This window comes from Amia ocellicauda, chromosome 17 (genome assembly GCF_036373705.1).
Source record: "Amia ocellicauda isolate fAmiCal2 chromosome 17, fAmiCal2.hap1, whole genome shotgun sequence".
NCBI classification, from domain to species: domain Eukaryota; kingdom Metazoa; phylum Chordata; class Actinopteri; order Amiiformes; family Amiidae; genus Amia; species Amia ocellicauda.
In genome coordinates, this window is record NC_089866.1 from 9960919 (window position 1) to 10189451 (window position 228533).

Sequence of the window (228533 nt, forward strand, 5' to 3'; positions counted from 1 at the left end):
TGAGGTTTAAAACAATTAAAATATCCTAAATATCTTCCTATCTTGGCAAGATAAGGGTTCCCATTCGTGCAGCGCAGATTTCCGCAGCGGGGTTGTGCATATCTGCGCAGAAGTGCGGCAATCTGCGCTGCACGAACGCCACCATTGAAAAGTGGCCTGGAGGTGCTGCGCAGTTGGTGACGTGTTTACGTAAGTGTTCTACGTCAAAGACACAAAGTTTCCCCTCGGTGCTTCAAATACAATGTTGCAAACCCCTGCCCTAAACAGCGGCCGGGCTGTGAAAGGCGCTATAGCGGGGCGTCGCTGCGCTTCCCGGCTGTCCTTGCGCCGCGCAGGGATCCGTCCGTCGTCGTGGTGATGGGAAACACTGCGGCTGAGCAAAGCGAAACTCCCAGCACCAGCCATTACACCTCTGAGAAACATACACAAAATACTGAAGTGTCGGGGTCTCAAAGACATCGTGGGGGCTTTAATGGGAAAAAATAAACATAACGGCGGATTGAAAAGAAACGTGGTAAACATTGTGCTGAATTTCACAGCTCGGTAAGTTTTCATTTGTGAAATCTGATTGTATAAGAACCTGGACGAATATTCTACAGGTGATATTTTACTTCATTTTCCGTTGGAGATTCGTATTATTATGCCCTGCCTAATACGTCATAACGCTTTTGAATGAAGCAGACAATCATGTGTGTGTGTGTGTAAGTATATGTATGTATGTATGTATGTATGTGTGTAGGCATTACAATGAACAGATTGATTTCCCTACAAAAAAGCATTTATGATTATAATGCCCTCGTCAGGGCTGTATAGTAATCAAATACCATTTGTACAAGCCTGACATAAACTTTAAGGCATTTGTGTCTGCTTCTGGCATATCAATCTTTTCAGTGCATCTCCCTGTGGAAAAGACTGAAAGTCCTGTCCAGGCAGAACCTTGTTCCTGTTTTCTATCTAAAAACATGAAGAGATTTTTTTTTGTTTTTAGGAAAGAGTGTTGTTGGACTGATAGAGCAGAGGTACAGAAGGAAATCATTTATGCATTTGTGTTAATCCCAGTTGCATGGGTCAGGCCGTCCTGATGTGTGCAACAGGGAGGAGTGGGATTTTCACCTCCAAACTGGCTCTGGAATTGTCTCTTTCACAAGGTGTCTTGATAGCTTATGGCTTTCCTGATAATGTCAATGGTAAAAACTCTAGAGTGTATACTGTATGTTTCAATCTGTGAGGGAGGCAGGTTATTTATCCATGTGTCTTTTCAGTGATGATGCAAGAAGCGCAGCACGCTTGTGATTACCAGAGGCAATGCTCTTATCAAAGCTTTAGAAGCTGAACCCAGAAGGATGAGAGGCTGGAATGGACCACTGAGCTCATCTCTAGGGTGTTTCCTCCTTCCAGCATTTCATTCCCGGTCTGCTGATTGAAGCCCAGTGTGACTGACCAGAGGCCTGCCCCCTTCCTATTGTGTAGGGATACATTTTAGTTAGTGACTTAATAAGAACTGGAATATACAGGTGATTTGACTTCTTATTCTAATCATCACCTCAATTAAATAAGTAAGAGCTGAGATGGAATCAAGAGCAGAACCCCCCTTGGGGCCCTCCAGGACTGGTCTTGCTTATCCCTGATTTATCAGTGTAGTGGCCCCTCCAGTCATACAAAAACAACAACAGAAATGTGTGATCGACAGTGAAGTGGGGTGTGATTGTTACAAGCTTCATAATGGCTGAGTCTCATCACAGCTCCTCTTCGGTTCGCCCAGTGAGTCCACTGTCACCGCCAGGTCACGGCGTTTGCAGAATGTAAACCAGCTAGGGGGCGGACATTGAAATTCCACAGGCGGTGACTGTGCTGCCCGTTTAGTCTCCTGCAAGTGTTACTGCTGTGCCCGAGGACTGTGCGCCATACCATGCATTATTCATGTCTGTTTAACTGTGGCCTGACTTTGATTTATTGGCTTGTGCCCCGGTGCGATCAGTGTGAGTAACTGCAGTCACCTTGAGTGTCGGGTTGACAGTTAGTTTCCTCTTGGGTTGGCCTCTGTGACATCATCAATAGGCTTGACTTTCACTCAGGGCTGTGTTCCCATTCACTGTGCTTGGGACCATATTCATAGCCCACTGAATCCTTATCCTGTTCTGTTTTTTTTTTTTTTTTTTTTGGTGTGTAATTTTTTTATCTTCCTTGTGTTTTTCTTGATATATCAGTTGTCAAATCTGTTAACAACACCTCGCCACGATGGGAGGAGTATTAACCAGCTTCTTTAACCTCTGGTAATTTATTTCCAGTCCCCCTGGCCAACCAATGACACCCCTGACTACTTGATCCTCTGTGGGCTTTGACTAATTGCCAGTGGGTGGCCATTAATCTGTAGCAATCAATACATATTCATTACACCAAAGCAAAAGTCAATAACCTTTGTGCATTTCCTTCTCTGCTCTGGCCTAGCTCCTCTTGACATGTCAGTACCCTCCTCCACCATGAGCAATGAAGACAGCACTGGCGCGGCTGACAGACTGGACAGTGAGCCCCTTCACATGCCAGGATCGTAAGTGGGTCTAGAGGCCCTACAGTTTTAAAAAGCCAGCGCTGTTGGGGTTGAAGTGTAATAATTTACCCGGTTCCAATTATTGCAGTACTGTGCAACATTCACTATGTCAAAACAGTCCAGCCTAATACCTTTTTCCAGTCATTCGTGTATTTCCAGTCTCTCTTGGCTGTCTCTCTAGAGGATTGCAGTAGAAGCTGGTCTTCTGTGAATCCTGGGCTTTCTCCTCACATCAGACTCAGTTCTAACAGCCATGATTTGTTGGAAATGTAAATAAACCTGATCATTTGATTAGATAAACATCTGAGTTCACTGTCCTTCAGCCATTAAAAAAAAACAAAAAAAAACCCTCTTTCCAGCTGTTTACTTGAAAATTTGTATTAGAAAGCTTGTAGAAATTAATAGTACATTTTTTAGGGGTGGATGATAAAAATCTTTGGGTGGAGTGGGGGGGGCTTGTTTTCTCTTAGCAGTGTTGCCCCACAGACAGGTGCCTGGTTTGTTGACCTGCTGTTTGTCCCCAGATCAGAGTCCGATTGCAGCAGAGCCCTGCTGAGAGGCCGGCCTTCCTGGCAGGAGATCAGTGCCCCTTACACAGAGCTAGACAGTGGGTTGCTCGTCACACACGTCAACCACACCCACGACCTGCTGGTAAAGGCCCGTCTCCACAGCAGAAAGACTACACCGCCCACATCAGATGCCCACACCCACCTCACAATTCATAACTACTGCTGTGATTGTGCTTTGGTTCTTCAGAAGGGAGCCTATCAGTGCAATTAGATGGTAAATCTTGGGTAGATTTCCCCTAGGAGTTTTGCACTTGTCACATGGTTTTTCCATAGTCCTCTAGTGGTTGCCAATGGATTAAACACACATCAGGAACATTGATCATAGTACATAATGTTATTCCCATGAGCTTGTGTGTTAAAGCACATTGCCGTCACTATGCTTTACTACACTGGCCCATGGGAATAACGTGATGTACTATGATCAATATTCCTGAAGCATGTTTACTGTAGTAGACCATGGTTTGCTCCCTGTCTAGTTTATTGAAGCACAGAGCAGGCTCGTTGAACCCAAAGGCAACAACAGACATGAACCCATCCAAATTCCAGTATTTTTAATTGGTGTTCTGTTTAAAGTGTCACGTCTCTCATTCTTTTCCTTTTCATACACTGCATGATTGTGTTAGGGCTGAATTTGTGGGTGCAATTTAAGGTACCCAAGGGCCCAAAATGTAAAAGTAAAACTGACTGGGTTTTATCTCCCGTGGAGAGAAAATCCACCTGGAGTTTGTTTTGATTTTTCATTTTCAACTTCTATTGTTGCTCAAGGTTACATGTATTTATTTTATTTTATTTGTTTCTGACTTCTGATTATTCCACCTTTGGTAAATGAAATGTAATTTGTGTGTGTGTGTGTGCGTGCGCGCGAGAGAGAGACGGAGAGATCGTGTTTTTGTTTCTCCTGGTTGACCTTCAGGTTCTTTTGTTGAGCCAATGTTCTTTCACAGAACCCCGAGCCACTGAAATTCTGCAACATTCAATTTGTCGCTTCTATTTAATGGAGTACCGACTGATATCACAGTGACACCACATAGCGGCACAGGCAGTGGCTCTGATAGGAATTTGTTTGCTGGGGTTTACGAATAATTGGAATACCGACAGGATAGAAAAGTGAAATAGCAAACCCTGTCTGAAACGCATAATTGAATCATGGGGAAAATAGTACAAGTGTAAATGAAGTGCGCGAATGCCAGGCAGCTACAAGGTATTGTCATTATCATTACTGGTCTGACGCTTAGATCCATGACTGAAAATAGATCTGTATTTGATTATATGTCTGATTATATTCAACACCAATAGACAATTCTCTGTTGAAGGGAAATCAAGGCAGTACAGCCCCCTGAGAGACTGTAACAGAAAGGCTATTGATCACCTACTGTCTCCTCTTCAACGGCAGAGAATCCAAGGACACCAAACCCCCAGCAGCGACAGGCAGACTTCTGAGGAGTGGCTTAGCAACCACAGTCTGGAGCGCACAGGGCTGACGCTCTCGCACCTCCTCGCTCAGAGCAAGAGCGTTACGTAAGTGTTCGCTCTCCAGAACTGTTGCCTCTGCCCAGGCTGCTTACACAAAGGCTGGCTTTGGTGGCGGGCTTCGCGTGGGCCTCCTGAAAGCCTCACACATTTATGCCTCACATAAATAAGCTTGCCATCCCCGCACCCCTCACTGTCTCGCTCTGCCCTGCTTCTGCTTTTAATAATTTGTCATTTTTCGTGGTGGGCGTTGGTAGCGAGATACAGCTCCTTTACTTCATAGGTTCATGCACTTTTTATTTTATTACTTTCTTGACGTGCTGACAGACATGAATGAAGAGTCAGTAGGAGTGGGGTCTAGTTCAGGAGAAGCAGCGTTAGAAGTGTTTTGAGATGCAGTTTTGAGTGATTCAGTGGAAGGAAGGCATTGTTTTTTTTCCATGGAAGTACGACCACCTGTTTCCCAGTGACCACTGTTCACACCCCTGTGTGGTGACCGCAGGGCCTCCAGAGAGGGTGTGAGGAAGCAGATGGAGCTGAGCAGTAGCATCGTCAGTGAGTTCGAGTCCAGGCTGTATGAGTGAGTATCCCCCCAAACGCCCCTCCCCTATCACACACACTGTGCCGTCTGTCTGGGTGGCTGTTGGGAACAACAGGCCGTCCTGCCTCCACAGCCGGAGAGCAGTAGCAGGCAGTCCCTCACCTGGAATGCTGAGCTGGCATGGCACGGCCTGGCAGGCTAGAATGTGGATTGTTTTTTTCAATCTAACTCTCTGATTCGAAGTTTAACGACATCCTCAATAAATGAACAAGAACCGAATTAGGTATTCTTTCATTTGTAATGGCAGCCCATGCGTAAAACATGTAATATTTTGATACATAATAAATTCACAATACAATATAAACATAGATACTCTGGTTAAGGGTGTCTGCTAAGAAATAATACTAAAGATTATTTTTTTAAGTAATTGAAGTCAGTTTCTCTATCATTCATCCTCTTTCTGTCTTTCATTTCCTTCATGTCTTTTTTACATTATTTTCTCATTTCCATTTCTCTCTTCCAATCCTACCTTTTTCTGTCGATCCTGCTTCCATCTGTCTTTCTTCCTTGCCTTTTCCTTTCTTTTTGTCAATTTTTTATTTCTTTCTCCATCTATCTCATACCTGCTGCACACACACTCACAAAGAGTGTCTCCTCCTCCTCCCCAGAATGCTCGAGCTGTACCACCGCAGGATGAGGTGGCTCCAGGAAGGGAGTCGCAAGGTAATTTAAATCTTTTCTCCAGCCTGATGGTGACAGTTTGGCTTCAGACATGAGAGCTCCTTTGCTGACACCTGTGGGGGTGTATAAGGCAGCGGAGAGCAGACACTACACCGAGAAATCTCACAGCTGTGTGAGAAACAAGTAGAGCTTTGCAGGATAGTTTTAAAACCAATAGGAGCCCGAATCATGTTCTCTCAATTTACATGCAGTGTTTTCAGTTTTTTTTTTTTTTTTTTACTCTGCTGATTCAGAGTACGGTTCATAAAATCTGAGCGCTGGCGGATGTACTTAAAGAGATAAGAATAAGCAAGTGTTGAGCGAGAGTGGAGCCACAGTGTGATAGGAGAGCAGTGTGTGGGTGTGTTTGGTGGGTGGCTTGGTTGATGCAGATGCGGGTTTAGGTGGGTGCAGGTGTGTGGGTGGGTGTAGGATGCCGCTAATAGGGTGATGTGACCAGGAAGTGTGGGTCCCTGTCCTCAACCAACGCTGACAGCCTGAGTGCTGCCAGTCTCCCTCTAGTGGACACAGGCCCAAATTGCCGCCCCCTCACTCAAGACCAGCTTTTACAGATGCTTTTGATACAGGAGGGTGGCTTGGTGTTGAATGGATGCTTAGAACACCTGGCAGGTACTTGCAACAGTGCCTTATATTTCAATGGCATCTGTCTGAAGTCCTCAGGCTGTTACTTACAGACCCTAGGTGCTATGGACTGGTTAACAATATTTTCAGGGTGGTGGGGTGGGCTTGTGTCTGCAGATATCTCATCAAATACTATACCTAGAAAGTTAAAATGTATTGACTTCTGTATTGTGGGTTTACTAGGCCATTCCAAGTCTTTTGACATGTTACTGTCACTGCCCATCGAGCTGTGCTATATTTGGCAGGTGTTCGGCCTGGTGAGGGGATCCAGAGTGGGGGTGCTTATTGATGCCTCGGATGCCAACTGTGAATCGGGGCGACTGCAAGACCTTCGGAGGAACCTCTTGGTAGGCAATGTTATATGTGCCAGGGCTGTATAATGATAGTGCTTCAGAAATGAAGTTTCTAAACTGCCTTCTAAGGTTTTATTTTGTTTCATTAGTCATCTTCTTGTCCTTGTACTGGTGTGAAAGTGGAATGATAGGACAACACAGCGTGGTAGTGCTGGAACATGTGACTGATTATTGATAATCCAATCTGTGTAGCAGCCGTTCCCAGAAGAGGAGGGTTGTCTGTATTCTCAAGCAGCAGCTTCAGTGCTTTGCTTTTCACACCTCTCCCACAGTGTCTCATAGATGAGCAGCTGTGCCACAAGAAGCAGCTGTACCTGCTCTCCTTCGGCACGGAGACCATGCTGCTGTGGGACAGCCCGAGAGACGTCAACCCCCGCAGGTGGGAAGAGATCGCCGTCTGTGTTTGATTGGGGAGTCCCGAGGAAACTGTAAGAGGGAGGCCCAAAGCCAGAACACCAGTATGACACTTCTGGACCCTTAAAGAGTCTGGGTCAGGGGTCTCCAACCCTGGTTCTGGAGAGCCCCAATCCAGTTAATCTTATAGGTCACCCTAAAAATCACCAATTTCGAAATACTAGGAACACATGGGAGTTATTAATCAATTAAGCAAATCAACCAAGGGTGCTCTTGCTCTGAGAGGCTGAAGGTATTCTGAAAATTGCTCCAATGGTTTCTAAATTACTGAATTTACCAAACCAAAGCTTCACTGATCAGAATGCAATACTTCCAGGTGAAGGGTGACCTCTAAAACCTGCTGGAAAGGGGCTCTCCAGGACCAGGGTTGGAGACCCCTGGTCTGGGTTCTTCAAACTCCCAGAATGCCTTGTGGGAACTCTGTTTCCGATTTCTCTGCTGTCCTGCAGTAACTGTGGGGAAGAATTATTTTCTATTCTACTTAATAAAAGAGCAGAGAACACAAGAAAGGGTACAAAAAGGCACAGGCTGTGATGCAGCACTTGGACCAATCTTGCCTAGGTGTTTTCCAATGCCTTAGCAGTAAAAAGCACCACTTTTTAGTTTAAACAAATACCTGATATTCTCACTGATGAAATTCTGGATTTCCCTGTAAGTGAAGAAAAGCATATATATATATAAAAAAAAGATCCTTGTTCACAGGTACAGTTAGAAGTAAAGGGTAAATAAAGATTAGCCTCAATCCAAACACAGGGGCAGCATTTAAAATATATAAATCCTGCATTGTTTCATTCATTCTTTCCTGCTTTCTCTTTTGCTTTCCAGCACTTTCAATCTGTCTGCTTTTCCTCTCTCCTCACCCCAGTCTCTAATGCGTCTTGGCAAATTGATTTTTTAAACATGAATGTCCTGTTTGTCAGATCGGTCATGCGTGTTTTGTGGGTGTGGGTGAGAACAGTCTCTGCCTTTGCTAAGTCTGTTTGTTCCCTGCCGGAGCCAGAGCGTAAGACGCAGAAGGCAGTGCTACGCCAGCGCCGAGCAGAAAGTACACAAAAAGCACACTGCAGCCTCGGTCTGTGTTGGGTATCTTGGCTTCTATAGAGATTCAAGGCAATTCCACCTTCACATCGAAAAATCCACTTCACACAACAGTTCAGCTCTCCTTTGCTTTACTGGGCTAGATTGTGCAGTAGGAGATGAAACCAATGACTGGGGTCTCAAAGATATTGCGTCCGCTTGTGTTGGTGCCGAATGGAGGCATACAGTGTTACAAAACAGTCCAACTCACCATGTGACTGTGAAGGAGAGTGATGGGCATATGGAGGTAGTGTGTGTCTTGCTGGCCTTTTAACGCCTGTTGAGAAGCAAGGGATGGGGCGATGTAGGAGGAGGGGACTCCCACAACGTTTTTTGCCTTTGCCAGATTTTATGCGCTTGTCAGGTCCAAGTTACATAACATATTTGAAGTTAAGGTACCATCTGGGATTTCTCATTGAGTCTTGTTGAATGTGTTTGTTGTTGTGTGATTGGTACAGCAGTGGTTCCCTATGCATGTGTGTGTGTCTTGCAGGCTGCAGGAGGCACAGCAGTGGGTGCAGCAACTGGGGGGCACTGGGGGCTGTAATCTCCTGAGTGCTCTGAAGAGGGGGCTGCCCTGCAGAGAGATCAACTCGCTGCTCATCATCCTCGGCTCCTGGTATTGACTGACAGGACTGGACACTGGCTGAGATTCCTGGTGTTAACTGACTGCAATGAACACTGACTGCATTGAACACTGACTGAGATTCTTGCTATGGACTCACTTGTCTGTTTATACTCACTGTCAGCTGATCAGTGCCCTTCTTCACTTTTGTGCTTTGACTAAGCCTTCCCTATTTTGTTATCATGGAAATATATATTTTTAAAGTGTCCACAGACATCTCATCTTCCATGCAAACTGCCAACTCTTGTCAGCTCTGTGAGGTTGTATACGCTGAGAAAATCCTTTCAGTAGGGATCTTATGACCTCTATATTTTGCCTTATTGGTAGGAAATCTGCTAATATGCGTGTTACTGATGGTGACAGTTGAACACCATTCATGAACTTGCCGTCTACCACAAACATCTTAACATCCCACACAAGGCAGAACCAAAGCCTGATTGTGTTTTGCGTTTGTGTACGTCTGCAGCCCTGACCAGACTGCAGATGTGCTGTCTGCCTACGTGGAGCAGTGCCTGCTGGGAAGGACCTTGCCCCTTCATGCTGTGGCCTACAACAGCAACACTCCCATGACGTGTGTAAGTAAATCATCGATTTGCAATGAAATACGAGACATACATTTCTGTGGAGAACATGGCATTTGTGTCACATTAGTAGAATTCAGGTAGCTGGAAGTACAGCTCTGCTCAGCTTGATGTTGGTTTATCAAACAGCTCACCTATTTGTGTAATTCCTCCTCACTGCAGGCAGCTGTGAAGGCACTGGCCCAGGCCTCCAAGGGACGCTTCCACTGCGGTGCGTCTGACAGACAGGTAACTGCTCTAAATCTGGAGTTCGAGGCTCATTTTCCACTGGCTCAAAGAGGAAGATTACCTCACATTACCCTCCAAATGACACAGACTGCCCTCCGGAGACCTTTACAACTTTCCTTCAATGGATTGGTCCTGCTGCCTTGTGTTGGTTGTGTTCCCTGTCTGGTATGGAAAGCCAGCCGGGTCAAACTATGCCGTAGTTATGAACTCATAACGTGCTTATCCACTCCCAATAATTCTAATGCGTACTTGTAAACAGTTAAGTCATTGTACTCTATAAAATTAGTCCAGTCTGTTTTGCAAATGTGTTGCACAGCAGCTGATCAAGTTTGATTGGATAAGCAGAACAGAAGTAAACAACTGTCAACATGTAGTGAACAGTATGTGTCCATTTTCAGTCTGAACATTGTGACTAGAGAAGGTGAGGGGGCAATGGGAGAATTGACCGAAGCACTGTCATCATAAATGCCCCTCTAATCTAAGCAAGACATATCCAGAATATCCATGGCTGGTTCTTTTAAGTCTCAGTGCCACTCTCTGCTCTCCATGGGATCGATAGGATTTGAATATCTGTGATGTTGATTTTCTGTCATGGGGTGGCTGTGAAGGAGGAGGGTGGGGGGGTGGAATTAGTTCAGTGCTATTGAATCTGCACCGGTTTGAAGGGGGCTGGTTAGTTTCCAGCTTCATCATTCGCTGCTCCGTCTGTAGAAATTGGTCGAGGGGGATTCCAGGGATATCAATCTGTGGAGCGCTGTGGGACGCATTAGTCAAGAGTCTGTGCTTTATTTATGTGACTTGAGGGGACAACTCAAAAACGAAGAGCATTTCAAATACGCTTTGTAATATTCAGTGAGTGCCTAGAGAGCTTTTACACTCCAGGATGTCATTAATGGGGAGGAGAGGCACCACCTTGCTACATCAAAGGATGTATTATCTAATCCCCCTTCACAGAACTGTCCTCAGTCTCCTTTTTAGCATCATTAAGCTGAAAGGTTATTTGTGCCCTTGCTTTCCATAGCTAAATAAACACATATGCAGATAGAAAGAGGAGTGAATGAATACGTAAATAAAAGGGCTCTAGTAACAGTGTGCTGCGAAGCATCCAAGGGCATCTCTGGTTGTCAGCAGTGGGCAGGGACCCAGGTCCATGTTGGGGAGGCTGCTGTGCCATGTCAGGTGGGCCTGTCTCCCTGTCATAAAGCCTTGGCCAGGTTCTCCATCCTGGGCTGGCAAAATGGGGAGGGGCTGGCAGAGACACCACCACCATGGTCACAGCAGCACTCACAATGTCTGTCTCCCCACCCCCCCCTCCCCCTCCCCCTCTCTCTCCTGGTGAGTCAGGGCGCCGCTCACAGTAGCAGCGACATTGATCTCTTGCGCAGAGAGGCCCAGAGAGCCGGGGATGTGCTGAACCAGATAAAGGAAATGCGTCAGGGCCTGATGGGAGACACGCTTATCTCCGTGACACAAGAGGTAACAGCCAGGAATGTGTCTTCCATTTATTTTGATTATCAGTTGTATTGATACAGAAACCGTCAGTTACAGAAAACAATTACATTCTAGGAATACAAACCACGCAAAAAATATGTACATTTTGTGATGATTCTGTTTAATCGTTGATGATGATTTATGTAGAATAATTGTTTATTTTTTTAAATTGATCTTAACGGTGATGTTTGCTGAAAAATGGTTCCAATGATCACATCAAACTCCTTTTAAAAATATAAAGACCGGTAGATACATGTATATTGTACATAGATAGCTTATACATGAACATTTAATTTGAACTAAGTTGAAATAAGTGTTGCCAGTCACAAATAAAATTTATTTCAGCTGAGCTCAAAGCAAACATGCATAGATGCTAAGGAGACACCAAAGTTCACCTACTTCAGCACCCCTGTCTGTAACAAGTCACACGCTGGTTTTATTGTGTGGCTAGATTTCAACAGAGCTGGACACATTGCCCCCTTCCTGCTTGCTTCCCAAACCACCCAATCACGACGGCCCGCTGAGCATCGAGATGTCAAACCACCTACCCAAAACTTCGGCTGATTGGCTGAAGAGCAACGGGCTGAAAGGTAAATGACGTTCACTGGAAGATCTACAGCGAGATGTCAAAGCCCAGAGTGTCTCAATGGCAGCTGCTGCATTGTCTCTCCTGTTACATCCAACTGACAGCCAAGAAGCTCTGCCTGTATCAGGTGCTGGCACCCAATGCTTATGCCCTGCTGGAGGAGTTTGTGCCCATTCTGAGGAAGACTGTGACCTCCACATTACACGAGGTGGGTGCCCCCGTATGTGTGTCTGTGGCACATTTCAAGTCAATGAGGCAGAGGGGTAGCAATAACCAACAATAGGTGCATGGTCAACAGAATCACTGCTCACACCGTAAAAATGGTCGATCATCAGAAAACATCTAAAGAACATTACATTGAACGGCTGGTCCATCATTTTTGTTAAATATTAATTTTTTTATAAAATGAGACTTGATCATTAGACCCATTTTCACTCTGCATTTCTTGTGAAATTGCCATTAGCCAATGCATCTGAAGAGGCACAGCTGCTTCATGAAGTGTCAATCAACTTCCCCAACACTGTATTACCCTACTTCTCAAAGTGAAGTGTTGGGAGTGCTTGTTTAATACAGCCCTTCCTTTTCTTAAAAATGGCTGAATCGATGGTTTAAAAAAAAAAAAAAAAACTTTCCACCAGATGCAATCCCCCCCAATTATTTTAATTTCAAACTTGTTTGCAAATGCTGGGCTTTGATTTTATTCGGATGAGTCCGCTGTTGTGCAGGCAATGTAAGTCTCGTCCAGCTTATTTCAAGACTCTGCGGGCAGTTCGGTTCAGTTAGCCTGTCCCTCTGTACTGAGGTAAGCAGCGAGTTTGTACCAATATTAGTACTGGCAGTTTTTAATGCATTCCTGACATAATTACACTCTTTACACTGTGTTTAAGTGGCCTGCCTGATCCTGACACACATCCCCCAGCCTCTCGGTGCTGAGTGTGTGAGTCATCCTGTTATTACCTCGGCACACAAAGAGCGATCTCCGGCACTGGACAAGAAAACTTCTCATGAGAAAATACCTCCTTCCTGTAACGCATGACACCCAACCTGCCATACAGAGTGGCACTGAGGCGTTTTTTTTTGTCTCTCTGATCGCTTTCCACTTCACTGCTTTCAGCACTGCGTGTGCCTCTTTTTATCTTGATAAATTAAAGTACCCCAACCCTCCTGTCTTTTTCTATTTCTGGGAATGTACAATAGTGATAATCGTCATCATCATTATAATAACAATAATGTCTCTGGTGCTCCCTAGAAAGCCATGGTGCAGTGTGAATGGCATGATGGAACAGTGAAGAATGTGCACGTGGACCCACCCATATTGTACAACTACCAGGTACTGCCTTCATTCTCCATGTTCAGTCAGCCTGCTTCTTCCAGCACACTTTGAGTAATTGGTGTTGTCAGTACATGGCTGATACACTCTCATCTGTGACTCTGAGGAATGCTAATTCTCTCTCTCGCTTTCTCACCCTCTCCCTGCCTTTCACCTCCCTCCTCTCCTCTTTCACCCCATACGATCCATATCTCATTCTCGACACATCACTTTGTTTTATATTCCTCTGCCCTCCCTCTCTACCTCATACGATCCAAATCTCATTCTTTCTCTTTCTGTCCCTCTTTCTGCATCTCTCCACTCCTCCCTGTGACTGTGCAGAAGCAGCTGGGCCGGGCCGTGCTGGCGCTGGAGCAGCGGGTGGAGTGGCTGACCAGTGGCAGCCGGCAGATCTGGGGCACTGTTTGTGAAAAAAGGCAAGGACCTGCTGCCGACTATTGGGGCACCAGTCCCCCTGAGTATCTGACCCCAGTCCCCTGTCCCTGTCCCACAGGCCAAATGTTTTGGATGCTAACCGGTTTAGATTGCCCGAGGGAAACATGTCAATCTCCTTGATTTTAAATACCGATGTACTGTACAACAGGGAGCACAGCTAGGCTTCTGAAAAGCTGCAGCATCTTCAGGCTGTCAGGAGTTCATTCCTCTGTCTAGTTCAGCTCATTATCGGCCTCCCTGGAATATTTTAACAACAAGGTGCTAATGATTCAGAGAGGCCTTTAACACAGTGCTGGATTCTGCCTCTCTGGGACCACAGTTTTGCACTCTTGCTATACAATGTGTGAAGCCTTTGGGCAATGTACTGTGTATAAATACCTATTAGAGTTTTTAAAGAGAGCATTAGGCATAGGATAGGATTCATGACAGTGATTGTCTCTAATATGTAGCATAGCTTTCCTGAATGGGGTAAGTGCACTGTGCATAGAGCATAAAACATTCAACAATGCCTCAATTTAGGCAGAGGTTCCAGGGTGGAGAAAACAAAACAAACCAAAAAAAAAAAAACTCAAATGTATATTCTTTCCAGGACTTTGATTGCAGATTTTATTTACTTTTTTCTTACCTTGATTGCTGCATGGGAGGAAGCATGACAGGAAGCACAAATGACAGCGCTGTGAATTAACAAAAATAAATCACAACGAACGTCTCAGACATTATAGTCGCACAGAGGGAACGGCGTAACTAACTATACATTTATTAATTTGTTTATTGAATTGCTTTAAATGGCTCTGCTCCTGCTCTCTTTCCTCCCCATGTTAGAGGAATCACATGCTCTTGCTGAGTAATAAATTGTGTGCTCTGCTGCTCTGAGGAGCGGTTTGTGCGCCCCTAAATTGTTAGAGTTGGTTGTCCTTCTGTGCATATACCGCCTGTTGATTTTTCCTGACCATTGTTTATTTCTCCTGTGTGCTTATCTGTAGGCCAGCCTTCCATCTCACTCCACTCACACACACACACCCACACACAGAGACGCACACTAGGCTGAAGACCCACAGAGAGCTGTAATTAGTCCCTGGTTAATGATCCCTCTGGCAGGGCTGTAAAGGTCACTCTCTCCTCCTCTTCCCCCAGAGTGGTGATTCTGGTGGACGTGTCTCAGATGAACTCGCTGTACCTCATCCACATCCAGCACTCCCTACGGCTGCTGCTAGAGCAACAACTGGCCAGCAAGGACAGCTTCAACATCATAGCGTAGGCCCTCCGCCACTCCTTCTTTCCTCCAGACGATAGTTACCCTCGAAAGTGATCCCAATGCCACCACTGCCAGTCTGCAAGCTATGAAAACAATAGCTTTTTTAAAATATATATATATATATATATATATATATATATATATATATATATATATATATATACACTCACCTAAAGGATTATTAGGAACACCTGTTCAATTTCTCATTAATGCAATTATCTAACCAACCAATCACATGGCAGTTGCTTCAATGCATTTAGGGGTGTGGTCCTGGTCAAGACAATCTCCTGAACTCCAAACTGAATGTCTGAATGGGAAAGAAAGGTGATTTAAGCCATTTTGAGCGTGGCATGGTTGTTGGTGCCAGACGGGCCGGTCTGAGTATTTCACAATCTGCTCAGTTACTGGGATTTTCACGCACAACCATTTCTAGGGTTTACAAAGAATGGTGTGAAAAGGGAAAAACATCCAGTATGCGGCAGTCCTGTGGGCGAAAATGCCTTGTTGATGCTAGAGGTCAGAGGAGAATGGGCCGACTGATTCAAGCTGATAGAAGAGCAACTTTGACTGAAATAACCACTCGTTACAACCGAGGTATGCAGCAAAGCATTTGTGAAGCTACAACACGTACAACCTTGAGGTGGATGGGCTACAACAGCAGAAGACCCCACCGGGTACCACTCATCTCCACTACAAATAGGACAAAGAGGTTACAATTTGCACAAGCTCACCAAAATTGGACAGTTGAAGACTGGAAAAATGTTGCCTGGTCTGATGAGTCTCGATTTCTGTTGAGACATTCAGATGGTAGAGTCAGAATTTGGCGTAAACAGAATGAGAACATGGATCCATCATGCCTTGTTACCAATGTGCAGGCTGGTGGTGGTGGTGTAATGGTGTGGGGGATGTTTTCTTGGCATACTTTAGGCCCCTTAGTGCCAATTGGGCATCGTTTAAATGCCACGGCCTACCTGAGCATTGTTTCTGACCATGTCCATACCTTTATGACCACCATGTACCCATCCTCTGATGGCTACTTCCAGCAGGATAATGCACCATGTCACAAAGGTCGAATCATTTCAAATTGGTTTCTTGAACATGACAATGAGTTCACTGTACTAAACTGGCCCCCACAGTCACCAGATCTCAACCCAATAGAGCATCTTTGGGATGTGGTGGAACGGGAGCTTCGTGCCCTGGATGTGCATCCCACAAATCTCCATCAACTGCAAGATGCTATCCTATCAATATGGGCCAACATTTCTAAAGAATGCTTTCAGCACCTTGTTGAATCAATGCCACGTAGAATTAAAGCAGTTCTGAAGGCAAAAGGGGGTCAAACACAGTATTAGTATAGTGTTCCTAATAATCCTTTAGGTGAGTGTATATATATACACACACTCACCTAAAGGATTATTAGGAACACCTGTTCAATTTCTCATTAATGCAATTATCTAACCAACCAATCACATGGCAGTTGCTTCAATGCATTTAGGGGTGTGGTCCTGGTCAAGACAATCTCCTGAACTCCAAACTGAATGTCTGAATGGGAAAGAAAGGTGATTTAAGCAATTTTGAGCGTGGCATGGTTGTTGGTGCCAGACGGGCCGGTCTGAGTATTTCACAATCTGCTCAGTTACTGGGATTTTCACGCACAACCATTTCTAGGGTTTACAAAGAATGGTGTGAAAAGGGAAAAACATCCAGTATGCGGCAGTCCTGTGGGCGAAAATGCCTTGTTGATGCTAGAGGTCAGAGGAGAATGGGCCGACTGATTCAAGCTGATAGAAGAGCAACTTTGACTGAAATAACCACTCGTTACAACCGAGGTATGCAGCAAAGCATTTGTGAAGCCACAACACGTACAACCTTGAGGCGGATGGGCTACAACAGCAGAAGACCCCACTGGGTACCACTCATCTCCACTACAAATAGGAAAAAGAGGCTACAATTTGCACAAGCTCACCAAAATTGGACAGTTGAAGACTGGAAAAATGTTGCCTGGTCTGATGAGTCTCGATTTCTGTTGAGACATTCAGATGGTAGAGTCAGAATTTGGCGTAAACAGAATGAGAACATGGATCCATCATGCCTTGTTACCACTGTGCAGGCTGGTGGTGGTGGTGTAATGGTGTGGGGGATGTTTTCTTGGCACACTTTAGGCCCCTTAGTGCCAATTGGACATCGTTTAAATGCCACGGCCTACCTGAGCATTGTTTCTGACCATGTCCATCCCTTTATGACCACCATGTACCCATCCTCTGATGGCTACTTCCAGCAGGATAATGCACCATGTCACAAAGGTCGAATCATTTCAAATTGGTTTCTTGAACATGACAATGAGTTCACTGTACTAAACTGGCCCCCACAGTCACCAGATCTCAACCCAATAGAGCATCTTTGGGATGTGGTGGAACGGGAGCTTCGTGCCCTGGATGTGCATCCCACAAATCTCCATCAACTGCAAGATGCTATCCTATCAATATGGGCCAACATTTCTAAAGAATGCTTTCAGCACCTTGTTGAATCAATGCCACGTAGAATTAAGGCAGTTCTGAAGGCGAAAGGGGGTCAAACACAGTATTAGTATGGTGTTCCTAATAATCCTTTAGGTGAGTGTATATACATACATACACTATGCTGTGCCTTCCAGAGCTGGGACGAATATGATAGTTAAAATATTGAAAGAAAGATTGTTTTCACAAAGGTACTATTTTAATTTATTTTAAAATATTGAAATGTAAGTAAATATTTCACAAGAAAGACTGCACTCTTAATCGCAGCAGGTGGAACTGGTAGTTGGAGAGAAGCTCACATAATCGAGGGTTGGCCTGCTTAGACTTTAACAGCTGTTTGCTAGAGTGACATATTTCAAAACATTTGAAGGTATGTCTTTGTCTCAGGTCTGGGGCTTACACTGTATCGCCATAAGCACTGGGACAAGACTGCTCTTAGGAATGTATTTTTGTACTGATTCCGTGTTCCAGTAGATCCCAGAGGTGTTCTATGGGATTGAGACCAGGACTCAGATGGGCATAATTCTCCCTGAGCTGCTGTGCCAAACTCCCAGTGTTGTGACATATTGCATTATAGTGGTGGTATATGTACCAGCCCTTGTTATTGATTGTCACAGATACTATCGTTGCACTGTTGTTCCAAGATCTCAATTTACAGTGGTGACGTTTGTGCCTTTTATAAAAGCCAACCTTTGCATCACACATCACCCCAAGGCTGGTCCCATGATTTTTGGTAAAAGTGTATAAAGCCATGCCCATACTACTAACCTCCCTGTCAAAAGGCACATTGTGAAATAACACTTTTTTTTTTGCCTGTAAGGAGAAAGTTATATTGATTTCTTCCACATCCACAGTAGCATTGTCCTTCATAAATTTCACTGCACTTAAGTATGAGGGAAAGGGCACAGTAAGCATGCACAAAGGACAATCTGCAATTTTACAGCCAAGAATGAAAAGATTATTATTATTATTTTTATTTATTTTTCAGTTTTGTTTGTTGGTTTTCTTCCTCCAGACTAAAACAATAGAAAGATGGTAGGGGATTCCAGACAGTGACGAACATATAGGGGGAAAATAAATGTTTTCTTAGACAGAGTGCGTGCCTGCTGTGTGGGCTCTTGATCGGGGTGGGCTGTTTCCTCTTGACTCAGTGGCTGGGAAGCTGTTCGTTACAAAGCTGACCTGAACACTTATCCTCTGTTAAGATACCCTGACGACACAGACCCGCTCCTCTTTATTCAAGCCATTTACATAATAACGCCAGCTCTACAGAGCCAGTTTGTGACCAGCTCATCTGAACAACACAGAAATGCCAAGAGACACCGTGTATTTAACAGGATGTAGGCCCACCCTTGGCCAAAATGACTGCTGCCATCAACTTTAATAGATGACCAGGGGGCATGGGGTAATCTTTTAAAGCACCATTCTCCATTCTCTAACATGGCAGCATGTAATTTACATGCCCCCTCCCTATCAAAGCCTATCAATCGCACAAGGTCCAAACTATCAACATTCAAAAAGGTGTTCAAGATGTCCTTAGAAAAAAAAAAAAACTCTACACAGCACCTGACCTCTAGTACAACCACTTACTGGTTAAGGTAGGCATGTCCAGTTATATGCAGTGCTCGAGTGACGCATGTTCCCTTGATTTAAGCCGTTTCACCTTGTGCGTGTCTGCAGGGAATGGTGCTTAATTATATAGCTATAGGATGCTCTCTCTCCAACCTTTTAAAGCAGCCTACTATTGTTTCAATGTACCCAGTTATGTAGATCACTTGCTCCCTTTGTTAATTAAAACCTTTCTGATCATCCCTGACAGGTTTGGGACCGATGTGAAGCCCTGGTGTAAGGACATGGCTGCCGCCACACCAGAGAACCTCCAGGACGCTTGGCAGTAAGATTTAAACTGTGTACTTCGACATTCAAAACAGAGATGGTGGGACGGATGGCGAACAGCAACCCTTGTAATCATATATTTCTCTCTGAGAGCCCAGACCTCTCCAGATAAATATAACCTGGAGCTTGTGATGAAAGGGGTGTGCGGTCCTGGCCTGAGTGTCCCTGCATGTCTTCCCATCCACTTTGCCTTGGAGGACATTTGTGATTGGGGTCGCAAATCAAAGCAGTTCTTAGAAGTGAAGTGTTTGGTGTGCCTAGTAAAGCATTGGCCCCTTATTCAGTGTCACAGATCAATAGGAAGGTTAAGAGAGATGAAAGGGAAGCTCAACTGAATTCTGTAGCGGTATGGAGGTGTCAGTTTTGTTCATTATTTATGCTTTCGGTTCTTGTTTGCAGATGGATCCTGGGCTTGAACTGTGGGGGAAGTCGCAATATAATGGGGGCCCTGAAACTGGCTGTGGAATTGGACCTGCAGGCGGCACCGGGACGGTCTCAGGGCGTGTACCTCTTCACCAGCGGGGTGCCCGATCAGGAGTCGGTGCGTTCTAAGAGGCAGGACTGGGATGGAGTGGGTAGGGGAAATTTACCAAGCTGTTACCAGAGTTTGCAGGTTTTTTCTCATTGGTAATATGAAGGACCCTGAGTTTTGCATGACTGGAATACAGTTTGTAAAGGCACCTTTAAGCAAAGCCCTGGTTATCTGGAATGTATGATCTTGGTGAGAAACTCAATTCACAGGCCTCTCTGCGGCATATCTGACAGCTCTGTAAGCTTCCCAACAGATGAAATAGTTCCCCCAAAGGCACAATCTCAGCATGTGCCGTAGGGACAGTATTAGTGCTCAATTCTGCTAGCTTGTGTGGTACCCTTTGGAAGCAGCGGAATACACTCCTTCATAAGTTACTATACAGCGACTGGACAGCGTGGGGCGCAGTGCAGTCTGGGAGTGACCTGTGCTGATGTTGACCTGTGCATCTGCGTGTTGCAGGCGGCGGTGTGTGGGTACGTGTCGGAGAGCTGTGCTGGCGGTGTCCTGCGGCTCCACGTGTGTCTGTTCAGCACCGCCGAGCCACCATTGCAGGACTGCATCCCGCCACGCTTCGCCACCACTGCCGAGACGGCTGCCACGCTGAGGGAGTTGGCTCGACACGGCAATGGGCGCTTCTACTGGCTCAGAGAGATGGGTGGGGTCGATGTTCGTTTTCCGAAATAATAACTTACTGCTTTCATTGCACTTTTAGTATTTATTTTCCATCCCTTCTATTCCTACTTTCAAGAAAAGGGGGTGCGTGGATACATGTTTTTTCTCTTTAGAAAGACGCTTTTGCTACGTGACCGCTCTCTCTCCACGCTTCTCAGACTTAGGTGTCCTCCTCTCCTCCAGGCAATGTCGAGAGCGATGACATCGACGCTTTGCTTGCAGAGATGGAGAAAGCAGTCAACTATTCACAGAAGGTGCGTCTTCCCAGAGCCTCCTATGGGTGACCCTCTGAGCTGTTACTGATGGGTGGATCCAGTTCATGCTTTGTCCTTAACAGCAGCTGTAAAGGTCATTAGTGTCTCAGATGTTTGCTTAAGACAGAGCCCTTCCTGTCAGAAGGTGGTCAGGACTCTGTGTGCTTGTGAGTATTGACACAGGCCTGGAGGGCTAGGCCATTTTATGCTGATGTTTTAGGATCCAAGGATCTGTTCCCTGTGCTTCTTCCACATGTGCCTGTAGAGTGGTACACAACTGAAGCAACTTGCTCTGTAGAACAGTAGGACAGTGATTGTGTCAGGCTAGGCAGCAAGCACAGATTACCCTTATTTCTTAAAGCAGTTAACTTGCATCTTTAAGGAATGTTTTTAATTGTCTATGTTATACATTTTTCCAAATATGTTAGGTTTAAGTAAACAGATTTGTAATATTACTATTTGTAACATTTAATATTTAAAATAGCATTAATTTGAAGGGAAATTTAAGATTTTGTTTACGAATTAGCAGATTGTGAAAAATGGTTAATGAAATACTTCCAGTCAGCCTGTTTGCTCAGTTTCTATTTCTCTCTAACACGCACAATTCCTGATTACACTCTGCTGCGATTGCCCTGGGAGGTCACAACCGATGTGCGCACTTCCTGACACCCAGTAATTGTTGCGATGTTCTGTCCTGCGTCGCTCCACTGCAGGGGCTCTGTTTAAAACACAGGCCTCCTGGGCAGATGAGTCAGGGGCTGATTGAGAATCAGAGTGCACTTCACCGTTTCTCACTGCGGCCTGGCTGACATGTGGCTCTCCCCTGTGCAGTGCGCCCTCCTGGTGGACTCCCTGGCTCAGCGGACAGGTAGGAGGCAGCCACAGTGTGACCGGACACTCCAGACACCCCCCAGCAGAGAGAGACTCCGTCCGCCCAAACTGATGGCACCCAGGCCCACCGCACTCATGCTGGCCAGAAAGGTCAGGCTGGGGCAGCGTTTCCCCCATCCCTTTGTGCAGGTCTTCATGGTGGGCAGCCCCTAGGTCTTTGCCTGACTCGCATCCAAGCAGTGGGCCAACCAGAAACTGACATCACTGTAAACATGCAAGTTTACATGCCAGGATGACTTACAGTGAGGGAAAAAACTATTTGATCCCCTGCTGATTTTGTACGTTTGCCCACTGACAAAGAAATGATCAGTCTATAATTTTAATGGTAGGTGTATTTTAACAGTGAGATACAGAATAACAACAAAAAAATCCAGAAAAACGCATTTCAAGAAAGTTATAAATTGATTTGCATGTTAATGAGGGAAATAAGTATTTGACCCCTTCAACTTAGTACTTCATGGAAAACCCTTGTTGGCAATCACAGAGGTCAGACGTTTCTTGTAGTTGGCTACCAGGTTTGCACACATCTCAGGAGGGATTTTGTCCCACTCCTCTTTGCAGATCCTCTCCAAGTCATTAAGGTTTCGAGGCTGACGTTTGGCAACTCGAGCCTTCAGCTCCCTCCACAGATTTTCAATGGGATTAAGGTCTGGAGACTGGCTAGGCCACTCCAGGACCTTAATGTGCTTCTTCTTGAGCCACTCATTTGTTGCCTTGGCTATGTGAAATGAAATGCGTTTTTCTGGATTTTTTTGTTGTTATTCTGTCTCTCACTGTTAAAATACACCTACCATTCAAATTCTAGACTGATAATTTCTTTGTCAGTGTGCAAACGTACAAAATCAGCAGGGGATCAAATACTTTTTTCCCTCACTGTACCTATTATAGTCCAGTGATTACATCTGCAGAGTAAATAAATTATGGGCATGTAGTGCTAGGTAGAGTGAGGACACCAATTCTTACCTCCAATTTTTGGCATGCTCTGCGCTTGTATCACACAACAGTGACGGTGGTATATCACTAATTTAACAGAACTGTATTTAAATCACCTAACATTGCTTGCCTGTTAAGTAGGCCACACTCAAATAGTATTTTTTCCTGTATGTTCATAAGCTAATGCAGAATAACTGTAGGTCATAGGAGAAGTACGGTAAAACAGGAGACCTTAGTTGGCTTAAAAAAAAAAACACACACAAACCACACATATGCAAAGGTTGCATGATTTAGGCTTGGCTATTTCAGCGGTTTAATTTCTCAGTACCCTTTTGAACAGGGAGAGCTTTCAATATAATTAGAGCTTAGAAGTTGTAGCAGGAAAAAAGAAAGAAAGAAACCTCCGTAGGATTCCCTGACAGGGTTATTAAAGAGTTTATGCAAGAGTGGCTTAAAAGATTTTAGCTGTCAGTGTTTTAATTAGTGATGAAATATGTGTCGCTGGGCTGCCGCGGCTCTGCTCCTCAGCGGTCACTGGGAGTGGGAGGAATTTTAAGAGCTGCCAGGGCAGGTCCGCCATCACTCAGCCCTGTTAAATGTAATGGCCCTACTATCCTTTAAAAGTCACCCCATAAAACTTTTGCAAGGATTTTTTTTTTCACCTCCGCTGCAGTTGTTACACCAAAAACGATGTGGTGGGGAAGACAAGCTTGGCTGGCTTTTTTTCAGTTTTTTTTTTACTCAATTAACCCAATGCTCACAGGAGAATTTCTGGGCTGGGTGGGCTGTGTGCAAGAGGGCTCAGTGAGAAGAGAATGAACTACACATAGACTTCCCTTTGTGCAGGGGAATTCTTTTGACTCCTGTTTAAAATGTCTGACAGAACCCCTGTCGTGTCTCGTCCCTGCAGCAAACAAGGGGAGATGGCCTGGATGACAACACTATGTCTCAGAAGGCTCTTACTTGGCGCCCAGCCAGTGCCAAGCCAAATATCCCCCCCGGTGAGTGGGAGCCCTGGAATCGCAGGGCTGGGAGCAACATGGGAAGTGTAACTGAGTGATGGCAAACTCATAGTGAGTGTGATAGCTGCAACTCTTACGATTTCTCTAAGCATGAGGACACCCCAGCGTGGGAACTTCAATCTCACACTAAATGACAAGTGGACCTGCAGTGCTGTGGCCAAGGTGTGGATGCACTGAACGAAGGCTTGTGTGTGTGGCTGATTGATTCTTGATGCCCACAGAAACCCCCCACACACAGTGCACACATTGGTTGTCAGTTTCTTAAACCCTATATGAAATTAAGAAATATGTACTGCTTGACTGGGACCCCTGGACATGCTTCTACGTTAGATTTTTGTGTTAGTGTTGGGTCTTTTGTATGATTGTAAGCAGCTCTTTTTGTCATAGTTCAGGATAGTGTTTTGCTCCAACCGCTGCCTACCTCATCTCCGGACGTTGCTTCTTGATCAACAGAAAATAACCAGGCTGGCGAAGATTGTTCAGCTTCCTTTGCTTCGTGCGTTATGACTACCTTGCTGTGCTCCTTTCTAAACATCCATAGGTCATTCGAAGTTCAGCTCGAAATGGTTCTGCTTACCTTTCCTCGTGTTGCTCGCTGCTTTGTCCATTGTCCTCATGTCACCCTTTTGCATTCCACAGCTGCACACAGCTTCCACTGTCTTTTGCTTCCTGTTATGTTCTAGTCTATTGTTTCCTCCTACGCCCACCAAGAAAGCCCAGCAGCAGTGTAAGTGTAGCAGACACATCAGACCTGCCATTTACTGAAGAGGCAGCTGCTGTTAATCCTCGCTGATATTTTGTCCTGGCAATGTTGTGTGAGGTTGTGGCTAAGTCATATATTGGTTGTGTCAACTAAGACATGAGATAAATGCACCAGCCTATCACCTCAATCCCATGGTGGTGTTAATATCCTCAGATTGTTGCACGATAAGGTTGTGCGTACGTGTCGCAGGTCTGTCTCTGGAATGACGATACATATCCGGCCCAATTCTGTTATTTAGCCTACAGATGAATACAATCTGATTTCCCTTATATGCACTTTCCTATTTATTCAATTTTTTAATTTGTCAATATCTTTTCCCGTGAAATGCAGTTGATATTAACGTTTTCATTTTCAGTAATATTTTCTAATTTGTCTTTCTCCAACACCATATTGTTAATGTGTTCACTTTATTACAGTGTTGACACAATCTTGTTTGCTTAGCTGAAATGTGGGAAAAAGTATAACTGTTACACAGGCCTGGGCTAAAACCAAATCCAGCGTTGTTGCCTTCTCTGTTTCTGGCTTCAGCACAGCCAATGAGGAGCTGGGGGTCAGTGGACACCGATGCCAAGCAGAAGAACAAACCTGAAGCATCTCAGGCTGTTTTTTACACCGAAGACGGCAATAGTGTGGGTAAGAGGAGCTCAGGTTCAGATGCTTGGCTTGTGTCTTCCCCCTGCTCTTGCACAGGAGGCTTACCAGTGGTTCAGTACACTTCCCTGGTTTAACTGGTCTTGACAAGGCCCTGTCCTTCTATTGATTCACTCTTTTTTCTTTTTTGACCTCTAGGCACAGTGTTCAAGACATACCCCAAGGTGAAGAGTGTGAGGAAGTCCATTCCCTCTGCTGCCCTGCCGAAGGAAGAAGAGTTCTGCTCCACGAAGCAGGTGCGTTGCTCAGCCCACGTGCTGTACTGTGGTTTCTGGACAGGCTCTGTAATCTCTTGCAGACGGCACTCGGGCCTTTCGCCTCGCAGCACCGCAGCCCTCTCCACTTTCTTACAGTGTTGCCTTGGAAATCATAACAAAAAAGATATCAAGTGGAACAATAACAAAAGCATTAGATAAAGCAAAGTTACTCACAGAACGGTTTCAAAGCCTCAGTGTGCTACTAAAAGTGCCACGGTGCTGTGGAGATTGACGATCTTGAAAATGATTTTCATGGACTAGAGTTAGGGGTTCACTTAACAACTTTGGAAACTTTTTCATTCATATCGACTTTATATATTTATATATATATATTTTTCCCCATTTATTTTGATTTCCAGAAGCCTTTATAAAACATATGGTACAGCTTGGAATTGGGAAGCACCTCTCTGTGTGCTCTAAGGTCTTTTTAAAGCCTTTTATTTCCCATGCCTTGGTTGGCCTTCTTCCGTGGTAAGATTAAACAGTCACATGTTGAATGGCTTTTGAATGGGCTCCTCTTACTGCTTCCTTATCTGTCTTGCTGTGATGTGAAGTGGCTGAAGAAATTTAGTATCCAGAAACTGAAGCTGGATCTTCACAAACTGGTGTCTGGGCCTGACTGCACTCACCAGAAGAAACTGGTGCCCACTGTTCATAAGAAGGTCTCAGCCAAGTACTGCACCATCTTCCCCAGCGTCCAAATCAATGTAAGTTAAACTAAAGGGTTGAAGGTGTACAGTTAAATAGTAGCTGCCCACCTGCTTCTCTCTGTACAGGCAGAGCGTTGATACACCTCAGGGTGACTAGGGGCCTAGCTCTCACAGAGTGCTTTAGCATCATTTGCCAAAAGGTGAGTAAAAATGCACTTGACTTAATACATGTCTTTGCCAGCCTAATGTTTTCTGATGAACTTCCTGCTGAAAAGCATAATCATGTGGATTCTGCATTACAAAAGTTAGGGATATGGGATTTCGTGAGCTGGGAAAATAGTTGTCAGTCAGGATGTGTGGTGTTGTCTGAAGGGGGTGTCTGTGTGTTTGCAGGGTGTTGTGAAGCACCTGCAGCTTACGGTTCGAGAGCTGGAGCAATACGTGACACAGACCGAGAGGGTTATCTGCCGGTATGTCCAGAGGATGCAGTGGCTGCTCTCAGGTGGGTCTGGGAGGCGGAGTTTCAGGAGTCGACAACAGTTTGGCAGTTAGATTTGAATGGTTCTGGCGTGCGAACCCTAAGTGGCTGAAGAGCTTTTCTCATTTTCTGCATACTGAAACTGTGACATTTTCCTTTGGCTCATGTGGTGACTGACACACCAAAACCATTGAGGAAGCAAAGTTTTAGTTAGAGTTCAGGGCTGGGGTCAGTTCCCGTTTGTTCATTTCAGTGCAGTGTGTAATTCCTGTTTCAGTTCACTCCCTATTCCAGTAGAACCCATTATGACAGTGGCAAACTGAACTGGAATTGGAATTTGTAAAGGGTCTGAAAAAGGGGAATTGGAATTGAAAAAGTGGGAATTTGTCTCCAAGCCTGATTTTGTTCAGTTGGGTGCATCCAGACCCACTGTTCAGGCAGTAGCCTCCTACGAGTTTCTCCCTTCTCTAATTCCAGATTAGCTCCAACTCATTACTGATTAAAAAAAACACAAGAAATTAATGATTTGTTTCTTAAGAAACCACAACTCAAACCTCTTCTAATTCCCAAGATGAAGTAGGGGACACATTTTGCACTGGAGAGCTTTACAAATCACCTTGCCTGAGTCCATAACTTGGCTGTGACCTATTCTGTCTCAAACAGTCTCTCTCTCTTCAGTTCATCTCTGGTCGATAAATAAGGCTTCAGTGCATCGCTGTCAGGATGGGGGTTACTTGGCAGTGGATGCATGCTGTCTGTGGTTAAAACCGGGAGGGGGGGTCTAATAAATAAAATAGGGGAAAAACGTCTCTCTGCTGGCATGACAATTTGTCTTTCCATGACTCCAGCGCATCTTCTCTAAAATCCATTCCGGTCTGACTGGAGTTTAATTTCAAAGCATTTAATTTTACGACAGGGGAAGCACTAAACAGCCATTGGCTAAATTACAGCTAGTGACACGAGAGAGAAAATGGGGTGTAAAGTTAATGAAAAAGTCCCCTCTGTTTGCTTTGTAATGCCAGCAGAATGACTCCAAGAGGATCCTTGAAAGCCAAAAAGTAATTTGCCTTGAGCACCTACTTCTCTCCACAACCACTGTCTCTGCCGCTTCTCCCCAACAAAGGCTATGTGCAGGAGCTCTGCTGCCAACTGTGCAAGGAGGGCTGTCATATACAGTGATAAAATCATTGCCCCCCGCCGCCTGAAACAGAACATTCTGAAATCTCTGACAAATGTTGAGCTTAAAAGGGTGAACAGACCATTACAGTATATTAAACTTGAAAATATGTCACCTTCCATTTGGGCTGACAAAGATATTGCAGACGGCAGTGCAGCATGCATCTATCTTGCGCTCTTTGCATTATTGATACTGTGTTCAGGGAGACGATCTCTTTCATGCGCCTAAAATGACAATATGTCACCATCTGCATGACATTATGGCTGAAATGTGCCTTTCCCTGTTATTTACTGCTGATGCAATACAGGGAAATATGGTCCATTTCTTCAGAAGAGCTTGAGTGCCTGTTGTCACAGACGTAAACCTTTTCCATCAATTACCCCAGCCTTATCGCCTGTGTCAGGAAAGACAACGTGCTATTGCCAGTGATGAACACTAGCTGTTGTTCTTGACACAGTATGGAATGGTATTGTCCAGAACCTGTTCTCTCTCGGCCTATTTACTTATTTATTTATTGGCTTGTGACCTTTAACCAGAAAATCTCTGATTAAAAAACACCATCCACACACGTTACGTAAGTTATAATGATATAACAAACAAATGGAGGATACAACATATAACCCATAAGACAGTCAAGCACAATACACAGCAAATACACTAAATAGTGAAGGGTGAAATTACAGGACACTTTATTCATTTGGAGAAACGTGATTCATGCAGAGCAGTTATATACCTGCAAAAACCAATTAAAAACATTCTGAACACCGTACACCCTCCAATCAAGTACACCCTAATCATGGTTTCTGCAAAATAATAATTAACTGTCAGACTGACTTTGGGGGCTTTGTGCCTGCTCTTCTGCCAGGCAGCAGGCGTCTGTTTGGGACGATCCTGGAGAAGAAGGTGTGCATCCTGTTGGACACGTCGGGCTCCATGGACCCCTACCTGCCCGAGGTCAAGAAAGAGCTCACCTCTCTGATATGGGAGCAGCTGCACAGGAATGGGGTGAGGTGAGTGACTGCCACCCTGTCGCAACCGTCACGGGAGCCAAAGAGACGAGTGTGGCCTTTATAAATAATTTCCAATCTGCTCAACTTACAAATGTCCAACCTCGAACTCCTGCAGTCTTTTATAGTTTTATTTACATTTTTTTTTCTCATTGCTTATCCCCCTGGAAGACTAGAGATAAAGAGAATATGTTCTTGGAGTTGATATTATTGGGGGTGAAGTTTGGACAGGAGTGAAGGGTGTATTATGGGTACCAGACATAGGCGGGCTGGCCATCGGGCAATTGTGGTCCATTTTGTAGTTCGGGGGGCCAGTCCATTCCCATGTGGGCCGGTCGCCCCGTGTCGACCCCCGGACCGCACTTCGTTGGCACTCAAAACCACACTTTGGCAACAACCCCAACAACCTGGGTAGAAGTCCAGGGCCGTTTTTTTGTCCCAGTCCGCCCTTGGTACCAGAGACTTGAAAGTGGGGGGGTGGGCAGTCAATCAACCAATCAATCTTTATATGCTACAAGATGCTTCATGACAAGTTCATAACAAACAAGGACAATTACAGTCACTATGTCTATAGGAGTCATTATTAGGTGGGGAGTAGAGTCGGGGGCAGTCTGTAGTGGCCAGCTGTAGACCAGGCTCTCACTCCTCTACCCCTGTGCTCTCACCCACAGCTTCGGCCTGCTGAGTTTCTCGGACACCGTATTGGCGTGGCGGGGGGCGCTGGCCGAGCCCACGGAGGAGGCGTGTCACGACGCGGTGCAGTGGGCCGCCCAGCTCAGAGCACACGGGAGCACCTGCACTCTGGAAGCCCTGCAGGTTACAGCACCTACACAACACGTTCACCTTAAAACTGTTCCTATACACACATTAGCTTAGACACAGGGCATTAACAAGAGTATTCGTCCCACATGGAATAAACTTATATTTGTAATATTTGGTTCATTTAGGTTCATGTCTACATTATATTTTCAATCCGTAAGATAAATATATGGATTACAGTCTATTACAGGCTAATACTGGCATCTGAGACAGCTAAGGATGACACATTTCTATTACATATTTAAAATATATATGTGTTCACTATGGGATATTCTGCCGTTTTCACTGACAATAAATATAGTGTTTGAGTGGGAAAATTAAATATTGAAGGAGCTCTTTTTACTCACCATTACAAAAACCATGGTCAACAGCACCCCCTAATACCCACACACTATCAGAAGACAGCCTGACCAAGTGTAAGTTACTTCCAAAAACATTTTACAGAATGCGCTTTTGTTTCAACCCCTTTGGCTAAAGCTGTGCCCTCCTCTGCGAGAGGTCACTTCCTGTTAACTGAGTCGTAGGTGTGAGGTGAAAGGAGCCGACGAGTCGCCACAGGCAAGGCGAGCCCTGTGTGATAGCAGCGTAGATGTTTTACAGGCATTGGTTTTCTTGGCTTGACTTGGCTTCCCTCCATGTGTGGGCACAGCTCTCAGGGCAGCCAGTAGGCCGCCCCCGGTGACGTGTACTGTGCTGTGTGTTGTTGAGTCAGGCGGCCTGTGGGTACGGGGACACCCTGGGGATCTACCTGCTGAGTGACGGGAAGCCGGCCTCCAGCTGCAGCCTGGTGCTGAGGGAAGCCGGGAGAATGACAGCAGGGAAGCACATCGCCATCCACACCATCTCCTTCAACTGCTCTGACAGGTGTCTGCACAGGAATGACACCCCCCCCCCCCCCCCGCACACACACACAAATACAAACACACAGACAATGCACAGGGCTGGAGATGCACACTGAATGGAATCCTGCATTTCACAGCCACCAAAACATCAGACAGCCTTTAATCAGCCTAGTTAATGGTGAACTAGAGCAAATACAATACATGTATAGAACACCATAGACAGGAGAGAAATCTTTAAAAAAGCATTAAAAAATAGCCCCCTTCCCCCACCATTGTATTTTCGCATGTTCTTCCATGTGGTGTTGTGTTTCGAACCAGTTTCCTGGCAATCAGCAGGGTCCATTAGCACAGGTCAGGCTGTACCACATTTCTCCCCAAGAACGTGGCGCGGCTGCTGCATCAGCGCTGTGCTGATCTTTCGCTCGCTCTCCTCGCCGCAGCGCAGCCAATGAGTTTCTGAGGAGGCTGGCCCAGCAGAGGGGTGGACGGTTCCACCGATGCCATGCGGACCTGGACGCACATCTGGTGGCTCACAGGATGCTGACAGACGGATTCTCTGATGAGGACGTAAGGCCAGCACACAGATTTGTTTTTTTATTATTAATATTTTCTATTTTTTTTCAATACCTATAGTCCTAATTGTTTGTTTATTCATAATTTTGGTGAACCTAGTCAATCCATTGCTCTGTTTTGAAGTAATACAGGCTGTATAATTATGTAATTTAGGCTTACTAAGATTTAAACCTGACTAATGTTTAAATGTTACACTGTTCTGGTTTGAGGCATTCAATGTGTTTATCAACTGCGTTATGTTTCATTTATATTTTCATCTTTATATTTTTTGTCTGTGTGTGCGTGCGTGTGTGCGTGTGTGTGTGTTTGTGGCACTGCACAGGACCCGGTTCTCCCAGTGTTTGAAGGCGATGATCTGAGGAAGCTCGTACAGGAGATTGGAAAAGCGAGGCGCTTCCTGACCCAGGCCCGCGCTTTTCGGTCAGTGCTCAGTCTTCCCTCCATTGTACTTGTGAGACCGACCACAGGCGCTCAATAGATCACCAGCCACGTAAAGGGCTTTGCAAATGGTTTAGAACTTAAAGTTTAAAACATCATGACATCGTGACTGATGTATATAATCAAAGTGTTTTTCCACATACAAGGCCTGGCTATTACTTCCAGGGAGGTTGTAATAAGTTATTGGATTTCTCTTTGAACTTAATGCCGCAGTAAATTTTCTGTCAGTATGCATTTAAAAAAAAGTCGATGAAAAATGTAACACCTCTTCTTCAACCAGAAGGGCTTTTTTTCCTTATAGGAAGTAATACTTTCTGATTTGCTTTATCAGAGCCCTGCTTCTGGATAAGCAGAAGACCGCAGACCCAGATGACTTCTCTATGAGCAGAGCATATGCAGGTATCTCAGATTCAGGGTCGATGTGTACTGAAGACACGTATATGAATTAACACAGACTGTGGCAAACGCTGTATAATGATACTTATATATGATGATCATTCCCATTCAAATCCACTTTCAAGGCATTCAGTGTTTCAATAGATATCACATTTGAATATAAATAATAATGTATATCTATAGAATGCTGGGTAACGAAATATTGTGCTGATTTTTTTTTTTCCTGTTTTTAGGAAAACCCAATGCGTTTGTATCCAGTAGTACACGAAGCTGAGAAGTGCCATTTACTGTCCCCATCAAACATCTTCAACTGGGCTTGCAAATTGCTATATAATTTGATTTCAATCATTCTGAAATGTCTCATAGTCTTGGCCTTTTCTGTTAATTTAAATTTGCCATATCCTTTTTTTTTTTTTTTTTTTTTTAAGGATATTGTGTAATCTTAAACAAGATCACTTTATTGTAGGGGCAGATTAATGTTCTCTGCAGAGTCAGGTTTGGCCACAGATGGCCCCGTGTGCGATTGTGCAGTTCACCTTCACAGATCTAACCCCTAGAGAGCGTCTGCAGCTTCTTTACAATACTCTATATTGACCACCAGGTGTCTTCTGTGTCTCTCCTGTGACGAGATCTGCGCTCTTTAGTCACACTGGATTCTGGGGGCACAGGATGGAACCCCTACAGGGAATGTATAAGACCTGTGGCGACTGAGTTAAAACTCAGGGGGGAATAGCCTGTATTCCCAGACATTGAGAGTAGTGTTGATGATGATGGAAGATCTTGTGTTTTCTTCAGATTGCTTTTGAATGTCTTGATTTACTTGATACTGACATCCGTATGTATATTGTTTGTGTGTAAATGAGACAATAACCACAGGCCAAAAATACATGTATAAAATCGTACTGTTATTATCGAGCATAAACACTGACTACAATACCACCATGAAGGCCTATTAAGGACTGTTAGAGGTCATTATAACATGACAGTGTATGTTGAGATGATGGCAAGTTTGGGCTTTTGTTGTTTTGTAACTACTGTAATTCAAATAAATGAATATTTCTCTTGTACTCTGTAAGTGTTACTGATTTTATCATTTTTGAGTCATTTCGCCATAAATGGACCCCATTCCAAATAATATGCCATGCTCGTTTGTAGCTGAACCGTTTGTAACCTCTGTCTAGATGTCAGTATTGATTTGTTAAGTTCTGTTTGAATGGATTGGACTACAACAGTAGAACAGCATTGCCTGCCACTCACTAGGAAAGCATGTTCGCCAATCGTCTAGGAATTACGGTAAGATGCAATGAGAAGACGGAATTGTTGGCAGGGGTGATTGACAGGTGAGGGGATAGGTGTAACCTGGCAGATCAGGGGCTTCAAGAAAGTGAGGTTTTCTTCAGCACACGTCAAGAAGGGTGGCCCCCTGGACAAGGCATCCACAAAGGCCGGCAGACACAGGTGAAGTCTGGTTTCCATGTTGTGACTGAGCAGAAGTTAGAAATGGAAAAAAGGCAGCCGGCGATAGTCTTACAAAGAATACTAGCTGTTTAATAATTACTGAATTGAAGTAATTGAATCAATAATCAATCAAGATTCAAAAAGACAAGTATTGAAAATGCACACGAACACATGGAGACTTTAATACACTCGTGACAGTAAGAATTTAGTACAAACAAAATATACAACGATTAATTTATCGCTATTGAGAAATAAAACATGTTTTGGCAATATGGCCATATAAGTTGTATTGTAAGTCACATGCAGTTGTGTGCTTGTACATTTTTACATGCCGTTATGTGATATGTGCGTGCAAGTATTTTATTTCGCTAATGCAAATATGAATTGCGTGTTGATACGTATATAATAGCCATTTTTTAATATGCACTCACTGAGAATTGTGAAAAAGTCAGCATGATTGTTTTGAATATGTTTTCTTTGTTTGTTTTTGTGGAAATTGTAGATGAAAAAACAGTATCCCACGTTAAACGGTGTGCAAAGTGCCCTGGTGCTCAGTTTCACTCGTGTCGGACACTGCGGCTGCGCACACAGGAGCTCACCTGGCCGCCGACGCATGGATGCAGGGCTAAACCTGAAGGTACAATAAATAGCTGACTGGATCTCTCTCTGAGCTTTAGCAATTGTGTTAGAAACTATACAACTATAGGTCTATTAACTTTGATTGTGTTGGACAATGATGAAGTTTGTATGGTCTGTGTGCCTGTGGATGTTTCTTCCATATAAATGAAATTAATACGTGTTCTAACAAAGCGTGCAAAAATATGTTTTACATATTGGAGTTCTGGCCTCTGGATATATTCATATTATTTTCTTAAGGACTTGCTCCTGTCAGGTATGTCGTGTTTCATTATGTCATTCATGTTCTTCATGAAACCGCTAGCTACTTTATAGGTGACACTTTTTAAACGCACTGCGATGTGGAGCTCACTGTGACAACTTTAACATGAGACAGATGCATGGAGGGGTCGATCAGTTGTTTGTCTCCGTGGTATGGATAGGCTTAAGGCATTTCCCGCAGCATTCCTCTAAAACTACTGCTGGTAATACCTGATGGGGTATCTAGCTTTTGTATTATGTAAAACTATTTTGCCTTTTCTTCTAATTGATTTTTCATTGTCTTCCCAGGCAGAGTTCTGTGTGGAAGTGAATGTCAGTGCTCAGGATGAAGGTTAATGGTGCACCCTGCCAGGTAGACTCGCTCACAAGCCCATACAAGCCACAGCAGAAGGTGGGCTTCTGCAGGATACAGGCTAATGGGCATGCCTGTAGGAATGGCACCGGCTCTGCCCCCAGCAGCGCCAAGCGCAGGTCTAATGGAGTTGTGCCGCACACGAGCAAGAGCTCCGACTGCGGCACGGGCTGGCACGTGGGGCCGGCCAACCAGAGGGGGGCAGGGAAAGTGCTGGTGACGGGGGGTGCTGGATACGTCGGACACAGTCTGGGCCGAGCCCTGGCCGTCAGTGGCGTGTCGGTCATCCTCTTGGACCTGCTGAAACCCAGATGGGAAATCCCACAAGGAGCTGTCTTTCATCAGGTAACCTGTGGAAAGGATGTACAATGAGGGTGAGGGGGGAGCTTACTTAAGCTGTGAAAAAGTTTCCCCCCTAAATTACATTTACAAGGGGTTGAGTGAATAGTTAGATCTGTTTTTTTCCTTATATCTATACATATGGAGAGGTGAGCAAACATTTTAGACAAACTGAAAGGGTCTAATGAGCAGAATCAATATTGTGTGTATATATGTAATAGATATATAATTAAAAAACACTTCTTTTACATATTAATATTAATTGGCATTTGTATTTCTTTATTCATGTATACTGCTCGATAGACCTGAATTGCACAGTCTGAAAGTAAAACTGACAAGCCGATGTGTCTGGGTGGGTTAATGATTGAGGGATTGAAAGCGCTGTCTTGTCACGCTTCTGCAGTGTGGTTTAGAGAAGTCGGCCCACTCAGGTCTAAAGGACCTCAGCTCATCACCGTGTAATGAGCTTCTGTAGTGCAGGAAACATCGCTCTCTGGGTTTAAGGCAGAAAATGGAATCTAACCCAGATCTTTTACTGGAAACGCTGCAAAACCATAACTCTTGCCTCCTGTCTGTGTAGTTCGAACAGCCGGAGCTCATTTAGCTCACTGACAGATACGCCGATATGTAACTGCCTGGGAGTTCATTACCGGCGCTGCCACGCTGCACTGGAATTGAATCTTGCCCCAGCTTTGAACTGAACCAAGCAGGTTTTCAGAGCAAACCTCCAGGATGTCAGTTCACACTCACGCCTGTTCCTGCTGTCTTATGTGTACAGTTTCACTACCGGCACTAATGGGGGAAACCTGGCTGTCATGCCAGTGTAAAGATAGCTTGACGGCATCATACATATTGGGGTGCAGAGGATAATGTCTGTAATCATTGAGTCTTACTGTCTTATCTTTGTGACTTTTTTCACACAGGGCTTTAAACACATCCTTATAAATACTGCAGAACCTTAAATGTGAACTGCACCTGATGGAAATCCCTGGCATTCAATCAGAAAAACTCAGGGCAAGACAGGATCTGCTGTGGGAGTATAGAAGAGTAAAGCAGGGCATTTTCTTGCTGGGGCTGCCTTTTGTTTTGTGATCCTTGAAGGAGAATGTGCAGACGGCTGTTGGATATGATTGGGGAGGTGTTTTGGAGCTGTGCAGCGAGTGGCGTTGTTGATGAATGTTGCATACTGCATTTCCCTGAGGAGAATCTGTAAAGATCTTTGACACAGTATTGACAGCCCAGTATTTAAGTCAGCTCTCCCGCTAATGTGGACTCATCCCACTCCCTGTACAGACAAGCATGTATGCCTTGTGAGACAGAGGTTGAAGCAGCAGGACTGGTTGGAAAAGGAAACATGCAGGACAGATAAAAGGCCTTTCAAAACTGCCTCTTTTTTCTGATAGGTCCCAATGGATCCTCATCATTAATGTGTGTCACCTTCATTTTTTTTTTAATTGCTTCCCAGGGTCAGGGCCTCCTGTATTCTTCAGAGACGAATACTGTGTTTTGTTTTGTTTTGTGTTTGTTAATTTACAGAGCGACATTAGAGACTACGATGCTCTCTTTACAGCCTGCGAGGGGGTGGACTGTATATTTCACACAGCCTCCTACGGGATGTCCGGCCCAGAGCAGGTCAGTGTGACCCTTCTGTGAGGTACCACTGGCAGGCTACCTCAGTCTGGTATGAGTGCAGTAGCAAATGGTTTAATTGTTTATCACCCATCAATCAACCAGTTGGTTTTCCACACAATGAGATTTTGTTGTTAATGTCATTTTAAATTGTTTTACATGGTGTGCTTTAAAGTTTAATATCACGGACATGAGCTGAATCTGGTTTGCACCAGGGCAGTACCTGTCCACAGTCCCAGTAATCCTATGCCTTTTAATCTCTCCAGAATATTCCTGCATTCCAAGCACATTCAGCATGTCTATAAACACTTAAACAGAACAGCTGCTAAAAGAGTGACTTAGCTTTGAGGGCATACAAAACACATTTCTGCAATTTTTGCTGGCAAAGTTATGCTTTAATTATATTTCCCTGTACATATTTGGCACATTGCAGACACTGAGTAGCATTGATATAGTCCTGGCTGTACATTCCCAGCACTTGACGATGCAAGAGACTGAGGCTGGGGAATAATCACGCCATATACAGTGTAATCAGTGTCAGGTTTTCAGTGATCGTTCAGTAATGTGTCATATTTGCTTTAAACAGATAGGGACTCTTAGAAAACGCTTTTACAAATGTTACATGATTACATATGTTGCATGCCACCACCAGCATTCCTATGATATGCCAGAGCTGTTTGAATGCGATGGTCGGTAAAGGATTATCTGCAATCCAGAAGTGAAAAGGCTATAGGGCCGGGAAAAGACTTTGCCTTTGCTGATCGTGTGGCCGAGGCCTGATCCTGCTGGCTGTTCAGGTTTGATTGTAACCTTCTACTCTGCATTTTTCAGCTGAAGAAAGAGCAGATTGAATCGGTCAACGTTTGGGGGACAAGCAATGTCATTAATGGTAAGCAACTTCCCCCAGGCCTGAACACACACCCACCTCTTGACCAGACGCACAGCTGACAGTGAATCGTGTGTGCGGTAAAAGCACCATTGTGTTCCACTACAAAGGTAACAGGAGCACGGGGCAGCACTAGGTGAGAAACTGAGCTCCTTCAGTCCTGGGCTGGCTTACATCTTGGCTCCATGCTGGCAGGACATGTGTTACAAGCTCTTACTATGTGAATTACACCAAGCAGTAGCAGGAATTGTAGTAGCCTCTTGCAGTTCCTACATGGTGAACTGCAGCCTGGGATCCAGTCTAATCTTCCAATCTTCCATGTACAGTGACAAGCTGACAGTAGTGCAAGCAAATCCAGGTGCTCAGTAAACCCCACCAGAGCTGTCTTTGTGTCAGGAGAGTAATCGCTGGAGACCACAGTGAGGCATTTTCTTTCCAGCCGCTCATGCGAAACTGGAGCTTTAGTCTTGTGTCGATATGCTTCTTGCCCACAGTGTGCACCCAGAGGAGCATCCCCAGGCTCGTGTACACCAGCACGGTGAATGTGGTGTTCGCCGGCAGTCCCATCGAGCAGGGCGATGAAGAGACAGTCCCATGTGTTCCTCTGGACAAGGTAACCCAGGGAACCCATATCCCTAGTGCTAACCCGAAAGCCATACAGTTGTGTGATGTAGGAGTGAATGCCTGTGGATAAGAGGGTAGGGTTCAGACAGGAAATTCAACTTTCAGCACCAGAAAGTGCTGCCCCTAACAGGCAAGTGCCGAATGCCTTTGCACAGAGAGGCAAGCTAATTGTGCGATGCCAGGGCAAGGGAATTCAAGTGGATAAGCTGCACAAGCAGGAGGAGGCTGAACTTGTCATTTTTCATTCTCTGGCAGGCAGGATTATGGCCTTAATCCAGGCGTTTATCTGGTGATACTTCTAATCCCCTTGGCCCTGAGCTTCTGCTTTTGTTTACCACGCTTTATCCCCCCAAAATGAGTGTCACTAAATGAATGCATAAATGAAATAAGCCACCAGGGATCCAATAGGTTGCAGGAACACTGCAGACATATTTTAAGATCCCTTTGAAGCAATTTGTGACCTGTAGGTATGTTATCAGTATCATATTTATTTTCTCCTGGTATTTAAACACAGTCTTATTTCCTTTTGCCCATTCCTATTACATAATTTAGGCTGAATCGTAACTTTATACTGCCTGTAATAGTGTGGGGCCCACAGCTGTGAGTGCTGCAGGGAATTTCAAAAGTAAGAGCTCGTCAATCAGTCCCCCAGAAAGAAAAACATTTTCGCCCTTTTATTACCACAGCGGAGAAAGTGAGGCTTGGGTCTGTGATGCTGAAGGTCTGACACTGCCTGAATACGATCCCACTGTGTCTAGGGATTTCCAGTTTCGGTTCATGCATCTTTTATTTATCCTCAGGCCAGACGCTGGCCACTTGAAGAGAACACAATAGAGTATGCATTGATCCGAGCCTAATGCAAGTTGATCTTTGTAATATTACTACAGGTGTTTTGTGTTGTTTTTTTACAGGGGTTGTATGTACCTTGGTTTTAAAGTGACCTCCCATGGGTTTAACATACTGTTCAGTGTGCCTTACTTCGCTAGAACATGGGATTTCATGCTAACTCGTGCTTTCTGTAGGGCATCATTGTTTTCTCAAATCACAATAAAAGAATAAAAATCCAATGTTCAAATGGTATACTAGCATTAGGGTACTTAATTGTAGGAAAATCCGATGAGTAGCACAGCATCTCTAAAACATTTTTTTTTGTTATATGTAAATTGAGTCGCCCTGGCGTTCGGGTGGACATTGTCAACTTTATTAAGCAAAAGTCCAATCGACATAACCTCTGTTCTCCAAGTGTCAGCAACTATGCAGCTTACCTCAACTGAATTAACTCACTTCAGAAACTGCTTTAATTTTTCATGTTTGTTTAAAGAGTTGGCACTGAGGATAGCCCTGATGTTTTCCCTGTGTTTCTTTCAGTTGGTGGATCATTACTCCAAGTCCAAAGCCGTAGCAGATCAGATGATACTGTCTGCAAACGGGAGGACACTGAAGGGTAAACGCCACACTAGGCTGATCGTGGAGGCTTAGGAACCAACAACACCGCAGATATCAGCTATTGTGGCAGGGAATAGATAATTAGAAATATACCCAATTTTTCCATTTAAACATATGCCTGCGACGCACCTGCCAGTGTGTGAGTGAGGTAATGGAGGTGAAGGTAATTCACATAAAGCCTGGAGTGCAACCCAATACAGCGCAACCTGTAGACTGGTGAGTTTAAATTTAGCCGAGACAATACAATAACGGAGGGCTATTGTCAGCCGTGTGGGCCATGGCTGCACAGGTATGCAGGGAGATGCCCACACTCGTCGGCCAGGCCCTCATGCAGTTGGTGCCACCGATAAACACACAGGAGCGCTCCTATAATTCAGCGGGAGGTGTGAGTAGTGGGAAGCAATGTGCTGACATTGTGCTGACTTCACCAGATCTGTTTCATCACCAGCTCCCACACTTTGCGTTCCTGTCGTTGGGCAGCTACCATTACCACCACACATCTCCAGAATACCAATCCTCCAAAGCCACGATTACCATGAAGTTCTTATTTTATATGTCTTTTCCACACATTTGCACTTTATTTACTTGTAGAATTGAGTTGGCTCACAATGTGGAGCAGGAGAATGCTTTGAAATTGCCTGGTTAATCACAATCTAAAACTGGGGCAGGCAGCCCTGGTCCTGGAGTGTCAAAGACCATGTTTTTTTTGTTTTGTTTAACACAAGCCAATTAGATGAACAATAATATGTTTAATTAGTCAGAGCTGCCGTCTGTCCCATGTGGTTCATAATGGAGGATCAAGTGATACAGGACCTCCGACTCCTAAAAGATTGAGGCTGAAGCGCTATATTCTGAGGTGGTGGCTCAGGCGGACTCTAAATGTGAACTGGTGTATCTTTCTGTCCCTCCCCAGATGGAGGTTTCCTCCGAACCTGTGTCCTGCGCCCCCCCGGCATCTACGGGCCTGGAGAGCGACGGCACTTACAGAGAGTAGCAGTAAGCACGAGTCACATGGCTTATTCTGTACGAGTGGCCTGCTGTGGTTTCGGCACTAGCCCACCAGAGTCTACAAATACACCACATACTGGGGTTGAGGTTGAGTTCTTGGAGGCGTTTGCTGAGTCAGCAGTGTATGGGGTCCTGGTTGCATACCGTACCCAAGCCGTCCCGCTCCGATTACTCATACACAGGCAACACTCTGAACCCCTCAGGAGGCTATCAACACTCTTGCTTGGAGTAACTGTTTTTTTCCTTTCGAATTTGGCCTGCCCTAACCAGATGATCCGGTATCCAAACAGTTTGTAGTTTGTACCCAGAGGCAATTAAATCCTGTGGCCTTTAGCCTGCACAATGCACATAACATGCGCGCAATATTAATTGACCTTTTTCGAATATCTCATTACAGCTCCATCTCTGGAGACCAAGAGAAGCCCCATCTATATATATATATGCAGGGGTTACTAAAGGACAAGCTTGCTAATAGGTCCTTGTACATTATAATGTGTATCTTGCTTAACCTAATTCATAGTAAATGCTTGCTACACTGCTGTACACTTTCCACATCCTCACACCTATCAACCTCTAAGAAAACCAAGGAAGATTTGCAAACTGTTTTTGGTCAGAGGCTGTTTATGCAAAAGCTGCTGGATTTATATTCTGGGATTCATCATCTATTGGCAAAATGGGAGACTTTAACCTCCTCTAATTTGATACCTTGCTCTTCACCGAGCTCCACGCTGCCCATTGACACAGTCTTGTACCATCCCTGTCCACCGCTCTGCAGGTCAACATTGAGAGACGGCTGTTCAGCTTCAGCTTTGGGAACCGCAATGCCAAGATTAACTGGGTGCACGTGGATAACCTGGTGATGGCGCATGTGCTGGCCGCAGAGGCGCTGACAGCAGGGAAGCACTTCGTCGCCGTGAGTGCTATTGTAGTCTGTACGAGGACACCCATCCAGCCTTGGCCTGGCCCGGCTGCCCAGTTGTACTGACCTGCCCTTGTGTGAAAACCTCCAGTTTAGTCACAAAATGTTCTCTGTCTCAAATGGATCTCTACCCCAGAGGTGTTTGCATTCCTGAATATAGTCCGTCAGTGCTATTCATTGGTTTGTTTGTATTTGTTCGATGGATTTAGTTGCTAGACCTTGCAAGACCCTGTAACTCCAAAGATACCCACTTCCTCTCAAAAACGAATAGCTTCTAGAACATTGTGGATTAGGGGTTAAATTGCCTACAGATCTCGCATCATAGTGGCGTCTTCATATTTACATATATATATGTTTCAGTTGCCAGTCATCACTGTGTCTTGTTGCGTTATACAAGAATGACAGGCTGTCTAATATCTGTCATTTTACATATAACTCTTATCATTACTTTACAGTGCTTGTGCCTCGGTCATTAGATTTTACCACGACAAACTTGCACAGCAATTTCACTTATTTTCGAATTGCTTTTCCTATAGTTTGTTGTGCTTTACCATGGTTGTCTGTAGTTTGTATCTTGGTTGACCACACCTCTCCATGCTTTAACCTGGTGGCATTGTCTGCAGTGGTTTTAACATGGCATATCACAGGAGGCGCTTATATAATCACACCCCAGCCGGCTCTCACTCTCGCTCTTGTGTTACAGAGCGGACAGGCCTACTACATCAATGACGGAGAGGCGGTCAACCTGTTTGAGTGGTTAATGCCTCTGGTGAGTTGTCATTTAATGGCTGGTCTGCATTTCGACTCCAAATATCAGGCCCCAGGTAGAGCTGTTCTCCAGTTCTGGACAGTTCTGGACAGTTCTCCAATCTGGGCATCTGGGTTGTTTTCAACCGTCTAGGGCTCAGGTTTCACCACATACACCAGTGTAGCCTGTGGCCTCTTTCTCCAGTGTCATCTCAGTGTCCAGTGACTACCAGTGTCCAGTCAGGCCTGGCCAATACCCTGCAGGTCCCAGGTTACCTGCTACCCTCCCTTCCTCTGCCTTGCTCCTTCTCCAGGCTGTGTTTGACACATTGTGATCAACTGATTCCAATTGAGAAGGGAAGCAAGCCAACAAGGTGGCCTCAAGCTGCTCTTCCCAGGGGTTCCTCCCTTCCAGCAGGGCCCAGGGAACGGACCGTAAATGCAAGCTAAATGGTATTGTAGAGATATGTAAACCCTTCAGACAAGTGTCTTTTTACTTCAATAAAGTCTGGTAAAAATGCACTGCGGCATGCTTCATTATAAACTTCACAGTGCAAATGCCGTGTAAGAATGAGCCATGCTTGTGACATATCCGTGACCTACACTTTCAGTGCGTTTGCGATTCAATCTGCCGCTCTGTGCTGTATGCATTTCTGGACTGGTGGCAATATAATTGCATGTATAGAATGACATGTTATGCCATCCCTCTTTGAGCTCTCTGTGTGTTACTAGACACCGGCGGGTAATTGTATTATGCAAGAGGATGTGTGAGGTGTGAGTGGCCTTTCTGTTCTGCCTGTAAACTGCCTGAATGGCAGCAGTTAATGAATGGCTTCATAAATGCCATACACTGCGTCTTTTGAAATTGTGTCATCAAAACAGGGTGTCTAATGTACTGCAAGTCAAGGTGTTTACTTTCGAATCAAGCGACTGTGCTCTACTTTGATTGGTTGGTGCGCATTTTGAGTGTGTGTGCAGCTCTCAGCCTCCAGTTATAAACGTGTTTGTCCTCTCTCGGTTTTGCTTTCAGTTTGAGAAGCTGGGCCACAGTCGGCCTGTGATACACCTGCCAGTCTCCTTGGTTTACACTGCAGGTACGTCCTCATCCTCCACTAATGTCTTTCATAAAATGTAGAGGATACCTGTGATTGAGGGCCACAAATTCACACTCTCGATATTGGGGGTGACAAGTCCCGGCCCCCCGTAAACCTATGCCTATGAGTGGATGTGTAAATGTGAGTGGGTGACTGCATGTGTGTTGAGTGTGTCAGAGTCAGTGTGTATGTGTGTCAGTGAATGCGTGTGTGCGAGTGTGTGTTGCCAAACAGGAGCAGTGCGTCGAATCCAGCGTTGTTTCCCCTGCTGTTTTCCAGCTGTCCTGATGGAGTGTGTGCACGTGGCCCTGAGGCCGGTCGTCCAGGTGCCACTGCTCTTCACCAGGAACGAGGTACTGCTGCCACCACCTCACCGGGGCTGACACGCCGGCCCCAGGTCTGTGAGACGCCCTGTCCCCCAAGGCCGCACTGCTGCAGCTTTTATACACAAGCTTATATCATTAAAACAAGGCTTGGGGGCCTGGGAATTAAATGAAGCTTCTTCAATTAAGCAGATAATTCACTCTATTAAGTAGATGAGAACTCGGGTGGGAAAACAGGCGGAAAAAGAAAAGAAATGGAAGCCATTGCAGATCCTGAGACCTGGAGTTTCTAAGGCTCCTGCTCCGGCCTGCCTTGTATTATTATTATTATTATTATTATTATTATTATTATTCCTTGCAAACACCCATCTGTGCTGTTTATTTTTAGTGTGCTCCATCCTCTCGCAATCACTCTGCTGGTAGGGCTGTCAGTGTGCGAGAGAGGGCGGCCCCACAGTGTTCGTTAATGCAGTGTGCAGCTACATCATTACAGGTCTGCAGAGATGCAATTATAGCATCAGAACGGAGGGCAGTCTGACCTGGACTGTATTGTCATGCTTGGCTGTGCCCCAGCAACGCCAACCCTCGTCACACTCTGCTCTCAGTGTGGGCTGATTGTCTGTGGCCAGGTCTCAGTGTACCACGGTCAGCGCGACAAGGCCATTCTGCATCAGGTTTCCATAGCAAAATTGCTGATGGATCTATCTTCTTTCTCTCTCTCTCTTGCTCTCTCTCTCTTCTCTCTCTCTCTCTCTCTCTCTCTCTCTCTCTCTCTCTCTCTCATGCTCTCTTCCTGGAGAGTTATTTCTTTTATGGGAAACTAATTAAGAACATGAAAGGTTACAGAGAAGAACAGAAAAGGCCGTGCAGTATGAGCAGGCTTGTCAGGTTGTTCTGGGAGCTTCCTGTTATTAAGGCCTCATCAAAGCGGTTTCAACTGATTCAGCAGATGTAGCTTCACTTCTGCTAACTGACAAACCGACGGCTCCTGTGCTGTTCAACACGCAAATTGCTTTAGAATATCGTGTCCTGCAGGCGCAAAGAGAGGGATGCGCTCAAATAACAAGGGAGCCATAATTACCAAGGCTGAACATCTATGATGGCTGTTATTGCACATTTTGTGTCATTACAGGAAAAAAAAAAAATCCTACAATACCGTACCTTAGTTTTTTGATAGCCCGAAACCCCTTCATTAATACGCAATGAGAAACTCAAGACACTGTCAAAGGGGCAGGTCTAGTGGCATGGCTGTAAAATTTATGATTGTGTTTAAATAAAAGATGAGACTCCATCTGTCGCTGCCAAACACTGGCTCCAGCACAGGAGACTCAACGGCGTACCGAGGCTCGTCTGAGGAAATGGTTCATGTCCTCCTGACAGACAGACAAACACTCCCTCACGATGACCTGCCTGGGAAGCGACTGACATTGTATTGAATGTGTATGTAGACCGTCAGTTGGTCGATCACAATTCTTGACAATAATATAAGGACTTTTTATACACCTTGATTTAACTCGGGTTAATTAAGATCACTGGTTCAAATCAGGACTGTCTCACTGTTGAGAGTCCCTGCCAGAGATATACATTAGGCTGATGGATGCCCAGTTTGTGGTGGGCAGTGCTCTCTTACAGCACATGCTCTGTAGACCCCATAATAGCTCGCTGTATCTCTCCTGTGTTAGTGCTGTAGCCTTCAAGACCAAGTTACAGATAAATCCTGGAGGGAATTCTGGAATGCTTTTTCAGCTGTGAACTAAGCCCTAGTAAATTGTACGGTGGTAATTGTCATGTGCTACAAAGGATTCTATTCACCGAGAGATGTGAGAAGATGGTGGCATTTAGGAAAAAGCCCTATACTTTGTTTCGGTTTGACTGTCCAGATGAATAGCACTGGGCCGCCCAGGTCTCCTGCAGAGGTTTCTGGAATCTCCTCACCAAAGGGTCGTTCCTCCTGGGCTGAGAGGGGTCTCTGGGACCTGCCCATACCAGGGGTGGCCCACCCAGGATCCCATAATACAGCATTCATTCTCCACACAGTTACCTAATCCACCATCCAGTAAGAAAATAAATGGAGCTCTGCAGGCATGCTACAATCGAGCCCTTGCAAGTCTCTGTTCTCTTAAAGGGAGGCATAAACTGTACGTTTTAGCAAAGCGTCTGACCTGCAGATGCCACTGCCAGTCTCTCCTTCTCCCATCCTGCAACCCTGACACTGAGAGCATCGTACTGTAATAAGGGGCTACAGCTAAGGGAGGGTGGCTGGGCTCTGGGGCTCTGTGTGGAGATTTAATCCGTCTTCAAACAGAGAAGGACATCTACATCTTTGTAATTTTGTACTTCGGTGACTACCTGGAAAATTCTGTTTATATAAATGTTTTCATTACATTAATAACATCACGACATGTAATTCCTGAATAATATAAAATTATGACTCAAGGGCACCTAAGGTATACTAACAAGATAAAACTATAGTCCTAGTCTGCCCTCGTGTGGTGAAATATCAAACTGACTGTTGTATTGCACTCTACATGGCACAGTCCATACACCAGCGCTGTTCACGGTGTCAACACTTTTAAAACCTCTTACCTCTTTATGACAATGCACTTCCATTTTAAATTTAAATTTTGTTTTTCTGTAAGCAGCTTGCTTGCTGGTGAGTTCTACAGATGCTGCAGGCTTCTACATTATCTTGGTAAAACAGTGTAGTATACTGAGCATCACGATTCCCTCCCGTCCGGTTGCTTTGCCCCAGGTGAGAAACATCGCCGTCACCCACACCTTCAAGATCGACAAGGCCTGCAGGCAGCTGGGCTTCTGTCCCAAGAGGTATGACCTGGCCGACTCGGTGCACCACTACCTGAAGACACGGCAGCCGCGGCCCGGCCTCCTCCTGCTCTGTTTCAGGGCCGGCCTGCTCTTCCTCAGCCTGGTGGCTCTGCTGTTCTTCTCCTGCTTCTGGCAGGACCGGTCTGGGCAGGAGAGCTCCAACACCACGCTGTCCTAGTCCTGCTTGGTGACCACGCCAGGAGGAACTGCCAATCTGAGACTCCTGCTGGTGGCTGTGTCCCCCCATTGCTTCTGGGGTATTTGGGTCATTTTATTTAAATTATTGCTAACTCCACCCCCCTCCCCTTTCGCATAACTCTTTCTCCTGCATCTGGACTCACTGCAGTGTTGCAGGTTGTACTGGGGGTCCACTTCTACCTGTTTGGTTTCCCTTGATTCTCTGCGAAATCATGCCTCATATATGCAGAATATTGGGGTCAACTGGGTGGGTCGACCTCAGGCATCATTTTGCATCTTTTGCTGTCACTCAACCTTAATTACTGCCCTGCGGCTGACCTGCCCAGCTAGCACTGCTGAACTGTTGCCCTAGCAGTGCCCAGGCCAGCTCTCTGAGGCCCTCTACAGTTCACTCCACACCACAACACCGGCACTGGGAAGCTCCGGTCCAGGATGCCTGCAGGGTCTTATGGATTTCAAGTGCTCAATTAGACCAGCTGTTTTCTCAACTGAACACATTGATCATAGTTTGTACATGTTTTAAGCAGCTGGTGGTTCACAGAGACTGGGGTTCTGCTGGACTGCAGCTGCCTGGCTCTATATCATAGAGCAGACACATAGATGGGATTCTGAAGTGCTTCCTGTTACTTACATGCCTGTCTGTGATGCTGGTGCCAGTGAGGAGGGCCGTGATCCTGGAGCAGCACTGCAGCAACGGAGGAGGCCTCCCTGCTTCCGTCTCACTGAGAAAAATATCTGGGAAGTTGGGGAACATTACAAACTGCTGCTGGAGTTTGGAAAAGCAACAGATAGTGTGTGTAAAGATGTGTGTGAAGATATTTTTCTGTGATTCAAAATATTATTTTGCTGTGATTTGGAACCAATACATTTTATTTATGTATTTATTAAGAATGACTTTCCATTACATGTTAATTTGGTCATTGGCATTCAACCAGCATGTCTACAGTGAACTGACACATGCAGATGGTGTGTGGCTCTGCAGCTGCTCCTGCCCAGGCATTCCTGAGAAGGAAGAGGAGTAATTCCTTATTAGTGTGAACAAATGTCCTAATTAACCAACTTATAAAAAGACAGATTCTATATTTGCCTTTGGGCAAACTATAGGCCGGCTACCCATTCTAAGTTAATTGCAAGAAAAAATCAGACCCATGATGTACAGAATCAGTCATATTTTATTGCTATTACTGTAAAGCAATTAATCCATAATTTCACTGATGAATAGTTTGTTCTGCAAGTACAGTCCTCAGTTTGCAGTAGTGCCTCATTCTTACAGACGGTCCCATTTTAAAGGCATTCACCTTGACTGAGCTTTGAGCCTCTTCTGTGGCTGTAGAGTAAAGTGTATTGAGATGTAGACTTTGGTTTGAGTTTGCAATATGAACTGCAGGGTATGAAGAATGTTTTTAATAATATATAAATAAATATATATATATATATATATATATATATATATATATATATATATATATATATATATATATATATATATATATATATAAAGTGGTGGTTATTTTTCATTGTGTTTGGATGCCTATGATTTCTTTGCAATAGCCCAAGCTTTCTCTCGTGCTTTATACATTTTATTTATGTATGTATATTTATTTATTTATTTGGTTACAAATATCAGTAATTCACTGGGGTACACTGGGGTTGTGATCAGGAGGTCTTTGTTGATTTTGTGTTTCTTGAGTTGTGTTTTCTAATTTAGCAATAATCATATTGAATATATTGAATTCATACTTTCACAACAACAACAAAAGCAATATTAACATACAAAACTGTCAAATGTTGAAACAGTATCTTAAAGAGATTCTGTCTTTCACTTAAACATGTTAAGCTTATATTTTTTTGTCAATAAAAAATAAATGTTCATGATTTCACTTTGAATCCCAGTCTCTCTAATTCCTACACAACAGTATTCATGTCAAGGCTTTCCTCTGAATATATCTATCTATCTATCTATCTATCTATCTATCTATCACTTTGCTAGTCTTTGTAAATGACTGTATCTGTGCACTAAAAGATTAAAGCTGACATCTGTGTGAGCAGATTTTGTAACAACAGAAGAGAAACCTGGTGAAAATTATCTATTTCACACTTGTCAAACTTCTAAGCATCCTCGATCAGTTTGAACTCTTAACAATTAGGCGTTTTGTCTCTCCATGTCAATTTCACAAAGAAACACAAGGATAATCATTACATAGCTTTGCTGATAGTATAAGGATGGAACTCTGGATTTCAAAATGTTACACGGATATTTAAAAACAAAAAATCCATCAAGATCAAAATCGATCATAAATTGTAGACTGTTGTCCTCATGTCATGTCCTGTGATCCAAAAGTGTCCCTCTTAACGGTCTCTGTACAACGCTGCACTATGTGGATCATAAGCATTTATAATTCATATGACTTGTATATATATATAATTGTATCAAATATGACACACTAAGTAAGTCTTCGTTACTAAAAATGTAAGGGTTATTGTGTGTCACTCAGCAATATGGCAGAATATCTAACAAAGTCCAATCGTTCGGAATCGGTATCAAACGTCACGACTTGCTTGACACCTGACGGGTGATTTCAGTTTCTTTATAGAAAAAAAAATGTTAAATTCTTTACATGTTAGATATTACACAGTATTTATATATTTATATTCAGCACTGCGTAGATGTGCATTGGCCGTGATAAAGATGTTTCGAGCTTGTTTTCGCTTAGCGCTATTCTTAAATAGATTTTTAAGGTGTTTAAAATCATTAATACGGTTTGAAATAAATATGCGTTGAAAATGATGGAAGTTCTGCAACTTGATGGAAGCTGTCCTTGGCAAACAAAAAGTAACCCGTCTGGCAGCGGTGGGATTCGAACCCACGCCATCGAAATGACTGGAGCCTAAATCCAGCGCCTTAGACCACTCGGCCACGCTACCCCGATAGCTCAGCTCTGGCGGGAACTTGTATGAGCTGCAAGCGGCACCGTATGTGATACCAACCTTAAAAAGTCATAGTAATATATTTAGCTTCCGTTTAACGACTGCACAGAGTGCGCGTCACTGCAGGTTAGGCCAGCAGGAGACCACGTGTTGCTTCTGCAAATCGGCGCAGAATTGCTGTCCTGCAGGCTGTGCGCAATCCTGCAACACAGCAGCGCAGGGATGGGAAAGGAATCATGCAGACATGATCTACAGATGTATACATAGGAACATCAGACATTTTACACACGGGAGGAGGCCATTCGCCCCATCGTGCTCGTTTGGTGCGTTGCGTTCAGGTTCAGCCTACTGCATATTACGAATGCACTACGTCACGTTTCAAAAAAGAGTTATTTCAAGACATCAATAAACATACAAGTACATGCACGTCTCCAGCGGGTGTGCGGTGCGTCCACAAGGGGGCGCCAGCTGAGGCAGGCCGGGGTGAGGCGTGTGCGTGTGCGTGTGCGTGCGTGTGCGTGCTGTGTGCGTGTGCGTGTGCGTGTGCGTGCTGTGTGCGTGTGCGTGCTGTGTGCGTGCGTGTGCGTGTGCGTGTGCGTGCTGTGTGCGTGTGCGTGTGCGTGCTGTGTGCGTGTGCGTGTGCGTGCTGTGTGCGTGCGTGTGCGTGTGCGTGCTGTGTGCGTGTGCGTGCTGTGTGCGTGTGCGTGCTGTGTGCGTGCGTGTGCGTGCTGTGTGCGTGCTGTGTGCGTGTGCGTGTGCGTGCTGTGTGCGTGTGCGTGCTGTGTGCGTGTGCGTGTGCGTGCTGTGTGCGTGCGTGTGCGTGCTGTGTGCTGTGTGCTGTGTGCGTGCGTGTGCGTGTGCGTGCTGTGTGCGTGTGCGTGCTGTGTGCGTGTGCGTGTGCGTGTGCGTGCTGTGTGCGTGCTGTGTGCGTGTGCGTGCTGTGTGCTGTGTGCGTGCTGTGTGCTGTGTGCGTGCTGTGTGCTGTGTGCTGTGTGCGTGCTGTGTGCTGTGTGCTGTGTGCGTGCTGTGTGCGTGCTGTGTGCTGTGTGCTGTGTGCGTGCTGTGTGCGTGCTGTGTGCGTGCGTGTGCGTGCTGTGTGCGTGTGCGTGCGCGTGCTATGTGCGTGTGCGTGTGCGTGTGCGTGCTGTGTGCGTGCCGTGCGCCGCGCTGGCAGTGGAGGACGGGACAGGGAACAGACAGCGCTCCGGACACCCGATCGCATCGCCCGCCCCTTCTCCCCGCCCCTCCGCTCTCCCTCCTACCGACAGACACCGACACAGGCTGGGCGAGACCCGGGTCCTGCACACGGCTTCAGTGTCCGTCCGCCGCGGCTCGTACAGCACAGACCGCGGAATAAAGGCCAGCTTTGGCAAGAGTCGCCTCAGCTGCGCTCCTGTGCATCGGAGATCAGCCCTGCTTTTCATATCCAGCAAGCTACGCAGCCGGCAGCCGAACTGTCACTGCTGTGTCATAATAAATAGTCTGTGAACGCTTTTGTCAGCGCTGGTAAGTCTAATGGGATGGTGGATTGAACTGGAACCGGGTGTCAGTGTATGTATATCGCAGCGTTTGAAAGTGCCCGTGTTATGGTGTGACTGCATCGTGGCCCCCATCTGTTTTGCTTTCAGATCATCTCATCGCAGCACTGGTGTGTCTGTTTTTCGTGTGTGTTGCAGCTGTAAATGAGGGTGAGGGTGCCGTGTCGGTCACTGTTCAGTGGGTCAGGCGCTGCTCTGGGGGGCTGTGCTGGGGGGCTGTGCTGGGGGGCAGTGCTGGGGGGCTGCGTGGCCTGTCCCACTGAGCACCGACTTCAAACGAAAACATTTCTAACGTGTTTCACTGCGGGCACACATAACAACAGAGATAACACTGCGCTCCCACCCCCATGTCTGAGGTCTGAGACGTGTAGATATGCATGAAAACAGACCCGTTTTGTGTTGTTGTTCCAGTTCTTCCAGGGACAGTTTAACTTGCATACACTTCCAGTTTGTCTATGAACGTGTCCTAATTATTTGCATCTGGACTGACCGGAGTCTCCTCCCTGAGTGCGATCTTGAGAAAAGACTTCAAATATTAAAAGATAAAAGATTAAAAGTAGAGAGGAGGGGGTGTGTTTGTGTGCCAGAGCTGCTGTTGTGTTTTGCTCAAACAGAGTCGCTATTTCCTGCTCCTTTTATCTCGCATAGTGCAATAATGCATGATTTGAATAAGGTCCTTTTTGGTCAGTGTGGTGGTTTCACTGGATTTCTAATAACTCCGTGTGCAGTTTAACTAACAAACCACAGAGACTTGCACCAGTGGAGCTTTCTTTTCCAGCTTAAGTTCAAGTTTTCTGTTCTGGGTTCTGTGAGTCTTGCATTAGTGCAGACATGTGGGGGTCTGATTTATTGCATTTGGTTGGGGAATCGTATACCCCTGGAGGACAGCTGAAGAGTAACCCTTTGACATGACCTTGATCTGCCTGTCAGTGTGCCCTGTTGATCCCGGCAAGAGAGACAGCAGTGGGTGCTACCCCTGTATCTGCCAGTTTTGCCTGGTGTTTTGACAATTACCCAGAAATGACGCTTCTATCAACATGATACATGACCCCCCAATTTTAAGTAAGCGCCGTCAGATAAGTTTACGTGTAAACTGTGCACACTAATGTTTTGCCACAGTCTCGTTTTCCTGCCTAGGATACAGTTAGTGCTGCCCCTGATCAGGCCTGTGACATTTGTGTCCTTGCACTCGCCCCGTATTGCAGTGAGAAGTTAAATTTCACACATTCGGATAAAGATTAGCAGCACAGTGATGCCTTTTGTTTGTGTCAAAATACATGCTGCGTGGGATCCCTGTGTCTCTCGCTCGGCAGCCCTCTCCAGCTCCGTGTTGACATGGCTAACTGCCTCGCACAGCGGCTTCATGCCAAGTGTGCCTTGAGCCTGTAGACTCTGAAGGCACTCGGAAGGCACTGGACTCCCTGTGTGTCTCCACATCGCCCTTTGAATTGGCCTATCAGGATTGGCTTGCTAATAAATGCCAGCCATTCAACATTTGCAGTATATTTTTCTTCATGTACACAATAGGATTGGGCATTATATTGTATACATTCCATTCCATATTATGGGATCTTTTTTAGCCAGTGTGCAAACTACACAGTCACTAAAATAAAAACAAACCAACATCCAACAAGAACAGAACAGAATACTATTATTTATATATATATATATATATATATATATATATATATATATATATACACTCACCTAAAGGATTATTAGGAACACCTGTTCAATTTCTCATTAATGCAATTATCTAACCAACCAATCACATGGCAGTTGCTTCAATGCATTTAGGGGTGTGGTCCTGGTCAAGACAATCTCCTGAACTCCAAACTGAATGTCTGAATGGGAAAGAAAGGTGATTTAAGCAATTTTGAGCGTGGCATGGTTGTTGGTGCCAGACGGGCCGGTCTGAGTATTTCACAATCTGCTCAGTTACTGGGATTTTCACGCACAACCATTTCTAGGGTTTACAAAGAATGGTGTGAAAAGGGAAAAACATCCAGTATGCGGCAGTCCTGTGGGCGAAAATGCCTTGTTGATGCTACAGGTCAGAGGAGAATGGGCCGACTGATTCAAGCTGATAGAAGAGCAACTTTGAATAAAATAACCACTCGTTACAACCGAGGTATGCAGCAAAGCATTTGTGAAGCCACAACACGTACAACCTTGAGGCGGATGGGCTACAACAGCAGAAGACCCCACCGGGTACCACTCATCTCCACTACAAATAGGAAAAAGAGGCTACAATTTGCAGAAGCTCACCAAAATTGGACAGTTGAAGACTGGAAAAATGTTGCCTGGTCTGATGAGTCTCGATTTCTGTTGAGACATTCAGATGGTAGAGTCAGAATTTGGCGTAAACAGAATGAGAACATGGATCCATCATGCCTTGTTACCACTGTGCAGGCTGGTGGTGGTGGTGTAATGGTGTGGGGGATGTTTTCTTGGCACACTTTAGGGCCCTTAGTGCCAATTGGGCATCGTTTAAATGCCACGGCCTACCTGAGCATTGTTTCTGACCATGTCCATCCCTTTATGACCACCATGTACCCATCCTCTGATGGCTACTTCCAGCAGGATAATGCACCATGTCACAAAGGTCGAATCATTTCAAATTGGTTTCTTGAACATGACAATGAGTTCACTGTACTAAACTGGCCCCCACAGTCACCAGATCTCAACCCAATAGAGCATCTTTGGGATGTGGTGGAACGGGAGCTTCGTGCCCTGGATGTGCATCCCACAAATCTCCATCAACTGCAAGATGCTATTCTATCAATATGGGCCAACATTGCTAAAGAATGCTTTCAGCACCTTGTTGAATCAATGCCTCGTAGAATTAAGGCGAAAGGGGCTCAAACACAGTATTAGTATGGTGTTCCTAATAATACTTTAGGTGAGTGTACACTCACCTAAAGGATTATTAGGAACACCATACTAATACTGTGTTTGACCCCCTTTCACCTTCAGAACTGCCTTAATTCTACGTGGCATTGATTCAACAAGGTGCTGAAAGCATTCTTTAGAAAGATGCTCTATTGGGTTGAGATCTGGTGACTGTGGGGGCCAGTTTAGTACAGTGAACTCATTGTCATGTTCAAGAAACCAATTTGAAATGAATCGACCTTTGTGACATGGTGCATTATCCTGCTGGAAGTAGCCATCAGAGAATGGGTACATGGTGGTCATAAAGGGATGGACATGGTCAGAAACAATGCTCAGGTAGGCCGTGGCATTTAAACGATGCCCAATTGGCACTAAGGGCCCTAAAGTGTGCCAAGAAAACATCCCCCACACCATTACACCACCACCACCAGCCTGCACAGTGGTAACAAGGCATGATGGATCCATGTTCTCATTCTGTTTACGCCAAATTCTGACTCTACCATCTGAATGTCTCAACAGAAATCGAGACTCATCAGACCAGGCAACATTTTTCCAGTCTTCAACTGTCCAATTTTGGTGAGCTTGTGCAAATTGTGGCCTCTTTTTCCTATTTGTAGTGGAGATGAGTGGTACCCGGTGGGGTCTTCTGCTGTTGTAGCCCATCCGCCTCAAGGTTGTAGGTGTTGTGGCTTCACAAATGCTTTGCTGCATACCTCGGTTGTAACGAGTGGTTATTTCAGTCAAAGTTGCTCTTCTATCAGCTTGAATCAGTCGGCCCATTCTCCTCTGACCTGTAGCATCAACAAGGCATTTTCGCCCACAGGACTGCCGCATACTGGATGTTTTTCCCTTTTCACACCATTCTTTGTAAACCCTAGAAATGGTTGTGCGTGAAAATCCCAGTAACTGAGCAGATTGTGAAATACTCAGACCGGCCCATCTGGCACCAACAACCATGTCATGCTCAAAATTGCTTAAATCACCTTTCTTTCCCATTCAGACATTTAGTTTGTAGTTCAGGAGATTGTCTTGACCAGGACCACACCCCTAAATGCATTGAAGCAACTGCCATGTGATTGGTTGGTTAGATAATTGCATTAATGAGAAATTGAACAGGTGTTCCTAATAATCCTTTAGGTGAGTGTATATATACACACACACACACATATATACACATATATACACAGTGAGGGAAAAAAGTATTTGATCCCCTGCTGATTTTGTACGTTTGCCCACTGACAAAGAAATGATCAGTCTATAATTTTAATGGTAGGTGTATTTTAACAGTGAGAGACAGAATAACAACAAAAAATCCAGAAAAACGCATTTCAAAAAAGTTATACATTGATTTGCATGTTAATGAGGGAAATTGACCCCTTTGACTTAGTACTTGGTGGCAAAACCCTTGTTGGCAATCACAGAGGTCAGACGTTTCTTGTAGTTGGCCACCAGGTTTGCACACATCTCAGGAGGGATTTTGTCCCACTCCTCTTTGCAGATCCTCTCCAAGTCATTAAGGTTTCGAGGCTGACGTTTGGCAACTCGAACCTTCAGCTCCCTCCACAGATTTTCTATGGGATTAAGGTCTGGAGACTGGCTAGGCCACTCCAGGACCTTAATGTGCTTCTTCTTGAGCCACTCCTTTGTTGCCTTGGCTGTGTGTTTTGGGTCATTGTCATGCTGGAATACCCATCCACGACCCATTTTCAATGCCCTGGCTGAGGGAAGGAGGTTCTCACCCAAGATTTGATGGTACATGGCCCCGTCTATCGTCCCTTTGATGCGGTGCAGTTGTCCTGTCCCCTTAGCAGAAAAACACCCCCAAAGCATAATGTTTCCACCTCCATGTTTGACGGTGGGGATGGTGTTCTTGGGGTCATTCCTCCTCCTCCAAACACGGCGAGTTGAGTTGATGCCAAAGAGCTTGATTTTGGTCTCATCTGACCACAACACTTTCACCCAGTTCTCCTCTGAATCATTCAGATTTTCATTGGCAAACTTCAGACGGGCCTGTACATGTGCTTTCTTGAGCAGGGGGACCTTGCGGGCGCTGCAGGATTTCAGTCCTTCACGGCATAGTGTGTTACCAATTGTTTTCTTGGTGACTATGGTCCCAGCTGCCTTGAGATCATTAACAAGATCCTCCCGTGTAGTTCTGGGCTGATTCCTCACCGTTCTCATGATCATTGAAACTCCACGAGGTGAGATTTTGCATGGAGCCCCAGACTGAGGGAGACTGACAGTTATTTTGTGTTTCTTCCATTTGCAAATAATCGCACCAACTGTTGTCACCTTCTCACCAAGCTGCTTGGCGATGGTCTTGTAGCCCATTCCAGCCTTGTGTAGGTCTACAATCTTGTCCCTGACATCCTTGAACAGCTCTTTGGTCTTGGCCATGGTGGAGAGTTTGGAATCTGATTGATTGATTGCTTCTGTGGACAGGTGTCTTTTATACAGGTAACGAGCTGAGATTAGGAGCACTCCCTTTAAGAGAGAGCTCCTAATCTCAGCTCGTTACCTGTATAAAAGACACCTGGGAGCCAGAAATCTTGCTGATTGATAGGGGATCAAATACTTATTTCCCTCATTAACATGCAAATCAATGTATAACTTTTTTGAAATGCGTTTTTCTGGATTTTTTTGTTGTTATTCTGTCTCTCACTTATAAAATACACCTACCATTAAAATTATAGACTGATCATTTCTTTGTCAGTGGGCAAACGTACAAAATCAGCAGGGGATCAAATACTTTTTTCCCTCACTGTATATATATATATTGTTACACTGTGTAAGGTCTACAGCGCTGGGATTTTATTTTAAAGGTGTATTGACCACCCCTTATTCCTTGGCTGGTCTTCTGTTGCCTCCTTGGATGATAGTGCAACATGGTCTTGGAGTAGAGTCTGTTATTTACAACATTTGGTATAAAAGATTGCACACCCTGTCTGCCACTAATGTGTTTAATGCCTGATAATGCCCTTTCACACCCAGTATGGCGTCAGGGGAGAACAAATACACTATTTTGATGTTCTGTTAAGTTATGATCGGGCACGTTCAACACACTGCTTAAAGTCAGCTCAGTAAGTGATTGCAAGTTTTTCTGAAGCCCTGAAGTGAGAATCAAGTAGTGCTTTCCCATGAGGCATCTGAGGACTGTTCAGCCCTTATATAACAATGGCTGACCTCATGCACACTTCAATTGTTCACCTCTTATATAAGTCTGATGGCTGACCTCACACACACACACTTCGTCTTATTCCAGACTTTTCCCTTTTCCTGGAGCAGTTAAACAAAAGCCCACGAAGCCAAAAGCAGAGGGGTCTCTCAGGCACTTGGAAACTAAATAGCTGGCAGGCTGAGTAATCTGGGAGGGCAGAGAGGAGGTGGAGCCCCCCTTCAGTGCTGTAGTGTATTGTGTATTGGAATTTAAAAGGAGGTTCCTGAGATTCTGCATAAACAGCATTCACACGTGCTAGGCAACGTGCTCACAGTGCTCGGCTGTGGTTAGATTGGGTTTGCTGTGCCACGCTGTAGAGCAGTGTTGTATTGTTAACTTGTTTGTGCTCTCTGCCTGTATCCAGAGCGATGCAAAATCACGATGATATGCAGTTACCAGCGACTGCAAGAGCGAAATGGTGCTAAATGCAGAATGGTGCTAAATGCAGAATGGTGCTAAATGCAGAATGGTGCAGTGGCAAAAAGATGTAAAACACAAACCAATGCAGGCAGCTACACAGGCAAAGAAAAACAGCACACAAAATACAGCTGTAGGCTACAGGTGTCACCTAAATTACCAGTGTGTCGGACTGCGAGTCAGACCAAAGATGCCGGTCACATGACCTCCTGCATTATGTTGCAGCGCTGTGCTGGTAAAGGAGAGCATTATGTGTCTTTGTGTGTGTGACAGTGCGCGTTGTTTGTGGAAATGCTGTGGGTGCAGATTTTTCCTCGCCCTCTGCTGGTGCTCCTCTCTCAGCTTTGCTCTTGCGGCGCTGTGACAGGGCCGCAGCCTGTGGGATTGCCCTTGTTCCACTTCTGGGCTCCATCACTGGATCAGCGCTGTGTTTATTTAAATTGCCCTCACATCTCCTGCTGCATTAGCTCTTAGTGACCGGGAAGCTTTTTATTAGACTGAACTGACTAAATCTACTTGACAGGGGGTCAGGAGCTGCAAAACTCCTTTGGCGCTTCGACAGTGTTTGCAGCCTGTTTGTCTTTATTAACAAAAGCATCAGTTCCTCTTATGAGACAGATTGTTTGATCAAATTGAACTTCTGCTTCTCTGGGTTGAGCTCGGGATTGTGTGCGAGTTTGGGGGGGCGTGCCAGCGGTTCTGTACTAGCCAACCCTGCCGGGCTTCTCTTCACACAGGACAGCAGGCAGACCCGTAGAGGCTTGTGTTGTTTCTCTGTGGCCTCTAAAGCTTTTTTCCTCATCTTGTCCCAAAAGTGCACTGGGAAAGTGTAGTGCAGTGAAAATCAGACCGCACAGAAACTTGTCCCCCCCCCCCACCCCAGAGCCCTGCGCCCTGCCTTGCCCTGTGTGGCTGTTCTGCAGAGACTGTGATGGATGGAGTCCTGTAGGCCCAGGGTCTGGTCTGTGCTTTCTGCCTGGGCTCTTGGCATGCAGTCCCTGGGGGTGTCTCAGTGCTTCAGTGTGGAATCTTCCTCGGCTCCGGAGGGACACCGTAGTCCTGACTTGTAGAGCCTTTAGCCTCTTGTGTCCATGGTAGAGCCCTGCCGATTCACATGTGGTTTTCCCTGGTGGAGTGTGCAGTGGCTTTGCCCCGGGACCCTGTACACTGCAGAGCCATATAAATAAACATTTTAATTTTCTCTCCATATAAAGCATTGTTCCTGTAATAGATCATTCACCAGAGCTGGGAATATGGTGGTCATTGAATATGTAGCATTTCAGTTCTCATATGTGCTCAGTGACAGGGTTGGGGTCAATTCCAGTTTTTCTGTTTTTCGATTCCACATTCCTTGTGTAATTCCTTCTTCAGTTCAGTTCCAATTCCAATAGAGCCCACGCAGTCAATGGCAAAAAGAATGGGAACTGGAATTTGGAATGGGTCTGAAGAAGTGAAATTGACTCGACCCTGGTCCATCAAAAAACTGTCTTCCTGTCCCCTAATGAGGATACAGTGTGGGAGTCAGTGAGTTGTGGACGCTGCACACTTGTGAACAATAGCTTTTTTTTTTTGTTAGTGGCTTTGGATAAAAGCTTCAGTCAAATTTATATGTTCCTCTCTCTCTCTCTCTCTCTCTCTCTCTCTCTCTCGTGACAGTGCAGGAGTGGCCATTGTGTGTCAAGGTGGTGAGCCAGTCAACAGAGAGGGCCAACCAGTGACAGCGCCATGGCGGACGAGGAGATGATGTTCAGCATGGAGAGGCTGGGCAGTGGGCAGGGGGGCGGCTGCTCAATGGATGACCCTGAAAGTGACGAGGAGGAAAACTACTACATCTGCCCCATCACCGACGACCCTGCCGAGAGCCAGGCCAAGAACATCTGCAACTACCTGAAGAACCTCATCCACAACGAGCAGTACACCTCAAGCCCCTCGCCCAAGAACTCCTTCAACGTCAAGGTGAGGGGTTGCGCTGGACTGTGTTGCCCCCTTCTAGCACAGGCCTGAACTGCACAATCCCATTGGGCAGTGCGGTGCATGTAGATTCTTTCAGTGTTAGTCCCACTGGCACTAAAATGGGCCCTTATTTGTAAATTGTAGTTTGCAGTACCATATATGCTACAGCTATTAACCTTCTATGGAGAATGTAAATAGCAGTAGCCAACCACCCTGAATGTGAACGATAACAGCTGTTGAATATGATATATGTAGCAATGCAGCGAGAGATGGCTGTGCTGACAAAACCAATAAAAAGTGACTGAGTGATGGTGCTATCGATACTGTAAAGTCTGACAGCCCAAACAGTGTTTGCAGAGCTGTCGTGTTCCTGCATCCCTTATCTTGGGATTTGCTTATTTTGTGCGTTGCAAGAGCTATTGGGAGCAAACTCCCCCCTTTCTGTGAAATCACAATAATACTGTGTGTACTGCATCCTAAAATGTCAGCGTCAAAAGTCAGATCTCTTTAACTATGGAAACCCTGATCTCCTTGATGGTTGGGCTTGTATGTGCAGCAGCATGAATGTCTACCCCATGAATGTCCAATTAACCCCAGCCACGTCACTAACATGCCACACCTCTAAAAGTGCACTAATAGCCAGTCTCTGACTGCATGAGTAAAAAATGGGCGGAGATGTCGGATGGAGCTTCGCTGAAGAAAGTCACTTCTGTTTTCATTTTGAGAAAGGGGAGCTGTTCTCCTCATTGCACGTATCTCTGTGTCTAATCGATTAAACCCCCCCACAAAAAAGAAAAACAGGAGAGATATCAACATTTGCCCAGTATAGCTAACAAAGCTCACAGCAAGGACTTTAAAGCAATTTTTAGAGTAATGTTGATTAACTTGAACATATTTGTATCATTTTTCTGTCATCTTCCCAATAATAACAATAAGAGACTAGCTTCCCTCCGTTGCAGGCGTTGTGGAATCCTATTCTGTCATGTACGAATCTCAGTGTACCCCCTGACCCCTAAAGAACTCCGTAAGTCACAAGATAGACGCCCCTACAGTTGTGCTGTGGTTAGGGATCCCCAAGCCTTGGCGTAGCTGTACTGTGCAGATTGCTCTCCCAGGCCTGGAAACAGGCTGCAGGCTGCCATCACACTGCAATACACACCCAGCCTTATAAGGAGTGGACAGCCAGCTCAGCGCTCACTGCAGAGGGCCGGCCCTGCCCCAACTGCTCCAATACAGAACAACAGCAGATCTTTTATTAAATTATTTTTTATATGCAGGGTGTGGTTTATGTGTTTTTGAATTTATAGCTTAACTGCCCACATGTGACAAGAATACATAAAAACACTATAGCACCCGGCTATAAGAAGGGCCTCTTCACATTAAGCAAGCCGCTTCTAAAACTTCCCACTTGGGAGGAAGTGACATCACAATAGACACCCCATCCTCGTCCTCAAAGGCCTGCAACAGGTCAGAGAGAGGTTAGTGGGATGGTGTGGTTTTCATTGAAACACAGGAGCACAGTCACTCATGTTGATGTCGGCCTCCAGGGAGGTGTGGGGGGGATATGGACTTGAGCAGTGTCCTTTACAGAGTCTGTATTTGTTAATTCATGGTTAATCATTAACCCCCCACTTCTCTCTGCCTCGCTGTTTTCCATGTGTTCTGTAGAAAGAAAAAGAGCAGCGGGCTGTCAGGTTTGCCGCGTTGTCTGAACGAGGTCGGGTATGTTATCCATCCCTTCACTTCGCCCTCCCTCCTCCTCCTTCCTCCGATCGCAGCCCTTCACTCCACTCCTTAGTTGTCAAAGTCGTCTCTCTCTCCTCCTCATCCTCTTCCTTCCCGTCTCTCTCTACCCTCTCTGCCTGGTCCTTCGCCCTCTGCTCTGCCCTGTGTGTGCATGCCACCCCGATCAGCCCCACGCTATATCGTTTCACGCTTTTAACCTTTGTGATTCCTCCCTCGGCTCCTTTCTCAGATCAAACCTGTTTTGGTGCCTGTCTTTCATTCTGAGCAGCTCTGCACTCCTTTGCGTGCATTGCTGTGCCACAGGGTACATTAAGAGTGAACGCAGGTCTGCAGTGACTGCACATGTGCACTTCAGAGAGAAGGATGCTTGTGCTCACTTCCTTCATTAGGAAAAGTGTTATTGACCTGCCTGTCTTGGCCTGATTCAGTCTAATGGAATGCTCCACGCTTCCCTCAAGTGACCTGACTGTTCTGGGAGATGCTTATGTGTCCCTCAGACAGTGTGTATGTATGTTTGTGTCTTGTGTGTATAAAACTGGCTGCTGTGTATGTTTTACTGTTATCAAGTTCTGTCCTTCTTCCTCCTGGGGCTTGTGGCTTGAGCTTTGACCAGCGACCAAAAAAAAGGAGAAGTTTGAATGTAATTTGACTCCCTGGCTTAGTGGATACAGGCCTTGAACTCTCAGTCTTGTGGCAGTGTCCTGTTGCCTTGTTCAGACAGACAGTGTACTGATGTCCTACTGATGTTCAACACAGCGATTATGTCTGGGTCACTCCTATTAAGAAGTGCGATTGACCTTGCAGGGGAGGTGACAATGGACAAGCTATTATATACAGGATCACTAGAGTCTGTATGTGTGGAATAAGTGGGTGTTTTATTGCATCAAATACATCCATTCGCATTAGGCTTTCTCCATACTTCAAATATTTTTAAATAGAAGACCTTTGAGGTAGTATAGTTGGTTAGTACAGGATATTTAACAGAATCTTAAATGTCCTGTGCAAAACCACATACAATCTTATTAATATAATCCTGTGAGGCAGTATTTAACTTCCACCAGTTGATTGGCAATTTATTTAATCCAGACTTTCTTGCTTTTTTCATAATCAAGAGTGGCTTGATGTAGTGACCTTGTTCACTGCCTGTATTAGCCCAGCCCGGGCACCTTCTGTGATTTTCTGTGTTGGCTTTTCAGTTGTGTTGTTGCATCTCTTAGTCCCTGTTACACATTGCGCTACAGAGGAAGTCTGTTTTGCATAGAAATGCACAGCTGCGAATGGAAAAACAACACTGCTGTCTTCTGTCATCTCCTGCGGTCACTTTGATAAGCCAGTGGTTCAGTGCAGTGTTTGTGCGAGTCATGTGACCTGCAGCACCATTCTCACACAGTCTCCTGGCACTGTGCTGGAAACAGGAACAGGGGGTCCACTGTCTCACCCTGGAGAAGTTAGCTGGCTGTAAACAGATCCAGATCTGCTACTCGCACATAGAAATCTATGTGTAATTAAATGAATGCATGTTCAAATAAGATTCCTTTAAGCTGTTTAGGCTGATTTGTATTTATTCAGTTTTTATCTTATTCAGTTTGACAGTTGTTGGCAGTGTCACTGCAGCAGGAACCTCAGAGATTGCCAGGTGCATAGACTTGAAATCCTTGACTTGATGCACTAAAAATACACACAGTGCAAAAGTAAAATAGTGTAGACTGCAGCTTAATTAAACAAACTGGGCAAGATAAAGCAAGCCCAGCATGAAAGAGCCCAATATGACTGAATAGTGAGCAAGTAGAAGAGTCCCCAAGGTAATGAAAGTAATGATTGCTTGATCTACATTGGCGATGGCACTGTGGAATAGATTGATATGCTTCAGGTAGCCTGCAGCTCGGAAAGACTGAAAGGAAATGGCTCACGCTGTTGTGCAGTTGGAATATTATTTCCCTCCCTGTACAGTGTGTACTGACCCCCCCCCCATGAGGTCTCTTATGAAAAGAAAATGCAGTTAATTACACTGGCACTGTACCCCATGGCAGCCTGTGGGCGCAGGGCCAAAGGGCCTCTGATGATCCTGAAGTGAAATCCCTGCTCTTGCTATTTCCAAGTGTTGACCTCCCAGCGATTGAAAGTAAATATTGCCTGCTAAATATATTCTGTCCCAGAATTTCCGGCACGGCTGTCTAGCAGCCCTGCTCGTTGCACAGGACAGCGATTGCGGATTGCAGCGTTATTCACCCGCAGGCTGGCGAGAGGGAGGCCCATGTTGTGGCATAATAGCGCACAGCCAACTGGTGATGTCAGGGTGACGCCAGTGCGTAAGTACCAAAGCCGTTTGGCTCATCTCCAGCTAGGTGTCAGATCACTGCACACCTGTACTGGAGTAATCAAAGGCACAACAGTGTACTTAATAGGGTGTGGGCCAAGTGCTGGTGGGAGAGAGGAGCTCCCATCTCTTTGCAGTGAGGGGCGATTTTCAGATGGGCTGTGCAGTGCTCACGGGGAGCTGTAAAATCCAGGTTGTCATCATGTAACAGAGACACACATCACTGTAGTTCACAATAGATATACTTTCTTTCTATCTCTCTGCTTATTTGTAATGAGCTTCTTAGGATATATTTCCACCGTGTGTAGGAAGATAGAAGAGCTTCTGTACTGCTGACTCCTCGGCGGAGTTTAAGTCAGTGAGCTGTGATTGGCCGATTCTGTCCGAGAGGTTGGCTTCGCAGGTCCTACTGTGTCGTGTTTGTTGTTCGCCTGTTTTGCTGCAGCTATGGAAATTATGAGAGCAATCTGGGTTATAGCCAGAGTGAGGGGAGAGGTTTCAGGCCCTCCTTGCAGAGCAGGGAATCCTGGGGGGGGGCTGAGAACTGGTGGGTGTGTTGGTCTGTGGTTGGCCTGATGCTGGTGGGAGCTGCTCTGGATTGAAGGCGATACACACTACAGCCCTGTTTGGGAGTCCTGAACTAGAGGACCAGTCGTTATACATGTTGACGCACTTTCAACATGGGTTTACTACAGCAGACAGTGGCCTCCTAAGGGGTTTATCATGCCTTCACTGTGCTTCACTTCACAGGCCCATAGGTAAAGCATGATACATTTTCAGTATGGTAGACCAGGGTTTATTTGTGGTCCAGTGTAGCAAAGCCCTGTAGAAATATGGTACAGTCCTAGTTAAACCATGTTAAATGTCCTATGATAAATGGACCAGGAGAAACTTGCATACCTAGAGCTGGTCTGGTGAACTGAGTGAGGAGTCCAGTCGTTTTCCAGAGCAAAACACTGTGATCGCTGCCTAGTGCTTTGACTCTCTCTGCATCGACCCAGTATCGGGGCTCTCTGTGTGAGGTGTGGGGGGCTCTTTGTGCTCTGTGTTATGTGCTGTTTGTCTCTGGCCACAGGAGACCTGGAAGCATGCCATCCGGAAGGCCAAAGCCATGCCTGACCCCTGGGCCGAATTCCACCTGGAGGAAATTGAGACTGAGCCCTGCGTGCGCTACAGGTGTGTCCGTCCGTCTGTGTGTCTGTCCGCAAACTCAATCGGCAGGACCAGAGCCAGGCTTCAGCAGGAAAACAAACTTTGCAGCCCTCTCTCCGTCTGTCTCTGTCTTTCTCAGTTGGCCACACTCCCATCCTGCTCCTTGGCGTGCCTTAGTCCAGCAGTCAGGGTACCTCACTTTCAAATCCCCAGTGGCTGTAGACCAGGGAACAGTGCTCGTTTATAGCAGTGGGGTCAGTAATTGAAGGCCTCAAGAGCTCAGGCGTCACGGAAAACGAGCCCCCTATTGCTCTCCAGCACCAGGACTGAGAATCACTGCCCTGCGTCTTACCACCTTATCCTGCATCCTTACCACTAGGCACTGACATGCAAACATGCACATCAGTACAGTTTACACTTGAGTTAATCTAGTTCCCCACCCTGATCGTTGAGGACCACTCTGTTATCTAAGAGTGGAAAACAACTGTCAGCTTTGAAATGAGACAATCGCTGGTTTTATTAGGAGCTCCTTTGCAACAGTGCTCTGCTGGGGTCAGCACTACGAAACATTGAACAATTTTACACACACACACACACACACACACACACACACACACAGAGGCCCTCTCACTGCACACTGCTTGGTAGACTGCAGAAGGAGGGCGTACTGGAGAGTTCAACATTAAACCAGACCCTGTGTTTATTTATGTGTGGAAACCTGCTGTCCTAGTGACCTTTTTTGTTTTTCCACTAAATCCCCTTTCTGTACCTGCCTTGCTGGTCTCGGCCCTAGCCCACATCATCTTCTCTCTCCACTACCTGCCTGGGGCTGTAGCCCTCATGAGGATCAAACTGTGCTTTAGTAGTTCTACTGTTGGAGCTTTACAGGACTAATAAACAGTACATTTTATGAGTCACAAAAGCTTTGTTTGTTTCTGAGCTTTTACCCCTTTGTGCGGCTGGATAGATTGTCCTATATGTGTGAATGGGTGGTTTCCTGTTTTGAGTGCAAGCTGGGCTCCATTTGTGGAGACCTGCAGACTTTGAGTGGAATTGTATTCCCTGTACAAACTGCAGCAGAAAAACAACAGCAGAATTCCTGCACGGAGCAGATGATCGGTGTGTGCTGGGAGAAGCAACATTGACTGCTGCTAATGTCAATATTGTGCAAGTTGATGTGCTGATCCCCAGTGTGTCAGACAGCTTGCTCTGTGATTGGCTTTGCCTTTGGCGATTCTCCAGCACACACACACTGACACACACTTATTAAAACACCTACACATACACCCTGCTACTAAAGCTAAACTTTTTTGGACCTGGAGCCCATTTTAGTTTAGTTTAAGAACATAAACATTTGTCCAACATTTCAACCTATAAGCCAGCAGTCGGTTTGTCTCTGCCTCCCCATGTCTGCAGTGTGTGTTCTGTCCAGCTGGCAGTGTGAATTGGTCTGAGATCTGGACTGAGAAAGTAATTTGCTGAATTTCATGCAAAAGCTCTCTAAACAATGGATTGTTTTTCTGAGGTCCAAGTCCTGGGACATGCACTGAAGACCATCTGAAATTAAACAAGTGATTTATTTTCGTGTAACCAACCTTTAGCATCTCAAGAAATGTTATGTGACACCATACCACTTTCTTAGTTTTTTTTTTTTTTTTCACTTTTGAAAAAACAGATTCATGCATATGGGCAGAAAGCCATGAACTGGGTCGTAGACCTGCTGTTTATCCTCAGTGACGACGGTAGCTCTCTGTGGAGGTCCTGACACGTTTTCCCCTTGGCAGCCACTGTTTTCCACTCCCAGCTCTCTGACATTGTGCGTGATCATGTTGGTAGATGCACAGAGCCCTCATCCATCAGTGCTGGCACCACACTGTTTGTCATGTGCAGTCCCTAGGGTTCACTCAACAAATAAACTGATTCTGCAGAGGACGTGTCCTTTGCTGTAGTCCGTGTCCCACAGAAGGAAGCTCGTCTCTTTGTCTCTCTTCAAACATTGTTTGTCTGTATTATATGGACTAGGCCAGCATGTTCTTCGGGCATGTTTATCAGTTCATTTCAGCACACACACACTCACACACACACAAATTGGTAACTAGAACAAGGACAAAATGGACAGAACACCAGCTTAAATACACCCTATGCCTGGATTCCAAAGATGAAAAAGGCAGATGTGACCTAAGAAAACAATTTACTTTTTCTGAGTCTCTCCCATCGAGGAGACTCACACCAATGTATTGCTCTCAATGTACAGTCCAACAACATGTTTGTCTCGTCCCTGCAGGTACAATGCTGTGACCGGGGAGTGGGCGCAGGACGAAGTCCATATCAAGATGTCGGCTCAGGTGAGCTCTTTTTGAGTTGGCAGCATCATCCTTGTCTGTATCATATGTTGTGCAAGTCAACCATTCACCACAGTGCCCTACAAGTTTACCCTGGTTCTTTTATCTCAGCTGTGCACTGTGATTTTACTGTGGTCCTACCAGTCTTACATTGCTTTCTGTGAACTAATGTGAATCTATGGTAAAACCACAGTAAAACCATGTTTAAAGTGCAAAAATCCTATGGTACATTATTTATCTTGCATAATTATGGGCAATTCGTTTTTGTTATTAAAGCAGTCTGTACTCTTGGGGCCTGCAGCTAAGAGCTCTAATGTGAGGGTGCAGAACAAACACATTTGTTGATGAAAATTAACAAACACTGTCTGCCCCCTCAAGATCCAGCAGCCCGTGTGTCTTATTGTGAGGACGAGCTGGAGTGTGTTGTTGTGCTGCAGCGTATTGTTTGGTGCCTGTGTGTGCACCAGCTTGCTGACATGTGCTCTGCGTTTTTTTTGTCCTTGTAGCCATTTGGAAGGGGAGCGATGAGGGAGTGTTACAGAACGTGAGTATCCACTCTGCTGCCCTCGCTGTCCTTTGAACATGGCCATATTGAGTGTGAGAGACATGAGAGGTCAAGCAACATGGCATTCCTGTTCTGAAGTCTTTATCTGGAAATAAATACAGAAAGGGGTTAGAAATAAAAGTGAAGAAAATCATAACCCCAGGAAATAAATTAATCCCCTTGTTCTGAGTTTTGCAGCTCTTTTTCTCACTCTTACATTGCTCTTTCTAGGAAGAAGCTGTCCAACTTCTCTCACAGCCACAACTGGAAGTCGGCGTCCAACTACGTGGCCAAACGCTACCTGGAGCCAGTGGACAGGGATGTCTACTTTGAGGACGTGCGTCTGCAGATGGAGGCCAAGCTCTGGGGAGAGGAATACAACCGCCACCGCCCCCCCAAACAGGTACAGAGAGAGGGAGGGAGGGAGTAAGATTGGGGGGATTAAGAGGCACTGAGAGCGTGGAGTATTCAGTAGTCAAGTCAGCAGCTAGATATATAGATAACTGATCTTTCCTGTTTTGGAATGTGAAAATCTGGACTGTAAATCAGCCACTGGTTGTCGGTGAAGTATTTACAGTGCTAGGGTAGCCTGGATTTTCAAATCATCTTTATGTTTATGCAGTTTTGGATATGTGTGTACATATGTATAGTTTTTCCCTTTTAAACTATAGCCCCTAAATGTGTTTTGAGTTCCACCTCTTTAGTTAAGGCGGAGTGGAAGCGGTATCATTCAGCTCCTAATGCTTTGCCGGTTCTTTCGATTTAAACAAAGATGTTGTCTGAAGAGTGGGGTGGGGGTGGGAGAGGGGGTGGGATGGTTTAAAAGTGGGTTCTGTCTTTCCAAACAGGATAAGGGTGTAAATCTGGTGTAAATCCCCCATCACTGCAGCTCAGCAAAATGGCTCTTGATAGAATACGCACTGTTCGGCTCTCTAGAGATGTATATCAGGTCACAGGGGGTGTGGTGGGGGTAGAGTGATGTCGACAGGCCTGTACTTCCCATATGGGTTATTTGTAAATTAAAAGGATACCCTTGCAGTACACAACCCCCCCACCACACCCCATTACTCACATATACACACTCTCCTGTTTCCGATGGCCTGTGGCATGCTGGGAGAATGGAGTCTAGTATCTAGTTATTAATAAGCCTCTCTGTATAGTACACTCCACCATTAACATTGCGCTGTCCGAAACCAGCACCCAAAAGCACAGAAACCGAGGGGGAGAGGGGTCTTTATAGATTTTTACATCTTTCATAACAATTCATTAATTTGTGTGATGCCACATGGTATGTGTGTGCTTTAACTATAAATATAGCATGCAATATATTTGTAAAAAGGGGGTTCGATTTAGACCTGTAGTGTGCTGGAATAATGTGAGTCTGGACTTTAACAAAGGGCTATTGTGATGTACTGTGTCAATATTTGGGATGCTACTCTTCTAGTCTAGTCATCAAAAAATATCAGCAATGTTTTTGGCTGGGTTTTTGGTGTGTTAGGTCCCAGCCTGCAGATGTGTGTCTGGTGTGCGTGTTGTTGTTGTTGTTGCTGTTGCTGTTGTTGTATGTGTATGTTTATGTATGTCTAAGTATCAATGTGTAAAACTATGTATATGTGTCGTATGCATCTAAATATCAAAGTGTACGTGTGTGTACTACTGCACGTGTGGGTCTTTATTTGTGTGTGTGTGTTCAGGGTCACTGAAGTCTTTGCTTTTTATATCCTGTCTAGCTTGCTTCTGTCTTGTTTAGATGTTGTGCTATGGGCCTGCTAATGAGTGCCCTGGGTTGAGGCAGCCAGACGCACTACAGAGCTGCGTTCTGGCAGAGGCACTGAGGAGCATGTGTACGTGCGTGTGTGTGTGTGTGTGCAGAGAGATTGAGAACAGCGTGTCCTGCATTTCCCTCTTCATGTTGTGGTGTGGCTAGGAATGCAGCCAGGATGCAGAGTACAGCACCATATAGTACAGCACAGTCCCAATCATCAGTATTCCAGCACAGCCCAGTGTCTGGCCTCACACAGCCCTACACTCTACATGCGTGCAGACACTGACGCAATGTACTCACTCTCCCCCTGCTAAACCAAAAGCAAAGCAATCCACCTATCTGTCCAGCCCATGTTGGGAGAAATGGTCATGCTGATCAGAGTGGTTGAGGATTGTTCTAGATATAGAGGGTTGTGATTATTACAGTCCCAGAGTTGCCCCAGGCCTAACACCTTCTGACCTCTGAACTTCGGAACGCCATTGATCTCCTGGTGGGTGACTCTAGACCCTGGGTGTCAGTCCTCTGAGTACGAGCAATTCCCTGGCCCCAGTCATGTGATCTCCCTCAAGCTAGTACCTGGAGACAGCTGGAGCAGGGATGTGTCACTAATGTAAACGGAAACCAGGCCCTGTGGAGTACAGGGTGTACTACGTGCTGGACCACACTGACACACTGATCCTGTCCTTTTGTGACGGGGGGGAACGGGACTGCTGAACATAGAGTCCTGGACAGCTTTGGGGAATCTGAAACACGTAGCATGGTACTCCCCTCTGTGCTCCTAAAGCTATTTAAAGATTAGGGAGCTGTAAGTGTTCGTCTCTGGTGTGCCCCTTGACCCCTTCCAGAAGAATGTAAACAGAGGGAGACTATTTGGGTATTTGACTGTTTTAAAAAAAAAAAAGGCCACTCTGACTGTTCTCTATGTAGAGGAGAAATGCTGATACATTACTCACACTAGGAAGTTTAGCCCTGTATTCTTTCCAAGCCACTCCTTCATTTTGACGTGATGGATAGCAATGCAAACCTCATCAGAAAAAAATCGGTAAATTGTAAAAGGGTGGTTTTAGAGTAAGTTGCCCTAGTTTACCACAGCAGTACTTACTGACTTTGTTTCTTCTCTCTCTACCCCCCCACCTTAACTACCTCTCAACTAACTTTCTTATCCTTTCTGCTTGTCGCCAACTCTTCTCCTTCCCACCACTATCTCCCCTGCCCCCTCCCTCTCCCCCCCCCACCAGGTGGATATAATGCAGATGTGTATCCTGGAGATGAGTGGGCGCCCGGGGAAGCCCCTGTACCACCTGGAGCACTACATCGAGGGCAAGTACATCAAGTACAACTCCAATTCCGGCTTTGTCCGCGATGACAACATCCGCCTCACGCCCCAGGTGAGCAGCACAGCGGCACACACTCCACTCTCTCTCTCTCTCTCCCCCCCTTTCCTCCCCCCTCTCACTCTCTGTCCTCTCTCTTTCTCCCCCCTTGCAGGCTTTCAGTCATTTCACTTTTGAGCGATCGGGACACCAGCTGATTGTGGTGGACATCCAGGGGGTGGGCGATCTATACACCGATCCCCAAATCCACACAGAGAAGGGCACCGACTTCGGAGATGGCAATCTGGGTGAGGGCACTGAGGGATGGGAACTGAATTGCTTGGGAACCTGTTTCCCTTTGTGAATATAGTTTCTTTTGTAATGAGGTTTATTGCAGTCTTGATGTGGAGGTGTGCCGTGACTGCACTTTTACAGTCCATCCACATGTTCTGTGCATTTACGTATATAGAGAGTATTGATTGCTATAGATGGCAACTATGCAATGCGAGCACCACAGGGTGAAGGTGGTTTCGGTTTCATAGTGTCATGCATTCTGTAGACGTTAGGGAAGTGAGCTGGTGTTAGTTTATTGCCTGACACCCAATTACGCAAAGTGTGCTCTTTCAAGCCTTCTTCAAAGAGGGGAGGCTCCAACTGGCCGGCTGTGGCTTCTCTCTGTCTCCCCCTGCAGGCGTGCGAGGCATGGCGCTCTTCTTCCACTCCCACCTGTGCAATAAGATCTGCAAGAGCATGGGCCTGACCCCCTTCGACATCTCCCCCCAGGAGAGGGCCATCCTGGACTGCACCAACAAGCTGCTGGTGAGTGCAGCCCCCTAGGTCCGCGGAGACATCGTCCTGCAGGGTGTGTTGGCGTCTCCAGGCCATGGCTGAAGACCATGTTAGTCTTGACTGGTGGTCTTCATGCCTGCTCCTGGGGAGGCCCAGTTCTTCAATACAGTAGCGGCCTTCCTTCAGCATCTGAAGATTGTCTGTGTTGACAATCTGGCACATCTTAAAAACTGGTTGCTGGTTAGAGTTAAAAGCAGAAGACCTTTGAGATTCTACAGGAGCAGATGAAGATGCTTTATGTGGAAATGATACCAATATGGAGTAGTAATACTAATAATAAATACTAAATACATACAAATACTTCTTCGACTGCTACTACTAATAATTATAATTATGAAATGGGCGCTACAGCAGCCTAATAGTTTATCCTGTTTACCCACAGATGTCTGCACAGACGGTGCTGCGGGGGTGTGAGGAGCTGTGTGGGAGCCCCCGTGTGCGCACCATCTCTGGGAGCCGCCCCCCGCCTTTGCTGTCACGCCTGTCTGAGACGTCCTCTGCCGACGAAAGTCTGAGTGACAGGGCCTTCGACTCGCCTCCCTGCTCCCCTGCCACCGCCCACTGTGATTCACTGGGGAAATCACCACTCGGTAACCGCACCCCTCACACTCTTTCACAGATACACACATGGACACACACACACACGTTACTAAAAATGTATGAGTAATCTGTAAGCAAAGGAAATCTTACCAACATTTATAGCTACTTAGTTAGTTGGTTAGTGGTTGTAGTGTACTGCTATATATTATTTGCCTCTGAGTAATACTGTGTACTGGGTGTGTGTTGTGTGTACTACAGGCTGGTGTGTGCTGAACGAGATGGAGAACTTTGTGAACGAGGCCAACAACAACACCCTGCAGCACCGGGTCAGTGAGTCTCAGTGATGTAATAATGCATTTATCTACTGCAGCTTCAACCTCTTGGCGCCTGGAGTTTGAGTTTCTGATTGCGCAGTTACAATCAATAATACATCAATAATCGCAGTGCTTAGGAAGTGTGGACCTCAGCTGGAATGCTGTAGCTTACCAGGAAATATGTTTGAGGGCCTGAATCTTAGCTGGTACCTTTGACACAGGCTTCTGTGCTGCTCCAGGTGCTGTGGTAACCGATCCCTCTGTGTTGCCCCACTGCAGGATTCTGAGAGCGGAGGGGACAGCGGCTACCCTAGCGAGAGGCGCAGCGAAGGGGACGATATGGAGCACAGAGACAGGGTAACGCTCTGCTCAGTATTGCTGTCATACTGCGCTTAACCACGTGTTCGATAATATGTGGGTTGGCACATGCGCACAATATTAGCACACATAATTGTCACCCACCCACTGAAACACACACTCAGACATACATTGACATACACGCAAACACTGGCACACACACACACTTTCAACCATACAGCAACACACACGCTGATACACATGCACCGACATGCTGTTAACGCTCATGCATTTGCTCAAACGGACACACACTTGCATACATGCACTCGCACACCTCACATTCTACAGAAGTGTTCCAACATTCCAGCTGAACTCTGCGTGACCCCTGCGTATCACCACCATCCTAAACCACAACCTCCTATCCCAGCCTTGACTGGGGCACGCTGGGTTTAACTGCGTGTCAGACTGAGTCTGAACACACCAGACTTCACTTCGCTGTGCAATGGAGATGGCGTTTAAAGATAAGATGTCAGTAGCTGTACTTGACTGAAGAGTGAAGCTGCTCAGATAGGAACATTTTGTTCTTCTGTTCCTGCTTTGTAAATAACTTTGTAACTTCAAAGCATCTCCAAATGTTCTGGCTGGGAGATTATATCTAGTGATGTAATTTCGGGCTGTGATGCTGACAATGCAAACTCCCGTCTGTTTTTTCCTAGCCTCCAGGCCCCGATCCTCGCAACCTTACCATATTTCTCACAGACTGGAGATCAGGTCCAGTCCCCTGTCAGGTGTTTTCTGAAGACATTGTTTTCCATACAGGAGCGCGATTTTTTTTCCACTCAATGTGGGGAGCCAAAATTGAACCCAAATCCAAAGTGTAAGAACTCTAGAACTCTAGCGTCCCGTTTGGATGTATGCTTGCATCCTGTTTGGACACTTAATTATTTATTAATTTACTTGGGTGATGCCTGTACCCAAACAGATTTCATTTCAAACTTGATCTGTAAACAAAATAAAAATAAATAAAGTTTTGTCTTCCAAATTAACACAGTCTAGAGAGGTTTAAGAGACATACAATACAATACAATACAGCAATCACAGTGAGGCGAGGTTGAGGATAAAAAATACAGTACAATGGAGGAATTGCATAACAGACCCACAAAACACACCAGCCAACAGACGCTCTTACCAGCTGTACCTCATTTATTTTTGGTACGTTGCACTCTGGGTACTGGCATGGTTCTGGCAGCAGTGTCCGGCCTCGGTGCTGTAGTGGAGTGGGTTAGGGTTTCTCAACTGTGACGCAGTGTCCCTTTACATCACCACATAGGCCAGTTCGCTGAGTAGCCGGGGGCCGTACGAATCGGACGAAGACAGTATGAGAAGGGTAAATACCAACACCTTCCCCCTCTCCAAGATCACCATAAACCCATTAACCATTACAACCCTCCTCCCTGTCTCTCTGTCACTGTGCTCCTCTGACCTCTGACCTCTCTCTGGCTCCTCTAATCCTCCAGTCTTGATCCATTCCACTCACCGCCTGTCACCCTGTTTTTCTCTCCTAACCAGAGAAGAGAGACAATCGCCACCAAACCCTCCTTCTCTCCTATAGGCAGCCCCCCCATCAAACCGGTGATTCCTGTGTGCATGCTGATTGTCTGTGAGCATGGTAGTTCTGTGCCTTCCCAGACCCTGCACTCTGTGTTGGCACCTTGATGCAGATAAAGTGTTGTCTTGAGATCTTTTTCCTGGGCGTTTTGAAGCTGCGTATGTGGCATCGTCTTGTCACTTACTACCCTGCAATGTAATGCGGTGTAATGCAGTGCAATACAATTTACTGGGATGGCACTATAGTCAGCTCTTTCAGCTTGACTAAGACTCTCAGAGCACATCAGCGTGGATAAGAACCAGAGTGCACTGCAAAGCCAAGCAGGCCTCTGTAGGCTGAGGTTTTACAGGGCAACACTTACCCCCTGCTCTTCTGACAACATTTTAACAGGCATGACAGTTTGGTGATGGTTTTCCTGCCAGAGCCCCCAGTTTGGCCAAGGCAGTTTGTCCTGATTTTCCTCTTTGTCTGATCGCTTTTCATCCCCAGTGCATCACAGGAGGCCAGTCATTGCTGTTCACCTCCTTGGATACTTAATTCTGTGTGGGATATATTCTGCACCCATGTTTAGGTGGCACATGCTTTTATTCTTGTACCAACAAGACAAGACATCCCTTCCCAGAACAGTGCGATAATATAGTTCAGCATCCCACAGCTTCTATAACCAAAAGATTAGATCCACATTGGGTACCCAGTGTTTGATTGGCCATATTTCCACGGCCTGTAACAGAAGGTCAATGTGTTTCTGGCCAGTCAGTGTCTTTATTCTTTCCACAGTCCTGATGAAAAACACTGTTGGGCAAACAAAGCCATTTTGTAGTCAGCAGTGGAGTGGAGTCTGGGTTGTTTTAAATATTTAACACCAAATTCTAAATCCACATTGTCTTCTACAGTCCTTGAAATGTTCCATAAATTTGCCCAGAATCTAGGACCTCTTTAAAACAGTATAATTTCTCCTTATTCTCAAGTGGGCTCAGCAATGTGTGAAGTGACTAATGACAGTGGTGAGGGAAGCAGGATATGGCCCTTGCAGGAAAACAATAGAAATAAATTGAAGCCTTAGACACACTCATCTGTGGCAGCCCACAGCGTGGCTTTGCTACAGCTCGAAGGTGGGTTAAAAAGAAATGGCCAGGAAAACTAGGCTTGGATGCGGATGAGGATGTTGACATATCTTTTTAACTATAACTCCACAGCATGTCCGCTTTCTGTTATGCACTGGTGGGGAAAAGGGATCTTTCTCTCTGTGAATAAGAACTGGTCTAATCAGCTGCTTTGTCACGGCGGGATGGCATCCTGCTTGCGATGTGATTCGAAAACCAATCAGAATGACCCTGGTGAGATTAACTAGGTGTGAGGACAGTGATTAACCCTAATCTGCATGAGCGCGCCTCGAATTCTGCATCTCGGACCCACACAGTGTCAAAGCACCTGCAGTCTGTTGTGGAGCCAGTGGCTGCAGTCGGGTCTGGTTTGCGAATTTGTGCATTGCAATTTGGATTTCATGTGCAGTTACTGGCCACTATATGGACAGGAAGCTTGGTGACTGTAATGGGTACAGGGAATTGTGGGGGAGTGTGCTGGGTGTGGGCTGTCATGGTCCTGAGTGAGTGAGTTAAACTGAGTGCGTGAGTGAGTGGATGTGTGTATGTGTGGGTATGTTTGTTTATATGTTTGTTTGCGTGTGATTGTGGTAGTAGACCCGTCTTCCAGACTTCACAGTGTAATTGTGGCTGTTTTCTCCCAGCTGACAGATGAGAAGTGGAGTTTCTTCCACACCTCACGCTCCCACATCCACAGGCCATCCTGCGTGGCTGTGGAAGTGGAGCGGCTCAGCAACCTGCAGCTGGAGAAGAAAATCGGGAAGTCCATCCTGGGCAAGGTGAGTGGAGTCCATACAACCCTGCACACCACGTGGTCCCTGGGACCCACACAGCACACTACTCTACCCCTATGGGTTTTTAAGCCCCATCATATGACTTTGGTTGAGTCCGCTGTTTATTTGTGCTTTCTGACCTTTGCCTTCATGCCCTGATGCTATCCACAGGTCCACCTGGCGATGGTGCGCTACCATGAGGCTGGCCGCTTCTGCGAGAAAGACCAGGAGTGGGACCGAGCCTCGGCGCTGTACCACCTTGAGCACGCCGGGCTGTGCGGGGAGCTGGAGGCCATCGTGGTGCTGGGTCTCTGCCACCTGCAGCTGCCCCACCACATCCTGCCCGAGGTCACGCTGGAGGTATTGCTGCAGGCTGCTCACCGACACGTAACCCTGATTTTAGAGAACCCTAATCTGCCAGCTTTTATAGATGTCTTCAAGGGACTAATTGACTTGTAAGAACAGACTTGACAAAAATATAATATCCCAATTAACCAGGCATCTGTATGTGACATAAATAGCATGCTATGGGTTAAGATGAAGATTGGTTCAATTATGCAGTTCAGAATTGGGTTGCAACCAAAAACTAGAACACGCCATAGTTCTCCATGACCGGGATTAGAGATGCCAGTTATAACCTCTAATTTACACATGCTGCGTCATATTGTGCGGTGTTGAAACACACACAAAAAGGATTCTGCCAGAAATTTGGAGGAAAGTCCTTTACGAATGTGTCACGGCAGCGCTTCAGTCAAAGTTAACTGACGCGCAGCTTCTTTAAATAGAAGCGTCTTTCGACAGTGTTCTGCCCGACATAGAAATCAGCAGAGCTGTCAGTCACAGCTATGAACTGACTGGGAGTGAGTTCTGGACAGTGTGTACCTGCTGAAACACAGCATTGTTCTCTCACATTTGAATGACTGACTCATTTTGCTCCTGCTTTAAAACTAGAAAAACAGTTTTATCAGTTCCATCTGGTCTGTCTGAGCAGCTGCTTTTTGAAAAGGTGTAATATCATTTTTTGTATTATTATTATTAAGAGAGCAGACTTCCATATCCAAGGTGACTTATAGTTATCACAATATATAAACATTTCAAAAACATCAGACTGTTGATGGTAGCAGTGTTGTACAGTACACTGTTCTTTTGTGTCTGTGGTTATTAGTAAGGCAAACAGCTGCTGACTTTATATCCTCTTCTTCTCATTAAAGGACATCAAGGAGAACAGGAATAAGGGCTTCCAGTACCTCCTGCAGGCTGCTGAAGCAGGAGACAGGCCCTCCATGATCCTGGTGGCCAGGGCCTTTGATTCAGGGATCAACCTGGCCAGTGACAGGTGTGTGTGAGGGAGAGAGAAAGACTGACAGGTATAGAGAGAATGATCAACAGTAGAGCAGAAAACATTACAATAGCTATAGCATGTGGGTGAAGGATTACAATGCACTAATAGCAAACATGTAGTAAAATTAAGATTTCAGACAAAGATTTGTGTTCTGATTAAACACTGAGGCCGCCAGCCCTCAGGCTTTGAGTCCACAGTGTGGGGCACCCCCCCAGTGCAGTGCAGCAGGATCCCTCCTCCTAGCGGGTGCCCTTGCTCCACAGTCACACCAATCTCTGTACAAGCTGGCCACCCACGCAGTCCCCCTGAGCCGCCCCTCTGTGTGCCCGCAGGACTCAGGACTGGAAAGAGGCGGTGCACTGGTATGACGCCGCACTCAACATGACGGACTACGACGAGGGTGGGGAGTTCGATGGCATGCAGGACGAGCCACGGTACCTCCTGCTGGCGCGGGAGGCCGAGCTGTACCTGAGTGGCGGCTTCCAGCTGGACAGTGACCCCCAGAGGGCAGGTATGGCACAGAGCACCCCTTACAGGCCTGGCCACAGTGCCACACGTGGGTACAGAGCCCTGGCCCACCATACGCTATAGGTAGTGTTCATTCACACACAGAGAACGGAAAGTGGCAAAGACAACAGCACACTGATAAAGGCTAATGATAATTTACTTGTATGAAACAATTTCCTGCCACAACAAGATGTGCTCAGGTGTCTCAGTTTAAGTTAAGTTTTACTCTCCAGTTTACATCAGGGGGAGGGATGGGCAGGCGGGTAGGGGGGCAGGGTTTGTGTGCCACACAAACGTTTCAAGTTGAGAAGGTGTGCCTTAAGATTAGAAGAAAGGACCCTGACTTTACCCTTACTCGCCCCCGCAGGAGACCTCTTCACCGAGGCCGCCGACGCAGCCATGGAGGCCATGAAAGGCCGGCTGGCCAACCAGTACTACATGAAGGCTGAGGAGGCCTGGGGGATGATGGAGGAGTGAGGCTTCCACAGGCCAGAAGAATGAGCCAAGGACAGAAATGACGAGACTGTTAAACCCAACCATAATCGCAGACGTTTCATACGAAGCTGTTTACAAATCTGATGTAGCCTAGTCTTCAGATAGGGCTCTGTTGTTGTTGTATATTTTTTGTTTGTGTATGCAATTGTCCTGGATTGCAGAGGGGTTAGGGGGGAGGTGGGGAGGGAGAGTTAGAAGCTGTACATAGAAATAATGGTGCAGGTTTGTATTTTTCTATTCGTGAAACGGGACTTCACAGTGGAATGGTGGCATGAACCCGGAAAAGTCTGGAAAATTCGCTCTTAATTTGTTTTCTTTAGAATTCCTGACCTATAGCTTGTTCTGATTGTAGAGATACTAAAACACCCAATCGCCTGGTTCCCTTTTTTAATATCTACTACCTTTGCATTTTTTGCTCTGTATTTTATTTTTATAGCAGTCCTTTCCTAGACTCTCAAACTATAACTAAGGTCCAGATTCTACAATAAACCTCAACCCACCTGACTTTACAAATCCAGTTCTTCACTTCCATTTGAGAAAACAAAAAGAAACTGATAGCCACCCTCAAGGACTGGTTTACAGTAAGCCCATTGGCAGGGTTAATGCAGGTCTTGGTTATGGTTATATATACAAGAACTAAAGAACATGGAAAAGAAAAAAAAAAGTTTATATAAATATAAATCTACAAAAAAAAGTTATTGTTTAATTACATTTTTATATTTAAGAAGATTTGTGTTTGTCTGTTTATTGGTTGAATGGTTTCCAAAGCTTTGGTCTGTATGGTTAGTTCTGTTGGGAACTAATGAGTTATACTGAGTTCTCGCATGTGAAATGTGTCCCTGTTCTAGTTAGATTGTAGCCAGACTGTTAGATCTATACCTTCTGTATTGTGATGAGCAATGAGAATATCTTATTTAGGCATGGATGTGTGCTTTTTCTAAACATTCAGGAATAATAAAGATAATTAATTTTGAAACCTGAGACTGATACTGTTTTATTACTTGTTTGTTATGTCTAAGCTCTGATAATAAAGTTGTTTTGCCTTATCCTGTTATCTATATCCGTTTTGTAATTCATGGACGTTTAGATGGCATAAACACTGCAAGTCAGATAGAAACGGATACTGTTCATAGACCCTTAAAATGTTACTTGCCATTAAAAATGTAAGGGAGGTATTTCACGCAAAAAAGAAAAGGAATAAAATGCTGACGGGTGGACTCGAAGCAAAGAAATGTAGACGATTCTCAAACTGAACTAAAACGATTGGCTATCGAGTTTGCATGCATGGTCATTTAAACAATGCTGTTTTTAAAGGCTCTGTTCGGGAGTGCCAATAACCACATATACGCCCTGACACGTCATCTACCCGACATGTGATTGCAGAACAAAGCTGAAGACAACCGCGACGCCCTGTGGCAGAAAGACCGACGTAAACAGCCCGACAAGAAGTGTCATAAACCTCTGTGTAGACGTGCTTCACTTTAAATATGAACCAGTGTTATTGAAGCAAGTTATTATTACTTGGCAGACTTACAGGTTACACAAGCAATACAAAAATGTGACAAAAACACTGGTATACAGAAAACAGAAATAAACGATATGGTAACCACGTATGTTGTTCTGGTAATTTATGAAAGACGGTGATCAGACCATGAACGATGTCACGCTGTAAAAATACATTTTATACCTGCACAATCTTTTAAAAATAATAATGTATACTATATGGTTCAGATTGTATAGGATATGTCGATAGGACGTGTGCATGGTAGCGTGGCCGAGCGGTCTAAGGCGCTGGATTAAGGCTCCAGTCTCTTCGGGGGCGTGGGTTCGAATCCCACCGCTGCCAACGTTCTCTTTTTGTTACTTTGTCTTCTCAGTGTAGCAGTCTAGTGGCGCCTCCCTGCGGCTGCACAAGTCCAGTGACGTGTCGGTATTATTAATAACACCAGGACATACAAACCCTAACGGAAAAAAACAGCTCGCCACCTCGAAACGAGCGCCCCCTGCCCGACGCAGCGCGGCCTGCGCGGCTCCCTCACGGCATTGTGGGAACGGCCTCGGAGCGGCTCCTCCCCACGTGTCTGGGAAACAGCAGCAACATGGCAGCGGCCTGAGTCTCCAGCCACCGCACAGAAACCCGCACGACCGACCGACAGGAGCCAACGGGCGAGCCGGCGGAGGGACAACCCTACCGTCATTCCGCATTTAGTGAAGGTGAGCTGCCATCGCCTGATATCCGGGTGGGTTGTGTTTTGACAGTGTGCACAAGTGGACTTGTCTAAACAAGGCCTTTCCATAATGTGCATTTAATTTGTTTTACAGCGCTGCTACACAGAGACATTTATTCACGGTGTGGAAGTGAGAAAGTTGTGAGCGTGTCTGAATTAGCTGCCCTGCTATCTCACGACCGTAATGAAAGCACACTGGTCCAGCTGTCGGTATTGTGTTATAAAGTTGGTCGTGTAACTTTATAACATTAACCTATAGTAACAGAGCTTATCTCGGTGTAACTGTGCCCTGTGTCCGGGTGCGTACGGGTTTCTAGACTGCAAAGTTACACCTGAAACCGCTGTCTCAACGTGAATTGCGATTCATTGCATCATTTTTAACTGGCCGGTACCGTGATTCGTGGAGAGCGACTGAGCATGCGTCAATTTGTATTTGTCTTTTATGTAAAAAATGTCTATAAGTAAGCACATATGGGTAAAACACAGTTCAGGCCGATAGTGCACACACACTACGTGGTTATTTGTTTGTGTAAGCCCGTATACGTAATAACAATACGATAACGTGTTAAGTGTCTATTCGTAAGGATACCATACCATCATCCCATATCGAAATCCTCAGAGGCTAATCAGATAAAACGATAATTTAAAAACATGATTAGGTTTGCATTTATCCTGAAATTGCTTAGTTCTGTATACCATGGCTATCTGGACACAAGTTTGGATAGTCTCCCCCTTTAGGGAGGGGAAGGCTATTATTATGTGTCAAACTGGATCTAGGATGAGAAACGGGCTGCTGCAAGTGTAGTATGTCATAGGTGTGTACGGTGTGTGTATGCCTACCTGCCTGCCTGCCTGCACCTCAGCCATGCCCTGTATTCCCCAGGTGTGCACACTGAGCCTAGAGGCCGAGCGCCCCTGAACATAGCTGCCAGTGTGTCCCCTCAGTATGGCCAGTGAGGAGGATGACCCCATTATACAGGAGGTAGGTACCTGCAGTTCTGTCAGCTGTGCCTTCAGGACAGAGTGGAGGCTGCATGGAGAAATAAAAATGTGTGTTGTGTAAGAATACCAGCAGAATTCAAATATGCAGTTTCTGTGTTAAAAGTGGGGGTTATAGTGTGACGTCATCAATAACTCTCTATCTGTGCATGTCATCTGTGGCTCCTGAGCTGTAAGGAGAGCTTATTGCAGTCTCTGAAGCACTGGCATTGTGTTGCTGTGTTGTGCATTCCTGTCTTCATTGCAGCCTTCCCTGTGTTCTCTGTAGATTGACGTGTACCTGGCCAAAAGCCTTGCTGACAAGCTCTACCTGTTCCAGGTAAGTGTAGTTCCCGACCTTACTTAATAACAGTGTCTCTTCTGCCTGTGTGAAGAGGGCAGAGTTGAAATTGGACCCTTTATTGGGTGCTGGGTTTCAGAACTTATCTTACTGAGATATATTGTGCTAGTAGCATAAAGAATCTGGGGTTTAAGCATTTGAAGCCATGCTAAAGCGAGAGAGTATATGATGGGGTGATTTATTCAGTTAAGGTTGCCTACAATGGGGAGGCCATAGAAGTCTGATACTGGTGCTGGGACTGTCTGCTGCGGTATTAATTCTGGTATTGTCATGGTATGATTGTTTGTTTGTGTTGTCCCCACCCTAGTATCCAGTGCGTCCTGCATCAATGACTTATGATGACGTGGCCCATTTATCGGCCAAAATCAAGCCCAAGCAGCAGAAGGTGAGCAGCAAGTGCCAGGTTTTGCAAAGTGATCCTGGCTCAAAGAGTTTCTGTTCTTATGCTACTTAAAACGCATTTATTTTCACTTGGCAGTTTGCCACACCAAAGTTCATCCTGCCCACAGACATTAGTAGGCCTCAGTCTGTGTGCTGCAGTAATGGTGACTGGGTTTTACTTGTCTCAGTACTGACCTTGCTGTCTGAAATGTCTGTGTGCGTGTGTCCCCTGTGTGTGCAGGTGGAGTTGGAGATGACCCTGGACACCATGAGCCCCAACTACTGCCGCAGTAAAGGGGAGCAGATTGCCCTCAACGTGGACGGCACCACCTCCGAGGACAGCAACACCTACTCCACGTAAGGCACTGCCCTATCTGATATTGAGATACTGATTAGAGTCCAGTTAATACCATGTTATTGGCGCACTATGCATTCTCTGTTACTATATATCAGGTCAAAAAACAAATATATATATATATATATATGTATAATGTGTGTGCAGTTTATGTAATCTAACTGAAAGGGTTACCAAATGCTCAGAGTTGTACTGGATTGCTTGAAGTCTGTCTCGAAACACTTGGGCTAGATTGCAGCCATGCTGTGCTGTAGAGAGGATTGTGATGTTTGTGAGTGAGCTTTGTTTTGCTGATCCTTTCCTCCGGGTGTGCTGAAGAGTCTGTAATGCTGTGTCTGTGCAGGAAGCTGATGGACAAGCAGACGTTCACGTCAATCCAGGCCACCACCAACACTTCCCGCTACGCTGCTGCCGTCTTCCGCAAGGGTGAGGAGAGGATGCTGAGAGGAGCGGGAGGGAGGAGAGGGGATGAAGAGGGGGAGGGGAGGAGGGCGAACAGGATGATGGAGGGAGGAGATGGAGAGAGGGACAAAGAGTAGAAGGGGAGGAGAGGCCACGTCCTATGATAAGTTTTATTTATTAATTTTTAAAAGGAGCCATTATTGCTATGAAATATTGCATTAATATACACCTGGGGGGGGATTGACAGTGTGTGGATGTATGTTCATCTTGGTTTTGCTTGATGTGTGTGTGCTGCTGCGTCAGGTGAGCTACACCTGACCCCCCTGCAGGGCATCCTCCAGATGCGCCCCAGCTTCTCCTACCTGGACAAGGCCGACAGCAAGCACCGCGAGAGGGAGGCAGCCAACGAGGGTAGGGACCGGGGGCTAGGGGTGGGGCTGTCGTGGGGCACATAGGTGTCTTTGGTTAGTGTGTCTGACAGAGTGCTGTTGGTGCCTGTGTTCGCAGGTGGAGACTCCTCCCAGGACGAGGCCGAGGAGGACATCAAGCAGATCACGGTGAGTCTGACCTCCCCGTCCCACACTGAGTCACAGACTGGACTCCTGTCAGCTCTTTGAAAAGGCTATCCCTCAGTACTGGTAAAGGGAGCACAAAAAATTCAGATGAATTTGATCCAGCGCAAGAGGGCCAATCTGAATCTTACCGTCTTTGAACCATATTAAATATCTCGGAGGCTCCACTGAGAGCAGAAGGCTTCAGTAGGTTTGTCATTTTTGTTTAAATGAGGAAAACTATCAGAACTGGCAAGAGTGGGTAATGTGATCAAATCCCATTAGCGGTTGGATTCAGTAGATTGGTGCTCACATGGCTTGAAATCCTGAAGATAATTTTTTTTGTCCTAAAGAAAAGTGAGACCACTGTCTTATAATGTTCATACCAGAGCTGACAATTAGGTTGTATTCCCGACAGGCAGAGATCAGTAATGGATTATAATGGAGGTCGTGTGCTGTTTGGAGGTTGGACATGCAGACTTCACTGAGTTAGGGACTGTAGCAAAGCATCCGTCCCTGGCTCAGTGTGTCAGGCATGTGTGGGGCAGTGGGGGATGCGCGGTGGCCCATGTTACGGCTCTGTGTCCTGCACAGGTGCGCTTCTCCCGGCCCGAAAGTGAACAGGCCCGGCAACGGCGCTACCAGTCCTATGAGTTCCTGCAGAAGAAACAGAACGAGGAGCCCTGGGTCCACTTGCACTACTATGGACTGAAGGTGAGGGAGGGATGTGGGAGAAAGAGAAGGCCGAGGGAGGTGTGGTGGGGGTGAAGGTTGGGGTGGGGCTGGGAGTTGGCTGAGGTGCTTGGGAGGAAGGAGGGTGGCTCGTGAGGAGAGAGAGAGGAGCTGCATTGAAGAGGGACTGTGGTTTGAATGTGAAGGGACAGAGAGGGAGGAGACGCCCTGACTTGGATTGTGTTGTGTGCTCTACTGCAGGACGGGCGCTCTGAGCACGAGAGGCAATACCTTTTCTGCCAGTGCATGGGCGTGACAGAGAACACGGAGCTGGTGAAGACACCGAGGTGGGTAGGACAGCGCCAGAGGTGGGCGGGGCACTGCACACGGCCACACAGCACTGCTGTCTTTGTCATGACAGCCGTGGAGTTTTTATAACTGAGTCACAGAAGGTGTTGAAGTGGTGGATTCAGATGTAATGGTGCCATTCTCAGAGTAGAAGAGTTCCTCATTGCCAGGCAGTGACAGGCTTTTCTGGGTCATAGCGAGACTCTGCTGCTGCTCAAGAAATCCATGCCACTTGCTTCAAATGGCTGAGGAAGACTGCGGTGTGTTCTGATGCAGAGCACTGTGGGAACGGACAGTTGGCTGGCTGGTAGGATGAAGCCTGTGACTCATCTCTCATCACTCTCTCTCGCTCTCTGTCTGTCTCTCTCAGCGAGTACCTGGCGATGCTCATGCCTCCTGCAGTGAAAGAGGAAGTGTGAGTACACCGTGAATCCTCTGTCCCATTCTCACCTGTCAGATAGTCTGCTTACACACAGTCGGGTCTCTCTCACCATGCTCTTCAGCGTAATACGCATGCTGTCACAGGTTTGCAGCCCTGTCTCACCGTGTCTCGTCCGGCACCGTGCAAGTACTTGGGGTATTGGTGCCACATAGTGGATTTAAATCTCCTCAATTTATCCGTCCCACCTTCATTATAAATCATTAGGCCATACATACAAATATAAAATATTAGTTTGTAGGGGGTAAAAAAAAGACATCAGCATGGTAACCTGCAGTTGATTGTGTTGCACTAAAGTGATATGTGTCTCTCTCTCTCTCTCTCTCTCTCTCTCTCTCTCTCTCTCTCTCTCTCTCTCTCCTGTGGCTTCCAGTGCCAAGCCCGTCACTCCCAGCAATGTCCTGTCCATGGCCCAGCTGAGGACCCTGCCACTGGGGGACCAGGTGAAGACTTTAATGAAGAACGGTGAGGAAAGATTCTCCCACACTTACCAATGCTTTCCTTTCCTTCATACTGGTTTACTCCACGTCACAGTAGTCGGTAGTCAACCTGGCAAAAATGCTAGGTTTCAAACAGCCTCTGTTCTTTATCCTACTTTATCTATTTTATCATCCCTGTCCCATCTTCACATAATGTTATGTGTGTTCCCCCATTCTTCTTGATTGAGTGGAACCTGCCAAGATTGTAACCGATTCCTCTCTCCTGCTCAGTGAAGGTTATGCCTTTTGCCAACCTTATGGGGCTGCTGACTCCTGGCACAGACTCCACTGCAGTTCTGCGTTGTGTCCAGCAGGTGGCGATGTTGGTGCAGGGGAACTGGGTAGTGAAGAGGTGAGCACAACACAAAGGTTTTGCTGACAGCCTGTAGTTGTCTAATTGTAGTTGTTTAGCCGAAGTGTCCTCCGCTCCCTAGACCTGACCCGTGTTGTTTCCCTGCAGTGACGTGCTCTATCCCAAGGACACCTGCAGTCCGCACAGTGGCGTCCCGGCAGAGGTGCTGTGCCGAGGGCGGGACTTCCTGGTGAGTGTGTGTTTGTGGGGGTGGGTGGGCGTTTATTACATGCCAATGGCTGTTTAGTCTTTTTTTTTTTTTATGTTTCAATACAAGTTAAACAGAAATCAACAACAACAAAAAATCCAAAGCAAGAAATTTTCACTGAATATGGATTCAACCAAAACTTTTTAAATCCATCTGGAGCACTGTAATGGGCCAGTGGGTGCTGTTGGCTCTGGTACCATATTGTCCGCACTTGCAGCAGTCTCTATTGCTTTAACACCCGCAGCATCATCATGACCAGCGATGAATGCTTGTGCTCTGCCATCAACCTCGGCATTACTGCTAGTACGTCACCCTCAAGATTTAAATCTTGAACACGACCCCTTAGCAGCATGTAAACGCAGCCAAAGTGCCTAGAACTGTGCCGCCCTTGTATAGCTAGTATCTGCTGTATTGTGTTGAGATAATGCCTGACTTGTCTTTACTGCGTCATTGCCTCTCAGATGTGGAAGTTCACTCGGGAGCGCTGTGTGGTGCGGAAGGAGGTGGCAGCCATCGTGAAGGTGGGTGGTATTGTTCAGTCACACATCTTTTAATGACCGACTGAGCATAATATCAGGGAGCATTAGCAGTACCCTGTTTGCCTCTATAAACAAAGCCTAGGAATTGCATGTATTTGGTATTACTGCTGGGTTTAATTTATTTATTCAAGTGCCTGTATGTACACATTAGTTAATTGTCTTTGATACCGTGCTTTGCAGTCGAGTACAGGGCAGCAAATAACCTGAAAGTGGCAACAGAGCCATGTCGGTGGAAGAGCAGGGGTGAATGGTGGGCATAGTGTCTTTATAGGACAGTCCAGAGGAAGAGGAACGCTTGATCATACAGTGATCCCGAAACAGACGAGCCAGCGGCAATGTTAGACTAGCCAGGACCAAGACATCACCCGGCGATTGGAGTAGCAGTGACCCTGTAGTTGCACCTGGTGTACTGGTCTAGGTTAGTGCTCTGAAAACCTCTCTCCGTCTGTGCAGCTGCCGGCGGAGGACGTGAAGGACTTCCTGGAGCAGATGGCAGTGCCCCGTGTGAACCGCGGCTGGGAGTTCTTGCTGCCCAGCGACACCGACTTCGTCAGGAAGCACCCCGATGTGGCGCAGCGGCAGCACATGCTCTGGCTGGGCATGCAAGCCAAGTGAGTGCAGTCCCCCCAGTGGACACTTGGCATAGCAGTCCAACATCCTGCGCAAACCCTCCCCAGAACCAGTCTGTAGCAGTTGATTCACTGTCCCAAACCTTGATTCATATTCTCCAGTTCAAAAATATTTTAAGCCTTTTGAATAAACAAGAGCCAGTGTTTGCTTCTAATGTTTATACCAGAGCTGGGTGGCAATGGATTTAGTCTGTAGATCTCCAGGCCCTGGCTTGGAGGCCATGCTGTAGGTGTTCTTTTCATGGTTCACAAGGTTTTAAACTGAAATAAATGATCAATCTGAAACAGTTTAATTGCCAGTGTCGGCCCATAAGAGTGGGCAAGTTTGTGGTTTTCAACGTGCCGTTCGGTCATGTTTTAGAAGTAGTAATGCTGATACTTATAAATACCAGGGTACTTCCAGCTTGTTTGTGTGTGATGTGGGGGTTTCAGTGGTTTGTTCACGGTCCCCCTCTCTGTCCCTTAGGCTGGAGAAAGTGTTCCATCTCTCCAAAGAAGACATGATGCCAAAGAAGAAGGATTCTGCGCCAGGTGAGTGCCATGTCGGGCAGTCCCGTCACTGGGTAGGGCCTATGGAGGTGAAAGGTCCGCAGCGCAGGCTGAGGGTGAATGTGAGTGCAGGCCAGCACGCTCCACTGGACTCTCTGAACGAATGCAATCATACAGTAGAGATTATAACCCAGAGCTCAGTGGGCCACTCACAGGTGCTGTGCAGAGGCATGCAGTGGTGTCTGACAGATGTGTGTGTTGCAGGTGTGGTGCTGGTGAGCGGGGAGAAACGGTTGCGGATGGCCAAGGACCGGGCAAGGGAGGGCAGACCAGCGCTGGAGAAGGACCTGGAGCGGCAGCGTGCGGTGGGCAGGGATTCCTCGGGGGCAGCAGTGCAGGTCAAAGAGGAGCCGCTGAGCGACGGCGAGGAGCCCATGGACATCTCCCTCACCGAGACGCTGAAGAACGGGGCCGTGAACGGGCTGCCCCACTCAGACGACAGCTCGCGTGACTCCCTCAATGGCCACAGCCCCTCCTGCAGGCCTGCCTCCCCCTCCCAGGAGCTCAGGGACTTTGTGAGCGCCACCTTCAGGAAGCACTATGTCCTGACACTCAGCGAGCTCAAGCGCCTCTTCAACCTGCACCTGGCCAGCCTGCCACCCGGGCACAGCCTCTTCGGGGGCATCTCAGACCGCCTGCTGCAAGATGCCATTCTCCACAGCCGGTGCCGCCAGATTATGGTGCCTGTGAGTACCGCAGGGCCACCTCCAGCCCCCCCTCCCCCAATTGCCCCGTTACTAGACGCAGACCCTCTGCATCCATGTGTCTGTCAGCGTGACCGTGTCTCCACCCCCCAGTCCCCCAACCCCCCCCTAGGCTGCCTGTGCCCTACAGCACTGTCACAGTCTCCTTCCTCATGCATGCACACTCACATGGGTATGGGGCATCTGCTACAAAAAGAAGGAAAATTGTAACTTGCTGCTCATTGGGGTGCAAGACAGAGCTAATCATAGGAAATGTTAGCCTCAGGTGTGGGAGAAGCAGTATCAGAAGGAGTAGTCTGTGAAGAAATCAAAGCTCAGATGTGGGAAACATGCTGGTGCAGATCCCTGGGCCCTCTTAGTGTCTGTTGGAGAGCTGGCACCCATCTTGATGGTAGAAGCGGCTGCCTGATGCGTTTCCTAGGCAGTCTCCCAGGGCTGCTTGGCAGGGCTCTTGTGAAACCTGGCCCTGGCTTACTGCTGCCATGACCCTCTGTTTGTAACGACAGCCTCCACGGACAGAAGCCCCTCTGTGTGCCAAGCTGAAGGGCTGGGAAAAATACCTAACCTGTGGCATCTGGCTCCAGTCGGCTATCTCGGGTGTCCAAGGCAGACATAGCAGAGTGATTTCTCAGGTTGATTACTAAGGAAAAGGTTAGAAAGAGATGCAGTGTGCGTTGGATGGTTTAGGGGGGTGGGGCAGGAGTAATGGTGTAATGTAGAGATGCTGCTTCAAAATAAAAAGGGTTTGACTGATTACCATCTATTTTCAAAGAATGTAACCCAGGTGTTAGTCACACTCGCCAGTCATTGAGCGCTCCTAAAAACCGTGTCAGTGACTGCTATGGTCCACATTGATGGATGGGAACAGACTTCTGGACTGTCCTGCTGTTGCTTTGGATTCAGCCATCTCTTAATCTTAATTAATGGCCTTGGTCTCTTTAAAAATTCCAAATTCTCTATTTCTCTGTTATGTTCCCTAAATGTACCTCCATCACTACAGGATGTATGGGGGCAAGCCTCCCTTTCCTAGGAATACACTGTGCCACAGGTTGCAGGATTTTTGTGAAGGGCTTTATGTACTGGCTGCCAGACTGTGACTGAACACTTCAGTGGGTGTGTAGGAGTAGTGTGCTCAGTGTCACTGGATTGTATGCACTGAACGTCAGGGCTTTGGAATGCTGCTCAGTGCTCTGTACTGTACAGTCAGTTGCTCTGACATTCCTCAAAAAGCTTCCCAAGCACTGGAGTCCAGAACTGGGTCTGTGGCTGCAGAAACTGTGCAGAACTTTTAAGAATCTGTGATCTGCAGTAATAAGGCCTGGATCTGTTGGGGATTAGACAGGTGATATGCCCATCTAGGGAATCCAATTCCGGGGCACTTTTTTCAATCCCAGGATTTCGGGATTGTTGTTTTTTTAGATCCCGGGATTAAAAAGAGACTCCGAGATAACGCACACATTATTACGTTGCATTAACATTGTGGCAACGTCGTGTATTAGCTGGGTCGTTTTCAAATGTAGTAATAATTATAATGCAACCAATAGAAAATATGAAAACAAAACTAACAGCCTATTGTTTTCTTAAATATGTTAACGTTTTTATTTATGTATCACGTCATGGATGGCATTGAATGTCAAACAGATTGTACTACTAAGTAGCCTACTTAGAGCACTGACTATTTACACTCGGTGATGAGAATAGCACATTATTAGACTATAATGTACGCTATATACTACACTAATTTATATAAACGCCATTATGTCCTAGAATAAGCCATGCTTTTTATGTAACAATCGAGAAAAAATAGTGCATTTGTGCACAAAACAGCCACAAGCACTAGACTACTATTACACTAAAACATACACTGAGCAGTTAATAGACTAGTACAATACGCCTATGTTTTTTAGTTTTTGTTTATGATCTGTTTCTTAATACAATTAAGAAAAAACCAAGTCATCAGTTGTCTCTTTTAGACCAGTATGTATATTGTGCACGGAATACATGCGGCAAAAAATCGATTTCGGACTCCACACTTGTTTGGTAGAGTTCACATCAGAAAGTTAAAGTTAATTGCAGGTTCAGCCCCCCATCCCCCTGTGCTTTGAAAGAGGAACAATTCTGTTTTGATGCAGTTCATCACATTTGATGATGCTGCTGCATCGCTCACGCAGCTCATGAACTTTAGCTGCCCCTGGGGTCCACAAGATCTCAGTGCCTCCTTCTGCTGATCGGCTGAACTTGGGCTGGAATCTGTGGGTGGTTGTTCTTCAGATTCACATTTTGAACAGACGATGGGCCTCTGTCTTAATTTGTGCACATTTTCTTTCATAAATAGTTTACAGCACGGAGCCACATTTTTCATTAACTACAGTCCCGCGATTCCGTGTATTTCACATTTTCAGTCCCAGTATTTCGAGATCCCGGGATTGGATTCCCTATGCCCATCTTTAGTGCAACACATTGAGTAAATGACTGGTCTTTCTCTAGTTAAATATCCCTAAGGCCTTTTAAAAAGAATTAAGCATTTCACTCATTTGAAAAGAGTTAATAGAATACCACCCTACCGAGGGCAGATATTATTGTGATCTCTCCGAACTGTAGATTTGTGGTATTCTGCTGTCCTGGGCTCTCTAAGTGCTCAGATCAGACTTGTGAGGAGCACAGCTTTTTCTGTACCTTATTCCGGTGGCTACCTGTAATCCCCTGTGCGTGCAAACTGCATTTGTAAGAGGATCCTGCTTTGCCGCAGATCACCAGTTAATCCCCTTTGTATCAGGGATTTGTGGTCTGTGGGTGAGTTTGGAGGAAATTAGGTGTTCTATAATGGAATGCTATTAATGGATTGTGCTGCAAAGCCCTCCGCAAATAACACTGGCAGTGCCACCCTGCCAGCACTGACCAAGAGACTAGTGGATGCTGCTGGGAACTGCCCATTGAGTTCCCTGGGTTTGGTCTCTGTGGGGTACCTCTGTGCCTCTGTTTCACTGTCTTGTTAGGGAAGGGGGTTGGGAGGGTGTGTAGGCCAGGCTGGCTCCAGGGATTGCCTCTGGAATGGGAGCCCTGGGCTGTTCTCACCCCTCCACCCCTCCGCTCGCTCTAGGCTGAGCTCCAAGGAAAATCAATCAACGCTGGCCTGCACTGCAGCACAGTCATTGTGCTGGATTCATTGGCAAGGAAATAAAAATCCCCTGCCCTGAAGACATATTGCACACATCTTTTCATTATTTATGCATTTGCTTAAACTCGTCATCTTGGGAGCTGCTGCCATTGTCTGTCTTTGTGGTCTTAAAGGAGGAGCAAGGAGAGTTTAGTCTTTCAGAGGTTTCTCCCCTTTATTGCGCTGTTACACTAGCACTGTTTCAAGCAGTTGTTATTGGACGAGGATCTTTTAAATGGCTGTTTTAACATTGCTGTAACGTGTATTGTGTTCATTGACTTTGCATCTTAGTCAGCCTTTTTCTTTTAAAGCACTGTTGAAAGAATATTATGTCATTATTATAGTATAATTATCAGAAGGGCTGTAGGAGATGGTCACAGACTTCCAATCTCAAGGTGTTCTGTGATTGAAAATCTAAATCTCCTGCAGTTAAGAGAAATAAAAAGTATATATATTTTAGCAAGTTGACATGTGACAAAAACACACTGTGCTGTGTGTGCTCACGCAGGTACTTTCCCAGTGTCTCCAGGCACAGCCTGTGTAAACAGTGCTGTAGACTCGGAGCTTACAGAGGCAAGCTGGTGCTGTTTTGTTTGCAGTCTTCTCCAGCTGCCAAGACCAGTAACCTTACAAGTCTGAGTTTACTCGCAGGAATGGAGATTTTATGAGGACTTTCCCGGTGAAGACTGTGTCCGTGGCGTTAGTGTTTCTTCTTATGTGTAAGCTCTTATTCCCAGAGTTGAGGGATCACAATCCGGCTTATTTTTCATGCCTCGTTGATGACAATATTTCTGCCAGAGTGCAATCGTATTGACCCCAGTTACGCAGTGAGGTCCGTGTCCCCACCCCATGTTGCACTCTCTCCTGTCCCTCTGCACTCACGGCTCTTCTCTCTTCAGTTCCCCCCTCAGAGCTCGGCTGCGGCGGACGAACAGAAGGTGTTTGCGGTGTGGGAGACGGGGGACTCCTTTGACAAGGTAGGAGGGTAGGGGTTGTGTTGGGTGGATGGGGTGGCATTCTGGAGTAACATGTCCAACAGAGATTAACTCACCTCGAGTAGAAACATTTTTATTCCATGATTATTGTGGGGTGGTAATTTACATCTAACACACAAAACCAAGGACACGTTTTAAAGTGACAGTTATACATAGTTAACTCCCTAGTGCTGTGGTTCCCAGGCCTGGCCCTGGAGGGCTACCAGTGTCTGCTGGTTTTCCTTCCATCCCAGCTCTTACCTGACTTAGAGAGCCAAGCACAACTGGCAGAGTATATCCTCTTATTTTAGTTATTTTTTTGGTGGTGGTGGTCTGGTTTATTGCTGCTCAGCATGTGAGCCTGTGTGTGCTCTCTCCCCCCAGCACCGCCAGCTGCTGTTCGAGCTGTTCATGAAGAACTATCGCGTGAGGAGGAATGTGGTCCAGAGCCGCCTCAACCAGGAGTTCGGGGAAAGTGTAACCAAGGCTGACCTGGACAAGCTGCTCAAGGTAACTCCAAAACACCATTTCCTACAAATGACTGTGATGCTGTTTAGCAGCCCCATATCTAACACATGCTTGTATTTTATTGCTCATCGTTTCTTTCTGGTGAATTGCTTGGTTGTGACATACTACATGATTAGTCTCGACTAATGTATAAATAAACGGGAATGCATGCCCTTTCTTCATGGTTAAACGTGTGCAAAACCTGGATTATGGCCTTGGGTCCTCGAGATTGTATTTCTACACTGTGAAAACAGAATGATCCCCATGTCAACGACTCTGTCCGTTTGAAGTCTCATTGCCTACAGTATCTGAGTGAGTGACTGTGTTGTGTCCCCGGCAGGAGTGCTGTATAAGCTATGCAGGGATGTGGTACCTGAAGGGTACAGTGCAGTCCTGACAGCAGAGCCTGGAGGTGGGGGTCCATCCGCTAATCATCTCCTCCACCGCCCAGTGGGACGGGCTCTACAGAACACATGGACCAATCACTGCCCTTCCGCCCACAGACTGCGGGGCAGGGGTTGGAGCATAGAGGTGCCATTCATTCACTCGGACCATTTCCATTTGTTAATTTACTGAGGTCACCAAGTTTGGGATGGAATGAGATAACAAGCAGGGTGGAGGGTTTGGGGGGGTATAGACTTTTTGACGGCTCGAGATGTCTTTAGGCAGAACAGAGACAGGACAGATTGACAAGGAATTTTACAATTTAGAAATGCCTGGGGATGGCAGAATACTGCAAGTGGTGCTTGATTTTTCTCTTTTGGAGGGGCGGGGGTGGGGAAGTTGTATCACTCTGTCCTTTTAAATTAGACTTTTGTTAGATCTTCATTTTCTTTCTTTTTTATTTTAAAGAAAAGGAAGGGGAAATAAAAGCACATTAAAGACAAGTCCATTACAGGGAAGGGTTCTGCAGACTGTTGAGACGTAGGGGAGTGTTTTATGGGCGGTAGTGGAAAGGGCCAGGTTATCAGTGGCTACTTTGTGTTACAGACTAAATGAGATCCTGTGTGCAGTAGAAATTAGGGCTCTGGACTTGTAAGCGGCTGGTGGATTCAAATCCCAGTAGACACGGCTGTCAAAGTGAACTTCCAGTGAAGACACGACTGTCAGTGGAAAACCATAGAAGTAATCTTTGATAGACGTCTATCCAATTTAAAAGTAATTGAATCAATGGAAATGAGAACAAGCCTTGTCCACCCCTACCCCCCATTTTAAAATTGCACCTTCCACTTTCAGAGAAGTCGATGTGAAAGGGAAGTCCTGATTGGAATGGGTGTTTTTGTGGTGTTTTTTTTTCCTTCAACATGATTTTGACTCAGCTTGAAAGTGAGTGAGGATGTCTGTTATCAGGAATCACTTTGTCATGAGTTTGACTGAATCCTGCGGTCTGGGTATCATAATCACTACTGCATGGAATATGCAAAAAAATATAAATATCAATACAAATGAACCAATAGACTTGGATGCTGGATGACTTAATGAGAAACCATGACTGACAATCCTATGCACAAATGCTGGAAAAATAGGCAAGGATTTATTTTAAATTGCATTCTTTATGATTTAATTTTCCTGGTCATAGACATTTCAGTTTTTTTATGGAACTTTATTTAAAGCTGCTAGTGTTAAAAGATCAATATGGATCCCAAGGGAAGATCAATTCAGGAGGCCAGTTTGTGACATGACCCGCAGAGCAGTGTTTGGGATAGTGGCAGAGCAGTGAGACCCAGGCCTATGCTAAGAAGGGAAGGGAAGAAATTAGATGCAACTGAGGATATAATTTTCTGAGCCAGAACATGAAACCTTCCCCCCGACCCACTCCACCTGTAATCTGAACTGGGAGTGAGCAGGGGAAGGGGCTCAGAGTGAAGTGCATTATCACAATCTAGTGACCCCAGTGCAATGAAAATAAAAAATGGATGAGCTGAGAAGCCAGAAAACAGCATTCTTACTGTTCAGATCTGTCCCCCATTCTTTCTGCAGCAGGGGTCGCAAACTCAAGATCTGAAGGTCCCCCTAGTTTACTTATTTTCCCCCTCCTTTAGCTTGTCGTTTCTCAGCCCCTCTAATGGTCACTTGATTAATGCGATGCTCTCGACATTCTCGTCCATGGTCCAGTCCGCTGAAGGTTGCAGGACTGCACATGATCTACACTCTATACAGGAGGAGGGAGGGAGAGGTGTGGCGGGGGCATGTGTCCATGTCATCAACCGGAGCAAGGATTAAACCAGGGGTGTGCAATACTGGTCCAGGAGGGCCGCTGTGTCGTCAGATTATAACTCTGACGAGCTTATTTGACTCCTCAGTGATTTGGGTAAATTGGTGTCAGCTTCTCTCTGTAGTTAAAGGTGTTCCTGCTGGGCCAGGTTCATGCCCCCATGGATTCAGTGTTTGAGACTTCAGATTGAGCATTAGCCCCTGTTCTCAGAGGTGCTCAGTGATGCAGATCCACAGTTCAGTGCCTCTGCTATCACCTAGGGGTCAGATTCTGAAACCTATGCTAGGCTGCTAAAAATAATGGAACTGAAGAAATGAAAACGAAGTAGAAGGCTAGCAAGTTGCTGGTTTGAGTCTGGCCTCTGCCACTGACCCACTGTGAACATCCTCTTGTTTTGGGCTTGATTTGAGTCCTGATGCAACTTGCTGCAGTTGCTGATGGATAATTCTCTTTGGATAAAAGCGGCTGCAGTTTTACACATAGCATATCTAAATATAATTGCACCACATTTTTTCCACCATTTCAATAACCGAGATGGATTCTACAATTAACATCCTGCCTTGCTTTTGAATTATGGCTCTATGAAAGGAGTAGGGGGGAGCCATTGGGCTTCTGCTAAGTGGTGGACAGGCTTTGTGAAACTGACCTCTTGGTAATGGTTATTTTTAAATCAGGAGATACTGGACAGGAAGCAGTACCTGTTATGTGTATTTATTTATTTATTTAGTTTTTATTCAGACATCAGCGCAGGGGCTCTCCTCAAACAACCCAGAGCTCCCTTCTGCTAGGGGGGATATTTCACACCAGGCTGGAAATGACTCGGCCATATGCTTGGCCTGATCCCTAAAACAATCGGTAGCCTGGTTGGTGTGGCTTCCCATACACAATGCAATGGGCAGGGAGCCATGCTGGAGCCCCTGGGTCTCAGCTCTGTGTTCCCTGAGGGCCCTGATGTGGAAGTACCTCTGCATCTCACTCGGACAGTTAGTTAGCTTTTCACAATGATCGCAGGCTGTTCCGTTGGAACTCTGACCTCTGAAGAATGTTTTTACTTGGAAAAGTTTTTTTGGTTCTGATTTTTTTAAATTTTGTTTTCGTTCTATTTTTGTTGTGGTTTTGTTACTTTTTGTATGCATCTGTTTTCCTTAACCTGCTATGGACTTATTTATAATAAAAAATAATAATTTGGAACATGATACAAAAGTATATGAACCTGCTCTAAATAAAGACATTCTTTGAAGCTTTACTGATACCTTCAATTACACATACGAGGTGATGTTTGTGAACGGGGCCTACAAACAGTCCTGTATCTCAGTTCTCTATTTCCCTTCACTTGTCAACTTGTTACAGCAGGGCCTCACACAGTTGCTGTTTCTAACACAGATGTCTTCAAATAAAACGCCTGTTAAAAGAATACCCTTGTGTGTGTAATTCTTCAGTGCTGTTACTGGGTTTGTTAACCACAGCATTTGCAATAACCACAGATCCAGATCTTTATTACAGTGCAGAACTGTGCCAGAATCCTGCTGTAGAGAGGAGCTGGATGGGAGGTGAGTTTACGCCCTGGGGTAAATGGTGTCTTCACACTGGGTGAGGGCAGCAGTTGCTCATGGTGGGTACCCAATTCAAAGTTTTCTTCACATGAATATTTGTACAGCATCTAATTTTATTTTCCATGGTTTATATATATATATATATTTTTTTTTGCAAGTGGGCAGCCAAATTATTTCCTTAGCTTCTCTGATGGGAAAACCAAATTGTATTTTTTTTAAAAGCACATGTATGCATATGTGTGATATTGCAGAATTGATCAGAGGTCAAGGTGACCCTTTCACAAGTCAAGTCTTAAAGTAAAAGATAGGTCTTGTAGAGCCCAGTCCACCAGATTTAGCAGGTCTATTTAAAGTGGCTAATTGGCTCAATGATATAACTGAGATCCTGGCAAGAATGAGAACCAATGACCCTGTAGCCCGCAAGTACCAGGGCTGCAGACCCCTGCTGTGTAACCACTTCAACTGCTGCTAAGAAAGTATTCTCTGCCCAGTAACCATAACCTTATTTCCTTTATTTTAGTTTTATTCACAGATCCAGGCTGCTGCTAATCTGTCCTCACACTACCCCCCCTCGGGTGCACTTGTCCCCAGTGTTATGTAACCTAAGCTGCTGGCAGTGTTCCTGCCCAAATCCGCTTCCTTTTCTTAATGAGGCAGGGCAAGCATCCCACGTGTCCAGCTCACTGGCACCTTGGAGCCCTGCAGTGCAGACCAGGGGGACCTGTTGGGGGCACTGTCTGCGTCAGGACACTCTGAGGTGAGAGGGTGAAGCAAGAATTGGTGTTCAGTGCTGGGCAATCCATTACAGGCAGACTTTAATGGGTGACAGTGGGAAGGGGCTCAGATTTGCAGAACCACACTAACTACCGTCTCTGCTGATGAAACCCTGGTACAAAAACTATGGTTTTATAGTTTGGAAGTATAGAGCAACACACACATTACTTTTTTTGCCTCAAACTGATTTGCTATATATGGGTTACAGAAGACTGAATTAACTATAGGTTATTTGTGTGTGTGCAGCCAGGGGTTGACAATTGACTGAAACTGCCTCCAGCTGCCCTCTTGAACTGACTGAGCTGTCCAGTCACTGAGCTGCAGTCTCATAGATGCCATGTAATATTGTACCATTCCCAAGGCAGTGAGAGATTGTGTACCCCAAAACTATAGCTGGTTGTGGCAATTACAATAAATTGGACCAGTATTTGGTTGCACAAAATGAAAGACTCGCTGCGACCTTGCCCAAGTTACTTTATTGATTGTTTGACATAAAATAACCTATATTAGTAATTAGTAATACTAATACAATAACCTTAAAGCTTTTCATAATCACTTTGTAGATGGTCTCATTTAAAGCCACCTGTTGTCTTTGTTATATCTGTATTTTATTTGTATTTCTTATTCTCAGGTGAAATTAACTTCACAGAACTTTACACAAACATAAGCCACTTTATATTCCAAAAAGTACAAAAAAGGAAACTCTGAATTAAATATTTAAATTACTAAAATAAAAATACATAAGCCTCTGTACTTACAAAAGAACAAAAAGAAAAAAAAACATCTATTTTATTGTTTTAATTCGCAATAAAATAATTTCAAGTTCTGCTTTAGAAAAATAAGATAACTGTTACAAAGCCATTTTCCCCTGATCCAGGACCACCACAAAGGCGGGAACCTGAAGGTAAAAAACTAAACAAAAAACTGCAAACACAAAGATTATGGGGCTGGTGCATCCGGACAGACAGCTGTAGAAAATGCAGTGGCTGCTGGGAAATGGAACCCATTCCCCGTTCTGTACCCTGAAGAGCTGGGGTATGAGAAGCCCTTGTGGCCAACCCAATTAGGCTGGATAGGCCGAACAGTGAAGGTCCAAGGCTCCTGGACTCGTTCACCACCTCCCTCGGGAGGAAGATCAATTATGGGCATCTGCCTTTCCATGAGTACCAGGGGTATCCAAACTTTAGCACTGTATTTGAGTTACATCCTACTTTTCTGTTTTCATTCTGCCATACATAGGCCCTTTCTTCCCCAATATGCACGAGTCCTGATTCCAGGAGCACAGCAAAAATGTCACGTTACACTAAGCTATAATACAGCTTAAGATTTACCCGACAGCCATGCCTGTACCAGAGGCACACAAATGCCCCCTGGCACCACTGCAGTACTTCTCAGCACAGGCTGTATTACAGAAGTCACCAGGTACTGTGGGCACCCAGCCATGTGTCGGTCTGTAGCTTTAGGCCCCAGCAAGCTCTTGCATTAAGTGCACCTTGGTGTTTTTGATGTTAAAAATACATCTCCCCCAGTCCCCTCTTCCTACACCAGTCTCCTTGCTTTAGTGCGCATACTAGAACTTCAAAGCTTGAGGCAAACGGACAAAAAAAAAAAAAAAAAAAGCCATAAAAGAGTCCAAATGCCAGGCTCTTTTCCCCGAAGCAGCACAACTGTTTTACAGTTGAGTGTGTGTTTCAAGCCAGAGTCCAGCAGACAACGCTAAACTGCCTCCAAAGCAGAGAACTGTGTGTGTGTGTGTGTGTGTGTGTGACCGTCCCCAGCATCTAGCACCAGATTGGTGGGGCAAAATTAGGCAGCAGGAGGCAGGAGAAATGACAAATAACAGGCAAATGGGAGTGCAGCATTTCCATAGCTTTAATCTGCCTCTGCTGCCACCCCCACATGCCACTCACATCTGAATACTGTAGTACCTTAATTAGACGCAGCAGTGCAAAGAAGACACAAAAGAAACACGCAATTCAAAAGCAGTCTCCCTCAGCACCCTGCATTGGGTGGAGCGAGGATCCTCTGTACAGGTTCTGGACAAAGCTCAGCTGGGAGGCTTTAGTCTCCTCATTACCAATCCCCTCCCCTCACCCTCTTCACCATTTAATACAACTCTGACTCTTCGTTTGCACACACTGAGCTGAATGTGCTCTGAAGCAGGTGGCCCATCCAGTGACTACAGAGATGTGTAGCTGTGAGGTGATGTGTTGCTTCCTTGACCTAGCATGTTTTTCGTTTTGTTTTTTTAAGTTGGTGAGGGAAATTCAGACACCTTGTGTATTATATTTCTCTTCCTTTAAAATATTAGATCTAGATTAACTATTTTGACCCCCCCGCATTACAAATTACGAACATGACGGCAGCATTTTCTTTACCAACGCAATCCCCACTTCTACACAATGGAGATCCACCACCTTGTAACTTGTACTGTAAGAGCAACACTTGTGGAGCAACATTTTAATTGAGCCCGGGCTCTTGCCAGCAGTGGAAACAGGCCAGTGGTTCTCCACTCAAATGTAAAGTGGAGGTGCAGTGTGTTCGTAAGATCCAGGATCTTTTTTTGGCAGTTCATAAGAAAAGCAACACTCGCATCACATCACACTACAGGGACTCAAAGTCACTGTCAACTTAATACAGGCATTTTGTTGTTGTTCCAAGGAACCAGTGCAATTTTCATTAATTATTCCTCTATCCCACCTTCACTTTCACATTTCAAACCTGTACAAATACACCTTGTGCTGAAAGACAGAAAACAAAAGATACATACATACATACATATATATACACACACATACATGTGTTTAAAAACTGATCCAGTCATAATACTGCTGGAGCTCACTAGACCAGTAGCTACATTAATACTCACATTTTCAATCGGAATACAGTGTTTCAAATCAAAACAAGCATCACAGAAAGCACTAGACACCGTGCCCAAAAACAAGATCAAACAACCCCCCCTCCCTGTATCAGCCTAAAGTGCAGAGCTGTACAGTGATATGTAAGTTCAGGTCAATCGGATACAGGGGGGTTCATCGGATACTGGGGGTCAAATCAATTGAAGCTAAATGATACCTATCGGAGTGAAGGCCATATGAAAAGGTCAAATGGATACTGTACGAAACAAATGTCAATAATACTTAATGTCAGCTTCCATGTGTGATTTAACATTGAATATTGCATTCCAGGTCTTGATTAAATATTTCTTGAGAACTACAGTCAAACACATCGCCAGGAAAACACCCACGGACAGTTTCTTGTGTATATATATATATATATATATATATATATATACACAAAATATATTTAATATCAATATTGGAATTGACCACTTTTTTTTCTTGTTCTTTTATATCTTCTCAGTTAGGAATTTGTATCACTGGTCATCAGCTCGGATTGCCAGTATGACACTTATCTCAAATGACGGAGTGCGAGAGGCTCGGTCCTTTGGCAGGACAGACTCCTCCCATATCCTTAGAAAACAGGAACCTGGACGGAATATTTTGCCAAGGAGACGAGGGATACAACAACTCAGAAACTGACCTGTAAGTATTTTTACTTGCCATTTTACCCTTTTACTTTGCCACTAGACCTCTGAACTAGCAAGATGGACTACATGGGAGTTCAATTCTGCTTGTACTGCACACCTCCATGCTACTTTAATTTCTAAAACTACTGTGTTGAACAAGCTTGTGGAAGTGCAGGAACTAGGTACAGCATGCTAGAAGTAAAACCCATCCAAAATTTACACTCTGGGTGGATCACTGCAATAAAATCTTCAAAGTAGATTGGAGTTTGACTTTGCTACTGTCCACAAAATTCCTAATGGGTTTAGGTCCTATGCTGTATATACATACAATATACACATGGCTATACCATCTCTAGTATAGGTGAGCCCAATTTAACAGTGTCAGGAAAAATCACGTTACCAATGTGTATCGTTCAAGTTAATGCACAATAAAATATCTGCATCCCATGACAGTGGCTGTACACAATCATATTATGTATTTTAATCCTTAGACTAAAAACAAATATATATGGTGCTTTTAACTACATTTTTTTCCCATATTGAAATTAAATAGCCTCAAATGCTATTATGAATCACTTATCTAAATAGTTTAAACTCCTACATGCAATAGAAGTAGTTATTAGAATATATTAAGATCGCATGGCTATTAAGTGTAGGGAAACAAGAGCTTTTTCCTGGGAACCATCTGCTAGACTGGTCTATCCTGTTCAACAGTCTTATATGAAGCACAAGATACTACCTAGGGCAGTGTACACACAGATTGCCAGTATTCCCAGCCACTTAGAATCATTGCCATTGAAAACCTTCAAGGAAGCGTTAAAACAAACTGCACCTGAACTTAAGAAGAGGTTTCCTTTTGTGGAAATAAAAAAAACAAAAAAAAACAACAGGAAACGCAACATTGAATTTCCTGTTTTCAGAAAACAAAATCAGGTTATTGCAACATAGAGGAGTCACAGAGTTACAGCCAATGTGCAACGCTTTTCTACAGATCTGTTATGGCTTTGTGAGACTACGTGCTTCATTGCTGGTGGGTGAAGGCGAGGTGAAGGGCCTTCCCGCTGTAGAAGACAGCTCTAGGGGGTGAGGAAAACTCCAGCAGTGCGAGGGTCTGCAGCGCTCGCATCATTTTTTCCCAGAATGTTTAGCACAATAGGAAACAAACTGCGAACACTGTCCCCACCCGTATTTCCCCATTACTACTGCACCTGTCCTAGTTCTGAACCTGAGGGGCAAAAAGAAAATTAGGAAAATACTGTTTTTTGCTACTGGCCTGCCCAGCCCCAAACCCCCACAGACAGACCCCCAATTCCATCAAGGCATCACTGCGGCTGGCTGGGGCTGAGTTTGCCCCGGTTGCGATTCTCACTCAGGTCCTCCTTGGTTTTCTGGATGCAGGTGAAGATCTCCTGGAAGAGGGCCTTGTATTCAGGCTGCTGGCCCTCGGGGGTGACTGAGGTATCATGGGCTCCCTGGGGGCAGCCAGAAGGAGAAGGGAGGGGAGGCCCTGCACGGGAGGACCGGCGGCCGGTCTGCACAGCCTTGTGGCTGAGTCCATCCTCGCCCAGCTGGCAGCGACGCAGCAGCTCCTCATACTTGACCTGCAGGGCGCTGTACTGGGCGTCCACCTCGTTGAGCAGCGAGATGCCCCTCTGCTTGACGGCCTCAGCGCGGCGGATGCAGGTGCGCTCGTGGCCGCGGCGGATGTCGTCGGCGGTGGCGCCCCTCAGCCCGCTCTCGCTGCTGCAGCGTTTCAGAGACCGCTTCTCTGACTCGGGGTTGGCGGTGCTGTCCGGGGACTCTGCCTCGATCTCGGGGGCCACCGCCTCCCCTACCCGCTCCAGCTCACGCTCCGGGAAGGAGAAAAAGACCGAGTCAGGTACCAGCTTCTCCACGCGGCTGGCGAAAGCCGCCTCCGCCCCTGAGCGGCAGATTTGCCTCAGCTCCTCCACGTCGCCTTCCAGCTCCCGCACCCGCCCCCGGCACGCCTCCATCTCCTCCAGCCGCCGCTCCAGCTCGCTATTCTCCCGTGCAATCAGCTCCGCCTCCTGCTCCGCTGCCTCCCGCCGCTCTCGCTCTGTGCCCAGCTGGGCCTGCAGAGCCGCCACCGAGCGCCGCAGTGCCCCGTTCTCCTCCTCCGCTGCCTCGCTGCGCTCCCCGCCCCCAGAAACGATCCGTTCCGCAAACACGTGGTCATACACAAAGTACCTGTACAGAGAGAGAGAAGGGGAGAGAAAGTCTCAGGCATCATCCTGACAGCAAGTCAACTGTCCCTCCCCACAGTGCTCTGCATCAGAACACAGTGCAGTTTCCCCTCAGCCATTTCAGCAGGTGGCATGGATTACTTGGACAGCACTAGAATACTGCTATGACCCAGAAGAGCCTCTCTCTTTCAGGCATTGAGGAACACTTCTGCTCGGAGGACGGCAGGGAAAGACCCGCACTCCTCACTCTCAAACACCGTGATTACAGCTTTATACGGCACTGCAGTATAGTGAGGGGCTTTGTAGCTCACAGTGACAGGACTTCATGTGTTGTGGAGAAGGATTATGAATTAAAAATCCACAGAAGATTAGGTCCTTGTGCTCCGAGTCAGCAGCCAGGTGCTCAGACAAACGTCTGGTCAATCCTACAAAGGGGGGGGGCAGCTCAGCACAGAGGTCTGGGGTTTGAGGGATGACTGGGCAGGACCGGACTGGGTGAACTCACTTGCGCATGTCGTAGAGCTCCTTGAGGCAGGACACGCTCTGGGCTGTGCTGGAGCGCCGCTGCTCGGCCAGGTCTCGGCCTGTGCGCTCCTCCCTCCGTGGCGCCTTCAGCTCCTCCACCTGCCGCTGCAGGTCCTCCACCTGTGTCTGCAGGGTGTCGATCGTCTCTGCCAGCCTGGGGAGTGTGGGGGAGGGAGAGAGAGGCAATCAATGCAAAACATGGTTCACATTTTCATATCTGTGCAAGATAGTGGAGATACGCTTTTCACAATGTACATGCTGCAGCAAGCGCCACTCACAACACCGCTGCCATCATAGCGCCCCCCCCCCTTTCCTCTGCTCTCCTGTCCCAGTTCCTAGTCACTGGGGGAGCCCATGGGTCCTGGCTGTGGGTCCCTTCCCCTTCCTACCCCATAATTTTCTGCTGTGAAGAACGGTTGTCCAGGACCAGTCTCTGATTGGTCAGTTCCAGATCGCGAGCCGTCACATCTAGCTGCTCATAGACCTTGGCGTGCTGTTCATTCATCTGCCTCAGGAGATCCACCTGCTTTGACAGGTACTGAAAGGGGGAAAAGGACAGCAAGAGAGAGAGGGAAGTACAGAGAGAAGGATGGAGGGGGGGTGGAAAGAGAGGGTTTAGTTTATACAATGACAAAGTACACTGAAGGACATCAATACTGCACGCACACCGAGAGAGGGGGGTTAGTGCTGTCCGACTAATAGAGTGAGGGAGTTAGTGAGAGGGGGGTTAAAGCAGACAAGCCGATTGATCGATGGACTGACCAGACACTAAGCTAAATGAATGCAGCACTGAGCCTTGAGGGCCAGGTCTGGGCTGTCAAGTAAAGAAGGACCAACATATCCACAGAGCAAGGGCAAGTTTAGGCTGGAGCACAGGACATCCTCCCAGCAAATTTGCTTCCCTCATTAGCCCAATGCGCACACTCACTCGGCGAAGCTTGGATTTTTCAGTGCTGCCGAGTCAGGTCTCTTCACGCACACCTGTCAGTTCACATATGCAACCATCTATCTTGCCTGCAGTTCCAACTCCTGCAAGCTGCACACTTTTACTCCACTGTAAATCACATCAATAAGCTGGGGGGGGGTGTTCTAATCAGTCATTAGAACACTTTACAGTTACCTTGCATTTTAATTTTATTTTATGTCTAGAATTACAGGAGCCCAGCTGGATTTTAATTTAATTGGATTTATTTATTTGGCTTTTTATTTCTCATGAGATTGAGAGGAAGAAATTTTTAGTGGAAGAATAAGCAGCACCCAACAGGTAACAGTGAGGACAGGAGAGAGAGAGAGAGACTGGGAAGGGAGGGTTACTGATAGGTGTGCCAGGTTAACAATCGAACTCTGCGAAAGGACAAAGTTCAGCTCCACGAGTGACAGATGTAACTTGAAATGATAGGGAACCCCAGAGACCCACAAGAAAGACGCAAATCTCTGGAATCAGCTGGCAAAGCGGGCGCGGCCCTTTACAATCAGGTGTCAGAGCAGATCCGAGTGAAAACTTTGTAGTGGAAGAGTCGAGCACTGTGCTCATCCAGCATTTCATTCCAGGCAAAATACAAAACAAAATCAGCAGAGTACAGCACCCTCCACGTCCCCTTCTCTCCACAAGGGAAACAATGCTGAGGTAGCTGAGTGTGACCTAGTTATGTGCAGCCTGCCGTTTCCTCAGGCCCTCCGTGAGTTGAGAGGGAGGGGAGGGGGAGGCTCAAGGTCACCTCAAGTACAGCAGAGTGAGGGGGAGGGATAGGGACGGCTGGGGCCCCGTTTACAGACTGGCTGCTTCTTACTCGGCGAGACAGTTGCAGGGCCTGGCTGAGCTGGGTTTAGCGCGTGGCCTTCTTTGCCAACAAAGACGAGCTGCGATCGCGAAGTGCACGACTTGGATGGCGCACTGTCAGGCCTGCACACAGCTGTTTGCTGGGCTGGGGGGAGGGAGAAACATGCATCTGAACTAGTGTGCGATATGCTCGGGTGGTTTCCTTTTTCTTTGGTTGATTAAAAGACCCTCAGAAATAGCGCTGGGTCACTTGGTGGCTGCAGAAGCGACTGCATCTATAAGGTTAGATCCCCCCAACTAACACCTGATCTTCCCCGGGTTCTCTCCTGTGTATTGTGCTGTGAGCGGCACGGCCCACTGGCTGGAGGAGCATAGTTCTGGCCCCGCCTGCTTCAGAGCAGGTGGAATGAGAGGCTCCACCTTGTAACAGGTTCACTGCCATAAAGTATTATCAGCAGGCAGTTCTGTAGTCCAGAGTGGAAATTTACCTGCCCCCTATCAGTAACAACGACCCTTGATAAAGAGAGAAAGTATTTCAATATTCCTATAAAGCTAATATACGTCACTGCCTTTTGTTCTAATCAAACACCATCAAACACTTATCTCATTATCTCAATTGGTTCTAGGAGATGTTGCTACATGGCCTGCTCCAGTCTCTCTCACTGCGGGTCGTCTGTATCAAAGGTCAAGGGTCACGATCCATCGCAAACTGTGCCATTGGTAGGACACGTTTGAAAAGGGTAAACGTGGGCTGGTATTTGAATTCTTGTTGTAAAAAAAAAAAAAAAAAAAAAAGAGCTTAGCAATGTGGATTTCTTCCAGGCATTTCAAGACAATAGACTATCTAAACAAAATCCATAATAATAATGCTGCGAATGAAAGCGACAAAACTAATACACAGCCAGACTGATGGGTACAAGGCACCAGCACTCGCAGTTTAATTCAGAAGGCTGCTTTGAAAAGTAGTGGGGAGACTGATGTGCCACTCCCAATTAGACCAGAGACTGGCACAGTGTCACAGGGTCCCTCCGTGGCACGGACACAACCATCACTTCACCAAAGGGGCCGAGAGAATGAAAGCCCTCATTCAATTCCTTTGCTTTCGAGTTTACTTTATCTTCACACACGGGCCTACGTCATTAGGCGAACGCAATTGCTTTATTACACTTGGAATCATAGCCAGTGGATTTTGAACCGTTGTAGTAAAAGCACACACACTTTGCATATCAGCCTGCCCTGCTTTGAAATGGCTGTAAACCACTTCTACCTTATCGGTGGCTTAGGTGTGGGTGAACGTCCACCTTGCATGCTTATGGTGAACCTTCGTCTGCCACTCCACAGCTATAAAGGACTTTTCAGAAATCCATGCCAAGCAGCTCTAAGAAAAGTCCAGGGACTGCTCTCCTCCTGCCATTGCTCCTCATCACTTTCCCTGTACCTACTGTTGCACAAATTGGCTGGCACCACCAGCTTCTGTACAGATAGCAGTCATTCCTGCTCTGACCTTGCTGCACACAGCACAGCTATAACAATCACACTGTATTTTGCATTAGATCTTGGTGTACTTTAATGAGGACATATACTGTGTATATGGTCTTTATTTCAGACTTATTGGAATATAGAATTGACAGTGTGAAAAATGCATTTCAAATATAGGTTTAGGGCAAAGCGTTGAAGCCATTGCTGTGGGGATAGTTAATACGTGCATCTGGACAGGGCACAGTGCTGCCAAGACACAGGGCTGCAAACTGGCTGCTCTCTTTGCCAGCGTTCAGTGCGGACGCTCACAGATGGTGGCTGTGCTGATACAGACAGCTGTCAGATGCAAGTGTAGTCGATCTCTGCTGCCCAGAGAGCAAGCGGGAGAGACAGAGAGAGAGAAAATCGGATACTAACCATTCCTATACTCTGGGAACTTCAATGGAGCACTTAAACTCAAACAAAGTGCCTCTGGAAAGAGCAGAAGATCATATTCAGGCTTGGCTGCAGCAATAATACTCCATAATGGGAGTATTATATTCCTGGTCCTCTTCAAGCTGGCTTAGTGGCAGGTATTTGCCTATCTATTACAATGCACTGCTGTTCCGTCCCAACACAGGGCCAAAGGCTCACCACCGTGCGCTGCAAATACCAACAATAACGCACCCGAGACGGCAGGGAGGTCTTTTGAATGTGTGAAGCTGATATCGGGCACACGCTCATATCTGCAGGCCGCCTCCCATTCAAAACTCTAATTACAGCCGATCTCATACAACAAAGAGAGGGGAATTGTCTCTGCTTTGCAACCTGGAAGGCCTGCTCCCACAATAATTCCCCACTGCTCAGATCAGATCATGAGAACCTTGGCATGAATTTGAGTTCCACACTTGAGTTCCCTGGCTCTTTCTGTGCATCGGACCGTTTGTGCAGTGGTATGGTCGTCTGTTTTATTAAACCACTCTGATTTTTTAACCTGTGCACCACACACATACATTTAGACCAGAAGAACACATGGAAGATGACAAGATGGGATCAGAAGCTTGGCTGGTATAACCTGGAAGAGACACTCTGAAGATCGAAAGGAGTGGAAACCTCTTGGGGAAGCCTTCATTCAGCAAGGATCGACAAAGGCTGATGAGGAGATCGTGTTTTTTTTTTTTTTAAAGCTCCCTCTTGATTGCAAATAATTATAATACATCTCAATCTTTAGGTACTGGTCTTGATGGCGGACACTGGCAGCACAGGAAACTTATTTTAATATGGTAAGTGTAGAGTGTGTGTAACTATTAAGCTAGCAGATATGCTTATCCAAAGACTAGGGCTTGAACGGGGCAATTATGGACTATTATCTGTATATTACACTTATTGGCAAACTGGAACAGAATACACGGTGGATTCCAAGATTCTAAGTAACATTTATTGCATCTAGAACAAAGCACATGTACTGCTGACACAGGCAAGGAGAGCTAATCAGAAGAGATGAGAAGCAGGATTGATAAGGGAATTAGCAGGGAAAGGCAGCACTGGCAGTGACTAGGCCCTGACAATCATTATTCACACTGCTGAATTATTGAGGATCCTGCAGCTATCAACCCAATTACCTGCCAGCCCCACAGGATTAGTTATTGAGATGGATTAATGAAATGTAATTTTTTACAGAAGAGTGGAAAGACCATTATTGTTGTATCCTATTAAAATTAGAACCAATGGCCTCCCCAGATCAGAGAGACCGGAGTAGTGAAAAGGAAAAACAAAAACATTGATGGGGATTGGAGGAAGATGTTTTTGAGGTGAGAAGTGGGAAGAGGAGGCCCCAGAGCAGGTCAGTTCAGCTGCTGAGAAACAAAGCTCATCAATAAAAATAAATAAAACGTGGCTAAGGAATGTGAGATTTTAAAGAAACAAAAGCAAATGTGGAATCCGCTACCTCTTTATCATGCCCTTTCTACCTGCATTTGGGAAAAGGTCATCAACTTGGCTGGGTTGTGGGGTGACAAGCAGACAGATATGATATGATGAGGATGATGAAGCTGAAACATGGTTGCTCTCAAGGTCAATGCTTTTTTACTCTGCTTTCTCAGGCTAGTGACGACAGAAGCTAAAGGAGAGGTGGAATTTAGCGCTCACCTCCTACCAGCAGGGGTGTGCGTGTGTGTATTCCATCTTAAAACAGTGTATATTGAAACGAGGAGACATCCAAGAGCTTCTCAAACTGTCTTAAGCAGCTGAATACCACAGTGACCTTCTGCTGGATATAGAAATCATGGTGCAGGACAGGAAGTGATGCGTGAGGTGGTGGCTTCACAGGGGAGAAAGGAGGGAAGTCACTTGGGAAAGCCCATGTTCCTGTCTCTGTCAGAGGCATTGTTGTGCTCAGAGCTCAGGATGCACAACTGACAGTATTTAAATAAAATAATTGACCAGTGATGTATTGTTGGGAGACGCGCATTGCCAATTCATATGTGGAGAACTTCAATTATTGCCTTATTGACTGATCTTTTAAGCTGTATTCATTTTCTTCCAGCTTCTGAGAATCTCCTGGCAACACATCCAAGATTGCAAGGACAACATTTAAGGCAAGCCTCTCTCTCTCTCTCTCTCTCCATTGTTTTTACCTCGATCTCTTGCAGCTGCTCTTGATTGGTGGAATACATCTGCTGAAGGCCCTCCTCCAGCTCACGGTTGCGGTCCAATAAGGTCTTCCCCAGCTCGGCGGCGAGGTGCAGGTCTGTTACACGGGAGCAACAAAGAGAGAGGGCAGTGAGGGACTGGGGAACATACAGCAATGCACCACAACACCACTCTCTCTTACCAAGAGAAGCATATACAGTTCCCAGGCCTGTGCTTCTCAGAAAGCCTTGGATGCATACTTCAGCCACTAGGCTATTAATTAAATTTTGAGAAAACAATCTATATCACTGTGTACTGTAAATCTCTGGTTTTGAGGGAAGGGGGTAATACAGTGACATCTGTATTAAATTAGTTAATTTAAAATACATAAAAACTTCCAATAGGAATTTACCCCCCCAAACTTAAATTAACTTATTTCTTTTACAAACTATGTTATTTGAGATTAAGGGATGAACAGTCAGAATGCATTAGGAAATGCTCAAATTTACCAACACAGCATCCCACAGATCTGTCTTTTCACACTCCAGGACTTAATGGCTAATTACTGATAGACTCAACATCACTCGCACTTCATGGGGGGTCAGAAACCCCACTGCAATCTTAGCATATGGTATGAGCTAAATATAGCTGAACTTGGGGTTGAATTATTTAAGAAAATTAAGAGCCTCTATCAAAAGGCACTTTTAAAACGGCAGACAAGTTATTTACAAGGTTTTACGACCTTGGCAGAAAGTTGCTGTTGTCTGGGCAATAATGCATATTGCAGGATTTTGTTTAGTTTTAATTTTATTTTTTTCCATGTCCTGAACCTGTAATCAAGTTCAGAGCAAAGACAAGCAAACACCCCAGCTCTCAGCCTTCAAGGAGACCAAATGCGAGCCAACATCATATGAAGTGAGCTTATCCGAGAAGCGCAGAGTCTGCAGAAAAACCGATTGGCCCTACAATATAACACACACAAGGCATTTCACCAATCACTTATTGCACTAACCACAGGCTTATTTCCCAGAACGGCATGGCTGCAAAACTGCATTAATGATACCCCTTACCTTTCCAAATAACACTTCCACACTAGCTAGACTAACAAACGAGGATGATTTCATAGCTAAAAATACTAAAAGATGCACTTAGACATTGCAGATGGGTATTACAGATGTCAGCTTCTAGGAGGACAAAGATCATCGTGCTTTCACCCCAGCTTGGAGCTGCTGGAGAGAGCAGTGTGGAGTGAAGGCATCTGTTCTTACATATCTGACTTTAGAATACAGCACCCACTGGCAAGGAAAGCTAAGGTTATTGCCATTCAGATCCATCATAGATAGATATACACACTTAGGGAAATTTGTCACTTTGTCACTGAAGCATAACTGACAGTGTCAGGAGGCAGTCTCTGTAAGTGTGGCATGTTGATGGTCTTATGAGGTTGCTTACTGAAACCTTTTCCCTTCCCAAAACATAAACCCTCCCACCCCCATTCCTGAATGGCTTTATTCATCCTCGTGTTTCAAAATGATTTTGCTCCTCTCGCCTGGAGAAAAACTGCATTTTCAGAATTCCTCTCCCTAACAGAATAATTTATCACACTGATGCACTGCGAGTTTCACTATCAGACATGCATCACAGAGCAGGTTTTCAAAGCATGCAGGCAAAATATACAGTAACCGGCAGGAAAACACATGTTTGCTGGGGGGGCAATACAACAAATGTGAAGTTCACAACCTGATACAGTAGAGATTATTTTATACCTAGCCAGCTGTGTGCCTGGTCTAAAATGCCCAGAGGCTGCTACTACTTTTGAATTGTATCCAATGTTTTTCACACCTAGAGTGCATTAAAAGACCAAGAATGAAATGAGGAGAGATTGGTCACTATGGATACCTGTTGCGCCTCAGTTTCTGGTGCTGACGTCACATGTCTTGATAATTAAGTACTTAAGAATAGCAAAACACTGGAGGCTGAAAGCATAGGCTGTAGACGTTAAAATAGTTTATAGAGGTTATACCGGTCTCATTTTTTTTGTTTTGTTATTTTAGAAGAACTTGTTGTGTACTAAGATTGTCTCTCTCCAATGATTTTCTTTGCCTTATCCAACATCATTGTGCCTGCTGCGGTTATATGCACGATATCAGCATGACCTAAATTAAGACTTCCTGGACCTCTCTTCACTGGTTTACTTGCGGTCTACTCTGCAACTAAATTAAAAAGAGAGACTGCAAGTTGAACTCAAATCGTGTACATCATACGTACAGACTTCAAGTCAATGTAACAATCTACTCAAGAAACTAGCAATACTTTGTACCACGCATATTGTGTTTTTGTGCAATAGGTTGATTTTATCTAAACAAGTGTGGAAATTGTTAAGGAAACCGCTGTGTTTAAGCAAACTAAGTTTTACATTCGAGTTGTGACTGCACTAAACTCGAAGATTTGTTTTTGTTCCCCTGAGGCAATGATGCAATGTTTTACTATGGATTGCAAATATTTAATGCAATTACGGCTAGTGTTTGTAACGGTTTCACCCTTCAGTTATTATAAGCAATCACTACCTTGCAAATATTGTATTTGTTATAATGTCCCCCTTTAATTGCAATTACACTGAAGGAAACCTGTATTACTGCAACAGTCCATTTGATGGATGAAATGAGTCTAAATGTGGTTTGGTTTATCTTTAATATAGAACTACATGGAATGGTCAAACAAAGAGTACTACTTTCATGTAGCTATAATCGACCATTATAGTTTCGTTAAAACATTTTTTAATTGCGGTTAAGGCAGACAACACTTGGCTTCGTCACCCGATTAGCGTATATTGTGGAAAGGAAGCTGTTAGTTTATGAGAAATGTCGTTTTCAAAGTGGCCCAAATCCACAACAGTAATGGCTTTGCATACATTCAACCAACGCAGCTCAGTGTTGATTGTCTTCCCCAATGTCCTACAGCACATTGTGTGACACCCCGGTGCCGAAGTCTTGTAAGTAGGAGCATGCATTGGTGCAAATGTATTTCACAACCTGCTCAGATGTCGTATTACACGAATCGGATATCCTATATTTTTTGTGATGGGATGCTGTCCCGTTGGGAGACAAACTGAAATCTTAAGATTCGCGTATTAATGCGGGATGACAATCATTTCAGAAGCGTTCCGGAAACGTTTTAAATGTTATGAAGAAAAATAAAATGTTACATTGTTTTTTTTATTATGGATGCTTCACTGGAGGAAAATCATTTGTTCCCGTACATTTACCTGGGGCAAATACAACTAGACCATATAAAAGCTAGCACAAACAATACTTCCATCAGTAGTGCAACGATAAAATAACACAATAGCTTTGCAAAAGAGCAACCTCGGGACTCGGCACCATGGTCTCCTCACTGTGGAGATCTGGATATGGGCGAGACCGGTGCACCGTTAGCTCGGTCTTGCTGCAGCATCCCTTCAAGTTTAAATGCCTCCCGATCCTTACCATGTTCCAGATCCTGGTGGTCGTACCACGGTTCCTCCTCCTTGATCTCGAATTCTTCCTCCACAATCATATCGGTCAGCATGTTCACTCCAGGGTGGCTCTGTGAGATGGCTGTGATTTTATTCCTTCCTGCCTATTCTTCTACACGGATCTCCTCGCCCAGGCTGCGCTCTGCGCACACACACACATACATGCACATGCACATGCACAGCACTTGCCGGGGACTGAACTCCTAATGCTCGCAAGCCTCCAGTGGCGCGTACGGGCTGCAGCAACGTGGCACTCACCCTGCCCAGCATTATGGAAATGAGCCGCGGTGACGTCAGACGGTCTTTAAAGAAGTGTCAATCAACTCTGACACTCCATTCGTGCAACGTTTCAGAATGCGAAAGGGCGGGCTAGAATCGTCAGCCAATGAGCAAGGGGGATGGGCGGGCTCTTGTATTTGGGCTCCACCCACTTCCTGGTGTCCTGCTGGAGTCAGTCGTGATGCGACGCTGTGGAGGATTGTCAGCAAATCCGTATGTTTTGGATGAAATTTAAATCGTTCTAACCCAATACGTCTGTGTTGCAGGGAGAAGCCAGAAAATAATGAACGTGATACGTAAGATATTGCTAGAAGTCTGTTTAAACTGAAGGCATTTCATTATTTGCAGTGGTTTTGCTGCTCGTCACAATAAATGTTGAAAATCACAACACTATGGGAGCCTCGGTTGTACACATTTGAATGTTTAAAGGTCAGTCTCCATTGTGTTTAAAGTTGTCAAGAGCGAGAGGATGAACAACGTTTAAACAGCCCTCCTTCATTTTACTTGGTAAAATATGTTTCAATTACGTTTATTATTAATTAAGTTGCTTGAGATGCTCGTCGTATTTCTCGTAGTAAAAAGCAAGATAATCCCCACGTTTAGCGCGAAACTTACACCAACATGAACTGTCTATTATATTAGAGGAGTTTATTTCAATGCAGGTAACTTATCTCTGCTGTTAAGATGTGACTTTTTATTGTGAAGTGCCGTTTCATGTCTGTTATACCACGATTTAGACCCACAAGAGCACAAGGTTAATGTTTTACAGTTGTTATATAAGTTAACAATCAAAATGAAGGGCGGCTTTCCCAGCTTCTGCTTGATATTTAACTGTGAGTCTGGTCTTTACATTTTTCTGATGCTAGTGTAACTTGGCAATTCATTCAAGACCTGCGGACGGATGTGTTGCAGATCCGGTTTGTGTAGGGAAAGCATGTCGGTGGAAACGTCATGTGAAGATGCGCATGGATTGCACCATGCAGAACTGCGGAAATGTGCGCTGCTTGTGTACCTGAGGACTGACTGTGAGGAAAGTCCTGTGTGTGCAGCATCACTGTTTCCTAGTATATGTACTGTTTTTGCAATATATATTTATTATCAATGACTGACTATATTAAGGAGCTAGTCCTGTCCACACATCCTGGTTTAAATCATTCCCCTGTGTTTTAGGAAAGTCTAACCCTTGGTATTGGCCCTGTTTGGGAGGCCTAACTGGCGGCTGTGGATGAGTTCCCGGGCCAGGACGCACGATACCTCGGGAAAACCCGCTCGGGGCAGCAGGAGAGCGGGCAGCATGAAGGCCCTGTCCAGGTTCGGGGTCCATCCGGACGCCCTGGCCTACTCCATGACCACTCTGGGCGCCGGGATGATGAACAGCATCTTCAGCTTCTATTACGTGAAGCTCTTCTTAAACAAGTACAAGATCTCTGAAGCCGCCTTCCATCAGTCGCAGGTGAGGCTTTGTTAAAGGTTTGAGTTTGTTGATAAGAAACGTCTAAATGTTTAATTGTTCATATGTATGGCATTCTAATTAAATATTTCTTGGAGCTGATGGATTAAGTCTGCAGGTCGTGTATGTAAGAGGACACTAAATCTTAGCAGCTTGAAGTGACCCAGTTGATCCGCCTAGCTAAGTCAACTCAGTACTAAAGGGATTTTCAAAGTGTAGTGCACGCTTCACTTAATAAGGAAGTGTAGTTCTGGCTTTGTGGCCAAGGAAAGGAGAAAGACCTAAAGGTTTATGTAAGAGTCCGGGAGCTGTTTCCCTGCCTTTTTTCTTCCACTTGTTGTCTTTCACAGTACAAGGCCATGTGCGGAGTACCGGTCTCTGCAGTGTCTTGTCTGAAAAGTCCTCAAACTCAGGACTGTACTGTTGTTGCAAAGAAAATAATCACTGGAGAGTCTGGCCTCTGTGGACTATAGAAAGTGCATCAGGGTAGGAAGGATTGTCAGCGCAGTGTTTCAACATACTGATGTTTAGGTCTGAGGCAGCTGAAGTCATTAGAGTAGCTGCTGCTCTTACAAACCACCAAGCAGGGGTTTCATCATATACCCATACCCAGGACTTTGGGAGAAGTAATGTGTGGCACCAAAGGAAAATCTTAATCCCACCTGGGTTAATTAGCACACCAGAGGGCACAGGAAACGCAGGGATGTGCTGTAGGAAGTGCAGTGCTCTTAAAAATGAGCTGTGTTGGAAGTCTAGTCTGCTGTGCAAGAGCAGTTAAATCTGATTTTGTTCACATCCGGCTTAAACATGTGGGAGTTTGTCCCATGGATATCACAAAGTATTGGTCCAGCTGTGAGCATTTGCTGATTTCCTGTAGTCTTATGAATAACTGACAATATATATTTAAAAAAATAATCATTACAGCCATTTTCTGAAAGCCCAGACAATGTAAATTCCCAATGAAAGGAGGGACACATCTGGCTCCTGTGTGTTACTAGTCAAATAATAAGAGAATCCCATCCGGTCGTTTCAGCGCTTGTTTTAACCGCTCCTTGATTATCTGGGGCTATTTCTATTATTTTCAATATTGTCACCTATGGTTTCTTTTGTCAGGTGCTTTCATCTTAGGCTACTTAAAAGGTTTACAATACTATAGTATATGTAATCCGTATGCAGTACTGTTTATATATTGCGTTTGTATGGATACAGGGAGCTGGGCTGGATTGCAGTTGAAGGCTGTTGCAAAAAACTTAATTAGCAGGATGATGACAGAGTCCTCCTTCACAGTAAGGGTTCCCAGGCTCCTCACCTGTGCCCCCCCTTCCTGCAGGTGATCTACATGATCTGGAACGCAGTGAACGACCCCCTGTTTGGCTACCTCCAGGACAACTCGAGTGTGCCGTGCTGCTCGCGCCGCAGGCTGGCCATCCTGTACGGGGCGCCCTTCTACGCCCTGTCCTTCCTGCTTGCCTGGTTCCCATGGCGGGCGTACGCGGCAGGCGACTGGCTGAGCGGCGTGCATTTGCTGGTTGCGCTGTGTGCCTTTGACGGCATGCTGACCTTTGTGCTGCTATCCCAGTGCGCCCTGTTCGCCGAGATGTCCTCCGAGCACCACAGCCGCCTCAAGCTCATCAAGTACAGCCAGGTGGCATCGCTGGTGGGCTCTTCCAGCGTGCTGGTCTGTGGCCTGGCGTCGGGGAACATGGACGATTTCCCGGCCTTCCAAGCGGTCACGGTGCTGGTGGCGCTGCTGGCGTGCGGGTGCATGCTCTACACCGGCCTGCACAGCCAGAGCCGCTACGAGGCACGGCAGGGGAGCAAGGCCGAGCAAGAGGCACCGCAGGGGAGCTCCTCTAGCCCTCCTGGCCTCTCCCTGACCTCCATCTGCTCCATGACATGGCAGATCCTGACCCAGAGGGACTTCCAGCGCTTCGTGACCATGAACTTCTTCCAGGTCTTCATGGTGGCCTTTTGCAACAACTTCACCATGATCTTCACAGAGCACCTGGTGCCCAGAGACGCCCTCCCCCCCCTGGCCAAGAGTCTGATGTATGGGGCCGGGTTCATCTGCCCACAGGTACTGCGGAGACACGCTCACGGCACAGCAGGCCTTGGTTAAACATTACCCCAGTATGAATGCAGAAGCTGTTTGACCAAATTTACACACATTTATTTATTTATCTTCCATGGTCTTTATCATTTTTCTACATTAATCCAAGATCACAATGAGATAAAGCCTTTATTTTGAGTTTATTATTTTAAAGCAGAGAAGTGTACAATGTAACCAGATTGGTTAAAATTACTGACCCTACATTTGTTTTCCTTGATGTACACCCATATTCATTTCGACACAACTGACAAGAGGCCCTGTGCCGTGGCTCCCGCTGCTGCAGCCCTCGGCCCTGAATGCTGCAGTGCTCATCAGTGTGGCCTGTGTTTGTGCAGATGGTGGTGTTGGGCAGTCAGAGGCTGCTGCGGACAGTGGGATACTACCGGCTCATCCTGCTCACCTTCTACCTGGAGGTGGGGGCTGCGGGGGTCATGCTGCTGCTGGGCCCACAGCACTACTACATCCTGGCTCTGTTCCTCACCACCAACATGTGAGTGACGGTGCTCTGAGGAGGAGGCCTCGGTGACGTTGCCAGCCCCCGGCAGAACGTGGGAGGTCCGCACACTATGCAGCCTAGAGCCTCTTCACTATGGTCAGCTGCCAGGCGGGCAGCCCCTGTCACTCTGACTGCATTGTCCTTGTGTGTTGCAGGGTCCTGGTCCAGGCCGCTTTCAGCCTGTTCAACCTGCCCCTGGCCGACATCATCGACGCTGACCTGCAGAGCAACAAGCGCAGGTGGACCCTCCAGTCCACACTGCTGGCTGCCTCCCGGCCTACCTCTCATCTTCTTTCTACTGCTCTCTTCCTCTCTGCTCTCTCTTTCCCCCTACTTCTCTCTCTCTTTCTCTTGACCTCTTTGTTGTTCTTTCCTTCCATCTGTCTTCTCTTTTTCTAACTCACTCTTTCTTTACTTCTCAGTGTGCACAAAGCTCAACAGTCTTGATTTATCTATTATTAACAATAATTAATTCCTTAATTCGGCCAGCATGTTCCAAATGAGCCACAATGGCTAAAATGCCAGGGTTGTGTTGTACAGTTTTCAGAGGGATCACCCATCCCATTAGTTCACCTAGTGTGCCACAGCACCCTGTCTTTCGCTGAGGCTGTGGGTTTTATTTCCGCCCAGCTCCCCGCTGTCCTCCATGGTCTTTGGCACCAATGCTCTCTTCACCAAGCCTGCCCAGTCCCTGGCACCCATGCTCATTGTCAACACCCTCAACCAGTTTGGCTACGAGACACTGAAGGATGTAGGAGCTGCTGCAGACCTCAGGTAAGATGAGCACTGGTTTAGGAGTAACCCTCACACCCTGGCTGTGCTCCCCGCTGCGGCTGACCTTTGATCCGCTGTGATGTGGAGCACAGAGCTGCTGCTGTGCTTGTGACCTTTGCCCTTTGGACAGTCTGCTAATCACCCTCCTCCTGCAGGCTGTAATCGGCAGCATGGAGCGGTGGGGAGGAGCCGGGGCTGTGTGTAGACCACCTGCCAGGAAAGTAGAGTGACAGGAAATTTTAAAAACAAAGGTGCTTGTGTCAATAGTGTGTAATATTTGTCTAATAACTTGTCTAATATTGACACAATGTCTTGTGGACTACACTCTGGTCTGACTATTGTCTGCTTCCCCTCTCTCTTCACCTCAATGAAGGAGGATTTTGAGAAATAAATGCCGATTAGAAGTACACCCCTCAAAATAATCTCATAAAATTCCAGTTAAATTAAACATTATATGAAACTATACAGGAATATTTTATGTCTACATTTTAAGATTAAATGTAAGAATAATCTCCAGCAGGTTCAATGTATTTTCATGAGCTGCAGCCCTGGGTATGTATTTAAAGCAGCCATTGCAGAGACAGTGCCATTTTCATATTCTGTGCGTCTCATCGGGTAGTCGACTGTGGGTTCTTGTGCAAGATGTGTGACTAGTCTTTCACACTGCGTGTTAAACGGTTTCTGACTGCCGAGCCTGTTTGTCTACTAGATTAATTTGTAGAAAGCTAGATGCCTCCTACATCACTGTAGAATACACGGTAGAATAGAGTACTAGATAGCGAGTGCGTTTCTGCGTCTCCCCTTCGTGTGGAGCGTAGGACTGAATCGAAAACGACCCAGTGGGCCTGTGAGAGGCAGGTCAGCACAGTGTGAGAGTCTTCGCAAAGTAATTTCAGAGGCTGTGTGCTGAAGCAGTGACGGGCTGTGGGGGGGCTCCATCTGTGGCAGCACCCCCCTGTTGTGAGTTAATTAAGATGACATACGTTTCCTTTCTTAAGATCCTCAAAACTATTTCAAAACACTCCTTTATGTTGTGGTCCTTTACCAAGGTGGTAGATTACATCCTGGCATTTTAACCGGATAAAGTATTTTATGATTTATAATTAATAATATTATTGTTACTGGACGTAGTGGAAATATTCACATATATAACCATGTATGTATACTGGAAAATTTAATTCTATGTAGTTTGTAGTGAAGATCAAGGTGAAATGTGTTCAATCGGGATGTGCCCCCCTGCCCTCCCCTAAGAAAACTAGGCTACAGAAAGGTCTGTGAATAAGCAGACCTTAAAAGAACAGTGACTGGAGCACAGGGCATTAAATCACAGTCAGCCGTTTCAGCCGTGTGTATCTTAATGGACTGCAGTGTCTCGCACAGTGAACAGAGGGCGAAAGTGAAACTCCATTTCTGTAAAGTCAAGAAGTCTAAGCTGTTAATATTGTCATGCGTTACCCTGCACACTGCCCCCCTGTTTGTCAGCTGCTGGGCTGCCAAGCAACAAAGATTTCCAGGAATCATCCTTTCTCTCTAATTGGATGGTGTGAATGGAAAGGATTGGAGAGTGACGTCCCGATTCCTGAGTCAGTGTGACTGCGTGTCACCAACCTGCAGACGCCACATTCGTCTGTGCGCCGTCCTGCGGTCAAAACTGCTGCCGTGGCCCCCTCTAGTGGCCCAAACAAGCTAGTGCTCTACTTTGGAATGAGGATGTGCAGAAAGGCCATTTTAATCTCTCCTGTCATGCATTACCTTCAATTAAAATATTGCATCACCCTAGCAACTTTAAGCAAATTACTCCAGCCTGCGACAGCCTCACAGGATATTTTGCAAGTGCTCTTCCACTGGGGTTGTGTTGAAATAGTTTGAAATACGAGTTACCCGTGTCTGTTTTCTCTCTCTCTCCCAGTTCTCTGCAGGCTCTCCACAGCACCATGTTCTACCTGGTCTGCCTGGTACCCATGTGTGTGGCCGCCATGCAGATTGCAGCCTGGACTCCCTTCTCCATCAGAGACAGCCACACAGTAGACGCCAAGTACATCGAGACCTAGAGACGGCGAGGCCTGGAGCGCTGGACAGGCCGTGGTGGGTGGAGATGCCCTTCGAGCCGTGCTGGCCAGCGCTGGTCCTGGAGAGTTGCAGTGTCCAGTCTCTGTAAACCCCAGATCTGCGGATGCTGTGCACGTTGTAATCAGGACTGATCCAACGCATCCAATCAATCAAGCCATTAGTTGTTTGAATTAAAAAATCTATCAAAAGCAGAAGACACTGTGGTTCTCCAGGACCTGGGTTGGCCAGCCCTGCTTTAAAGCAAATTACCTCTAGATTATTTTATACTTACAACTTTTTTTATTCGGTTTGTTTTTCTACATTTTCTTTTAGGTGTGTGTGGGTGATGTTTATTGGTACAAATCATGGAGAATGAGTAACAAGGGAGCTTTAAAAAACTGTTCCTCTGAAGGTGGGGAAACCCAGAGCTCCGCAGTGAGAACCATGCAGGGTTGTTTCTCTGGTACCGTGCTCACCCATCAGCTGAAGGGATGTGTGACCATGTGGAAATTGTTATGGGATCAATGGGTCAAAGGTTACTGTCTGTTACTGGTGTACATCTCTGGTTTTATAATTTCTCATATGGGAAATGTTGAATTGCAAAATTTTAGCCAATTTGCAGTTGAAGTAGAGGCACTTAAGAGCTCTGTAGATACTGTGGCTCTCCAGGAGTGGCATTGTTTGCCCCCTCATGTACACGGGAGTCCTGCTCGTTCTCCTGATAGTGGCGCTCCCGTCTCCAGGCTGGCTCTTTTGGCCAGGATCCTGCCATTCTCCTGATCCTGCCTGATCCTCTTTCCTCGTTGCTGTTGAACCTAAACTGAAGTCATCTTTTCCTTCAATTAAGCTTTTTGTCCCCAGCTCCTGTGAAGTCCTTCATATGGTTTTGCTGCCAATTAAACAACTCTGTAATGTATGAAGAGTTTTTAAAGGCCCACTACAGAACAACGTCACTTATGCTCCGGTCACATGACTATATCGGACCAGTAGAGGGCAATGTCAGCAGGGCCTGTCTGCAGCTGTCCTGTGTTTAATACAGGGGGGGGGGGCAACTGCCAAACACTTGGAAGTTGTGAAAGTAGCTCCTGGACAAGAAGACTAGATTTTGATTGTCAAATCTTTAAAACCCAACACTGATAGCCCTGGGACAGCAGAGGCTGCTACCTGTAAGTATCCAGAACCTGGAAGCTGCCGACCACAACTATGGTTTCAGAGTCACTACTCCATGTGAGGGGTGTGTACTAGGTGTTGGGAAATCATCACTTGTACCTGTATCTGAAGAAGAGTGCGTGTTGTTTTTGTTTAGTTTTTCCATTTCCGTGCAGCATTGAACTGAACTTCTGAATATATATATTTTTTTGTAAATAAAATTTTAGAAGCAGTTTTGTTCTGGTTCTGTGTTTTTTGTTTTAAATTGGGTGGGGGGGCATTTATGTGCATCATTTTCTGTGAGTTTTGCCAAAGAGGGCAATCTGTTGAAATAAAGTAAAACCAAGGAATATAGGTCAATCTGATTCTAGATCAACAGTGCAGTACAAATTCATTGCAGTGCGAGTCTCAGACTGCAGCTGCACACCTCGCTGTAATCCACACAAAACCCCAGCAAAGACTGGTGTAAACAAATGCATTGGACAAGGGTCTGATTTGGCTATTATTTTTCTTATATAGTTTTACTTAGTGATCAGTAATTTTATATAGTCTTTTGGACATGTAAACCATTAGTCATGATTCCAAGCTTTACCAACGATTTTAATATTGTCTGATGCACTAAAACCTGCTAAATTAAATAATGGCTACTTAAGCTTTCCCAGAAAACGGCTGCTGTATATTTGTCACTGTGAAGCATCAAAATCATGAACCTGCGCACTCAGGAACCTGGTGCCAAAAATAAGTAATTGTAATAGATACAGTTTAAATACAAATTTAATATAATTAATCATTAAACCCTACAAATTTTACTTATTAAGCACTTGTATACATTATATTCAATATATAGTAATTGATCATATATATTGTTGAGTGTAAAGCCAGCGTATTTGTCATTCATAACGTATAGAGCTTAGAAGGTAATACGAATGAATAATATTATGCGTTTGATCCCTCATCTTAAAATCTGTTCATCTAAGGGTCAGGTGTCAAAACGGCCGATTATTGTCACGGCAAAGCATTAGAATCACAGAAAAACGCAGCGACGCTCAGGATCGCACTCTGGTGGCCACAATTAAGAATTACACCACAATTTAACATGAAATGATTGTGAACTTATGTTTGTGATGTATATTATATATGTTTTATTAGTTTATTTGTGAAATAACTAGATTAATAAATAACATATAGTATTTAATTAATACACCTCCAAATTAATTAATACATCTACTATATACACTCACCTAAAGGATTATTAGGAACACCATACTAATACTGTGTTTGACCCCCTTTTGCCTTAATTCTACGTGGCATTGATTCAACAAGGTGCTGAAAGCATTCTTTAGAAATGTTGGCCCATATTGATAGGATAGCATCTTGCAGTTGATGGAGATTTGTGGGATGCACATCCAGGGCACGAAGCTCCCGTTCCACCACATCCCAAAGATGCTCTATTGGGTTGAGATCTGGTGACTGTGGGGGCCAGTTTAGTACAGTGAACTCATTGCCATGTTCAAGAAACCAATTTGAAATGATTCGACCTTTGTGACATGGTGCATTATCCTGCTGGAAGTAGCCATCAGAGGATGGGTACATGGTGGTCATAAAGGGATGGACATGGTCAGAAACAATGCTCAGGTAGGCCGTGGCATTTAAACGATGCCCAATTGGCACTAAGGGGCCTAAAGTGTGCCAAGAAAACATCCCCCACACCATTACACCACCACCACCAGCCTGCACAGTGGTAACAAGGCATGATGGATCCATGTTCTCATTCTGTTTACGCCAAATTCTGACTCTACCATCTGAATGTCTCCACAGAAATCGAGACTCATCAGACCAGGCAACATTTTTCCAGTCTTCAACTGTCCAATTTTGGTGAGCTTGTGCAAATTGTAGCCTCTTTCTCCTATTTGTAGTGGAGATGAGTGGTACCCGGTGGGGTCTTCTGCTGTTGTAGCCCATCCGCCTCAAGGTTGTACGTGTTGTGGCTTCACAAATGCTTTGCTGCATACCTCGGTTGTAACGAGTGGTTATTTCAGTCAAAGTTGCTCTTCTATCAGCTTGAATCAGTCGGCCCATTCTCCTCTGACCTCTAGCATCAACAAGGCATTTTCGCCCACAGGACTGCCGCATACTGGATGTTTTTCCCTTTTCACACCATTCTTTGTAAACCCTAGAAATGGTTGTGTGTGAAAATCCCAGTAACTGAGCAGATTTTGAAATACTCAGACCGGCCCGTCTGGCACCAACAACCATGCCACACTCAAAATTGCTTAAATCACCTTTCTTTCCCATTCAGACATTCAGTTTGGAGTTCAGGAGATTGTCTTGACCAGGACCACACCCCTAAATGCATTGAAGCAACTGCCATGTGATTGGTTGGTTAGATAATTGCATTAATGGGAAATTGAACAGGTGTTCCTAATAATCCTTTAGGTGAGTGTATTTTACTTATTCTATAATTGATAACTGTGTTGGACGGTAGGAGTGCTCTACATAGGCTAATACTGTGCGTTTTTCGTTCATTTATTGTTTCGTTTTGAGTCACTGAAATGTGTTCGTTTAAGGGGCTGGTGCTTGAGATTTCTCTGAAAAGGCCGATTTTTTGTCACGGTAAAGCATTAGAAGCAAAGAAAAACGCAACGACGCTTATTAGCGCACTCTGGTGGTCAAAATGAAGTACAACAGACAATTTAACATGAAATTATTGTGATTTATTTATGTATCTATTATTATATATATATATATATATATATATATATATATATATATATATATGAAATAACGATTAATAAATTAAATATAGTATTTAATAATAATAATAATAATCACGGAAAGCAGTTCACCATGACTTCCCTGTTAATTGTCTGATGTAATTTGTGCGTTTATCTTTGAGTCTACTGTTTATTGGACAGTATTAGCTATGAAGAGCCCTGTTAAAGCCCGTCACATTCATGAATGACAAATAAATTGGCTTTATAATGAAAACAATATATATTATCAGTTATGACTATATGTCAAAAATAATGTATACAAATTGTTCCTGTATTAATATATATTAATGTATTCATTAATTGTGTGGTTTAATGTCTAATTTATTTAACTAATTTGTATTTCAATTATCTCTAATGGAAATTATAATTTTGGCAGTACTGAGGGTCCTATGTTTTCTTTGATTCTAATGCTGTACTGTAAAATAAATCAGGTGTTATCTGGGTAAATCTCTTTACCCAGCCCTTAAATTGGAGACTTTAGCGCATTGTGAAATATTAACAAGTGAATTGATTAAAAACTAAGTGCTATAAATCACTTAATTACTGACAGGCGGTAGTGGTTAGGGCTCTGGACTCCTGAGCAGAGGGTTGTGGGTTCAACTCCCAGTGTGTGAATCTGCTGTTGTACCCTTGAGATACTATATCTAGATTCCTTAAACACCCAGTTGAATAAGCAGGTATTTGTATAAAATAATGTGATATATTTAAAGCTGTGCTACTTCATATATTGAAAGGTTGCTGTATATATCCAATGTGCCCTCAATCAGAGGTTGAAGAAAACAAATTGTGCTAAGTATATAAACCATATCTTATTTGTTGAACAGAGTATATAAGAAGCATATTGACACTCCTATTTCCTCTCAATAAATAGTTAACTATTTCAAAGTGGGTGGAGGGGGGAGTAAGAGAGCAGTTTCTTGACCTTTGACTCATTGTAAACACTGGCAAACACACCAGCCTGCTGCAGAGAGATGCATACTTTTTCTTAATAAATACAGCAATGCATGTGAGTGCACTTTATACTTTCAGTTGAAGGCATGTAAAAGCTTTATTACAGATTTACAATAAGAAAAACTAATAATCATGAATGACTCCATCTATAACCCCACTACTTTATTGCAAGACCCCAGGGCTTGGGGAGCTCTACACCTCCCACATCATGTGAAGCTATTATGTCTCAAGCTGCTGTAGAGCTGGAGGCACCCTTCTCACCTGCCACCTGGGCCCCCCCTGCCTGACTGCCCCAATCAGGAGCAACACAACTGCCAATCACCACCCACAAGTATTATTCACAACACAGCCATAGTTAGTCAACTCAAAAGGTCAAAGGTCAGTCACACTACACGACAACAGACCGGCACAACTAGCGCTGGGCCTCCTGTGGACGGGGCTCCTATCAACCCTTCAGCCACGCAGCTGGGCTAACAAGGGATCCGCTTCAGTGGAGAAAGGCCTTTAATGTTACAACAAAAGGAGCCTTCACACAATTTGCAAGAATAGATCTCCCTTAAATTGAAAATGAGCCCCTGGCAATCGTCTTACCATGGCCACAGAGACAAGATCAATACTGCAGCACCATTTATTCATAACCCCCTACCTACCCCCAGGCTGGGCTGAAGCGATCTCCCTACAGTCAGTGTCCAGTAGACCAATCAATGATGGCTCGTCTCAAACCTGCCCCATTGGTTTTACTTCAGATCTGTCGCAGTTCTGTCCACCCCCCCTTGCTCTTGGTCAGCGCAGGAGATCGTTAAACAGATCAGCAGTGAACATAAAACACTGCAGAAGGAGGAGGTCCCAGGTGAAGTGTCACACAAGCCACCTTCATTTCCCCTGCTACCTGACACTACAATGCAGGGTTCTGTCACAGACATTGCAAGTATGTTTCCATGTTTCTGTGGTTTTATCCAGCTTAGAAACACAACTCCTGCCTGCCATGGCTTATGCTCCCAATGTTCCAGTGCATCAGTGTTATCACAGCACAGAACTGTAGAGATACGACATCAACACTAGAAATAATTGTCCAACTAGATATGAACAAAAACTCACTGTGGGTTTTCACAATATGAAGCCCAAAAAGCATGAGATGAAGAACAGAAACCCACTTAGTCAAAGTAGCAGAGACTTTCTGTTCTCCATTTGGGACTCCAACTAAACTTGTTCTTGCTGAAAAACCAGTAGGTAACACGCACTGTGACCCATACACAACCCCTGATAAAGGGGTGGTCCTCTGGCCATTTGGGTAGCAGCTGGAGGAAATTTGTAAAATTAACAATGTCAGATTTCAGTTTAAAATGGATATGGGAGGAAAACAAGGGAAGAGTGCAGTCACCCATCATACCAAACTTCTTCTATACTTTATTTTGTAGCAGACACCCTTTTTGAAATGCATATAAAGGACTTCAATTTAATTAATCCACCTAAGTATATGTAGTAATGACTTTTTTTCAGGAGAGGAAAAACCCCTCCCCCCAAAAAATAAAAACAAACCCTTTAGTGTTATACAATCACAGGGATACACTCAGTCGTCCCAGGGACTGAGCGAACACTGCTTTATCAGTGTGCTCGTTCTGCTGGGAGCAATAACTGTGGGGGGGGAAAAAAAAAAAAAAGAAAAAAAAACTAATTAAATAAAATGCTTAAAAAAAAAAAAGCATTTCCCATAAAATCTTTATTAGGGGTGGTATCACAGGGTAACATCATGCAACAGCTCAGTAAAAAATAAAAAAAACAAAAATAAAACTACAGGAATGACTTGAATGAGAAGAAATAAGAGCCAATGCGGTTTAATTAAAAAAAAAAAAAAAAAAGACAATATCCCCTATACAACAACGCCCAGAGTGTCACACACTAAGATTCAGAAGAAAATACTCTTATTGAGCTCAACAATATGCACATCATGTAGGCCAAGCAGGGGGTTCTGAAGCTTCATTTTTGTTTTGTTTTTGCTAACCTCCAGGATCTTCAGGAACTTCAGTGGATTATAGAAACAGTATCACCAGAAAATCCTGAAACAAAACAAAAAAGAGCAGGAGCCCAAACCTGCCGTGCTCGCCTGTGTGTCAGCGGCTCTGTTCTCGCACGCTGCCATCACTCCCATGCCGTCCCCACCTTCCTCTGGGGTCAGTGCTGCAGGGTGAGGAGAAGGAGGTGGGGGCGGGGCGCTCTAACTATTGCAGGACACTGTTTGAAATTAAAAGACCCCAGATACTGCATTTTGTATATATTAAGATCATGTGCTCTTCCTTAAACAGAACAGGGTATGATTTATTTAGGGGAAAAAGAAATATTTTCTTAAATGGGAAAGTTAGGTACTGGTTACACCATGGAAGCTATTTACAGCACGAAATAAATCATTGTATGCTAATAAGGCAATTACTCAATGGTGCAAGTAGGAGAAGCCATCTTTCTGGGGGGCATTTCTGATTGGTTTTCTTCTCTACCAATTGGGGATCAGGCAGTCTGTATTGCTGAAAACTGCAGAGTGCAAGATAGGGAAAAAAGGGGTCTAAGCTCTGAAAACTCAGATAGTGGTACAAGATACAGGTGGGCATGCACCTCACCTGGGTCCAGAGCTGGCAGGGGCAGGGGGCTGATCACAGCAGCTGGCCGAGCTTGAATAAATAGAGAGGAATGGAAACTACAGAAAAGCAAAATAAAAGCAAATAAAATAAAAACGCACCAGATAGGTTTCTGGTATTATGAACTGGGGCCGAGGGGTTGAATATTGAACTGAATATTTTTTTTGTAATGATCGGGGAGCAATCTGCCCTTTACTCCGATTGCAAACCAACTCGAGGAAACACGGTTTATATACTTATATATATTGTCGTTAAGAATGTCCTCTCAACTATTTAGTCGTTTTTTTGTTTATTTATTTGTTGTTTTCTTTATCCTTTCAATCCTAGCCGTTGAAATGCATGTCAATCAGAAGACTTCACATGTAGAAAACTTTTTTTTTATCCTTTATACAGAGTAATAAAAAAGGTAAGGCAAGATGCTTAAAACAGAAATCCGAAGGCTGTGAAGACCAGGGGAGGGGGTCTCTGTTTTGTTCTGGAGCTGTTGACATAAAACTTGATACAAAAAACAGTAGTGTTTCCCTTTTCGCACTCTGTCTCAGGCATCTTACGCTAGCTTGTGGCAAAGATGGCTTCTGCCCCTGCGAGTCTGCGGACAGACGCTGCTGCTCGTCTTTGGCACTTAGGCTGGCAGGCTCAGCTTCTTTCCTTTCAGCACTGTAGGGGGGGTGGGGAATAAAGGAGAAAATGTTAAACACGTGGAGGCTGGACCCCTTTTATTATATGAAAATATATATAGTCATTGATTATAACAGAGCAGGGATCAAGAGAGGGTGAAAGGGTGAGAAGAGTGAAATACCCACTCACTGGGCATCAATCCATTGCTCTCCCTCATCTCTAAATTCACTGAGCCACAAGGCTTCATATGAAAGAACCCAGGAGCAACCAGGCCTCTGAGGTTATTTTGAAAACAGACCAAAAATGTAGTTTTATAACACTTCAGTTTAACACGGCAGCAGTTTGTATTGGTGCGTTAAGATCGGTAAAAGCCAGAGAAATTCACGTCCTTCTCAAATTGTATGATTCACATTGGTTATGAATGATCAAGCAACAGCACAAAGATAAGCCTTGATTTTCACTGCAACAGCCACATAAGGAGGACTTTGGATCTCATGCTAAAGGTCTTCCTTACACACAGTTTCACAACTCTAAAAAGGTAATAAAGCACCACGTCCTCAATGAGACTGCACTCAAACTGAATGGAGTTTTGAGTATTCAAGTTATTCAGACCCTGCTCTGGTCTAAATGAAGTCCTCTTTGAAGTAAAAGCTGCCGGACACTGAATGCTCCCTATCGGTTAACTTCTGCCCAATAAGATGAAACCTGGAGGGGAGAGTATTCAAGAGAGTGAGCACATCTGGAGGAGGGCAGATTACTGTGACTAGGGGTGAAAGGTCACACAAACAAAAGATGCCTATTTGTACAACAAACTACCCATAACTTATTGCGAGAGTGTCAGGGACCTTCTTTACCCATTACCCAAAAACTCGGCGCAAAAATCTATACACCAGATTTCAGCAATCTGATGATAAGCCCGGCCTGAGGAAGCAGCGCACTGTGCTCGTGAAGCAGAGTGGAGGTGGTTTTCCACCACAGCTATTACCCTTAGGCAGGCATGGTGTCCAGTGCCAGGGGGCAGTAGGCAGGGTTCAGATCGATGCCATCGGGGGGCGGGGGAGTTCCTACCTTTTGTCACATACAGGTAGAAGAAGTCGCAGTAGAGGATGGTCTGCACCACGCCGGCAACGATGGCGATCATGTCGAAGAACCCCTCGAAGTAGAAGCGCCAGATCCAGTTGATGAGGTAGAGCGCACGGTACAGGCCCAGGAAGAACAGGTAGTGCGTGGTGATGGTCTCTGCCTCGCCCGTCTTACTGATCATGAACAGCTGGGGCAGGATGGACACTGACTCCAGGTAGATGGAGAAGGTCCACAGGATCTAGGAGGGAGAGAGAGGGGGAAGGCAAAAGGGTCATGAAAAATTTTGTGATGTCTAACACCACCTTTGACGTGCTAATAAGAGTCCAAACTAGCAGTTATGCAGGGAGTGCCACTTTATTCCGTGTCAGTCAACTTGGAAAATTATGCCCTATCAAAATGCTCTAAAGAGAAAGGAACGGTGAAAAACCTGTTGGATAAAGAGGGGAAGGGGAAGAGGAAGAGAGGAGCAGTGCAGAGTTCAAGACAAACACCTTAAGAGACAACTCAGAAAACATGTAAAATCCATTAGGCACCTCTGTGACAAAGCCAAATCCCAACCCCACATGCAGTCACAGTCCACAGAGCACAGCTAAGTCCTGTGACTCTCCCTGAAGACAACCTCTCACTTCAAGTATGTATTTTAAGTTTACTACAATTTCAAAGTAAAGCACCGATTAATTCAGAGCTGAAACCCCCACCGCCAGCCCTGCACTCCCTTTACCTCCAGAGGAGAGAAGTCATGGTTGACCAAGAAGGACAGCCCCCCAACGGGGACCACTAGGAACTCCACACGGAAGGTGTCATGGTTGCCATCATAGGTGGCCTTGAACTTCATGTAGATCAGGTAGACAGTGGCGTACGCGCAGCCGATGTAAATGACCTGTGAAAAAGACAAGGTGAAAAAGAGTGTCGGTTGGTTTCCCAAATGAAAAAGAACACTACCACTGTGCAGTGGCCTACATTAAAACCTGGAGCTAAATGCACACTTATACACTGCCCTGTCATACAGACCATGGAACGACCATGTTTGTTGATCTTTATTGATCACTACAACCATTTAGAAATGGATTTTATATCTGCTGTTGCTAAAGTACTCTAAACCAGGTATGTCAGCCTCTTAATTCACATGTAATCATTTTCTTAGGTAGGCTGATCTAAGATTTTCACATTTCAGTTTTAAAGCAGATAACTTGATTACTCAAAATATTGTACCCAAAGAACATTCCAGAGTCTGGAGAGAATTCTTACATGACTCCAATTAATTGTTTAATTAGACCAATTAAGGAACCAAGAGGGTGGGATAAAAACTAGGAGATAACACCCAGTCCTGCAGGACTGGAGTCTGACAACCTTGTTCTAAACTGACAAAAACTGTTTCCAGTCAGAGAGCCAGCAGTAAGTCGGGCAGATGGAGGGCTTACCTTCATACTGGTGTTATACAGGGAGATGAAGGACGTGAAAAGGTCCAGGTAGCGAGTGGTGAAGACCAGCGCAAATAGGATCTGACTCTTCCCAGAGATACCTGCAGAAAGGGAACAAAACAGATTGCTTACTTTAAAAGTAAAAAAACGATTTACTTTAAAATCACTTATCCTGCTTTGGGAGTAAATATATTCCCAGAAATCACCCAGCCTCATTACAATCCACTGCACAGAAGTACTGAGTGGAATACATTCAAAAACCATAGAAAAACAAAACATTAAGAGTGAAATTAGGGCATCAAAAGGACCATCTTGGGGAAGAACAAAGGAAATGCAAGCTTTTGCTGCTAAAATAAATTGACAGGATACATTTAAAAACTAACATTGTTGTTTTGACAATCTGAACAGGCTTAGTTAATGCAATGTAAATCCTCCGTACGAGTACTTGCATTAAAGGATTTTTAAAAACATTTAAATCAAGGAAGAACAAACCATGTATCTGTGGAAGAAATAGGGATTGTGCAGGAGGGTTATAGCACTTCTAAAGCTAGCTTGTGAACAGACCAGCTGGGCTGCCTCCACTTCTGAACCCTGTGTCACCCTGGACATTCCCACTATTTTACTGCTGCAAAGTGGAGTAAAGCAAGGATCTCCCAATATTGTGTTGAACCAAACATAAAATAGGCAAACAAAAATTACTAACACCTAGAACCTGTAAAATACACTGCCAACAGAGAACAGCATCATAACTCACCACACAGGTTACAAACAACTGCAACAGACTAGACTGTACGGAGTTCGACCATATGTACACTTACTAAAAAAATGCCTTTAAGCTTGGAGACAGCTGCATGGGCCATTATGGTCCTACAGCTATTTACACAATTTTAACAAATATACCCTCAGATTAAAAAAGGCCATACATCTACTATGGTCACAATATGTACTGCGTGAAAATCTTGCTTCACTGCAAACAGACTGGTAGGTTGTGCAATTAAAGTCTGCGAACACTTGACTTCCCAAATTCATCACACCTCAAACAGCATTAATGTTGACTTTGCCTTCATCAATTTCAGCTCCAAGTGAATCTACACACTTCTCTTATATAGGACTCAAGCTTTCAGTTATGGTTGCCAAGGAGGTATTGCCCTGGCAACCATAACTGAAAGCTTGAGTCCTATATACTAACCTGCATACATTGCAAGGGTTATCAAAGCTTAAAGCCGAATGCAGGGAAGTCCTTTCCATGGAGTGCAGAGGTATGTCCACACTTGACTTGGCTACAGTGTTTGCATGGAAGAGATAAAGATACAAGCTGTCAGCAGGTGGTGAGATGTCAGCGTGTTGCACAAGAACTACACACCAATCCAACACCCAAATGCGGGACAGGTCCTAAAAATGCATTTGCGTTTGTGCACATAACCACACTTCCCAGTCATTTGGCCTCCAGCAAAAACCACGAACACTGCCCCAGGGTCAGTTGTGGTGAGTGGCCCACAATGTAGGACGAGCACTTCCAGAAACAGCAGGGCTCGCAGCGACAGGTCCCAGGATCAGTGATTGCTAATCCCTTCAGGTAGAGAACCCAGCAGGCAACCAGAGTCCTATCTTGCCTGTAGTGTATTCTGGGGAGTGGGGGAGGAAGCAGGTGTGTCTCATCTGTGGATACCATGAATGGGACAGGCCTGCAAAAACATTCTGCACAGCTCACTCTGCAGGATGCAAAGGTTGAAACCAGAGGCCCAGTGAGCCTAATTCAGTGAGTGAAGACTAAGCACATATACCGATACCCAGTTAGCATTCTTCAACTCAGATGTTTCCAAATTAAAACTTGCAGGAAACATTCCAACAGTACATGGTTAAAACTGTTTGCAATAAGACTTTTTTTTTTAAAGCATCAGGGGGAAAACAACGTGTTGCTTCTGGTTGATCTTAATTGGTCTTAAAAGTTTTACTTTCGTTTGAGAAGGAAGTTTAAAAAGCAAATACAAATGCTCGACTTTCTGATCTACATTTATATCAGTGGTTACAGTCGGAATGCAGTAATTACGAAAATGCACCCAGAAGGAAATAATACAAATGCACCGTCTGCACCGGCGACGTGGAAGTCCGATAGCAACTACGTGTATCCCACTCCATTTTGGAGATGCACCTTATCCGTAATTGTCAACCGTGACTTATTGCTGTTGGGGGTTAAACTACAGAAAAAATACATTGTTTAGGCGTTCCTACAACAAACATTAAATAAATAAAAGCCATGCGGGAAGTTACAGCAATAAACTGCCACTAAAATGCCAAAATGCATGCATGTGCGTGTAACATTGTGATTGCAGGTTTCAATGCGTTTTGTATATCATCATTTCAAACTTCCTGCTTTGTTTTTTCGTTTCTTTTAAAGTTTTGCCTCTCCCCACAGCATCTAGCGGGCTGCCACGTCAGACCCCAGGCCAGGCAATCGAGCGCCTATCTTGGCCCTGGAATTAGAAAATTACTCACTTTGATGCATCTGCAAGCCTTAATTACTGACAAAAGTATTTCAATTCATAAAACGTACCCAGCTCCCTTTACCCACTTCACGGTGGCCCTCATTAAAAACTTCCACACACGTTAGCTAGTTGTACACAGTTCACACTGATGAATCACACCATCTTGCTGGTTAAAAGTATATTTTAGTGTATTGATACATTAGTAGTTTACTGGTCACTTTCAGGCTTACGTGTCTCCCGTCTGTTGAGCTACACCCTGATACCCTTAGAAGTCATTTTTAAACATCAAAGTACACTTTTTAGTACTTACTCCATTTATCTTAAATACATCTAACACTAAATGTTGCTTATCCCTATATCTGTAGATAATATGCACACGAAAATGAAGTTACAACAATGCTATTCTTAAGGGGAACCAAAAAAAAAAAAGTTCTCTTGACTTATCACTTTCAAAACCAATAATGTTTTCAACTGGCACTTGCATTTAATGTTTCCCTTTTCCCGGGACTATAATTGTCTAATGAATTGTAAAATGGTTTTCAAAATACCATTACAACGCAAGATAAAAACAAGTTACTTGCATCTTCAACTAGATAAAGAAAACACATTTAACAATGGTGTTTTGGCTTAATTAAAGCATGCACAAAGATTCATTAGGACATGCATCTGCTTAAACCAGACTTAGCCCCGATCTGTGTCAGTGTAATGCAGCTATGCACAACTTCGCGTCCATCGAGTTGAGCTACAGTGAACAGTATGCAGAAAAAGGGCTCCGCTCGTAGCGAAAATAAGTGGACCGATTTAATCCACACAAGCACACCATCAAATACGCGATCAGTAATCCGTCACAGAACAGACAATACGCGTATATGGCCTCTGATCTCGGTTTAAAGTGAGAAATACCCGAACCTACCGGCACAAGACCTGGTTTTCCATATTTTGAGCAGCAGGATGATGATGGCTGCTAAGTGGGAGAGATCCCCGGTGAGCCTGAACACGTTCATGGCGCCGCGCTGTCGATGCAGAGGCCTATGCCTTCAGTCGGACGAAGATGGGGGCTCAAGGGCGTCTCTTGTCTGCTTTTGTGCAGCGTTAAGCCTTTACAGGGAGCTGGCCTGACCCCGGCTTTCTTTCACGGCTTCTGCGAGGTGAGCTAAAAAAATGGCGAGTAAGGAGCGACGTGGCCCGGGGACGTGGCCAAAAATATGAGCGCACAAAGCAGGCTGGGAAAGCGGCGGAGACAGCAGCGAGAAGCGGGCGCATCGCCGGACACGCCTGTTAAAGGGGAGGGGCCGGCGGCCTGCTAGAATTCTCTGTCACTTAGATCTGGAGGCTGACAGCGCAGCAATGCGTGAATACACGAATAGTTTCACAGTTACATCAATTAAACAGACAACCCGTCCTGATTGAATTCATAAACTCATCCATATAGGTTTACAGATAAAAATGCATTCTTCATATTGCCCACTACGGAAGATAGACTTCTCCAACGCCTTTATATTATGCATTACAATAGGCTTCTTCCAACCACTGAGGTTGATCGGGGAGTACTATTGCTTTGCTTAACTGCATCGTTATATGGGTTTTATAATACTTTGAATATGCATGATAAAGGGCCTTTTTGTTTGAGCTAAATCATAATTTTAATTCGCTCTTATTGTTAACGCACTACAAGATCACCAACGTGTACATTTACCGTTTAAAACTGAATTGCAACCTGAGAAGGAAACAGTGCGAACTCTTACTGATGTGTAACGGTGAACATAAATAAATACATACATAAATAATTAAAAAATAGCTGTGTATAGTTAGTATATACCTACAGTTAAAGCAGTTCATATAGGTGGATACTACATTTCATATAATTGTTTTCCACTGAGGAGGTACATCTCTGATATTATTTGTATTATTGTATTATTATTATTAGTGGTAGTAGTAGTAGTAGTAGTAGTAGTAGTAGTAGTAGTAGTAGTGTATTTAGCCTATTGTTTGATACAAGAGCAAAACAAAGGTGCAAAAATACAACACAAAATTACAAATCAGTCATAATGCAAATTACAGTTGTGCATAGGTCACAAATACAGTTCATATAAAATACAAGTCACACATCCTAGTTCTAATAGCTAACAAGTGCAGACAAGAGCTAAGGGACATCACAAATAAACAACTGGAGTACTAGCAATATAAGAGTAAGCAATATAATTAAAATTATATAAAGTGCAACATTACAGCTATAAATGAAGCTCGAATTAAGAGTAGTGTGTCTTAAGTGGTTACGCCTTGAACAGAGTACGGGACATACTCGCCCTGTGTTGTTTCAAGGCGGTTTAGCACACAACAGCAAAGACCACAAGCATTACTTTTTTTTTTTTTCGGCGAACAACTATGCTTACAGACAGGCGCAAATATGCCTTTAAATTGTTCGTGATGTCATTGTGCATTTCGTCCAATCACGGCGCTCCATAGCTCTGCTATGTCAGTACGGGCCGGCCGGAGTCCGCTGACGCGCATGCGCTGCCGGATACGCATCCTGAACCAGCGGAGCCTAGCAACAACCGCCGATGCCTCGGCCTTGGGCCGGAGGATTTGGCGGATTTCAGATAATCCTTGTATACGAAAAACAGGATCATTTGAAAAGGAAAAGCATCTGAATATAGTTTTTATTGAAATAGAAAAGAGCATGACCTGGGGTGGGGTGACTTTATTTTAACAAATGTGACGCTTCCCAAGAGAGTGTAACTGCCACATTAAATCCATTATTATTAATTAGTTTCCCCCATTCTCCTGCATTTGTGATTTAATAATAAACGCTTATATTCAATATTGTAAAATATCTGTATTCATGGATAATATAAATCTACGCTGGACTGCAGTTCTGTTAAGACCCCTAAAGCAGTGAAGTAAATATACATGACAGGATACACAAACATAAAAGGAAGGGGAACACAAACAGATTTAGTTGATTGTAAAACCGGCATGGGATGTTAACTTGGGGAACAGATTCCCAAGCGTGTCTCTGCACTTCACGATTTCCTTAAAGGATTATTTTATTCTTTCTGCCACTTCCCAATTCGCTACAGCTGGGCTTCATACACAAGTGGGGTTAAGAGGCTGCAACAGCTTTATGAATTATGAAACCTCGCTGAGCCTTCACTCAAAAGAATCAGTCACAGTTCGTCTGGTTTGTGTAGATGTTTATGTACCATCAAGAAAAGAGCATGGGGTTGTCATCCCTGTTCTAAATCAAGGGGCAAGGGCAATCGAGTGAGGGCCACGAGTGTGTGTTTATCTTATTACACACTTTTTGCTGGATGTACCCAAAAACACACAGTCCCCATAGAAGGCTGTTTTCCTGTGACCAAAGCTGCGGTTGACATTGAGAGCAACCACAGCTTCTCCATATCCAAACTTTAAAATATATGTGCATCCCTCTTTAATTACAATAAAAAGGTATCATATTAAATAACTTGCCTTCCCTAGCCTAGCTGAAAGACAAGAGGACAGGACTTCTAAAAGGGATATTGACTCATTTTCAACATTTACAACAATAGAACAGGAAACTAAGTAGGTGGATTTATGCACATGTCAAACAGGCAGTCTCTTCCAACGTGGCTTGTTGTGTATTTTGAGGGAGAAGCTGTTCTTCCCACTCATCCCCAACTTGATAATAGAGTGTAGCATTAGACACACTGTCCTGATGTCTTCACTACTAGTACATGAAAGGACAACATCCCCAGGGACTTTTAAGAGCTTGTACTTTAACAGGGTTAAAAAAAAAGGCAATGAATGAAAATCAAAGCAGTACATTCACATAAACAGACTGAATTTGAAGTAGTGGTAAAAAACTGATTTGATATTACAAGATGATTTTGTGAGAAGAACAGACGCAAGGTAACAGCAAAGCAACATGAGCTATAGGTAGGGATGGACTTAACAGTTTCTAACAGTGGCTGAACAATTTACTCCCAACCCCACTCCACAAAGCAGTGAAATAACAACCATCAAAACATGCTTTACAATGTAATTGGTTTATTGATTGTCAAATACATCGGTAATTCATAAAAAGGTAAGTGAGTCTGATATATTCAAAATAAGAAGAGTTCGTTTGCAGCTTAAAAATGTTGAGAAAAGTGGCAGTTTGTACAGAATTGTGTCTCTGGTTGACAACCCTCTTACATTTTTACAGAATACTGAGCAGCAGTCTTCAGCTCACATGGTTCCTCCCCTGTAATAACACCCACTGTGTTACTGTGTCTTCAGAATCTTTATTTCCAAATATAGGAAGAGGCTGTGAGCCAGAATGAAAGACATCCACGGTTTCATATAATGCTCAAACATTCTGCTATTGCAAAGCGTGCTGATTTCTATACAGGACTCAGAGCAATTGATTTCCTTTAAGACTGCTTTATTCTTCCACTTTCAACAAGCAACCTAACCCAACACCTTAAAATAGTCTAAGGCAGGCAGTTGGCTCCTTAGGCAGATGATACTCATACACATCAGTGTTCTCCAGCTAACTACGCAGCACAGACTCTGAGGGATACAAACAGAAAATGACTTTGCATTGGCAATAATCAACACCTGCCGTAAATGCTATTGACTGCGACAGCTGTCATGCAACACAAACTACAATCCTGTTCCCCGCTCTGTTAAATATGCCCTTCAATTAGCAGCACCTTTTAGAGGTTCAAAAAGGCTATCGAACTTCTATCAGATTGTCATTAGAACTAACAAATGCATTCACAACCTGCTGGGAACACAGCTCTGTAGTGCTGGCGGGAGAGACATGAGCTCTTGAGGCTTAAAAAGAAGAACATGACAAACAAACAAACAGGCACATCATTGCAATCCCTATTCTGTCCATATGGTCACTCACTAATTCTTTCCAACATGGAATACTTCTGTGCATCTGTAGAGTTTCCAGACTGTACACCCCCAATGCAATCTGCATGCTGTTGAATAACCAATTTTACCTAAGGAAGCGCCAATTCATAGTTAGCCTTAAAGCGCAATGTGCCAGGGGCTTTTCCTTAGGCTGAGAACTACACCGGCTACAGAGCAATACAGCTTTTCTGAACTGCAAGACAAATGGTTTGCTTAGCCTACTGCATAAAGGGCATTTATCTGCACCTAAACTAGGCCTATATGTCCCTATGTTTCCCATGCAAAACACAGTGTGTCGTTATGTTATTTTATTAACAAACTGGTTGGCAACCCATTTGGCAGCATGTAGAGGAAGTGTGATCTGTGTCTATAACTCCGCTGGGCTATAGCAGGCATTCCCAAAGGAGGCATGGGCAGGCACACACTGGCCAGAACCACGGCACCGAGCTGAAATGGAGAGGAACACCTGCATGGGAAACACAAAGAGCAGCCATGAACAGGGACAGCATTGTGGAGAGCCTGCAATCCTGATGTGAACTTTTACTGGGACGTGCCTTTGGGGACTGAGCGCAGAGTGGTGTGGAAAGACACAAAACAGCATGGTGAGGTAAGCTATATCTGGTATTGCACACTTTAGTGAGCTCAGATTAGCCTATCTCAGTCAGAAGTGTGTTGTAATGTTGCCAATTAAATTTGGTTTGTGCCCTAAGGCTGAAGGCCCAAGAGTCATTAGCAGCATGTGTTGCCTGTGATTGGGAGAAATGTACTCCCTCAATAGATAGGTGGACAAGAAACACTCAGGGCCCAATTTAATCATAAAGATACCAAAATAGTTTCTTTAATAATGACGATGCGCTCCTAAAGTTTTTCTGGAGTACACACATATAGAAGATTACACTCTTGGTTGCTGAGCAACTACATGACGTCAATGAGTTACCTCAAACTTGATCACAGACTTATTCTTTGTCTCCTGAACTCTATTTAGCCTTGGATACAAATATTTTTCAAAAAATCAGCTACACAGAAACTACACCTGGCCTCTCCGGAACAATACACAAAACTGAAATACATGGGTTACACAATCTTGCTGCAACAGTAATACAAATGGAATAGATTTGGCATCTAGTTGGACATCAGTTGGTCTTCTCTTTCCTGACTGGTTAGAATCATAGAAAAGCCGAAATGGAAATCTGTCACGTGGTGGTAGAATACCAGAGTGGTATAATCTCTTTTGTGTATCCCAAGCCCCTTTTCCCACTTTGGTTTTAGAGCTCTACATTCCACCTGACTGAATTGAATTTTAGATGACTGATAGTTCTATGTCATTGTGTGATACCCAATGTGCAGAAGGTGTGTGGCAGAGTCTTTTCTTACTGGAGCTAATGGGGCTGGCACCCTGGTTGACAGTGGCCGCAGCACTGGCAGGCCTCTCTCGTAGGCCATCACGTGCCGCCTGTAGGCCCTGCATCTGCTCCTGACTCAGCTGGGCACACTGTGATGATGTCACCGCTGCCACGTTCTCTGGGCCCAGGCTCTGCAGCTGCTCACGGGAGAACTCCTGTCCCTCAGGAACATAGGGCGGACACACGTCACTTGTATCACAGTGACAATGAGCTCATGCACGCACACACGCAGTCTCAGAACAACCTCACTCACACATACACACATGCAGAACAAACTCTCACATTCACACACAGAATAAACTCTCACACACACACTCAGACAAACTCTCTCTCTCACAAACACACACATAAATAACCAGGACAACCTCTCACACACAGACACAGACACAGACTCAGACTAACCTCACTCACTCACTCGCTTACTATTACACCCACACTCACACATACATAAACACACAATCACAGATGTACATATTTCAATCTGGAAGGGCAAAGAGAGTGAATTCATGCCAAAAACACAAATATTCAGGCCCATTTATAAGGGTTCCTTCCTGAACAAAATGTTCCTCAAATAACCTCTTCTGCCAGGCCAATTAGAATTTGATGAAACAATAATTCAGTTGAAAAAACATTAAAAACGGGGAGGATGTAATGAGGAGGCAGGGCTGTAGTCCCTGTGCCAGCTACTCAGCTGCACTCACCCTGAAGAGATCCGGAGGGATGGCAGAAATGGCCTGAGGCTGCAGGTATGGCATCAGCTCAGTGCCCAGGTTCCTCAGCTCCTCTAGTGTCATACCAGCTGCAAAGATGGCATACAGACATTCTTGCTGTGGTGTGCCAACCCCTATGCAAGTTTACTTTGGTAAATTTACCACTTTTTGGTAAATGTACCCTAGTTTTACAGTGGTTTCCTATGGGTTCAGTATGCTCCAAAGTAGTAAAGCACAGTAAAGGCATGTTGTGCCAGCAGGAAACCATTGTAAAACTATGATAAAACCAAAGTAAAATCATGTTTAAAGTGAAAAACATTGGCACAAAAGACTGGCACTGGAATTAGTAGTATCTCACCTGCCACTGCGCCCACCTCCTGCAGAACGGAGCTGTTCCAGGTGCCAGCCTCCCCGAACACCCTCTCTGCTATCCTCTTCAGCTCGCGCAGCACAGGCAGGGTGCAGGGCAGGGTGCCGATTCGGGCTGCAGTGACACTGTCAAGCACAGTGGGTGCAGCTTTACAACACAGAAAAATACACCACTGCCTGCACTGTTCCCATAGAACCACAGACGGCAGATTACTGGACATTCCCCCACCACTGCTTTTTGAGCTCACCTGTAGGCCTCAGGGCTTATGAGGGACACCTGGCTGGGCTCCACCCCACACAGGATGACCCCCAGCCCAGCCAGGTCTGACCCCCGCAGGGCCCCCAGGCTGAGACCTGATGCCTCCAGGAACCGAGACAACAGGCTGCTCATCTGAAGGAACAAGGACAGACAGACAGACAGACACACATACATACAGACAGACAGGGGTTACAATGACATACAGATACACAGACAGATTTATAATGAGAAAGGTTTGTTGCCTTTAATCTGCAGAACAGGCATGCATTTTAACAGCCCCCCTGACGGGATGAGGTGGGCCTGGGGCGCATGCCTGACCTGCTGAGGGGTCCAGGTGTGTTGCTGGCTGAGGGCGGTCAGTGTGTCAATGGAGCTCAGGTCCAGCTCCATGATGTCCTCCTCTGTGAGGGCCAGCGCGATTGTCCCCAGAGAGATCACATGGTAGCTCTTCCAGGTTGACAGGGGGCCCCACGCCTGATACAGGAAGGAGTAGGAGGATGGTGGGAGCCATTAATTACCTGTTAGGTTAACCCTTAAGAACCCAATGTGATGTAAATATAAGGAGCTTAACATAGATATATGTATGTTGGACTGCAAAATAGTAGTTGGGTAGTACACACTTGTCTGGCGCGTGTTTTGAGCGTGTGGAGCTGGGACGTGTTGTATCTGCCGACAGAGCCCAGCAGCTCCACAGTCTGTTTGAAGGTATCATCGCTCATGCACTGCAACTCCAGGTCAGTCCAGTACACGTTGGCCTCCAACAACTTACGGATGTCGTCAGCAGATGGCGCTCTGACTGCATCACATTCTGCGGGGGGAACAGAGCAAGCAGGTCAAAGCTCCGGTGTAACAAGTTATTACACTAAACTGAAACGTGCAAACAGTCCCAGTTTTTGTCTGGGCAGCAGGCCTAGGCATCTCTAGAGGAAAGCGATTGCTCTTGTTGTCTCTGTGTCTTTCAGCAGGGAACGAGGGTACTGGCAGTGCACTGATTGACTCTATTGAATGCACTTTTGTGTTCTGGCAGCAGCCTTGCCTGCCCCTCACCTGTCCCAGGCTGGGCACTGATGCCATCTCTGGCCTCTGTGCCATGCACTGCATCAAACAGCGCAGCCAGGAACTCCTCAGGCACAGAGCCCCCCGAAACGGGCACTGCCAGGGGCCACACCTCCTCTGGGTACTGACAGAGATGGAGAGAGAAGGGGTGGTGGGGGACAGTGGGAGGAAATGGGAGGAGAGAGGGTTGGGGGAGGGAAGGAGAAAGAAGTGGGGAAAGAAGGGGTGAGAGAGGGAGAGGGAGAGGGAGAGAAAGAGAACAAAAGAAACAAACAAAATCTCAGTTTATTTAGTAAAAACTCAACAGAGAGATAATAAGGAGAGCCTGACACTATGCACTGTTCATAAAGAGGTAGCAGTGGGGTGGCACCTTATTAGCGATGGCTGTGATCTCCTCCCTGGACAGTAGGGTGACCAGGAGGCCCAGGTCTTGAGTCAGCTCCGCACTCCACTCCCAAGGGCTCCTGGGACACTCACACAGACACACATACATCAATTACTGCACACACACACACACACACACACACACACACACACTCATAGCAAAATGGATCTGATAGAGACAGTTACAGTACATGATCACTCCCCAGCTAACCAAATAATGTGGCAATATTGTAATAATGCGAACATAGAACAATATGATGATGATGATGTGCATATGATTTTTTTTAGACTCCAGGGGATGTTGACAAAGCATTGTACAAAAACATTATGAAATGACATTTATAGAGATAAAAAGGGCTTCTATTTCCCTTCTTATCTCCAGTGGTGCTTTGTCTATTGTAACAAGGAGTGTTGGCCTGATAGCCTGATTTACCTATAATTGATAGGCAAAACATAAAGGAATTTTGGCTTTTTGGTTAGTGATGGTAAGTCTGCTCATGACTAAGACTGTCATCAAAATGCATTGAGATTATTCTATGTGGCTCACTATTTAAGAGACTAGCTTGAACAGTCATTAAACAAATCATCTGAACAGAGACACATGAAGGGCAAGTTGTCTTTGTTTGAATAATAAGAGGATTGCTACTCATGATGCTGCTGTGCCTACTGCAGATTACACTGCTAGGACACCAGTTTGGCTCCTTCCTGTGTTGCAGTTTCTCTTTACTCATTACATTTGCATTCACACTCATATTCTCTTATTATTTGGAATCCTTGAGCACTACATAACCAGTCATGCCAAAACCTTATTCAGAATACGGCCAGCAGCATTCCACATGAGTATTCTGCCCAAGATAGGGGGTGGTTAAACTATTTAATGGATTATCACTGGAATATTAGGACATGGATGCAGTTTATTCAGAATACTCGGATTGGCTGACATTTCACAAAGGATCTTGGGTAGACGCTCAGTGTGGGAGTAAAGCCAATGCTACAATATTCACCTTTATAACCACACCTTTCTAAAAGTTACTCTACAACAGTATTCTGAATACGCCTGTTCTCATGTAAACTACGATTAATGGAGGAAAATTACATTGAACTTGCATATTAACAGCTCATTTGGAATCCTCCAGTGCTCAGGTATTTTAGTGTCTTTCATGTAAAGTTAGTGGCTACCCCTTGTTGCTGTATTCCAATAGTGGTGCTGTGTGTAGGGCCTGCGCCTGCCCTACCCGTACAGCTGTGCCAGTTTGCTCTTGATGGCATCTTTCTGTTCCTGGCTGAGCCGTGGGCAGCTCCGGAACTGGCGCAGTGCGGCAGATAGGGCGGGGGCAGCGATGTGGGCCCGGATGGTGTCGGGGGGCAGGTGGCACAGGAGTCGGCCAAGGGTGTCCACATCGTACTCATCTCTCACCCCCTCTCTCTATTGGGGGCACACACACACACACAAACTGCTGACCACTGCCAGGTATCACAGCTCAGATTCTTACTTAATTTCGAGTAAACAGAATCAATAAACATTTCCTGATTGTAAACAGGTTGTTCTTTATTTGGATTGGATCACGTGACCAGTCTAAATCCACACCTCTATTCTTACACACTATAAACCTTAGTGTTCCTGACCTAAAGACAGACAGATCTCTCCCCTTCCCCTTCTCCTCTCTGCACTGATCAGTGAATATCTTCCGCCATAGAGAGCTGTATTCCGGCCTTCACACACAGAGACCCTAGTGGTGGTGGGAGGGGGGCAGTTCTCACCAGGCACTGCAGCACCTTCTTGACGACGGCCTCCCGTTTCTCTGCGTAAACCGTCAGGAGGTCCAGGTCCACACGGCCCAGAGCCACCAAGAAGCTTTTACAGGAGGTGGAGGGCATGTTGTCCACATACTCCACACTGCAGAGCACAGTCACCAGGTCAACAACGCATCCACTGACCACTCTACACAGCTACACTGTGCACACCTCGACTCACACACATACACAGCACTAGCACAACTGATAGCACAAGCTGATACAGTAACTATTTGGATAGCCATAACTGCTGTGCCAGAATTGTACAGTGAGGGAAATAAGTATTTGACCCCTTCGACTTAGTACTTGGTGGCAAAACCCTTGTTGGCAATCACAGAGGTCAGACGTTTCTTGTAGTTGGCCACCAGGTTTGCACACATCTCAGGAGGGATTTTGTCCCACTCCTCTTTGCAGATCCTCTCCAAGTCATTAAGGTTTCAAGGCTGACGTTTGGCAACTCGAACGTTCAGCTCCCTCCACAGATTTTCTATGGGATTAAGGTCTGGAGACTGGCTAGGCCACTCCAGGACCTTAATGTGCTTCTTCTTGAGCCACTCCTTTGTTGCCTTGGCTGTGTGTTTTGGGTCATTGTCATGCTGGAATACCCATCCACGACCCATTTGCAATGCCCTGGCTGAGGGAAGGAGGTTCTCACCCAAGATTTGATGGTACATGGCCCCGTCTATCGTCCCTTTGATGCGGTGCAGTTGTCCTGTCCCCTTAGCAGAAAAACACCCCCAAAGCATAATGTTTCCACCTCCATGTTTGACGGTGGGGATGGTGTTCTTGGGGTCATTCCTCCTCCTCCAAACACGGCGAGTTGAGTTGATGCCAAAGAGCTTGATTTTGGTCTCATCTGACCACAACACTTTCACCCAGTTCTCCTCTGAATCATTCGATTGTTCACTGGCAAACTTCAGACGGGCCTGTACATGTGCTTTCTTGAGCAGGGGAACCTTGCGGGCGCTGCAGGATTTCAGTCCTTCACAGCGTAGTGTGTTACCAATTGTTTTCTTGGTGACTATGGTCCCAGCTGCCTTGAGATCATTAACAAGATCCTCCCGTGTAGTTCTGGGCTGATTCCTCACCGTTCTCATGATCATTGAAACTCCACGAGGTGAGATCTTGCATGGAGCCCCAGACTGACAGTTATTTTGCATTTCTTCCATTTGCGAATAATCGCTCCAACTGTTGTCACCTTCTCACCAAGCTGCTTGGCTGCTTGTAGCCCATTCCAGCCTTGTGTAGGTCTACAATCTTGTCCCTGACATCCTTGGACAGCTCTTTGGTATTGGCCATGGTGAAGAGTTTGGAATCTGATTGATTGATTGCTTCTGTGGACAGGTGTCTTTTATACAGGTAACGAGCTGAGATTAGGAGCTCGTTACCTGTATAAAAGACACCTGGGAGCCAGAAATCTTGCTGATTGATAGGGGATCAAATACTTATTTCCCTCATTAACATGCAAATCAATGTATAACTTTTTTGAAATGCGTTTTTCTGGATTTTTTTGTTGTTATTCTGTCTCTCACTGTTAAAATACACCTACCATTAAAATTATAGACTGATCATTTATTTGTCAGTGGGGAAACGTACAAAATCAGCAGGGGATCAAATACTTTTTTCCCTCACTGTATGCAAAGGACCCCAATACACATATCAGCAGAACAATGGCATGTTGCATATAGACAGGTTGCACGCACACGCACACACACACACACACACACACACACACACAGCACACACCCAAGGCCACATACACCGAGCAACATACACAGAACACTCACACAGGGTGCACACACACATAGCATACACAAATACTCTCACACACAGCTGGGAGTACTCACGGCAGCACTGACAGCAGGATGGGGGGGATTGAAGTGTTGGTGGTATGCAGGACCTCCCAGTACTTCCAGGCCAGGCAGTTCATCTGAGACAGAGCACAGAGCAGCACTCTCAGTCCTTTGTTGCTGGCACCCCCCCCCTCCCGCTGACTGTTTCTAGCTCCGACTCCAGCCCTAGCCCTGTCCCTCATCCGGACCCAAACCCTAAGCTCCAGCCCCAGGCCTCACCCATACAAGGACCCTGATCGTACCCCAGCAACAGCCACAACTCTGACCCTAAGCCCAGACCCTGACCCAGTAGTTAAACCATTGTGTATCCTTTCCTTGACAGTAACATAAACATTTTGTATGCCTATCCCTCCCTTTAGCATGTATCTAGGCCTGCACTGATGTGTGATTACTGTATGTTGCATTTTGATATGTTTCTTATGTAAACTGTAAGTCACCCTGGATATCTGCTAATAAATAATAATAACAATATCCTTGATTTACAATGAGGATGCTGTATTAATGTGGAAGGAATTTCAGCAAAATTCAGACCATGAAGACCCCCTCCACCACCACCCCTTCCTGCACTTCCCCTGCCTCCGTACCTGGAGGGGCGAGAGCAGATGGAAGCTTCTCTCAAAGAGGGAAAAGTTGGCGATGAAGGAGACGCTGCTCATCCTCTGGATCTCCTTGCAGGGTATGCCCTTGAGAAGCTGCCCGGTGCTGCGCGACACAGAGGCAGGCAGAGGTCACTGCTTTTTAAATCATTTTACTCCTTTGGGAAGGTGCTGATGAGATCAAGGTCTCTGGTACGAGGACAAGGAGACCCTCTGCTGACCCTGAGCTAGGGAGGCTTTACGTTAGACAGATTCTTATTCCATTTGCCATTTGGCCAGGACACTGGGGGAATACAATCACTCCTGTGAAAAGCACCCTAGGATCGTTAACGAGCAAATTGTGATCAGGGTTTTTTAGACTAACAGGACAAGCTCTCCCTGCACTGGCCGGCCACCTTGTACTGCTCACCTGATCAGATCCACAGCCCCAGTCCTTCTGGACAGAGAGTCGTACAGGAAGAAGGCCTGGGGAGAAAAAGCACCGGCTACATAACACAAGGAGCCACTGTCTGGGGTGTGGGTCATGACTGGGGGCATATGCCAGAGTGTTGGCTCAGCAGACCCGTTTTCCAGCAGTACACTTCAATCCATCTGCAGTCCTGTTTGACCCTAAGTCTCTGTGCAACAGACTCTAGCGCAGTGTGAGGGTGACTGTCAGCCCAGGCCGCAGTGCAATGTGAGCGAGACTGGGCCGCCGGGCAGAATGAGAGTAGCTGTGTAACTCAGCAGCAGTGCCGTGTGAGGGTGACAGTGTGAGAGTGTGGGGGTGCTGCACCTGGCTGCGGGTCAGCTGTTTCTCCTCAAATGCCTCGGTGTCCAGGCTCCGCAGCCTCAGCAGGGTGGACAGCGACACCTCTGCGAACAGCACGCCCGGGATCTGCCGCAGAACTGACTCCACGTCCGAGGCCGTGAGCATCTGCACCAAACAGCACAAAGCTCATGAGTGGAGCTCGCCTCAGCAATCGTCCCAACACGCCCTAACTGTGACCATCTAGTTTGATGTAACGGCAGCTTGACGCTACTCGAGTGGTGTTTGGGCCTACCTGACCGACAATGGCGTGTTGCTGTGCAGGGTTGAGGTGGGCGGCATATTGGGACAGCGTGCTCTCCAGCGCCTGTGACAACTCCTCCGTACTCACACTGTAAAACAGGTTGGCATCCACCCCCGAGATAAGGGAACCCAGCTGAGTGATGTTTCTGAAGGAGAGGAACTGCACACAGAGAGAGAGAGAGAGAGAGACAGGAAGAGAATGCAGCTGTCTAACAAAATATCACAAGGCCCAGTCATATATGTAAGACTTATGCCAGTCTACCATGGTCAATTTACCATAGGTTTTGGGCACTTTTATTGGTTATACCATCGTTTTACATTGGTTTTCTATGGGCACAACATGTACTTTACTACACTAGACCATGAACTATCATCTACCATAGTAAACATCCCTTAAAAATATTTATAGTGGTATATCCTATGCTTGTAGTAAAGCACAGTGGAGACATGTTGTGGCGATAGGAAACCACTGTAAAACGATAAAACCCAAAGAAAATAATTTTTAACAACATCACCTGCCACACCTCAGATTGTTCTGTGTTTGCTCTCTTGCAATGTTGCCACAACGTTACTTGGTAATCTGGGACCAGGTCAGATCAGATGAAGGAATGCTAGTCCCAGCTGGTTGTAGAGGCTGTTTGCCGATATGTATTCTACTGGGGCGCCTTGCTTGGCTCACCTTGCTGGTGCCGATGTATTTGTGAACCAGTATGATGGTCTGACTGCGGGTCCATCCAGAGACCTGCTGCAGCACCGCGATAGAGCTCTGCACTGCCTGAGCAGACAGCGCCTCCAGCTGGCCAGGGGTCAGGCCCACCACAGCATCTGACACTGACCCCAGAGACTCATTCAGCGTCTGGTTCCTCATCACCACGGCCAGTAGCTGAGACTTCAGCTGTGCAGAGACAACAGGAACTTGTTAGCTTTTGTCACCCATCTGGAACAAACATGTATATTTAATATATGATACATTACATATGATTGTTTCATTTTTCAAATGCAGTTGGCTCAGTTAATACAGTTATTAATATAATAGTTTGGTACACCATACAGTGAGGGAAAAAAGTATTTGATCCCCTGCTGATTTTGTACATTTGCCCACTGACAAATAAATGATCAGTCTATAATTTTAATGGTAGGTGTATTTTAACAGTGAGAGACAGAATAACAACCAATAAATCCAGAAAAACGCATTTCAAAAAAGTTATAAATTGATTTGCATGTTAATGAGGGAAATAAGTATTTGACCCCTTCGACTTAGTACGTGGTGGCAAAACCCTTGTTGGCAATCACAGAGGTCAGACGTTTCTTGTAGTTGGCCACCAGGTTTGCACACATCTCAGGAGGGATTTTGTCCCACTCCTCTTTGCAGATCCTCTCCAAGTCATTAAGGTTTCAAGGCTGACGTTTGGCAACTCGAACGTTCAGCTCCCTCCACAGATTTTCTATGGGATTAAGGTCTGGAGACTGGCTAGGCCACTCCAGGACCTTAATGTGCTTCTTCTTGAGCCACTCCTTTGTTGCCTTGGCTGTGTGTTTTGGGTCATTGTCATGCTGGAATACCCATCCACGACCCATTTTCAATGCCCTGGCTGAGGGAAGGAGGTTCTCACCCAAGATTTGATGGTACATGGCCCCGTCTATCGTCCCTTTGATGTGGTGCAGTTGTCCTGTCCCCTTAGCAGAAAAACACCCCCAAAGCATAATGTTTCCACCTCCATGTTTGACGGTGGGGATGGTGTTCTTGGGGTCATTCCTCCTCCTCCAAACACGGCGAGTTGAGTTGATGCCAAAGAGCTTGATTTTGGTCTCATCTGACCACAACACTTTCACCCAGTTCTCCTCTGAATCATTCAGATTTTCATTGGCAAACTTCAGACGGGCCTGTACATGTGCTTTCTTGAGCAGGGGAACCTTGCGGGCGCTGCAGGATTTCAGTCCTTCACAGCGTAGTGTGTTACCAATTGTTTTCTTGGTGACTATGGTCCCAGCTGCCTTGAGATCATTAACAAGATCCTCCCGTGTAGTTCTGGGCTGATTCCTCACCGTTCTCATGATCATTGAAACTCCACGAGGTGAGATCTTGCATGGAGCCCCAGACTGACAGTTATTTTGCATTTCTTCCATTTGCGAATAATCGCTCCAACTGTTGTCACCTTCTCACCAAGCTGCTTGGCTGCTTGTAGCCCATTCCAGCCTTGTGTAGGTCTACAATCTTGTCCCTGACATCCTTGGACAGCTTTGGTCTTGGCCATGATGGAGAGTTTGGAATCTGATTGATTGATTGCTTCTGTGGACAGGTGTCTTTTATACAGTTAACGAGCTGAGATTAGGAGCACTCCCTTTAAGAGAGTGCTCCTAATCTCAGCTCGTTACCTGTATAAAAGACACCTGGGAGCCAGAAATCTTGCTGATTGATAGGGGATCAAATACTTATTTCCCTCATTAACATGCAATTCAATTTTTTGAAATGCGATTTTTTTTTTGTTATTATGTCTCTCACTTTTAAAATACACCTACCATTAAAATTATAGACTGATCATTTCTTTGTCAGTGGGGAAACATACAAAATCAGCAGGGGATCAAATACTTTTTTCCCTCACTGTATATTTCTGCCTGTAGTCCCAGCATTTATTTTATATGTCGAAATGAGATGGTGGAAACTAACCTCACCATATTTTGTGAATCATTATATGGATTTGCTGAGAGTGCACTGCTATGTTGGTGTGGTTTCCCATGCACAAAGGTCGCACATCCCTGCCTGCACTGTCCTTGTCTCCAGTCACCACTCACCTTCTGGACATCTGCCTGGCTCCCGCGCAGCTGGTTGCACTTGATGAGCTGGTGGAGCAGGCTGCGGGCATCGGCCACGTCCAGCTGATGCACATTGTCATAGAAACACACCAGCAAGCCCACCCTGGAGAGGAGACACAGCTGCACACCTCAGCACACTGCCCTATAACTGCTCTCACTCTTACACACACACAGACACACACACACACATACACTCTCACAGTAAACACACATAGGACAGTGCCAAAGAACTGACGTGACACCAATGATGCTGAGCAGTTAAGTAATAACACCAAGATTGGAAGGAAACTAATACTTCTACTATTATTCTAATTATAATACGACCATAATATTACAATAACTTGATACAAAATCTCATTAAACAGGATTAAATACACAAAGCAATCAGGTGGCCAAAGGGGACAGTGTGAAGACAGTTACCACAGTGACAAGCTGATGCCACCTCCGGAAATCACATGCACTTACAGGGGTTACACAATAGCTGCTGAAAGCTTTCCTTTAAGGAAAGGGAAGTGAGTGTGACAATATAGGGTCCTTTATGTAACCTATAGTGTAGAGCCTTGCTGGAAAAGACAGTAAGACAAACCAGGAGGTAAACCGCAACTTCCCCATCCTCTCTTCAGTCAGCAGAGAAACACATTCAACCAGGGCCTGTTTCTTACTCACCTGTCGTGTTCAAGATGCTAGGGAGTGTGATGGTGGCCAGGGAGCAGTCTGATATGTGTGTTTGTGTGTGTGTCAGGGTGCTAGGAGGTGCAATAGGGTATTGTGGAATACTAGGGGGTACTGACCTGTATGCGATGGAGACGTTGGCCATGTCGAAGCCAGACGCATTGACACGGCGCAGGAAGGCCTTTGCGGTGGCATGCTTGATGTCGCACACGGAGTCCAGCTGCTTGGTGGCGTTGTCATAGTTAATGAACAACCGCATCTGACAGACAAAGGGCCGGGAGTGTCACCAGCCAAGCCCCTAAGCCAACACCCGCACCAGTGCTATAGTCATGGCAATGCAGAGACATTGACTTCATACCAATTCCATATTTCTGCCTGTGTGAGCTGCTTTTCAGGTCCACTTTTAGTGGTGCATCAAGGCAGAGATTTGCATCATGGCCTAAGAGCATACAAGATAGCTGATCTTTTTGTTTTTATGAGATTAAAGAATGTGCATGACCTTATTGCTGTAGTGTTTACAAATTGAATAAACCCCCATCCCGATTGAATAAATCACTTGCCTTTGATGAAAATCTTTAGCTAAATATTTTATTCTGATGAGCTAAAATTATCCAAACAATGTGGGGAAGCAATAAAAAGGCAAACAGAATGCTAGGGTATATTGTGTAGAATTTAAAACAAGGGCAGTAATGTTCAGACTGTACAATACAGTTCTGGGCTCCACACTTCAAGAAAGATATCGCTGCTCTAGATGCGGATCAGAGGTTCAAGTCTTCAAAATCATGTAAGGCATCGACCACATCAAACCAGAGGAGCTTTTCCAGATCAGCAGGGACACACGGACCCGGGGACACAAATGGAAATTGGGCTTCAAGGCATTCGAGACAGAAAACAGGAGACACTTCTTCACACAGAGAGGCGTCACAATCTGGAACAAACTCCCCAGCGATGTGGTGGAAGCTGAAAATTTGGGAACATTTAAAAATAGACTGGATAGGATCCTTGGATCACTTAGTAATTAATGGACACCAAACGAGCACGTTGGGTTGAATGGCCTCCTCTCATTTGTAAACTTTCTTATGTTCTTATGTAACATTAACACCTTTACCACCAACTGTCGCTTTCTATCTACGTTCTCTCTCTCTCTCTCTGCGGACATGGCGGCTCCTCTCACCTCACTCAGACTGATGCGGTGGATGTTGTGGATGCCCAGATGAACAATGTAGCGGCCCAGGAACCACAGATTCTCAGCAGTGACCCAGACTTCTGACCCCTCTGGGGAGAGATCATCAAAGAAGGGGGCAGAGTTAGAAACACACACAGTGACTATTTACAATAAGACCTGTATGGGAGCTCTCTGGTTTATAATGAGCAGAAATCTCTTATTTGACCTTGCAGAACAGTTCTCAACTTTAGTGCATTATCTGTGCCTGAGCCCTGGACCAAATCAAAACTGTGCCATACTTGAGAATCGCAAATGACAAATTTGTATCCGATTGTGGCTTAATTTATTGTCAGCAGCCACTTTCTGGCTTTTTTTTTATTTAAAAATGAAATGCATGACAGGGTATAACTGTGCACTTTGGGACTTGTGTGCAGGTCAAAGCTTAGATTTGCTCTAGGCCTTAGCAATCCATGACTTATTCAAATTTACCTGTTGTACTTTTGAACTATTATTTATATAAAATGTTGCTTTATGATCCACCAAAACAATGAACGGACTCTTTAAAACATGTATGAAAATAACCCAAATACTTCTTTATTTAAAATAAATGCTTTTTATTTTATTTTATTCTAAAGCACACATTCAGCTTGTCAGTGCAGGCTTTGTCATCCATGTGACTAAACATATGTAGCCCCAGATAGGGCTGCATAGTGAGAGTGGTGGAGAAAGCAGCATACGGTGGGATTTAGAGGTCTTCTGCAGCCCCTGGATGATCCACTTGTAAACGGCCCTCTGGGTGGCTGAAGAGAACATGTCGTACAGGTCCTTAAACACGGCTGTTCTGCAGGAGAGACAGACACACACACAGCAAGAGTGAGAGCAGCAGGTCATGGATGATGCCGGTTGATGATGATGATGCCAAACACAGTACAATCTCTGCCTGGGATGCAGTGAGTAAGGAACAGGATTGGGAATCAATACTCTGCCTTGGGACCAGATGGCGAACAAACTCTTTGGTGTTGGCAGTGCCACAGTCAACCCAACAGAGCTGCCTGTCTCTCTCAAGGGAAAAAAAACAACACTTAATAGGAGGCATTTACCTGAAAACAAAATATTGAATAACTTGAGCACTACATATAGTTCCCTTAACTGGCACATTGCCTTTAATGCGCAACAACCTAAACCTCAAGGAACACGCAAGGGAAAAACAAGGGGATCATTAGCCAAATTTGTGTTTTGTGTCTGGCCACTGGTGTGTTCTGGGTGTCACTCACAGGTTTCTGAAGGTGTTGTCGGGCAGGTCAGAGGGCAGTTCCATGATGAAGTCCTCCCGGACAAACTCCCCGCCGGACAGGCTCAGCAGAGCGGACATGAGCTCCACACAGCCACCCTTGCGCAGGGCCGGTACACAGCGCTCCCTGGCCGCTGTGAACAGAGAGCGGTTCCCCCCAGGGCTGCGCTCCAGCGCCACCTTCATCGCATCGAAGTCCACATCGATCAGAGCCGTCTGTAGCAAACACAGCGCACAGCACACTACTCATAGCACACAGTACAGAGCACACAACACACAGTACACAGCACACTGTTTGTAGCATAATCCACTCAGCAAACAGCATAGAGTACATGGCACAGAGCACACACAACCAGCGAAAATAACACTGCTCAAAACACAGAGCTTACAAGACACAGCTCAAAGCATACAGCTCACAGTATACAGCACAAAGCACATAGCTAATAACACACAGCACGAAGCATAGAGCTTGCTCATAACACACTGCCCACAGCACACAGAACACAGGCCAACAGACTGGCAGACAGGCAGAGATTTAGTCTGACCTGCTCTTTCCGGCCCTGGAAGAGAAGTCTCAGTGCGGTGATGAACTGCAGTGTGTCCAGGCTGCTGAGGTCAGAGACCAGCTGCTGGGGCTCCTGGATCAGGCCGTTCTGATAGTCCCTCAGGATGGTCTGTCAGACAGGGGCAGAGCATTGACACAGAGCATTGCAACCCGGCCCCACGCTGCCCCACACATAGCCCAGACGGAAGCTCTCAGTGAGGCATGACCCTTGTTTCCTGTGATAAATTGACCATAGCTTTTTGTCACTGTTAACATGGTTTTACTGCAGGTTGTGGCATAGTTGGTAAATCCTATGGGTTCAACATACCAAATTGGTTTCCTTCACTACACTGGCTCACAACAGTCCTCCTCTTACTAGGAAAAGCGTAAAACACAATAAAAGTGTTCAACAGGTTGAGCCTGTTGAAGGACTAGTGTGTGGAGAGAAGGGGAGGGATGTGGTAAGCAGGCAGGACAGGACAGACACTCACGGTTATCTTCTCCATGTTCAGGGAACTGTTTCTGAGGAGCAGATACCTCAGGGCGTCCAGGGGGCTCCAGGGCTGCTGTTTACTGTGGACACAAGACAGTGGATAGCGTTGCACTAATCCTCCACACAGAGCCCAGACCCACTGTACACAGAGCACATCGGAATCCTAAAACAACACTAACTTTGATTATAACTCTTAAACACACTATATCCTTGCTGGCAGGTTGTGACTTGCACTCCAGTTGGCAAAATAATAATCACAATTCAGGAGCCAGAACCAGGGATTATTTCTGCATCATATTAAACCAGTAGCCAATGGACACAAGCAAACGGTACCTTGCGAACAGGAATGCGTCCACCAGGGCTGCAGGGAACAAAAGACATGACAACAGGGAACAAGGATAAGAAAATGAAGCCAATCTACACTCAAATGTTCTGCAGCGTCTGTGCTGCTCTACAGATCCTTTCAATTTACCTTGAAGGTATTTCCTGGCCAAGAATTCATCCTAAATTAACATAAAAAGCACATGTCAATGCACAGTTCAGTGCTAAAGTTTCATATTTAGCAAGTACATTACCATACTATATTAAAATGGGAACCTTATAGCAGAGTTTTCCTTTAGAGTTCCCAAACCCAAATGAAAAATTACATCAGTAACACAACTGAGGTTTTTTTTATACTTCCATTATTCTGACATTGTTAGCAGAAATATTGGTCAAACAATACAAAATACAAAATTCCCAACACTGTGCATATTTTCTATTGATCTTTCATATTTAAACTAAAAAGAGAAAAGAAACAGGACCCACCAGTGCCTTTTTCACCAGTGGAGGCAATTCTGCAAAACAAAAGGACACAAGTAAAACCTAACAAATGAACAAATTAGCCAATTTAAATCAGCATAACACATTGCACTCACATCTGCCTCTCTTACAATACAGTCTTAAAAATACAAGTCTACAGCCCCTCTCATATACACTATGGGACAGTTTCACATACTCTGATTAGCACTGGTCCTGGACTACCCAATGTTATTTTAGGTTGAATAGTCCTAAATCTAGTGCTAAGCAAGGTCTGTGAACCAGCTGTAAAGTGTACAGTTCGCCAAGTTTATGCACAGTTCCTGCTGTAAAAGACCATGACCTCTGCCTAGCTCCAGTGAAAGAGGGAAGCAAGATTTTTCTAACAAACAATCTTACATCATTATTGGTTTAATTTGACCCGCCAAACTCTCTTCCCTAGGTCTGGATTAGGACATAACGAGATATGCCAGAGCCTACTTATTGTACTAGGAGTGTTTGTCTCCCTGTGCCACCTCTCCCTCACCGAGCTGCGGCTGTTGTGGTCCCGTGGTGGGCAGGTGTGCCAGGAGCAGCAGCAGCAGGCACAGAGACAGTGTCCCTTCCATCCCGAACCTCACTGATACCCAAGCCTGTGGGAAAGTTGAGCGAACAGACAGGCAGACACTGAAATCAGTCCCAGCAAAGTAACTTACAAGCAGGGATAGCTAGGCATGTTCAGATAAAGGACACATTTACAAGTTTAGTTACAGTTTTTAGTTACAGTACCAAGACAAAGTAATCAAGATTTTGAAAACAAACCTGTACCAGGAGATTTAGAAAAAACATTTCTGATCTTTAGAAGAAAAAAAAAGTATCAAATAATAATATAGGTAAAAAATAAATAGTATTCAGCAAAAAATTGAATAAATATGCCCATTCCAGCATCCAATACGAATGGTGTCATTGTGACCCACAGAATGTGTTTCCACACGTATGAACCTGGGTACCTGCTTGCAATTATATACCAAAATCTGTATCACGTTTCCAGGCCAGCGCTGCACAAGCTCCTTTCTGGAATTGCTCAATCAAATTAACCCTGGTAACCTTAGTTTCCACAGACGAACTCTATCCGAAACACGGGAAGGTGCTGGTGCACTTTAGAAGACAAGAGGAAAAACACCAAGAAGAAAAACAAAAAGCAAGGTGAAAGCGAGTTAGTTCGGCACAGTTGTTTCTCACTATTTTGCTTCGCCTTTCTTTCCAAAGCGCGGCATTTTATTTTTTTCTCCCATTCCAGATCGCCATTCTTCCCCCCATGAATGGACTTCTATCTTCATTCATGCGGGACCTTTTACTGCAGGGCTGTGCTGTAGAAACCCAGAAACCCGATCATTTCCACTATACCCCCAGCTAGCAGAGGGTGTAATTTACAACCCAAAAAAAACAAAACAAGAACTGCGCACTATAGAAAAAGGAGAAAGAAAAAATAAATAAAACACTTTACTTAGCATTAATGGAAGGAAGCTCAGTAGCTGTGACTCACCTTTGTGTGGAAGGGAGATCCACAATTTTTTTGTTTTTGGATTCACACTTCAGGCTGTCTGTGCTCTACTCTCAGAAGAGTAGAGCACTCCCCCCCACATCACCCCCACATTCTCTCACTCACACACCATCCCACAAACAAGGAACCTAAGATTCTGGCTTTAAAGAGGTCAGTGACGTCATCAAGCTATCAGGTACAGTGAAAAGCACCTTGAAGTGAAGGGAGCAACACAAGGTGTACACCTGGCTCACACTGGCACCTCTGGTGGAGGAGAAGGAGGGGTCGGCTTTACACATTCACCACTGGAGCAACAATTAGTCTACTGTATTACGCTGTTCATTAAAACAGCACTTAAGCAGGGACAGTTACATAAAGGTACTTAATACCTGAAAAGTGAACTGAATATATACCTCAAAATAAAGAAGAAAAAAAGCTCTGTGGCACACCAGGTAGGCTTTTATACGGCAGTAGGTCATACTCTGTCTGACATATCAACTCATACTTGCCAGACTGCTTCACTGTAGATGTACTGTTGTTTCTTGGATGTGAGAGGGGTAGAATAGATAAGCCAAACTTTCCTTCTTCTATTTGTTTGATGTGGGGTTTTTTTTTATGCTAAGGTAGACATAAACCACATTAAGGCCCTGCGAAATACACAGACTACAAAGCGAACAGTACTACATGACCAAATGCAATGCATAGAGCCTCCCCCTGCTGGCAAGGGACAATACAAATTAATTTTGTCCTTGTTGTGTGCTATGCTATTATACAGGGGGCATGATGTGGCCAACAATGTGCATATATAGCGAATACAAACTTTACTGCACCTTGTCACAAATCTGGGAGTGCCATGGTACTGTGAGAACTTTCACATGAAAAACTTGAACTTTTGAGAACACCCCTGGGATGACCTGGAAAGGGGGAGGGGTGTAGGGACTTCAGGGACTATGACTTCAGACTATTGCAACAGTCAAAAGTGCCTTAGAAAAGCATTGCAGCAGCTATTAAGACCAATGGTGGGTCAGTCCTACCCCCTATTAAATACATCATGACAGCTATGTTGTTTTTCGATTTTCCTCAATACTTATGGCAATGTAGCGTACAGAGAACAATGAAAGACAATAATACAGAGGAGCCAGTGAGTTTGCAACACAGAAAAGGCAGCTTGTTACAGAAAGAAATGTTTTTTATTTAATCAGATTTTAACTGCCGGTACTGCCCTTCCATTGATTGAAAAAAGGACATTTTGAATTGAAAATTTCCTGAGATATAAAGAAAAAATTATAATAATAATTAATTTTACATGAAAAGAAATGTGAACGCATATGGCCAGTGGCTCGGTGAGTCTCTATACCTCCTCTTCTCCTAAGCACAGCTATTGTTTCAGCTCCTCTATCTCTCTTTCCCTGAAGGAGATGGGTTTATGAGGACTTAACCAACACCACTGTACATGAACACAAAATATTGCTTATTAAATGCACCTTGGAGCTCCCGAGAGGAAAATAAATGTTACCAGGAAAAAATAAAATAAAAATTTAGAAAATGTGTGTCTATTCACTTAATTAGGATATTGGATTAGTTGTATTGCATTGCCTACAGTGCTTGGACGGGAAGGATTTTAAGATGTCTTTATTTACTATAAAGTAATCGAAAAAAAACAAAAAATCAGTTGATGGTTCTGGTTGCTCTTCATAAAGCCTTTGGCTGGAATGTATTGCAGGCTGGGACCCTTGATCAGATCACTTCAGCAGTATTTTATTCCCAATGACTGTGAAATATGTTATTCAATGTCTTGATCTACCGGCAGACGACCGTGGTAAAGATAATGTTCAAAGGAGAGGCAGCATTACTCTCCATTGTCACTGTCGTGTTATGAATGATTTCCTAAACACACTTTTCATGATCTGTAACCCTACCCCGAGGTATCAGCACAATCTCACAGCAACAGTGCATTATGCAGATCGTCTTTGTGGGAAACCATGATCTCCAGCAAAATTAATCCAGATTAAAAACACCACCATTTAACCGAAGTGCAGAAGAAGAACACACACACAAGTTCACCACTGAAAACACAACCGGGTTTGAGTGAGCAGTGGAAGTGTCACTGTGCTTTTCAGATACCAAAATAAAAAAATGAAATGTAAATGAAATTGACTTATTTTCAAGATGCACTTGCTGTCCAAGGTATGAATCCTAAGGGCAGACGGCTGATCTGATGTGGTACCAGTATCTGTGCGTGGCAGTGCCTGGGGTGCAGTGCGGCCCTGAGAGGGGTTACTGCAGTCACTCCAGAGGTCGAAGTACAAACACAGCATCATCCAACATGTAGTAGTCATTGTACATGTCCCCCTCGCACAGATAGGGCAGCCTGGTGACTGCCTCCACCGCAAACCCCGCCTCCAGGAACACCTCATTGGCCAAGCTTGTCACTTGCTCCTCCCATGTCTTTCCCTGAATCTTCAAGTATTCTGTAGGCCGCTCCCACTTTCCACCTGCAGAGGGGAGAATGGAATATGAATGCTTTTATAGAAGCCATTCTTGTTAAAGTAATTGCATTTTGCATTTTGATCATATAGAAACAATACAGTATCGTTAAATATATTTGGTGACAAACATTCTGATGAAAGCCAGATGAAATATCTGTTTACTGCATTATTCTATGTAAAATCAGTTTCACAATGGCATGGTTGATTGCATAGTAAAATGTGACTTCTTGCAGTTTCTTCAGTATAAATTATATTTACAATCTTGACAAGCTTAAAAGACAGCTAGGTTTAAATTTTGTATTTTATTTTTGCAAAGGTCTTTAAATATCCAGTACCTTGTGTGTACACATTTTTTGTGATCTGTATGTGACATGGGTATTCAGAGACAATAGTGACTGTTTGCGCAACTGTTGAAAAGCCTTAGTTATGCTTGCACTGGTTAAGGACATGAGTGCAAAACACACATTGCAAAACAACACTGTGAGCTCTGCAGAGAGATGAAATGCAATATTGAGCGACACAATAAGCACAAAGCAATAGTGCAGCTCCTTTTCTAGTTGCACTTCCCTCTTTGTTACTTCAGTTCAACAGAGAACATCAGCTGGCTCTGTCCCCGGCGCGCGAGAGAAAGGCAGTCTGGTCTGCAGTCTGACCGAGCACCAGCCAAGCCAAAATCACTCGTTTTTTTAATTTAACGACAAAGATTGTTTCTGGAACTTGTCAGAACAGAAAAGCAAGAAAAGTAACACAAAGTCCAGTTGCTCAGTAACAACCAACCGAGATGGAGGAGATGATACATGAGTGCTTTGTGTTGGATTGTCTCTCCCCTCAGTGACCCCTGGACTCTGTGAGTTGGCTGGCTATGGCAGGAGCTCCCAGAAGCCCTCTGGGCACACCACACTTCCTGGGCCTGCTACTCACACTCACCTGTGGTCAAGGTAAGATTATAATCTGAGACAGTCAGTGAGATTGGACTACTTTTACCTGCTACCACTGTACTTGCTTCGCTACACATAGAGAAACTGAAGAAAGGTTGGTTTTTTTTGGTGAACAAGGAGTTAAATTACATGGAGTTCTCTAGAACCTTCTAGAACAAGTTTATAATTTTACCCTTTAATTGAAGACCCAAATCATTTTAATTAATGTACTTTAGGAAACCAAAAACAATTCAACCCAACCCAACCATTCAAAAGTGTTATTTTGGCCAGATTTGTTTATTTTTTAATTTGTAATCTGTGATTTTGAAAATAGCATTTTTAAAAGAATCTCCTACGGAATCGGCCACTGTAGAGAGCGTGCTATAGTTTCTTGTGGGAGGAGCAGGGTGGGAGAGGGCAGTTTTCCATTGGATCCAGGCTGAAGCAGGAGCTCTGGACTATGAGGCAGCGCAGACAGCAGCGCTCTCCCCGTTGTTGTCACAGAGAGGTTTTGACACATGGGAATTCACTGCGGTTCTGCTTTTGAGATTCTGGTAACACACATGTGAAGATTTCATCACACTTCAAGTCAATTGGTTCCTCTTTTTTCTTTTTTTAGTACAAGTATATTCTACTTCATATCCATAAATGCCTATATATTTACAATCACCAATATTTCTTATGATATATTGTCATTGAACTGGAGCAGGCAATCAGAGAAAGTAGGGCTATGGGCAGCTGCCCAGGCTGCACAAATAGCAAAATATTCAGCCTATCATGGAGCACAAAAGACCCAATAGCCTTTTGGGTACAGGGTGGGGGAACTGAGTTTTAAATACAGGGGGATTTTGTTATTCATGGAACCATTCCAGTCGCTTCCATTTTTCTAGCCTCTCAACATTTTAGAAGACTTTAGGTACATACTAGGACAAAGATTTGACTCCACGCACAACTGATGATTTGAAAGGGGCTTTAGAGTAATTGGTGTAGTCAGTCTCCCCAGAAACTTTGCAATGCTATACTGTGGAATTTCATTATTCAACTCTGATGAAGAGTAAGACCTGTTGGACATATTTAGCATTGAGGGCTGTATTTCCTATATGCACTGGTCATTAAAGTTAATAAATAAGTTGTGTACAGATTGTTTTCATTTTATGAGTAACAGAAATGGTACGATTCCTGTTAAAAAAATAAAATAAAATAAACTTCTGCCCATATAGTTCTGTCAATACAGAAAAAAATAAATAAAATGTGTTGTTTCTGAAGATGTGTGGGGCGCAGACCACTGCACTGTACAGGTGAGACAGCTGGCCCGGATGACAGTGGAGGAAAACGTCAGGTCCGCCACCATCCACTGTGACATCAATCCCACCAACTGCTCGGGCGATCGTCAGTTCTTCTGGTTCCTGTTCCTGGAGGCCTCGCACAGGGAGCTGAGCATACAGGGCCCCAAGTACACCTTGGCGGAGTCGTCTCTGATCATCAGCCCTGTCCTGCGCAACGATAGCGGCATCTACTACTGTGCGGTGGCATTCAAGGAATCCTCTTCGTATGCATCCAGGGGCACTGGAGACGGTACAGTCCTGGTTGTGAGAGGTCAGTCCCAGCAGGCCATCCCTCCTGCATCAAGACATGCTTACACACACAGGCAGCTGGCAAATTCATTTTTTTCCCCTATCAACAATAGGTAATGGTTTGTTTTATGTAGGCCTTACAGTTAAAAAGAAGGGACTGCAGCTAATGGTTTCCCATGTCTTCTGCAACTGTTAGAAGCATGAAGGCATCCAAAATTAAATAGTAATTAAATAGATTTTTTAAATTTACTTCACAGAGATATTGTATGGTGGCCTCTGTTCATGCTATAAGATCGTTGTACAACCCCTTGGCTTGGACTTGCAGTGTGAAAAATAAGTTGATTTGCCGTTCGCAATTTCCCTGGCCATTAGGAGCCTGCAGTATTGATTAACAATTGCAAACTCTAAATTCAAAGCAGATAAATGGGGGAAAAATGGCCGGTGAAACAAAAAAACACTTAAACAAAACAAAAAAAAAGCAGCGTAATGTCCAATGTTAGCGCTGCCGGGTGGGGCACTGCTGTTGTACTCTTGAGCAAGGTACTTCACTTAGATTGCTACAGTAAAATGCCCAGCTGTATAAATGGGTAAAAATGTAAGTCGCCCTGGATAAGAGCGTCTGCTAAATGACAAATAATGTAATGTAATTTTGTGGTGAGATGCCTTGCTTTCCAGAGAAAGGGCAGAGATATAGTTGTGTTGACCTAAAGGAAGATAGGTGGGTGTGACTGCTTCTCTTTTGTGATCAATTCTGCAGTGGATTCAGACAGGCAGCTGATTATACCCGTGTGTCTTTTCTGTGTTGCAGACAGCTTCTACATTGCCCATCCTAAGGGGAAGGCGCTGCTTTGTACAATTCTGGTGCTGCTGGCCCTGTACAGTGTGGCCATCAGCATCCTGCTGATTCGTAAGAAGGTCAGTCCAATTTCCTCAACACAGGGCCACACCAGGAACCGAGAGGGGAAAAGAGAAACACAAAAATAATGACTGGCATCTGCTTTCACTGGAAGGGGGATGAGAAAGGAGTTTCCAGCTGAGCCACCCCATTGGTTGACTGTGACACCCAATCAAGCTGCAGGCATCCCCTGCACTATACAAAGCAGATTATTTAGTTTAGTGGATTTTCTCAAATGCTGCCCCATAGCCCATTTTCTCAGTAATTGCCTGACTGACTCACTCTCTGTCACCCTCTCTTTTCCAGACCTGCCAACGTAGATGGACTCACCGAAGAAGCAGGGATGACACTTCTGGAAAGGTAGGCCAACCCAGTCAAAGGGATGTGTTTTTTATCAATCATGTGAACAGTTGTTTTGTTTGTCAGCTTTGCAGAGAATGTTGTTTTCTGTGACGGGGTGATTTCATGCTATTGTGTCTAGGTGGCTCCTAATTATAATTTAAATTTCTTCCCAGTCAAGAGCCTGCTGTAGAGGACAGGTAAATCTTCTGAGTTTCAAAAACTGCAGGCTCTCTAGTGAAACCCTACCCCTTTCAATGCTCTTGTGGTTCAGGTGTGGTACAGCAGTGTAAGGGCTAGGAGGAGTGACAATGCTGTGTGAGTGTAACCTGCTACTGGTTGTGTGTGGAACAGAGAAAGGGCGGCTCCACCAGGAGGAAACACTTTGGCGCCGTTGTGCAGGAGCTGTACGGCCGGAAGAACCCACGCAGGAACGCCAAGACCACCACCAAGACACACTCCCCTTCCAGCAAGGTACACTGCCCGCCTAGTGCCCAGAGTGCGGTTAGACACTGCTCTGCACACCACAGCACGTCACCTCTACCACAGCATTCGTGACAGGCCTGATCAGATGATCAAGTGCCATTACATTATTAGGTTTACATCAGATGTTAACCATTTTGTAGCCAAGCTGTTTCAATCACATCAAAGGCTGTTTAAACGCCACACATCATGCCATTGTGTGCTCTACTGCTTTTGCAACTGCGACTCATCAGGTTTCAGCCCTTGCACCAGTAGACCAACGTGTCTGTGTCTTCAGATTGCCTTTGCCGCTGAGCTTTCTATGTAGACACCTTGATTGAATAGGCAGGTCTGATTAAGCACATGAAGCTGTCAGTTCAGGTAGTGAGAGCTGAAGAATGAAGACAAGGTGATTCAGGAGGTCCAGGGTCCAGGGTGCTCCTCCTCTAACCACTCATGTCTTAAAATAAGATGCATCCTTTTAAAGGTTCAGGTTCAGCAACATAGATATACTGAGGATGTCACGCCAGGTGCAAATGTACAAAAGGAATCCAAAGCACTCTTCAATAGTCTCCAAACATATAACTCTGCTTTTGGTATTAGCAATCTAACCCGTCTACATTACTGGTTCTCTTCTAATGGTTTCAGTTGGAGGAGCCCCCCTCTCCCTCGGCCGCAGATGACATTTATCAGAACATGTGACACACGAGACAACAGCTGGGACAGAGGGTCAGTCCTCAGTGACATCACAAAGAGGGGGTGCATCTCCAGGCCACAGCCCAGTCCCCATCCAACCCCCCTCAGGCAGGTGTACTGAAGACTGGATAGGACGACTGGTTAAATTAATCAGAACCACTGAGAGGATTTGTGAAAGTGTACCACAAAAAAGTGAAGATGGATTTTTGACTGAGGAAATTATTTTGGGGGAAAGTCACCTTGGAAAAACAAAACTGAACTGCTATATATCAAAGCCTATGAGATTATCTGCTTCGGAGTCAAAAACTTGCACAGAACTGCTGAAGCTTTTTCAGGAAATGTGCTCTTTAATGGTAGAAGAAGTGACTAACTTGTCTCCACAGGTCAGAGCTAACTTGTCCACCTGTGCTGTATTCAAAGGGAGGAGGGGAAACAGAGATACAGAGAGTGGATGACAGAATGAGAGAGAGAGATTCAGAGGCAGAGATAAAGATGCACAGAGACAAAGAATGAGAGTAATGGAAGGAGCATCACCAAAAATACAGAGGAGAGAGATGGAGATAAAACATTAAGCAAAAGGTAAAAAAAAAGACATGAAGAGCAACAGAGACATGGGGAAAGACAGAAATGGAGGGATACACAGAAAGAGAAAGGCGAGTGGAAAAGAGAAAGACTGCTTCAACCTTCTTCAAGTATTCAGGGCATCCTATGCTTTTCTAAAGTAAATACATAAACTCTTTGATAAATTGCATGAATGCTTTGGCAATACTCATACTGGTCTTGCCAATAAAGCGCTTTGAATTTGAATCTGAATTTGAGAGAGACTACTTTTTTTGAGAGAGAAAGCAGTATACAGACAAGACAAAGAGATACAGAGTGAGACAGAGACAGATGGAGACACATATGAAGTGAAAGAGATAGATTAAAAAGTGAAATTATGAGAGACATCAAGAAAGAGAGGGGGCAAAAGAAAGAGAAAAAATTAGATTTATGGAGTGAGATGGAAAGAGATACAGACAGAGGATGTGAGAGACACAGGCAGGCCGACAGCTAAAGAAATCCAGAGAGAGAGATTAAATGAGACCGACAGATGCAGAGAGACAGACAGACAGAGAGATTAAGTGAGACAGGCACAGGGTTCAGTTTACATACCAACTTCCACATAGGGACTGAAGGGCACCACGGTGGCCAGCAGCAGTCTGCCCGTCCCAGGCTCCAGCATGCGCCTGATATCCTGCAGCAGGGATAGCGGCTGGTCACAGCGGTCCAGCAGGTTCAGACAGCTGATCACATCATAGCGGATTCCTGCGCTCTGCCACTCATCCACCCCCAGCACCCTGCAGGAGGGAGGGAGAGAGTGATGAAACTAAAATCTAAACATTAGCAGGTCTTTGTGACAATGCTGGCGATTATGCGTACTTCAGTCATGCCAAATGTGCTTTAAGTGACAAGCTAAAAATGGTTGTTACAGGGACTTGCGTTGCTCTCCATCCAATTGTCATGCAGGTTCCTCTTAATACCAGCAATATAATTCACTGCAAGGGGAGTGATCAAAATGTGGTTACAAAACCATGTGGGGGGAATAAAAGCTGCAATTATCATTACACACACAAGACAAAAAAGCATCTTTAATGTTTTCAAACAATTATTGTGGACATAGGCACTGTTCAAAACATGTCAGACTTCCATTTCCCTCCGGCAGTACGGCAAGTCCAACTGGACAAAAAAGCTAAGTGCATGTCTATTCAGCCTTACCCTTTTAAATTTGTCACTTAAAGCAGGACTTTTGGGACAACTGACACTGTTATGTAAATGTAGCAATTTGAGAGTTGTATTGATTATTTCACCAGGAGGTTCCGTTCTCATGTAGGATGGGGAAAGAAACTTAAATCCTAATTAAAGGTAGACTATAGGCAGGCCCCATTTTATGTTACTTTCTGTTCTGTTTTTGGACTCTGCAGACAACAATCATTACTCATGATCAGAGATTGTTAATGAATAGACAGGAACAACACGGCAAGAGATTAAAAGGGTAGGCCAGATTTTTGTAACCTGTTTGCTGGACTTTGCCCTGACTCCCAGTCAAATACCTCTGCCATTCTGTAATACATATCCTGTGATCTATAATGTCCAACTTTTCAGCTGGAAATTGGCAGCTCTTACAGCACAGTGCCCCCTGGTGCCGAACAAGACATGGTTTTGGAATATCAGGTCCAGAGAGGAAGAGTGACACCTAGTGGCCCACCGGCACTAATAGATACAGCACAAGAAAGAAGATTTTTCTGAGAGATTATATTATTGTTTTAATAATGGTGCTATTCTTTCTTCAGAAAAGGAAAATAATCCCATTCACTGCAGTCACCTGTATGGCAGCGAGAGAGGTATTGCATGTGTGGGGGTGTATGGTGCTGTGTTGGTATGCTCTTGTTTACTTGAACTGTTTCCTCTGGAGCTGCCACTTCATAGGGGTGGAGACCTCGGTGGTGTAGACCTCCTGGAAGTGGGAGCTCATGACCTCAGTGACCCCCCCGTCCCCGGCCCCCAGGTCCAGCAGCCGGTGACGCCTCCAATCAGAGGAGATCTGAAGCAGACTGCGGAACTGCTCCACCGAGAACACGAACATAGAGCCACGACCCAGGAACCTGCTCCCACATACACAGACAGAGAGAGAGACATAGAGGGGGTCAGAGTGTGAGAAGAGAGGGGTGGTGTGAGACAAAAAGCAAGGACAGAGGGAGAGAGAGACAGGGAGAGGCACAGCATAAAGGGGGGAACGGGACATAGTGGGAGAGAAAGGGAGGGCCAGGTTGAGGGAGAATGTCAGAGAAGGAGTTTAAAATGGACAGAGCAGGAATGCAAGACAGTGCATAGTGTATGTTAGATAGAGAGAGAGGGAGAGAGGGACAGGGAAAGAGGTGCATAGTGAGAAAAAGAGAATGGGGATGGGTGGGGAGAGGTGTAAAACAGGGAGAGGGTAAATGAAAGCGGCAGACAGATTGAGAGATTTATATTAAAATAAAATGGCTGGAGTTACCCATTGATGGAGGTGCGGGAGAGGAAGGTGCTGAAGACAGTGGAGATGAAGGAGTGATAGAGCTGTGTGAACAGCCAGCTGGACTTCTCCTCGCTGTGCCGGAGGAACGCCTGCGTGTCACTGTCCAGGTGGCTCTGGATGAAGGCGGATCGGACAGAGTCCCCCAGGAGCTCTGGACACACCCGGTACCACTGAGACAACGCAAAAACCACAATGAGTCATGAGTTTTTGGTAGTTTTCGATCAGGCTAACATACTGTATCCAAGACCAAATCAAAACCTTGCCCCACCTGCGAATCACAAATAACAAACTTGCACCTAATGGCTGTTTCATTATATGTCAAAAGCCATTATATACTACTAGGCCAAAGTAAGTTTGAGTCGGCTTGAAAACAACCTAAGGGGAGACATATTTGCTTTGTATTTGTAGTTTGGTCTGAAAAGTGGCAGTCCATCTGTCTGTAAGGATTTACTGCACAGACAATGCTTTACCTGTGTTCAGGTATTTCGTAACAGTAACCACAACGAGGGACAGAGTTCGGTGGTGTTTGGCCGTTCCTTACTTTTAGGCTTCCGTACAAATAAATACCCACACATGCCAGGGCTCGTTTAGTGTTTGAATAAGAGGTGTGCCTGTACAAACAATGTCTGCCGTGCAACTACTTCCAATATACAATTGAATCATAACAGCTGATGCTTTTCCGAAATATCTCTACAATCTTCTTTGGAAGTTTCAGTCGATATTAACATGCAGAAAAGGACGGGTCCAATAACATGTTACAACTGTTTAGTGCCAAGTAAACAACTACCATTTGTGTAGATAATAAATATTATTATAATTAAAAACATAACTGTCAATTAAGCATATCCTCTGTTAACTCACGCGCTTTGACAAACGAAAAAAAAATTAAAACAACAAAAAAGTGACTAATAAATGATCTAATTTAATCTACTACTAGGTGGTGTTCATGTAGCTATGTATGAGCCTTCAGTTACAATTTGAGCTGTAATGCCATTTCTCTCCGTTCATTCCTACCTCGGTAGTTTCGTGCAGTCCAGCGCTTTCGCTGACCATGTTCACAAACAGGGCTCTGGCCAGGGGACTCCGCATGTACTTCCCTGTCCACATCCTCCGGAGAAACAGCACAGATATGAAGTAAAACGCAATCCACACCACAAAAAGCACCAGCCTCATCTATAGAAAAGAGACGAACAACCACGAAACACACAAATAACAAATAAATAGCCCATGTCCATCAATACAACGTGCTGCACTAGATATTCCAATATGGTATTTATCTGAGCTAGACGTGAGAAAATACACAAACCTGAGGATGTTGCTACTGCACTCTTTTTAATTCATAAATTAAGTTGTTGGGCATGAAATTACAACAGAAAACCGGTGATACCAGTCCACGTTTACTTCCTGTGTTGCACTGCATGAGTCCGGCCCTACACATACAATAAACATACTGTACTGTACTTTTTATTTTATTTTTTCGATGGTTGCTGATACAAGTGTCACAATAAGTTTCAAGATGGAAGTTTCTTAAGCTTAACATTCGTTTTGTAACTGCAGTTTTAGTACATTGTTCCTGTTATTAAAATGGCCAGTAGAGGTAGTACAAATCTGCTGTCACACCTCAATCAGAAGAGCGGAAGAAATAACAGGGAAAAAGGAGAAACGATATTTCTAAGGTGGTAACTACCCTGCTTAATTGTGTCTTCTTCAGAAACACTGTTGCACTTTGTACCAACATGTTTTTGTTTTTGAAAGCATTCATTAATATTTTCTGATAACAAACATTATATTTTAATTATATAGTTATCCATGTGTTTTTTGTTGTGTGAGTAGATAATATTGGCATGCTGATATGCCTTGGAAAATTCCTTTTACTTATTTTGCAACATTGCGGAACTATAGTTGAAATGCAGTTGTTTCCATAATCCTGTGGGGGGTAATAATATTGATGCACACGCAAGAGGAAGGCAGAAAGCAGAGGGGAAGAAAGGGGGCGAATGACGTTGGGATACACGCTGCGTTTAGCATGAACACTAATGTATATGTTTTCGTGTAGTTTACTGAGGCTTCAGATGTGTAGTTGAGATCAAGGACATGGAGACGCGTTTGTCGCTTGGTTGCTGGATTTTTAAAGGGTTGTCCTCATGTGATGCCATTTGACAGCATCCGAACAGAAATAACTTGAAACACAAACTGTCAGCTCATCCTGACAGCATGCAAACGATCCCCGTTAATATGCATCTCTCTCTCAACAAGAATAACATTGACTGAAATGTTAATAAGATATATTATGTTCTTCGCAGGGAGCGTGCAAATACATCTAAAACGCTGGTGATGACGTTATGAAGATAATATAAGACCATCGATATTTCTTTCTCGAACAGCACTTGTGTATAAACAATTTGTTTGCCAGCACGGGTCAGCAGTGTGCATTTCTGTGTCTGAGGAGCAGGGATGCCGGGACTTGTGGTTTTCGGCCGGCGGTGGGGCATCGCCAGTGACGATCTGGTCTTCCCCGGGGCGTTTGAGTTATTCATCCGATTGATATGGTAAGAGACCAATGATTATTAATCCTCCTCCGTATCATAATAATCTCAAGAAATATATAGTATTGTTTAAAACAGTATTGTGACAACCTTGATTTTTTTAAATAATGAAAGTCTAGTATACATTCTTCTTAAATGTTCTTATTTGACAAATGATCATGAGTGTCATGTACCTGTAAGTATAGTACTGCATGGACAATAAGTTGCAGCAATGGATAACATATCACCTAGGATTTTAACCAATAGTATCGACAACTGAGTACACTGATGGTCAGCAAAGAACTGCAGTAACGTGTAGTATAGTTCCTGTAACGCAAATGCAATGTAATTTGCTTTCTGAATAATCAAAGTTCAGGTTCGTGAAGGTTTTTTAGCAAAGCATGGTCAAACTTTGGGTTTAGGGGTTTCGTATGGTGTAGTTTACTAGACATTTTCAACAGCAAAAATCTTCTACTTGAGTTATGGATCTGACAAGAGTAAGACTCAGCGTACATTAATGGAGCATGTCAGTCCTGGAATGCTAAGTACAAATTAAGTTATTGTCATGTGGTACCACAAAACCACAGATGCATTATACTCTGACAAGCACTGTTAAATTGCTGGAATAGATGTTCCATAGTGTAGGGCAGTTTAACAGAAAATACGTCATCCACCATAATGCAATAAGTAATACAGAGACACAATCATACAATACAAGACAGCAAAGATGGCAGATAAGTGATGGATTACTGTGCTGTAAACTTGAACAGGGAGCATGTTGTACAGCTAACACTAACACAAAAGCCCTTAATCTCAGCTCCAGCAATGGGGATACGATATTGTATAACTGCATTAGGAGCTAACTGCGAGAATTAAAATATATTATGATTCGCTTCCAAAAAGACAAACATATTATTGTTGTCGAGTCTGTGACAAACTGTTCCAGAACACTGTGTTTACCATACAACTGTGCCTTTTCCTTTGCTATAATCAGGTAACGCTATATCTGCCTGCAGTGTGCTGCCCTCAGCGTTAGCAGTGACATTGTTTACCTGTGTGTGTTTTGTTGCCAGGTGGACAGGGATGCTGGTTGTGTACTCGATGCACAAGGGCCAGTTTAACTGCCACGGCGGGGGGGTCCTGCACAGTTACCTCATCGTGCTTCTGGTCGTGTTGGCTTCCATCATTCTGTGCCTCGGCATCATCGTGTACATCAGCATGCAGGGTAAGGCCCAGTGAAAGAGAGAGACGGGGAGCTGCCACCCCTACTGAGACCCCTGCAGGCTCTGGTCAGTCAGAGGCCCCCTCCACCGACTCCCAGGATCATTAAGATGTGGCTGCACTCTGAGGAACATCACTGATCTTCAGACCTGATAGAAGCAGTTGCATGAATGGATATTAGACCGCAGTGTTTTACAGAAAACACTGACAAGGATCGAATGTATTGACCAGTAGTGCCCTATCCCCAAATAACTACATGATCTTAACAAAAGATATACAATTGTCTGAAAACAAAACTAAAGGTCAATAAATTAATCTGAATGCGGCAGAATATGGGCGTTCACTGTGCAGTGCAGTTGTGGTAAATCACTGAGCCGATATGTACTGTACCTGATAGCGCAGTGTCCGTGACTCACTGTGCCTTTGAGGTAATCTGAGATGTAGAGGCTGTGACTTTACAGAGATTACAGGACGTCAGATTTGGATGATAGACGTCAACCCTCCACCTGATTGGCTCTCATTTTCAGATGAGTCATTGCTGCAGAGTTGAGATACCTTAACTCTCTTGGCCACCTGAGTCTCCAGTGGCACAGACCATGCTCCAGAATAAAGGCACCCCCATGTCCTGGCTGCATCTCATGCTACTCCAGGTGACTGTATCACTTGTGCTCTGTAACAGAGGAAATGCATTCCAGTGTGTGACCAATGCAGTGAACTGATCTGCCATCCCTCTATAGTACAGCTTGGTTGTAATGAATTCTGATGATGTTTAGAGAGGTAGGGCATATAGAAAAGATGCAACTAATATGAAGTCAGCTTGTGCTTATTCTGCAGCCCCCCACCTAATTCTCTGTCTGACACCTGGCAGTGCTGAGACAGGGTCTGGTCAGGATTATACATTATAGAAGTTAATCTGAGCACCCAGAACTGTGGCTGAGCCTGTGCCTGGCTCCTGGAGCAGTCTGCTGGAAGATGCGCCTAGCAAATTGATGCGGCCTGGTCTTTCAGAGCTGCAGCACAGAGCTCCCAGCCTGGCATGCCTCTCGGGAGATTCAGACTGCTTGCTGCAACTGGAGTGAGCGGTGAAGCGTGGGTCATAATTTAGTGTCAGTCTGGGAGACTGCTCTCTCTGGGACAGGAGGCCGGCTGGGTTTGGGTACAGCAGTGCAAGGCATGACTAATTGAATCAGACAAATGCGGCATTAATAACGGTCTCCTTTATGGATGTGTCTTTACCTCAGGCCCCTGCCGGAACAATAGGCAACAGACCTGCCTTCATCCAGTTTTGTAAAGAAATCACTGTCTTCAGAATAATTTTGGAGTTTGAGCAAATGATTGAACTTAGCCTGTTAGTGCTGCCCTATTTGTTGTTTGTGTTTTTTATTAATTGTCAATGTAACTGAGTGCTCTGATCCTGCAGGTACGATCACAAACCCTGGGCCACGGCGGTCCATCCCCGCGCTGGTGTATGTGCGTGCTGTACTGTACGCCCCCGAGCTGGTGTGGGCGTGTCTGGGAACCATGTGGGTGTCGGATGAAAGTCTGGGCTGCGAGAGGGAGGTGGTCAGCGCTGTGATTGGAGCAGTGGTGGCCAGGTGGGTGGGGCTGAGACTCCAGGGACTCCAGGGTTGGAGGAGGTGCCATTACTTTTTATTTTTTATTTTTTCCAGTCCGCCCTCACTCCTGGTTTATGAGCAACAGAAGGACACATTTATTACAATAATGTGGTAGTCAAAAACAAAACACATCCTGACATGAAAATATCAGAGTCCCTTAATTCCTCCTGTGTTTTATTGAGGACAAATAGACTCTGAGAGTCTGAGCTACAGCAGTTGCCAGGCAGGCCAGACACACAGGACCATTAATACAAAATAATGAGTCCAATTATAATGTAATTATCTGCCTTATTTACTAACCCTTGTGAATGCGGTTGATGGTAATTACAAGTAAATCGATGAGAACCTTGCTGGTTCAACATAACAGTCGTATTCAACTAGAATTGTAACAGTGGAGAAGGCTGTAATTGCACCTACTCTTACAATCCCCATCAGCTGGATCCTGCTGTTCGTCACGGCTGTGGCGGTGCTGGTCGTGTTCGACCCGCTGGGCAGCCGCCGTGGCCGGCATGCGGAGCTGCATGGCGAGCGGGACATGGAGAGCAGCGAGTCGGCCCAGCTGCTGTCGCGGGCGCGCTCAGTGGCAGCACGGGTGTGGGAGAGCCGCCTACGCCTGCTGTGCTGCTGCCTCCCGCAGGACGACAACCACCGTGCAGCCTTCTCCAGCATCGCTCAGCTCATCGGCGACTTCTTCTCGGTAAGAGCCTGCCCAGTACACACACACATGGACAGACACTGCCACTGATAAATAATAATACACAAAACACTGTCTCCTACACACACACACACACACAAGTGGCTGTCTCTGGACTGGACTGTATGCATTTCTGCACTGTGAACTCTCTCTGTGAGCATGGTATGGACCTGATTATCTGTGTATTGACCCTCTGTCTCTCTCTCGACAGGACACAGACCTGGTGGCCAGTGACATTGCTGCAGGGCTCTCCCTCCTCCACCAGGAGCAGGACAAGATGGAGCAGTGCCGTGACCCAGAGGACGTGGTCGTACACAGCCCCCTTTCTCCCCCTGTGAGTCCTGGGGCACCATGGGGCAGTGTGGAAAGGGGCAGCTGGGCCTCAGTGAGAGAAATTCAGATACCAGGGCCATGGGTGCATGGGTGTGTGTGTGTGTGCATGGGTGCCTGCGTGTCACTGCCAAGACCACGACTGACATCCTGCTGGTGTTTTCAGACGGAAGATCTGCAGGCGGAGCTGGAGAGGGCGACTCACTGTATGCAGTTTGCAGTGGCAGCCTATGGCTGGCCCATGTTTGTCTACTCCAATCCACTGACCGGGGCGTGCAAGCTCAGCGGGGACTGGTAGGTGTTCATCTTGCATTATACAATAACTAAAGGAAGTATTCACCACCCAGACTTATTCCAGGTTTGAAGGGAATGTCATACTCATAGAGACTGAGGGAACTGAACCTTTTCACCCCGGAACAGAGAAGACTATGTGGGGACTTGATTCAAGTCTTCAAAATCACGAAAGGCATCGACCACATCAAACCACAGGAGCTTTTCCAGATCAGCAGGGACACACGCACCCGGGGACACAAATGGAAATTGGGCTTCAAGGCATTCAAGACAGAAAACAGGAGACACTTCTTTACACAGAGAGGCGTCACAATCTGGAACAATCTGTGGCTGAAGCGATAATTGGGAACATTTGAAAATAGACTGGATAGGATCCTTGGATCACTTAGTTATTAATTGACACCAAACGAGCATGATGGGTTGAATGGCCTCCTCTCATTTGTAAAATTTCCTATGTTCTTCTTACCAAGTTGGAGTAGAGTAGATTGTGTGAATTAAAGGAAACACAATCCCATTTAAATTCATCAACATTCCAGGTGTTAAACACAACAAAATTTGGTAAAGTCCAAGAGAGGTGAATACTTCCTATAGCCACTTGGCATTCAGACTGTGCTCTGCATCTCGAAGCATCCCAGGTAGTTGTGCATGTAGCAGGTAGACCTGCTTCAGCCAGGTAGATGTAGGTGGGATGTATGTTAACATTTGGAACTCGACTTCTGGATTCTAACCCGATATTTTTTTATGTATTTATTTTTGTTTTCTCCTCCGAAGCTCTTGATGTGTCACTAAGCTGGGAGGTGCAGTACAGAGGGTCTGACTATGTCTGTGTATGTGTTTCAGCTGCCGGAGCCGGAGCCCTGAGTATGACATTGTGGGGGGGGACCACCTGGGCTGCCACTTCACCTCCATGCTGCACACCACCGGCCTGCAGTACCGAGACTTCATCTACATCAGCTTCCACAACAAGGTACCCCTCCTCTCTGAGTTCCCCCGGGCCTCCTGCTCGCTGTGGCCCTGCTGCCACCACTGCAGACTGGGTACTGATGCCACCCTAGAATTGTCAGGAGTTGATCCAGGAGGGACACAGGATTGATACAAATCCTCACAGGCCCGATCTCTTGGCTGTTCTCTGCTCACTCCCTCTCCTGACAGCTCTGCACTGTGTGTCTGGCCCTGGCTGCCGTGACTGCAGGCACAAATACGTAACACAGAGGGAGAAATGCAAGCAGGGCCATCAGTGAGGCCGAGTGTTGACAGGACTGTGTCTGCTCTCTCTTAGATCTATGAGATCCCGTTCTATGTGGCCCTGGACCACAAGAAGGAGGCTGTGCTGGTGGCTGTGAGGGGAACACTGTCTCTCAGGGTGAGGTCACAGGTCACTGAGGGCTTCTAAGTCACTGAACTTTGTTTCTGTGTGAAGAGTCCAGAGGCAGAAGAAACGGGGTCCGTTTTGGTTGTGCTGAGAAGCAACTGGATTTCAAATTGTCCATCTCCTGAATGATTCAAAATACAACATTTATTTACTATGGGATAGGAAACATAAAAATGTAAATAAATCAAAGAAATAGACTTTGATTGTTCTGCCAGGGGACTCCTCATTCTCCTAAAGTGTTGACCGGGTGTGTGTGAATAAAATGGCACAGTGTCAGTGTGTACTGTAGCCTTTATCAAACCAGAGGCATGCATGAAATATGTGAAAATGTCAGGCTCCTGAAAACAAATGTACAAGGAAAGCAACACCAGTCATTTATGCAGAATTATGCCCTCCAGGGCTCTCTGTCGGGTATGTGGACATTTCTCACCATGTCCCTCCTCTTGAACTTCACTCCACCTCACTGCTCTGGTCCGCAGTGCTGTGGCACAAACTCCTTCCCCATTGTTTGCTGGATGTACAACTGTCCCATTCGATAGCCCACTGTGGCAACTAGTGGTTCTGGTGAAACCCAATACACCACTGCCCCTCTCTGACTGTTGTGGTAACATGCCCCTTTCTGTGTCCAGGACGTCCTGACTGACCTGTCGGCTGACTGTGAGAGCCTGCCTATTGATGGTGTGGAGGGGCCCTGCTATGCACACAAGGTAGGTGGTGTCACAATGGAAAGCTTACTGCAGCACAGGCCAGAAATACCAGGGGCTGCTTGTACTAAACTGATCCGATCTGGGATCCGGGCTCCAAGCTTACTGGGGTGTGCAATAGTTATATTATGCAGTTTCAATCACGACAATAATGGGAAGGGATGTTTTCGGTGGCTGACTGGAAATGACCCAAGCCATTTCATGGGAAAGGTAGGGGGGAACAGTGAAGTAATGCAGTTTGAATATCTAGTGAAAATGACTCTGCGTTTGTGTCCCAAAGGGCATCATGCAGGCAGCCAACTACATCTACAAGAAGCTGATCAATGATGGAATCCTGAACCAGGCCTTCACCATCGCCCCCGTGAGTTAGACCTGACTTTTTTCCCTGTTTATTGATGCGATCTGGCCCTAGGGAAAAACTGAAGCCATTTCACTTGATTGAACAAATTGAACTGAGACGAGGGGTTAGTGTAAGCTTTTGACTGAAACCAAGAAAGTGGTTCTCTTCAATTAGTTAGGTATAATGTTAGTAGTCTGGGTTCCAATGAAAACATACCTGGTGGCAGGCGCAGTTGTGTCAGCGAGAAACGCATAACTCTGTCTGTGTAGTGTACCTTCTGTGTCAGTGAGTCCCACAGGTCTGGCAGTGCAGTGCTGTCAGTGAGTGATTTCCCAGTCTGGGTGTGTCTGTGTGTGCCAGTGATTAATGCCGCAGTCTGTGTGTGTGTGTGTGTGTGTGTGTGTGTGCAGGAGTACCGGCTCGTGATCACAGGGCACAGTCTGGGGGCGGGCACAGCTGCAGTGCTGTCAATCATCCTGCGCAGCTCCTTCCCAGGTCTGAAGTGTTATGCCTTCTCACCACCAGGGGGCCTCTTGAGGTAAAACCAAAATACACCCATATATTCACACACTTACCCGTGCATACCATGTTTTTTGTAACCTTTCTGCTTCGTAAATGCAAAAAGTAATCGTGAAAAGAAATGTACACTTATCTGTGTGTTTATATATTTATATAATGTATGTGTATATAATATGTATTGAGTTTCTGTATTGTCTTTATAAGTAAATCCCTGGCGGATTATTCCAAGGACTTCATTACTTCAGTGGTTGTTGGGAAGGACCTGGTGCCAAGGTGAGCAGGCTGCGGGGTGGGTGGGTGGGTAGGGGGTCCCTAGCTTGTCTGTAACCTTTGCTAATGAGTTCGGTGTCTCCCTCTTTTGGGTAGGCTGAGTATCCCCAACATGGAGGATCTGAAGAGAAGAATACTGAGGATGGTGTCCAACTGCAATAAACCCAAGGTACTGGGCCTGGTTGAGTCTGTGTCCACTATTGTATGAGACCTCCTTGATGGGTTGACTTCTGTGATATCCTGAGGAAAGATTCATGAATGATTATTATCTATGTTAGTAATCTATGTGATCTTTTGTACTTGAACACTTAGATGTGAGAATATTCTTAACCGGAATACATAGAGGATAGCCCTATAAAATAACTCCTTTACATTTGCTATAAACCAGGGGCATTGGATTTCCCATAGTGAGCTAGACCTGTGTGTGCATTTGTCTGTAGGAAAGTCCAACATATGCCAGATGTTAAACAAATAAATAAACTGGGATCAAAAGAAGAAGTCTCTCTGTTGTTGCTTACAAGACAGATGAGCTCACACGTCTGAAATAGAACTGAAAAAGCATAGGCGGAAAAGGGCAGCACAAAAAAATTATGAAGAGGAACAATAGTGTAATGGTTGAATGAATTCAAAGGAAAACATGTATTTGTTTGAGCCAACTGTAGGGTAGGGTTTCACAAATCTGTTCCAAGTCATAACAGTGAGTCCTTTTGTCCATCAGCTCATAGAAGCCAAAGAACAGGTCTGTCATTCATTAACTGAAGACCTGTGAGCAGGATACTAATAATAATAAAAAAAAGTACAGAATTCCCCCCACACACACAGTCTTCTGACTGTTTCTGTTAGTTGGCGTATCAACCAGGGCAGTCTATGTTCGTCACACAATCCGTCTATTTATCATGACAGTGCTGGTTTGTCCGTGTCTGTCAGTCTCGTCTCTCTGACTCGCCCTCTCACGCTCTTAGTACCAGATACTGCTGCGTGGCTGCTGGTACGAGGTGTTCGGAGGCAACCCTGACGACTTCCCCACTGAGCTGGAGAGCCGGCGGCAGGAGGAGCTGAGCCAGCCACTCCTGGGGGAGCAGAGCCTGCTGCTGCACCGCTCACCCTCCTACCAGAGCCTGGCATCCGAGGATTCGCCTGGGCACTGCGCCCACCCCCCGCTCTACCTGCCCGGTCGCATCCTGCACCTCACCGAGGATGGGCCCACGCGCAGGTACGTGTACAGAAGCACAGTCACACAGACCTAAGAGCAGGGAAGTCAGCCGTGTTCCTGGAGAGCCCATCATCCGGTAGGATTTAGGTGTGTCTCCTAGTCTTTGTTCCCTGTGTTCTGGTGCTCTGCTGAAGACACACCAAAACCTTGGCATTTTAAACTCTTTCTGAGGATTACATCAAGCATTTTTATTTTCGTAACCATAAGGTGTTGCCAATGCGTGCTTGAACATTACCTTAGTCAGCAGCCCTTAGTAATCTGGAATAAGTGGCCCAGTTAAACCCAGTAACTGACTGAGTGGATTTACTAAAAGCACGTGGATTAAAGGGTTCTCTGGCACCAGGGCTGGTCACACCTTCTTATATAACACACCTCTCAACATTTCCTGCCCAGATATTTCCACATTCACACCCCCATCCCCCACAACTCCATCGCTGCCTCCGGACAGGGTTTCTATGAGTTGGGAGTCACACACAGGTCAGGACTGATTCAGGCAGGGGGAATACTCATACCCTCCACTGTTCCTGCCCAGCATGCATTGCATTTATAGTAAAAGGGAGCTTAGAAAATAAGTCATAATATTGTACAGGCACTGCACTGTCACAAAATGAAAAATCTTAAAGGGCAATAGGCTGACACATGCAGATCCCCTGAGTGTGGAGAAGTCCTTTACACCTGTCACTCTCTCATCTCTCTGCCCCCCCTGCAGGACGTGTTTCTCTCAGGTGAAGTACCGCGCCGACTGGTCCAGCGAGACGGCCTTCTGCAGCGTCCTCATCAGCCCCCGCATGATCACGGACCACATGCCCGACATGGTGCTGCGCGCCCTGCAGAGCCTGACCCAGGACAGCCCCTTCTCCTTGTGCCCTGCATCACACAGTCGCACCAGCCACCTCAACGTCATCTGACTCGGATCGGGCGCGCCCTGAATGGAGCACTGCGGCTACGGTCGCTAAGGGAGGTTTTTGGCCCATTTGTGCTTGTATATCTGTGTGTGTGTCAAGACACCCATGAAAACCAGACCCAGGTCTCAGTGGGTACCTTCCTGGTAGGATCCTATACAAATATAAATATACAAATATATAAATACAACACATTCTGCCTTTTCAGGAGGAGAAGGAGAACAAGGAAATGTTTTAACTTCTGTTCTGTCCTTCCATTTTCATTTTGTTTAGATTTCAATTGTCCCATTATTGTGTGGAGAAACAAAATGTAACATGAAAGGTTATAGATCAGTGGAGACCAATTAGGTCCATTCAGTTTTGAAGTTATAGCAGAAATTTGAAACAAAAATTCATTGATTCATGCAGTTTAAGAAATGTTTTTCATTAAACTATACTTATTAGTCAGTGATGCATTTACAAACCTGGTTGAACACTTATTAGCCGTTTGAAGATGAGTCGATGTTTTCAGTCAGTCCATAAACAAATCGGTGACATGTACAGTTTAATAGTATTTATTAAACTAAATGATTCACTGAATAAGTTTCAATTGAAGGGTGTTGATACTTTCAGCTACACACCAGGAAACTGCTTTGGTGTTGGATTTTTAATGACTTTGACTGTCGTTTGCCTTATGCTTTTGTCAGTGCTACATACTAAATATTGTATAAATGTAAAATAATGGAGCAGGACTTGCAGCATTAGTGTGAATTCAGAGCCTGCCGTCTCTAATTTTCCTAAGATTATATCAGACTAAAGAATAACATACTCACGCTGTTCAGATGTGGATGACTGATGGGTTGGTCAAGAACAAGTCTAACTAGATCCAGTTGCTGCCATCTATTCAGAAATGCTTCACACAGTCCAGTGCACACTAAACATTAACTGCAATTGCCCTGTATTATCAATTTTGACATCTTTTGGTTTTCTATTTTGTATCTTCTGAGTTAAGCATGGAAACTTCTTACATTGGTTCAGACTTTAGGGTTTTGATTTTTGACTTCAGGAATGTTTTACATTATGTATAATTGTGAGATTTTTATTTTTTTAAACTTTTTTTTTAATTACCATGCCCCCATCCCCATAAATAGGAATTCAATACAAAGTGAAATTGTAAATTTACACATTTCAGACAAGTAAATTACAGTTTAGGCAAGTCATCTTCCAGCTGTAGTAAAGAGCATTATAGAGGAGACCATTCTGTTATGGTCTGAATCTTGGCTAGTGTGGTTTTAACCCCAGATATGATTGGTTAATGTTTCCTAAAGGTCATAAATGTTTCTGAAGGTGCGCTCATTCAGTTCAGTATAGTCAGGTGTTGCATGGCCATCAAGTGCAATTTGTTATCCCTCTCATAGTGTTGCCTACTAATTATATTCCCTCCAGTATGGTTTGCTTTCTTATTAAAGGCTTCACCTTACAAACCAATTGCCTGATTTTTTATAAATTCTTGCATGGGAAGCCTCAAAACTCTACTTAACAGGTGACAGTAATACATCCTGGGTACAGGACCAGAACCTGAGCTGACAGGTGCACCCGTCTCGTTTAATTTAAAAAAAGATCAAAACAGAATGCCTGTATATTATGGTGTCATGGTTTCTAATTTATATAATAAAAAAAAAATCCATCGGTTTTCTTTCTTAAGAGTCTTTAAGGGTTCTTGGCCATCACTTTAAAAGTCTTAATTACAAATGTACACTGCAATACCCCCCTGGGTTATCTCACATTGAATAATATCCATCAATACCACATAGGCACAACACAACCCTCCTATGCCCATAGTTCTTTGCACTATACAGCAACCCCTTTGTACTGCACATACCAGCACATCAGAGGTCTCTTTAATCCTCAACTTATCCTACGTCTTTCCTCAAATCATCTGGAAATTCAACTTCAACTTCCCTAAAGAAAAAAAAAAATCACTGCTGTCACTTGACTTTGACGCTAGCCTAGGCTGAAGGGTTTTAGCTTCTCCATTTTATTTTGCCCAAGTCACCCCCCTCCCTCCCGGGTATTACTGTAAAGGTTGTCTGCTGCTGGAGTATTTCACAACACTTCATTGAAGGAACACCCCTACCCCCGATTGAACAGGCAGCTGGTGTTTGGAAAATAAATAAACGTGTTGCATTTTTAATTAAATTTATTGGCTTTTTTTATTCAGCAAAAGAGATTACTATATATTTCATGTGAAAAATAAAACCACCTTCTTTACCCAAAAACAGAAAGCTCAGACTAATGATAGGATTTTTACTTCAAATCGTGCTCCAAAAACTTTCCAAAAGCTTCAGTACAAGTAATATTGTCAATCCTGCACTTTATTTCTTTGATCTAGTGGTTCAAAGGTTGGGTGGGGAAAATTATATATATATGTATGTATATAAACATTGCAATTCTATGATTCTTTCCACTCGGCAATTATAGCAATTGTATAATATCTGGAGCAATTATAAAAGTTATACCTGTAAGAGATTAAGGTAACATTAACAGTTATAATTTTCATTAGGAGGTAATGAACAATACATAATGCTTACAGTGTTAGTTTAAAAATAGTGATGTATAACTTCAAAGAAAAAAAAAAGTTTACAGCCAATTCACAGGATTATACATCAAACTCTTAAATTTACATAATCCCTCCCACTTCAATGCTTAGTCTCCACAGAAGAGAAATAGTTATTTATGAAACAACGGGTAGCAAAGGGAATGAATGAATGATTTATTCTGAATGCTCCAATACCAATAAGGTAGAGAAATCCTGACTGGGAGGTGGCAAGCCTGGGCCTCACGGCACACGACTTTCTTCAAATTAATAGAGATTCCACAAAAAACAAAAAGCTCATCCGTTTGGTTCTGATCATGCTTCTGGTTCTAACAAACAAAAGGAACTTGCTGCGCGGGAAAGGACTGAGAGGACTGTCCGTGGCCAGCAGGCCAGCAGCCCAAGCAGACTCGCCCGTTGTCTGGAGCTGCACCGCGCCATGTGGGCTCAGAGGCGGGGCTTACAGACTGTCGGTGTGCGGGGCACTGAAAACATGAGACCAGGCTCATCTCGGCAATACTGCATGTTCAGTCCAAATACATTGGAAGTGTTCGATCAATAACCATCGATAAAGTAAAATAAAACAAGCAGATACAACTTAAGATCCCTACTTCTCATGTGACAAAATAAGTATTACTAGCAATCAGAGGTTATTGATTAATTTGTCACTTCAAAGAAAGTGCGACCTCCTTTACAACCTCCTCTTATGAGAATAAAGCATTTAACAGATTCAAATCCCCACCAATGTACACAGTCAAGACCTTCCACAAGTACTCGCCTCCAACTTGTTATACAGTAAACTGGTTAGTCAAGAACTGCACAGATCCTACTGATCTGCAGCTCTTTTAACCGATAAATAACGCTATATTCTTGTTTTAAGCATTTCTTTACAGAAGATGTCTTTAGCGTAGCCAGATCTTCACTTCGTAGAGACTTAAACCTTTAAACGAGAAAAAACACCTCGCATGTTTCAGGTCTGTAGTGCGGCTTTCAATGCTCTCGTAAATCGAAGTCTAGATTTTGGCAACACGTCAATCTGATACAACTGAAGACTGTAAACAGACAAATTTAGACTCAAGAGGAAGTGGACGAGAGGGAAAATGAGAAGAACTTATTTAAATTTCCAGAAAAGTTATAAAAAGTAAATTTTAAAAGGCAGCAGTATTTTTTTTTTATTTCGTATTTTTATTAATTTTTTTCATTTATTTTTTATTTTTTTTAGGGGGGGGAAGGGATGGGGTCTTCCCCCCCACCCCCCCAGAGCTAAAAATCTAACCGACTTTATTATTCGTAAAGGTAATCAAATGGATTATAAGAACTACTAATTACAATACAAGAGAGAAAGCAAATGGCATATTTGAATGCAAACTCTTGGTGTTATGTCCTCCCCTTTACGTTTCCCAGGTGAGCTCAGGTCGCAGAGATGTCTTTCGCGTTGCGTGTTTTAGAATATCCTGCACCTCCTCCTGGTCTTCTTCACTGGAGGTGGGCACAGAACGGCCCGGATGGCTTCGTCAAACACAGTTTTAAGGCCACGCTGTGTCAGAGCAGAGCACTCCAGGTACTTCACTGCACCTGTGTGAGAGGACCAAGAGATATTACTCATACATTCCTATGTAGTTTCTTTATACATCAGAAGTTGATTTCGGAACAGCTTATGCAGTGCTCCAGGGCTATCAAAGGCTGGTGACGGGATGCCATTTCTTCCTTTTTGCAGTGTCATGGGTACTTCCTCATTGTCCACTGGGTAATGCAGCAGCTTTTTCTAACCAGGTAAGGCAGTGCCAAATTAAATAAACATGACCTTTTCCAAATGGTAGCTACTTTAAATGGGGCTATACAAGTTAGCTTTCCTCATACACTTTAAGCATGTGCTTATTTTCAAAGCTCAGGAAAAAAAAGTACAATGGTTGTCACTCTTTTAACCCATTTTATTTTTCCATATTCAGAGTGCTTTTCCTCCTGTGCAATAACTGCTGCCACTCATGGTGACCGCTGGCTGAAGGCTTGGATCTCCCATGCAATTTTGCAGTTTCCTCTGCAGCCGGACCACAACATGATCTGACCAAACTAGTTACTAGAGTCTGAGGGATTCCTTTTCTTCCTTAAAAGATGCAGCTTAAATTTTAAAATGTGCCACATTCATTTGAAAGCAGCCAATACATTATTACGTTATCAACTGTGGTCCTTGAGAGTCACTATGCAATGTGTTTTATAGGTCTAACTGTTCAAGACTACGTGACAATATATAAATACTGGCCCAATTATGTGAAAACAATTTGATAAAGAGGCAGCTCAAGCAGAGTGAGAACCGATATGCCCCCCCCCCCGGTGCGTGACTGGAGACACTGACCGATCTCTTTGGCCATGGCCAGGCCCTGGGGGTAGGTGATGGGTGTGAGTTTCTTCTCCTTCAGTTTCTCAATGGTGTCCTTGTCGTCTCTCAGATCAAGCTTGGTACCCACAAGGATGATTGGAGTGTTTGGGCAATGGTGTCTCACTTCAGGATACCACTGCAAGAGCACACAGGACAATCAGCACAGAGGGTTCCTAGACTATAACAAGCCAAGTCAACCATTATTCCTGTACTGTGTACAGCTTGCGTAGAAGCATTTGTACAACTTAAAGTAATGCATGATGAAACTGCCTTCTCAGGCTTATATAAAACTACATAAGAAACCTGGTTAAAATTTTAAGGTATGAAACCAAATCTGAGGATTGCAGGAAATTACATTAATTGGTGACATTTAAATGCAAGCAAATCTGAAGCCATTACACAAACATGTATATAGATCCAGATAAGATCTAAGATCAGATAAGATAAGATTTATCTGGATTATGCAGCCTTTTTGCCCCCCTTATTACAATTTCATAGGAAGAAATCCAAACATGTCATCCAAATTCAAAGAGAGCTGCTCCTTTTCTTGGCATATGACATGTCAGCAGGTGCTGTTCCCGTACACAATCTGTCTTCCTGCAAGCACAGGAGGAAGTTCAAGCGCACGATTACCTGGCAGCTACCAAGCAGAGAAACTACAGCCTTTCCACTAGCAATCCCCCACTGCAAATGGTTTCAATACCACCTTCTATCCGAGTTTGCTGGGATGCACAACTGGCTTCATATGTAGCTGCATTCTTACCTGCCCCTAATGTGACACTGGTTTTAGGAATAAAGACACTGATAGAGAAACAAGCCGGGTCAAAAGTACAGCTAAAAATACAGGTTGTGTGTTCATATTACATTTACAACCACTGCAACAAAGAGGAGTTTTACAGCTTCTCTTTAGCTAATGGGAATCTAAATCCGAGCCCTGCTGACTTAGTGATATACCAGCCGGGCACTTCCTCCCGTCACAGACTTCGACCCCTCACAGGTGGCGCCAAAGCAACCAGTAAATAAAAAATGGCCGCAATCGGACTCACCTTTGCTCGGACGTTTTCAAAAGACGCTGGGCTCACCAGGGAGAAACAGATCAAGAACACATCCTGGAAGAAAATTAAAAACATTTAATTATAACCACTAATTAATATAGTTCAGAAGATCAGCTTGCAGGTGCCTAATATGAGGCTGTTGGATATTCCAGAATTTCACCTTCCATCATTTGTAAGTCGTGATTCATTAATAAAAAAATAAAAAAAGTGAGATAAAAATGTGATCAATACAATTAAATTAAAGAAATGCTCCTCTGATCTTATCTGTGTTTTGGGTTTCTCTTTTCATCATTTTTTAAAGCTTTACATTTTTGACAAAGTAGAGCTGTACCATTTACAGGAATTAGGCTACTTTATTGTAATTCTGCATCAAATCTCCCTGCACCCTGACCTTTTCTCTGAATAACTGGCTTCAGCAGAACAGTGATTAAACTACTCTGGACTCTTGCAACACACAGACTTCAGTTTGTATTTTAGGAGTTGGGACTCAACAAATCAACCTTTCACTTCCTCACAGCTCTGTTGTATTACATTGCCAGATGTTAGATTGGGCTCTGCCAAAACAGCAGTGTGCTTTGTCTACCACACAGACAAGGCGGCATTATGGAAATGCCAGCAACCTGTTGTTCTAAATGTGAGAATTATCAGCACTACACACTACATGGAGTCAGATTAAATCTTAAAGCCCAGGGAGTGAAAGTAAATCTGCACCGTGTCAGGATCATGCAGAGATCCAGAGTGATTTCTGAAGGAATGAGATAAGTCTGTGTCCCCCCCCCCACTTTCTTCTGTATCAATTTATCTTGGGAGGGCTTTTATTAAATAGCATGGTGTAGCCTACCGTCTGGGGGTAAGACAGGGGGCGCAGTCTGTCATAGTCCTCCTGTCCTGCAGTATCCCACAGCCCCAGGTTCACTGGCTTGCCATCAACCATTACATTTGCTGAGTAGTTGTCGAAGCTGAAGAGAAGAAATGGACCATGAAAAAAGGGCTCCTACGTTAAATCAATGCAGCAATCAGGCCTGATACTGGCCTGCATGTCAGCAATATCAATTTTAATCTCTTTAGCATAAAAAAGGACAATAAGATAATTCAGACAATTAGCATTATTAAATCTATAATATTTAAACATCAAATCTAGGCTGTTCATATTGAAATGTGTGGTACACTTAGTTATGACACTGATGCAGTGAGTTAAGGGGATGGGACTTACACGGTGGGGATGTACTCCCCAGGGAATGCATTGGTGGTATAGCTGATCAGGAGGCATGTTTTACCCACAGCTCTAGAAGAAGATGAAAATAAAATGTTAAAAGAAAAATGGTCTCTATACATACTGCCAATCACAATCATTATGGAACCTGGAAACCGAACCGCATATATTATGGTTTTCAAAAGAACATGTGATGGTAGTTATTTTACTGGTACGTCACTTTGGTTACTAAAATAAAATCATAAAACAATCATTGTGCGTCTATAGTTACCCTTTACTCAACAGGGATACTGTGACAAGCACTTCAAAAACAGTCAATGTTTGTACAGACCACCAACCATCGATACAGGAAAACAGGCCAGGGTAGAGAAGAAAGCAAATAAAAAAAACCTGCTGCTGACTCCTATTCAACATCAAATCTCTGGGTATCAAAGTAAGCAGATGTCTTGGGTAAGATGTTGAAGCTCAAAAGCCTTTTACTGGGACAAGGAAAATATCCAACATGCTGAGAATAAGGAATAAACACTGACAATTGAGGAAAAGCCCAATGTGGAAGTTAGACATGAAGAAAATGCCTCCAAGAGGAAACTATACTCCCATTCTTCAGCATCATGCACTAACCTGTGGTTAGTGACTCCTTCGTGAATGATTAGCATTTCATAACTACCAACTAGTCATAACTACCAAATACACAGCCAGACTATCTAAATAAATATATATATATTAAAAAAATGATAAATTAATTCTAGTGCTGTGTGGGTTTCCCCATCCTGACCTTAACCTCACTAAAAACTACATAAATATAACGTTTGAAACGGAGAAGTTTATGAACAAACTCCAGGCTCAAACAGTCGACCAGATCAAAGACTTTTCAGCATCTTAACCGACAGGTTCTGGTGAGCTCATGGATCATTGAATTGCCCAGAAAGACCCAGAGGATTTGCCAAGTTGCCCTGAATAAAAGGCACAACAATGGTTCAATGAAAAGGCCGCTCTGAGTAGCAAGCCATTATATCCCCATTTTTCTATTAATAATAGTCTTTGTTCTTTGGGAGAATGATCCAACATGCACAATAAAACTCGTGTCCTGTAATACTGCTTCCTCAAACACTCTATTCACCTCCATACAGTCAAACAGTTTTGTATCAAATATGTGCTTGGGGAAAAATATATTATATATTCAGAAATTGCTTCCCCCCCCCACCCACAGACAATTCCTTTTTTGCTCATTATACTTAAATTAATATAAAGTGTAGAGACAAACTGCAACTAATGAAACTATAAAAGGAACAAAAAAACATGAGGTAAATGTATTGTATCACTTCTTAAAATCCTCTTTTTTATTTTTATTTTACAGATGGAGCATAATAAAATGAAAGCACATAGGCATAAAAAAATAGGGGAAAAAATGGTTTAAGCGAGAGCAAACTGGTTTGATTATCAGAGAGCCCAGTTACATTCCAACACACCAAGGCCTCCTCGATTTGAACGTGGGCTAACTTGAGTCAGGCCAGTTGCAGCTCTGAAGACTCATGTCATCATCTGTCTGCTGCACATCTGTGGGTATGTACATGGAAACCGAACAACATTACACAATCTCCGCAACTCAAGTTTCAACCAGTCAGTTCCCCTGATGCAGGTGGGGGTGAGTCAAACTGCTAATCACAGGGTGCCGCTCGGGCATAGGGCCAGTGCGGGTTGGCCAATGCAGACCCAGATGGGAGAAGTGGGGCAAGCAGAACACACCCTGCGCACCACCACCCACACCTGGGCCAGGATGAATTACATCTGACATGGATTAGCAATGTCCAAGGGATTACCAAAACAATCCTCACAGTAATCTAGGTATTTCTTCAGGTACACAGCGGTACCGATCTACCTGGACTCAGCCCTAAGCGGAGTCACGATGCACTGCTGCAGCACCTCCGTTTGACCGAGACTTTAGCAGCTGTTTGACTGACCCGAGTTCCATTGCCCCATGCTCTGATCAGTTCAATTCCAATGAACACAGGGAGAGGTAGTATACAGGCAGTCAAGAGCTCATGAAAACAGCCTCTAGGCGAGACTGGTACAATGAGGTGACAAATTGAAATATCAACTTCTTGCCACGAACAAAATAACCAAACAAAAACCCTACATACTAAGCAAAACCTTGAGTGAAAAAATGTATCCCTCCACATTCTTGAGAAAAGAACATTCAGTAAAATGACAGCACACACACTACACTATAAGCTACACTGAAACGTGTGCATGAAGGGGTTACTCAGTCACGCCTTTCTTCCACATGTAGGTTTCTTTTTTAACCTTTGCATGATACTTCGTCACAAACTATGTTCCATAATCTAGGCTTTCCCTGCAGAGCATCAAGCCAAATAAAAGCACCCAGTCTGTCATAGGGTGAGACTGATCAAGAGCCATCTCCCATCCAGCATTAACTTAAAAAAAAAAAAAAAAAAAAAGACTAAATGTCCTTGATGAAGAAGTACAGTATCAAGAAAATAAGGGACTGATTGCCCACCATAAAAGTTGACTTTTTAGAGGTTATTTTTCAGTTCTAGTTAGGATTCAATGTGGGACAATATAACACCAGTTTGTTAAAATTCTAAGCATCAACCTGTCTTTTGTAAAATTAATTAGGAAAGTTATTTTAGGGCGTCTTGAGAATTTAACATTACCACAAGATGCCATGACTCATGAATACACTGCCCAATTTAGATACCACATACATTTCCTTTCCAATTAAATGAACCAGGTTCATCACTACATTCAGCAGCTACACAATAGCCTAACCAAACCAGAAAACATCCTGAGCACTGCAGCAGAATTTAATACTATTATTTTTGTGGATTTACAGGTAAAACAACTCCTGTGACAGGACCAGTTCTGCAGTATAGTAGCTCTCTGCAAAGGCCCCACTGTAATGAGGCTAATTCATCAAACTCTTTTTTTTTTTTTCAGTGGACTGTAGTGTAGTGGGGGGGGGTTGTTTTTTCAGAAAAGTAGGCCAGGTTTTGACAGCAGGGGGGGGAATTCAGGGGGGTTGCCTTGCACGATGTAAACAAGCAGAGTTTGGATACAATTTGAGCAGCGCCTGTACAGACCATACCGTAAAGCAGGCTGTGACCCGTCAGATCTACGGCACAACTGCCACCCCCCTTCCCCCACTCTCCCTGCCAACACTCTCAGCCAAGAGATGAAAGGCACAAAAACCCAGAAAAACAACCCAGCTGCCATTGTTGAAATGACTCAGCCATACATAATAGTCCCGTCCTGTCCCGTCCTGTCCCGTTCCCCCGTCCCCCCAAAAAAGGAATAAGAAAATCCTGTTTCTTACTGCTGCATGTTTCTGAAGGGGTCTAGGCTGGGAAAACAATGCTTAAGCTTCTGGAAAATGTCACTGCCCTAATTTTCCTTATCAAAAAATAAAATAAATACAAAGGAATTAGGGAAATGCGTTTTAAATAAATACTACTGGATACAGATAAATGCATTCAATGTTTTGGAAATTAGATACACTCGTTCTATTTTCCTTGCTCGACTAAGGGCCTTAGGTGTAAAATGTAAGTGGGACACACGCATGCTGGCGAAGTTTCCTCCATTCAGGAAGAATGCCAGTCTTGTCAAAATCAGATGGCTGCTTTGGGTAATGGGGAGGGTTCCGTTTTCCGTCTGTAATGGGCTACTTACAGGAAAATCAATGACATCACCAAACACAAGGAACCGAGTAACAGATGAGCTCTGCACAGTGTCAGACTCCCATGCCCTGGGAGTTTTTACTCTAACTGTAATTTGGCAGAGCACATAAAACACAGACATACTAGATGAGAAAAGGGGGTGGGGGGGTAGTATAGGGTGGGTACTGCTGTGCTGGGAAACGGGGATGGGAGTTCACTTTCCATTTCAGTCCAAAACAAAATGTGTTTTTATGGTTAAATTTATCGAGGGGTGGAGACAAGTCAAGTGTAATCAGTTTACATGACTAGATCTTCTCAGTTCCAAACAACAATTGTTATAACACAGGTTAAAAATTTGATAATTTCTGCCCACGTAGGGGAAGGAGTGACCTTGTTCCATGTTTGGTATTGTTTCGTTCAAATTTCATCAATCCCTCCCGGCTGGATCAGAGCATTCCACAGCCCCAGCAGAATGCATGTGCAAGGCCTCAAACCAGGAGGTTTCAGCACCAAGCTGGTTCTCACTCACTCATCACAGCAAGAGATTCATTTTCTCCCTTTAACATTAAGTTTTCCTTATGGTGTGTAACAGGAAAGGGAAGCAAAACATATGAGAAAGACGATCTAAACACTCTGCTGGTGGCTTTGAAAAGGTTTATTTAAAGCACATATTTCAAAGCGACTTCCCCGCCACACAAACACTCACTAAACAAGAACCCAGTCAAGAGTATGGGATATCTTGACACCACAGATTCACAAGTCTCAAGGAACAGTTGAATCGCAGACCTACCTAGAAAATTACAGTTGATGCAGATCTGTTACATTATGAAATGGTGCAACTGAAACCTCAGACGAGCATTTCTGAAAGAAAATTAACATTTGGTACTAGAGCTGGGTGATATGACTTAAAAATAATCTAGATATTTTTTAGAAGTTTGGGCGATATACGATATATCTCTCTATTTCTTGGTTTTTATCCAATCAAGTCACAAAATAAGACCAAAGACATTCAAACTACAAGTATTTCATTAATCCTTCAATAAGCAAAACTAACAAATACTACATGCAGGCTGTCATGGTAAATATATGCAGAATGCAACACATTACAGGGCAAGTGTTGTGTGTTGTTATGGGATATAGATAGATAGATAGATAGATAGATAGATAGATAGATAGCTAGATAGCTAGATAGATAGATAGATAGATAGATAGATAGATATCTCTATTAGGGCTTGCGATATGACGATATATCGTATGACGATAGAAAAACTCAATCTGCAAGAACCACAACCCCCGCTAATTTAGATTGATATCATTTGTATAAAATTAATAATGTTTGTTTGCATTTTAATAAATTGGAAAGCAATGCAAACATGCAGAAAGTATCATTTTCTTTTTATTAAGATGGCGGTTCAACAGTTGTAGTATTATTATTATTATTATTATTATTATTAATAATAACAATATTATTATTATTATTATTATTATTAATAACAACAACAACAACTTTGTATTAACAACGTGCTGTACCGGTAAGCAGAATCGAAACGCGACAGTCAGAGGAGAAATGTCCCTGTCTAGCAGACGTTAATGCGCCACCGGATGTGGTAAATCTCCCTGAATCTATCTATACCTTTAACAGCGCATGTGTATATGTATATGTGCTCTGAGGAAGATAAGTCGAAACGCGTAAGCATTATAATGTTCACTTTTTCTGTAATACATATTTTTTGAGACCTCGGTGAATATCGACTGTTTGACTGATATCAATCTAAATTAGCGGGGGTGGGGGTGCTTACAGATTGAGTTTAGCTCGACGACGAGAGCGGGGCGCAATGTGTGCGCTTGTGCATTAAAGTATCTTTTGATTGTGTTGGTTATTATGTGTCAGTTCACTCTCCTCATGTCTGTCTGTGTTTCTGATGCACATTTCTACCTGCATCCAGCACATGTGGAAGAACGCAAAGCGTCCTAATGACGTAAAATACTGCCGTAAAGATTGCAATTTGTGACACGACGATATAAACGATATAGTATAATATAAAACGATATACTTTTCTATCGTCATACGATATATATCGTCATATCGCACAGCCCTATTTAGTACTTAACATAACAATGGTTTAAATGCAGAAAAAGTGATTTTTACAATCTTCATGACCAAAGTAGGTTGGTTGGTTGTTTTAACAAAAGACAGTCTGAAGGGCTTAATTTAATCTACAAAATGCCATGTTTTAAGGAAGCCTTACAAAGGAATTAAAAACGCCAGCTTGCTAGGAGCCATATAAATGGTCACTGAAAAAAGTACAGAGAAAGCCGACTGTAAATACCACTTTGTAACACCATCTGCAATATCACAGTTTTGGGATTTAAGGAGATTTTTGTTCTAATCCCACTGTTCCCAGAAGAGTCCAAGTAGGTCAGATTCATAGACTCAAGAGTAACTTTCCTGGTTATACTTCATCTGTTCAACTACACTGCAGTTATAAATACACAACTGCGTTGTGACGGGAAAATAAGAAGATATTTTAAAACAAAACATCCCATGCATTACAAAAATAAGTATGTGCTGGAAACACAAGTTGAAACAATATCCATTAGAGAGCTCTCACCATTAAGCCTCTTGGTGTATGGCTATTAGGTATTCAAAAAAAAAAAAAAAGTAAGTGACTAAACAGTTTCCTCATGCATAACCAGAGTTTACATTTTAACCTACATAATCAAAACACCAAGAATAGATCTGTGATAAAGAACACATGCAATTGTTACATGACAAAAGTAAATGGTCTGCTTTGGAAGAATTTGGCCAAGGTTAACTTGTTTAATTTGCTTCCGAGCCACAGAGGAATGAATCTATAAAACCACCGCAGCAACACTTGAAACAGTGATTCATTTCACCGAAAAAGAAAAACCTTAGAAATATGCAGTTGTTGCATGGTACACAGCCTCAAGGAAAACAATACACCATTCGGCTTACAGATTATACACATAAGGGGTTTTCCATTTTAATTTCTACAGCAGGCCGTACCTTTTACTTGCATAGTCTTGCGTAAACACTATAGCAAAACACTACAGCACTGCTTTCCAATCTAATCTAGAGAAAGCTCAGATAAGGAAATCATTCAGAGCTGGGAAGACGTACTAGTCATTGGATACAGAGGGTAAACAACTAAGAGTTTCCTGGATACTTCAGGAGAGTCTTTCAAAAGATCCAATTGCATCACATGTAAATCCTGTAATGATTTCTTGGAATAAGTGACAAACAGCTGGCTGTCATCACACATTTTCTCACAGGTGAAGCTCACTGATGTGGGGCATGTCTCTAGTTCACAAAAAAAGTGCAGTGCACTATATACGTGCTGCTTACTAAATCCTTTAAAGCTTAAAAAAAAAACAAAAAAAAAAACAGACTAGTTATATTTGGCCTATAGCATGGACTGGGTCTATCCACTAAGACCAGACATTCATTTGCTGAAGTGAAATCAAAAGTTTTGAAACTGAATGGGAAACGAAACCCTCATCAGCCATTAAAATTGATGAAATCCTGCATTGAAATAATGCAACTTGTTTTCTAACGTTCTGATACAATTCCAAGATTCTCGCAATAGAATTATTATTGATCCAGTCAGATTTCTAGTTTGATCATTGCTAAGACTTCATGCCATTCTGAATCCCTATTCCATTACAGACACGATGTAGGACCCCTTTCCAAACTCATTCTTCCCCATTCGCTATTCCATGCCAGCAAATCCATGCCAGAGCCTCGGGGAACAATTTCATGTGAATGATGCTATTGATCCACATTGCTCAAAATTGTGTGAAAAGTCAGAAACCAGCAAGGAACTCCAATAAGGGAATGATATCTTTGAGGATGGGCTCAATCTCTGCAATTTACTTTATAGAAAGTTTATTGGTAATGATTTCAGCATAAAAGAGAACCCCCTTGGTGAAAACAACTAGGTGTCCCATCCATATGCACTCCACTGACAAGACATTTTGGAAAGCATACAAATCCATTTACAACTTTGCATCTGGTGTTCTTTGTGGTATCTCATGTATACGATGCAGAATATGATGCAAAAGCTACCTTTATCAGTGGTCTAGTGTTGACTAGCATTGACTGGGTGTTCTACTACAGAAATCAGAGCGAACAGGAAAATGCTTTTGGACAGTGATCCTGGCACTGTTACAGATGCTTTGGGGTCTTGATGGAGAATGAAGTCTTCACAACACAAACATAGCTTTGGTGCTGCCCACACACTTCATAGATCACTGTGTGACACTGGCCTCACCATCTCCAACACCCTGATGCCAAACATCCTAACAAAAGCCACCCAATCAAAGTATCTACACATCTTTTCAGACCTGAATCACTAAAACATGGACTGAACAAGTTTTAAAGGTGAAAGTAAAAATAAAATGTTTTATTACATCTAATGTAGGCTTTAAAGAATGTATGAGCACTTCCAAAACGGAAAGTTTTCAATAACTGTATGTACACTAAAATATGAGGTATAAATAATATAACGATTAAGCGGATTTAGTTGTAACTTGGATTGTTTACCTTGTAAATGTAAAGTATTAGCAGACTGGTACTTTTTGTCACTAATCTCTACTGTAAGTACCACGAATAATTGAGACGCATCTTGCCAAAGTATAACAAATATTTAAAATTGTTAATCGACTTTGAAATTTAAAAATAAACCATTTCATAAGAAAAGTAATGTAAACCTACTGAAAACCTTTTGATTTGGAAAATAATATTGAAAAGGCTCAAGAAATGAAACATTATTATTAAGCATAACATTGACAAGAGTGAAAACATTCAGCGCTTTACAAAGTTCAGTGGAGTTTTTAAACCTGTAAGAAAGATGATCCAGAAACTTGGTCCTGATAGCAGAAACATTTCCCACAATATCCCCACAGCAGGCCGAGCACTTCTGGGCATAGTTAACAACAATATTCATCAAGCCCGGGAACACACGCCGTTTTCATGAACAGACCCCCGGCCTACAGAAAAGAGCAGGAATGCGGAAAAGTGAGGGACAAGACGGGAGCGTGGAAACCAGGAGTTTCCTGCTTTATTCCCAGGCGCATTTCAGAGGGCTGGGACACGACAAAGAGTAAGAAAAACACGGTCAATGAACACAAATATCAACTCACCCGTCACCGACAACCACACACTTTATGGCCTGCATTGGTCCGCACGAAGTCTTGCGTCCTCGTCGCCGGTTCGGATAGACCACTCTTTGTTAGGCGAACTTGTTTTTTTTTTTTTTCAACAACCAAAACAAGGAAAAATAAAACGCAAGAGGAGAAAGAAGGAAACGCAGCTATATCAGCGACAAACACGTTTCTCTATAGATCTGTATGTATAGAAAAATCAAATCACCTACAGGTCACCACACGCTGCCTCTGTCGTGTCTGATTAGAACTTGTGTAGCAAACAGCCACCACCCCAAAAAAAAAAAAAAGCACTCGGAGCTCAAGCTTCAAAAAAAAAAAAATCCCTCCCAGCCCAGCCAGCGGAAACGGCACCCCTGCGCCGTGCGGTCACTTCCGGCCTTCCCGGCTTCCCGCGGGCGCGCGCGCACGTCCATTCATTCCCGACGTCGGCCGGGCGCGCGCATCCCGCATTCCAGAACGCCTCCCGACCGCGGGAGCGCGCCTCGTTCTAATTCTCCCGCGCAGACAGGAAGCTGGTCCGGGGGGCGTCGAGAATTAAAAATAATTTAGTTTATTTTGAGCAAGAAATCGTTGCCTCTTAGTAACCAAACTGTGATATTAATCCCCTCACCGGTTGATGTACTACCGCCTTACTGACAAATGTGCAGTGGTGCGTGACACAAAAGTACTACACAGAGGGCGAAAAGGAGAGTTTGGAAACTCTTCCAGTAATAATGTTTAAAATAACTCGATGCGAACATGTAGGATGTCTTTTTAATCTCACACACTGTAGAAAAAGAATTACATTTTGGAGTAGAAATGCGTTTTAGAGGCTTCTATCCACGTTCACATTAATCATACAAATAGGTTGATACTTCTGAATATATTCTGGGAGACTAGTACCAGTAGAAACCAATTGAGCTACTGCGAGGCCAGTACCAGTACAGACCAGTAGAAGTACTGAAAACCCAATAGAGCTACTGGGAGACCAGTACCAGTAGAGTTACTGGGAGATCAGTAACAGTATAGACCACTAGAGGTACTGAAAACCCAGTAGAGCTACTGGGAGACCAGTACCAGTAGAGTTACTGGGAGATCAGTAACAGTATAGACCACTAGAGGTACTGAAAACCCAGTAGAGCTACTGGGAGATCAGTACCAGTAGAGACCAGTTGATTTACTGGGAGATCAGTACCAGTAGAGACCAGTAGAGCTTCTGGGAGACCAGTACCAGTACAGACCAGTAGAGGTACTGAAAACCCAGTAGAGCTACTGGGAGATCAGTACCAGTAGAGACCAGTAGATTTACTGGGTGACCATTAACAGCACACACCAGTAGAGCTACTGTTTCCAACTCAAACCAGTAGACCAGTTCAGCTGTTCAAAACCCCATTTGAAACCAGTTGGTACAGGTCACCAGTAGAAACCAGTTGAAAAAAATCTACTGGACTTTCCAATAGGGATAGAAAGATTAATGCATCCTTATCAACTTCTAAGTCACATATATAAAAAAGAATGTGTCACAGTCCCTCCAAATGTGTTGAATTGCTGACTTTGATCCTTTCTGAAGTGTATCTAGTATTATGTCACTGTTTTCAGTTTTCCCATTGTTATGTGTTGCTTACCATGAGCTTCAATTCACTTTGTTTTTCCCATGCCATACCACTGTTCAAAAATAAAGTAAGCAGCAAATAAATTATGGTTATATTACACATATATTGTAATATTGTATACATGTAGAACATTGTATGTTAGTTTTGTTAAACCACGTAAATCTCATTGGATAAAGGTGTTTGCTAAATAACTTAATAATAAGAATAAGAATGAATGTTTTGTGCAGCTCCATTGTCTTAATTCTGTTGTTTTTACAAGAAAAGAAAACAATACGAAAAAGCTACAGGCAAGCACTGCACAAATCATCCAGAGGAATTTAGCATAGGCATAAAACTGGCAGGTAGACAATAAGTGATTTTGTGGCCACAGAGAAAGGTCAGCTCAGCAGGCTCATAGGGTCCTCTAGTGCGATGCAAGCTGGTACTTAATGAGAAACTCGGCAGATCCAGTTTGCATTCACCAGATTCCTCAAATTCCTGGGTAAAGATCAGATTCATCAGTCCTTGATTGGTTTCCCCTTACCTGGAATCAAACGCCGAGCTCTGTCAGGTAATTTTTTGAGTCTTAACACTTCTTTTACACGTTAAACAGTTGAAAGCACACATAGGGGATATAGGGACCTTAGATCCAACCCTTGGGTGTTTATTGAAAAACTTAAATAGCCCCAAAAGATTATATATTTGGTTTGCGCAATCAGTCCCAAAACCAACAGCTGTGTCTGTACCCCCAGATGGCTACACTAGCAGTGTACAGTCACATACATCCTCTCTCCCACTGAGTGACACGCCAGCACCCCCTACAGTTCAACAACAAAACGGCTTGTGCTGTGAACTGTGGATCCCCCTAGCAGCGATCCTTACAAAACACACTGAACGAAAATGATGCTCTTTTAAATGAGAGGAATCGGATTTCGTTTTTTTTTTTTCAATGTGCGTAATTATTTATTATTTTAGTGAATTATTTTATATATATATATATATATATTATACATATATATTATATATATTATTATACTTACTGGAAACTTTCCAAATATATTTAAAGTTAGAATAGTAATCTTAATCGTAAATTAATGAAAATATTGTTTTTTATACTAAAGTTATATGGGGTAGTGTGTTTATATGTGTGCGTGTGTCTAAGAGAGAGTAATTCAATTAATCCAAAATACATCCTCATGAGGTACAAGATTATAAAGTATGCAGTAGCTACATAAGCAAATAAGAAAGCAATGGCATGTGTTTAAATTAGTTAAGCATTTTGCCCCGATTTAGAAAACGGACAACGGGCTCTGAAATAAAGCAGATTACATTACACGTGGAAATCAAATATGGGTACTATCTATAAATAAAAGCACCGATCAAAATTAGCAACAGGAAATGCATGAAGGGTTGCACATCCGCGGGAGTATCATCGTTATGAGTCCGGGTGGCCAGAAAAGGAAACAACTGGGTGTATCTGGGGAATGGGACCAATTTGAGAGCGATCGGAGAAAGCGTCGCTTGAAACAGAAGAGATGTGCGCCTCTGTCGGGACCCCGGCAGTCCTGTCGTAATGCTGTGACTGGAGAAGCGCGGACAGCGGGTCTGTCACAGCGGCGCGTCTCTGCATGGCGGGCCTGTCTCAGCTAGTGTTCAGGTTTTCGGGCTCCGCTGGCAGGACTTATGGGGTGTTTTCTAAAGGGCTGACAAGGACTCTGTTGATATTTTTTAACCTGGCCTGGCGGTTGAGAATCCGCTTCCCCTATCTCTACCTCATCGCTTCCATGATGTTCAATGTACGGCTCCAGGTCAGTAGAAACGAGGGGCTTGGTTTTTAATGAGATTGGTTTCGGTGCGAGCGCCACAGGTTTGTGACATCATAGGCTGTTTGATACAAATTGTGACAACGGAGTTCCAAAGGTGTTGAATTGGGCTGTCTGCGCTCGTTAAGAAGGAGAGTAGTTCAATCTCATATATATATTAGTTATACTGCATTGAGCTCGGCTGGTATATTTGGACCTAGCTAAATTGCTTCTCGAATTGTAATGTACTAAATTGTATTGGATTGTACTAAATGATATTAAATGCAAGCAATACTCCTTTATCTTTTTGTGTTTCCAACTGCTTAATATGTTGCTTGTATTTTTTTTGTGTACAGGTCCACATTGAAATACACTAATGGGTCACACAAGGACCCCTGCATTATCCTTTACATTTGTGACGGTGAAGACCCCCCACCCCGTTTGGCAGACTGACAGAATGTAGCAATTACTTCTGGACACACGGGGAGGATGACGACAGGGGTGACGTCATTGTCTCCTCTCCACCCTTCCGTCGGTGAGCAAATGCAGTGCCTTAAGTTCAGCAAGGCTACGGTGACGTCATGGGCAAAGTGCGACGTCCTGTGGTGGGCGGCTGAGCAGACGAGCCATCCAAAGGGAGACGTGCCTGGGATCTATAGGAAGGGGAGACCTTCGCCAGCCTTTTATTTTCAGGGATAATAAGTTATGTCAATCATGTATTTAAAATTACAGTGACAGCGTTCAGGGCTTTGGATGTTGGCTACCCAGATATCGAGTTGGAGTGAAATCGGGGAGTGCACACTGACTGCACCCTCCGCACATCCCATCATCTCAAAAGGGAAAACTGGAGTCAATTCCGGACCGCACACCAACCTTTAAGCAACGGGGGAGGGGAGGGACGCCAACCTGACCGGCTTCCTGTCTGCCGCTGTTCTTTGCTGAGTACCAAGGAGCAGCCGGTGTGATCACGCTGGAGATGGGAGCCGAGGTTTGCGTGGATGAGCTCCCTACACGTCCCACAGCACAGGCTGCAGCCCGCACCGCCCCGCGTCTCCAGCGAGAGATGCCCGTCGGTGTTGGCTGTTCATGGGCGTCGGGAGGTGGGGGTCTGTGGCACACAAACGCACGCCCCTCGGGATTATCCCCGCGTAGCGCTGTACAGAAATAAGAGCTCGTTTTTGTAGCGCAGATTTCCGCAGTTCTGTGCAGATCTGCAGAATCGCTCCGATCCCATTGGTGGAACAGCGCAGATCCGCGAAGAACTGCGGACATCAGCGCTACACCAACGCCACCTAAACACTTTTGATCATTGGTTTTAGATTTTAAATACTTTATAAATTGTTTTTTGAGTAGTGATTTTTTGTGTTTCTTTTGAAACAATAAAATATTATGTAAATTGTCGTGTTCACGTGTTTTGTACTTTGCTTTTTTCGATTATGTACTTGTAGGTAACGTTGAGTTCCACAAGCTGCGCCCTTTAATAAACCAAAGTATTACAATTTCATGCCAGCAGATGGCAGTGTTTGCTATGTTTTACACACAGGCAGCATGGTTGCTTGTCTTTAACTGGTATTGCTTCGCACTTAATTAGAGTCGGTCATTTACACATGGTTCCCAGATAGATTTACAGTATATTAAAAGCATACAAGTATGAGCTGTATTATTTTTTCTCCTTTTCCGGTGGGTTTTTGTGTTGTAAGAAAAATCGTGAAGGAATTGAGAAATCAACACGACACAGAGAGTTCAAATATCAATCAGATGAGTCTTTTATCTGGTTTTGAGTTTTCTGTAATAAGGAGGCTGCCACCTACGAGGGATTTGCAACAGTATGTGCTGTTTCCTTTAATAGTTATTTCCACACTAGTGCTAAATATATTTATTTGGCTGAGGTGGGAGGCTGTTCCCTATTTTAAAGCTGAAATGAATAACAAAACCAAAAAAGTGACATGTGTTTGCCTGCCTCATGTATGAAGCCATCAAGACAATTCCGGTAGAGTAACAGAGGGAGCGAAGCGAAGGCAGCTGAGTTTGAAGTAGCTTTTCATATCTGTGGTTTAGGGATCATGCCAAGATCCTGTTTATACTTGGCCAAAGGAAGCTGCTTCTCCTTTTCCCTTTTTTCCTTTTTTAATACAATTTTGAAAGCATATGCGGCCTGGCTGCCCATAACGTCTAATAAACTGAGTGTTTGTTGGCACTTCAGCCCAGGTTTTCAATACCCATCACTAACAAACATTGAAACAAATGCACAGCAGACTGGGATGGGGCAGTACTACCCAGTTACTGGGGAATGACTTTGTCACACCAACAACACCCCCACTTACCCCCTCCTCTCTACCACGCGTGGCTGTATTGATTGGTAGTGAACTTCTTTTGAACTGTGTCAAACTCTGTGGCTAATACAAGTGGGAACTCCAAGGCTCTCAAGATACAATACTCCCTTTGTGGCCCCCTGCCAGCCCCAGGGATGAGTTGCGAACCAAATAACATTGTGGCAACATTGTAAGTGAACAATAGTGTCAAAAGTGGAAACACAAATCTGTAGAGTTCCGGGGTTGTTGTCAAAACACTGGGAATATATATATCCAGAAGGCTTACTGGGAACCTGCAGTAGTTTAATATGGACACAATGCCAGCTCTCCAGTGTCAAGACTTTGCTTAGACTGGAAAAAAATATATAGCTCAAAACCCTATGCCAGAAAGTATAAGAAAACTAGGCCCTGCTGCTCCTACGCTAAGTCTGAACCTTATTGCACAGGGAACAGCTCTTTGCTGAGGGTGGGGGGGAGGGGGGTCCTACTGTTGCTGGGAAGGCTTGCTCAGCCAGTGCGGACTTGGTCTTATTAATAATAGTCCCCAAGAGCACTGGGCACATCGCACTTAGTTAATGAAGTTATGGACTGGGAATGAATTATTGATTGAGCGAGTGGTGCCAGATGTCATCTTCATGTAATTACCAGAAGCACATTTCAAACACTGAAGACAGAGCTGGGACTAAAAGGCTCTGCATCCTGGAGCCGGGACTCTGAGGCAGTGGAGGAAAGGAATGGCTGGTTTTGAACCGCTTGGTTTGTGCTGACTGTGTAATATACAACACTGGAGGCAACCAACACCCTTCATGGCACGATTCAGTGCACACGTACCAAAATGTGACGGGTCCCTGTTCTGTCTGTCGGTATTTAGGTCAGGCTGCACATTGCGATGATGCACCCGCAGTACACTTTGCCACCGCTGCGGGTGCTGTTTCAGAGGGTAATAAACTGAAACATATATGGGCTTCTATAATACTGTTTGTTTATGGAAGATAGTCACTTTATGTAGAGCTTGCTTTAATTAAAAATAAAAACACAACGTTATGCAGACTTGGTACGTTTGCACAGACAGAGCTTTATGTCCGTTTCAGCAAACAAGCCACTTTTTCTGTGCTTTTGCAAACGGCTGCTTATGCGATAGTCTGACACATTTCAACGGTCTCAGTATCTCATAATGGGCTGATAATGCAATTCCAGCTCTCGGCAGCCTGGATCTGGTCTCTGTGACTCAGCCGCCCCCACCAGCCCCCGGCTCGTTATCACCCGGTTTTGTTTTAAGAGTTTTCTATTTTTTTCCTCTCTCTTAATCCCGTTTGGCTGCTCGCCCCCACCGAGCATCACATTAACATTAACGAGCTCCTATCCTCTCATCCCTCCCGCAAACCCACAGCGCACTGACGCATCCCTTCACACAGATTAGCATTAGTATGCAATCGCAATATGTTCAAAGCATGGTTTTATTTCGCAAACAAACTGTACTCTACTCTATTTTAGTACCGTTAATAATAAAAATAATGAATCCCACTCATCGATTGTGCCCTAAATACACCATTTAAGGACCTCTGGCACATTTCACCAATAGACGTAAAATAAGACCCATTTTTATATACATCCCAATGTTGGCAGTGTAGTTACTTGGATGATGCTTTCTAGTCACTCTGGCCACTATCCAGATTGGTGTATTACCAGTTTAACTCACTACGGCGATAACCCTCGGCCGTGGCAGAATAGGACAGTGACCTGCACTTATACAGATCTACCACACGGTGGCACTACAGAGCATGAGACGAGTCGTGTGCTCTGAATTAATGTTCAATCTGGGGGCACTTGGGAGAAGGTGGAGGAGGTCACGCTGCTCTTCTCTGAAGCTCCCAGCCTCTCACTCCCTCCCCTGTGTCCTGATAGCTGCAACATCTGCCTTTTAATTAGCTGCCTAATTAAACAGATAAACTGCACGGTAGGTGAAGCCCATGTGAACACTTGAAGAGCATCTCATGAAGCAGATCTTGGAGAATATTGATACTGCCAAACAGAGCTCTGAGTAATACCCCCCCCACACACACACACACTGCTTTTGTTTTGTATGAATATAATCTTTCTGTTCATAAAGAAGGGGGGTTAGTGTATTTCCTCATTAGTGGTTAATTGGCTCCTGTTTGCACCATGGCGGTTCAGTTCTGTTCGGTTCAGTTAAACTGTGGCTTACACGCCAATCCTGATATTTGTACAGTGTGAAGGTTGTACGGAAAATGCAGGTGAACATTTTGACCCAGTTTCTTACATTGTCTACTTGTCTGTTGTTTCCTACACCAAGGTAATATCAGTGAGAGATAAATATAGGAAGTGTGGGTTTGATATTTTCATTTTGGAATTCATCAGCCAATCAGTGCTCGTGAAACAGTTAGGGACTAGCATTATTTCATGCAGTCCATATAAAACCAGAACCAGATGTTTATATATAGTGTAGATACACAGAGGTCCCATTTACACACCGGCAGCAGTGAGGCTTCTAGAATTTGATCACTTTAGTTGAAGAAAATCAACTGTTAGCGCTAAAATCAGGGCACATTTCAGACTTGCAAACGTTCAGTATGAGTACAACATTTTGTAGGCTGTTCAAGGCAGGTAGCACATATTGCAACAACTATTACATTTTCACAAAATACTGTCAATTGAGGCCTGTTCCTGGGAACTGTCAACTGATTCTTGACACCACAAGAAATTAATACTGATTTTCTCAGGGTGTGAGAAATATTTGAATATGTGTAGTTCCTCCTCCTACCACACAGTGGCGATAGCTGCCAACTTGTTCCTCTTCCCCCACCCCACAGAGGAAAGCTGTCATAACCCAGTGAAAGGGGCGACGAGAGGGCAACAAGAGACATTTAACAATCCCATAAAAAGTACAAAGTGAATCATGTTGTTTTACCATATCGTAAACACTGGGAAGACTCCCTCTGCGTAGTGAGAGCTACGAGAGGAAAACTAACAGAACAGCCCTTGAAATGTTTTAATGATATTGACACATTTTCAAGCGCTGCTGCAATACAGACAGTTAAACACTATACTGCACCATTTGTCCCAGAGATAAGGATATTAACCACCAACCGCCATCCATCTAAAGTCATTAACCGTACCCAGGGTGTTTGGGATTAATAAAACTCCTAATCTCACATAGTGGCCCTTCCTTGTGTAGCTACTGGAAAGCTGTGCTGAAAACTGCAAAGTTGTGGTTTTGTTGAGCATTCGAGTGTGGTGTGCGTTGTTCAGTGTAGTTGTGGACTGTATTCAAAGGCAGCTAACCCACATTTGTACATGGTGTTGACTGATGGTTCAACTGTGTCACATACAGACTATATTGAGAGATTTCTGCATTGCTGACATGCTTTGTTCAGCGTCAGCCTACAGCTGCTCTTCACTGACTGTGAACCTGAACTTTTGCACAACTACTGATGCAGCTGTTACAGCAATACCCTCCCTCCCTCCCTCATCAACCCTAAGCTTAATTTTAGATTTCCAGGCCTCTGATCAAATGTGTGGCCAGTATTAATTAATCAGTGTTTCCATGGTAACTGCATCTGTAAATCTCCATGTGACCCCCGCCCCCCTTTCCCCTGCCCCCCTTAAGAAGAGGATTTGTCTTGTGGGGATTTACCCAGGAAAATGATTTAATACACAAAACAACATTAGGGGGGGAAATTTAAAAAAAAAAGATAAATAGAAAGGATCAGCAGTTTTATCTTGGGTATGAATACAGCAGGCCGTCTTCTGAAAAATATTAATAATGATGATGAGAAAAATAAAGAGATTAACTCAAAATTGTTGGGGCTGTGGATTTGCCTTGCATTAGGTCATGTGTCATTGCCATCAGTGTGCATGTGTGTGTGTGTGTGTCTCTGGGAACCACAGCTCATAGAACTGAGAAGGGCTGTTAGATTATTATTGACGATTCCAAACCTCTTAAGAACTTGACAGGGTACTTAGAGGGAATAGTGGCTGCTAGGGGATGGAGGGTAACTTTTGGCTCAAAGGCCACATGAGCCCGGAACTCTTTTGATAAGAAAATAGGATAAAAAAATGGATCCAGTTCAAGGTCAGGTCAGATTAGCTCCTGCACTGAATAGCCTCAACTGCTCAGTCAAAAAAGCATAGTCCAGCTTTACCTCCCTTCATCTAGTTTTCCTTGGAGACATCTCCACTAACACATTTCACTGTGACAACGGTGTGAGGTTGTAGTTTGGTCATTTTTTGTTATTGACAAATACGAGGTGAGAAAAATGTTGTAGAAACACAGTACTCTGGAGTATGCAATGTTAATGTTCAGGGATTGTCGGACAAGAATGTTGCCCACAGGTCTCATACGTCCGTGTCTGGATTTACAACACATGCAAAGTGCATTTGTATTATTTTGCATGCAGACGTTTTTTTGGTTTGTTTTTTTATAGCTTTTGAATTTTGATTATCTAGGAAGTAGTTTTAGAAATGTATATATATATATACAGTACTGTGCAAAAGTTTTAGGCAGGTGTGAAAAAATGCTGTAATGTAAGAATGCATTCAAAAAATAATTGATGCTGTTTTGAAGGCAAAGGGTGGTCACACCAAATATGGATTTGATGTAGATGTTTCTTCTGTTCACTCACTTTGCATTTAGTTAACTGATAAATATAATCTATTAACATGTCTATTTTTGAAAGCATTCATTACAGCATTTTTTCACACCTGCCTAAAACTGTTGCACAGTACTGTATATATATATATATATATATATATATATATATATATATTCCCAGTGTTTTGACAACAACCCCGGAACTCTACAGATTTGTGTTTCCACTTTTGCCACTATTGTTCACTTACAATGTTGCCACAATGTTATTTGGTTCGCTGGGACCCTAACTTTAACTCATCCCTGGGGCTGGCAGGGGGCCACAAAGGGAGTATTGTATCTTGAGAGCCTTGGAGTTCCCACTTGTATGAGCCACAGAGATTGACACAGTTCAAAAGAAGTTCACTACCAATCAATACAGCCACGTGTGGTAGAGAGGAGGGGGTAAGTGGGGGTGTTGTTGGTGTGACACAGTCATTCCCCAGCCTGTTGTGAGCGCCTGATAGTATTAGTGAAAAAGCAACTGCATTCAAATCGCTTTTGTGCCTCCCTGTGTGGGAATGCCGGAGTGTGGGTGTGTGTCAGGGCAGCGCCATTGTAAGAGTAAAGCACTTTGTGAGAAAGAGAAGATTAAAAAAAAGATGAATAAAAGCTTTGAAATAATTATTTTTGGGAGAACCACTTGAAAGCTTAGGCAATGACAGGGTCAGCCTGGATTTGGCCCTTTCTTGCAGTACAGAGGTAATGGATTCTGTATTAAAAAGTAACTTACAGGCTTTGCTAATACAGCATAATACCTGTGCAGCTACAGTTGTCATTTTTATGTTCATAGTAAACAGCCTTTTAAAGTCCAATTAATAATTTTTAGTCTACATGTGAAATACAGAAGTCAATAATTAAAAGCATTTTAAATACAGGCGTTCTACTTTTTGCACTTTATATCAGATATTTCACAATTTCTTGAGCAAGTTGTCATAGTTCACATCCTGACGTCAAGGTGAAAGTTCATTACAGTTCTTAAGGTCTTATTCTGTGTACTGTCTTTTTGTCTTTTTCAGAACAGGAGTGGTGTGATTAACCCCTCCATGCCCTTTAGCCTCTTTCTGGACAACCGATGAAAGGAAACTCAAATCCCAGTGCTGCTGTTCTTCTGTCGCCAGCGAGATCACAGGCCTTTGCTACTGTGCTAACATTTAAATTAAAAGGTTGTTTTTGTAATTGTGCTTCTGGGAGAGATCAAAGAGCACAGCTCAGGAGCAGCCGCCTCGGTTTTGAAAACAATACAGAAGTTGCAGAATCTTGGATGAAGGCAATCAGTATTCTATTAATAATACTAATTAATAATATCTATGAAGAAAGTTGTTCTTCAGGCTATTAGAATAAATCAAAATCCTTCAGAAGCTTAACTATGGACAGAAAATTACCAGGTTAGCAGTGTTACGTTTTTCAATCATCTGCATCTGACCCGTATGACACCAGGAGGGTAAACACAGGCCACTGAACATACCCTTCTCTGAATTAAGCTGGGAAGTGGACTGTTTACATTTTAGGATGGCAAACAAGCTCACACAAAGGGGTTTTAGTTTACAGCTTATAACCACCATAACACTGGAGTGTTAGACCCAGCTTCTGAGTAAAACTGATACAAATGCTTAATAAATATACAATTATTGAATATTCACACAGTTGAAAGCATTCACATAAATGCATCTGAAACAATTGTATTCTCTGACCACTTTAAAAACTTTTGTTCATTTAACTATATGATATTGTTTCAGAGTTTGTTGAACACCGATTCAGCCTTGAAGATTCCAGCCGATGTAGATGAGACTTTGATGTCTATGGAGAGGGAGATTCAAAGCTCAAAGTTTACACCCCCCCAACCTGAACTCAGTTTAGTCATTTGAGAGACTTACAGTAAATGGGTGCATCTGTTTTGTATTTACTGCTACCATCAACACAATATTTTGCTGTTTCAATTATGAAAACCCATTGGTAAAACAAACAATCTCAAAGAGTATTCAAATGAAAACGTGAGTCTTTCCTGGCAGAAACAGCAAATCAGGGTGTGCCAATACTACGAAATCAAACGTTAGTCACAGTGCAGTCATTCAGTCCCTACTTTACTAGGCAAATATTCTCCCTGCTTTCACTCAGACCCTTCCTCTGGATTTGCATGCTGTAGGCCAGAAAGGGGAGCTGGACAAAAATGTAAGATAATGTACATCACAGAGCCATATATGGGGAAAACACACTTAATAAAGTTCAATACACCAAGAACATATAAGTTTTGTCATAATGTATTCAATTATACCTTATGTGTGCGTGTGTGTGTGTGTATGTTGTGTATACCGATGTTATCAAAGTATTGGGAAAACAAGTTACAGTGTATTAGTGTAGCTGCTGTTCCTTTGACTAGAGGAATACTGCTCAAAAAGAGGTTTGTTTTCCACATCCTCTCTTCCTGCAGTTCAACCCAGAGGGGCTGAAAGGGGTCCAGGGCAGGATTCAGAGCAGCTTTTATTAGTGGAGGTGCCATTAAGTTTGGTGATATCATGTATGGAGGAAAGACTGGGGATGTGTAAGAAAGTGGACCTAATCATTGTGGAGAGAAAGAGTTTTTGCATATGATGGCTTTGCATAATCATGGTGTCTCTCCCATTAGGGGTTGAATTCCCTCTTTCCTTTGAGAAGCTGTAAAGAATCAGGAAGAAATAATTGCGCCCCAGCATGCAAATCTGCAAGTGCTTATTAACAGACAAACCGAAGCCGGCAACACTCACCTTATTTTTTAAAGTGCTCTACGTTACGGGAACGGGAATGGGAAGTCATTTATCTGTCGGCATCTACCAAGGGCTGCAATTAGTGTGTGGTGGGCAAGCCTGCATGGATGTGATGTCCTCTAATGCAGCATCATCTTTTTGTTTGGAACAGACAATTTGCTTCGTCTGGCCTGAGTGCTCTTTTCTCCCCGCAGAGCATCTAGTTGGCTCTGCCAAACTGATTAGCCAATCCGCCGTGGAGTTGACGGAATTAAGAATGACGAGGATGCTTAACTGCGGTCATTAAACCCTTTGAGGTCTGGTATGGAGACACTCTTTCTGCCAAATATCTCCAGCCGACCGGCACCCTGGCTGTCACTGTGAGGCTCGTCAATTGCGTATTCGTTGCATGTCTGGATTTTATTTACTATCGCCGTACTCCCAGGCGCAGTGCACTCAGAAGGTCTCTAGTGATCAGTGTAAGTTTGGGAACCATCCCCCTTGCTGCTTGAGATAATAAAATTGCCAGAGGCTGTATGGCTGCTGATTGGAGGCATGGCTGTAGATAACTCTCCCAGTTCCTGTAGAGTGTGCCAGGTTTTGACCCAGAAGTTTGGTGCAGGTGTGGATGACACTGCAAAAGAGTACCTTGAGCCCCACCCAGGTTGACCTATTTCACACGGATGGAACCCAGGTTAAATGGGACTCTGACCAATGGGACCCAACCTGTGCTACAAACAGATTTAGTTTCTGGGCCAATGACAACTTTAGCATTTCTGGCCTATGCCCAAAAGCCTCTCATCCAGCCTCCAATGACCCAGCAGCACTTCACGAAGCTTCAATCCTCTGTTTCAACAGTCAGCAGGTCTCCCTCGCTGCCAGTGCCCAGTAATTGGAAATGTCTTGAAAAGAGACATATTAAAACTTAAAATGTCAGCTTGCATTAGTGGCTGATAATTGACATGCTTTAAATAGTCTGGAACTGAGCATGGCAAAATTCCAGTTTTAGTCGGCCCAGATTAATGCGGTTGCAGTCAATCTAGGTCTGGACTGAACTGGGGGGGGGGTAGGTGCTGGTGTTAATCTCAGGACTGGGTAAAGTTTAATGCTAAGAGATGAGGGTCAAGCTAGAAGAAGGACAAGCATTTATGTTGGCGTTAGTAGGTGTGAATATCAGGGTGAGAGAAATACTTAGGAGCCCGGATACAGTTCAGCTAGGTTGAATATATTCAGTACGGTCAAATATATCACGAGGTTCAGCAACCCCAAATACTTTTTGAACTGGTCAGAAAAAGCAGTTAGCTCGTATAACGGGATCATGAAAATTCCCCCGCTGATTTACACGGGGAAAAGAGGCTCAGAAGTGTGCAGGCTTTGAACACCAGATGAAACGAGTGGGTCTCAGCAGAGATCGCATCACACTATGTTGTATTCAGGCACGCACAAACTGTGGTCAGAGGGAGTGTTTGGAAAGCTTGGACACTATTTAAATGGGGCCTTGTTGGCAGTCCTCATCCCCGCCGCTCTGTGAGGGGGATCCAAGGCTGTGGAGCTAATGCTGTGCCAAGCCTGACCAGAAAAGACTGGATATTAACAGCCCGCAGCTCAGCAATCATCCGACTTCCTGCCTCTCGGCCGGCTCCCTGGGCTGCAGCTTCAGTACACCTCGTATTGGGGAGGGGCTCAGATTGCCGGAGAAGGTCAGGGTTGGGCGGGTTTACAATGATGATAATGGTAATCTGAATCCATAGAGTACACCGTGACCAATCCCAACTCCAACCCCAGAGGTACAAACGTAAGATGATTTGGGAAAGTACATCTGTCACCTGCCCGTGCAATGAGATTATTTGGCTAATGTCATATGTTTGAGACGCCCAGCCGAGGAAAAGAGACCCTTCCCTACTGGAATGTTAGGAATCTTAAAGGCAATGTTTCCATCCTTTTCATCTATCATCAACAATGGGGAAAAGCAGTGTGAGCTGTGAGTGTCAATTGGGATAAGATGGGAATCAGCATTCCTGACACACCCCTATGGAATCTCAAAATAGTGAAAGCTGAGAGTCTAACAGTTTAAGATTAAGGTTCAACAGGAGGCCACGAATTATATTCTACAAATGAAGTGGATGCTATGTTTCCATTATACCTTCAAAAAATTGCAGAACATCACCTATGGTTTCCAAGTCCTAAATGCAGGGTCATAGCAGTGTGTGGTGAGTCAGCGCTTCCTGGCGGCCTCACAGTGGACTTGACCCTTCTCCTTTCCTCTGTTCCAGCTCCCAGCCCTCCCCACAGCCTACACACAGCCTCACAGCCGTGTGTGTGTGTTTCGAGAGGAAAGTTGCAGCTGCAGCCGAGGAAGAGAGTTCTACCGTTTCATGATCGTTCTCAAGAGCAGCGTCTTGGCTTTATAAAGCTATTAAGAACATGTGAACTGATTCATTCTGTGCTCTGAAGATGGGCCATTTCCTGCTGTTAGGCTTTTAAACGTGCCTCAGTGCTTGAGTGGATGGTTGGCTTTGTATCGCAGCTGCAGAGCCTCTGTATGGCATCAGTCTCCCCCTACCCCCCCTCCATCACCATTTTCTGATCCAGAGGAGCACAGTGGTCCAAGAGAGAAAACGATTGCTCCAAATTTCATCAAATTAACTAGTCTCACTTTTCTTTCTCATTGATTATTATTCAGGGATTTATTTATTTCACCACTTGTCATTTGTATTGAATGTAATACTCTCTCTCCTGAAATGAGGCACTATGCAAACACATCTGTATAGCTGAATGAATCCCCACCCCTCTAACATCGAACTCTTGACTGGAATCGCTGCCTGGAACTGGGAAAGGAGAATCACCCTCCCCTTTCCACATTCCCACTGAAATCGTATGGAGGCAAATTGGCTGCCTCTCTGATTACAATGAAGTAAATTGGATGGCATACATCATTCCAGTCATTTTGCAGAACAACAGGAGCCAAACAAAGGACTTAACATTTTGGCAACTCAGCTTGTTCAAGATCTGTTTTGTTGTTAATCTTTACCTGTTTTATAGTCACTTGTGCTGTTTGTTGCAAATTAGGCTGTTATACTGATTAGAATGAAGAAAAATATAGTGTTATGGGATGTCCAGGACAATCGGAGCCAAACAAAGAGTTGATGACTTTTGGCAATTCTAGCCTTGGTCAAGAGCCTGTTTAATTTTGTGTGTTTATCTGACAGATCTGTCTTTTGTAACATCTGGGCTTCTCTGCCCAGAAAACCCTCCTGTGTCTTTGGTTTCTAATGTATTAACTCTGTGTGTGTGCGTATTGACTGCACACCTCATCAACACAACCTCTCCAGCAGAGCAACAAGCCCGCTAATGCCAAAAGACCGGTCAGTTGATGCGGGTGATGTTTGAATGCGCTACCGAGTTTAGAGAGGGATGTCGTTACCATAATGAGTTTGCACACTGTTGGCCCCATGACACTGGTCAGCTTGTGTCCGTGCCACCATAGATTTCAGTCCATGTCATGTTGGTGGAAAGCTGTTACAGACATAGCAAAAGACCTAATGCTCGCATAGTTCCCATCTCACTACAAAAGTAACATTTTGTAAGATACCTGAGTAAAAAACGTACCAACAACACAAAACTGATTGTAGGTTTCTGTTTAGTAATGACTAGATAAAACCTGACACACACACGCATGCACACACATACTGGAGGCCTCGTTTGCAGAATAAACACAGTTTGCCTGTTCTTCCTCCTAGCAATTTTGGCTAATCAGATTAACCCATCGATTTCCAAAACCTGTATTTATAAGGCAGGGAAGGAGGGTGGGTTAATCCATTCCTGTGCAGCTGTACAGTTATAAATAGCATTAACTCAGGGGAAGGATATCCTAAACACTTAAGACCCTTCCTCCCTCCACCAACACCACCACGCCTCTCACTCAGAACAGGAACGATCTGACATTCTCTCGCCGTCTCATCGGGAGCTGCCTGTGCACAGCCCGTTGTTTGTGGAATGGAGTTAGCAGGTCCCTCCAAACCTCTGTGCACTCTCTCCCTCCTTCCCTGCTCTTGACAGGGAAATCCCAGTCCTAATTAATCAGTCTGCAGGCCTCTTTCCTGACCCTGCATTCTCTTGGCCGGGGCCAGATTCCTCACCTTGTTAGAAGTGCAAAAAAGCAGCTGAGCTAATGAAGTGATTAGGAACAGTAATTACCAAAGTCCAAGCACCCTCAGCGCCCACCCCCTCAGCACCTCCCTCCATCTCCTCTCACCCACACACACTTAGGCTCCATGCAAAGACAATTACACCCCCCCAACACAATTTTCCCTGAAGAAGTAGTTGAAGCAACTTTAAAAGCTGCAGACGTAATACCCAATACTTTCCAGCTCAGTGAATCGAGCTGATGGTTGGACACAGTTGTTATTTGGCTGGATCAGTGGCGGATTGTTGCACATAGCCCTGGAGTTGGGCAATGTGCACCTCCACCAGTAATCTGCAAACACTGGGCACACGCGGGCTTAGCATCTAATAAGTACCCGGATGTAAGCTTTCCCTGCTAAATTTACCATATGACTCTTACACAGTAGGGTTTTAACATGTCTTTGCTGTGCTTAACCCCTCTCAATTATGAATAAACCCTCGCCCACCATAGGAAACATGCCTTCAAAATATGAAAACCATAGGAAACCACTGTAAAACCATGGTAAAAGTACACAAATCCCATGTTAAATTGAAATCAAACAGATCCAGGCCTTCTACTGCAGTGAGTTGGTAACATGGTTTCTGTTGGTGAGTGAGAGGACTGCCAAGCTGCTCTCCAGTCATTAATGCAAAGGGAAGCGAAAGAGGGCTGAAAAGGGCAATCAGAATTGACATTGAAAGTAGAAATCAAGCAATGAAGGGGGACTGATTCATTCCAAAAACTTAGAAACAAACAGAGAGCTGGGCTTGGAAATAAGTACAGACGGAGACCCAACAATTATAGCAACATGCCCAGTAGGTGCCTGTACAATCAGATTTGTTCTTTTTCATTCTTTTACATATTCTGATGCATTTTCACACTTAGAAGATGTTGGTTTACATTATCCTCAAAGCTGCTGTCTGCCTGTCTGACTGTCTGCCGGACAGTCTGTGTATCTAAAATCTCTCAGAGCTGTGCCAAGTATAGGTGCTTCCATTGAAAAGGTGTGTCTCCAGTAACAGTGAGAGATGTCACACAAACAGCAGGCTTGTGACACACCCCCTGCACCGATACAAACTGATACCTTGATAAGTTACTACCTGAAAATCATGACTTTTGGAGATTTTAATTTAGATCAGGATATCAAGAATGAACAAAAAAATCTGAGGCACAGTCCTTAAACAGAAGAATCCAGCTAGTCGCACTTTAAGGAATCTTTACGAAAACATTACCTAACTGCTGATTTTGGCAGGCCCACTCTGCTTCAATGCAAGTTGCTGGCATATCTTTTTAATTTGGGGGCTGTTCTCTTTTACTTTACTTGTTTTCCCTCTGTGTCTACCCGTTCAGTTTTTTTTATTCATCCCATCTGTAAAGAATTGTGTGGGATTTGAAAAAAAAAAACAACACAAAAAAATCTATTTCCTCTTTGTCCTTAAGCGATTTTCCAAGACCTTTTTTGTTTTTTACTGGTTTCAAATTCTTGGACACATTCTGTTTTTTGCATCTTAAAGGATCTGAATAATTCTAAACAGAGTGTTCTTTCCTCTCTGTTTCTTGTTCTGGTTAATAATAGTTTTGCTATTCTCAGCTTATCGACGATCCAACTGCAAAGGGATTAGCCATGCGTGATGCAAGAGACACAGAAAGGGGTGTTTTTGTAAGAATGAGAGCGCTTATTGCACAGACCCTCATTACAATTAATCCTATTGAAGGTAACGAGAGGTAATCCATAGTCCTTGTGACGTGTAGCATTCCTCTCTGTGTTTTGCATTGATTTAATTTTTGCTGGACATCAGAGATTGGCATTAATGTGGCTCTTTGAATTGGAGGCAGGCAGCTGTTGGGAATTGATAAAAAATGACTTGTGTAACTTTCAAAACTCTCATTAATATTTTTATGTATATGATGCATGCCTTTGTGTGAGATGACCCACCTTTCCAAAATGTCTCCGGTCACTATACACTGAGCAGAGAATGTAAAAAAAAAAAGGGAAAATGTTTCTTGTATGGGCACAATGAATGCCAATCCAGGGTCTCCATTTTTAGCTTTTATAACAAGCTGGAGTTTGCTTTATATAAGATGCTGCGAAGGCTGCGGAGTTGCTGCTGAGGATTTGCCTAATCGCGTCCTGGTGCTGCTTCAGAGGAGGCAGCAGCTCAGCAGACAGCTGCTCGTCTTCGGTGACTATCAGAGTCACACCACCACTTGAAAGGGGGAGATGTCTGGCTGCCCGAAGAGCCTGTCAGACAATCTTATTCGAAGGAGACATGGATGAGCATTTGCATATCTGACTGCTCGTGAAGCCTAGTTGCAGGCTGACAGTAACTCTGTTTGATTGAAGCTGCAATTTGCCAGACATGTAGGCTACCCTAAAGGATTGGCCCTTCAGCCCTGCCATGGAATACTAAGTGTATCTTGGGAATGGTTTGGCTTGCCATCAGCCTCATTATAGAATGACACAGATTTTGTGTATTTGTTATGTATTTATTTATTACAGATAATTATAATTAACCAGGACAATACTTCTGCCTGCATTGGAATCCTGTGTTTGAAGACTGGCTCTAGCAAGTCTGAATTGTCATTCTCAAATGCACATGCTATACACTGGCCTCAAGACAATATATACTGTACTGTACTGTATACTTCCAAGTCTTCCAACATTTCAGTTTTTTGCAACCATGGTAGACAGGCTCTAAATATTTCTTTGAGAGTCTGAATTTGAAGATTTCACAAACACTCACACGCATATGTCCCATCTCTTTGTCTCTTTTTCTCTCTCTCGCTCTCATTCCTTCCCGATGTAACAGCTCTGCAAATGAAAAATAACTTGTCTGATTCATAATGTGCAAAGCAGTGCCATTTCAAAGGCAGACAGTAAATCTGGTCTCAATCCCCTACGGTCACTGTGTATACATTTATGTACCCCACATCTTTCCGGCATACATGCTAACAATGTGTCAGAAGGGGCTATCCTGATTTGCGGTTTCAGTTGATCCCAGGGGTGCTCTATAAAATTGGTGGTCATGATTCTGAGCAGACAATGACAGCACGTCACGGAGCCCTTCAACAACTTCCACACAGCACGTGGTCCTGTGTTTCACTTTCACACAAAGAAATTACAAAAAGGGTTAATACTTAATGGTTATGTATTTGGTATATGCCACAATAGTCATATTGACTTGTTTTCAGTTTCTGCTGCCAGACAAAATTAAAATTCCAGACTTTCTATCCTCTTGTGAGTGTATGTTTAACTCATTTAGTAAACAAGCCCATTTCTCTCAGATGCCCAGCTTGCAACAATATAATTCCTTTCCCTCTGTCTTTCTTTTGCTCTCTCTCTCACACACACACAAACACACACACACATGAACTGTCTTCATCTCTCTGTCTCTCTCTGTCTCTCTCTCACTCTTTCTCACACAAAATCAACCAACGCAGAGTGCAATCTGGAACAGATAGGAAATACACAGCCTCTCTCCTGTGAGATTAAGATTTCAGCTGTATCCCTGCTGACTGTATTGTCTGCTGTTAGTCTGGATTAGTAGTTTGAATTAAAGACTGCCTTTGTACTGAGCTGCTGCAGGCACTGCCTTTAGAACACATTTAGAACATTGCAATTATATCCACGTATAATATCATTATTACTGAGCAGGTTGTCCCATTTGAACTTAAACCTATGAGATCTTCCCTTCAAAGACATGCCATGTGTTACTTTGCTCAAGATGGGGAAAGGAATCAGAGATTAAGTTAGTGTGGAAATGCCTTATGTCCTTTAAGTCTTAGTGATAGTATTTTGTGAAACTGGAAGGATAGTCCCTGTGACCCATTTTCTCCCTGAAGCTCAAGATATCCTGGCTCAAAAAGACCAATTTTATTTTTAGTACAGAGAAACAGAGGCCAGGTTTAATGATGTCTAATGGCAGCTGTTTTCAGTCCAGCAGTGATGATAGTTTTTTTTAGGTAACAGTTCAATATGAAGGTTGACTCCCACTCTATATTTCTTTCTTTATTTCATTTATTGATGAAAACGAACACAAAAGGGAGGTTCTGAAACACCACGGCTCCTCATCACGCCCCCGAAATTGAAAAAACAAAACAAACAAAATCTAACCCTGGTAAGAAAACACAGCTTTTCCTGAGCTGAAAATGCAGGAAATACTCCCCAAAACGGGGGCCCCTCTTCCCCCCCGCCTCTGCTCTCTCGCTCTCTATTACCTCCCCCTTTCAGATTTTTTTCTCTTTCTCTCTCAATTCACACACCTCTCCTACTATCTACTCCCTATGTCGTCTTCCCATTCTAGCCCTCTTTCTCTCTCATCCTTTTCCCGAGTCCCCATGCTTAGCCCTTGCCCACCTACCATCTTTCTCTCTCTCTCTGCCATTCTCTCCCCCTCCCCATCCTCCCAGTGTTCAGAGCTAGCTGTCCACTGGTGATTTTCTCTCGGGTCCAGTCTGCTGTCAAGTGGAGGGGGGGAGGGGTGCTCCAGCTGTACAAGAACAGAAGAGCAGACATTTGAAAAAGAAATAACTCTAAATGGTTTATTGCCCACAGTGGCACTTTATCTCAGTATTCCTTGGGCACACATGGTTTGACTTACTCAGAGTGAGTAATATGCTCTTGAGGATGACACTGACTAGACTACAGAAAGGCCTGGCTCCATCTTATTTGTAAAGGACTGAACAGCTGCCCATTCCAGCAAGTCATTGTGGGTGATTCCTGTTTTGTATTGTGATGCTTAATATTTTATATTTCTGGTTAACTCACCAAGTGACGTCCTCTGACAATGGAAATCCAAAAGCAGATGATATATAATTAAGGTCTTTAATGGTATTCCCAACTCAATGGGAGGAGTAAAATTGAATGCCATATCAGACTGACTTCACTTTCCATCAGCATCTAATAGACCTAAGATACTACTGAGCAGTATATTGAATATGTTGCATTCAAACATGCAACTGAAACTGGAACTGAAAGAAACATTCTAAGAGTGTCTGTCAGAGTTCTTTAACAAAACAAAATCAGTACATACATCAAGTACATTTCCATAACTCATATGGTGAGATAGAATATATAGGGCAAGGTTCAGCATCTACTGCAAATTAAGTTAAGTGATTATAGTACAAAGTGCTTGAGCAGTGAGTGTGCAGAAAAATTAAGATGTTAACAGAAGGTGCTTGTAAGCGGATCCTCAGTGGTGCGCAGCGGGAAGCAGTGCAGTGCTGCTGATAATACTGTACAGGCTGCAAAGCAGAGAGACGGATGGTCATGTCTGACTGAGAAGCCGAGTTTGCAGAAGGGTGTGAGAACTGGTTAACTTTGTGAGTAATTCAAGATATCCCCTAATCCCAGATGCAAGGCACTGGAATCCAGAGCTCTGAGTCAGTCTTCAGGGTGTGGGAAAACAGGATCTTTTCCCGACTTGGAAGTTTTTTCTTCCCGTTAAGCAATTTTGTTTGAATGGATGAGCCACTTGGTTTCTGTCAGGTCTTTCTGTCTAGAAGAAGGACAGGGCTGGGACTGTGGTCTCCCAGGGGAAGGGGCGGGTGTGGTGGGAGGGTGTTGGTGGGTAGTTTAGGACGTCGGCCTGGCCACGAGGTCAGTCCATTACACAACCTCCTTCAATGGACGGCATTTTTAAACTCCTCTTGCACTTTATTTTTATATCCCTGTCCCTGGCTGAGTTACATAAAGGGTTTACTGAAATGCAGACTTAAAATGTTCAGAACTGCTCATTTTGTTGATTGCATTGTTGGGTTATGTATGTGTTCTCCTAAACTCTTGTGCACACTGTGTTCTTCCACTCGCACTACTCCACATTAAGTTCCCCTGGGTAGGCCTTACACTGTGTGCTGTGGGGAGGCAGCTGATTTGACCACACTCACTGCCTTAAATAGGCATAATCAAACAATAGACTAAATGTTATCTGGTGCTCATCTCCAGAGTGGTAGCTAATGAGAGGGTACAGTTTACAGGCGATTCTTCATTTTGATCTGAGGGAAAATACAATTTTTTTCAATGTTTTTTTTCTGGACCCGCCCAATGAAAGAACAGAATAGAATCAAACAAATCAATCTACAGTGATGCTCAGGATAAGTTATATTCGGAGTTTGATAATGCACCTATGTGGGGCTTATTTGGTACCAAACAGTTCTTTCACAGGTGATACTGATTTGTGATTATGGCCTTACAATGCTTGATCGCAGTCAGATTGGCCTGGGACCTGCTGGAAGATACACCATCAATGTTGCTTTCTGTTATATGACATCAAATTATTATGCTTTGTGCAAAACTCAGCTTCAGCACAGATATCCTTTTATTGAGAAGGTGCAATTAATTAAAATAACATAAACAGATGCATATTATTCTAGAGGAAAGCATAATAATCTTCAGTGTAGGCTACAAGCACAAATATTTGTATAGGTGTTATTCAAACTGTTCAGAAACTTAAAAAAATGCATTGCTTTTTGTTTTTCTGTTTAGGGATGCAGACGAATGCCAACAAAACCCCCTGGAAAAAAAAATCTGTTCTGCTTGACCTTTGGCCGAATCTGAGGAGGAAGAGAAAGGCCCTTGGTAAAATGACTGGAATGTTTCAAACGAATCCTTGTGTTTTTGGAGCGCGACTGCAACACACAACACTCCTGAAGGAAGTCCACCCGCAGGGGTCTCTTAATCACTTAATTAATATAATCTACATCTGCACGGTGAGCACGTGGCGCCTGCTTCGCGATACAACCATCCGCACGACTTTGATGTGTTTGGAAGCAGAAATAGGTCAATTCATTTCAGATATGCACTGTGCTACCAAAGGCAGTGAGACCAAAAAAAAACAAAATAAATAAATAGCTGCTCTGCAATGCATTTCATAGGGTATAGGACGAGTGCACCTTTAGTCTTGATGCCAGCTGCACACATTTTCTTAGGAAGCTTTGTGGCATGATTGTGCTGAAGGAATCTGAACTGAAGAATCTCCCTCAGCCTTTCTTACTTTTGGGCCAATGAGCCATAATAATGGGTCCAGAGAAGTTCAGAAATTAAGGAACAGAGCCCTTGCATATTTGAGTTATTGAAACCCAGGCCTGGATTAAATCAAAACTGCAACTCTCCAGCCAATTGCAAATTCCAAACCTAATGCTCAATGGCAGCTTTCCCATACAGTAGACGCAAGAGGCCTTTGATAAAAGGAAAGCTGCCATTTTATATTTAGACAGGACCCTCAATGACAGCAGCATGCCACACTGACACAGCATCAGTAGCGGGACGTAGACAAAAAAGTGCACGATCAGGACACCGATCTGTAAAGAGAGGGCCTTACTGAAATGAATGTCTGTTGGACATCTGGAGGGACTGGTCTTTGTGATTTAAGCGTTGATCAGCTTGTACACCATACTGTTAGACCCTCCATGGCTGATCTTCTGCCTTTTGGTAGGTCCAGCAGAGCATGCTTTGAGAGGTGGGGGGGAAATCTGGAAGCTGTGGAGCTGAAACAGGGTCTATGCACAGTTGTGGAAAGCTCCCTTCAGTGACCCTGTTTTCCTGTTGACTAGCCCCTAAGTTGTTGTTACATCTGTGTTAGATTAAAACCTGATTGTTTTTGAAGCCAATTAAGAAACCTGCAGATGAAATCTATGCAGCCCCTTTGGCCAACAGGAAGTGGGAGAATTCCAGGGCGTTGTGGTGGAGGGGTGGGCGGGGGGTTATGGGGGTAGGGGGTGGGGGAGACATGGCTCCGGGTGCCATCGTGCATGGCTGGAATGATTGGCATGACAACGCCAGTGGAAAGCACCATGGCATTTTAACTCCAGAGAGAAAAAGAGTGCAGGAGAGAGAAAGGGAAGGAGACGGACTGGGAGAATGAGAGACAGGGAAAATTAGGGGAAGAGAGATCTCTTTTTTACATCTGGCGTTATACCCATCCTCAGTAGCTAATATCTTGTAAGCCCGATTGATGAACGATTCACAAATGTCTTCAATGCCAATGGGAAGTTCCAGAATGGTCAGTGTAATTATAATTCTGTATGCTGAATTTTATCATAACATAAGAATGGAGTGACTGGAGTTCAATAAGTCTATCCGACATTAGCCTATACTATAAAGTAATTGGAGAACATTCTTCATAGCTCATCTGTTTCAAGGAAATATCTTAGTGCTGCTCTTGCCGAGACCTGGGTAGCTTTCCAGAACTTGAAGACCCATAGGAAAATGTTTTTGTTAGCAGAGTCAAATGCGTCGGTGGGGACCGTCCAGTTGTGTTTGGATTTCGTGTGATATATTGCTGCTGTAGTGTTGGTTTGAGACCAGTAAAGGCAAAGTCCAGTATAAGCAGATTTCCGCTTTCCCAATATTGTCTACAAGGGGACAGGGGGTCAGTGAGTCACTGCAATGCTAAAACTAACCTACAATACCGGTCAAAAGTTTTAGAACACCTAATTTTTCCAGTTTTTATTAAAATGTAAGCAGTTTAACGTCTCAATGTACCCTGAAATTAAAGCATAGACCAATAAACAATTGGAGATAAAAAATAAATCATGGAATCATTTGGTTGAACAAAATTTAACCCCTTAAGCTGACAAACCCCTCTGGCACCAAATCACTGTGCTTCTCTTTAATGTGTACTCTTCATTGTTGTGTTGTCTGCCAAGTGTTTGGATTCCAATGAAAGCTGAGACTCTCAGCTTTCTAACAGTGTGAAGCATTCTCTGATGTGGAAAATGTGTTTTTTATACCCCCACCCCCCCATTTTCCCCCCAAGGGGATACTTGGTCAGAGTAGGAACACAAAATCTCAGAAAATATTGACAATTATGTTCTGGAACCAAACAGTCTACTGATCAAAACAAAGCCATCCATGTTTTGGTAGAAACAACACATACCCGTAGAGAGCTCAAAATGTCAAGATGGAAACCTGCCCCCGCCCAGAGCAGACTGTGCATTTACCCCGCAGGCTCTGAAGTAATGTGGGTGACACGGAGCCTGTAAATCAGATGTGTTTGAGAATTAAATGCGCTGGTAGCCAAGAGAATAAACTTTCAAATGATGTGCGCATTGTAGGAATACAGTGTAACTTCTATGCACAGGAGCTGTGCGTAACACTGCCAAATAATGCTTAAGAGGGTGTAGTAACACAGTATACTCCTTGCTCCCTTTCCCATAGCCCTAGTCTGTAACCCTACATCTTGACAGCACTTAGCTTTCACCGTCCAGGATGTAGGAAGTCTCTTACTGTACTTGTGTAAATTGGAATTTGTAAAATGTATTATTTTGAATTGCTATGTTTTAGCTAAGTTGAATTTGTAATGATTGATGCCTTGTACTTCTCTGTATTTTTGCACTTATGTTGTAAGTCGCCCTGGATAAGGGCGTCTGCCAAGAAATAAAAATAATAATAATAATAATAATAATAATAATAATAATAATAATAATAAAAAAGTATATAACTCTGAAATGTACATTATTTTTCAGTTTTTGGTAACCTAAACTTTTCTTTTAAACCTCTGGCATTTTACCACTTACCATTTCAGGTTATTCAGTGTAATCAACTGTTTAAATTTCAATAAAAACTGGAAAAATGGGGGTGTTCTAAAACTGTAGTGCAGAATGTGAGTTTATAAGAAAAGTTATGTGCACAGTCTCCTACTGCATGAGAGTTGGGAAATGCATTTTCCAGCCTCAACATGCATTCCATTTCTACACAGAGGAGCTTGTGGGCTTACTCTCTGAATAACAGAAACAAAAGATACTAAGTAGATATTTTAATAAAATACTGGGCCAAAGAGCCTGCCCAAAACCTCTTATATAACTGGCTATGTAAACATCTCAAGGAAGCTTCTGTATTGTTGCCATGTAGTAGGTTTTCCCATATTTCCTATTGCACTGAAGTGAGAATGCAAAACAAAGAGAGAAAAAACACAAATAACTCACACTCATCGGGCAAAGCACCGAAATTAGAATTTCTTGCAAAAATAAATGAAGGGGGATTTATTGTCATTATGAAAGTAAACAGACCCTGCATAATCTAGGGAAAAGGGCAGCACGTTTGGGGCACCAATCTACAAAATCTGCACGCAGTATAATAAGATAAAATAACATAGCAGATAAATTAAGGGGTGTCAGAGAAAAATACAGACATGGCTTGGCTTCTCTTTGGTCACTAAGCCTATCCTTACCTCATAAGGGTAACCTATAATCACGTCCCAGGAAATTAAATGTTTGTGGGGTTTTATTTTCCACCACCGCCCACTTTCAATCTCCCATTCCTTTCAATATTTAATTCCCTCTCTCTCTCTTTCTGTCTGTCCCTTACCTCTTGCTGTGCCATTTCTCTGGCTATGTCTATTTTTTTCTGCTCCACTATCTCTTCCTCCCTCTCTCTCAGTCTCTGTTTGGGATGCCTGTTTGTCTCCTTGTTTTTAATCTCCCCTTCTCCCTTGTCAAGCTGGTAGAAAATCAATCCATCTCTATGCAAACTTAACAAACTGTATAAAAAACAAGTCTCCCTAGCTGTCTCTCATCAGAAGACATTGGCGAAAGTAGAATAACATTATTTTTTAATCTAGAACAATAATCCTGAAGCATAAGCTCCTACAACCCTGATCCTGGAGAGCATGCACATTTCATGTGGTTTTAGTGAATAAGTAACATAGACCTATAAACATCTTATTATCTTGTACATATTTAAGCAATTATTAAATTGTCCAGGCCTGCACATTCCTTGGCCTAACATATTTACACTCAGTTGAAACAATAGACTAAAACACAGTGAATAATAACACCAATTAGCCTGTGGTGTAATAATTGTTACAGAGCACTTTACAGAACACCAGGCACGCAACAGTTGGCTGCAGCGGAGCATCTGTATTCATAACCCCAGGGAATCAGCTATGGATAGCTTTGACTCATTGAACTTGCAGTCTATTCCGGGTATTTGTCACTGCCAGGTCCTCAATGGTTTAATTCATGGTTACTCAATTGTTTGCATTTACAATGTACTTTATCAACCCCAATAGTCCACAGTGATATTAGTCCAGAGCCTATATACTGTTTTTCATGATGCTGAGATCCTGCATCTGACACAGGTACACTGTGCATGCAGTCCTCTCTGGGAGTAGTAGCTGTGCTTTACTAACCTCAAACTTTCTGGAGCTGGCTTCAAAAACTCCTTAAAACCTAAAACATAGAAAAACAAACAAATATCAAGTGACATCTGCACCAGGGCAGAAGAGAGGAGTTGATTTTCTACTTGTTGAAGAGAAGTTTGCTGGGTTTTCAAATCTGGGCTTTTGCAAACGAACTTTGGTCTTTTCCACAGTTTCCACGGCAACTAGAATGTGAAGTATTACTTTGCTGTGCTTTTGCTTTTGAACAATTTTATTTTCGGATTAATTTAAGTATATATGTATAAACAGAGAGGGAGAGAAGGACAGTTGGGAGTGGGAGAGAGAGAAAGAGCACTGCATTTCATTAAAATGCTAATCTAGGGACAGGATGGTACGATGTGTCTGAAAGTTTCTCTGTACTTCCAGTAAAGGTGCTTAGGAATAGGTTCAGTGCTTTAAACTGTGAGTGCACTTTCAATGACTGTGAATAGCTCATTTTGCTTCTTTAACCTGAGCCACAGAGCATCTGACCTGAAAAAACACAACAAGGATGCCCCCAAATGGAGCATGGTGTAAAAACTGAAAAACAGCTCATTTGGTGGCTTAGCTCTCTCAGTTGGCAGAATGGGGTAGCTGGACGATGCAGAAACAGTGGTGTTATGCAAAGTGGAGTCTCAATAATTAACATGATGTCATTTTGCAGTTTTAATCCTGGAAGGCAGTTATCTGGGCAAGCCACTCAGAGCTCCCACAGGAGATCAAACATCGTACTGTAGCCAGTTTAGTAGGACTATGACACACTACAACATACTGTACACTGCTTCTGTGTATACTGCCCAGTTGTGGGATGGGATTAAACTATCAATGTTACCCATCCAGGAATGGTCATCAATACAGTCATTCAGCTAAAACCCTTTTTTTTTACTTTTATTTATGAAACAGTCACTTTCATAAATAGAACTGGTGTAAGGGTGTGGCACAGTGAGGTCAGCCTTGCAGAATCGTGAGTCACTGGACATCCTCTCTCCACAGGGAAGTTCCAACAGGCCTCTGAACTTCAACAGCAATGGAAAAATGAGACTGAGGAAAATGCATATGTAACATTCTTGAGTTTTGTACAAATTCCTGAACAAAAAAAGTTGTTTAAAACAAACAAGAAATCATGCCTTGTGGGAGCGGCCTCCCAGCAATGCGTAATAATGTTGTGGCAACTTTGCAATAAACCACAACAATCTGACAGTGTGGTGACACATATGTGTAGACCCCAGGGGATGTTGTCAAGGCATTGTACAATAACATTATAAAATTAAATTTATATCCAATGCATTTCACAGGGAAATATATGAGCAAATAATAATATCAAAATCATATGATGAAAAAATGAAAAAGCTTAAACAAAATATAATGTATAAATGCAAATTAAAGAGGGTATGTACTGACAGTCCAGAGATGCACTTATGAAATGTGCACTCAACATTCACACAATGTTCAGAGAACAGTAACAAAATCCTGTGGTCAGGGTTTCAAAAAATGTCCCTACAATTGTAAATGCATAAATACAACCAAACTACAGTTCACACAATGCTGCCAGGGTGAAGAATGTTTGATGGACAGTCAGGATACGATTTAGAGTAGACCACCTCAGACACATAGGAACACAGGATGCAGGAGAGGGGAGGGACAGGGCCTCCTTGGTAGGTGCCAAAGTGACACACAGTCCTCTGGGGATTGGCTCGTAAAGAGGCAGCCATTCACTCCAGCTGTAGCATGGTGAATGAAGTGATCAAAACACGTTTGTCTTGATGAAACGTTTTTTCATCGGCAGTGCTCACCCCGATTGCTGCGCAGACTTGCAAGCTGGCGTGGCCACATCTGTGCAGGCTGCCTTTCATGCCTCTATTCAGTTTGCACAGGCAGCGTTTGAAGATCGGGAGATTGGGTGGCACCCCCGTTTATCAGTTAGGAAGACTGACAGGGAGGCAAAGCTAATGAGGGCTTTGTTCTTCCCGATTTAACTTCATCTTCACCTGGGCAAAGGGAATGGGGCTATTTCCCAAAGGCTGTTTATTTTTTTCTTTTAAGTCCCTTTATTTTCTTTGTGGTGTTCCAAAAGTAGCAGTTTCCTGAGATGTACTCACAGCTCCAGGATGTTATGGAGCAGAAGTCTTTTGGAAGAGGGGAAAGGGCTGTTCCTTTTGAAAGGTTTACACCTCACTTTATTACATCATATCCTCCTGGGTGGTACCTCCTGGGCAGATACTCCCTAATAGACCCCGAGTTGGAGTCCATGACCTCACCGCTCTCCCTTCATTGTCCTGTTCCAGTAAAGGCTTCAGGAAGGGCACCAGGGAGCTACTTTGTACTGCACGTTGTCCCTTTGGTACATAATGATATCATCCCCTGTGGCTTTCCTGCAGTTTCAGATTTGAATACAGTTCAAGTAACAGACAGTGTGATACAGGCCCAGGCAGTGCATAATTCCTCCCTTCACTGGTAATGGATTGTATCAGATGCCATATGTTATGAGTTTTGTTGTCCAACTTTTCCTAGCCCATCCTATTGTGACATTTTGGAGAACAGTACAATGCCATCCTAATGGACTCTGATGGTGAGGGGCTGTACATATTCCTTGTTATAGTGCTGGGGAGTGCTGCAAGGACAGAACACATCATAGCCTGCACAATGCCTTCACCACAATTGCAGAGAAACCCTTTGGGGGGTGAACTGGAACAGGGAATGAGGATGGGATATTGTCTCCCACTGCACTATGTAATGAGATGCTGAGGAGGCCACGTATCAATAGCCCAACCAGGGACATTACTCTTTTGGCATAGTGGTGGCGCGTTCGTGTTGAATTTCTGAGGATCAGTTTCTAATTTCACCTCTAACACACACCAGCAGCTCCCATTACAGCTCGATATTACACTGCAGGGCGAAGCATGCCTCTGGCCATCTATCAAACAGACTGTAGCAGTCACTGAGACCAAAGGTGGGCCTTTACATCATTCAATACATTTTGAACCACTGTCTTTTGGTATTTATGTTGTGACACTACTTTTGTAATTTGCTAATGAGTAAAAAGGGGAGACTGGTCTAGGGACAAGCCTGTTCTCAATGTTGAAATTGACAGATAACAGTGTGCGGCTCTTGGGTGGGTGGTATAATTTAAAAATGGCAATTGTTTTGGGGGAACATGTGATTGACACTTTAGGAGTTCAATGGGTGGTTTATGCAGGTTTGATCTGGATTATGATTGGAAGTTAGCTCTGTACTGGGAGGGATAAGGAAATAGGGGTGCAACCAAGACAGAGGTCAGCTAGGAGTGAACTGTCCAGTATGGTATTATGGCAGGCTGATACTGAGTAAAAACCTAAGGACTGTTGACTAACATGGGCCAGAGAATCACTAGTAAGTCAGTGGTTAATATTTATTCAGGAGAACCATTTTACTTGCCTTATGATGCAAATACAAGAAATCACATGAAACTCCCTTTCATGCAATGTTAAATATTAATAGTTACGGTCAATGGAAGACCAAGGGTAACATTTGACAATACTGTTGGTTTCAGCTCAAGAACTGCGTTAACAATACAGATGAATAATGAATAATTAAGGTAAAATAAATTACTCTAAAAAGTGTATTTTGTGAGTATGAGTTTTCATTGCAGGCTTGTCAGTGTCTAAAAGCAAGTTACACTGGATGTTAATTCTATAAACTCATTGTTAGGATGCCTTTTAATCAAATCATCCAGCCTGTATTACATTTTGTGTGTTTTTCTTTCTCTTGTATTCCTGGAGGAGCCCTACGTTTGCATTGCTCCTCTTCTGCATGGCAGGGCTGTGTCATCTTTATTGCACACCAGAGATTTTTTAATTGGATTACTTTGGAAATGTGGACTCTTGCAATGCAATAAGAACAATGAACAAGGCGAGCGGACGGGAATTCTTTGCCTGTTTCTTTAGTTGCATTTTTGTTTGTTTGTTTTGTTGCTTCCCTTTTCTTGCCCTTGCAATGAAAAGGACATCTCCTCAGACAGAATAAAAATGAGATCAGGGAGTGACAGAGGAGACGTATTTTACCATTTTACAAAATGGCCTGAGGGGCATGAATGATCCTTTCTTTGGAGGCTGTGACTCTTTCTGTTGCTCCATTCATGCAGGGCCACAGGTCTGTGAACGGACTAATTCTGTTCAAGTTAACCAGAGACAAGTGCTCAACTGCAGCTACTAATTTATTGGCCTTGGCCGCAAGCGAGGCGCTCACACTCAACAAAACAGCCATTCGAATCAGCTGCTTTAAATTCTGACCGGGACAGTGCTCAGCACAGGCCCTTAATTGTGACCCTTGTCTTTTCATGCAGTTACAATCACTAAAACAGTTCTCTTAGTTTTGCTACAAAGGAAGTTAATAATTTACTTGCTTTCATAAAACAAAAATCCTTAAACCAAAAGGA

General features: G+C 44.5%; 12 protein-coding genes, 1 long non-coding RNA gene and 2 other non-coding genes across 29 annotated transcripts; 9 read left to right on the plus strand and 6 right to left on the minus strand.

The window, feature by feature from the left end:
- Window positions 1-301: 301 nt before the first annotated feature.
- Window positions 302-32699, plus strand: vwa3a (von Willebrand factor A domain containing 3A). Its single transcript, XM_066689514.1, has 34 exons — window positions 302-543; window positions 2449-2548; window positions 3073-3199; window positions 4511-4635; window positions 5090-5167; window positions 5797-5851; window positions 6736-6837; window positions 7116-7222; window positions 8828-8953; window positions 9426-9534; window positions 9703-9768; window positions 11113-11244; window positions 11711-11849; window positions 11950-12053; window positions 13095-13175; window positions 13497-13591; window positions 14745-14864; window positions 19201-19275; window positions 19677-19818; window positions 20269-20464; window positions 20665-20735; window positions 21567-21716; window positions 23470-23560; window positions 24873-24977; window positions 25134-25231; window positions 25807-25959; window positions 26296-26404; window positions 28423-28567; window positions 29236-29380; window positions 30096-30247; window positions 30666-30792; window positions 31121-31218; window positions 31568-31635; window positions 31866-32699. Exons 2-34 carry the CDS (start codon window positions 2460-2462, stop codon window positions 31904-31906), a joined length of 3621 nt encoding a protein of 1206 aa, XP_066545611.1. The 5' UTR covers window positions 302-543; window positions 2449-2459; the 3' UTR covers window positions 31907-32699.
- Window positions 32700-34312: 1613 nt separating this feature from the next.
- sdr42e2 (short chain dehydrogenase/reductase family 42E, member 2) lies at window positions 34313-46358 on the plus strand. Its single transcript, XM_066689919.1, has 11 exons — window positions 34313-34684; window positions 36215-36310; window positions 37139-37196; window positions 37688-37806; window positions 39186-39261; window positions 40177-40259; window positions 41047-41184; window positions 41894-41959; window positions 42968-43031; window positions 43311-43384; window positions 46107-46358. Exons 1-11 carry the CDS (start codon window positions 34313-34315, stop codon window positions 46356-46358), a joined length of 1398 nt encoding a protein of 465 aa, XP_066546016.1.
- A 2863-nt stretch (window positions 46359-49221) lies between these two features.
- trnal-uag (transfer RNA leucine (anticodon UAG)) lies at window positions 49222-49303 on the minus strand. Its single transcript has one exon. It is a non-coding gene; the product is annotated as a tRNA-Leu (tRNA).
- Window positions 49304-50508: 1205 nt separating this feature from the next.
- eef2k (eukaryotic elongation factor 2 kinase) lies at window positions 50509-79312 on the plus strand. Of its 8 annotated transcripts, none has more exons than XM_066690362.1 (20): window positions 50509-50812; window positions 59027-59326; window positions 60992-61045; window positions 64462-64562; window positions 66823-66883; window positions 67387-67424; window positions 67656-67827; window positions 70428-70577; window positions 70678-70810; window positions 71194-71321; window positions 71734-71941; window positions 72150-72217; window positions 72485-72562; window positions 73833-73889; window positions 74072-74134; window positions 75859-75993; window positions 76159-76347; window positions 77199-77323; window positions 77662-77840; window positions 78204-79312. In XM_066690362.1, exons 2-20 carry the CDS (start codon window positions 59096-59098, stop codon window positions 78311-78313), a joined length of 2280 nt encoding a protein of 759 aa, XP_066546459.1. In that variant the 5' UTR covers window positions 50509-50812; window positions 59027-59095; the 3' UTR covers window positions 78314-79312. The 8 variants fall into 8 exon arrangements, with proteins under 8 accessions (XP_066546459.1, XP_066546461.1, XP_066546460.1 ...); XM_066690364.1 differs by having other exon boundaries at window positions 59032-59326; XM_066690363.1 differs by having other exon boundaries at window positions 59053-59326.
- A 783-nt stretch (window positions 79313-80095) lies between these two features.
- On the plus strand, window positions 80096-80177 carry trnal-aag (transfer RNA leucine (anticodon AAG)). Its single transcript has one exon. It is a non-coding gene; the product is annotated as a tRNA-Leu (tRNA).
- Window positions 80178-80388: 211 nt separating this feature from the next.
- On the plus strand, window positions 80389-96773 carry polr3e (polymerase (RNA) III (DNA directed) polypeptide E). Its single transcript, XM_066689005.1, has 21 exons — window positions 80389-80545; window positions 81443-81541; window positions 81827-81877; window positions 82206-82283; window positions 82521-82636; window positions 82978-83060; window positions 83340-83447; window positions 83544-83593; window positions 84182-84301; window positions 84521-84606; window positions 84978-85022; window positions 85420-85511; window positions 85757-85877; window positions 85986-86067; window positions 86547-86606; window positions 87078-87235; window positions 87720-87784; window positions 88007-88488; window positions 92563-92640; window positions 93022-93147; window positions 93485-96773. Exons 2-21 carry the CDS (start codon window positions 81506-81508, stop codon window positions 93539-93541), a joined length of 2094 nt encoding a protein of 697 aa, XP_066545102.1. The 5' UTR covers window positions 80389-80545; window positions 81443-81505; the 3' UTR covers window positions 93542-96773.
- Window positions 96774-99540: 2767 nt separating this feature from the next.
- LOC136712723 (cerebellar degeneration-related protein 2) lies at window positions 99541-113591 on the minus strand. The gene is made up of 5 exons (XM_066689452.1): window positions 113299-113591; window positions 109819-109931; window positions 104334-104482; window positions 103925-104098; window positions 99541-103423 (listed from the first exon to the last, which is right to left on the minus strand). The coding sequence occupies exons 1-5, from the start codon at window positions 113378-113380 to the stop codon at window positions 102538-102540; spliced, it is 1404 nt and encodes a 467-aa protein (XP_066545549.1). The 5' UTR covers window positions 113381-113591; the 3' UTR covers window positions 99541-102537.
- On the plus strand, window positions 107641-109824 carry LOC136712724 (uncharacterized). Of its 2 annotated transcripts, none has more exons than XR_010804875.1 (3): window positions 107641-108465; window positions 108905-109025; window positions 109728-109824. It is a non-coding gene; the product is annotated as an uncharacterized LOC136712724 (long non-coding RNA). The 2 variants fall into 2 exon arrangements; XR_010804876.1 differs by having other exon boundaries at window positions 108905-108993.
- Window positions 113592-113736: 145 nt separating the features above from the next.
- On the plus strand, window positions 113737-121866 carry mfsd13al (major facilitator superfamily domain containing 13a-like). 5 transcript variants are annotated; one of them, XM_066689454.1, is made up of 7 exons: window positions 113737-113819; window positions 114777-115059; window positions 116387-117133; window positions 117502-117656; window positions 117818-117901; window positions 118293-118436; window positions 120346-121866. In XM_066689454.1, the coding sequence occupies exons 2-7, from the start codon at window positions 114832-114834 to the stop codon at window positions 120485-120487; spliced, it is 1500 nt and encodes a 499-aa protein (XP_066545551.1). In that variant the 5' UTR covers window positions 113737-113819; window positions 114777-114831; the 3' UTR covers window positions 120488-121866. The 5 variants fall into 5 exon arrangements, with proteins under 5 accessions (XP_066545551.1, XP_066545553.1, XP_066545552.1 ...); XM_066689456.1 differs by having other exon boundaries at window positions 113802-113902; XM_066689455.1 differs by lacking the exon at window positions 113737-113819 and adding an exon at window positions 113830-114113.
- A 5198-nt stretch (window positions 121867-127064) lies between these two features.
- Window positions 127065-134818, minus strand: kdelr2b (KDEL endoplasmic reticulum protein retention receptor 2b). Its single transcript, XM_066689458.1, has 5 exons — window positions 134511-134818; window positions 131112-131212; window positions 130412-130570; window positions 129676-129928; window positions 127065-128646 (listed from the first exon to the last, which is right to left on the minus strand). The coding sequence occupies exons 1-5, from the start codon at window positions 134599-134601 to the stop codon at window positions 128612-128614; spliced, it is 639 nt and encodes a 212-aa protein (XP_066545555.1). The 5' UTR covers window positions 134602-134818; the 3' UTR covers window positions 127065-128611.
- A 2798-nt stretch (window positions 134819-137616) lies between these two features.
- Window positions 137617-156341, minus strand: LOC136713028 (otoancorin). The gene is made up of 26 exons (XM_066689920.1): window positions 156260-156341; window positions 155269-155296; window positions 154934-155015; window positions 154444-154572; window positions 153882-154114; window positions 153345-153448; window positions 152617-152717; window positions 151562-151701; window positions 150750-150873; window positions 148636-148851; window positions 147949-148116; window positions 147681-147821; window positions 147315-147370; window positions 146894-147011; window positions 146304-146386; window positions 144424-144559; window positions 143898-144088; window positions 142649-142742; window positions 142270-142402; window positions 141843-142030; window positions 141541-141696; window positions 141212-141354; window positions 140953-141089; window positions 140586-140683; window positions 139856-140039; window positions 137617-138947 (listed from the first exon to the last, which is right to left on the minus strand). The coding sequence occupies exons 1-26, from the start codon at window positions 156339-156341 to the stop codon at window positions 138865-138867; spliced, it is 3348 nt and encodes a 1115-aa protein (XP_066546017.1). The 3' UTR covers window positions 137617-138864.
- Window positions 156342-158423: 2082 nt separating this feature from the next.
- Window positions 158424-169190, minus strand: mettl9 (methyltransferase 9, His-X-His N1-histidine). Its single transcript, XM_066689109.1, has 6 exons — window positions 168989-169190; window positions 168697-168855; window positions 167662-167852; window positions 167060-167269; window positions 165780-165964; window positions 158424-159750 (listed from the first exon to the last, which is right to left on the minus strand). The coding sequence occupies exons 2-6, from the start codon at window positions 168853-168855 to the stop codon at window positions 159542-159544; spliced, it is 954 nt and encodes a 317-aa protein (XP_066545206.1). The 5' UTR covers window positions 168989-169190; the 3' UTR covers window positions 158424-159541.
- Window positions 160276-165440, plus strand: LOC136712486 (immunoglobulin superfamily member 6). The gene is made up of 6 exons (XM_066689110.1): window positions 160276-160682; window positions 161928-162257; window positions 163044-163150; window positions 163437-163490; window positions 163824-163943; window positions 164580-165440. Exons 1-6 carry the CDS (start codon window positions 160607-160609, stop codon window positions 164631-164633), a joined length of 741 nt encoding a protein of 246 aa, XP_066545207.1. The 5' UTR covers window positions 160276-160606; the 3' UTR covers window positions 164634-165440.
- Window positions 169191-169623: 433 nt separating the features above from the next.
- daglb (diacylglycerol lipase, beta) lies at window positions 169624-181350 on the plus strand. Of its 2 annotated transcripts, XM_066689653.1 has the most exons (15): window positions 169624-170231; window positions 171281-171432; window positions 172849-173023; window positions 173480-173741; window positions 173950-174072; window positions 174235-174362; window positions 175200-175326; window positions 175639-175722; window positions 176361-176438; window positions 176716-176796; window positions 177186-177313; window positions 177499-177567; window positions 177661-177733; window positions 178527-178777; window positions 179487-181350. In XM_066689653.1, the coding sequence occupies exons 1-15, from the start codon at window positions 170137-170139 to the stop codon at window positions 179683-179685; spliced, it is 2025 nt and encodes a 674-aa protein (XP_066545750.1). In that variant the 5' UTR covers window positions 169624-170136; the 3' UTR covers window positions 179686-181350. The 2 variants fall into 2 exon arrangements, with proteins under 2 accessions (XP_066545750.1, XP_066545751.1); XM_066689654.1 differs by lacking the exon at window positions 177499-177567.
- Window positions 181351-181840: 490 nt separating this feature from the next.
- On the minus strand, window positions 181841-196057 carry rac1a (Rac family small GTPase 1a). Of its 2 annotated transcripts, none has more exons than XM_066689657.1 (6): window positions 195737-196057; window positions 186900-186971; window positions 186528-186645; window positions 185678-185740; window positions 184608-184767; window positions 181841-183829 (listed from the first exon to the last, which is right to left on the minus strand). In XM_066689657.1, exons 1-6 carry the CDS (start codon window positions 195769-195771, stop codon window positions 183699-183701), a joined length of 579 nt encoding a protein of 192 aa, XP_066545754.1. In that variant the 5' UTR covers window positions 195772-196057; the 3' UTR covers window positions 181841-183698. The 2 variants fall into 2 exon arrangements, with proteins under 2 accessions (XP_066545754.1, XP_066545752.1); XM_066689655.1 differs by lacking the exon at window positions 195737-196057 and adding an exon at window positions 195434-195555.
- Between the last annotated feature and the right edge of the window lie 32476 nt (window positions 196058-228533).

Bases quoted from the DNA above. Each gene is read 5' to 3' on its own strand.
- LOC136712723 (XM_066689452.1), bottom strand. From the start codon at position 113,380: ATGCTGACCGATATGATTGTGGAGGAAGAATTCGAGATCAAGGAGGAG. The intron at 109,932-113,298 runs GTAAGGATCGGG...CCCGTGTAACAG, and splicing joins CCACCAGGATCTGGAACATG to ACCTGCACCTCGCCGCCGAG. The intron at 104,099-104,333 runs GTAGGAAGGGGA...CACACTCCCCAG, and splicing joins TCACAGCAGAAAATTATGGG to GCTGGCAGAGACGATCGACA.
- vwa3a (XM_066689514.1), top strand. From the start codon at position 2,460: ATGTCAGTACCCTCCTCCACCATGAGCAATGAAGACAGCACTGGCGCG. The intron at 19,276-19,676 runs GTAAGATTTAAA...TCTTGTTTGCAG, and splicing joins AACCTCCAGGACGCTTGGCA to ATGGATCCTGGGCTTGAACT. The intron at 20,465-20,664 runs GTGGGGTCGATG...CCTCTCCTCCAG, and splicing joins CTACTGGCTCAGAGAGATGG to GCAATGTCGAGAGCGATGAC.
- LOC136712486 (XM_066689110.1), top strand. From the start codon at position 160,607: ATGGCAGGAGCTCCCAGAAGCCCTCTGGGCACACCACACTTCCTGGGC. The intron at 163,491-163,823 runs GTAGGCCAACCC...TGTGTGGAACAG, and splicing joins GGGATGACACTTCTGGAAAG to AGAAAGGGCGGCTCCACCAG. The intron at 163,944-164,579 runs GTACACTGCCCG...TAATGGTTTCAG, and splicing joins CACACTCCCCTTCCAGCAAG to TTGGAGGAGCCCCCCTCTCC.
- mettl9 (XM_066689109.1), bottom strand. From the start codon at position 168,855: ATGAGGCTGGTGCTTTTTGTGGTGTGGATTGCGTTTTACTTCATATCT. The intron at 167,853-168,696 runs GTAGGAATGAAC...GCGTTGTCTCAG, and splicing joins GACTGCACGAAACTACCGAG to TGGTACCGGGTGTGTCCAGA. The intron at 167,270-167,661 runs GTAACTCCAGCC...ATGTGGGAGCAG, and splicing joins TCCCGCACCTCCATCAATGG to GTTCCTGGGTCGTGGCTCTA.
- LOC136713028 (XM_066689920.1), bottom strand. From the start codon at position 156,341: ATGGAAGGGACACTGTCTCTGTGCCTGCTGCTGCTGCTCCTGGCACAC. The intron at 155,297-156,259 runs GTGAGGGAGAGG...TGTTCCCTGCAG, and splicing joins ACCACAACAGCCGCAGCTCG to CCCTGGTGGACGCATTCCTG. The intron at 148,117-148,635 runs GTGAGCCAAGCA...CTCTGTGTGCAG, and splicing joins AATACATCGGCACCAGCAAG to TTCCTCTCCTTCAGAAACAT.
- polr3e (XM_066689005.1), top strand. From the start codon at position 81,506: ATGGCCAGTGAGGAGGATGACCCCATTATACAGGAG. The intron at 82,637-82,977 runs GTAAGGCACTGC...GTGTCTGTGCAG, and splicing joins GACAGCAACACCTACTCCAC to GAAGCTGATGGACAAGCAGA. The intron at 88,489-92,562 runs GTGAGTACCGCA...TTCTCTCTTCAG, and splicing joins GCCGCCAGATTATGGTGCCT to TTCCCCCCTCAGAGCTCGGC.
- sdr42e2 (XM_066689919.1), top strand. From the start codon at position 34,313: ATGAAGGTTAATGGTGCACCCTGCCAGGTAGACTCGCTCACAAGCCCA. The intron at 37,807-39,185 runs GTAACCCAGGGA...TGTTTCTTTCAG, and splicing joins CATGTGTTCCTCTGGACAAG to TTGGTGGATCATTACTCCAA. The intron at 43,385-46,106 runs GTACTGCTGCCA...GCTTTGCCCCAG, and splicing joins TGCTCTTCACCAGGAACGAG to GTGAGAAACATCGCCGTCAC.
- daglb (XM_066689653.1), top strand. From the start codon at position 170,137: ATGCCGGGACTTGTGGTTTTCGGCCGGCGGTGGGGCATCGCCAGTGAC. The intron at 176,797-177,185 runs GTGAGTTAGACC...GTGTGTGTGCAG, and splicing joins AGGCCTTCACCATCGCCCCC to GAGTACCGGCTCGTGATCAC. The intron at 177,568-177,660 runs GTGAGCAGGCTG...TCTTTTGGGTAG, and splicing joins GGGAAGGACCTGGTGCCAAG to GCTGAGTATCCCCAACATGG.
- mfsd13al (XM_066689454.1), top strand. From the start codon at position 114,832: ATGAGTTCCCGGGCCAGGACGCACGATACCTCGGGAAAACCCGCTCGG. The intron at 117,134-117,501 runs GTACTGCGGAGA...GTGTTTGTGCAG, and splicing joins CCGGGTTCATCTGCCCACAG to ATGGTGGTGTTGGGCAGTCA. The intron at 117,902-118,292 runs GTGGACCCTCCA...ATTTCCGCCCAG, and splicing joins CTGCAGAGCAACAAGCGCAG to CTCCCCGCTGTCCTCCATGG.
- kdelr2b (XM_066689458.1), bottom strand. From the start codon at position 134,601: ATGAACGTGTTCAGGCTCACCGGGGATCTCTCCCACTTAGCAGCCATC. The intron at 130,571-131,111 runs GTAAGCCCTCCA...TCTTTTTCACAG, and splicing joins TGTATAACACCAGTATGAAG to GTCATTTACATCGGCTGCGC. The intron at 129,929-130,411 runs GTAAAGGGAGTG...TCTCCCTCCTAG, and splicing joins ATGACTTCTCTCCTCTGGAG to ATCCTGTGGACCTTCTCCAT.
- rac1a (XM_066689655.1), bottom strand. From the start codon at position 195,540: ATGAATATTGTTGTTAACTATGCCCAGAAGTGCTCGGCCTGCTGTGGG. The intron at 186,646-186,899 runs GTAAGTCCCATC...TCTTCTCTTCAG, and splicing joins GGGGAGTACATCCCCACCGT to CTTCGACAACTACTCAGCAA. The intron at 184,768-185,677 runs GTGAGTCCGATT...GTGCTCTTGCAG, and splicing joins TTGAAAACGTCCGAGCAAAG to TGGTATCCTGAAGTGAGACA.
- eef2k (XM_066690362.1), top strand. From the start codon at position 59,096: ATGGCGGACGAGGAGATGATGTTCAGCATGGAGAGGCTGGGCAGTGGG. The intron at 64,563-66,822 runs GTGTGTCCGTCC...TCGTCCCTGCAG, and splicing joins GAGCCCTGCGTGCGCTACAG to GTACAATGCTGTGACCGGGG. The intron at 67,828-70,427 runs GTACAGAGAGAG...CCCCCCCACCAG, and splicing joins GCCACCGCCCCCCCAAACAG to GTGGATATAATGCAGATGTG.